Below are 287,050 nucleotides of genomic sequence, written 5' to 3'. Positions count from 1 at the left end.
TACGAGCTATTCGTCGTCCTCCCCTCCGGACCTCTCCTCAGACACAAAGCCAATCAGCCTACGAGATACAAGCCTGCACCTCTCCGTAGGTTAGAGGCTCCCAACCTTTCCATCTGAAAAACATCACGTCCCTGTCTTTTCCCACTTCCTTTGATTTAATGCAGACATTAAGTAATGCTGTTTGATTCAACAGTGACTTCACTTTATTTTATGCCGTTTCTCTATTTAGTCACAGTTAAGAAGAAGACAGACCCAAATGCAGGACAAGAGAACAAATAAAAGCAAGCCTTTATTGTGGCTTAAACAGAGATCCAAAAACATGAGAGGCCTGGATGGTAGAGCATATTCCAGCTGTCAGAGGGTGAAAGAAATCAAAACAGGAATCCAACATTCAGACACAAAATATAAAACGTCAAAAATCAGAACAACAAGCCTCAAACATAAGACTCTGAAAAAAAAACATCAAACCCCAAGACAGAATCTTTGGACCGGGGCACACTTTTCATTACTTTTAGCTTCTTCTTCTTCTTCTTTTTTTGCGGTAACCCTCCTGTTATGTTGCGAGTCACATTGACCCAGAACAGAAGAGATGTCACATGTCATCTGCATCACTACAGAAAATGAAAAAAATCAAAATTACAAAAGCAAATCGTAAAATAATCAATGCCAGTGTTTCTGACACTTTTGAGTAAACACGCCCCGGGTCAAATTGACCCAGGAACATCAATGGTGTTCCTGGAAACCAACATAACAGGAGTCTTTTCATTACTTTAAGGAAGACATCGACAAATTCAAGTGTTTACCCATTACCCCTCAGTCAGTTATTAATATTGTTATTATACTTTAAATTTATTTTTCTATCAAATCATTTTCAGCTCTTTTTTTTGTTTGTTGTTAACATTTACTGTGTTACAGCTGAACAGTGACTGATGTGTTAAAAACGGGGCCACTGCACACTCCTGTGGTTGCAACTTGTCAGTCCGAAGGTGGCCCCACCCTGCAGCATACCCTGTGTTATCATCCCCTTTTAACCTAATGAGGACCATAATTTGAGAAGTGAACACCGGAAAATACACTTGTCACAAATGTGATGGGTGTATTTGTAAGTTCATAGATAAGGCAACTGGCAGACTTTTCTAATTTGCTTCTATAAAACCAGACTTCTTAGATGAGATTAGATTAGATTAGCCTTTATTGTCTTCCTTGGGAGAAATTTATTTTGGACAAATGAGGGAAACACGTCAACGTGACATCGTTCCCTCTAGCCGAGTCGCAAGTCTTGCTTCCTGCAGTCGCCTCCTGCTGGCCATTAGAAGGACAGCAGGTTTCAGGCACTTCTAGATTAGCCACAATTTTTAGACTTGAAGCTACAGCCATCTTTTAGTCTTCGCTTTGAACTTATTATTCCATCTGTTTAAAATAAATAGTCAAAACATTCAAAATCTTAGCTACTTTAAACTGTTTCGGTTAAGCTAATTATTGAGCTATGTTTGTGTCAATGGCAGACGGGTTTTTTTCTTTTCCTGGACCAGATTTCAAACCGTCCGTGTGAAATCACTCGGTGATAACAAACAGAATCAGCCCAGATGTGCCAGTTCAGTATGAACACCCAGGGTCAAAAGTTTGAGAGGTTAAAAACATGTTTGCAAACAGAAAGTTCCAACATGCCTGCGAGCTGGGGCTTTTAGCTGGAAGCAACCCTTAGATTCACAACAATGTGGCGAATAGAGGAAGTGAAAGGCATTATGTGATTTCAAGGAATTATTGTTTAAATAACGACAGGCGACAGGAAGTGGGTGGGACCAAAAATAAACTTTTCTCAATTTCCAGCCGAGCAGCTGAAGAGACTTCCAGTAAGAGTGAAGAATGCTATTGATTGACATATGACCTGATCACCAAGAATTTGAGCCTGCTGTTGTCTGGTTAGCCTTGGCGACCTGTCCAGGTTGCGCCCTGCCCCTCACCTAAAGGCAGCTGGGATAGGACAGGTGGTTCAGGAGATGGATGGTGAACATTAGTCTGAAATAACACAACTGCACAATTTAGCTTCAAGCCTTTGTGAGCCTTACAATCTCAGAGTGGCTTATATGTAAGAACTGTGCATGCATTCATTTAGACTATGAATATTTATCCATTACCTTTGGCCAAAGCTCCTTGCCACGTTGCCATGCACACAGGGTATTTGAATGACTGAAGAGAGTAATTTACATTGACAACAGGTTTACTCCTCAACATATGTTTGTAACCTACAGCCTATATGTACAGTTTTTAAAATCTATTTCTAACCTGTTTCCCTGGGGGAAATCACTGCAGGTGCCTGACGTTGCTCGTGGCTCATGAACATGAAGGTCAAGGCAGACGGTTAGCCCAACGTTACAGCCTGGTGTGGTTGCTGCTTTCACTGAGGAATATTTTCCAGGTGTCCATGTTCAAACACATCATCGAACCCCAACGCCTGAAACCCGAGCGGCCTCGCTGAGGGCCTAACTGAAAGGGCAATGTCATCATAAACTCGAGATTACATTGAAAAGATGATGAGTGGATATTTTTGATGCGATCTATTCTCTTCAACAATACCAGTGAGTCCTATTGAAAAAAAGTGGGTCAATGGATCTATTTTTAGAACCAATTGCACCTCTTTTTGCAAACAAGCAAAGGCAAAATAACTAAATACAAAAAAAAAAAAAAATCCAGATGAGATGTCACCCAGCTACACTGAACAAATATTCAGGGGAAATCAAGGTGTTGAGCTTGCTGGTAAATGGGGTGAGCTATTTATCTGGTTTCAAACTTCACTTCCCTGTGGAGATGAGAAGCTGCGTGAGGGCATGAGATGACTGGGAAGGGGGCGGCTTTGCCTCCCGGATTGGCTTTGATAAACTGGGGGACTTGTGAGATTTGTAGGGCTCTCTGTTCTAAAGTGGGCTTCCGTTTCATCATCTCCAAGTCCCGGTGCCTTGCGTGGCTACCTTGTTGTAATTCCTCCTCATTTTCCCGGCTTCTCGCTCATATTGCCTTTTCATTCCCAAAGATATCACTTGAAACGGAAGCGTTTGCTGCCTTCTCCTCTGTTAGAAGTGACACTGTGGGCGATGATGTGATGGAGGCGTACCGGAGACAACATCCTCACATGCACCTCCCTGGTTTAATGCTGCGCAATTGCGCACAAAAGTTTGTCAACTAAACGGAGCATAAAGTTGCATATGTTGAAAGTTGCAGGGAACACGTTTACTCTGCAAGAAATCAAGGAAACTACAATAAGCGTTAGGAAGGCCTGTTCACTGTTAATGGCGGCGGCGTGCAGCGAATTACTGCGCATCTTGCAATCACACTCGATAAATCACACGAGACTGTGCACTGCCCGACAAACCGGGCAACAGAATGTCAGTGGAGCAGAAAGCAAATTTGCGGCAGAGCAGAAAATGCACTGTATTCCTGCGGGCATTGCATGACAAATCTCTGAACTTCCACTGAGCAGAGGTTGGGCATTGTTTGTAAAGAATTCCTAAATGGCTGTTTCACTTCGGGCACAACCTGCGACAACGAGAAACCTAAGCAAGGGCCGTTCGCGGCTCATTTCAGCCCCCAAAATCAGTGTTTTCCTATGACATCAAATTAAGATGAAATGTTGCTGATTTTTAAAGTACATGCCGCAACTTTGCTCAATTATGCGTCTGCGTTTCCCAGAGGATTTCATGTATATGTAGGTGACACATCTGCAACACATGTTAAACCGTTAGCTACAAAAAATAGAGATAAAAAGCAGATCAGTCTCTGCTCTTGAGAGCCCAGCAGCCTAATGGCTTCATCCTTCCAGTCATAGTGACAGAGGGGGTACGTTTCCAGGAAAACCCACTAACATTACTCACCTTCAGTTAAACTCCCCTGATGTAATAGCCAGTAAACCGCAGAATTAGTGCGCAGAAGTTTCACATTTCTTCCCCCGTTTTGTAGAAATGAAAGTGTTAGAGAATGTTCTCACACTGTTTACTGTGGTTATGTTACACAGGGGAAGGTGAAAATATGCAGCCTTGCTCAAAGGCAGCAGTTAGGACTAAATGTGTTACTTGCCACCTTTAATTCATCAAGTCCACTCTGGTTTTCATCCTCCTCCCATTAGGCCCAGATATCAAAGCCATCTTTTTTTCTGGCTACTTTTCGGTGCCAATCTGAGCTTAAGGCTAAAGTGCTGCTCACATGAGTCACAACATCTCAAATTCTGATGAATTACACGATATTTGATCGCTGCTTCCTGCTGCACGGCTGGCCCGAGTGAGAGCAGTCAGAGTGTCCAGAGTGACACAGTACGTCACGGAGAGGCGGTTTGGATTGGTAATGACACATGCCAGGAGGCCTTGTCTGTTTTACAGTCAGAGGTGATGTGAGAAAGATGAGACAGAATCAGGCTGGCAAGAGAGGGAAAAAAGAGAGCACGGGCATGCGAATGAGCTGGAACCACGATGAGGCTTTGCATCCATTCTCACGTGTCTGCTGTCACGCCGTTAATAAGCACAAATTGAGTTTGAATACATGTTAAACATGTTGTAATCACGCGTGTAGGACATGAATCTGCTCCCCGCGGTGCTGCTCTCCTCCTTCCGCGGCTGTCGGATTATCACTGGAACAACACTGCCACTCAGTGGCTGGATCATCTCCCTCTGGATAAAACACAAGGTTGGCCTAAGTACACTCGTGCGGCTCTGAGCCCTGCGTGGCATTTGCACCATAACTGAACTCATGAGTATCAACTGAGGGTTAACACCCTGGAGGAAAAATGGCTTCATCCCCAAATGTAGGGCATGGGAAGATATTTTTTTTACCTTCCTGCTTTTTTGAACTGCTTGTAACCCCCTCCTGCTGCTATGATTTAGTGCCAGTGTTACGTATTATTACCTAAGTGACATTTACACAATCTCGGACTGCCAGTGTGTGCAGAGCTTAATGTTATTTTCCAACAATTTACAACTCAGCTGTAGTTTGGATTCAGCCTCGGGGACTAACATTTTAAAGTTTCCGAACTGATGTGCATCTCATTGTCTCACTGATTTCAGCCTCTTGTCTGTTTGTTTTTTTACTCAGAGGTTTTGTATCGTGCTGCAAGAAAGGAAGAATTTTCGCGACCAAAAAAAAAGTCCTCTGTCCAACTTTTTCAGGCATTTTTCCCAAGTTAGAATCCTTTTTTCAAATCTCACATTAACTGTGGAGTGCCTCAAAGAAGATAATATTACACAGGTTATCAATCATTAATTATCTAGATTTTAAAAAAAGAGTAACTGATAATTTAAAAGAAACAAAAAGTCCATGTGAACAGGCTTTATAATATCTCTGTGTTTTCAAGATTCAAAGTAAACTTTTGATTTTTCAGAAATTCCTGAGTAATTCTGGGTTTGCATTGGATTCCTATTCAGCAGTACAACACTGCCTGAACCTTTGTGTGGGATTTAGATGATTTACTTTAGAAATATAAAGTATACAAGAAAAATGTACAACCTTTTTAAGAGATGATGTAATTAAGGAAGGGCTTTATTAAAAACAGCCAGCCAGCTTTCCCTGCTTTTCTATTGTTGCTGTTCTTGGAACAATGAAATGATGTGGACTGAAAAACTATTTTACTTTTATTGTTTTTCTGTCTGAGATCTCTGAGGAAACTCCACTCTGTGTCACTCTCGTTTGTCACCCGAGGCCTTGGGCGACGAGCTTGAAAACATAAAACACGCTTTGCTTCTTTGTGCTTAAAAATGAATAAAATGTCATAAATTCAAATGCATTCTTTTTCACCCCAGTTCAGAAGTAAAGAAGATTTACATGCTCGAATCAGTGCTGTATTTATTTACACACGTTATATGAAAGGGATCCGAGGCAAATAATGGAAACACGCTACAGAAGTTAAAGCAAGTCTTTGGTCAGAGGTGCTCCACCCGCTAAAAGTTTCACACAAAGGAACACCAAAACCTGCAATTACTCTCACCTCAATGCCTGTTTTCATACGCACCCACAGTCACTGTAAAAGAATGCACGCCCTCTGCAATACTCGAAGGTTTAACGTATCAGGACATAATAAAATAAAAATCATCCGATTCTTTGCAGCTTCTAAAATCATTTCCATCTATCCTCAGGCGTACTCTTCTTTACGGCTTTGTTTAAATTTCATTGAGGTTTGCATGAATTTGTTTATGCACAGCTCTGTTGAGGTCCCGCCACACATTTCAGTTGGGCTGCAAGCTGGAATCATCATGACAGCTGGTATGAGATGTTTGTGTTCTGTGCATTATGACCAAAACATCTCCGCTCTTGTTTTTCCTGTCCGAAGGTCATTGCTCCAGAAGTCTTGTGGTTTGTTTAGATGCAGCTTTGTAAATCTAAGCAGTGTTGCCATGTTCTTTTCAGGAGAGGCTTTCTCCTGGCAACCCTGCAAACAAGCCATACTTGTTTAGTCTGTTATGTGCGGACATGAACTTGCTACCTGAGGCCTGCAGAGGATGGTGACTGACTTGAATTCTTTCTAGTTTGTGAATAATCTTTGTCAGTGTGAAGTAGCAGACTGCAAATGGTTTAGAGAAATGGCCTTATAGACCTTCTGCAAGATCATTGCTGATGTCTTTTTGGTTCCTAGGGACCACCAAACTGTCAAAAAATCTGCTTTTATAGAGGTGCTCACACTTGCTGATGATCACTTAATCAAGTGCATCCGATCAGCAGCGCCTGGCTGCTACTTATCCTTTTGATTCCTACAGAAGCAGTTAAGGTGTACCTTGTTTTTCCACACACTGCTTCTGCATTTTAGCCTAGTTTAAAAACATGGTGTAATGTCATACTGTATGGTATTGTTCACCTCAGGTTTTCCAGGCTGATGTGTTTCTGACGCTATCACCTTGCTTATAGTGTCAAACTCTGAAGCTGACCTGTTTCTGAATAATACCACCAAATGGTGCCAAAACAAAGAAAAAATTAATGCTGTTCCATTGGTGGGAAGCTGTTTTGCACTATTTTGCTGTCACAAACATGTCTACGCTAACTTTTAAGACTCTCCTTACAGTAAATTGAAGTAATCATGGCTTATATCCAATAAATAACAAGATTAAGACATTGTCTTAGGTCCAGACTAGACCGAATCTGTTTCTTGGCTCTGATGTCAAACCCAGGAACAGTTCCCAAACTGTAACAACAGAAACATGTAGAGCTGTCGAACATGCTTCCATAGGCTTGTCTTGTGTGTTGATTACCAAATGATAACCACATTTATGGCGCACAGTGAGACTTTGAACTAACAGACCTGCTTTCAAGTCAATGCTTTGACAGGACAGTTCATTGTAAACATTATATAGAACTACTACAGCTTCTAATCTGTTCCCACATTGTTCATTCACCTAAGAATATCTAATAATAAATACATTAGCGCAAAAAAAAAAAATCCAAAAAACAATTAAGAAAGAATAGAAAACAAGAAGAGTAATGGCATGTCTTTTATAAATAAGACATTGTAGTCTTGTAAATATGTTTAATTATTGAGTAATTTGCTGTCACTGTGTTTTGGTGACCAGTAGCATAACAGCATGGCGGGTAACATCTGAACCCGTCCAAATTCTCAGATTATAAAACTGCTGTTTCACAATACCACAGGGTGTCCTCTGGTGTTAACAGGCCATCTGTTTTGCTAATACACGAGAGGAAAAGGTGAATTATAGTTTCTTTTGGTCCAAGTGGTGTAAACTTTGCAACTAGATGGAGAGCACGAGGCCCTGCTTAGATGTGTTTGAGGTAACATGGACATAACCCTTACAATGCACTACACATACGCACTCTAAAGAAGTATAACAGGAATGGCTACTCTGCAGTAGACTACGATTGCTGCTTAAGTTATCCACCTCTGCTGTAGCGTCAGACTAGGACAGACTGAACTCTCACAAACAAAGATAATATACAAATTTCACGAAATTGTTCTGTCAAATAAAATAAACTCATAACATACAGTTTTATTTTCTCAGTGAAAGTATTTCTACTCTGAGCTGAACACGGCAGTAGTGTTGCATGCTACTTCTTAACCCGAAATGTGAGCCTGTGACCCATGTGAAACTTTGTTTTAGATCTGGACTGAGAAGGTCGGGGCATTGAAGCTTTTATCTCTGAGAAATAACAGCCACCTGTCACTCTGATTTGTGTGTGTAATATCTCTTCTTGCTTGCCAGACAACAAACACACCTCCTGAAACGCTACATCGTTGACCTACAACTTCTTCTTGACCCATACAATTGGAGCCTCTAAGACGTAAACACCGTGGTCACAATGTGCTACACCTTCAACATACAACAATCCTCAACCGCGTTATTTACTGCAAAGCCAGGAAGTGTTCCCTACATAAGGCAGAAAGTAACCCGATGCCGCTTTGCATAGTATTCAAATCGTATGTTTGCACTGACTAAAAGGCACCTTTATTTTTGGTGTGTTTCCTATTATCTGTTTACCAGTGGTTGAAAAAGAAGTCAGGCCGTTTACCATGCCATGTGAAATTATAGTCCCTTAGTGGAGCTTTTGCTGGGCTAAAACATTTGAGGTTAGGAGTTTTCCACTTCATCAGGCTTCAGCTGAGTTAATGAACCCTCATGTCCCAGCCTCCGCGCTCTGGTCTGAACATTACTCACAGGCTAAGCAGGGGAAAAAAAGCTGCCACTGATTCTACGCCTCAGCAAGCCACCACACACACACACACACACACACACACACACACAGATCATGACTTTGGAACTTACGGGGTCGTGGAGGTCTATGCAACATCTGCTTATCCCGTGTGATATCTCAGGGGAGCGAAATCAGGTTTTGCTGCGACATGGATAAACAAACACAAACGTGCTGGGACATAATTGAATTACTTCCATGCACATAAAGCACTGAAGATGAAGGGTGGGTTCCCGTGGACATGTTTGTGTGTCTTGTTCACGCTGTAAGGTGATCTAATGTCATCTCACTGACAACTCTGTGGAAGCGTGTGCTGTCACATACGTAGCATTTTTGTTTCAAACACATGTAACGAGGCAATCATTGAGATATATAATTAATTCACTGTCTTTGTCGTGTCTGTTAATATTTTATATTGGATGCAAAGATGCAACTCAGAAGACAAAAAAACAACTAATTAAGACATTAAATTTAAATAAACCCATCCACTCATAAGTCCGCTCATTTAGTCACAGTATTATTTTTGCAGAGACTGGAAACAGGAAGAACGACCGCAGGCCTGATGCTGTCCTGAGAAACCTCACTTACTGACAGGTTACACTGTCCACTGCAGTTTGTACACTGTTAATACTGATAAAACAGCGTTTTTAGTTACATCATTTGCTTACACACTGCAAAAAAAAAGAAAAAGAAGAAGAAGCATTTCATTTTTACACATCCTATTTGAGAGCACTGTGGTTTGCACTTTGTTTGCTTTAATTTTGTATTGTATGCACTGTGTTTTTGCCCAAAGACTACTTGGTAAGGTTTAGAAAGAGGTTAAAACAAGTCCCAGCGCGTAAATACAATTTGCTGAAAAATAGTGCTGACCCAGAGCTTTTAAATGTAACAGCATCTCTATCTGACAAAGTGGGAGTTGGAAACTGTCTCACAGGACTTACACTTGTCTTTTGGCCAGTTTTAAGAGCCCAGTAGCTTTGACATAACAGCAGCATTTGATGCTCTGTGAATAAGAGCAGCTTGAGTCTTGGTCTCTGTAAATCTTTGCGGGAACTTGAACCTCTCATACGTGTTTTAAACATGTTGGTGACATATAAAGCTGATGCGGTGAACTGAATTTTTTCTGTTCTATGTTTGGTTAACAACTGTAGCACAAAGTGTTTTGAAATTCTTATCATACTGATTTGCATCAGTGACAGGCTGCTTCTCCACAGAGCTGCACTCGGGCTTGTGGGTACTGTAGTACTGTGGTATCTGCCATGGCAAAACAACACAGAACAAAACTTGTAGTATTTTTCCAACTAAACTGGTGACTACACCTTAAACCTGCGGGGTATTATTTCATTTCATTTCTATCTCTCTGTATAGGCCCCTCCCATCAGCTGCGCTTTCATGCAGTGTGTCATGATTTGACAAAAAATTAAACATATCTACTTGAAATGATGATAAAATGTCACCATCTCCCTTTGAGCTGAACACGGTGCATCCTCTGCAACAGTAAACACATAAAAGCATCTGAAAAATGCTACATACTCAAATCATTGGTGAACATAGCTACAAAGGAGCACACGTGCTATGCAACTCACCATGCCATTATAGTGCATTTTAATGCGGCAATGTTTTAACTAAAACATTCGCTAAAATATGGCATGTATTATTTAACTTATTATTAATTCATGGTCAGTTCCAGCACTGATAAACATGTGCGTCTTTGGAGAGCCCTGAAGAAGTGTACGTACAGGCTGAATCCGAAACTTAAAGAGACGTATGGTGCTGCCAAGTGGAATGCTTACAGCTTGGCACCAGTGAGCCAATGATGTGATGCATCGGGGGCACGGGGTTTCTAAGTTCACCGTTTTACGTAAAGCGTTTTAAAGAAGAATTGATATGTAGTGATATATTTCCTTAAGCCTGACACCAGCTCAGTGATTCAGTTATGCTCTGGTCTTTAGGTTATCTGTGAGATCAAGATTTACAATGAATACTGAATGTAGACTCTTACACCACACTTTTTTATTCTTTTCTTTTTTTTATTTTTTAGAAACTGATTATTAAACCATTGCTGAAAAGGGAGCTATGGATTGATTAGAGGTAATTACTTAACTGCAGGCCAGAAAAAGAAAAAAAAAGAGCTTTGGATTGAAAGCTACCGGCCATTCACTCGACACTAAAGAGCATGAAAATCTCAGCTGCAGTCTGTGGGAGTAGCTAAGCAGCCATGCAGAAAGGACGCCTTTAGAAATCTGTCTGCATTCCTTTGACGGCTGCAGATTATGACTGGATTGGTTTTAAACTCCTGACAAGGCGTTGGAAAAGCTCCCTGACAGAGTTATGATTGGGGCTGAGTGGCCTTAACAGTATGCTTTGTCAGAAAACATTAGCACACACGCAGACTGATGTTTAAATGGTGATGCTATTCAAGGATTTGTGGGAGGAAAAAGTCGTATTCGCTTTCAGTGATCTGGTTCATCCCACAATTGCTTGATTGTGTTATTGTCCAGCCAAATCACGAATGCCATTCACTGGTATTTTAGGAAAATGTCAAGACGGGAACATAAGCTCAGGAGAGGAAATTCAAAGCAATCTAACGCTTTTTTAAGCAGCAGAAAAACACAGTTTGACAAAAGAGCGGAGAGCCTAATCTAATCAGAAATCAACTTTTCCCACCAAGCTGCCTTTAAATACAACCAAAGCAACAATTCTGCAGTTTTCATCCTGCGATAGAAATATTGAGCAAACTAAAAGGATCGTGTTGAGCCTAACTGGTAGCTTCTTCACTTCTACGTTGTTCCTGATTGTAAACTTCAACAGGATTGTGATGATTACAATAACAAAACCTCCTTCCTCCACAGAACCAGCTCTTGGTTGCCTTTTTGTTCAGTACTCCTAGCTAAAACTAATGCAGTCTAATACACCAGTCCAATCATTGTGCATTGTATACTTGCATCCCCTTTATCAGACACACCTGTAAAGTCAAATATCACACCCCTGCATTATGGTTCATATTTACATACCACATACACTATGGTTCAGATATGTACAGTGCAGACTGAGGTGATTACACAAAGTACAGCAGTGTCAGCAAACCTTAAAGTTTTAACAGTAATTAAACATCCTTAAGCACATTAATGTGAAATGAATGTGTGTGTTTGTGTGCACTGTAGTTTCTGATAGCCAGGAGTGTCAGAAATGTCTATCAGAAATGAATACCAGCCCTAATCCCTCGAAACCTGGTTAGAGGTTCAGTGTGTTGTAATGACTTAAAGGCAGACCTCCTGTATAATAAATATGAAAACAGTACAGTCTAGTTTCAGCTGAGTTTCTACACTTGAAACAGGTCAAAGTAAAGACCAGTGTTTCACAGATCCCTGGTAAAAGACTGTTAAATAAAAGGGTCAGGAAACGGTTTGCATCTCTAATTAGAACTAAAACTTTCAGTGCACATTAGTATCATTTTTCAATATTATGTTACATTTCAGCCCATTCTCACGGCAAATAAATTAGTCACGAAAAGTTATTCATGTTCAGGAACACAAACTGTCCCATTTTTTCATAACAGTTGGCACAACTGGAAAGGCAGGTACAGTAAACGAGGCTGCAATGCCGATACATCACCCTAGCAACCAAGAAAATTGAGCTGCTGAGGTTTTAAAGTGAAAGCCAGCCTCTTCAGTTTCGAAACATGTATTTTTTACACCATTTAAAGCTGAAAACATTTCATTTTGTGTAGATGGACAAGAATCAGTATATATCAGACTGGTCCGAAACTCAAACCAGCTGTTTAAAAGCTGGGTCTATTTCACAAACCAACCAGCAAACAGTACCATGTAATTTATGGTGATGCACTGAGGAGGACAAAGTTTTCTTCAGAAAAATTACATCAATATAATTTTCATGTCAGTTATGCTGCCTCACTCCAGGGAGCACAACAAGCTAAGTGAATGGGGTGCCAAAATATTTGCTCTATGGACTCCTTAATTAAATCTGTCCATGCAATTTGTAAGTGAAGTCAGTCTGAGTTACAACAACAGGGGCGTGTCCAGGGGGGACACATGGGGTGACACCAGTCCCACTAATGCCACTGAGTTCGTTGACTACTGTTAATCTTTGGATGGATGAGTGCGTGGAACAACCAGTACAGCTGTATTTAGACTTATTTAATATTAATATTGCTTATTTAAAAATAGTTGGTTATTTAATCACAGTATATTTATATTTTAAAAGTTTTCAGATTTTAAAATATAAATAGACCGTTTTATAATGCTATATTATAAAAATAAAGCTACCTAGCTGTATATAAGCAATTTAAAGCATCTGCAGAGGATAAAATTATATATAATGAGTGAGCCATAACTTTGATCCAGTAATATCACACATATTATTGCGGATAATGAACTTCCATCTGATTTCCACTGGTCATTCTGTGCACTGCAGTTATAAATTATAAGATGAATTTGACTTTCCAGTGAGCTGCTGTCAGAAGCGCAGACCATGCGCCGTCTGTGTAAATCGGATGTGCGCAAACGTGAGCGCTGCTGTCCGCCGCCATTCAAAACAAACACTGGGCCCGGAACAAGGAAGTCGTGCACCTGTTGCTCCTACCTTACTGTACCTTTCCACACGTACTGCGCTTTCTATAATCTAAGGTAAGAAACCTGTATTACCAGCTTCTAAGAATAACTCGACTTAAGTATCGATTCGGAAAAACTGCGTGCAGGAACCCGTCGCTGGGAAGGCGCCGACAGAATCAGATCCAGACACATCAGTATTCTGACTTCTTTTAACAGAAGAGTTGTGAAGCCTCATCATGGCAGACGCGGAGGATGAAGTAGTTAAAGGAAGTGAAGAGCAGCAGCAGCAGGCGGAGGAGGAGGTTGATCTCAGCTCCTCTCCGACCCCTCCGGAGGACTCTCAGACAGCTGCTGGCCGCAAAGGGGACGCGCAGGAGCGGCCAGCGGAGAGCGTGGCCACCTCGACCCAGGGCCGTCACCTACTGGTGGAGCCCACCCTGGACCAGTTTAAACTAAGGAAGTTCTTCGTGTTAAGGGTAAAATATCATCAGCGTTTCCTCTTGACGCAAAGTGCTCCCAGTAATATGTCACACATTTCTGTAAGCGCACTGACGCCTGGGTTAGACTTTTATTTAGAATACTTTCATTTTTTTAATACACTATCTTCTTTATTTACTATATTTAAGAGACACAACATATAATTTGTCATTTCATAGGACTCCATATGAGAAAGTAGCTCATCTGGCTCGAAGGAGCAAACTTCTTCCTGGTTTTAGTCCCGCACTTAACTTGTGGTTGAAACATGCCTAAGCTGTTTCCTGTCTGTGGCTTAAACTCATCAGCCCAGAGTGGACCACACACCTGGGTAACGTCATTAAAAACTTTATTTTTAAATAATGATAAAGTATAAAGTGTGCAAAGGTTTCAACAGAAGCATATAAGTAATCTGTATAGCACCAAACATAATAAAGGCGAGTTTATGTTAGAAAAAAATGAGTATATAGGTTGGAATACCTTTTTTTACTTAAAAAAAAGTACCAACAACAAGCTGAACGTTATCAGGATCGCTAAGATTCTGTTCATTGGAGGCCTGTTGTTTTGGATTTTGATGGGAAATCAGTCATACCTGCTATGTTGCCAGGCCAGCTCAGCACCATCCTCAGATTACAGAATGACTGTCAAGAGCACCTCAATATGAACTCCTAATCTTTTCACTCGCTCCAGCTTGGCATTGAAATAATAAAACATAAAGTGCAAGACTGGCAGAGCATTCAAAACCAGAAATGCTCACAGATGACAGTGTGTTCTGCGCTGGAGTGTTCCCTTGTGTGTTCAAATACCTGACTTACTCACATTTCTACACGCTCGGCTCTCTTCGTTCGCAGACATTTTCACACGCCCGGGCTTCATGCTTATGTTTATTGTGATTTCGTTTGACACGCACACACGCTGACATTTTACTAGTCCCAGCTGCACATCTGCCTCAAAGATTACCCCTTAAGCTTTCTGTGCACACGTTGTGATTGTCACAATGGAAAATTAGAAAGTGACACCCGTGCATTTCTGTCTCCTCAGCCTGGCACTCTGAATCAGGCCATCAAAGACGTTGAAGCTCTGGTGAATGAGGAGGTAGATGGCAGCGTTCTCAGCGTTTGGCTGATGGCAGAGTGAGTTCATGAGATCATGTTCTGTTATACACCTCCATGTTTGAGTGCGCGGCGCCTTGTGCGCCAAGTGAAAACCTTTTACCTTTACCCTCAACCCCACACCATCACCCACATTTAGCATTTAGAAACACTATTAAACATTGAATAAAAGGCTAATAATTCATTATAATATAGTAGTACACTTGTACCAAAAGAATTTAAAAGTCTTTTTTTGAATGCATTTGTTTTGTTATAACCAGACTGGACAAAAGAGGTGGCACTAAATGAGTTGTGACTAAACATAAGTTTGTTTCCCTGGACTAAAAGGGAAATAAACCCACAGTAGAAACCAAGTCAAACAAAGTAAAAGAGGTCATACATTAAAGAGCAGAAAGGAAACATGACACCCAAAGTGCTGCAACATGTATAAAAGGATGAGTTCTGCTAGTCAGGGCTGTTTGCTTTAACCTAAGCCTAAGTCATTTGTAAAATCCATTTAAATGTTGTATCAGCTTTTACGTTTGAGTTGTTTTTATATATCGAGGTCGGTCGTTCATTTTCCCAAGGGGCCCGTGAGAAGCTGGGGCTGTTGTGGAGGGCCGCACAAATAATCTAAACTCGATTCTGCTCAATATTCATTTTATTTATTGATAAGCTTCTTGGTCTTTGCTCTCTACTTTGTGAAAATTAATTACCCATCCCTGATAATCGATGACTGAAAACCACTAGAATAAATGAGCAATTTCATATTGTGTTCATTCATATGAATTCATTCAAATCATATTCTGTTCTGTCCTGACCTAGCTAACTCAAACTTGAACACAGGTGTATTCCAGTTACCGTAAGTTTTTCATGTCTTTGAGAGAACGATGTGATCGATTTACTAGTGGATAGTCCATTTGCACTTATTTTGAAAGTTCAGTTGCTGCTAATTCGCTAGCCTTTCCTGTCTCACCACACGCAGGTTGATCAGCTAATAGGTGGCTGTGGCTCAGGAAGTAATGCGGGATTGAAGGATGGTGGTTTGATCCCCGGCTCCTCCAATCTGCATGCCAAAGTAGCCTCAGGCGAGATACTGAACCCCGAGTTGCTCCTAATGCGCTCATCAGAATGTGAATGTGTGGGGTTTTTACATCTAAAACACTTAGATGTAGGAAAAAGTGTTTGTATGAATGTGTGTGTGAATTGTGGAGTTTGTGTGCATCCGCAGGATAAAATGGAAAGACAGCTGATATTTTATTTTTGCTATATTTCCAAATGTTTCTGTTCTCATCAAAGCCAAGAAAAAAACCCCTCCTCGAATACCTCTTAATCTCAAGCAGAGATAGTGATTGAACACAGAGCAACACAAAGTGACTGCAAGACATTTACAAAGTGCACTCGATGTGATGTCAGGTTGCATCACTCCTGCACAAGCTTTCAGGAAACATTTAAAAGGCTGGCCATGTGAGAATGAATAATGCATCCCAGTTTATGCGGTTCTGGGTACATACACACACACACATGCACGTTAACGCCTGTCCTACATCAGGCCCGCTGTTATCATGGCCATAGAAGCCAGCGTAGGACTTCAAGCAACAGAAAGAGTGCATCATGTGGTAATTTTGCGACTCTGCTGCAGAATTTGCCCCAAGGGAGGCCGAAGACTTATGTCAGCAAAGCATGAGAAATTCCTCAAATTTGGCTTAGCTGAAGGTTGTCACTTGCTTTACAAAAAGTCGTCTCAATTGCTGTACATTTCTTATAATAGGGCCATCTTTTAAAAATACACTAGGTGGTGTTTTTTATGTAGGAAAAATGAGAGAAATAATGTTAGTTACACTATTTTCCATCAGTTAATTTTCAGAAAAGCCCCGGAAGATTCTTTAAGTTACTTAAAGACATACTTTACATACTTTGGGTAAATCTGGGCAATTAAATGCTTCTTTTGATTGTCCAGAGATAAAACCTGGTCTGTCCTGTTTTCTAGCTGGCTTTACTTTTAGCATACATAGATCTCATTGTCTCAGGATAGACTTGTGTCTTTTTACAATCTTCATGACAAGCCAAGCCATTTAGAAGCCACTGTGCCTTCATATTTAGCTTAGAGTTGCATGCAACCATATTTCTAAAGGGGCGGCAGCAATGTGGCAACCAGAGATAAAGACATGTCAATTGTGTGAATTGTGGTAATGATAGATAGATATTTATCTCAGTTTTAAGCAACGCAGTTGAGCTCATTGATCAGCCGCCGCTCACCAACTCCTTTGAGATTTTAAGCTATGCTAACAGTCTGCTAGCTGTAGCAAAAGCTAGCGGAAAGAAAACAAACAATTTTTCAAAATGTACCCTACCAAACAGTGTGCAGGGTCCTGCAGAGGTACTTCCTGTCGGTTTCTGTCCTGACCAACAGTTTGTTTTGTCAGGCTCGAGTGCTTAACAGCATGTCAGCCCACCCACAGTGTGCATCACATCTGTAGCATGCTTGCTGCCCCGTGCCCAGTCAAGGTTAACTCATTTCATCAGCACAGTCACAGCTCTTCACCCACACCTTTCTATAAAGCTTTGACTGTTCAGTGAACTGTCTTCTCTGGCTTACGGATGCCAGCAGCAATCAGGAGTGCTTCACTCTGAGGTGACCAAGTGCGCCCAGCTCAGTGGGCTGTAAGAAAGGGAGCTTCTCCAAGAGAATCCATGCCACCACGAATTAGCTGTTCGCACAGCGGTGAGGGATGGAGTGTGTGGATGAATGTGTGTTTAATGATGGTTTTTTTGTGATTTCAATTAGTACTGCAAACATTTTTGGAGACATTTTGAGGGCATAAAAGAAAGCCCATTTTTCCAGTAAAAATGTAGGGCTTCAGAAATGCTTACATCCATATTGTATGATCTTTGCCCAGGGCATTTTTATTTTACTTCGTGAACTGTAAGAGTACATAATTGAGCAGCTCTACAATATGTGTGCGTGTGTGTTAACTTTATATGACCTCCAGAATTCCAATCATTTTTGGCTATTTTTGCTTATTTTTTAAACTTGCTGATGAAAAATGTAAAACATTTCATTAAGTGTTTTGTTTTGAAAGGTTTTTAGTGAAGTAATAAATGAGTGAGGTTGATTTTCTTGTTGCTGTTTCCTAATACCGCAATGCTGCTAATCCATCTTTATAGCAGGTGAATAAACAAGTTAGTTTACTTGAAGAAGACTATGACGAGTCAGTGAAAGCAAAATAACTTAAGAATACCTTTTGTTGGAAGCGGTTTGAGTGCTGACATTGTAATATTTGAATACTGAAGCTGAAATATTTTTTTATTTAACATTTAAAAACCTGCTTTTTTCTGTTCTGTTTTTCTTTTTGTTCTTGCTCACACACTGTTTGGTTGTTTCAGAGTGGATCACTGGAACAATGAAAAGGAGCGCATTGTTCTCATCACAGAATTCTCTCTCCTGGTCTTCAAGTACGACTTCATGATGTTCAACTGTGACCAGATGCAGAGGATCCCGCTTAACTTTGTGGACCGCATCTCCCACGGCACCTTCAGCTTCCCAAAGCGCTCCCTGCTGGAGTAAGTCCGCTCATTTTGTCCAACAGTAAAACGTGCCTTCTAAGCTTTAAGCTTTAAGATTCGAGTTACTGAGTAGGGTTAGTGGACTGTAAAAATGACATTCAAAAACAATACGACTGTCAGTTGATTACTAATGCTTATCATCTACAGTCCTGTGCATTTCTTTGCATTTTTCTGGAAAATTTAAATTAGGTGCAGGAATTAATTGAAATGTGCAAACATACATGGAAATACTTTACATAAGGCAAAGACGGTGTTTGTACTATCCTGCCAAGCTTGAAAGTCAATATTTAGTCTGACTTTTATTCGTCAACACAGGCTGAACTTTGTTATTCAGCTTTTTTGTCATTTCTTTAGGTAGTCTTCTTTTAGGTAGGCTTCTTAAAGGACAATCAAAGCTCCTTTTTGGATGTTGGCTGCCTTTTGTTTTTTTCTCTATCATGGTGATTCCACACTGCTAAAACAATGTTGAGGTCTGGGCTCTGTGGAGGCCAGTCCATGACTGTTAGTGCTCCATTGTGTGTTTTTTCTATTCAGGTATGTCTTACTGCATTGGTAGTGTGTTTAAGATCATTTTCATGCTAAAAATTAAGCTGTTGCCAATCAGATGTTTTGCAGATGATGTTATCTGTCCATCCATTTGCTTCCGATTATCCTTTTCAGGGTCTTGGGGGGCGCTGGAGCCTATCCCAGCTGTCTTAGGGCGAGAGTCGGGGTACATACTGGACAGGTCACCAGTCTGTTGCATGGCTAACACATAGAGACAGACAACCATTTGCACTCACATTCACACCTATGGGCAATTTAGGGTTTCCAATTAGCCTATCCCCACTAAGTGCTTGTCTTTGGACTGTGGGAGGAAGCCGGTGTTTCTGGAGAGAACCCACGCAAACACGGGGAGAACATGCAAACTGCACACAGAAAGACCTCGGCCTGATAGTGGAATTGAACTCAGGACCTTCTTGCTATGAGGCAACAGTGCTATGGTGGATCAAAATCAAATCATACTTTTCAGCTGTTGTAATTTCATCAGTTTTGACAAGATTGATCTGAAACACAACCCAAACCACGACAGACCATGTTTTACAGATGGCTCTCTGTACATGCCTACTATGATTTGAACCGAAAATGTCAAATTTGGCTTTATCTCTCCATCAGACCTGTTGTTACTGGCTTTCAGTCCAGTTCTTGTGTCATTTGGCATTCCTCAGCCTTTCCTTCCTCTTTCCCTTCCTTAGGAATGACAGCTGTAAATTCTGCTGAGACCATTCCTGATTAGGCTTCTGTGAACCGTTGCTTCCTGTTTCTTAAGGACATGACTCTACGATACTGTGTGCTATAGATAGTTTCTTAGGCCTGAAACTTCTTCTTTTGTCCTCCACTTGCCCAGTTTTCTTTTTTTATCGATTCAGCTAAATTAGAAATTAAAACATAAAGTAGTGGTTCTGTTGTTTAGTGGTTTACACGTTTGCCTAACAAGTGAAAGACCTTGAATCTAATGTTAACAAGGCCATTTCATGTAAAACAAATTTGCCAAATCATACGGAGCTACCTGCTGTGGTGAGCCTTTGTGAATAACAGATCAGCCAAAGTAGCTTTTTGCTATTAACGAATGCCCAAGGATGCAATTTGAAATCGTTTTTTGCTAAGTTGTCTGATTTGTTTGGGTTAGTTCAGAGAAAAAAGATCAAATAAAACCTCTGAAAATTGTCAGATGCAAGGACTGGACTGAAAATGGGAGAATAAGCAGCTAATGTCCATAGAGTAACTGAAAAAACAGAAGAACTATTGCTCAAGACCATTTTAAAAATGACTCCTTGTCTTGGTCCTAGGAAGCAAAATAAAAAGAGAAGGGGGAGCTCGAGAAATGTCCTGTATGCCTACAAATGTTTGCAGGAATTTCACATTGGTATTTAAACTGAGCAAACAGGGGTGTTAATTAAAGAAAAAAGCTTTTACTGTACAAAATTGAATGGGATTATGACGGTCATTTTAGTCCCTAAACTAGTTTGCTGACTTCAGGGTTAAATGCAGAAGTTTAGAGTGTCGTGGCTCTGAATCATAACCACGAAAGCTTCCTGACACTACATTAAACTACTCTTTGTGGGGTTTAGTCGGTCATTAACAAACGAAAATGTCTACCTGGAGAATTATAAATATTAGCTCCAATTATCTTCACTCTGCTCTAATTTGTTTCACAAAGCTCAATTCCCCGTGAAGAATAAGTCCCTTTGCTTCATCATTAACCGTTACGCCTTAACGTTAAACATGCCCGGTCACATTTGTGGCCGGTCTGTAATCATCTCACAGCTGATTTTAATCTAGTATCATATAACACGGTGTCAAATTTAAAGAAACGTTAGAAGATGTAGGAGAAAGTGTGAAATGTGTGCGGCGGATCGGTGCAAGGAGCAAATGGGGACAGCATGGATGGCGAGAGTGTTTGCAGCAAGGTTTTTGAGGGTAAGGAGTGCAGAGCTGTCACTTGGAGCTGTCACTTAACTGATTAGTGGCAAAATTAATGCAGTCCTTTCATCTAAACCTTTTAAAGACGGCTCAGGGGATACCAAACCAACTAAAACTAATTTGATGAATAAAACGTAATGTGCTGTGAAGAGCTTAGAGAGCGCGGCCTTTATTGGAGGTTTTATCTCCGCGCATTACATTAAATTATACATAAAATGCTCGTGGAAGCCACCCGGGAGTCCGGCAGTAAAGAGACGGTTTCAAATGAGAAAGACTGGAGCCTCAAACATTTCCTCTTTCTGTCTTCATCTTCAGCACTCCTTCCCTTTCATTCCCCGTCTTCCTCTTCGTCTCTCCCCCAGGAAGTGTCTTCTTTTTTTTTTGTCTAGGTCGTTCCTATTTTGAGAGAAGCCGATCTACAGTAATGTTCATGTATATATGGAAATGAATCTTCCTGCTTCGCTCCTCTTTTGACGCTTCACGAAAACTTTGTTTCCACACGACACCTTAATACGAGGCCAGCTGGGGAGATGAGCTGCAGTGTTAATGATTCGTTTCTGAGTGATGGAGGAGCTCAGTGGCGAACAGAGAGAAGACAGAGCCAAAGTCATGACGTCATGTCCCCATAGCTCCTCTATGAGTTTCTGTTCACTCGAAACATGTGTCTCGCTAACACCCCAGGGCTTATGGGAAATGGTGTTCACTTAAGGTTGCATATTTATAAAAAATAAACAACAATCTTAGGCGACTACAGTCGTATTGCGAAAGTCTTTATTGCAGTGCTGTACTTTGAGCTACCAATGTAAAAGTCAGAGAATCTTCTGTGTGGAGCCGATGTCCAGAGGAACACATCCATGTGACCTGCAGTACATATTTGGCTTAAGCCATGTGTTTTTGAATTGTGTCGTGACTTCACATCTTTGGACACAAAACAAAGCTGTGAAACTATTTAACTGTGATCTGCTGCTGGCAAATTTAATGCAGGTGTTCTAGTTACTTCCTGTGTATTTAAAATAGGGCTGCCACGATTTGTCGACTAGTCACGATTACGTCGACTATCAAAATCGTCGACGACTGATTTAATAGTCGACGCGTCGTTTGAAGCTTTGTAAGATCCCAAAAGACGCAGGAATAAGTAGCAGGATTTAAGAGTGTAATAACGGACTGAAACAGAAGATGGCAGCACTGCATGTACAAGGATGCCAGCTGCCGTTAAACCCCGAAGAAGAAGAAGAAGCAGCTGTGTCCCAGAAATCATAGCGCGGCCCAGCTTAGTTTCCAACAATGGCGGCAGCTAGTTAGTTTTAATATTACTCTTATTATTCTTTCTGGGTCAGAAAATAAACGTTTAACGTATTTTCAGGCGAGAATGTAGCTGTGGAAACCTCAAATATCGGCTCAGTTTATCAGGACACCACATATTTTCAAAAGCGCTCCGACGCTAGTTACCCACTAGCTCGATAGCTAGCCGGGGGCAAGGTCACTAGCGCGGTGAGAACACCGGACTCCCGGCAAATTGTTTTCTAACCCACCGCCGTCTTTCGCTACTCAGGTTAAATATATATGAGTCACTTAGATAAATTAAAAATGTTGTTGTTTGGCTTTTTTTTTTTTTTTTGTATTTTATTTGTTCCTGAGTAAATCTGTTTGTCTGAGATTAAAGTTATAGTTTTTACACAGCTGAATAAACGTCAAGCAGACAGCTGATTATCAGAAGTGTGAGATGCTGGAGAATATACTCCGGTGTCCTGTTATATTTCAGATAGCAAGGAGTTTATTAAACTTTACCGAAACAATCTGCAAATTTCATTAAAATTGAATAAACTATCATCTTGTCTTTATTTTTAGTTAGCACCTTAAACACTTAAAGCTGTAAGCTAATGATAGTTATATAAGAGCAGATGCTGCTGGTGCAATAAGCTGTAGTTTTACGTCCAGTGGATGATGATCTGATTAGTCGACTAATCGCATAAATAATCGGTGACTAGTCGACTATCAAAATAATCGTTTGTGGCAGCCCTAATTTAAAAACACAAACAATAATGCGGGGAAGTAATGATGGTGCAGTTTGCAGCGTTGTCGCCTTGCGTCTTACATCAGGAAGGTTCCTAGTTGGAATGTCTCTGCTCTCCCTGTAACAGACTAACCCAGGGGCCCCCAATCTCAGTCCACAAGGGCCGGTGTCCCTGCAGGTTTTAGATCTCACCTTGAGTCAACACACCTGAATCACATGATTAGTTCATTACCAGGCCTCTGGAGAACTTTAAGACATGTTGAGAAGGTAATTTATCCATTTAAATCAGCTGTGATGGATCAAGGACACATCTAAAAACTGCAGGGACACCAGCCCTCGTGTACTGGGGATTGGGGACCCCTGGACTAACCCAAAGTCAGCTGGGATTGTTTCCAGCACCTTTCTAGAAACCTTTGAATATATAGGTGGTCCAGAAAGTACTATATGTGTGGGTGAATTAGGGTGACCAGATTAAAAAATGCTGTAGTCATCGTTCCATCCACTGGGATACAAAGTGCTCGCCGTATGTTCACTGCATTTACTTAACGCAGGAGCTGGGAAAATTACATTCAAATACCTGCACCTATTTGTTTGCATTGTCTGTTGGGATCTGCTCACTATAGTGTAAACGAGCTTTGGATGGTCAGTATGACTGGAAAAGCACCCTTTAAATGCCTGTTGGTTCACATTCCCTTATCAGGAATATGCAATGCTCCACCTCCGTCTGCAATGTTGATCCCACCCAGCGGGGCTGCATTAATCAAATACAAAGGCTTCTTCTTCCTTTATAAATCAAAAAGCTCACAGAGTGATGAAACAATTCTTTTACTGACCTAGAGCAGAGAAATTCTGCTACCTGTGTGATTTTGTGCTGTTGTTCTTCGAGGCAGCCGCAGCGTGATTTGAATGCTGACAGTTGTCATATGACCACTTGATGTCAGTGTGCACCCTTGGTGAAGGGAAGGTTCAAGTCAGGAGCACGCCACATCACATTTCTTCATGTCATGTCATCATGGATGATGATAGGATCACGTCCAAACCCCTTTCATGGTATGGGATACGGCTCTGGCAAAAAATCAGCACATTGTCTGACCGCAGTGAGGCAGTTTGTGGCATTAAATGTACTACTGTTGGCTACATTTCTATATCAAAGGCACGGTATCAGAGAGATGACATCAAAGGATGACTCTTTAATTTGATTATTTCCATTTTTAGTCTGATTGCCTAAAAGTAATAATACAATTAAAGTTCCTGAGTGAAAGCACTTCTCTTAACAATTGACCTCAAGTGTTCCCAACCTCCTCAGAAATAAGCACATTGTGTGTGTGTGTGTGTGTGTGTGCACCCCACCAGTCTCCCGAAACCTTGATGATGTCACTGGAAACCGTGGAGGGAGTGTCAGTATTTTTAGTCCTGATTATTGTGTTTTCTTCACACATTCTCCAGGTGCACCCGTGAAGAAAAAGCACAGTTTCTTCTGCATCTGTGGGGAAAGATGTGTTTTAAGTGCCTTCTTTCCAAACCGTCTAGACAATCTAATTACCCAGCACATCATCTATTTTTTTTATTCCCGTCTGAGAGAGCTGGGTGTGGAGGTTTAAAGAAGCCCCGCTAGAGGTTGCTTCAGTAACTGTTGTAAGAAAAAATATATATTTAAGAGGGCTAGAAGTAATCCCAGCTCTGCTCTCCTTTGCTTCTCATCTGGTCGGATACTTTTCTCTCTATAAGGCTTCAGAATGTGTGTAGCCAACTATTATTTAGCCCCCATCTTCATCTGCTCAAGTTAGTTTTAGTAAATAAAATGCTTCCTCATTAATACATGCGAGGTAATTAACTTGTTACAGATGAATGGTGTGTCAAACGTCTTTCTTCTGCTTTTAGGCTGTAGTGAAGTCATTCGACCACACCTATACAAACTAAAGCAGCATATACATTCAGACAGCAGGTGGCAGGCAGTACAAAGTAGGTACTTAATGTATCATCAGCAAAACACACAGTTGCAGACCTCATGAGATGAGCATTAAGTGAAAGCAGCTGCAGCTGTTGTAAACCAAAGCAGGCTAATTCCATATATTTGTATTATAACTCAGCTAGATTTTTCAATCTGTACATTTATCATAAAGAAAAATAAGAAAGTCTTTTGAACGTTACCTTTTGAACTCAAACTTGATGGGCAAATGTTCTATAGTTAGTCACATAAATACAAATTTGCAAAAATTGGAAGAGGAGGGAGGTTTTTCACATTTGTATCAGTAAAATTATGGAGAAAAGTGTTAAATAAATTTGTGCAAGTGCCACAGTCAACATCAAGTATGCAGTAAATGTTTGCTGAGCTTGCATGGTCCACCAGTGGATCCTTTATTTCCATTAAGGTGAAGTTACGGTGCTGCAGACATCTTTTTTTGGTCTATGGTGTTGATGCTATGAATAGGTAGAATTTGGATTCATTGAAAAGTGAACAGGAAAGAAAACAGAAGCAGAGTTCACCACAGACACAAGAGAAGCACTAAAATATCATGAGATGGACTATCAACTCATTACCAGGACCAGGACTTAGGAATGTGTTCAGTCTGTAGTCTTTTTAGATCAAGCTAAACAGTAAACCTGAAACACGTGCAAAAAAGGTTCAGTGGGCTTTGCCATAATTGCACTTTTAAAAACGCAAACTGTCCTCTGCATAAAATGCAAAATTAAAAAACAATCAGATTTGAATTTGCACAAGTGAAACAAAGCCCAGCAAAATCACATACGTAACTGTAAGAATATAATGTCTAGCTTTGTAGCTCTACCTGTACTGCAAGTCTTGTTCCAACTGTAAATACAACAGGAAACAAACAAGCTAAGAAGCCCAAAGCGTAAATGAGGAGCAGAGTGTGTACGCAGGTTGCACCCGTGGTGTACAGTATGAATTAATAAACGGCAGTAGACTCAGACTCATGGTTTGGGGCAGGCCGCTGTAAATTCAAACACCTGGGGAGCAGCTTTCAGCCTGTGGACTCTGCTTTTTCACGGTGGAAACATCATTGCCAACAGCCTGCAGCTATGATATCGCAGCGTATGCACGACTGTATGTACAGTATCACGGCTGTGTGTTTTAGGCTTCAGAGGTTGCATAAGCAGTCTGATCATGTGTGCAGCTCAATTCCCCATCTTCTCTTTGTTTTTCTACGTACCAATCCACCTTTGCTTTTCATCTGTTTTTAGTCCTTTCAGTGCAACCTTGTTTGATGGATACATTTATGGATGGCTGACAAACCCGCAGGCTGTGTTGAGCAATCAGACCAGATTTGTTTATGTGCTCTTAGACAATGTGGGACACTTGCCATGATAACTGGAGCTGGGATTGATATTTATCTTGCATGTTGACTTATGAGTCCGAAGCGCTTGAAAGCCCAGTGAGGAATTTATCGTCACCTGCCCTAAAGCTCAGAAAACACATGCGTCTCTTAGGCATGTGTGCATTTTGCATAAACACTGTGTATTAAGTGGAACTGCAATGGGAAGGTCAGGGAAGGGTGGATTTCCCCAGTTTGACCTTTTTCTCGCCTTTATTTTGGTGCAAACCTTGAATCGGCCCTGATTGCCTGTTTTTCCAGTTGTGTGATTCGGTGGCTGTAACGAAATGAGGTGCAGTGAAAGTCCAACCCCAGCTCTGCCAAATAAACACAGTGAAAACTTCCAAGGCCTCTGGCTGGAAAGCCCAGCCCTGCTCTGCCTGTTTGGGCTGGTCCCTCTCACAGTGATAACTTACCTGTGGAATTCTCCAAAGCTTTTTTATATCCTCATTGATACTCGGGCAATAGGTGCGCACTTTTACAAAGGGCAGTGTGTACAAACCTAACTCCACCATCCTCACCCTTGGAGCTGAAATATAATCAGTCTTTTAGGCTGGGCTTTGCTTTTGTGCCATTTTTTCTTTTTCTACCTGCACAACATTTGCTCAGGAGGAGGCACAAAGTGTTCAGCAGCCACATTGTCATTTTGAAAGCACTTGTGTAAACAGGGCTAGATGATTGCATTATGATGCAGCCCCTCCCTGGGACCGTGACATATCAACAGCTACACCACTATTGTTTAGCCTCAGGTGTTTAATTCTGGTTGGCAGGAAGTGCTCTGTTGCACAAGGCATGTGGTAAAATGAGCACATAGGCATGACAGGTCATTAAGGAAATGAGAACACTGTTGGGAAATCATCTCCATCCTGATTTATTTCTCCTCTTTGTTGCCTTTTATTATATGCAAACCAGCAGGTACGTTTGCCACCAAAAACTGCGACCACTCACGCCACCTTGAGCCGTGACAGCCGCTGACAGAATCGCAGGATCCGTCTCAGGCTGCGTTCTACAGTAGCACTTTGCAAGCGACAGTTTGCAGTTTTTATTTAGTAAATTGCGCAAGTTGCCTCTTGAAATCTGTCTTCACTTCAGGGTCTCTGCATGGTGTTGAACACTGAAAAAACCTGAGTGTTTGTGCTTCCACGCATCCGTGCTACTTAAGCAGCGATCAGTAATGTGTGGGTTCAGTGTTATTTCATACCTGATTGTCAGTGTTAAAAATGTGCAGAAGGTTAATGAGTTAAATCCACAGTGTGGTGCAAATCGTCACAGGAATCTGTGATAGCGGGGGTGGTGTGTGGGCATTTGTCTTATCTCCAGTGATCATATCTGCCTTCCAAGAAAAAGTGAAAAACGCATCAGCTGCATATAAACAACATTACAAAAAAGCGTATAACTATAGAGGGGTGACATGGGTGATTGGGACCAACAGATGGGTCAACGGGAATGCAAGCATTGTACTAGGAGGAAGAGAAAGATTAGTCTTAAGCTTTCACAGTCTTACACAGTCTTATCTATTTTCCAACTCTGACCTGTGGTCATGAGATCTGGATGAAGACCAATAGAATAAGGCCACAGGTACAGCGCCGTAATGAGGTGGGGCTCAACCTTGGAAATAGAACGAGGAGATCGACCATCTGGTGGAAAATCATAGTAAATTTACTGCTTCCTCTTGTTTAGTGGAGCTAGTTGTTTTTCGGGTATTTGACAAGGATTTCTGCTGCACACCTACCTTCGGAGGTTATCCAGGCGGGGAGGTTATATATCATCTGGCCTAGGAACGCCTCAGGATCCCCGAGGAGGAACTGTCAAATGTTACTGGGAAAAGGACGGCTGGAATGCTACCATGACGTGTCTTTGGTTCAGGGGAAGATGAATGAATGTATGGATGATTGGATGATTGGTAGTAACTTCTTTCATACATTTCCAACAGGCAAACTGAGCATAGCTTTAGTTCTGTATGGTCACAGAGTTAATCCAAGCCTGCAATCCCCACCAATCATCTGATGGATCCTCTCATGTCCTTTTGAAAAATGCAATACAGGATGCACTATGCAAGTTGTCTTAGCCTGCCTACAATTTTTGGTGGCCCTGCAAACAGGTTTGCAACCCACCCCAACCTCAGCTCCTCTGTTTCATTTCTTATTTGTGCCATCTTTGACTTACTTATTTACTCTGTGTTATGAGGGTCTTAATGCTGTTCACGGTGCTTTAGGCTTTCAGTGGGTGTTTGTGTGAAAGTGCAGTTAATCCCAGAACTGAAACCACCAAACATGAATGACTGCAAGTAAAGACTGTGATATCGTTTTGACTAAAGCAGTCTTCACAGAGCTTCTGGTCTTCATTCACTTTTGGTTGCCTTCACTGTGTAGCTGTTTATGTCTTGCTTTCATGATTTATTGTGTAATGCTTTATGTGTAGTGTTTCTAACTTGCATGTCCTGCAGAACAGGAACCTTCTGCAAACTAGTTTAAACTCAGTCAGTTGACTTAAATGTTCAATGTTACCTGAACTTCTCCTGACATAAAAATGGTGATGCCACCATTTTTGCTTTTGTTCTACTGACGAAATGTTCTGAAGAAAAAGCAAAACATATACAGCAGTTAATTCCCCGCTGCTTTTCTTCTTAATTATCTTTAGAAGGATAATGAAGCTGCTGCAACAGTATTCTTTTTGTTGTTCAACCGCAGATGCAATGGACGGAGTAGTCAAACCTGTTGCAGCAAGTTTGTCAAGCCGCTGTTTTGAGTAAATGTTTATTTGGTACCTGCTGTGTTAAACAGACACTACAAAAAAACAGGGATGGTTGTGTAGCTGGTTTTGTATGTATGGTTATGTAAATCCCTCAACTGTGTTCTAGTTCAGTAGGTCAAATAAGCTCAAAACAACTCTGTTGCAATTACTGCGCAAGTAGATCAGACTTTAAAAAATAAATGTTCATGCCTTCATTTTTTTATTATGTAGCCCCAGTGTTAACTCCAGTACCTCCTCTCTAAAGCTGCAGTCCTGCCCACCTACAACACCATCCGATTTTTACATTTTTAAACCTTTCTTTATCAGACTGCATACATTCTGCTCTGAATCAATTATCTGGGCTTTCACAGTGTGATGGTCTCGCCTCACTTTTCAGCAGATATTGGGGATCTTATGCCTCCTGTTTATCTGCTAAATGATCTTTCTTCCTCCTCACACTGCAAGAAAACACTTTAACTCGCTCGTTAAAGTGGAAGAACATCTGTAAGTAATGTTTCCTTTAAATAAACCATCACTTACCAGAGACTGAGACTCAGTGTATCAACCTGCATAATAATCCGAAACACATTGTTTTACTTATTACACCGCAGTAATCACATTATTGGCAAATTCAGCCGCCACAAATACTGTTGCTTTACATCTATTCTTCTGCTCTTTAAAGCTCTCTGCAAGTAGTCGTGCATTTTTCCAAGCAACGCGCCATCAGAGAGATTTTAGTGCTGCGGGGAACACTGTTACTCCTCCGTGTTCGCTGAGGTAACATCAGGGGTTAAAGTGGGATTTGGCAGGTTGGAGCCACCTGGGTGCAGCAGGGAAACAAAACATACACCCAAAATAACTCCAAATTATTTTGTACTGTGACATCCAGTAGAGTTTTTCTTGGAGCAGCGCCTTTAACAATAATCAGGTGTTTAATTTGTTCTCCTGTCTCACCTCTCGTCTTGGCAAAGCAGCAAATTAATTTCTTTACTAATTAAATACTTAGGAGAGAAGGAAATGTCCCTGGATATTTGTTTTTTACTCCTAGATGTGAAGAAAGGAGAACAAATGTAGGTGTCGGATCTGTACAAAGGAGAAGATCTCAAAGAGTAACATGCAGCATCCTTGTTAATTGCCTTAGCTCTGCTGTATCGATGTTCAGTTTCTAAAAGATATGTGTAAGCTTTTTGCTAGGGCTGAACGATTATGGAAAATAATCTAATTGCGATTTTTTGCCCCAATATTGCGATTGCGATGCGATATGCGATTATTTTTTAAGGTCTTTGTCTGCTGTATTATTAAACAAAGACAAGCAATACATCATATAGTATGGCCAATACTATATTACATTAATTTTAAACTGTTCTTTCCTGGAAGACAGACCTCTGTTATGATGACATGAGGTGATGCATGAATTGATGACTGACATTTTTATTTAACTTCTTCAATCACAACAGTATATTTGAACATACACAATGGTTTATTTTTAGCTTACAAACATCTGAGCATAAAGTGCTGACAAGGAACCCTGGTGTAAACATTAAAATGAAAGTCAGTACAATGTGCAGATTGCAGAAATATACATAAAAAAAAATCAGTGGCTTTACCACACTCAGTTTTTCGACATCTGTGAACTACTAGACAGTCATTCAATTAAAAAATAATATTAAATAAATAAAACTAATAAATAAAAAATACACACATCTTACTGATCTCTGCAGTCAGTAACATTACACATAAAGTGCAAACATAATAGCAATTGTACACACACAAACACGCCTTTAAAGTTTAAAGGCGTGAAATTGGACGGTCTAGCCTTCTGAATCAGAAGGCTAGTTCTGATTAGCGTCACCGCTGTCTCGGTGGAGTTTAATAAACTCGGCCGTCTGCTTCTTGCTATCTAAAATATAACCAGACACTGGTGTAAATTCTCGACTGTCTCATACTTCTGTTTAATAAGTTTTCTGTTTGACGTTTAGTCAGCTGTGTGAAAACCAAGGAGGAACCCACCCGGGGGATTAATAAAGTTTTATTTTATCTAATCTAATAACTTTAATCTCAGCCAAACCGATTTACTCACGAACAAACAAAACACTGAAAAAAGCCCAACAATAACATTTTTAGGTTGTCTAAGTGACTTATATATTACGTTTAACCCGAGCAGCGAAACTCCGCGGTGATCTGAAAATGATGTGCCGGGAGTTGTGCCGTTCTCGGCCGCATCAGTAACCCTCGAGCTCCCGGCTAGCTGTCGAGCTGGTGGGTAGCAGACGCCTCTGAAAACGTCGAAGCACTTTTGCAAATATGGGATATCTTGATAAACCGAGCAGATATTTGATGTTTACACAACTACTTTCTCGCCTGAAAATATGTTAAAAGTTTATTTTGTGACCCAGAAAGATTAGTATGAGTAATTTTAAAACTTAGTAGCGGCCGCCATTGCTGGAAACTGGAGTTTGGCTGGGCCGCGCTATGAATTCTGGGATATGGTAGTAATTTGGACAGCCTTCGGCGCGTCGCTGTGACGTAATCGGTCTACAAATGCGGCCTCAGGAGGATGCAGCCCATGAATTTGGACATGTCCAGAGTATAATCGCAGCCTTTGCGGTTAGAAAATTGCACTTGATCATGTCGCGATATTATCGCAAATGCGATATATCGTTCAGCCCTACTTTTTGCTATTGATGTTGTTTTTTTAAGCTTGCACTTAAATTTTCATTTCCATGGATAACTCAAAACGTTACCAGGTGTTTTTCACAGAGGTTTTGAAATGAATGAAGTCATGTGTAAATTTTCTTAGATATATTTATGATTTGATTTGACTTTCTGAAAGGTGCAGAGGGGCTGCGTGGGACTCTCTTTGACCTTGTTCCTTTTGAGTAGTAGCAGCAGTACTATTAGTGAGTCCTCTGTAGCAGAGTAAACAGAGAATTATAGCGATCTTTGCAAAATGTGGAGCAACACTACCATCATTTCAAAGACGGGATCTGTGAGTGTTTAGACGCCTGTTTGCTCTCAGTCTTCTGAGGTTTCATTAAACAGAAAATATATGACTAGAGGGCTTTTTCATTAAAACCTACAGTATTTACTTTAGAAGGACTAAAGAAAGAACAGCAGAATAAAGAGAATATGATGAGCACGCTGTGGATTACCTCTGAGCGTGGCAAACATGAGATTGCCCTCACATTAAGTATTTACCCCGAGGACAGATCAGTGCAGATTTGTATTATTCTAACGTTGTTAATACGAAACCAGCAGGTCTGCTTGTCCCCTTTAGGGACATAAGTGAAACAAAATGATACACGAATATGTAGGAATTAAATATCAGAAGGTTGCTGTGTGTTTTATTTGTGCATGTAAAATGTTTACTGTACAGTGTTTGGCAGGTTTTTTTGGGTACACCTCAGAGCTTTATTTGTTTTTTGAGGCAGATTATTCATCAGCTAAAAATCACTGCAGTAGATAAAATCTAATCAGAACAAAAAATGTTTGTTTTTTTTTCAGTTTAACAGGCTAATTTCTTAAGAAAATAACTTTTTAATGCTTGATAATAATCTAATTTACGGATTAATACAACCCACTTCCTCTATAACACTTGATATCCTGTTTGTTTGCTTTTAATTGAAGGAGTAAAAAACTGGCGATATAATAAAAACAGAACTTTAATCTATATTACTTTAAACCTTTTTACGTTGTTTCAGAGCTAACCAGTTAGCTTAGTTGTAGATTATGTTATAATATATCTTATTAACAGCAATTTTGATTTTGATCTCAGCGTGTCACAGATTTCTTTTTTATGGTCATCTTCTACACAAAGAACCTCTAATATGATGGAGAACTCCAACCCTCTGGACTTCCTGTTTCACTGATCTAACCTGTGACCACGAAGACAACAGCCTGCTGTACAGCAGTCCAAATTAGTTTAGCCTAAACTAAACTACTGTACACTTCCTAGTAGGGCTGTGCGATATGACCAAACTCTCATATCCCGATATAAGAATTCTATCGTCCGATAACGATATAAATCACAAAAATGTAACAAAATCTGTAAATTCTGTGAATCTCGGGCAGCTCGACTTGCGGGAAGTGTTTCCAGCTGCGCGTCATGTAGCTGGAGTCGAGTGTTTTAACCGATGCATGAAACTATACATTTTTAGACATAAGTTGTAACGGCCGCCGTTTTATTTGTGAGTATTTATTACACGGCGGGAAAAGCCTGTTCTAACGTTTGAGTCTAAGGTTTATTTTTTAGCACCTGGTGGCTCTTTTTTACTTCTCATCCGTAAACAATCTGCTCTTTCACGTGATTCAGTTTATTTTGAAAAGTCTGAACAGGATCTTGAGCTTTATTGTGAAAGGTTTATGTGGAACATAAACAAGCGGACACGCGATGCTGTTACCATCGTTGTTGCTAACCACAAGCATAAAAACAGGCACTTGTCCATCCACAGTGTGGTTATATAAAATAAAAGAGAAAGAGAGAACTTTAAGAAATTTATATAGCCACTACAGTGACCATCAAAACGATTAAAAAATATTGCCGTAAACAGTTTATTTTGCGACACCACGAAACAAACAATAGCGTAAAATGAAACAATAGACGTTTTTACATCGTCATCCGATACATATCGTTATATCGAACAGCCCTAATTCCTAGCATTTTCATTGGATAGATGATTACAATTCAATTTGTTTTTCAAATTATTTCAGAACATGTAATAAACAGATAAATTCAGCGGCACATGATGTTCACATCCATGAAAAATCCAGAATGTCAGCTTAGTTTTCACTTTATCAAATGTCACTTAAAATAATCTTTCATCCTACTCTTAGATCTTTCTCCATCTCTTTTTTTAAACTTTTTTCTCCCTGGAAAATTCAGCAGCTTGAACCATCGGCTTGCAGGCAGATGATGATCCAAACAGAAACAGTTTGTGTGTTTGCTGATTTTTTGCTAAACTGTTTGAAGCACCGCACTGGAGATTACCTGCCACTCTGCACAGAGCTATTCCATTTATGCTCCTTCCACTTTCATTTTTTATGTTTTAGTAAACTAAAATTTTGAAACATTTGGGTTAACATGCAAAAAAACCCCAAACATTTGTTTATTTTCCATAAATTTTTAAACTGTAACTGAGATTTAATACAAACTCCACTAGGTTTACTAGAAACTGCCAGTTGATCGCTAATAGAACAGAATTAATTGGCTGACTGACAGATCAAACCCCACCCCCCAGGTGTGTGAGGCTGCACTGAGCTGAGGATTTCCCCTCACAGCTGACAGGTTTACTGGATGATGATTTTGGATAAAATTTATGCTGTTTATTTGCATCTTATGCAAGAGAAATGTGTGATAAACATTTTTCAGATACAGTTCTGAGAGATATTTGCAGACAGTGAAGCTAAGATAACAAACATTGGAAATATTGGAAAGTCCAGTTGTTCTTGATGGCGTCAGTGCTCGGCTGTTTTTGTGTGTAGCCGGGATTCGTCACATATGCTGAATTTCCACAACTTTATTGACATCTGCGTGCATGAATGCGTTGCAGGGATGAGAAAGAAACACTGTATATGGTATAAGCGGGACTGTGGGATGAGGGTAGCAAGTGTCTCCACACCATGAAAAATAAACCTGCTTGACATTATTTTGTATTTAACTGACCATCAGATTTGACTGACGGTGCTGGAACACAATTCTGGATCATTCTCTCTCACTTTGTCCTCGGGCTGTGTGCCTATGAAAAAGAGTAATCGAGAAAGTGTGACTGAGGGTTCTGGTCCACCGATTGCTGAGTAAAAACACCACTACGGCTGACACGATTCAGTATTACCCAGCCCGAATGCAGTTAATGCTCATTTGGCTTGATTAGGAACTTTAACACTATTTACCTCAGTTAAAACCTGTAAGCAAAAAAATGAGTCAGTGTTTTTTAAGTGTCACCTGTAATTGTCACCTGTAAGCATCTATGGTATCTGTCTCTGTTTGTGCAGTGAGGCAGCGAAGCATGGCTCCCAGCGCAAAATAACACAAGGACTTGTTTGTTTGAACGCAGCCCTTTTATCACTCATCTGATGAAGGTTCAGTCGGTTGTCACTGGCAGAGGAGAACACTTTTTCATGTTTGCGTTTTGGTGCGTTTTCAGGAGAAACGGAGAAGGGGTGCGAGTCTTCTGGGACCGGCTGAGAGAGCCTTCCTTTACCTCCAGGTGGAACCCCTTCGCCACTGACTTCCCCTTCATCACATTCACGTACCACCCCGTGAGAAAGATCAGCGATGTCTTCACTGCTCTCACTGATGTAAGTTGATTAAGCATGCATGGATCTCTATAGATCACACACAAAACATTTTCCAGTTTATCTCGTGATGTAAGTAGATGTGGTTTATTTGGAGTTTATTTCCAGTAGCAGTGTCCTGGTTCTATGCAGTGCTTTGCATGCTTTTTGAAGTATCCCCCTGTGTAGGTTTCAGTCTGTACCCTATAGACGTGGGTCCAAGCACTGCACCTTCAATTCCACGTAATCTTCTTTAATCTTAATGTAAACATTTTCCAATAGGAGCTTTTCCTGTGAAGGCTGGCACAGGGTGAGGACTCAGATTTCTCAAAACAGTTCAAGTGTGCAGCTGCATGACTCCCTTCTGTGAGTGCAACATACCTATTTGTAATTTGGATGAATTGATCCATCAAGTGAACAAAAATGAAACCGTGTGCTGGGAGTCCCTGTCTGGCGAAATGAGTCAGCACTGCGAAATAACTAGCTGGAATTAGCCATCAGATAACACCTGATGTGTAATTCATCATTTTCAACACCTAATGAGCTACTGAAGATAAACACCCATCTGAATCTATGCAGCGGTTAAAGTTGAATTTGGCAGGTGGAAGAATCCTAACCCTCACCCCTAGTTAATAGAAAGCAGTGGAATTTGTCAAGTGAGGCAAAACTGATCTAATCTAAGAGTGAGCACAGACACCACAACCGGTTCTTCACCACTCCAACACATTGCACTACTGCAGATTACAGTACCATGCAAGGGTCTGAAGTCATCCCTCCTTTCTATGTATTTTACTTCCAATCAGCCATACTTACTCTTTTAATTTAAAAGTGGTCCAGAGCAATCGTTCTTCAGGCTTTCTAATGGTCCTTCTTTGGACACTGGCTGCTTTTTCACTCATTTTGGTTCCAATCCTTGTCCCTTGTCCCTTTTAAAAGCGACAAATCAAAGAACAGTTTTTAGAAAACGTTGTTAATCCACCTTGACACTGACCTATGAATCATTCAAACACAAAAAAGCCGACACATAACAAACAGCTTGGCAGTTTTAAATTGTAAAAACGGTCTCCTAACAGCAGTTTGTTGTGAATTACATTTGATGGTATGAAATCACCAGATAATACCAGCAGCACATCGTGTCCTGATGCGCTGTCTGATTAATAAAGATCTGTAAAAGGAATCGCTTTAAATTTACAGCTCATAAAATGTGAGTTCTTAACTTGTGCAACTAATCTCGCAGGTCTCTCCCGCGTCCTTTCACTCTTGCATCTTTCCCCATCTCTGAGTTGCATTATCATACATTAACATTTTATTTATCAAATACAGCCTCTGTACTTTCAGCTCACTGACAGGCTGTATATAAAAGTACACAGAAACATTTGTTGAGCTTCATGAAACGTTGCATTTGAAATTCCGTTCCACTTCAAAACAAGCTGCTTGGTTTTATTTTCACTTCTGCATAGATTAAGAGTTACAAAAAATAGTGTCGTGACACAAGGTTATTGACTTCTGCGTGGATGAACACATGACGGATGGAAAGGAGGGAAAGCATCGTTTAAAGGTGTTGGAACAGCAACTTAAACAACTGGATTTTAGGTTTCAGGTTAGGGAGACTCTTCGCGATGACACTGAAGACCATTAAGGGGAAATTTGTGCAGAACTTCAGTATAAGATGTTTATGGGCAGATACTACAGACGATGTAATGTGTGGCGGAAATTAGAGGATGGGTTTTTTCTCAGCATATGTCCCATATTGTGTTGAGTTGTCGTGTCAATACAGTCAATGGATGCGATTTAGAGTCTTTAATATTTTATATCGCTGACAAATCCAGCCTTTTCACAAACGTGAGTATATTTCGGATTAAACATCTCACTCTTTATTAAGATTCTGCCATACAATGTCATTCTAGCTAAATCAATTGATAGATTTTCTTTCAGTTAGCATCAAAACAGTCCTTTTATTAGCACCATCTGGCCTTTAACCTCCTAGGACCTGGCGTCCACATATGTGGACATCACATTTTTGGTTATTTAGCCCAAAATACTCAATTTTGCTCTACAAGGGCCTGATATCCACTTACGAGGACATTATGCTGCTACTGTTCTATCAAAATTTAAACGAATATCCTCATATGTGGCTCTTATTTGTCTTAGAAACAAAAATAAGGTAAAAAAAAAATCTGGTAATTCTTTGTTTTTACATTCATCGGGTCCCAATCAGCCCAAATATCAAAGAGAAATTAAAAATGCATGCCGTGGAAGAGTTCAGGTCTTAGGAGGTTAAACTAATTAAAACACATCTTCCAGGTTGGAACATTGTGTTCTCAGCATGTTTTCACTGTCTGGTATTTTAGATCACTTGATTTCATTTATTTATTCTTGTCTTATTTGTTTTAATGCTCTTAGACACTTGGGTTTAATCTCAAGAGATTGCTGTTTAAATCAACGTTTAAAAAAGAAGTTCAGAGAATACGATAGAGTGAGATGCAGAAAGGTTTAGATGTTAATAAGACATCAGTTCTTTTACTTCTTTCACCCCAGGGTGAAAAGCATCAAAGGGAAATTGCTGCACCCACATATTGCGCTATTACTCACGCATTTACTCAGGTAGGAGTCATCAGTGCAGTCACAGACACAGCCAGGAGTTAGACCCAGCCTTCACAACTGGTTTGCTTAACAGTAAACCTGTTGCAAACAAGCTCCACCTAATTAAAATAAGTCTAGTTTAATTTTTTTCTGAGATATTCAAGCACAGATTATCTTGTGCCTTCAAACTAAAGGAGTCTGAGCCTATAGTAGGACAACTAAGGGATGGTTCTCCTGAATCCAGACTGGATAGTAATAATGTTCTACATGATCATTCAGGACTTTGTATCTAAGGAGAAGGCTTTGTGATTAAACTTTGGATTTTAAAGGAAACCAATGAACAGAAACTAATATTATGTGGTCTGTCTTTCTTACCCCTGTTACTTGTCTCACTGCAGCATTTAAAATCAACCGAAGTCTTTTTAGAGAGCTTGTACAACAACCTGATAATGAATAACAATAGTTCAGCCTAGAAGTAACAAATACATGAGCTAGTTAGTCCCAGTGTCACTCTGAGATAGGATATGTAACAGGATCAGTATTGATACTGGTCAGATAAAAAGAAAGCAGGGATTATGTTCCTGAGGGTTTCTTTTTAGGGAGAAATAGAAGAAGCTTAGTTTAGAAAATTCATTAAGACATGTCCAGAGTTTAATCAATTGATTTGTCATCTGGCTTAATTTCTAAACATAACTGGATATTATCTGCATAGCTTTGACAATTTATGATACATTTTGTAATATTATCTTAGAGAAGCATGTATATTGTAAAAACGCATGAGTCTCAGCATTGAACCCTGTGGAACTCCATGACCAACCTTTATGTGTAAGGAAGACTCCTGATTTACAGGAACAAACTGAAATCTATTAGGCAAGTTTTCAGCATTTTATTATCTTTCAATCTAATAAATGACTTTTTTCTGTCCTTAAAAAGCTACATATAGTCCTTTGTAGTAAAAAAAAAAAAAAGCAGGATTTGGGTGTTTGGTGATATAAACGAAAAACCACAAAGCAAAAAAGTGTGCAGACAGCAAAGTGCTCTGAATTCTCTGTATTTCTGATTTTCCTGTTCTCTGGTCCACAGGTCGAAAAGTTTCGTGAACAGCTGAAGGATGCAGCACAGAAAGTCCACACCTTGAAGCCGATTCCCGGGAAAGCCAATGGCGTGCTGGTCCTTAACCAGCCCATTCAAATCGAGGCCTATGTGGGCTTCATGTCTTTCCTGGGGAACGAAAACAAACTGGGCTACTGTATGGCTCGAGGAAACTTGGGCTTCTAATCTCTTTAGCATTTAATAGAATCATACTGTTTGCTCTCATTTATAAGCCTTTAATTCATGTTAATTTGTTTACAGGCAGCTCATATTTTACAAAGATTGGCAAGAAAATTCTTTTTTTTTTTCGTTTCACATGTTTTTTAGTATGTTTAATGTGAGCTTCAAACAACTGCGTGATCACCCCCACTGCTTATTACCAGTGTATGGTGTCTGAGCGCTCAGAAATATCCACATTTCAACACCGCTCTTCACTGGATGATGGATCCCCCGCTGCTCTCAAGGAGCTTTGTATTTGCTCCTCAGTGATATGGTAATTCAACTCTTTTGCAATGAGACTCCTTTCTTCCACCCCCGGTGTCTCTGCTAAAAGCTCATTCCCATGCCATTCAGCCCCTTAGAGATTCACTGGAGCATTGGGCCGCATTTGTCAGCTTAGTTTTATCATTCACATGTATTTTTGCAGTGCATACAGTCCTGGAATTTCCCCTTGATTTGTGTGTTTACCGTACGCTCTGCCTTGATTGGCATTATGTGTTTGTCAGGATGGAACAGAAATAAAACAAAAGTGGTATGAAGCATGCAGCTCTCTTTATGCAAATTCCTGTACACTGCTTGTGTTTTTGTTTTTTTGTTTTTAAATCATGCAGTTGGCTTTACCTGTTTAAGGGGAGTTAAGTTCCAGTGGGTTTAGGAACAGCAACACTACAGCAAACAACTACTGAGAACTTACATGAACTCCTTCCACCTCATCCTCTGAGATTCAGGGAGTTGTTTGTTTGTTTTAAACACCTGTAGTATATTAATAAAGGTCTGCAACATTCTATTTTCAATGTTAATGACTCCATATTGTAAAGTATGACTTGCATTAGCATGTGAACTAAAGGTATATTATACTTCTCTGCAGTTGCTGTGTTTTCCACTAGTGGGCGATGTCATGTGTAGTACATTAGTTGCTAGCCTCACCTCTTAGCTATAGACGTTCTTCTTTTTCATGAATCTCATTGACTAAGTTGACTCTGGTCTGGCCCATCACTTAATTTTAGATAAGACACAACATGTAAATAAGGCCACTTTAGGGGCACTTGTGGGGGGGGTGACTACACGCCACCGCATGATTGGTCTGCATATAGTTATGGCAATGAGTTTCTATAAATGTTTTGCTGTTATTTTGATTTTTGCAAGTAAATTAAACCCCTTAATAAATAATAAAAATATTTTAATAAAATCTTGGTCATTTTCCTTTTGGGGGAAAAGTTGAAACCCTTTTTAGGGGTTGCGTTAACCTTGATATTTCTTAATTCTGGAAATTTTAACTCCTTTTTAGTTGAGACTTTCTTTCTAAGAAACTAATCCCATTAGTAAACTGTTACAGTTAATGCATGACTGTCTAACCCCTTTGAATTTCTCATGCATATGTGTGCACTTTAAGTCATTAAAGAAATAATAGTTCTTCCCAATAACGATGGCAGATACCATATAGAAAGGTAATCATCATAGCAATAGGAATAATTATACTTACATTAAATGGCTATAGGGGTATGTCTCACATTTTTGTTAGATAGGACTAGAGATGTAACGATCCGATATTACGTATCGGTATCGGTCTGATACTGACCTAAATTACTGGATCAGATATCGGAGAGAAATAAAAAATGTAATGATCCGAAGCATCACAAAATCACCTCACAAAACGCGCTACTTGGCGTAACCCAGCTCGGCGCATCGGAGCAGTATGTGTCAGGTGATAGAGTGGCTGTTGTCTGCAGGACCTGTCCACGGTCTGTTGGAGCATTTGGAGCCTCGCTACATGCTTCCTAACCGCGGCATTTTATCTCGGCGAAAACTCTCCCAGAGAAGTAAAGCAAGTGTCTAAGTTCATCCCTGGATGTTTGCATAGTATTTCCACGTTAAGCTTAACAACTGATATATTGAGCCACAGCTGGACTGGCCATCAGAGTTCCATATTGAGGTGAAAAGGAAGCAATTTGTCCCGGACTTCAACTAGAATTAAAAAATAGACACAAAGCTGGAGTTATTTTTGTCTTTGCTGCGCAGTTGCATCTACTTCTCTCATTCACTCCCCCTTCCTCTCCTGTTATTACTTCAAACATGAAACTGATCAACGATCAGCTGATCGGCTTTTCTGCTGCAAGTCCCGTCTTTCTTGTTTGTTTATCGCCCAGTTTACGCTAGAAAGAGAAGACCATCGGATAAACAACAGCAGCACGTTTAAGCGTGATAAGCTGTTGTTAGAATGTATTTAATATTACTTTCTAGTATCAGCTGAGGTTTGCTGGAGCCACAGCTGTAAAAGCTGCTGGTCATGATGTCCGTTTGGACATCTGGTGAGAGGGAAACATGAAGATGAAACCAGGAGATGTCCTTACTGAATCATCAGAGCTGAACAGGTGATGGAGAAACAGGTTTACCTTTTAGGTGACACGAATGAGTTGAATGGAACTTATGAACTGTTTCTGAGAGACAAATAACACCAGGATCCTTTTCTACATAGCTGACAGCTGCTAACTGTGCAGGGGCGGGTCTAGCAAAGTTTTGTGGGGGCCAGGGTGGGCATTAACAGGGAAAGGGGGGCACAAAGAAATACTTTTCTTTGTTATGTCATTTAAAAAATTTGAATAAATAATTATCTGAATCTTACAACAAAAGTGGTCACCTGATTAAATGTATAGAAATCCATTATTGTATATAGTAACTAATAAGTGTAATATACACCCTAGTAAACTATAGTACTTTTTCCTTTGGGAAGGTACCTTCTGTGCAGTCTGCAATTCTGTTGAAGAAAGATGTTGAATCTATTTAAATATTGTAGAAAAATAATTGATTTATGTGCATTTGTTTTACACTTGCATTAAATTAAAGTTGATTACATCGATTAAGGGTGGGGGGTGGTTCCCTAATATTTTTGCTGGGAGTTTGCAACCCTATTAGTTAGGTAGGTAAGTACTCTTTAAAATACCAGAATAGGGAGGATGGTGTAGGTTTAAATTTATTAGATTGATCAATGTTGCTGAACTATAAAATGTTTTGGGTGGAGTGCATTTTTCGCATACAGGTATAACAGAATAGCTTCAGTCTCTTGTTTTTTAAAACTTGAGTATGAACTTATACAAAATGCAGCAAGATATTTATAAAAACAGTTTTATTGATTACAAAATACGCTATATCGGATTCATATCGGTATCAGCAGATATCCAAATTTATAATATTGGAATCGGTATCGTACATTAAAAAGTGGTATCGTGCCATCTCTAGTTAGGACCAAATATAAGTGAATACAGACAACCTGACCAAGCGGTATTTAGTCTCTCTTAACGCATTCTCATCAGGAAACAAGGTTAAGTAGAAAGTGTCCGAGGAATACTCACCACCGTCACTCTGCAAGTGAAAGTCTAAGTTCAGCACCTTCAGTATCACGTATCATTACCTTAGGGTTCGAAGGGGTTAACACGTTTCCTCCCAGGACGAAAACGTGTCTCTTATCCTGGATCAAGCACTCCTCTGGCCTGAAGCGAAGCACCTCATCCATATTTCTGCTCCTTAAGTTGTAAAAGACGTTCAGAAAACAGGATTAACTGCCAAAGGAGCTCCTCGGCCCCTCGAGAGTTTTACGTTTGGCCAGTCAAAGTGGAAACATTAAGTGAAGAACATTCAAATGAGTGCCTTTGTTTTGTTTTGTTTTGTTACCATGGACTACATTGGCACTTGTAATCTTTTTATTCCTAAAATGCCATTACTCTGCCTTAGCTTCAGGTAAAGAAGCTCCTGTCACAAATCATTTGAAATAATGACTTCCCAGTTTCATGCTTGTGATCGTGTTGTTTGCTGCAGTAGTTTAGATATTATGTTTGAACGGAGCTTCAAATTCCCCTTTTCTCTTCTCTCAGCATTTGTTTTTGTAAAAGTTCAGGTCACCACTGCTCTTGGCTGATGTGTAGATGTGATGTGACTTGTTCTTAATGCCAGCATATAGATTAAACATGTGCCTGTGTGTGTGCAGAGGTGCGTGCGGGAGATAGGAGGGTGTGTTGCCGTGTATGATCCACTTTTGTCCTTAGATGATCCTTTTCTTTTCTTTTTCTTTTTTTTTTCATTAGGAATAATTATGTTCAGCCCTCAAGGTACACCAACTGAAATAAGACTCTTATTTGTGCTCACGATTTGTATGTATGCACTACTGTGACAGGACTGCAAAGGACCATAAATCAATAAAAAAAAGTCGAAGTGCATAAAAATGAAAAGACACAAAATCACCACAAAAAAAGGGAGATAGGCCGCATGGAAATGCAAGGTGGCAAAAAGAGGGAAGTTTGTCTGCTCCTGCATCTGTGGGTTTGAATCTGCAGGTCCTGAAAAATAAACACATAAACATTTGCGAAGTATTCAGCTGTAATTTTTTGGGGTCTTTTGCATGTGGTTTTTGGATGCGCTGCACATCCACAAACTAAAATGAAGGCAGCAGTCATGACTTTTTTTATTGACTTTCAGCCGCTGGGTCTTTTTTTTTTTTTTTTTTCCCAACGCTGTTGCTACAACAGCCCCAAGATCATCATCACATCATCAGACCCAAGATTTGCTCCAAAATGCAAATGAAATTTACTGTCATGGTCCTGAGTCTGAGGACTCAGTGTTTGTGTTTCCTTATGCTTTTGTTCATTCCGAGTGTGTATTCTGTTGTTATTTTGCCATTTGTTAGGTTTCTGTTCTTTGCCTGCCTGCTCCCACTTCTCTGTGTTCCCTCTGTCTGTCCATGGTGTTATTGTGTCTGCTCATGAGTCTGCCTGTCAAGTTCAGTGTCCTGTCTGGTTCTCTGTCTGTTAATTTCCTGTTTTATTCTGAAGGTTCATGTCTGATGTGAGTGTGTTCAGTTTACATTTCCCCTGTCCCGTCAGCTCTGATTTCTCCCAGCTGTGTTGCCCTCCTGTCTCTTATCCCCTGATTACTGGTGTGTGTATTTAAGCCCTGTGTGTTCTCCTGCCTGTTGCCGGTTTGTCTGTATTACTCCATGTAAGTCCGCGCTTTTCTGCATTCATCTGTGTCTCTCTGCGTTTTTGTATCCTCCGTCAGTCTGCGTCTCTCTGCCTTTCACCCCGTGTCCTGTGGATTTCTAGTTGCTCTTTAGTTTTCCCAGTTTAGGTTTCCGTTAGTTTGTCTCATTATTCGTTTTCTGTTCCTGCCACTGACACTTTGTAAATAAACTCCACTAATCTTTTCATACACTGCTTGCTCTTGGGTCCTTTTTCCAACTCCACACGGCTCGCCTCGGCAGCCGTGACAGTACGAACCGGCCACTATGGACCCAGCAGCAGTCAACCCGCCCGAGGAGCTCCGGGAGGACATTATGTACTCAGTGGACAAATTAATTAACCTATGGCTGGAGCATGAGGGGAGAGAATTCCGCCAAAGCATAGCTGTTCGGCTACAGCGCTTACTTTCTGGTCTCCCCTGGTTGCTCAGCTCACTTCACCCACTCACACAGAATTTTGTTCTGAACGAGCTTCATCTTCTCCCCCTTGCTACCACCCACCCTGCAACTCATGCTTCACTCCCCGACCCGACGGAGAGTGTCCTGCCCGGCCCGTCGATCCAGCCTTCAAATGGGGATCAGCACTCACGCCGTTGACGCCCCTCGCCACAGTCGGACCCCAGGATATCAGAGCGGCCGACTGAGGTGAGTAGGAAGGATAACAGTTCCAATTCGGACCTTAAGACTTTTTCTTCCGGGATTGTTCGGGGTGTGTCAGTGGGAGCTAATTCGCTAAGCCTACCTACAGTGGGGCAAAAAAGTATTTAGTCAGCCACCGATTGTGCAAGTTCCCCCACTTAAAATGATGACAGAGGTCAGTAATTTGCACCAGAGGTACACTTCAACTGTGAGAGACAGAATGTGAAAAAAAAATCCATGAATTCACATGGTAGGATTTGTAAAGAATTTATTCGTAAATCAGGGTGGAAAATAAGTATTTGGTCACCTCAAACAAGGAAAATCTCTGGCTCTCACAGACCTGTAACGTCTTCTGTAAGAAGCTTTTCTGTCCCCCACTCGTTACCTGTATGAATGGCACCTGTTTGAACTCATCATCTGTATAAAAGACACCTGTCCACAGCCTCAAACAGTCAGACTCCAAACTCCGCCATGGCCAAGACCAAAGAGCTTTCGAAGGACACCAGGAAAAGTATTGTAGACCTGCACCAGACTGGGAAGAGTGAATCTACAATAGGCAAGCAGCTTGGTGTGAAAAAATCAACTGTGGGAGCAATCATCAGAAAATGGAAGACATACAAGACCACTGATAATCTCCCTCGATCTGGGGCTCCACGCAAGATCTCATCCCGTGGGGTCAAAATGATCATGAGAACGGTGAGCAAAGATCCCAGAACCACACGGGGGGACCTGGTGAATGACCTGCAGAGAGCTGGGACCAAAGTAACAAAGGTCACCATCAGTAACACACTACAACGGCAGGGAATCAAATCCCGCAGTGCCAGACGTGTTCCGCTGCTGAAGCCAGTGCATGTCCAGGCCCGTCTGAAGTTTGCCAGAGAGCACATGGATGATACAGCAGAGGATTGGGAGAATGTCATGTGGTCAGATGAAACCAAAGTAGAACTTTTTGGTATAAACTCAACTCGTCGTGTTTGGAGGAAGACAAATACTGAGTTGCATCCCAAGAACACCATACCTACTGTGAAGCATGGGGGTGGAAACATCATGCTATGGGGCTGTTTTTCTGCCAAGGGGACAGGACGACTGATCCGTGTTAAGGACAGAATGAATGGGGCCATGTATCGTGAGATTTTGAGCCAAAACCTCCTTCCATCAGTGAGAACTTTGAAGATGAAACGAGGCTGGGTCTTCCAACATGACAATGATCCAAAACACACCGCCCGGGCAACAAAGGAGTGGCTCCGTAAGAAGCATTTGAAAGTCCTGGAGTGGCCTAGCCAGTCTCCAGACCTCAACCCCATAGAAAATCTGTGGCGGGAGTTGAAAGTCCGTGTTGCTCGGCGACAGCCCCAAAACATCACTGCTCTCGAGAAGATCTGCATGGAGGAATGGGCCAAAATACCAGCTACTGTGTGTGCAAACCTGGTAAAGACCTATAGTAAACGTTTGACCTCTGTTATTGCCAACAAAGGTTATGTTACAAAGTATTGGGTTGTATTTTTGTTATTGACCAAATACTTATTTGCCACCCTGATTTACGAATAAATTCTTTACAAATCCTACCATGTGGATTCATGGATTTTTTTTTTTTTTTTTTTTTTTTTTCACATTCTGTCTCTCACAGTTGAAGTGTACCTCTGGTGCAAATTACTGACCTCTGTCATCATTTTAGGTGGGGGAACTTGCACAATCGGTGGCTGACTAAATACTTTTTTGCCCCACTGTACCTTCGTGGTAACCGATCTCTCCCAGGTTGGCATTTTTAAGACTTCAGTGAAAGCAAAGGGCTGTTGTTCTTCTGAAACTGTTAAACCCGTGTCAGCCAACCCAGGGTCTGCTAAAACTGTGACATATAACCCAGAGACCATTAACACCAGCTCTGATAATACTAGGACTGTTTATTCATTTGAACCGCGGCCTCAAGCTCAGTTAGCCCCGCGGCCTCAAGCTCAGTTAGCCCCGCGGCCTCAAGCTCAGTTAGCCCCGCGGCCTCAAGCTCAGTTAGCCCCGCGGCCTCAAGCTCAGTTAGCCCCGCGGCCTCAAGCTCAGTTAGCCCCGCGGCCTCAAGCTCAGTCTCTAATTCCACCACCGTTGTCATCACAACCACTATGTCAGTCACCCTCAGTTCAGCCTCCTGTTCAGCAGCCACCAGCCCTGCATCCTGTGTCAGTTGTTCCACCTGTAAAACCATACAAGTCAATTCTACCCGAAAGACACTGCTCCTCGCCCATCCACTACAAGCAGAGAGACAAATCTAACAATACTGTCAACAGTCCTCAAAAGCTGGCCAGTTCTGAGACTGCGACACACTCCAGGGCCTCCCCAGAGGCCGGGGTTCAGCCCCCAGCTGATTCTGGATCCCTGGAGGTCAAGAAGCCAGCTGAGGACTGCACCCAGCTGTCACTGCCTGAGCAGAGTCAACGCTCTGGGCAGCTGAAGTCTGCTATGTGTTTGCCAGGGGCCACTGTGCCTGCTGGTTCTGTTCTGTTTCTGCCAGAGGTCCCTGCGCCTGCTGGTTCTGTTCTGTCTCTGCCAGAGGTCTCCGCACCTGCTGGTCCTGTCCTGTGCCTGCCAGAGGCCCGTGTGCCTGCTGGTCCTGTTGCGTTCCTGCCAGAGGCCCGTGTGCCTGCTGGTCCTGTTGCGTTCCTGCCAGAGGCCCGTGTGCCTGCTGGTCCTGTTGCGTTCCTGCCAGAGGCCCGTGTGCCTGCTGGTCCTGTTGCGTTCCTGCCAGAGGCCCGGGTGCCTGCTGGTTCTGTTGTGTTCCTGCCAGAGGTCTCCGCACCTGCTGGTTCTGTTCTGTGTGTGCCAGGGGCTCCAGTGCCCACTGGTTCTGAGACTGTTTTTGCTGGGGGGCCCGAGGAGCCCGTCCAGCCATCTGCCTCGTCAGCTGGGGGGCCCGAGGAGCCCGTCCAGCAACCAGCTGCAGTCTCATCACCAGCTGCAGTCTCATCACCAGCTGCAGTCTCATCACCAGCTGCAGTCTCATCACCCTCGCCTGCTGCGGCCTCAGAGTCTTCGGCCTCGCCTGGTCCGGTTTCAGCATCTGCTTTGGCTTCATCCTCGTCGCCTGGTCCAGCGTCTGCTTTGGCTTCATCCGGTCCAGCCTCTGCTTCATCTTCGTCGTCTGGTCCAGCCTCTGCTTCATCTTCGTCGTCTGGTCCAGCCTCTGCTTCATCTTCGTCGTCTGGTCCAGCCTCTGCTTCATCTTCGTCGTCTGGTCCAGCCTCTGCTTCATCTTCGTCGTCTGGTCCAGCCTCTGCTTCATCTTCGTCGTCTGGTCCAGCCTCCGCGTCTTCATCCTCGTCGTCTGGTCCGGCTTCGTCTGGTCCGGCTTCTGCTTCAGCGTCCTCATCCTCGTCGTCTGGTCCGGCTTCGTCTGGTCCGGCTTCTGCTTCAGCGTCCTCATCCTCGTCGTCTGGTCCGGCTTCGTCTGGTCCGGCTTCTGCTTCAGCGTCCTCATCGGCTTCGTCTGGTCCGGCTTCTGCTTCGCCTGGGGCTGCAGGGGCCACGCAGCCTTCAGGTCCCCTACTACCACCTCCACATCGTCGGTCATCTGCCAGGCCGCTTGTTGGGCATCTCCGCCACCGTGGACGCCCTCCTGAACGCCGCCACTACCTTCCACGTGGCCGGCCTCCGGACTTGTTTCCACGCCGCTGTTGCCGTCCTCACGGTCGGCCCCCAGAGCTGTTTCCACGCCGCTGTTGCCGTCTGCACGGTCGGCCCCCAGAACTGTTTCCACACCACTGCCTACTGCGTGGCCGGCCTCCGGACCTGCCCCACTGCCGCTGCCTTTCACACGGTCGGCCCCCGGAACTGAACTGTTTTGGCCTCCGGGTCGGCCCCCTGACCTTGTCCGTCTGGGCCTTTTCGGACTGTGTCCCTCCGTCCTGGACCCCCACCGCCCGCCCTGGTCGGGTCGTTTTCTGTTTTTTGGTTCGTGGGGTTTTTTTTTTTTTTTTTTTTTTTTTTTTTTTTTTTTTTTTTTGGTTTTGGTCCGTTTTTGTGTTTCTGTTGGGCTGTCTGGTGCCAGCCCTTGAGGGGGGGGTACTGTCATGGTCCTGAGTCTGAGGACTCAGTGTTTGTGTTTCCTTATGCTTTTGTTCATTCCGAGTGTGTATTCTGTTGTTATTTTGCCATTTGTTAGGTTTCTGTTCTTTGCCTGCCTGCTTCCACTTCTCTGTGTTCCCTCTGTCTGTCCATGGTGTTATTGTGTCTGCTCATGAGTCTGCCTGTCAAGTTCAGTGTCCTGTCTGGTTCTCTGTCTGTTAATTTCCTGTTTTATTCTGAAGGTTCATGTCTGATGTGAGTGTGTTCAGTTTACATTTCCCCTGTCCCGTCAGCTCTGATTTCTCCCAGCTGTGTTGCCCTCCTGTCTCTTATCCCCTGATTACTGGTGTGTGTATTTAAGCCCTGTGTGTTCTCCTGCCTGTTGCCGGTTCGTCTGTATTACTCCATGTAAGTCCGCGCTTTTCTGCATTCATCTGTGTCTCTCTGCGTTTTTGTATCCTCCGTCAGTCTGCGTCTCTCTGCCTTTCACCCCGTGTCCTGTGGATTTCTAGTTGCTTTAGTTTTCCCAGTTTAGGTTTCCGTTAGTTTGTCTCATTATTCGTTTTCTGTTCCTGCCACTGACACTTTGTAAATAAACTCCACTAATCTTTTCATACACTGCTTGCTCTTGGGTCCTTTTTCCAACTCCACACGGCTCACCTCGGCAGCCGTGACATTTACTTCAAAATTCAAATTGTTGCTACTGGATGTGCAAAGCTGCGTTGGACATAGTCAAGATTAATCTTTACAGTTCACGGAATTTCAATATTAGACCTTCCTGATTGAATGGGGGTCGGTTCTTAGCTTGAATCCATTCAGGTTTTACTGTAAATGTAGACCCTACTACGACATATGAAAAGAAAAGATATTTGACTTGTTATTATTGCTTTCACGTTTTACCAAAGGGGACATCCATGATGAATTATCAATAACACAAAGCAGCCTCCACTTTGTAACATGATTAACTCTAACTAAATATTTGCTCATTTTTTACACACAAAAGTTAGCCGGAACACATTTTGGTTCCTGCTCGCAAAATAAAGTAACATCTTTCATATAATCTACTACTGACATGAAATATCGATCAATGTGATTTTTGGGGTTGATAAAACCTGAGTAGCTGATATAAACTGAATTCTGCTTGAACGACAGTGTGATTTATTCACAACCTTTTACATTAAACAAGAGGTTTACGTTGGGAGTGTTAGCGATTAAACTGTTTTTCTTCTCACTTTTCTTTCCGCACACAGCGCAGTGCAGTGTAGTAAGAGTACATCATTACTTTGTCAGAGCGAAGCACATGGATTCACAAGATAAATGACTTTCAAAGCTAATGATTGCATTCCTTTCTGGAAAGGTAAGCCTGTGCCTGGGGCTAGAAAATATGACTTGTGCTCACTCCAATTATTTTCCACCAGTAAAACATCAAACTAATCAACTGGCAGTTTGCAGCCATGGTCTCCTGACAGTGTGTTTAGCTTTGGCACACAAAGAGTGATGAGGTCTATAAAAAAGTCCCTTGCTCTGTGGCATATGTTTGAGTCTTATTATGGAAAATAAAGATGCATGACGAGTATAGGAACAAAATGAAATCAGTGACTACTATATTAGCTTGTTATCGTGATCCTTGTTGAAGGGTTGGTTGGGTATAACTTGTTTTGTTGGAGGTCAAGGTCACTGTAATCCAGAGCGGAAGTCCCCATGTCTGGCTCGACAGGTCCAAGTGGTTATTTTGCTTGATTGTGATGCGAGACGATTTTTCCTTCTGCCCTGAAGTGGAATGTAGTCGTCAAAGTGAGAAGCTTAAAAACTGCCCATCAGCGCCTGTGACCCCGGATGGCCCCGGAGCTGCCTGGGATGCTTGAGGCCAGTAACATAAGACAAATTCTGCGAGACACTCTTGCAATCCTGGTGTGGCACGCAGTCTTCTCATCTCTCTGAAATACCATCAAAGCTCTCATACATATGCCAGCATGGATACCAGGCTTCTTTTCACAGGTCATGCAACCTCAAGTCACCATTTTCATTTCTCTGACATGCGCGCTGCTTGTTTGTTTGGTAAACATGTTACACCTGTCAGAGGAATGCCGGTTGCTAACGGGCCAAGTCCAACAGCATTTATTATCTTCTGTGGCGCTTTCCCCTTCTTCTCGCCTCTCTCGTTTGTCCATCTGTTGCCCTCGCAGCGGTGAATTCAGTAAGTGTGAAGGAGCGAACGTGTGAGGGGAGGCGCGTGCGTGTCTGTTCACGCATGTCCGGCGCTGTGTGCGGATGTGTCCGCGCGCACACACACAGGCTACCGGGCTGTTTGTCTGGACTGCCGTCTTGTAACGGAGCTAGAGACACTGTTTTTATTTATCCCTCCCCCAGCTGTCACTGTTGTGTCTGGAGTGTGTTCGCTGAACTCAGGGCCATGGGACACTTGGAGAACTGTCAAATCCACTAACACTCCCAACTATGCAGAATGTTGCAGCTCCGAACACACCCTGGATTCCTGTTATGGAAAACAAAAGCTGAGCTGGACATTCAAGAAATGTGCAACCTCCATTTGACTCTCCTACCTATAAATTTGTCTTTATTCTTTGCGCATTCAAAACTCTAAAGAAGTGAAAAACATCACTTAACTCACAGCCCTGTGCTGTGCTGTTGACCTCAGGGCTGCCGAATTTCTTAGAAGCTTTTAATCATGTCACAAGTGCCTGATTGAAGGATAACTGCTAAATCATAACGAATAAACTTCCACACGTCCTTTTTTTTACTGTGTGATTTCCTTCAGAGACAGACTGAGCAGCTTCATTTGAAACATTTAAAAGACAGTTTTCTTTTTGGATTAATACTGAATGTTAAAGTCAACCTACTTTTTTTTTTATAACAATTTCATTTCCAACTTTTTTTTTCTCTCTAAGATGTAATTGCCTCCCACTTGAGCTCCTCAGAATCAGCTAAAGCATTTGTGTAAAATAACGTGATCATATTTAGTGAAGCTATTTCCCTTCAGACTATCACCATTTTCACTGACTGGCCTTCAAAGTCAAAATAAATAAAACAAAAACTTTAGCTTTGGAAAAAGTTGTTTAATCAGTTACCTAACTATAGCATGTAAATACCAATGTGTCTTTCCATTTTGCAGCCATGAAAGTGTTAAAAAATGACAGTATTAGAAAATTGTTGTGACATAGAAGAGAAAGCAGCTAGAAGATGGGCCTTGTATCACCCGTAGGTAAAAATGAAACCTTTCACATGCTCCAACTTGTTCTGATCAGCCACCTATCCCACAGGGTGATATGAGCCGTGAAAGTTTTCCCAGAATGTACCTTTTTGAAGTTTTCTCCAGTGAATTCTCAGGAAACAGATCAAACATCCAGTGTACCAACACTTTTCCCCCCTTCATTTTAGACATTAAATAGGAATTGCTGCAATTTATTCACAATCTCTCTCTCGTTCCATATATATATATACATGCAGTCAGTACTGTGGCCTCCAAGTTGGGCGAGTGTTGCTCTAGCAGATCCCAGGAATAACATCCGAGATGCAGTCATAGGAACAGCAAAGATACTGTGCACTTTTTAAAAACTAGTTCTTATATGGATTGACTCAAATCTAAATGTTCTTTGGTAATTATGGGACATTTTCTTCAGAAAGAATTTTTTTAATGTCGCTGGTGCTGACAGATTAACTGGTTATACTCAATATACAGAAATGGAATGGGATTTGAGTGTCAAAGAAATTCTTGGCTGGACACAATAATTTTTAATAATGTTTTTAACATTCTTGTTTACTCACTATGGAAAACTGGATATTGGTTATTATATATATATATTTTTTTTTTCAGATTTACCTCTTAGATGACTTCTATAATGACTCTGACTGTCAGCTGTTCTTATATTTTTTCCATTGTCCAGTAATTGTAACACATGCTAGCACAATGCTCTTAATTTTTAAGCTTGTCTTTAAAGCTTCCAAGGGTTTTTGTCCTTACTGACATGCCTGCTGATTCTACAGTTTTGATAATGAGTCTTCCACATCACATGCTGTTCCTGCGTGAACCCAACCTTCTATGCGCATATTGCATAACTATAGCCAAGGAACTTTAAATACTAAAAGCCTCTACTCTCTGGATATCTGCTTTCATAGTGAGTGGTCATAAGATGTAGAACAAAATACAGATTTCACGTGGAAAGACATTTTTCTTCTGCAATCTTTGATCATGTTATGAATTCTTCTTCATTTATTTCTTTTTGTAGGTTCGGATTGTCGTGAAATAATTTTCTGATGCCACAACACAAGGGAGATACTTTATTGCATCCGGCAACGGCCACTGCTAATCTGTCATGTTTCTTACATGTGTGAGTTTCTGTTGCAGTTTTACAGCAGTACAAAAGTTGCAGGTGGCTTTTGGGTCTGATAAATGAAACCAACATGGAAATACTGTAGACTTGTGTGCATTGCACTTGCCAGCAGGGGGCGACACTCCAAATGTCTCGTATGTACTTGACCTCTGACCTCAGTAAACACTTTCCTGATGAGTTAGTGATCAGAGAAGAAATTTCTGGTTGTCTTAAATGTTTCCCTTATATTTTGCATGTTTTAACTCACCTCCAATTTCATTTTGTGAGGCATCTTGTGCGAAGGTGTATAAGGCCAATTTTCATTTGAATAATTCCTGGGGTTTTTGTTTTTGTTTGTTTTGGTTTTTTTTACGACAAAGTTAAAGTAGTATTTTGATTTTTATCTCAAAATCCTTTATCAAAAAATTAATTGATAAAAAAATCCTTTTATATTTCTTTTGTCAATGTGACATTGTATTGATGTCGTAAAGCATACGACATTAATACGCTTTATTATTATTCATGTAGGACCATCTTTTAAGCGCCCCCTGTTGCAACTCTGGTTGAACTGCAGCCCGTTTCTGTGCGGTTGGATAAACAGGAAGTGGAATGGCTCTCCCGGATCTTGGGAACGCCTGATGCTCTAACCGGAAGCTGCAGGATATCATGTTCGTTGAGCGCAGAGGAAACAGCAGGTGTGTCTGCAGGCTTTTGGAGGTGGTAGGTATTTGTTTAGGAAAGAATCATGCTGGTTCCAGTTTTCAACACACAAGTGTGAGGCTAGAGTCAGCTAAATTATTTTCTTTAATTTTTTAAAGGGTGGAAACAGAAATGTGTTAAAACACTTTCCAGTTTGCGGCTGAGTTAAAGTGGCTCCCGGCTTCTGCTTTCTTTGAAAGTATCAAATGTGAGAGTTTCATCCGTCTTCTTATACAGTTTTGCCTGAAAAACAACTCATATATAGCATTTATTTTTAAACGAAATAGTGATATTTTTGTCATGTCATCGTGTGGGGTTGTTTGAGAAGAGAAAAAAAGAAAAGAAACTGTGATATCTGATTTCTGATTTGACTTTAAAGCTGACTGGAGAAATGTGGGCTGAGGGTTGATGAAATGAGTCAACACAACACAGAAGCTGATGAGATATTTGTCAGACAGTCCTGTGTAAATTATGTCCAGATGATGGAAAGAATAATTTGAAACATAAATGCTGATTGTTAGCTTGTCATTATTACTTAATTCAGCCTCGCCACAGTGTACTGATATGATTTATGTTTCAAAATGTCAAGTGAAAGTGTGCTGACTGAGCTCTATTTCCAGTCTGTACTTGCAGCTTGTGCAATACATGAAAATCACCACACTGGCTGTTGTTCACTGGCTGAGGTGGGTTGATGAGGACTGCATTCCCTTCCATATTTCGCATGTCAGACAGGGTATGAGAGTGAGTCTGTGTTGCCGTGTCAGTCATCCCGCCTCTTGTTTTAGGATGCCCCCATTAGACGCAGGGCAGACGGTCAGCGGTGGTGGGACTAAGCACCGATGACAAGCTCCTGGAAAGGCTGCAGTTGAGGAGAATGAGCAGAGCCTGCACAGGGACCGGCCCGAGCCTCAGACATGTACACACACACACACACACACACACACACACACACACACACACACACACACACACACACACACACACACACACTGAACCCACATTCGTATTTAAGTCCTCATACACATGCATGTCATAGCTGTCTGCAATCTGACGCTCACTATAATATTTTATTGCTGCAATGGAAAACATTGTGTTTGATTTATGTTGTCTGAGTTATTATTTACATTAGTTTATCGTTAGCTTTAATTAATGTTGGATTCCATTCATTTTTGCTTTTAACGATCACCTGCTCGCCAACATGGGCAAACAGCCACCTGCTGCCTTGTGCATACTGTACATGCTGTACATAGAGACGATGGATGTCACGATCCCTAATGTATATTTGTTGATACGTGATAGTAAGTTTTATTTTCACGTTGCCTTTTGTGTGCTGTTAGCTATTTGGAAGTCCAATTATGTGCTGTGGGCATCAGTAAAGTTATCAGTGATCACATCTGAGGCCTCTCATGTGAGTTTATGTTTTACAGTTTTAAATGCCTCCACATTTTTTGATGTATGTTCAAAGTGCTTCAGTGCCACCAACCCTTAGTTTACTTTCTAGTGGACCTGTGAAAGCGTCCAACAATAGCAGATACACGTCAAGCAGATAACCATACTGTACAGCTAACTGAAGAGTGGGAACCATTATTTATAAGATTAATTCAAATATTAACCTATCAGGCACCATATTATGACCACCTGCCTAATATTGTGTTGGTCCCTCTTTTACTGCCTAAACAGCCATTGAGGCATGGACTCTACTCCTCCCCTCAAGGTGTGCTGTGGTATCTGCACCAAGATGTTAGCAACAGAGCCTTTAAGTCCTGTAAGCCGCGAGGTGGGGCATCTATGGATTGGATTTGTTTGCACATCCCACAGATGCTCGTTTGGATTGAGATTTGGGGAATTTGGGGGCCAAGTCAACACCTCAAACTCGCTGATGTGCTCGTCAAACCAGTTGTTGGTCTGCAACAATCTCAAAGCCACCTTCTTCCATTGCTCTTTGGTCTAGTTTTCATGCTCATGTGTCCATTGTTGCTTCTTTCAGTGGTTGACCGAGGTCAGCATGGTCTGGCCTGCTTCTCTACGGCCCCATACGCAACAAACTGCAATGCGCTGTGTATTCTGACAACTTTCTGTCAGAATACACAGCGTGAACTGTTTTTGGTAATTTAAGCTACAGTAGCACATCTGATGGATCGGACCACAAAGGTCAGCCTTCGCTCCCACATTCATCAGTGAGCCTCGGCCGCCTTTTACCTGTCGCTGATCCGCCACTGTTTCTTCTTTGGACCGCTCTTGATAGATACTGACACCTGTAGACCGAGAACATCCCACAAGAGCTGCAGTTGTGGAGATGCTGTGAACCAGTTGTCTAGCCATCACAATTTGGCACTTATCAAATCCTCATGCTTGCCCATTTTTCCTGCTTCGAACACATCAACTTTGAGGACAAAATGTTCACTTCCTACCTAATATTATCCTACCCACTAACAGGTGGCATAAAGAAGAGATAATCAGTGTTATTCACTTCACCTGTCAGTGGTTGTTATGTTATTCATGATTAGTGTAAATAGAGTTGATCTCTGTGGATGAAATAGTGTGAGAGACTAATTAGGATAATTTGCTAGCCTGATGTTGGACACAATTGTCAACTTGCGGATCTTCAAATCCATGTTTAGTCTGAACATGGAAATCACTGATTTCTCTTTGGGCATCAGTTTGTTTTCCCCCCGGTCAGTCAGGTGCTTGTGTCAAAGTCCATCCAGATGTTTGGCTTTACTGACCTTTAAATGCTCCATTTCGCGGACATGTACTAAGATCCTTTTTAAATGGAGAGCTACACTGAGTTTTCCTTTAGGTGTGGGAGAATTAATGCGTGTTCAGGGTTGCAGAAAAGCAACAGTCACTGTTGGTTTACACTGTGGTTTACACTGTGGTTTACACTGAGCTTAACACTTAACACTTAACACTTAACACTTAACACTTAACACTAGTGGATATATCTATCTATCTATCTATCTATCTATTAGGGGTGCAACGATACACAAAATTCACGGTTCGGTTCGGTTCGATACTTTGGTGTCACGGTTCGATATTTTTTCGATACAAAAAAAATGTTCATGCATTTTTAATTTGTCATTTATTAAAATTATAAATATATATTTTAACTCAAAAGTACAGTTTTTAAATTTAACCCTAACCCTTGTGCGTGTTTTTTATTTTGACAGCGAATGCGCACCTGCGGACCACTTATGTGCAGCCCTGGTTATTTAGCTCGTCATATTGCAGCCACAGAAATTATTTTGTCCATGAAACCATAAAGCTGCACTTTCTTTTTGCCTTATAGTCTGATTTGTCATAACTTTTCCGTTTTGTGGTAAGCTTTTCTTTGGCTGTCACTTCTTCACCCTGACCTGTCTTATTTGGCTCAGCAGAACTGAAATGCTTTTACACACGCACTCACATAAGCTCAGCGATTCTCTGCGCGATCAACCTCTCACATGTTTAAGCTTGCTGCGGGAGATTTCACTTGTCATGTTTGCAGAGTAAGCTAACGATTAATAAGACTATGTCAGAGGAATTGGTGCGCAAATTATCATCACTCACAGATCAGTGCCGTCGCTCTCTATACACAGTTCGCACGATTGCAAAGTGAAAGCAAAAGAACAAGCGCAAATTCAAACGCGACTTCAATATGTCACATATTGACAGTGGCTCACCGATGCCAATGACATAATTACCCAGCTACATTTCTGAAAGAATGCAAAAGCATTGACATATATTTTTCCTACAATAGCCCGACGGGCAGGGAAGAGATAGATTTTGGTAGCCCGACTGAAAAAATCGCTAGCTCCGGGACGTCGGGCTAGCGATATTGCAAGCCCTGTATCTGATTGAGGAATCACTCATCTTTGGAAAAGAGAGTTTATTACAGAGAAATGACTCTTTCCAAAATAAAAGCTATACTATCCGCTTCTTCTGGGCTATATTCTCAGCAGCATAAGGAGAATCATGTGCTAACAGCTGTCTAAATGACTCGGCTAAAGTTAGTAGCATGCTTGCTTTTTTTTGTCTGCTTCCACTTGTCTTTGCACTAGGATGATGTCGGCGTAAATGTGCAGTCATATTCGTTGTGTTCCCGCTAGTGCTTTCAGGTTAATCTCGTTGAAATGACCTTAACGCCACAACACGGCAAATCTCCGTTAACGAGCTACCGCCGATCGCTCCGTGCATGGGGCTAGACGGCCAACACGTTAACGAGCTAACTGCGCTAACACACTAGTTCACACCAATGTAATTGAGCATTGCATGGCACATCCAACATACTGTTTTACTTTAGTCCATGACTCGCTTACCTTCAGGGTCATACGTCACATGAAAACCAAAATAATTCCAAACGCCAGATCTGAATGAGGTTCAATTTGCCTGTTGCAGGGAGAGCTTACTTCTGTCTCGCTAGCTTGCCCTGTGCTCTTCCTTCTGACTATGCTGTCTGTGTGGAGCGCTCAGTGGATCTGCGCTCGACAGTGCAGCCTAGGCAGAGTAGTCGAACACAGATTCACTGAGCGCTCAACACAGACAGCATCGTCAGAAGGAAAATTGATAAAATAAATTACAAATGTTGTATTGTTCGATACATATGCGTACCGAACCGAAAGCACTGTATCGAACGGTTCAATATCGATACGAATATCGTTGCACCCCTACTATCTATCTATCTATCTATCTGTCTATCTGTCTGTCTGTCTGTCTGTCTGTGTGTGTGTGTGTGTGTGTGTGTGTGTATATATATATATATATATATATATATATACATATATATATATATGTATATATATATATATATATATATATATATATATATATACATATGTATATACACACACACACACACACACACACACACACACGATTAATCGTTAGAAAATCGCGATCTCGATTCATACTGTAACGTTCACAAGAACCAGACGGTTGGGGTCTCAGTTTGTCCGTTTATTTGGCACATAAGCCAGCGGGTTGTTAACTCAGGGGGAAGCGCTCTCGAACTCCACCTCTCTTCAGCCTGGCACACACACAGAACAACCAGGTCCCACCCACCCCTTCCTGTACACCACAACCAAACATGAATCTTAAAGGAACAACAACAGTGTGCAGAGATCACCAACATGTCACTGTACAATAACACTTAACCATCGTTACGCTGCCCCCCCAGCAATAAGTTCCTCGTCCCCGAGGGAACGACACAGTCTCTGAGGCGGGGTGGTAGCCTACGTTCCCTCCTTGACCTCCTGAGCCCCTGAGGTGGACGCGGAGCTTCGGGGCTTTGGGGTGGAGAGTCCGAGGGAGGGGAACGCAGCCCCGGTCGGGGGTCCCTCTGAGCAGGGTCATGGACGCTCTGTACACGTCCCTCTGGAAAGGAGGGGAGGGACTGCCCTCTGTAGGGGGCCATCCGGTCTCTGTGCAGCGCTACTATCCTCCCCCTAGGAGGCAACTGCACCCTGTAAACAACCTCCCCTACTCGCTCTAGGACGCTGCAAGGCCCCACCCAGCTGCTATCCAGTTTAGGACACCGTCCCTTCTTCCTCTTTGGGCTGTAGACCCACACCAGCTCCCCAGCATGGAAGTGCCTCCCCTTAGTGGTGATGTCGTAATTCCTCTTTTGGCGCAGGCCTGCCTTCGCCAGCTGCTCTCGGGCGTAGGAATGTGCAGAATCCAGCCGGTCCTGCAGCTTCCTTGCGTAGTCCCGGCCCGGTGGTGCCTCTGGCGCGTCCGGGGGCTTCCCAAAAGCCAACTCTGCAGGAGTTCTCAGCTCTCTCCCTAAGCCCATGAGCAGGGCAGGCGTACATTGGGTGGAGTCCTGTACTGCCGACCTGTAGGCCATGAGGGTAAGGGGAAGATGGTAATCCCAGTCCCGTTGGTGTTCTGAGGTAAGGATGGCTAGCTGCTGGGCCAGCGTCCTGTTAAACCTTTCCACCAGCCCATCGCTTTGGGGGTGAAGTGGGGTGGTGCGGGTTTTCTTAGTCCCAAGGCGTTCACACATGGCAGCAAATACCTTGGACTCAAAGTTACGCCCCTGGTCACTGTGGAGGGTCTCTGCTGTTCCAAAGCGGCTGAACATCCCCTCCACTAATACATCAGCGACCGTCTCAGCCTCCTGATCTGGGATGGCGTATGCTTCCGGCCACTTGGTAAAATAGTCCATGGCCACAAGAACATAGCGGTTTCCTCTGTCTGTGCGAGGAAATGGGCCCATGACGTCAACAGCTACTCGCTCCATTGGGGCTCCTGCTGGTTGCTGCTGAAGCTGAGCCCGGGACTGGTCCTGTGGCCCTTTGTGTGAGGAACATGCATCACAGCTGCGGCAAAAGTCCTCCACGTCCCTCCGCTGTTGACCCCAGTAATAGCCCTGGTGGAGGCGGCGGAGAGTCTTGGAGACCCCAAAGTGGCCGGAGCCAGTGCTCCCATGGCAGGCTTCCAGCACAGCTGACCTCAGCGACCTTGGCACCACAACCTGCCACCTCTCCTCCCCCGTGGCAGGATCCTTCCAGGCACGCTCCAACACCCCCTCCTTCAGCCTGAGAGCTGCAAACTTGGCCCATAGCCCCCTGGTACAGATGGAAAACCCAGTGACCTCATCCCAAAGGGGTTGCTCCCCCTTCTCCAGCCACTGCAGGACCGGCAGCAGGTCCGTGTCTTGTTCCTGCCGTGCCCTCCACTCTGCTGCATCCACCATCAGAAGAGCCCTGCAGGCGAGCTGTGCTGCTCCGTCTATTGTCGTGAGTTCCCGCTCTATTTCCTCTCGCTTCTCACAGTAACGGCAGCCAGCTGCAGCACATGGGCGACGAGAGAGGGCGTCTGCGTTAGAATGGTGCGTCCCTGCTCTGTGCTCCACAGTGAAATTGAAGGCTTGGAGCTCCTCCAGCCAGCGAGCCACCTGTCCCTCTGGCTCCCTGAAAGACATCAGCCACTGAAGGGCAGCATGATCAGTTCTGATAACAAATGCTGTGCCGCACAGGTAGTACTTAAAGTGTCTCACCCCCGCCACCACAGCCAACAGCTCTCGTCGTGTGACACAGTAGCGCCGCTCACTCCTGTTCAGGACCCGGCTGAAGTACGCCACCACCTTCTCCCCTTCCGGCCCAACCTGCGACAACACCGCTCCCAGCCCCACATTACTTGCGTCAGTGTCCAGGACAAAAGGCAGGGCGGGGTCAGGGGGGGCAAGGACTGGAGACTCTGTCAGCGATCTGCGGAGGGTGTCGAACGCCTGCTGACAGTCCCGGGTCCAGATGAAGTCACGGTCCTTCTGCAGCAGGTGGAAGAGTGGTGCGGCTATGGAGGAAAAGCCCTTCACAAACCTCCTGTAATAAGACGCCAGTCCTAGGAAGCTTTTGAGCTGTTTCTGGTCTGCTGGTGTGGGCCACTCGGTAATGGTGTGAATTTTTTCCTCCAACGTGCTGATGCCCTCACGACCCAGCTTGTGGCCCAGAAACTCCACCTCCCTCCTCATGAAGTGGCACTTGTCGGGGTGCAGCTTCAGGCCTGCAGCTGCCACCCTCTCCAACACTTGTCTCAGGGCATCCAGGGCAGCATCAAAGGAGCTCCCGTGCACTAGAAGGTCATCCAGGTAAACCAGACACCGTTGCCGTGGGACACCAGCCAGCACACTGTCCATAAGCCTCTCGAAGGTCGCAGGAGCATTGCAAAGACCAAAGCTCAGGACTTTGAACTGCCATAGTCCCCTGTTAGTGCAGAAGGCTGTCTTCGGTCTGGATTCCGGGGACAGTGGCACCTGCCAGTAGCCACTCCGCAGGTCCAGGGTGGAGAACCAGGAGGACCCGGCTACTAAGTCGAGAGACTCATCAATCCTGGGAAGGGGGTAAGAGTCCTTCTTCGTCACTTTGTTGAGTGGTCTGTAGTCCACACAGAAACGCATCCTAGGACTTTTTTTCTTAGGCACCATCACCACCGCGGAGGCCCACGGGCTATCAGATGGCTCTATGATGCCCGCCTTCATCATTTCACACAACTCTCTGTCCGCAGCCTCCTGATGAGCCAGGGGCAGGCGGCGTGGGCGCACTTTAATAGGCTGGGCATCCCCGGTCTCAATGACGTGCTCTACCAAGTGTGTCAAGCCAACATCACTTTCTTTCAGGGCAAAAATGTCACTAAACTCTTTTAGTACCTGCCATAGACTCTCTTGCTGCTGTGGAGTCAGCCCCTCACAGTTCTTTGACCAGATACTCCTCACTGCTAAGAGCCTCTCCTCCTCCTCCTCCGCTCGCTGTTCTGCTGGCGGGTCTGCAGCGGTCTCTGCGGTGGAGGTGGACGCCGCGGCAGATGCTGTGCAGACCGGGGGAGGAATAAGCGGCACCTTCTTCCCATCAGGGGTTACGAGGAAGCCTTTGCCTAAGTCCAGTACACCGCCAATGGCTCGTAAAAAATCCAGCCCAAGGATGCAGGCGTCCTGCACGTCAGCCACCCAGGCAGCATAAGACACACCGAGGTCCCCCACCTTGAACTGGAACACTCCCCTCCCTCTCATTGGGGCCAGATCACCGGTCACAGTCTTAAGTTGCACATTAGTCGGTTGCACAGCAGCTCCGGTTGGGACAATATCGGGTCGAACCAGCGTTGCATTGGACCCCGTGTCCAGCAGGGCCGTACAGGACACCCCCGCGATCGTCACTGGAACATGGCAAAAGCCGCCAACCTGGGTCCAGCCCACAGCGAAGGCCGCACCGGGTGGAGGTGGCGGTGGTGTGGGGATGTCGTTCTCCCAGGCCCGTGTACTCCCGCCTACACGGGCCCGTGGGCGTTTCCCTGAACCGCTGCAAGCTTGGGGCACTGCCTGATGAGGTGTCCGGGTTGTCCACATCCCCAGCAGCTCTGTGGTCGGCGGTGTGGGCCAGCCCGAGGGGAAGGCGACTGCAGCGAAGCCGCCTGCACCAAACTGCACAAGCCCGCTGGCGTCTCCATCTGTTCCACAGGTGCTGACACAGCCCTCACCACGTGTGCGTCATCAGCGCCCCCAGAGGATCCTGCAAGCATCTCCCTCTCCAACGCTAGCTCCAGGGCTGCACTGAGTGTGGCTGGCCGAGCAAGCTGAGTTTGCATACGGAGCTCTTTAGGGCTCAGGGCCTGCAGGAACTGGTCCCGAGCTAACTCCGCTTGCACTGATGGTGGCATGCTGTCATACGCCCTCCGGCAAAGGCACTCGATTTCATGGGCCAAAATGCGGAGGGGCTCGCCTGGCAATCTGCGTCTGTTGTGGAACTCCGACCTCAGCAGCACTGGTTGGTTATACTGCCTGAAGCGCCTCTGAAGTGCTCCGACCAGAGCATTATAATCTCCCCTCTGCTCCTCGGTCAGCAGCAGCAGGCATGCAGCTGCATCCTCACACAGACACAAAGCCAGTTGGAGAGCTTTATGTTCCTCAGCCCAGCCAGCTGCGACAGCTAACAGCTCGAACTGTGCGATAAACACTTCCCATGGCGTCTTGCCGCTGAACTTAGGCGTTTTTATATTCGCTGCAGCTTGCTGGGCGCCGCCATGTTTGTTTACATCACGTGACGGCGCGCCAAGCGAGGTCGACTCCTTCCCGCCGGAATCACGGCCGCTGTGCGAACAGTTCCCGAGCCTAGTCAAATCTGGAGAAAATCCAGCCTCGGCAGACAGCCGCAGCGCCGTTTCCCTCACTCCATGGGCGGGCGAGCGCGGACGAACCTCCCTCTCCTCCGTCTCCTTCTTAATCTTGCCCGGCAACATCCTCGTCTCGTAACGGCAAGCGTCGCCAGCAACAGGGTGTCGGGCGTTCTGGGGTTCTTTTTTCTTATCCCACTTCTGACACCAATGTAACGTTCACAAGAACCAGACGGTTGGGGTCTCAGTTTGTCCGTTTATTTGGCACATAAGCCAGCGGGTTGTTAACTCAGGGGGAAGCGCTCTCGAACTCCACCTCTCTTCAGCCTGGCACACACACAGAACAACCAGGTCCCACCCACCCCTTCCTGTACACCACAACCAAACATGAATCTTAAAGGAACAACAACAGTGTGCAGAGATCACCAACATGTCACTGTACAATAACACTTAACCATCGTTACAATACTTATGTGCGATCTCATTTCCAAATGACAACGATTTAAAAAAAAAAAAAAAAAAAAAGACGACGACGATTGTACCACATTTTGATCTGGGACAATCTGCATGAAAACAAGCGCTCACTCTTCCTGCTCAACAAATGACAAGGGCGGAGCCTTATACCACGTGATACAGAAGTTGTGCCGTGTGATGCTAAAATTAGCAGGGAAAAAACAACGGCGAGCACGTCAGGGATGACGAGAAAGTGACAGGAGAAAATCCGTCCCGGTCAACCACCCAAACATCAATAACGGGAACCTTATACAGCGCTTCCCTATACACGCCGAACTCCCGCAGGCACAAAGAAATTACGGAGGCTATCACTTATCACCTGACCAAAGATATGGCTCCCATCAACACTGTGCAAAACGAGGGATTTAGGAAAATGATCAACACCCTAGACAAACGCTACACAGTGCCGTCCCGCAACTATTTTTCTATTGTTGCACTACCTGCTCTATACACGCAGCATCGAGCAACGGTGGAGACGGAATTTCAAGCAGTACAACATTTTGCGGCAACGACAAAATGTGAGATGTTTGTTGTTTTTATGTTTATTTATTGTTTTTATGTTCAGTCTCAACTGTTATGAAGTTGATGTGCAGTTAATAAGTGCAATAAATATTTATACTGGAAAAGAAAATCGTGAGAGAATCGTGATCTCAATTCTAAGCCAAAAAATCGTGATTCTCATTTTATGCAAAATCGTGCAGCCCTAATAGATAGATAGATAGATAGATAGATAGATAGATAGATAGATAGATATATGGAGAGAGAGAGAGAGATCATCTTTATTTGGCCAAGTTTGTACACACAAACAAGGAATTTCACTCCAACCTACTTTTCTCTCTGCATGCAAAGAAAATAAATGCTTTTTCAATAGACAAGTTAGTATATAATTAATAATGATAACTGCATACACCTTGTCTAAACTAACTAAAACACTAGAGGAAGTGTAACAAAAACTGCTTTTTGCTCTGCATCTATAAATGTTTGTGTATGTGTTTACATTTATTTCACATTCATTTATATTTTATTTTATGTTGTGGTTATTGTGATGATTAATGTTTTTCAGTATTTCCATTTCACTTCATACTCCTATGTCATATCAGTGTGAAGTTGTGTATTTTATTCCCAAAGATGAACTTTGTCAAAGTAAATGTTTGGACTGTATAATTTGGTGGTGCACTGTTATAATATAAGATGCATATAAAGTAATTAAATTGGCCATATCCTTCTCAACTACGACCCTGATGTAATGCTATAGTTGTACTTTATCTCCTCTTCCAGTTGTGGCGTGTTTTAAGGATTTTTAAAGCACTTTCAGGCGTTTTTCAGTTAGGCTTAAAGAAATAAAAAACCCCTCAGAAATACAAAACTGTTCAGCGCATCAGTGTGAAAACACACCTCACATGACCCATGTGTCAAAATAGTGTTATTATCCTCTAAGAATGTTAACCGCACTGGTCTGAGCCAGTGGCTGTTTCTGCCCCGTGGGCCTGTTTCCTCACCAAGTGGAGCAGTTTACGAGTGAGGTTAAGATGTCAGTCTCAGCCCTCCTTTATCTGTCCCCCAGCCTGACCTCCGGCACAGGAGGGAAGAATGCGAAGGCTTGACCCTAAGTGAGCACTCCGCCTCTCTCTCCCTCCTCCCCGACCCACCTCCACCCAAGCAGCAGGAGCAGCAGCCTGTGGGCTCCTCGTGTCAGCCACTGTGTCCCCAGCAACCTCCTCGCGGTTTGCAAATATGCCCTCGATATGGCTGGCATGTCGTACGCACATGTCCCAGCGGTGGGAGATAAATTTGAGAGCAAGGAGATGTCAGGCTGGCGACAGCTGTGGGCTACAATTTCACCAGATGTCTGCCGTTGCTAACCTTCAGCAGACATGAACTGGCCGCCCCCTGCACGCACTTTACATGCACAGTAAATATTTTCTCAACACGAAGCTCAAAGAAAGCGCAAACCAGAATTTGTTTGTCACAGCTCGCATAGCCAGAGCCTTCTGGGCCATGATTTATAAGACGCGCAGGCACGTACTGATGAAATGCAGCCGGTGTTTGATTTGAAGAGAATCACAGCTGGAGCTGTGACGGGAGTCTCGGTATGGATCTGTGCTCCTGGTGCTCACCGGATCACATTAGGGATGAAATTCCTGCTGGAGGGGAGTTTTGTTGTCCACTCTTCAAAAACCTGCTGGTGGCACTGTGATGCTGGATGGTGGATGAAAAGCTTCAATCTTTAGCTTAAGTAAAAGCTTGAATTCCTATTGCATATGTTAAACTCATACACAGTGAACACAGACAATTTAGTGTCATAACAGACCAACAGCCAGTTATAAATAACATCAGAATATAAACACATCACATCTCAGAGAAATGTGCAGTTAAGAATTTGATTTCCTGCTAAATCTGAAGTTCAATCTGTGTCTCCCTGTGGTCAAAATGACCCTCAGCACCACCCAGTCCTTGTCAATGAAGTCATTTTCATGTGTTCAAGCATCATAAACAGCTGAAGGAGCATGCAGCGCTAGCAGTAGATGTGGACAGATGTGGCTAACAGCTGCCTCCATAGTTCAGGTTGCACATCTTGATGCTTGCAGCAGAATCCTTACTGCTTATGCTATTTTGCTCTGTTTTACAAAGCCTAAAAACTGAGCAGTAGCTTTGGTTTGCTTAGTCTTAACCTACTAATTTCCTCACTAGCACTCGTGAATTCTGAAGGCCAACGCTGCCAAAGTGGCGATTAGGCATCAAAAATGTTTGTGTGCCTGTTTGCCTACATGCAAAAATGCTTTTTTTAAACACATTAACCATTTCAAGAATTCAGGAAGCACCTGCTGTTAAAACTGCGTCAGCTGTGTTTTCAACATCGTGTGAAAAAGAAACATCTGAATAAAATGCACACACAGGATCACAGCTGCTCAGGTCCACCTGTTAAGGTGAATGTGAATGAGTGCGATCTTGTCCCACTGTGCTGGTATAAATACTGACGCTTCATGATGGAAGTGGGAAATCACCTCCCTGGTGTGTGTGTGTGTGTGTCTGTGTGTTGACACCCGATGTACTGCTGGTGTCAACACACAGATCTATACAGCTGAAAATGTAACAGTATCCCATAGGGCTGTGCGATATGACCAAAATCTCATATCCCGATATAAGAATTCTATCGTCGGATAACGATATAAATCACAGAAATGTAACAAAATCTGTAAATTCTGTCAATCTCGGGCAGCTCGACTTGCGTGAAGTGTTTCCAGCTGCGCGTCATGTGGAGTCGAGTGTTTTAACCGATGCATGAAACTATACATTTTTAGACATAAGTTGTAAAGGCCGCCGTTTTCTTTGTGAGTATTTATTACACGGCGTGCTGCGGGGAAAAGCCTGTTCTAACGTTTGAGTCTAAGGTTTATTTTTTAGCACCTGGCGGCTCTTTTTTTTTAAAATTCTCATCCGTAAATAATCTGCTCTTTCACATGATTCAGTTTATTTTGAAAAGTCTGAACAGGATCTTGAGCTTTATTGTGAAAGGTTTATGTGGAACATAAACAAGCGGACACGCAATGCTGTTACCGTCGTTGTTGCTAACCACAAAGCATAAAAACAGGCACTTGTCCGTCTGTAGTGTGGTTATATAAAATAAAAGAGAAAGAGAGAACTTTAAAAATTAATATAGCCACTACAGTGACCATCAAAACGATGAAAAAATATTTCCGTAAACAGTTTATTTTGCGACACCACGAAACAAACGATAGCGTAAAATGAAACGATAGACGTTTTTATATCATCATCCGATATATATCGCTATATCGAACAGCCCTAGTATCCCAACTGAATGTAAAATAGAGCATTTAAATGAATAGTTTGTACTGAGGCTTGATATTAAGGATTGCCGTTGTCCATCCTCACTTCAGTTAATAATTGATTTTTCCAAGTATGAAACACTTGGACCGTGGCAAAGACTTGATTTCGTAGAGTTGTGATGATGAATTGAGACGTGCTGTGTTTAGACTTTGATTCATGATTCATTACTTCGAGTCAGGTTTGTTCTCAGGGTTACTTTTGAATAAGCCAGCCTGTGAAGTGGAACGGGCAGCAAAGTGTGAAAACTAGGACCTCGGTCTCTTCAAACATAATGCAAAAATCTTTGTACAACTTTTGAAAAATAATCCAGGGCGTCCTTAGTGGCATGTTCTAAGATTATAAATTGTAAACTTTGCTAAATTAAGGTCATATAAAGATTTCAACTTAAAATTTAGCAGATCTGTTTTACTTTGATGTTCAACATGACGTTTCCTACAACTCAGAACATGAAATGAAATTTGAACCATTCTGTAATATTCTTGAAACAGTTTGTAAGCTGAAACTGAAGCAAACTGTAAGCGAGAGTACGCAATAAAAATAAACAGTTAAAAAGTAGATGAAATATTAATGCAATAACATATAAAGTTTAAATTAAATAATGCAACATTAAGATGAAATACAGAAAAAAGTACATTAAAAAATAAAATCTCTTAAAATGAAATTAAGTGCAATTAAGTGAATAACTACAGATAAATAATGTCTGTAAAGCAAATGCTTTCAGGTCTTCCAGCAGGAGGACAAAAGGTAAAAGCTGCAGTTTTAACAACCAGCAGACCTCCTGCCAGCCAGTTTATGAAGTATATACTCTGTACTGATTGACTAAAATGATGTGGAGACTTAAAAATAGAAGGACAGAACACATTACACCTATCAGCAGAGCTCTGAATGAATTGTAGTACATTAAAATGTTTTTAATTAGCAGAGAGTTACAGCAGTCGAGTTTGGCAGATAAGAAAGCAAGCATCAGTTTCCTTGAGTCACTCGTAGAGAGCGGAGGCCGTGCTTCAGTTAAATTCTGAGTCAAAGCTCATTCTTGGGTGTCTTGCTTTACGGCTTCTAAGTAAATCATTTCTGTGATGAGTATCTCTCTATGCTTTAGAACCTGTTATTATAATTTCAGCTTTATTATTGGTTGAGATGTGAAAGTTTTTGTGACACTAATATCTAAAATGCATGTCAAGTTCTGTGAGACTTCTTAAACATCATAGCTGTCATCACTGCTTTATCTGTTGTGTGCTGGGATCTTCCTGCCACCCTCACAACAGAGTACAAGCATTAAATATAAATTCATGCAGATGGAAATTCTCTTTTAAGTGTAGCAGTCCTCACTGCATTGATACGCTCAAAAATCACGCTATTGTGTTTGAATAGTGAATAAATGGGATTCAGTTGCAACGTGTGCAGTTACCCACCTAAAAAGGTCTGCATTGCGGAGATTAATCACAGATATAAATTTGCACTTTTTGTAAAACAATTTCTTTTAGTACAACAGTATTTGTATAACTCGTCTGTGAGCTCCTTAGCGAACTTCTTATGGGGGCAGGATGGGGGGAGTTCTTCAGAAAGGTGCTCTGACTGATGAGTAATCTTGCTTGTCGAGTTTCAGAGAAGTGAAAAACGTTGGTCCTGACTGTTTTATGTCATTCTATAGAGACGCTTTTAGGATGACGAGATGTCTTCAAATTAAAATGTATTCATTTTCTTTGCACATGCTGTCTTTTTGTCACTGGTGTTGCTTCTTTGTCGCTCTTTGTGCAGTGTTAAAGGTTTTTATGACTGATTATTTCCCCGGTCTCTTCAGCACGTGTAGACAGTGAGGTAAAGTTATCGTGTCAAATATCACACATTTTATAAGATGTGACAAACAATAAGTAACATAAATGATGCGATGAACCATCTGAGGACATGATGATTAATAATGATGAAGAAAACACGATATTTGCCTAAAATATCAATAAGCTATGCAAAACAAACTTAATGAGCAGTTTTTGATAAGGCTTTTCTATACATGTGAGTCACTGGTGTTACCTACAGCCTCTAAGTAAGAGTAATGGCTCTGTTATCTACCTGTAAGGAAGATAACACTGGTTCTGATAAATGAAAAGAGTCGCTGGATTTACTATGAGCAAGTCTTTCTAGAACTTCAGGAAATGATATATAAAGGGAAGTTAAGTGTTTTGTTTTTTCAAAATAATAACCTTTCTGACCTAATAACAGCCTTACTTTTTTATTTTTGCCAAATTTATTTTACATCCTATATCATATATTACATTTATCACATATTTGGTAGTTATATGCATAAAATTACATTAACAGTGGTTAAAACAACACGTTTGTCATCAAAACGCTCAATACTGTGGGGACGAGCACGAGGATATGTTGTTTTATGTTCACATGGAAATAACTTAAGCCTAAAGTGTTTTTTGGGTGTAATATTTCTGTGAAAACAATCAATAGAATAACCTAGAGTACACTTTACAGAGAACAGCAGGGCAGTTGATCCTGAAATTGATGGAAAGATGGGCTGGTTCTGCAGTTCCAGAGAAAAAGCCAGGACTGGGGTGTGGGAATGGTTTTTTTTTTTTTTCTCAAATACACAATGAGAGACTGCGTTGGCAGCAAGGCTGAGAGGCGTTTGTGTACCTGGCTATCGTGGGTGCTGTTATCCACATTTCAACATCTGTAGTTTTGTGATGAATCTCAAAGTAACTTAGCTTGAGTCACTGTTCCAAATAATCCCTTTTTTTCATACTGAATGAATATTCTGTCTCACAGTTTTAGCCCCTGTTAAAGCTTCCTTCTCATAAAGCCTACTTTCCTTTGTCCTTTGAGCCTGTGAGCTGCACTCACTCAACTTTGTTGGCTCTAAGTAAGGAAGCTTGACAGCCTGAAGCATCAGGTCTTTAACTTTGCATACACTTAATGCATTATTCAAAACTAAATTATGTTAATTTTGTACAAATTAAATTTTTATAGGCTGACATGAATCATGATAGAGAGTAAAGATAAGCATAATAGCTCATTTTTTAATACATCAAAAGGGAGAGGCGAGATTGCATTAACAACTTGCTTCTGCAGCCCAAGGATGACAAAAAAATCTTAACAGCTTCAGTTTAACCACACAAAAGCGCTCATTATACACAAGGTACTACAGATGCCAGCGCTTTAATCTTCCACCAAGCTAAAGTCCAGAGTTTCAAACATGACATAGATTAAATGCATTTTAAGTGTGTTTTAGTATTTTTTTAACTTGCAGATGTCAAACTGCGTTCGCTCTTTGAAATGTTGTGGTTTAGTAATGATGCTAATACACAAAGAGTCACTTGTAGCGCGTTCATGAGTATTTCACCTTCTGGAAAAAAAACTCTACTCAGTTTACAAGAAACTCACTTGATCACAGTCCATACAGCGTAGGTTAAAGGCCAGCATCACTAACAGGCCGGGTCAAACAGATTTCAGTGAAGTCGTCATTGTCGGGTGTTTTGGGTTTTTTGTTTTGTTTTGTTTTCTCCAATTGTTACTTCCATCCATCTGATTTAAAATCAGACCAAACATCTGTTTTGGAGATGTTGGCAATATTTCAGATATTTGGGGGTGAAACACTTAAAAGTATTTGGAGCACTGTCAGAATGAGATGTCCTGTTATGGAATAGTTACCCATAAATTACAAATTGCAATAAAATAAAAGCCTTATAATCTGTTTCAAACAACTGTCCATAATTTGTGCCACACCTATGGAAGAATTCATGTAAGAAAAAAGGTTCTTGGTGAAGCAGAATGACAGATTCATGCTGGAAACATTATTCTGATAACAGTCTGCTTCATAAATGACCTTACTCAATGACTGGAAGGTTAATACACTGGAGTAAAAAGTGAACTATTTTCCTTTATTAATTGCAGTAGAGTCAACTTTTTAAAAACCGTACTCGAGCACAGTAAACGTAAAGTGATTTTTCAGCACTGCAGACAGGCTGATGGCAGTAATGTCAGCATGTGGACGGAGTTTACATTCCAGCAGCATTCAGTCTGCCATGAGGCAAAAGGTACCATCATTGGCATTTCCTGTTGTACGGAGGCGTCTAGAGCTCCGACTCTGGCACACGTGCGGCCGCCGACACTCCCCGGTCACTTCGACACCATTTGAACCAACACCAGAAATGATCTAAGCTACATTTCTGTACTTCCTGGCATTGCTGAAATCTGTGCAACCGCTTTTAAAAATTGTTTTGATAAGTGGGATAGTGCGGTGTTTTGAAAGGCCTTGCATGATGAAAGATAAGCTTCTTTTCTTTGCACGATGACTCGGTGTGAGTAATAGTAACAGAAGGTGCGATGACTCCTTCTGCGTGTGTGTGTCCATATGTGTTTGTGCTGTTGCCTTCACAGAGTCACCTTACAGTAAGTTTGGCACTTGAACTGTGTCCGAGTTCACTCAGCCGTTAATCTCTTTGCCATCCTCCTCTGCACTCTAAAAACAGGCCGTTCGGTTAAGTTTTGGTGGATTCATGTAGTTAAAAAAAAAAAAAAGTTTTTTAACCTTTATTTTGGTTAACTTTTCAGAGAAAGTTGTATGTACTCTATGTATGAGATGGAGCAAGATAGGATTTTACCTGATAACAGCAGTAAATTTATAATGAATTTCATACAGAAAATCAAATGTTTTCAGCAGAATTTAATGCAAGGCATGTTGGGAAATATAAGCAAAGACGATCCCAATCTACTCTACATTATTATTCATAGCTGTAATTAATCATTTTTTCTGAAGGTACGCAGTTTTGTGGACAATGCTGAAATAGGTTTCTTACACGTCATCACATATCAATAAAATTGTATAAATCTACTGCATATAAAGAAATTATAAATGGGCTAAAAAGGCATATGCTTCTAAAATCTGGACCTGTGGATTATTTTAGAACATTGGATTTGAGAATTCCCATTAAACTAAAGTGTATTGCAATCTGAGCTCAGATAAGCTGCTGATGTCGCGAGTCTGACCTCTCTGTACTCTGCAAAGTGTTTAGTGTCTTCAAATTACTTGATTTGAAGCCTTGAACTGATGATTTTTTTTTATCAATCAGCTTTGTTTTTATCTAATTTGTCAAATAAAGTCAGAAAATGCTCAAATACAAATAAACATGTGACAAAGAAAAGCTGCAAAACCGCACATTCGAAAAAGTTGAAGTGTTCAAATTTTGCATAATCATGTGATTATGAGCTCAAGTTCTAAAGGTAGTGATTTACTAATGCAGCACTGACAAATGTGTATTTAAGTTAATATTAAAAGAAATGGTTGCAGTGGAAGTGATTAAATAAATGCAGATCAGAGGTTTTCCTGCATTCAAGAAAAGGTGCCTCAGAACTTAGTGTTTTTACAGTGTATCAGCACAGAACACCTGAGGGTGTTAAACCGTGTGTGTGTGTTGCAACTGAGCACAGTCACTTGGCCATGACGGGATGGGGTGGGGCTGAAAAGGAGCAATCTGGCATTTGAAGATTACATGGAAAAGCTGACTGATGACATATTCATCACAGTTTCCAGTCTTCCATTTTTTCCTCCCTCCTAACAAAAACCAGGTGAATAATGTGTTCTTAAACACAAAAATGTGTATCGTGTAGCACCCAAAACAGCAGTGGACGCACACTTGTTTAAACTTACCTTCAGCTCGATGCGTTTGCTTTACAAGTGAAAGCTCAAGGATTTGTCATCACGTTGGGTTTTTTCTCTCTGGCTAGGTGAGAGTGACAGGGCTCTGGGATATGTTGGACGCCTGTCAGGATTGCACACATTTCACAGAGTTTATGTGCTTTATGTAGCAGTAACCGTCTGCGCTGTAGGAGCTGAGTGAGGAGAGAGCCCGATTGCAGAAGCTGAATGGGATCTGCAGGCCCCTGAGGCTCAACAAACCTGTCCTGCAACCTCCTCAGCCAGCCCTCTGTGGTCTTAAGAACAGATTTGTTTTTCAGACCTGTTATTTTCCTGCTTGGTTAATGCTGACTTCTTGTATTACAAACTGAAAACAAACAGAGAAGGCAGCTACAGTGGATTTCATGCAGACACGGCAACACAATTAGTGCTCCTTCTTAACCTCCTACACCCTGATTGGTCACAGTAATTGTGGCTTTGTGCCATTGTTGGCAAAGAGATATTTTCCTAGGAGTTTTACCATCTTCTTGTTTGGTATTACCAGATGAAAGCTTACTCTTTTGCTGTTGCAAATATGAGTAATTAAAGAAAAAAAAAAAATCAGATTCGCTTGTTTTGTTTAGCTGTGTTTAAGCAAAAATAATAGAAAACTGGAAATTATGTTTTGCTTCCACTCTTTTCAGTTTAATAGTGGTACTGTAGAAACAAAGTGGGCCATTCCTGTATTTTCAGTATATCATGTTACTCCACGCTCTTAAAAGATCAGGGCCTCCTGGTTACGTCTCATTAATCAGTGGAAAGTGCAAAGCGTCTAAAAACATTTTGTCTTGTTTTTTTTTTGTTGTTGTTGTTTTTTGGACTGTTTAAAACCCGCACACACTGGAATGGGACCAGTAAACAAAACTACCATCGTCTATGGGGAGCAGTCAATGTTATGCAACATCTTCATTCAAAACAGTGACTCAGAATTTACCGTGTCCGCTGGTACAGTGTGTTGTCACACTTGCAGTGAGTAAGGTCGTATGTTGAGCAATGACGAGTTGTAGTGGATTAAAAAATAAGTTTGATCACACAACTTTACAATAACAAGAATGACATTCAACTCTGTCTTTTAGTTTATACGTTATTAAACAAAAACTTCAAAGATCTTTTGTTTTATACATTGTCACGCTGTGTTTTTTTTTGTTTTTTTTTTAATATCAGGTTACGTTTCTGAGATGGTTTTAAAGACCCCCAGAGATCTTCATGGCTGGGTTCATCACTGATTGGTTAAATGTACGGTTACATTAATAACCTGCATTGTTTTGTCAGAATCGCTCCAGACACCACTTACCAGTAGCCAGAATTCTAGATCAGATATATATGGGGGAGCAAGGTAATGAAGCGCTACTTATATCTACTCATAAGTAGCAGTGGTAGTGAATTCCAATTTCTGGAACTCTAGACAGAGATGCAGCTTGCAGCAAACTAAATGCTAACTTAAGCACGCTCACAGTAGCGAAGCTAAAGTCAATTTTATTTATATAGCACGTTTAAAAGAACAGCTGTTGACCAAGGTGCTGTACGTTTAAGATTATCAAATGATATAAAAACATAGGAAGACATAATAAAAGTTAAGAAAAAGAATCATAAAATTAGAAGATTTGAGTAAGAAATAAGACAAATAAAAGTAGTACAAAGTCATTCTGATTTAAAAGCCAAGGAGTGTGCCAATTTAAAAGATCAGAAGCTAGCATGTTGGTGTTTAGTATTTACCTTGTCTGTCACTTATCACATACTGTGTAGTGGACTTTACAATGAGTTTTAAGCCACTTTGTAGTGTCCTCCAAACTTATATTGTGTATTAATATATTATAGTCTATACAGTGCAATAAGAGTGCCTGCCTCACAAAAAACAGTACAGCAGTGTGAAAATGATGGGTCACTTCCCAAATATTTTATAGCATCATACATTATGTTAATGAAAAAAGTAAAGAAAGACAGCAGTGCAGCACACCATGAACTGGAGTTATTTTCTATTTAAGAATGTGAGAAATTGGCTGTATTTATTTATCTAGCCAACACCGATCGTCCTGTTTACACTACGTGACTGCAGTGACATTGCACTAAGAAAATAAACTAAGAAGTTAATTCTGTGTGCTGCAAAATGTATTTGGTTGCATGGCTCTGATCTCAGACCTTGCCGACAACATGAAAGGAAGAACTGGGACGAAGGTGGGTTGCAAAGTGACAAATGACCAACAACTGTAGGCAATGATTACAAAATACAACCGGAAGTTACCTGACATATCCCAAACCATGACCCAGGAATAGGTTTTAAACCAGTGGTAACCTCTGGAGCTGAAAAATCTGCTGTTCCTCCAGTGACCACATGCTGGCCCTAGAAGTGATGCAATCTGCACATCTTCAGCTCATAACATGATAACAGCCAGGTACAAAAACCTCATGGTGCTTTATACTGTGAGGTAAACACCCCACAATAATCGAGAGAATACCCTGACAACCAAAAGATCCCCAATGAGCAGTCACTTGGTAATAGTGAGAAGAAAAAACTACCTTTCAACAGGAAAAATGTCCGGCAGGTCTTTGTGTTATGATTTTTTTTTTCTTTATAAGAAGTTTGATTTTGAGTTGAAAGGTTTTGTAAACAAAAGGTTAAATGACCTTAAAAATTTTTTGCACTGTGTGTAAAAGCCTGCTAAGTGACTCAGACTCCACTTATGTGATGTGAAGCTGAAGGTCAACGCTGACTCCGCTGATTAACAGACGCCACTTATGAACTTATCAGATGTTCAGATCCGTTCTCCTTGATCAGCATCTGTATCCTGAGCGCTCTGCAATACATCACCTGCTGCGAAGGCTCTTTGCTGCCCTGGCATGATTTGGCAGCAGTTCGATACATCGTGTACGGCTATAGCAAGAGTAAGACGAGAAGAAGAAGAGCTGGGCTCTGCATGTCTGTTTCGCACAAGCTCGTACGACCATGCCATGACACCTTAACACATGTACAATTACAAACCCTCTCACTGCCAGAGATTGACGTGACGTTATCTCGCTGGAACCTGGCATACCTGACACTGAAAACATTCCCTTCCCACTACCTCCTGCTGTCTGGGATCAACTTTCATATGTGGTCATAGCAGTGTAAGTTCTGTAAGCCTATCAATTAGCAAAGAGGATTACACGGTTCTTCACTCGGGCTGACCTCATGTCAGCAAAAGAAGAATGAAAAACTAATAAAAAATCAAGGTCATTGTTGAATGGCGAGCTCCGTGGTGTTTTACTGACTGTGACTCATGGAAGGAATTTAACAGTGAAGTCAACACTGACAGAAGCAGGGCTGTGCCGTACACTCTCTGCTGAATTATCTGAATACTTGAGCCACAAAAATGACAAAATGAGAAATCACCTATAAAAAAAAAAACCCCAAGATGTCCCAGTTTTTTTGGTGTACATAGTTTTTTACGACGTGATGAATGAGATGCACAGCATGTTAAACGTGTAATTGTTTGATGGTTTGGTATGTTACAGACAAACTATATCCATCCACTCATCAGAGTCTCGAAGAAATGCCTCTGAAATATCCACTTTCATTTAAGCGTCCCAGAACGTCGACAGCGTGTTTTATTTTTAAAGTGTATCCGGTGACAAAGGACACTTTAACCCCTCACTTAGATTACATGTGGACGGGTGGAAGCATCATTATGTTCTACCATACATGCTTTTTAATAGGTTGAGGGCCAGACCAATCACACTTGTCAACCTGTTGCCAGGATACCGGCGGTGTGGTTGCTAAACACCGGTCCACAACTTTTACATCATGGGCTATATTTCTGAAAGTTAGAGTATGAAAGTGTATTATATTACCTTACAGAAGTGCTGAAGCAGGTCCCGGCAGCACCTGCTCGTCCAGTGTAAAATATCATCATCCCGCTGCTCCTGAGGACGGACAATTTCCTCATTTAATTCCTGCTCTCAATTGAGGAGACGATCGCCATCTAATCCTCAAAAATGGTCTGCGCTGGAATGATTAGTGAGGCAGAGGAGCATGTTTAGAAGCAGGAAGCACCCTGTAATTCATCTCTGCGATAATGGTTCGGTTACATTTTATCTTTAGTTTGCTAATCATTAACCGCTTTTATTTTAATGTACTTCTTGAATGTCACGTTATAACAAGATTATTTGTGTAATTAGGCTGTAAGTCTCACTGTCAGCTTACTGCTACCAGTGTTTCTGCTCCTCTCTCCACTGTAAATGTAAAATTATTAGCACGGCTCTGTGCTAATAGCGCACCGTGTGTGATGGTAACTGACTTCAAACGGCAGCAAAGACAGGTTTAGTGTTGGATTAGCTGTGATTGATGGTTTGTGGTTCACTGGTTGTCTGCCTCTCAGATCTGGGACCGGTTGTTGGAGAGCTTTGATTGTGTTTACCAGAAGTGCTCTGCGCCAGTCGGTGAAGGGATTCAGTCCCCTGGGAAAAAAAACAAAGCGATCCAGTCGTACTCGTCTGAACTGGAGCTGGTTCTAATCCACAGTTTCATGTTTTTGTTTAGTCTTCAGTCCCTTGTGGCCTGCTGCTTATCCATGTCTCTAAACTGTACATAAAGTACTGTTTGAGGAATCGCTGTGTGAAATGTGTCAGTCCCATTGCAAGTACTATTTATTTATACCTCCTGCATTGAGCGTTAATAAATGAACAATTGCAATTTAAGCAGGGATTTAGCTGCAAACAGTAAACGTCCACCGTGACGTATTTATATGTAAACAAAACAACAAAATGGACTCATTAGTCACATGTTCCTTCACTTTAAGAAGACTTCTAGGCATGTTTATACTTTCTGGGAGAAAAATGGATTTTAATAAGATCCAGTAAACCTGATGTCAGACAGTTTTGACAGTTTTTTGTTGCTCTTTAACGCACAGCTTACTTTCATTTTCACTCACTGTTTGTTTTTAGGAAAGATTGAGTGTGGGTTAGGAAAAGGCCATATTTTGGAATAAAATACACAGCATGCTTGAAGTAAACCCCAACAACAGTGAGATTAAATCATGTGGCTGTGAGTAAATTTAGATCAACTGGGATATTAAATCAATGACCAAAGAAATCATATGTATTGTGTCCCTTAAATGAGGAAAATATATATATATATATATATATATATATATATATATATATATATAAAGAAGTTAAATGCATGCTGAAACATGCACAAACATTAGCTATGTTTCTTCAGAGAGACTCATGCTACCTTTCAAGTGCACTGTTTGCTAAAAGTTAATGATGGCTACTTCACACAAATGTTATTTGAACAATCTTACAGAAAATTACAAATGATCATAGTGGCTTTTTTTTCGTTCTATAGCAGATCTCAGCTAACGGGAAACTGCTTTTGACAACACCTCCAATCTCTTCAGCGACTTAGCACGGACGCCGTAGATCTGTTACATCGGTAATTACGATACCTCTGAAATTGCTATTCTCGGTATGCAGTTTCCCTGGTTTGTTTAACTTAGGAATCACATTTACTTGTTCTACCTTTACCTGCATGTTAGTGGTGTGTTTTGGTTTTTGTTTTGCCTCAACATACTAGTTAAACATTTAACTAGAGGGATGCTCTTTGCATCATCAAACAGATAAACGAAAACTTCTGGAATCTGCCTTGGTTTGAAAAATGAATGCCACTTTAACCGCAACAGCATTAAGAGTTCATTTCTCAGATATCCCTTCTTTACATTTCAACTCATCAGTCTGAGCATAACAAACATTTAACAAACAAATCTGGATTCCAGCTAAAAGCAGTCATACTGGATGTATTTTTCAACTCTGGCTCACTGTCTTTCAGTTGCCGCAGGCAAGGTTGATTTTCCCAACGTGGCAACAACCTGATCTCAGGTGTAAAAGTCACTGTGACAAAAGACGCATAAAGAAAAACTTGAATCATATCGTGGGAAAGCATCAATAATTGTCTGGGAGTCTGAATATTACTACAAATGAATCAGTGATTCAATAGAAATACAGGTTCTGTGGGTCACATGGGAAAGCTGGAGGCAGTTCACGGCTGTTTATCTTTTTTGTCGTTATGGAAGTACAGGACTGGTTGTCTGAGTGTCAAAATATTCCACCCTCCAGGAAGTGAATTTATGCTGGGAATGTTTTGATTCGTTTTCTTGTTTACTACGTTTTTCATCCCTTCCCTCAACGGTTCTTCACACTGCCCGAACACAAGACTTCCCTATAGAGGTGACAGGAACAATGCCAAGTTGCTGGGCAGTTTAGTGCATAGGCTGTAAATTAGCGCTTCTCAGACACTGCATCGGACACTGGTAGTTTTGACTCATCTGGATTTCCCCTGCATTAGTCACCAACTAGAATATACACACAGACGCACACAAGTATGCCCACATAACCCCCACACGGCGTGAGAGTGATTGGCCTCAGCCTGGTGTGTGTGACTGACACTGATAATGCAGCACTCCACAGTGCAGCGAGCGTCGCTGCTACCTCATCAGCTGCTCCACCAACTGCTCGTTGGCATCCTGTATGTAAACTCCTGACATTAATAAGGCTGTGTGAACCGGGTATATAATGCCTTCAGCACGATGAACACACCAGAATGAATTAAGCACACCGATCACTCAGGCTGGTTGCCATTTTTGGCTTGATCTGCAGATACAATTGCAGATTAAAGCGGGATTAACGCTCTCTAACCAGAGGCCTGTGAGAATAATAACCACTTTAGACATATGTGCTCTCCCACTGATGACAGTACCAGAGATGTCCCTGACGTAGCTGCTAACCCATAAACACACACATACATCTCAAATGAAGTAATAGTGGCTCGGTGACTGGTTTCCAGCGCCTGGGCCTTAGAGTAATTAATGATGTAAGGGTTTCGTGTGTCAGTGTAAATATCAGATTTAATGATATCTTGAGGTCAGTTTGTCCTTGTTGTGCTGGGAGGTGGTCAAAGCTGCAGTGTGTGTGTGTGTGTGTTAGGTTTAGAGAGGCTTGTTGCTTAAATAACCTAATAATCACCATGGGATTTTACAAGTGGGTTTTTACGATAGTCGTGTTTATGTGAGCTGTGATTGGTTGTCATTTTTCAGCTGGGAACCATGTTTCACAGAGCAACCCAACAACGGTCGCTGGTATTTCCAGCAGTGACCTTGGGGGAATAGTTGCTCATACTTTCGCACGGTCGTTGGGTGTGACTCATTTCAGACTTTCACGTCTCTAAAAATTTCATAAAAATTGGCAGCTTGTGGACTTTTTTAAACCAAATTAGGACTCAATGTCATTCTAAAACTATGAGCAGTTAAGCCTAGCTTTACTCATTTTAGAAATCGGATCAGCAGACAAGCAGCAGAACGGCGGATCCTCTCAATGATTCGGTCATATCACAACACGGTCTCACATTTGATCATTTGGTGTTCACATCCGTTGGTGGTTTTTTGTAGAAGATCGTGCACAATGTAGCGCCACAACTAAGCGCAGTGTTTGTTGCTGGCTCTGATGAGGCACTGGGGTTAAATTTCCATCTAAAATTATTTTTCAGCTTGTTTTCAGCTTCTTCTTTTTTTTTATTATTATTATTTTTGAAGAAGTGGCTGAAAGTCACAGCTCAGTCACATCTGATGTAACTTAGTGTGTGAGTGAGTTGCGCATATTGTTCTTTTATTTGCTTTCTGCTTGTGAACTTATGTTTTTCGGGTGTTTCTTGTTTACCCGCTTTTGTGGCAGGTTTAGATGTGAGCATCATTAGGAGCCTCCAAGGCTACACGTGAAAGTGTATTTATGTCGTGTCATTCATGTAGCGTTCATAAACTACACCCATAAATTGAAGTTTACGTTTTTTTACTCGTTCAAAATATGAAATGCAGTTAAGGAAAATATTAATAAGTATGTGTCAAAGCTTAGGTAAGTTAAACCCAACTTTAAAAATTACACTCCTGGTGATTTACCGTTGGGGAAGCCCAAAACCTCCTTTGCTGGTGCGAGTTCTTTGTTACACACAGGAAATACCCTAAATATCCCGAATGTTAACACTGTCGTTTTAGGTATTTACCCCAGTTTGCACCTCAAAGACAACAACAGAAGTCAGGATAGGTAAACCTAATATATAGAATTAAAACTGTCACTTGGAAATGGCAGTGCTGCTCATCCACTGTCTCTTAGCTGGTTGCTCCAGACCGAAGTACATCAACACAGTTTGGATGGATTAGCAAGAAATGGTGTCTGGAAAGTCACTGGTCCATGACAGAGTAAGGCCATTTTGACAGCTATGAAATGTTTTGAAATATTGTTAATATGAGTGAATTATTTAATTGTTTTCATAGCTGCTAAACTTGCGATCGCTCTGTTTTCATCGATGTGAAGCGAGTGTTGTAGTTGCTTCCGTGAGTGCGTTGATGTCTTCATGCTTTCCAGTTTTTTTGTGACCACGCTGATTCATCAGCTCAGACCCTACACTGCAATGCATGTGTATTTTAGGTTTACTCCAAGCTTGCAGCAGTATAAAAGGAGTGGCTAATGGCAATCATGCAACTATTTATACAGGTGCACCTGTTCAGCCTTTCTAGGGTTGATGGGGCTCTTTTCCATAAACTAGTCAGTACAAAACAATACATAGCCTACAGTAGAATAAAAAAAATACTTCTTGGCTGTTCATTGAATTTGTCACATTTAGAAAGAGATGGTCATTCAGGCTTCAAAAGACTGGAGTGGGAGATTCATGAGTGGATATTTATTGGCGGGATTGTAATGTGACCAATTCTGGGTTTGTTTTTACAATAAACCACAAAATGTGGTCCTGAATGCTTGGGTTCAAGGTAGTTACAGGTCTCTCAGAAGTCCAGTTACCTTCAACTCAAATGCCCTGGATGACTGAGAAAGCACACAGTCCGTCACCAAAATGTGACATGCATCACAAAAGCGTACGGGTTTACTTGATGAGTGGACTGTCCAGATGTTCTTTACACTGAGAAGCAAACAAAGAGGGTGCTTCATTCATTACGAACTCAGCCGAGTGTGAAAATGCTGATATGAAACCTTCCAATACAGTATGTTAAAAATAGCGGCCGTGTGTCCACAGTGTCTCGTCACCAGGTTGGCACACAGTATCCGCTGTATCAGTGCCGTGTCTCACAGGTGCACCGCGGGCAGAGAGAGGCTCTATATCTTTATTAAAAGTACAAGAGAGCAGCATAAAGGTTTGTGTTCCCTGGATACACCACATCTATTTATTATCATTCCTCCTGCGGTGACCCTTCCTTTTATTTTAGCATACTGATTCATCTGCTGTTCATCTCTGAAAACCACACAACACCTCTAGGTTTACATTGCCATACTGCTTGGCTAAGAGGGTGGTTGAATTGGAAGTATGTGCCAGGATGTGGCACGATTTCAGCGTTTGCCTAAATATGAGTTTATGTAGGCTACTGTAATGATGAAGTATTTTTATCTGGTGTCTGTTTAGGTTTAAAGGGGATTCTCATTTTTAGTTTTTTCACGAGAACAGTCAGTTCTTGACCTAAGAGTTTGTTTCACTTCCTTAAAATTGCTGAATCGGCACACAGTGAACAGTTGCTGCTATTTGGGGCGCGTTTGTGGAAATATTCAGCGCGCCCGAAACCCTCTCAGTATTCGCTGAGAAGCGTGACGCAACAGACGTGCTCTCGGGCCGCAAAATCCGCTCGGGAGTCTGGGTGGAAATATCAGAACAAGGCCAGAGACATAGATGGAGGAGTGGGGTGTAAGTGGGGAGCTTTTCAGGATGGTGGCTTCCTGGCGTGTGGGTGTTTGTGTGTTGGGGTCAAATGTAGTTGCTTGATATCTATATCCTAGCAACTGAGAGTGAGTGATATCTTGTACAGCTGGAGCAGGGGATTGGTCAGAAAGAAGGCACAAGCCCCGCCTATTTTGGGTAGCCTAAGAAAAAATACCTAAATTCAAAACATCTCTCAAACTTTCTGCACTCTGCACTGTACCCTCCGGCACTTTAATCCAGGCCTGGTTGTGTTTTTAACTGTATTTTTTTTTTATTGTACTTTAATTGATTCTCATAGCTCAAACACAGCTATTGATCCATTTATGACAAGCTGATCATTCTGAAGCTTTCAGCAAAGTGAACTCTGGCATGACAACATGAATTCACCTTACACAGCTGTGCAGTATTACCCTGAGTTTCCCTTTCGGCGGTAAGTACCTAAAGGTTGTTGAAATTGATGACCTATACTCACACGTACTTATAGGGTAGACTGTATTGAGGTCATGTTTTTTTGCCTAATTAGTTAAACAATATGTGTTGCGTGGATTCGAAGTGTAGCTATACTCCTTCATAATGAGCCTTACATTAAGTTTAAAAGAATGATGTAGGACTTGCTGGCTGGGAATCTCCCTGCTCCTGTTTGACCCGCGCTGCAGTTCACGCTGTCTGGAGGTCCAAAACGGCCTGAGAACAGTTGTGTCTGCCTGGATCCTCAGCTGCTGCTGCTTGGTCCTGATATATTTATAAGGGCAGCATACTTATGGCAGCAATGCATGTGTAAAGGGCAATCAGGGCTGAAGGCAGGCAGATTACATGACATCTGGAGGTCCTCTTCTGGAGATTTTTGAACCTCAATGGGAGTGCATGTGCTAGTACTGTAGCTCTATAGGCTTTGATAATTGCACATGTTTTGCACCAAAACTACCTACATGAGTGTTTCTTCTCTCATTCTAAAATATTTAAATTCTTTAAATTCTTTGCAGATTGGATGTGTTCTGTGTGCTTTTTGCCCCTTTAAATTTACCATCACAGCACTCTTGTAGTTGAGTTTAACAGTTACATTTGTAATTTTTTTTTTTAGTTTTTCTGTTTTGCTTGATGACATTTTTGACCGTTCTGGCTGTGGCACAAATTTGAAAACAATGTAACTGTTTTTGAAAAGGGATGAAAAGTATCTTCCTTGGCCTGTAAATCCCTCCACCTGTCTTGTATCCTTTGCCTTCTACGCCTTACCTTCCCTCTTGCACCAGATGATCAAAATAAAAGGAGGAGAAACTCTGGGGCTTTCTATTGTTTTTCACTCGTGTCCCTTTTCCAGCCTCGGCTGACGGATGAGGGGGAGAAGGTCTTAGGCCTTTGAAAAGTGATTAATAATGACACTGGAGAAGGACCCCGATCGGCTGGGCTGTTTGTTTTGATTGCATTTTCATCGGTCGGTGTGCACAACCTGCCAAGAGACAATAGCCATCCCTGTTTAGTGCTGACCTCTGCCCCAGTCTCGTCTGGAGGCGCTGCACTGTGTTTAAGTGGATGCTGAACAGCCTTTGCCTCGGGCTAACCGAAAACCTCTCAGAGTAACCAGACACCCAAACGCAGACAAAATGCAGCCAGAAAAGGGACAAAGCCCATCTTGAAACTTCGTTAATAAAATAAAACTGCTTTGAAATGATGATGAAAAAAGATAGAATATTGCATTTATGTGGTATGCATTTGAACGTGGACATGTGTGCCTTATTACAACAATGAAAATTATTTTCTTAAGCACAAAGTAGTGCAGGACATCAGCAGGGTTAGGCTGCAGATCTTCTATTTTATTCTTCCATTAAACTGTTTTAGTGTATTTATAGGCTTGGATGGCTGTACACGCAGAACCTGATAAACAGCTTTAGTTCTGGATGCTGACTGGTGATCAGACAATACCAAGAAGCAAAGCTCAAAAGTCTTTTGGACAAGTTAATGGGATGTCAGTTAAACTAGTTCTTCTGTATTTTAAAAGAAAATTAAAGAATGAAATGGAGTTAATGTGAGGCACAGGTCATGTGGATGACCACACCTAAATCCTTTCTCCTTGAACACAGATGACAACTCACCTGCTCTACCTGCCATTTACCTGTTTTTTTTGTTTTTTTTAAAGTCATCCTTTGTGATTTTTTTTTTCCCCTCTTTGGCACGTTTCCTTCAAACTCCTCGTGTGCTCTTGTGCAGGCAGCTAAGCCACCAGGTTTTGATTTGTGTACTGCTGTAAATGCTTTCCTACAAAAGCGTGTTGGCGCTGTTCAAAGTAAAAAAAATAATAAAAATAAATCAATCACTATTTTGACATCTACTCTGAAGAGATACTGCTGTGATTTGGATGTATTCATAACAAAGCAACATGTTGATAAGGATGAAGAGATGGCTTTTATGAATCAGTAAGCCCTAACATAATGGATCATTTCAAGAATATCACAATTTATTTTACTATTATTCTTTACAAATTATTTATTTATTTATTTTTTGCTCTTTAATCTTCAGTGCTTCTGAAGAAACCGTATAAAATCCTGAATTTAAATGTATGGGACGATGTTGCAATTGCAAAAATAGTAGAAAAAAATAAGCATTTAAAACCTTATTCTGGGGCAAATTCTGCATTTTTAAAGCAGTTTATATTATATTATGAATTACTGTGAAAAATATTAATAACTCGGATGTCGATGTCACATGTTTTCTGTTGGCTGTACAACAATATGCACAAATAAGTTGATTAATTTTTTTTTAATTCGTAGATTTAAAAAACAAATAAATCTTGGCATCTATCTGTCGTCAGTTTAATTCCTTCTGTGACTTAATGCTTAGTCTTTAGCAGGAATGAGTTCTTAAGCAAAGGTACTAACAGCATATTGTCAAATAATGCCTTAAAAATTTGTTATGGAAGTACTGAAGGTATTTAGTGTTATACTTTTACACGTTTTATCCTTAGACTGTTAGTCTGGATGAACTGAAAGGATTTTACACTGTAATTGCAAACATGGATTTATTGGTACCTTCATTATGGCCATAGATGAATCTTTAGAAAGTCTTTATGCTCTTTATCTAGCGATCTTTAAACATTTAGCCTGCACAAAATTGATGTGACACAACAGATAAACAATCGCTGCCATCAGTAAATGTCATCTTAGTGTCTGTAGGCTGACGGCAGTCAACGAGGTGCACTCTTAGATATTCTTACTCATGCATTCATGTAAAAGGAGGATATCTGTGTTGCAGTTGGTTTGGGTGGGGCTTATTGCGTACAAGTTTGTAGCAGTTTTCATTTTTACATTAACGAAACGTTAATGTAACATCACATTTGCTCTCAAACATTTTCAACAGCTGCCAATTTGAGAGTGTACAGCTGTAAACCACTGGTCAGTTTGAGTTCTGCAAAACTCATATTTTAGGTTTTTGTTATATATAAAAATCAAATGCATTCGATTTGCGGTGAACTTATTTTGTAAATGTGCTAGGTTGCACTCACATGTGAGTAGTTGACAATATTTAGCCAGTCAGAGAGAGATATACAGTATGCTTTATTCTTTTTAACATTCATATCTTTAAAAAATATATATTTATATTTTCATTACAATTTAAACACAAATCATAAACAAAAAGACTTTTAAAAACTGTAAAACATGTAAATATATTAAATTTGTCTGTTCAGTGGGGTCCAGTTGGTGTGTGTGGGGTCTGTGTTAGCAGTGTAACATAAATTTAGGATCTAGATGGCAACTATGCACACTGTGACTTTTTACATAAAGTAAGAGTACATACAATGAAATTAAAAATTAACAAATTAATAGCAAAAAAAGCAGAGAAGAAAAATCTGCTGGATTTGCTTGAGCATTTTCATATATGCTCTGGATCATAAACCCATGTGTATGCATATAAATAACAATATGTGTATATCTATTTAAAGAGCCCTGTGACTTTTCATAAAGATTTGAATAGTTGTATATTTATTGTTATTTGTAGATTGAGCTCTGTCTGCTTTCCTCATCATAATAATGATAAGTATTACCCCTCTGAATAAACTCTAAATACATTTTGAACTTTTCAGCTTGACTCAAAATAATTCTGCTTCCTTAAAAGAGCACAGAATGTCCAATTAGAGGCAATAAATTAGGTTATAGACTATTAATGCAGATGTCAACTATAGCTGTGTGAACACCTGAAAAACACTTTCTATATTGTTTTATTAACAGTTTGTAGTTTTCCTTCCCAAATGTGTTTTATAGCCACACAAAGTTGCCACATACTTGAGTACTTTTTTTCTCATCATCATCGCATTTAGCAACATTATTTTGGCTGACTTTCCTCACGTAGTGTATATGGTTCCTTACTTCGTAACACCATCACTTAAATATTGTACAGAGGGGCACAGCGTGCTGGAGGCGCTCTGCTGCTGAAAGGGCAAATCGTTACCGAAAACTATCCGACATAGGATGCGAAAAGTTTTAAAAGTCCCAAAATGTAGTTTTAGTTTTCAAATCTTATGTTAAGGTCAGATGCCACGAATGGCTTACAGGCTTCCCCAAAAACTTATATATTTAGGTTGGTTACAAGTTTAAAACAAAAATCACAAAAACGCAGCTGTGTGAGGAACCGTCCTTGTTAGTAGACTGGTTTAAAGGGGTGCGTGCTATTTTTGCAGCGGATCGACTGACCTTGAGACATTTATTAAATTCTTTTCTGGCTTTATTAAATTATTTACGTTACATTTCAGGTGAAAGAGGTCAGATGAACGATTTCACTGAAGCATTTTGGAGTTTCGGTTTGCTGCATATCGTGTCAGTTTAATTATTGTGCAGGTCTGATATACATGCAGCTTTTTATACAAGGCGAGCTGAAATACAGCTTCCTTGCAAGCCGCTGTAATTTATGATCAATCCAAGCTTTGTCGTGGTCCTAATGTTGCAGAAACATCTAACTTTACTCTATTAAATGTGTCTGGGCATGATTAATATGTAGGCCCTAATCTGTGACATCTTACCCATAATAATTCTTGAGCTTTGCAAAATAAATTCATCTCAGCTCTCAGCGCTCCCTCATATGAGCCTCCTGCATACGTGAAATTATTTGCTTCATTAGATATGCCTGTGTTTGTAAGACAGGTATTAATATCATTCATCACAGCGTTGGGGAATTCCAAAACCTAAAATAGTGCCAGCTTCAGATTATGGCCGCCCCATCGGCCTCCCTCCCGAGCTCGCCCAGCTGTACGCATACCACAAGTTTTAGCGGTGCTATCATATAGACGTTGGGGGGAATTCCGCCTGTCTCAGACTGCAGCGTGCGCCACTTCAGCAGGAACAATGGCGGGCAGAGCTCTGAAGCAGGTGTAATGTTTCAAGGCAGCAGGTCAAAGTGCCTCTGTCTGAATGGTACATAATCACCATTATGTGTAGTACAAATATTCAACATTATGTAGGCTGACTTCTTCACAATGGAAGTGCTCTTCATGAATGGCTGCCAGCAGGACTCCTCCTCCTCCTCCTTTATCTCCACTGGCTGGGTGGCCGCATCTTAGCACAGCACATCAGCTTTTATGTTCACTGACTTTGCAACTATAAAACGCTTCCCTTTAAAATAGTTTTTCAGAAATGGCAGCTGTAAGTGAGCAGGAATGGGTGTAATAAAATGATTACAGCTGATTGATGGTGTCTTTCTGCAGACTCAGGGACCCTTCAGCTCGTCTGTCCTGGAGAGAGGGCTCATTCCTCACCACCATGTCCCAGAATCAGGCAGCACAGACAACTGACTTGTTCAGCCAAGATGTGTTCAACCAGCTGTTTGATATGCTCGACCAGTAAGTGAATACTGCCAAAAACAACAAAACAAGGAAAAAAAAAGGCCATAGTGAAATATTCATCTATGCACATATTTTAGATATTTGTGCGTTAGTTTTCACTTTGGGGATTTTTTTCTTCTTTTATGTGGAAATTATAAACCATGTCAGCTTCTTTGCCTGACTTCCTTCTCACTTGCAGCAGTTATCCTCACACTTTAGTTTCTCTTTTTTTCTAGATTTGAATTTATCCATGTTTATGCCCCTGTGTAAAACTTGCCTATGGACACAACAACGTTATTTTCAGGCAGTGGGTAAAAGGTGGACTTAGCCACCGTGACGTCACTCACTTGTTTTTGGGTTAGGATAACCCCCCATTGTTTTGTTTTGTTTTTTAAATCAGAAGTGATTGTATTTGGACAGGATGTAAAGCTAACAGTAACAAACTGCACAAATAAACTGTAAGAATGTGGGAGAGATACATCGATACCCTCTAATAAGCACTAATTAAGAGGCTACTAAAATACTAGAATTTCACCAAGCAGGACATAATTTCTTGTCAGTAAAGGCAGCAAAAGCAGTCCAGTTCATTAACTCTTTCAAAGTGGCCACATCCGTGGATAATTTATAAGAAAAAATTCACCCCCTCAGATTCATTATGGACTCAGACTGCAAGTTTCTACTGTAATGTTGGACTTTTTAACATGGGCGTCCATAGGGACTAACTCACCGACGGAGCCTCGAGTGGACATTAGAGGAACTGCAGTGTATGTTGACTTCATTTACCAGCTGCACTTCCATGCAGGCAACTATACACAATTTTGCTGAAAACTCCGAATGGTACTCGGTAGTTTTTATGACAACCGCGTGCTTCGCATCGACGGATGATGTCCTGGGAAATCTAATCTCAGATCTGGTCCAGGTCATCAATGAGCTCCAGGACAGTCTGGTGCAGCCTGACAGCATTGGATGGATCATCACATAAAGTCCCAGAGGTGTTCTACTGGATTTAGGTCAGATGAGCCTGGTCGATGGTATCAATTCCTTCGTTCTCCAAAAGCTGCCTATATTGTACCGCATGAGGTTCAGCACTGTAGTGCACCAAGAGGACCCGAAGACACACTGCACACTGCGCCTCCTGCTACCAGCAGTGATACTGACCCTAGCCAAATGCAAAACTAGTGGAAAAAAACCATCAGAAAAGATGTGGAGGAAAAAAATGTCAGTGGGCTTCACCTGTAAAACCATTCCTATTTTGGAATGGTTGCCCCTGTAGTGTGCCTATTGTTCTGCTACTTAACTGACCAGATCAGTATTCTGTCAGTATAACTTCTATACTGATATTATATCAATTTCAAGTTTAACTGACTTGATTCTGTATTCTGATTAAAAATTGTTCATTTACGGGGTTTTTTTAGCAGTGTACTTTTTCTAAAAATGTTCATATCTGGAAACAAATTAGTTTCAATATTCATTTATTTGTCAATAATAACATCAACATTATTAAGGACTCTGTTATTAATTGTATAAATATACAGTTAACTTGTAAAAGAATTAATTTACAGTTGTATTTTAAAGTCTTGTTCTCTGGTGGCTCATTTGTCCCTGTGAGCTGGGTCAGTGTAGCTCTTATATATTTCAGTCAATAGCTAACATCCTGAATTCCTTTTGTATGTGTCAGTTTTATTCCTGTGTCATATTTCCTGAGCTATAGGTCGACTTAAGTAAAAAAAAAAAAGTCTCACTTTCCTCTCTCCCCCTTGTCTTCTGTTAGCTCTGTCTGTCTCTGCTCTGTTCACTGGGTGAGCAAACAGTGAGACTTTGCAGAGAGGCAGAGGGCACCGGTGCAAGAACAAAAGTCAGAGAGCTTCTGCTGCTAACCCTAACTTTCTCCCAGAGTAATAATTTTACATGTATCACAGCATGAAATCACAGGACAGATGAGAGAGAGGAGGGAGAGAGACACATAAGCCTGATCAATTTCACGCCCACACCACAATCTAGCCAAACTATCCCACACGCTAACGACATGGTGAACCTTGAAAGTTTACCCAGAATTCATTTTTTGAAGTCTGCGCCAGTGATTTATCAGAAAACGGATAAAACATCCGGCATGCCAGTAATCGATTCTGTTCCTCTGCATTACAGACAGTTTATTCACACCGATGCACGCAGCTACACACTGCTATAAACAAGAATTTAGATTTGGACTCTTGGAGTGGGTCCAAAATTGATTTGAAATCAGTTCTTAACAGAGCTTAAATGGGTTTAATATTTAATGTGAATATCTCCTGGACTGTAAGTTATGAAGGCTCAAGAATTCTAGAAAATGTAGCACAAGTTAAAAACAATCACTGTGTACTCCAAAAGCTAAAAATATTCATAGTATGATGGGTCAATAAATTCATTGAAATCCCTGTAAATAAAAATCAGCAGATTCTGAGGGGGGGTGTATAGAAACGTTTCTCAGATTTGGTTTATTTTACATGGAACGACCCATTAATCTGTATTGTTGCTGTTTCAGATCTGCCATTCATTCAGTCCAGCCCATCGAGCTGAACTTCAGCGACAGTCCGGCCGACGGGTCGGCAGGAAACACCATTCAGATCAGCATGGACTGCATAACCATGCGTGAGCCGGATGAACCGCTTTCTGTAAGTACATGTGAGGTTTCAGTGGGAAAATAAATGATTTACTTTAAATTCTGCTGCCTGAGAACAAATAATTTATAAAAGGAACAATACAAGTAACCTATGACGTGCTCAGGATTGTTTGAGCCCATTATTTAATAATGCACAGTGCAACCAGTAAACTAAATAACCAGTTTTACTGCCTGTTTTTTGGTTCAATACTCACAGAAACAATCAAATATTTATTTTTGAGGGCTATTATTTTTTAACCAGTAAATTCCAAGGCCTTCATCTCATGCCCCAAAGCGGAAAACCATGCTTCTCCTTAAATGACTCACCATTATCTCGGTAGCTAATTATTTTGTGCATTTTTCATCATTTATGAGCTGTATGCTATCACTTTCATTCTGAGTTGATTGGATTCACAGTGTAAATTACATATGTTGTAAAACACAGAACCTCCTTTCAAATTACCAATGGAATTTCCCTGGGAAGGTTAAGAGAAGGTGGTGCAGAGTGGTTCCACACACCGGTGAAGAAAGGTCTGTTTTTTCCTGAGATGTTGTCTGTAAGCTGGCGATTTTATCTGATTTAGCCTGAGCTGTGCTTGACCTGGGTGGCTCCTCTGAGGCAGGTAGTGAGTTGATGGTAGCGCGCGCCTGTCACTGTCACATGACGCATCCCTCTTTGGACACAGAAGGAGTTTAAGCTTGCAACATCTTAGTACAGATAGTCTGATTTTTCCAGTTTCACCACATATAACAAGATGCAGCTGCAGTGGAAGGAAAATTATAGAAGAATTTTATATCAGGAAACGTGTGAAACCCACCTTTGCAAGTACTGCTTCTCTGCAGCTGCTTGGCTGTACGCTTTTCAGGCATCAACACGATCAGCTAACTGCTAATCAAAGCTCTGTAAGAAGTCCAGCATCCATGAGAAGAAGATTTAAAAAGAAGATTGGTGAAGTCAGGCTAGTTCAGGTGTAATGATTTGCTACCTGCTGGTTTGCCACAGAGAAGATAAAAAGATAAAAACCTCAATGCAGGAGATGTCAGGGCCGGAAACACGTTCGACACATGATTGGCTGTTGGCTCTGATGATTATACCAGCATATGCATACAGGTGAATGCTGCCGTTTTTATTTACAGTGTTTATATGTGACAACTATAAAGTGTTTCTACTCCCATTTTTCCCATTTCTAGGTTTTTCATGTACACTCTTACTTAGTTTTACTATGAAAAATTAAGGAATGATCTCAATTTTTGTTGTATCTTCCATATTTCTCATGCTTCTTTGCAGCTACACAGCCGGTTCTGGTATTTTTCTTTACATTTGTGCAATGATGGCATCCTTAGCAGCGACGCTTTCATTGCACATCCAGCCTGCACTGATGGGGGATAGTGTGTGAAGGCTTTAACAAGGAAACTCATTCCTAAATCATCTCTCTTGCTCTAGATCAGTGGTTTTCAAACTTTTTCTGGTATGCCCCACTTTAGAAGCCCCAAAAAGTTCACATCCCACACCTCACCATATTTTTTGGTGAAAGAAACGATCGGGGCTGAGTTTTAGTTAAACAAAGTTCAGCTCAGTTGTGTCAGTTTCACCCATCTTTTCACCTCGGTCTTCTCTGCGTCTCACAGAGAAAACGCTGAGTTAAAACACAGGTTTGTAAATCCATGTTTGACCTGTAGCACGGGGCATGTCCTTGTCAGCTCTGCTGCTCAGCGATGATGTGCACGCTCCCCTCCCAGTGCAGGAATGCCGTTGTCCAGCCAGGGCGGGAAAAAAATAGCAAATAAAAATTTTGTTCGGGGAGCTGAGTAACGTTACACTGCGCATCCCCCAAGGGGGCCTGTGCTCTCTTGAACTGATGATTAACGGCTCTACCCCCACCACCCACTTTCCACTTTGTGCACCAGAGAGAGGCGTGGTGCAGCGATTGGCACAGCAGCAGATCTGGCAGCATCGCTGTGGGCTAAAAGCTCGCCCCGGTGGCTGCTTGCCAATCACCAAGCCCCAGCCGTTATTACAGAGTCATACCTCTGTTTTGATGAAAAGCTGCGGTGGGCGAACCCACCCTCAACTTGCCCCCCTTCCTCTTCCACCCATGTGGAGGTGTGCCTCTTTCATGAGTCATTAGAATGCAGCTCACTGTTTAGTGCCCCGGGGGACTTATTTGTATTGTGTGGGCTTTACGTTTAATGTGAAATTCCTTTTTATTCTACTTTTTTTTCTTTCTTTCTTTTTTTTTGCACTGTAGCTGCAGGGCAACAATTTAACGCAGCACCTGCCTCTGTTGTAGAGGTCCCAGGTCTCATCTATCAGTACGTGTCTTCTCCATGTAAAGGTTGTGGAGGTGGGGTGGCAACGAAGGGGGAAGGAGAGGGTAGAATAACATGAAGGAATGTAGCGGGGATCGTGGCAGGAGAAACGCTATATCCTACCCCAAACAGCTGATTTTACAGCCAGATAAAGCTGTGATCAGCTGTGCGTGGAAGATGCAGTTGTCGAGCAGAGGCACCGAGGTGCTTTTCAGTCGCAGGTTAGAGTTTAAACAACTTTACAGAGGAGTAGCTCAATCAACACGAGGCTCCTTCGAGATCTAATTACATGTTTGTGTTTGGATTTTTTTCCCCTCACCTACTGTGTGTCTCGGCGTGAGTGCCCCTGTGTTCAGTGTTTGTGCAGATGCAGATGAGGGGTTTTCTCTTTTGTTTCCCACATTTAACAGAGCTGAAATTAATGCTTTTTAATGCAGACTTTAGCACATGTGGTGCGCTTGTTACCACAGCGTTTGAGCCCTTTCCTCCAGCCTTTACCTCCCAACGTTATTTTTTTTTCTCTTTCTAAGCAGCGAGAGGCTTGGCGTCAAACTTTATTCGTCAGGACATCACACTTTATTTAATCCGAAGCAAACTGGTGCATGAAGTAGACAGCCATAAAGCGCTCCTTTATTTTGTTTTAATGCTCCACCAGTTTGCCTCCAGCACTTAAAGGTGAAGACCAAAGAACGGTTGCTTGCCACGGTCCACTTGAATGACTGTTGATTTGGTAAGAAGTCAGAGTTTAGATGTGGGGATGTGGGGCCCCTGTTACTTTCTTTGTTGGTCATGGTGAGCTGTGTTTTTACGCCGCAGTTTCATATGGTGCCGGGTTCAACAAAAAAACATGCAGGTTGTGACCAGGTGAAAACATCTTTCAGTAATAATGTTTTCTACTGTTTGATAATATTTTATCTGTCTCAGAATGAGACTTTAGAGCCGACTGTGCACTCGAGTGTGGCTGGTCCAGATGTGGTGAGGACACAGGCTTAACTGAAGTCTGTGCATATCTCATAAAGATGTGCTTTTTTTTTTTTTTTTTTTTTTATAAACAAGGGTGTGAAGAATATTTTTCCAGTCCAGGTGATTTTCTTAAGAGGAAAAGTTAGAGGCTCTTCAGGGATGCCAGCAGGAAAAACCTGTTATGGATATTATTTTAAGAAATATCATGTTTGAAACCAGGTTTTTCAGCAGTATTGTGAGAGCTGGGGCAGAAAAAACAGGGTTTTACTGCTCAGTGGTTTAAAATCTTTAACTAGTTTATATGTTTTTATTCAGTAAAAGAAACTTTGAAATTTCCTTCTGCACGGCGTCTGTGGTGATCAGATAAATGAAAAAGCAGCGATTCTGTTTGAAATAAGCGGCTGAGTCTCTGTGCTCATTGTTGGTGATACTGGAGGATATTGAAAAGCAGGCCGTGCGAGTGATCATGTTTTCAGAGCCGTGATCTACATTTCATTTTCTAGTGCCAGAGTTTTTCCTGAGTAGAAACATTTTTGGCATTCTCCAAAATGATTTTAACTGTTTCATATATGCAAACAAAATGAGCGTTTTTCTTTATCAGATTGTCAGAAATAGCACAACGGAGAGATTTCTGTTAAAGTAGGTAATAAAGATCAACTCCAGTAGACCCATTTTGAACCAGGACTCGACAGAGCGTATAAATATAGAAAAAGAACACTTTTGAAACAGATGCAAAGTGCTTTACAGAAACATTTAAATAGATTCACACGGAAAACTCAAAAAGAACAGGTTACACATTTAAACCCGACCAAAGAGTGCGAATACTCGGGGCTCATGCTTGACCCGCACATGGACCTTGAGGCGTTCAGTACTTGAACCTCCAGAAGCTTCAGCTCGGAAACTAAAACTAAAAGTGGGTTTCCGTGGTTGCAGGTGAAGTTGAAAAGTTAAAATACTTTCCATCTTCTCAGTGTGTGAAGTTTAGATTTTAACGGAGTCTGCAGCACTGAATTTGAGCCCTTTTACTTACCAGTATGTATGTGACACAGTGCTAAAACAGGTGTAAAAACATCCCGGCTGCTCTGTTAATGCAAAGATGAAGGTAAGATGCCCAGCACATTGTTTTACAGTGTCGTCACTTGTCTGATTATTTGTATTTAAATAAAAGAATTGAATTAGCGTGCAAAAGTGTGACTCTGCAGCCATTTGGTCAGTGAAGGTCGTAAAAATCATTGCTGAAAATGTTCCCAGTTTCTCTTTCACTTATAAAATGTGTCTGTGGATAAATTAGCTTCCCTAAAAGCAGCTTCAGTGATTCAGGATTTGGTGGCAGTTGATTGTGAGGATTTTGGGATTTGCCACCCAAGTGATGCTTTCTGCTGCTCGGTCGACCATCTGCGTCTGTCAGTGAGGACGGCAGCTTACTCTGTTTTAGGTCAGGTGTCTGTGCCTTTGCAGCCTCTGCAGCCCGACACCCGATACTAAACTAATCTAGCGGACTTTAGGACTAGCCTCTTTAAAAGGAAAAACTTTAGCAAAGCCTCTTTTGTCTGAGCCTCTGGATCTGCAGATCTTTAGTCGCCGCTTGCTCCAACTCAGTTTCTCACCGCTGTAGCAGCCGAGGTGACGCAGTTAACCTTCAAGTGACCGACTGGGGTCTTTGAAGAACCCAGCTGTTTATTTCATGACATTTTTAGTCATAATGTTACCCATCACGAATCTAATGTTTACGCTTATCAGTACGTTGCTGTAGAAATGGATCTGTTTTGGAGTTCAGCTCCTGCCTTCGTTGCATTAGCCACAAACTGAGGACTCTAACCTCTTTCGCAGGTCACTGTTGTTTTAACATAATTAGAAGTTTGTTTTGCCAAACAAATGATCACCCTCAGAAGCTGCAGGTTGGCCCGTGTTTGTGGCCGGGAGTCTTAGGAGGCCACTGGCTTGAGCTCTTTAAAGTGTTGATTTGCCTTTTGTGACAGGCTGACCTGCAGGCCTGAAACCCCGGGGCCTGAGCGGGGTGTGGTTGATGATTGGAGACACTGACTGCACGTCACAGTTGTGCTTTAGATTTCAGACAACTTTCAAATCATTCTGACCACAGGGCAAGATTTCCATCCCCCCGTCACCAAAGGAGTGATGTGTGCCCTGCTGACTGGCCTCCTCCTCCTCCTCCTCTACCTCTGTCATGGAGCAGATCAGCTGGCCATATCTAAATATCATTATATCTGCAGTATGTCCTCTTAAGTCAAAATAATTCTCATTTTATGTGATTATATAAAGACACACATGCTCTTTTAGATGTTCATCTGAGCCTATATTGTCAATTTTCTGTGAATTTTTATTTATTTATTTTTTTTTTACATCTGCGTTGTGCATGTTTTTAGTTCATATTAATCAAAACAATTCATTAAAAAATGTCTCAGCATCACCCAACAGTTGTAAGAAGCTTCTCTGCACAAACTGTATGATTCCCAATTAAATTGAATCCCACTCACTAGGCCACTCTTATTGGAGCTGCTGGAGTCACAGGAGAGCGAGCGGCTCAGTCCCACCGTCATTACACAGGCCGAGAAACAATGCATGTTTCCAAAACAGATCTACAGCAGTCATCTCTGATAGATACAAGTAATCTACGGGAGTCCCTTTGTTTTCCTGCAGGCCTCTCCATTCAGAGTGCTCTGGGGCTTCAGAGGGGAGCCATTCTTATGCTAACAAGCAACTGTGTATCTGTCCCGAGCCCAGACCGCAGCTCCCACTCAGCGGCCTGCACTGTAGGAATTAATCGTCTCTCTCATCTCTTTTTTTCTAATTTGGAAAATTATTTTAAACCACCCGAGGCGTTTCTTTTTTTTGTTAAAAACTCATTTAAAATGTTTTAGTTTTAATTCGTCTGAGAACAGCGCTGTTTTTTGAAAATTCAAGACAAAAACATACTTTTTTCTCCATTTTCTGTCGCTTTGCCTTCTGCGTTGTCACGTCGTTGCATATAAAAATTAATAAAACGTCTGAAATGCTTTATTTTGGTTGCAGTTCATTATAAACAAAGCTGCCAAGTCGACAAAGTCATTCGTTTTCTCTGCAGAGTTTTCTCTGCAGAGCAAGGCCTCTTCTTCTGGGTGTGGACAGGTAAAGCTCCTCAGGCCCACCCCCTTTTCTTCCAAGGTATATATGACCATCCCATAGATTCTTATAGGAGCTTCTGCTTGTCCACTTTGCATCTGTAGTCCACATCACTCCTTTTAGAGTGAGGAAAAGAGATTTGTGGAATCCTGGAGCCAGTGGAGCAAACAGCAGCAGCTCTGCTCAATCTCAGTGCCAACATGTTGTACCTGGAGACGGGGACCACAACTTCTTACAACGAGGTAAGAGCAGTGCGGGAAACAGGGCATCAGCCTTCGCTTCCATTCTTTGGTCCCCCAGCCTCCCTGGCGTGAAGGACACATCAGAGAAAAAGGCCTCGTAGTTTGAAGCGTAGATTTTATGCCACTATTTAACGTTCCGTAGATTGGATTTGTGTATTCGTCTAACTGAGACATAAACTGCAGATGTGACAGTCCAGAGAGCAGGGGAATGTAAACACAAATCTGGATATTTCCTTCTTGTGAAATGGCTGCTGTGTGTGTGTGTGTGTGTGTGTGTGTGTGTGTGTGTGTGTGTGTGTGTGTGTGTGGCGGGAAAGGATTTAATCTGTTTCTATGTCTCAGAGTTTGTTTCTTGGTAAAAGTTGGAAAATTTGGGGGGACAAAACTGAAAATGGTTTTGATTTAACGTGGCGCCACGTTTCTCTTTCCATTAAATCTTCTGTTCTGTTGAAACCAAAGACAACAAAAGTTTAAAGAGTAAAATGTGAGGAAAAAGTTTTTAATAGATACATATTCTTTAAAAAAAAATGAAAAAAAAATCTGTTCCTGTAGATTCATATTTTACCCTAAGAGGGAAACCATAATTGTTGCCTTATCTGTGTTTGCCGAGCTCGATGGCAAACATATCATCTTAGCTTTATTTTCTTCTTTTTCAAATATGATTGACAACCCGAACTCTAAGTTAAACAATTCAATCTCAGCTCTTTTCCTTGGATCGTGCTTTTGCTTTTCCATATATATGTCTGTTATTTCTTTTTCTTTCTTTCTTTTTTTTCCCACTAACTGAATTCCAAACCAAAGCTAACGCCGAGCGGTGATAGATTCTCAGATTGCAGGTTGCGGATAGCAGGTGCGTCAGTTCGCTGTCTTTTTAAGTTGTTGAGCAGGGGGTCTTTAAGTGGTGTCCAGGTCAGTGTGTGTGTCTGAGTGTGAGTGCGTGCGTGTGCGGGGTATCGGGTTCCCCCCGGTCCCCAGTCTCCTGGGAGCCGCTGCAGCCATTAGATGGTGGCCGGCCAGGCATTGCTGTTTTGTCCGGGGTCGTAATTGCTTTAATGGTATGTTGATGTAGATACAATCACCTGCTCTGCCCACCCCAGCAGGTATGAGGTGCCGATAGACCCCCACCCACCCAGCCCCACCTCACCTCCCCCCTCTCGGCCTTGTTGAGCCTTTAATGTCTCCCTCCCCAGATGGTCTCATACGCTGGTCCAACGATGAGCGGGTCAGCGGAGAGCCTGGAATGAGCTCTTTCCCCCTCAGGCTGGGTCTGATCTGGCTCCTGCTGTCTCTCAAGATTTGGCGTTATCAGTGTTTGCGCTCTGCGGCTACACAAAGCAGCAGCAACAGGAGGATTTTAGAAGCTCTAGATAGAAACTGTGGAGCTTTCAGTTGGTCAGTATAAGTGCTGAAAGAGTGTGGCGCTTCTGCTCCGCGTAGGGGACTGCTGTTACGTCTGTGGAATTTTCTGGGTTTATCAGAGACTGTGATCTGTGTTCTCACAAAGAAAACAATCTCTGCTGCCTCGCGATGCTGCTGATAATGACACTCGCGCTATTAAACTGATGAGAAACGAGTCAAAAGCACCGAACCGACTCTTTAGACAAGAGTTTTGGCGGGAGTGCAGAGAGCATTTTCACCATTAACATTTCATATTTATTCAGTGAATTCATTTGGTCGCATACCCAGCGAGGAATGCATTGATTTGAATGCATGCACGCGCCGAACCCAACGCCGCAGCAGCAACTTCTAAATGAGCCCTGCCACGTGTATTTAAAATATCCCTGCTATGTGTTGTGGGTAATTCAGGCAATCGCTGTGAAGGTCAACAGTGTCCTTTTGCCGCTGGTCTGAAGCGTTAGCCCAGCATTTTCTCTCAGACAAAGAAATGAGCTCTCAGGCCTCGAACAGAAAGCGCAGCTTTTTGTAAACTTTATTAAAGGCTGCTGCTGATTTACTGCGCTTCTGCTTTGCACAGCCGTGGCATCCCAGAGGCCTGAACACAGCGTCAGCTATAAACAGAAGGAATTTTTAAGAGCTGCTAAAGTGGTTATTAAATGCTGGCTGTATTATAGTGGAATAAGATCTGATTAAAGGAAATGAAGAGAAGGCCTGAAAGTCCCTCACGCTGCCCTTTCTAAAAGCTGATATCCTGCTTCCAGCCAATTAAACATTAAAACGCGATGAGTTCAGGTGAAACCTCGCTATCTGGTCAATTACAGCTTTATCCTCAAATCCTCATCTTTGATCCTGATTTTCACTTACACCACGAGAAGCATTATCTCAGGCCCTGTATTTAATGTTAAGTAGTCTACGTCAGCCTGTCTGCTTTATGCTTCTGCTTTTATCTATGTTTGGTCTGAGGCCACCATCAGCCTTTTCTTTAGAATAATCATTTGGCATTGATAATTGGTGCCTGTCAGATCCATAGCAGCTGCCAGCATCAGGTACTGGGGGAGGCTGTGTCATCTCTCAATGGCTGAGTGCCTCAGTGGAATTGCACCATAGTTCAAAAGAATCACTCTGATATCACCATCGCTCGCGCTTCATTTACGGGAAAACGGTGTACAAACAGGAAATAAATCCACCGAGCTCGTTCCCATGGGAAACGGGGATTATTTTCATTTTTAAAATATGCGTAGGTGGGGAAAAAAAGAACTTTGTTTTTCTTACCATCCATTTTTCCCCCTGATTAGATCCACAGAGCCACTCTTAGACCTGTAATACGTGCGTATAATCAGTCATTTGTGTGAGAGCGTGTGTGTCCCCACTAAAAGCTGCAGGGGCTCCCCCAGGAAGGACTTTCTTTCTTTCTGTGCGTGCGTGTGTGCTCCATTCACAAAACACTTGTCTCTTAACACCTGCATGCCCGGCATAATTGTTTCACGCAGCCTCCTTATAAGCTCCGGTGTCATTGTTTCTGAGGGGCTTAAGCCCCCCTTCCTCTGCCAAACAGCCGCTCCCCTGTGGCGCTGCTGCACAGGTATGCCGAGGTTGACTCCAGTGACCTCTCTCAGGTGTGTCTATGGATCTGTGTGTAATAAAGCGGCATCGTTGATTCATAAGTCACTCCCTTGACTAATAGTTATCTAACCTACCAACCTAGTGTTTTGTTGATCATCTGGAGCAACACCAACACCTGGCAGGGCAGTGGGTGTGAGTCGGACAGCTGTGGCCAGCCGTGCTCGAAATAAACGAGAGGCCCTGGAAAGATTGATGGCCGTCTAAAGAGCACGAGCGATGGCACCTCTTCCAGGAATGTGCTGTTTATAAATGGAAAGGAATGAGGTGAATGGCAAGCAGAGCAAGCAAGAAGGGGCTGGCTACCACCCAGGAGTACTCTCCATCCTCTCTAAAGGGGACATATTTTAATTCCACTCGTCCTGTCTGAATATATGTGGGAAAAGAAATGGCTTTGTAGGGAGAACGTGTTTATTTCATGTGTTGTCTTAATCTTCTACCTTAATCACTGATGTTTGGATGAGGCTAACTGTTTTTATTTCTTTATTACAAAATTTGCACAAAACATTTCGTCTGAAGCATCTGTGACTGAACACCTTTGTCGCTCTTCCCCCTCCCCCTCCTCTCCATCTTCAGTCACAGTACACAAACCTGGGGCTCCTGAATGGCATGGATCAGAACATTCAGAACGGCGGCTCGACCTCCACCAGCCCCTACAACAACGACCACGCGCAGAACAACGTGACCGCCCCGTCGCCCTACGCCCAGCCCAGCTCCACCTTCGATGCCCTTTCCCCCTCACCGGCCATCCCATCCAACACAGATTACGCAGGCCCACACACCTTTGACGTGTCCTTCCAGCAGTCCAGCACAGCAAAGTCTGCCACCTGGACGGTAAGACCCGTGTTCGCTCAGTGTTTGTGGAGTCCTGCATAAAGTTAGCGGGGTTCCACTTCCTTTTCTGCAAGAGGTCTCGCATTAATGTCGTGCAGACCCCACTGATAGGCCTCTGCAGGTGGGACAGATTTGAGTGAATATGATTTATTTCTTAATAATAATTGTGCTGAACTCACAAATTTGACCAGAGTGAGAAAAGACTCGGACTAAGAACATTTACCGAATATTTAATTGAAGTTAATTTTGTAATATTGATCAGATAAATGTGTTTATGGTTTAGTTTGCATTAACTAGAATAACTTTGCGCTTCACTTCTGATCAACAGGTGAGTACTGGAGGTTAAGAGAGTACACTAAGTAACACATGAACTTTTTGATTTAAATAAGATATACAGGAAGCTGGAATTTTACTTAAGTATAAAGACGGAAAATAGGGAGAAGAAGAAGAAAGACTCTGTTACACCATCTCCCATCGTTCCTGTCCTGCTGGACAGAGGCTGCATTCATGTTTTCTTTATCTTATGTTCCATAAATTATGTTTTTAATTACACATCATAACAATCAGCACTCAAGATAAAGATATGACTTTTATAGCTACAAAAGAATGAAAGCTTTTGTCATTTTTTTATTGTGTAATAAATTTAAATGTGCTGCCTGTCAGCCTAACCCATCATTGTAGGAGGTGATGATTTATCGGGGTGGAGGTTAAAGAGACACTTTCACCTATGAACTTCTTATCTGACTTCTGGCTGGGAAGAATGTCACCTGAGATATTTTTACATCAGGACTGAACCTCAGGGTTTTTAAGTTAACTTCTCACTGACAGGGGGAAGAGTGCATACACTGTCAAAATCATGGATGCACTCATTCATGTGATAGGAAATGTGTTAGCTTGAGTAAGTAAGGCTTGAGTTGTCTCACTTGACAGAAAATGTGCTATTTTCTCATATTTCGACCATTTTAGATACAAAAATGTCTGGGAATTGTTAATTTTAGCTAACCAAACTGCTAACAGTGCAGGTCATTTAGTGTTAAAACTTCTTGACAAAGCACCAAAAACAACTTTCTACAGGAAACCAGAGCCCTGCATGTGTGGCAGGTTAAAGTGAAAATGAAGAAGCTTAAACCTTTATTAATCTCACAGTGACCTCACTCAAGTGAAATGTCCCTTTTCCTTAGAAGTCGGGTAAAGTTTACTGATGCTTTGTTGATGACAGAGGTAAACAGGTTGAATCGTTGCTCCTTTCCCGTGCAGCTAGATGTCACCATCCTCGACTCATTAAACAGACTCAACCGGCTCCTCTCGCTCTGTCATTACGCATCACAGGGCTGAGGGACAGCTGTTGCATCAGTGCCCCGCCTGCTCGGTTGTTAATGTGTGCGATCTGCGGCGATGCGGGAACAGAGGCGCAAGGTCGGTGCACTAATGCACTCTAGCGGACGAAATTGGCGGCGGCTTTTTGTCCCTGCGTCATAATTTGGGACAGCTGTCACATCATCTAGTGACGGCGTGGGCGTCAAAGGAAACCCCGTCTGTTCACATACAGAATCTGGGTGACGTAACTTTGTGACATGTCAGTTATTACATAACGGAGCAGAAAACGCTTAATACAGAAACATATTTATTAAAAATTTCCAATTAACAGTCAAAAATGCGGGCCGTTTGAGGAAAACCTGCTGAGCGCATTGATGCGCCGAATTTAACGTGCTGTAGCTTCCAGGCAAACTCAGGGAGTGCTGGGCGATCTCGCCTTACTCCTTGGCCACGCCGAGTGTGGGATCGTCACATTTGCCCAGTTCCCACAGTGCCTCAGTCATCCCTCTCATTTTCAGTCCAAAAACAAAAGTGTTTGTCTGATGTGCAACCGTGAGGTGGCTCACACTGTGGTTTGTGAGCGGCACGCCCCAGTCGCAGTCGTCCCGTCGTAGACACATGCAGGGAACCAACGATGTGTCCCACAGTCATAACATGATGCAAGACTGGTTTGATTGGTCTGGCTTAACATGGAAAAGTCAGGGATTGCTACTTACAATCATTGCACTGATTAAAGACTTAACTTTATTTAGTAGTTCAGAGTTTAAAAAAACATTAAAAATATTTTTAAAAACTCTTTTTTTTTGTATAAATTCTATTTTTTAAAGTGCAGTCGCCCAAAGTCTCCACAAGGATAAGAAACAGGCACGAGCGCTAAAATATGAGAGCAGTAAACACAAACAAGTGCTGTTGTGCAACATCGTCTCGTACAGTTAACCAATCGAAATAAAGTTTGTTCTCCTAGCGAAGGATGGGTAGCATTACAAAATCAGAGCCATTAAAAAGTAATTAGCATCACCTTTTGTGCAAAGCACCTCCTTACGATGACTTTTACATTAGCAAGAATAACAACTTTGCACACCTGTGGATAACCAGTCTGTGCACAGAGGCTGTGGAGCCAGTTGGACATTTACATCAGCAGCACCACATAATCGACAACAAGCTTGTTCACTTCCCTCGGTGACAGCTAAACTCTAAGCTGTTCCTGTTTCAGAGCTTCAACTGGCCACCAGTGTTGGTGGAGATTGCAAATGTGCTGCTGATATAAAGCTATTGCACTGGGAACAAGTAACTGAGCCCATTTGAGAAGTTAAAATACACGTCTGACTTAAATGTCAATTTATTTCCCTGTGGTAACAGAGGCGGGGAGGTTTCCTTGGTTCCTTTATTTACTGCAGACATGACACGTACTTCCTGTTGTTACGATCTATGTCCATGAAAACAAACACACAGACTGCTTTTTAATGACTGTTTTTAATTGGAGTTTGATTTTGACCATACATAAATAAGAGCCAGGAAGTGGATGCACTGCACTGCTTAGAGTTTAGAGCCTGTTTAGAGCGCTCATCTGGAGTTGGCCTTGAAAACAATAATGCACAAATAAATGATGACCAGCACGTGACTGATTGCTTGTAATGTTTTCTGTGAGGTCGGGCTGGTTCCACATGCTCCGTTGTTGTTTTTGTACCTCGCAGCCAGGTTAAATGTCACTCAACTCTGAAATGCAGTTGATCCTGTCAGAGAGGATTCGTTACAGCGTTTCCCCGCCGAACATCGTTTTGTTGATTTCCAGATTGGCTCATAGAGAGAGTCATTTTCGCTGGCTGCAGCTTCCAGTCTGATTCTAAAGAAGAGTGATTACAGCGTCGGTTCCCATCTCAAAGGAGGCTCCCTCTCCTGATCTCAGGAGATCTTTCGTAAAGCTCCCATAATCTCAGCCCAATAAGCTCAACTGCTGGACTGATGGACTGATGGCAGAGAGCCACCGTAGATGTCACTGCAGCTTTGCTCTGTGCATAGATCCACTAATGCCCCCTTTTTGAAGGCCTGTGGGATCTTCCACGGGGACTTAGTGGACTGTGTACTGTACTGTTTGATGACTGTTCTGATGGAGACACACCTAATCCCTAACCCACACCTTAACCTCTTCCTGTCTAGGATGAGGCACACAGCAAAAGGTGCAACACGTCAGTGTTTCCCAGAAACTGCTCCCACACGGTTTTCCTGCCGGCACTCCTGCAGCCTGCACGGCGTTCCCTCCCCCAGCGCTCGGTTAGAGAAAAACAATCGCCGGGTCAAATGAATACACAAGTTTAGAGATGTTTCATCTTCTTTGCGCCGCTAAAGGAGGCAGCCATTGTTGTCAGGGTAAAGACTAGTTGTGTTTGCGGTGTGTATTAACTGCCACCATATTTAGTCAAAGGAGAGGAATGTCATGGTTCGGGCTATCACTGGGACGCTGTTGAGCCCAGGGGGATTACAGTAATGGATTGAGGGCCTGTAGATAATACTTGTGTAAATACCGTGTGCCTCTTTCCTGAACCCTGTGCTCTTGGAGTGGGCTCTGTCTTTTTTTGAGAGAGTTAAGCTTGATGGTTGCATCTCACATTGCGCCGGAGGAGGAGGAGGAATGCTCAAAGAGAAGAGTGTTCTAGCGAAAGGCGGCAAGACGCAACTTGCCCATGGAACATCTGCGGGCCCGTCCCACGCCTCACGAGATGGGGCTGAGACTTGTTTGTGTCAAGAAGCTTGTCACGACTCGCCCGTCGCAGAGAGACAAACCCTGAAAGCTACAGATGGGAAAAGGTGGAGGGGAAAATTTTTAAAAAGGCAGAGTTGAAAAGGTTTTTATGATATGGGCTATGGGATTTCTCCATAATCTTCTCGGAAAAGCCCTTTCTTTTACAGTTTAAGTTACAAGATTCCTTTTTTTTCCGCTTTCTGACAGAGTACCTGCAGCAGTGATTTACAGCAACAGAAAGCAGGCTCATGCTGTGGCGGTATAAATATAAAAGGCAGATATTAGTCTGTCATCAGGGGGAAAAGGAGGAATTTAAATCAGACCTCACCAAACTGAGTTTGTTGGAGTGCTCTCAACACAGAAATCATTGTTGTGTTATAATTGAAGGTTGGAACGACAAAAAAGTGCTGGCAGCTCAAACGCTTCCTTCAAGGAGAAGCAGATCAAACAGTTTTTGAAAATAATTTTAAGCATGTTTAGCAAACTTTGGCTGCTCTCCATCTGAAAAGAAAAGGAGAAAATCCTCGATTGCTTTTTTTTCCCCTAAACCTCTTCCCACCTGCTGTGCTTTCAGTTTTAAAGTTGAAGTTACAGTTGTTCTGCTGAAGACATTTGATTGGCAAATCCCAAGAGGGACAGATACATGTTTGACTCTTTCAACACCGGCTACGTGATGCTGCTTGCCCGGGGGCAGGTGTCATCCCTAAGATTGGGTGGTCGAGATTGGTGCTGATAGCTTCGGCCGAGCAGATTGTCCGCTAAAATGTTCAACTTTTCCCCCTGTTTTAGATTTAAGAAGCAGGTGCTTTGCTTCAGTTTCAGAGAAAAGTAGCACGAGGGAGGAAAAGAACTCTTTGGATTATTGTTGAATTAAACAGGTTTGGGAGACGCTGTAGGCATGACATGACATGTCAGGTATGAAGAAGACAAGACCAGAGGCGCCAAACGTTGCTTGTTTAAGGCCTGATGTTTGTCAGGACTTGACTTCTGCATGCGCCCGCAGCGCCTGTCAGGTAGAAAGGAACGCTACAACTGTGGGCCTGCCCCAACCTGCGCAACACAGGAAGTGTGTGTCTCTGTGTTCCTGTGCTGTGTGTTTGTGTGCATTAGCTGCATGTGTGCAATTACTTTCTATGTCCGAGTATCAGGACAAATTGCATGTTGCGCGTAGTCAGATTATCCCAGAGACGCATTTTCGTTGTAGCTTGAAAGCTGCAGTGCTGTGTCCGCACGGTTTCCAGCCGAGCTTTCCAGATGTGCACGTAGAATTTAAAAGTCCAGCCACTTTAGGTCATTTATTACTTTTGCCCCGTGCCAGCTGAACAATGCATCACGTGTGTTTCCTGCAAACACTCGCAGAAGTTTTCTTTCAAATGATTGTGATTAAGCGGCTCTGCATTGTGCGCCTTGTGTTCCTCGGCCGTGTAATTCACATTGTGACCAATGAAAGGCTCATAATTACATGTTAACACCTGAGCGCCGCACCCTGTGTGAGCCACTGAATCCCCATCAGTCAACTGGCTGTCCTCCACCCTGAACAGTGTTGGCTTTCACCGCATGCTGCTTTCAGCAATCAGCAGCTCCTGCTCTCACTGCTGAGCAAACACAGCAGCAGCACAGAGCTGTGCACTCAAAGTTTGTAGCTTCAGGGCTGGGGTGGGCCACTCGTGTGTGTGTGTGTGTGTGCATGTGTGTGTGTTTGAAACTGTAGGATATCATCTAAACAAACTTTGTGTTTCTGGCCTAACATTCGCGATTAGATCTTTAGGCTCAGATTTGTGCAGACCCTTTACACACCACCTCTCTCTTTCTCTTTTGCTCTTCTTCCACACCCTCGCCCCCCTTCCTCCATCTCTCTGCTTGGCTTCTCCACCTCATTTAGCTGACTGACAGAGGCGTACGGGGAGTATCAGGTTAGGAGCGAGGGGGCAACTACAGCCATTCATCTTGGAGGCATTTTTTTTTTTTAAAAGCTGCTAGAAAGCCGCTTTGATTTTAAGGAAGAGTCAGTTCAGTTGCCGTGTTGAGCTTAAACTGCCCTCATCAGTCAATCTATCGTGTCCTTGTGCACGAATCAAAACGCAGTTTTATTGTTAAAATTTTCTGCTTTGCATTCGTATTTCCCAGCAGTGAGCATCAGCGCTGCAGCGTTGGCGTTGGGTCACTATAAGAGGGTCACTTGAGGAAAGCAGCACATGTGAAAAGTTGCGTTTAATAGCAGACTGCATCAGTGGGCGAAACGCAGGCATAAGGCAGAGACGGGGAGGTGCACTTTTAGGTTTGTCCTGATGAAAGGAGAGGTTGTGCCTGAGGAGAAGAGCAGAAAATGTCCGTGCCAAGCTTGTGTAATATTTAAAGTGAGCACAGACGGTTCCTGGGATGTGCTTCTTTTCATTGGAAGCAAACTTAATAGAGGTGCAATTTTATGTTGCATTGTTCCCGAACACAGCCCCGAGCAGTTTTCACAATGTTCACTTTTCATCACTCAGAAATGAAACTGACAGGAAAATTTCCCCTCCGCCCCTCCACCCTCAGCTCTGTGCACATAGAGGATTTAAAGCTCTGCTTGCACAGCAGTGATTTGAATGGCTTGTGTACACAGTTGGGTTGTGCCTATTAGTAAGAACTCGGTCTTTCTGATGCCTTTACTGGTTATCGCTTCTAACAGTGCCAAGGATCAAGGTGCATCCATTATTCAAGACTCCTGGCTTGCACACTTGAGCCTGAGCCAGTTTGTGTGATCAACCATCACATTTTGGCTCGTCGCTGATGAATCTTTTGCGACTGCCGCGATTAGCCCTCCGCTCCTTCACTCGGAGTCATTGTCATCCACCTGCACTCAGCCTAATGCAGCTCCAGCCTGCCAGGCGCTTCAGAAGCTGCTCTGTGTGATGAGTGGCCATCAGATGCTTTAACAGAGATGAAAGCCAAGCCCTGTTTAATTGCCCCTGGAGGGGTCCATTTTATGGTGCTCCTCGGAAGTCCCAGAGGCTGTCTGTGAGACATCTTTGAGGTTGGCCAATAGTCACTTGTAGGGCCGAGTGCTGTGTGTGTTTATTTAAGTGGGTCATAATCACAGTCTTCAGTTTAACCCTTTTTGCTTCAGGGGAGCCAGAAGTGCACAGCTGAGGCAGCAGGTGTTACCAAAGTCCTTCAAACACCGCTGTGCACTTATTTTTAAGCTAAATTAGTTTAATTAAATTTTACTGGTCACCAGGAATCTGAGAGTTTCCACCAAAATAAGGTTTCCAAAAGCCTTTCCCCCCTGACTTTATCCATTTACTATCACGTCTCGGGTGTTTCTGTGATCAATCTGTGCTTTTAAAATTTAAGTCAATCCCCCATCAAAACTTTTCTGTAATCTTTTGTGTTTTCTCTCGTTTTGTTTTGCAGTATTCGACCGAACTGAAGAAGTTATACTGCCAGATCGCCAAGACATGTCCCATTCAGATCAAAGTCCTCACCACTCCTCCCCAGGGTGCCGTGATCAGAGCCATGCCTGTTTACAAAAAAGCTGAACACGTGACCGAGGTGGTGAAACGCTGCCCGAACCACGAGCTCAGCCGCGAATTCAACGACGGTCAGTCGAAATCCCACCACCTCGTGTTTCACTTCGGCCGTCTTTGTTTGTTGTTGGCGTTTGACCATACGACTCGCGTTGCTTCCAGGTCAGATAGCGCCGCCGAGCCACCTGATCCGCGTGGAGGGAAACAGCCACGCCCAGTACGTGGAGGACACCATCACTGGGAGACAGAGCGTCCTGGTTCCTTATGAGCCTCCCCAGGTGAGCTGTCCATCAACCTACAGGGTATCCAAGCGACAAACGACTCGGATGGCGACAGACAGCGAGTTCGCTGTCATGTTCAGCTGCTCGACACTTCGCCAACCTCTCCGTCAAAGCTTTCAGTGCCGCCATGAAAGCTTCAAAGACGCACATTTTTCAAATACTGGTTAAACATTTGGATTCTGCATAATTAAACCAATTTAAATGACCCAAACCTGAAATATGTCCAAATACGACCTCTGTTTTTGCGCCTGCCGCCGTCACTCACCTGCAGTCTCATTCTCCTCCTCAGGTGGGGACCGAATTCACCACCATTCTGTACAATTTCATGTGCAACTCGAGCTGCGTGGGCGGAATGAACAGACGCCCGATTCTCATCATCGTCACCCTGGAAACCAGAGAGTAAGCCGTGCCGCCGCCACCTCCGTCGCCCCCCCTCGTTGGCCGTGCTTTGTTTCTGACAGAGGATGTCTTTGTCTCCCAGCGGTCAGGTTTTAGGGCGCCGTTGCTTCGAAGCCAGGATCTGCGCCTGCCCGGGCCGCGACCGCAAGGCCGACGAGGACAGCATCCGGAAGCAGCACGTAACGGACGCCACAAAGAGCAGTGAGGGTACGAAACGCCGTAAGTAGGGCCGGGGCTGGTGACGGGCTGACGTGCTTTTGGTCTTCCTCGACATGCAGCTGGCGTCGAGGACTCTCACTAACCCGCCTTTCCCCTCGCTTCTTCCCCCTCCTGCTCTGTCTTAGGTCGACTTGTTCTCTTTAGCACGGCGGCCGCTGTATTCACGCTCTCCTCTTCTCTTTTTCAGCCTTCCGACAGGTTTCCCACGGCATACAGATGTCCGCCATCAAGAAGAGAAGATCCACAGATGAGGAAGTTTTTTGTTTGCCTGTAAGTGTGGCTCCGCTGTCTCACACGGCTTGGGGTGCGTCTGAGCTGCTCACTGACCTCTCGTCTTATCTGTTCCCCTCAGATTAAAGGACGCGAAATCTATGAGATTTTGGTAAAAATCAAAGAGTCGCTGGAACTCATGCAGTTCCTGCCGCAGCACACAATAGAGTCATACAGACAGCAGCAGCAGAACCTCCTGCAGAAACAGTGAGTACCAGAACAGATTCTTGGTGGAGTGAAACACAGATGTGCAGAACGGGCAAGCTTCACCGTTGAATTCAACTGTTTCTTTGCATGCAGCTGCACTCTCTGCCTCAGTAAACGTCTTCTTTGCTTGTGCGGAGGTTTGTTTGTCTTTCGAACGCAGGGCACTGATGACTAACTGACTGAACATGGCTCACTTGTTGCTTGAATTGTGGATTGCACTGATAAATGAGATTTCTTGATTGTATTTACTGCCGCCGCTGAAGCGTTGCAGCTAGAAGAGCTGATAATAAACGCTCTGGAGTAGGTGTTAGCCAGCGTTTCCCAGAATTTACTCCGAATCAGCTCAGCCTCGCGTCCAAGCAAAAGCTGTTTTTTGTTGGGGTTTTTTTTGTCATTTTCTTTCCTCCTTCTTGCTCTCTCTCATGGGACACGAGCCAACACTGATGAATCGTGACAAATGTACCTGGCTGCGCTTTGTTAGGGAGACGCTTCCAGAAGGTTCCCGGTAACGCCTTTGGGTGCTTTGCCAAGTTTTTACACAACAGCAGCAAACAGAATCCGTGCCTCGGCCTCATCTATCGGCTTCGGCGTAATTAAAAGTGTCTCAAACGCACACGTCCTCGTCCCGCCTCCCTTCTTTCACTGTAAGCTATGGAAACGAGGAGATGGGAGTAAGTGATAGTTTGACAGCGCTGTGATGATAATTACTGCTTATGTTCTAGTTTCCCATTAAGAGAAGGCAGACAGCCTCGCAGTGACGTAGTGCTTGCACTCGCTGTTTTTCTTTGACTTTATTTCTGTTTTTGCTGCCCGTCCGCCCTTCAGTACTAACAAGAGCTTAAAAAGCAGACGTTTAATTTCAGACAGAGAGTGCAGAATTTTTGAAGAGTTTTTCAAATTCGACACTATCAGATTTTGATGCCAACCCCCAGAATCTTGGGATTTGGTGTTTATCCTTCTCCCGTTTGTCCATTTTTGCATGCTTTTCCCAGTTTTCTTTGTAAAACCTTTGACCTGTTGGAGTTTATTACTGTATTCAGCATTGGAAATAAAAGGTTCTGTCAACAGCAGTGTTTCAGACCTTTCCTTCTTTCCCTTTAAATGTCAAATAACACCATTCTGTAAAAAGGCTGTGATCTGTGTGTGCATACTGCCATCTTCTGGACACACATGTTACTGCAGTACAGTAGGAGTTTCCTGAATCTCAAACTTGAACATTTGTAGAGTTTTCTGAACATCTGGACCTCTCTGGGGTCCCTCGCTCCTTCCTCCTCCTCCTCCTCCTCTGTCAGTGAGCCCTTATTTCTGCTCTTCTCTCTCTCTCTTTCTCTTCTTTCTGGTTCCTTCCTGCAGCCTGATAAAAACCCGTCTCGGTAGCCAGCTCCTGGAACCTGCATTAGAGCAGAGACGGCGGTGCAGCTCCTCCTGAAATCCACATTCCTCCTCTTCTTCCTCCTCCCTCGACTTAAACGGACCTCCTCTCCGCCTCCTTTTCATCAACTCTGATTTCTGTGACCTGCTTCCTCCTGTGCGTCCCGGGACTCTACACCGAGGATGTGAACTTTCTGTTTCTCTCTCTGCTGCTGCTGTAAATGCTGGATGATCACGTCTTGTTTTTATTCAGCCGCGACAGACGGTGTGAGGGTTTCGGTAGGCTGCGGGCCTGCGTGATCCCCCTCCTAATCTGAACTGAACTGTAAATGAACATGTGAATTGCATGCATTATTTTTATCCACAAAGACTGTACTTTGTGGACAGGAATCATTTTAGATTTCTTATTTCTTACTAAGTGTGTTGCGTCTTTGCATTGTTGCGAGAGCTGGACTCAAATCTCTAGATTTTAATTTTGAGTTGGTTTTTTTTTTGCTGATGCTGGTCATGTTTTCTAAAGTCACTGCGGGACAGTTTGTGTGCTTGTTTTTTCATTTTCCTCAATAAAAGATCTCCTTAAACGGAGGAAGATGTGAACCGTTCTGTTTAAAACAGATGATTTTACTCGGCTGCTGCACTTTGTCTGTCAGATTCTAATAAATGGGGTTTTTCGGCTTGAATTTTTCTCCGTTTATAAGTTTGCGTTTGCTGATTTTTGTCGAAACATAGAAAGTTAATGCTGCAGTTAATATTAAGAGTTTCACTTTCAGGTTTGATAAATGCAGTGATTGTGACGCCCACTGCTGATTTTCCCTGTTGTTCTGTTGGAAAATGTGCCTGTTAAGAGATGAAATTGGGGCTAAAGCCTTTTTATTGTTGGAGACTCGAGTAGTCCTGTGCTGTGTGCTCTCACTGGAGTCTCACTAGTCATTAGCAAGACTCTAATGACCTACTACATTTATTCAGGTGTGTTGCAACAGGGACACGTGCAAAAGTTTCAGGACACTGGCCTTCGAGGACTGGAGTTTGACACCTGTGTTATAGACTGTGTAAAGCAGGGGAAGGTGGGGAACTCAAGGCCTCGAGGGCCAGTGTCCTGCAGGTTTTAGATGCGTCTTTGATCCAACGCAGCTGATTTAAATGCCTAAATTACCACCTCAACATGTCCTGAAGTTTTCCAGAGGCCTGGTAATGAACTAATCATTTGATTCAGGTGTGTTGACCCAGAGTGAGATCTAAAACCTGCAGGACACCGGCCCTCGAGGCCTGGAGTTCCCCAGCCCTGGTGTAAAAGATGGATGTAGCTCCTGGATCAGAACGGTGAAGCCAGCGTAGCAGTTTCATAAACCTGTCCAGCAGGAGGCGACTCCTCTGCAGGAGATTAAGTCTGCTGGGAAAAATCCCTCAGCTTTTTGATGGCGTGATGATCTCAGGCACTACTTTCAGCTCACACTGAAAATTATGATCGTTATTAGAGTCAGAGGATTATTCAGCACTTATTATTAGAGTGCTAATAGCCAGCTAGTGAATCAGTGTGCAGTTTCCATCTGGTTTTTACTCTGATCAGCCCCCTTCGCCTGTTACATCTGGTTTGAGAGCTTTAGAACAGATTCTACGTCCATCTTTTATATCCCGTGTGGTCGAAGGAGAAATTCTGGGAGAAAGTAGTGAAACGATAAAAAACTAAGTTGCAGTAGAGATGCGTAAAATATTTGTAATATTTCCATCTCCTTGGCTTCCTGGGGCGAGGGTCTGGTGACAGTAGCAGGGAAGACACTGATTGTTTTTTTTCTGTATCACTAGAATAAAAATGTTTCCATGTTGTTTTCTGCTGAATGCTGTCAGTAACCGTCACCTCCTCCTCTCTCCCACCCCAGAACCTCCATGTCATCTCAGCCCTCCTTCGGCTCCACCTCGCCCACTCCCGGAAAGGTCAACAAGCTGCCCTCCGTCAGCCAGCTCATCAACCCCCAGCAGCGTAACACGCTCACTCCGTCAAGCATGTCTGGAGGCCTCACTGACAGTAAGTGCGCCACCTTCTTTCTCCTCCCATCTCTCTCGGGTCGTAGACGCCCCGCGCTCCCCTAAATCCCGTGTTTCCGGGTTTTTTGTAAAGATGGCGGGTCGAGGCAGGCGGGAGGGGACCTGAACGCTTCACTTCCCCTCCCCCAGTGCAGCTTCCTCACCTGTTATGATGCATTATTAGTCAAGTACAGAGTGACCTCTGCACGCCCCCGCACCCCAAAGGCTCACAGTAGCTCCTCTTGTCTCTGCAGTGACTCCCATGATGGGCACTCACATCCCCATGAATGCCGACATGAGTTCACTGAGCCCCACACACGCCCTGCAGCCACAGCTGCCCCTGGTGCCCTCCTCCCACTGTACCCCCCCTCCTCCATACCCCATGGACAGCAGCATCTCCAGGTACCTCACCAAACCACAGCGCCACACATCCACTCATCACCTTTAGTCCTTTCTGAAGACTCTGTGCTCGTCTTCAAAGCGTGCGGAGGCTCAACAACACACAGCGAGCTGATCACGTGACCAAACGCATCTAAGACCGCTTTGTTTTCACACTTTTTCATTTTTTAGTTCATTTTTTTTTCTGACAGTGGTTTCACCAAGCACAGCCCCCTCACTTTTCAGCCAGTCACACTCCCTCGCCATCGCTACAAAACTGTAGATTTATGGCTGCACTGATCAGACAACACGATCACTGATTGGACACAATTCTGTGCATTTTGCTGTAATTTCGGACTATTTGTACGCTCGAGTAAATTAAACCCCAAACACAACAAAAAAAATTCTTTGGAAGGAGGCGGGAGGAACGAAGCAGCTCGCAGAGGCGGGTTTAAACCTCGAGCTGCGTGTGACGTCCGTTCCCACTTTCTGGTTTTAATGCCAGCGTGGTGAGAGGGGGGCACCGGGAAAGTCCACTGTCAGAAACAAACACGACACCTGAGAACGATCAGTGACGCTTCACCTCTCGTTAAATGGAATTTATTTGAAATGACAGTGTCATTATAGTTACCTACAAATACTTAACGGTAGATTTATTAGAATAAGGGAACAGTCGAGTCATAATTACGGCAACAGAATAGAAAACAATAGAAACTAAACATAACCGTGCAGATTGTAAAGGTGACCTCACTGGACTATTTAAAGAATTACACTGAGCATCAACAGAGCGACCTTTAAGCTTTATTCCAAACATACCGAGTAATTCCGTACGTATTTCTGGTGAGAACCTCTAAAAATGTCAAACTCTAACACGCTCCTCCTCCTCTTCCTCCTGCAGCTTCCTTATTCGGTTGGGCTGCGCCGGCTGCTTGGACTACTTCACAGCACAGGGCCTAACCAACATCTACCAGATTGAGAACTATAACATGGAGGTGAGCCCTTCCCTATCCAACACGAGTCATTTGATGGGTTAGAGAGAAGATTGGCTCCCCCTGCGAATACTAACGCTCCCCTGTGTAATGACCATTAGGACCTGTCCAGGCTGAAGATCCCTGCCGAGTTCCAGCACATCATCTGGAAGGGCATCATGGAGCACCGACAGGCTATGGATTTTTCCCCTCCTCCCCACATAGTGCGCACCACCGGCAGCGCCTCCACCGTCAGCGTGGGCTCCTCCGAGGCGCGGGGCGAGCGCGTCATCGACGCCGTGCGCTTCACCCTGCGCCAGACCATCTCCTTCCCGCCCCGCGACGAGTGGTCCGACTTCTCCTTCGACCTGGATTCGCGCCGCAACAAACAGCAGCGCATCAAGGAGGAGGGAGAGTAAGACGCAGCCACCGCCGCCGCTGCGTCCCCACTTGTCATTTCACGCCTGCTGATGAACATTTCATTTGAAAACCTGCTGTTTAGTGCAAAGCCTGCTGAGAACAAACACACAGACGCACTTACTTTCATTTTGTCCCGCCAAGTTATTTTAAAGGTGTTGAGCAAAAGGTGCATTTTTTTGTTTTTGTTTCTTTTACATTTTATTGTTATGTTGTAATTTCTTGAGAGCACTTAAGAAATGCTGAGGACTTCCCAGATTGCTTTGAGGTTTCAAGTGTTCACGATTCATTCCTGAGTCAAAGCGTGAATGGAACTGCGTAAGAGGGCTTTTATTAGGGCTGTGTTTCTGCTATGGGCCGTAGCAAAAGTGTATTTTAGTTTGTAACCCTTTTTTAGTCGAGTACACTGGTTTTCGCTCGTGGCAGGAGTCATTTCAAACATTTCTTCTCAGAAGTATTACGTCAGCTGATGGGCGATTTGTTTTTCTGCTGTAGCTTCCGTATTTTGCTTTTTAAAAAAATGTTTTTTCATGTGTTGTGAGACCAACGCATCGCCTTGAAAGGTCTGTTTGTGAAGTGTTTGAGTGCGTGCGTGTTTAAATGATGGTATTTCATTTGATGTAGCCACATATAGGCCTAACACTCCACCCAGTGTTTCACAGTTATGACTGATGTCGTTTTATTCTCGTTTATTGCAGAGCAAAAGTATTTTTTTGATCTTTTGGTAGAGGAAACTGGAGTTAAATGTATATAAATTTGTATAGTTCTGTTTTTTTAACTTGCTCTAAGGGAACTGCATGATTTCCTTCATGAACCAAACTGTTTGGTAGCTTTATCACTAAGAACAATGTATTAATCAGTTCACAGGAGTACATGCAGTGTGTCTGTGTGGACACAGGATTTAGCCCAGCTTTCTCTCCAGTAGTCTGCATTTGTTAGAAGCAGAAACCGACTGCAGTTTCATATTTTTGTACAATGTATTGTAAATATGTCTCATTATATCGAGGGTATTTTGATATAAATCTGAAATAAATATCCATACTTGCTGTATTGCATGTTAACACTCCTGTGTGTCAGTTTATTTCTGCGTTGAACAAACTCAAAGATATCTCGAACTTATGTGGCTGACGTCATTTCAAGAAGTCACACGAAGCTGTTTAAGCGTCGGAGCACTGCTGCATGTTCTTTTTATTCTTTGAGCAGAAAGGACAAACACAAAAGCAGGACTGAAACCAGCGAGGAGGTTGAGCCTCTGAAGTCGACAACTAAAAGGTTTCTGTGTAAAGAAAAAAGAAGCTTTAAAGTTGTTTGCAAAAAGCAACAAAGTGCTTCTAAGAATCTGCACAAAGAAGTGAAAGAGACTCTTACCTGTCTTACCAGAAAAATACAACCTAAGATGAACTAAGGACATTTTGCACCATGTCATTAATGAGAAATAACCAAGTCAAAACACAGAAGCAAAACAAAAAGCCTTGGAACTGCGAGATGGCGAGCTTTCTGTTTACCACGAATCTACACGTTACTGAGACGCTCTTAAAAAAAATTAAATAGACTCTTTGTTATCTGCATGTGGAGGTCTGAGGGATCTTCCAGGAATGGTGAGGACATTTTCCAGAGATCTGATTGTGTACATTTTTTTTTTTTTTTTAAATTGGAAAGAACTACAGTTACCTAACAAAGGGTAACTAACTCCTGCTACAGAGTCCAATTCTCAGAAGAACCACCTTCTGTGTTGGTCTACAAAGAAAAAGAAAACAGCTGTCAACAGCTGGGAACGAAATTACTGGGAACACGATGCCTTCACTGCACACCCAAAAACAGGAAAAGCTGCAATTGCCTTTCTTTGTAGCTGAAATGTTTGGTTTTGAAAAAAACCTGCAGTAACTTTATAAGCTACCTGACAAAAAGAAGGAGGCCAGCTCTTTGGCAAGAGACAAAGAAAAACAGAAAAGGCTCCCAGGATGACAGGACTCACAAACAAGTTTCAACAAGAGCTTTACCTTCCACACAAGTAATCAAACAATATCGGGCAAACCAATAAATTACAAGCTGCTTCCAAACAGCTCCTCAATGTTTTACTGAGATGAGGAGACTTGGTCCTGAAGGAGGTCCAAGCTGTGCCTTTTTAGTGGTGCTACTGTGACACTGAGAAGTATGTGAAAAATCAAATTCAACAAAAAAAATCATCTACTGTACCTTTTACACATAAAAACACCATCTGCAAATCTACAGAAGACATTTATGTCTTTTTGATGACCTGCAGGACGCCGGTGCAGTGACAGAACCACAAACTATACAGAACACAAGGACAAAGGCTTGAGCTGTCATCATCATCTTGGTATTAGCTAAAAAAACAAAACAAACAACAACAAAAACAGACCAGAGGAAAACGTTTGAGCCAAAGCTTTAATTCTGCCTGCATTCCTCCTGAGCGACGACACTTACTGTTTGTTTAGCTATTTACAGACAATGCACACAGTGAAAACCTCGAGTCTGAGATCATTACACTATTTACAAGTTCAGAAAAATAGGATCTGAATGTTGTTTTTTACATTTTATATAGACTGAAGCAACGTGATCAGTCTATGTGGGGAGTCCCCGTCCTCCGGCCCACAGCTATTCTACCTCGGCGACGTGAGCCACCTCCACCTCCATCGTCTGAATCACCTCAGGGTTTTCCTCGAGCTTCCCCCCCGTCAGCGCCTGCTGGGCCAAGACGTAGTTCACGACCTGCATGATGCCCTGATCCGAGAGCGTCGCCACCGAGCCGTCGCTCACCGCCTGCACAGCCTGGACGGCCTCCATGGCCTCCACCGTCTCCTCCGTGATCAGCACCGTCTCGATCTCCTCCGAGGACGGCTGCTGCGCAGGCCGTAGCTCGGGGGGCAGGTCGGACGCCAGGATGCTGACTGCGTGCTCCACCTGTGTGCCCTGGTTGTGAAACTGGAGGGTGTCCTTCTCCAGCATGATCTTCCCAGGCAGGCTGTCCACGTGGTACTTGGCCATGTGCTTGCGTAGAGTGCGTGCGTCGATGTGGGCCTCCTGGCACATGGGGCACACGTATGGACGCTCTCCTGTGTGAGTGCGGACATGGCGCTTGAGAGAGCGTGCATCAGCCCAGGCGACACCGCAAGTCAGACATTCGAAAGGCTTCACTCCTTCAAGAGAAAAAAAAAAGATGAAGGGGTGTTAACGATCGCATTTATAGCACAGAAAACTAATTCGCCGCCCTCACAGGACAGCAGAGTCAACAAGAGTGACGGGAGGTCTCATTTTAGGTTACGTTGTTATACGTTCGTACTTTAGCGACAAAAAGCATCTTCTACATGAGAAAAGCTGCATGACGGACTTACCCTGGTGGTTGTTGATGTGGCGTCGGTACTCCCGGAGCTGCGTGAACTTCCTGCCACAGTGCTCGCACTCTCTCTCCAAATTCTGCTTCACTCGGCCCTTCTTCCCGTGCGTGGCTTTCTTCACGTGCCTCCTGAACAGAGCCTTCTCGAAGAACTCCTTTCCACAGACGTTACATCTGACGACACAAACAAAGGGCGTCACTGTAAAGCGCACGATGCAAAAACCGAACGGAGATCAAAGCCAGCCAATCGTGTTGTTGCAACAACCATAGCATTTGTAACTGTCCCCACCTCCCAATTTACATCACTCATTAACCGTGAAGGAGTTTAAGTGAAATAACGGTACCGCTTACTTTCCTTTACATGTTTCCATGGCAGCGAGTTTGGTTTTATTTCAGCTGGTATGAAATCATTGATAATCGGCACCAAGAAAAGCAGAACATGAAGTTCTGAAGGATGGTAAAAATGTTTTATAATCAGCAGAAAGCTTCATTTTGTTTTTCAGTGTCACAGCAGGAGTGAAAGCAAAAAATGTGGCTGTTTGGAGAAGTTTTGGGGAGGGGCCACCATTACGTATCAAGTTCGTCTCAGAGGTCTGAAGTTGCATGGTGATAGGTGTCTCAGGGCGCTCCTGTTGTGTTGTAGGAGTAAATTCCCTGAAGCTATTCTACTTCTGATTTCTGGGATGTGACTGGTGCACATCACCCCTATCACACTTACTTATAAGGCTCGGCGACGCTGTGGGACTTGACGTGCGAGTACCAGTCCTTCTTCCAGCTGTAACATTTCCCGCACACCTGGCACTGGAAAGGCTTCAGGCCCATGTGCTTGTTCATGTGCTGCTGCAGATCTTTGGCTTCGTAGAACCTCTTATCACAACTGTGGAAGAGAGGAAGCAGACTGAGACCGCAGCTCGGGCTCTGAAGCAAAGAGGACGGTGTTGATGAAGAGTTACTCACTGTTCACAGGCGAACGGCCGGACGTCGGGTTTGGGTTGGTGCTTCTTCAGGTGTTTGCTGAGAGCGGAGGCTCGGTGGAAGGTGGCTCCACACGTGGTGCAGAGGTACTTCGATTCACCTGATAAGGAAATGGGGATGTTGTCATAAAGGCCACTGCAAACGACTGAGCCAAGATTTTTTTATATAACACTATAGACACTTTGTCAGAGCGGTAATCAGCTGCCTCTCCTGACAGCTCCGCAGCCTCAGAGCATAGCGGCACATGAACCCAAGAGCTCTACTGCAAAGATAAAACTCAAGTTCAATTCAATTGAACAACAGGGGCCTCAAGACACTTTCTATTGTAAGTTAAAGACCCAAAATAATACAAATAAAACAGAAAACCACCAACAATCAAAGTTAAGCGTTTTCTCCATCGTGAAAGAGGCTCTTTTTCTCCTGGCTAAATCACCGTGGTAACTGATGCTGAACACATAACCTGGTCGACTACCACCATCATGACAGTCATCATCTCTGTTTAAGGTTTTGTTGAGCCAACCAATGTAAAGAAAGCCTGTTTTGAACTCAAGTTTGACCCTCCAGTCTCCACCTGCTGAGCGTTTGTTCAGTTCACAGAGGGTCTCAAAGCCAGTGTTGGGCAAGTTACTTTGAAAAAGTAATTAATTATAGTTACTAGTAGAGCTGGGCGATATGAGATTTTTTCATATCACGATATGTTTTTTTCATTTCAGGCGATAACGATATCTATCACGATATAAGCCAAATAACTATATTTGTAAGATTTAAATGTGCCGTTGCTCACAAGTAAAATGTGAAATAATCAGCAGCTTGTTTTTATTTAAATATTTATTTCCCATAATAAGTTCAACAGGGTAGATGTACTTAAGGAACATGAGACTTTTTCAGATAAATAAAGGCAAATATTGCAAACTACACAAAAGGCAGCCGCTAAAGCGTTTAAGTTTCAAAATAGAACAAACGAAACAGACTAAATTGTCAATTCCACTTAGAAACAAAATATTAATTCTAAAAATAAATCTTAGTTTGTTTTACAGAAGAACAGACAAAACTGACTAACTTTTGTCAATATCAAATAAACTGAGAACTAAAAGGAAATTCTCAATCTCTCCTTGTTGTATAGCTTAGCTTTTCAAACAGTTTTAACAGTTACTTTAGTCTGACAAAAGCCGAATGATGAATTAGCGCTTCCAGTCAGAGACTGAGGCTACGTCCACACGTACACGGGTATTTTTGAAAACGGAGATTTTCCGTTTTCGTTTTAAAAAATAATCCCGTCCACACATAAAGGCAGAAATGAAGGAAAACGCTGCTATGAACATGCCAAAGCAGCAGGTGGCGCTAGATTCCTAACCGTGCAGAAATGTTGGCCAATCAGAAGTCTAGAAGCCTCGGTGGGAAAAAGTAAACAAAGCTGGGGCATAGAAGCAGAACCGAGTCGTATGTGTGGACGGACAGTAACTGTGTGTATATGTAAGCATTTAAACACTGCAGAGAGTAGAATTAACAGTATTGTAGAAATTCATTTCACCGAAACAATAACATGGCGCACAGTGTGACGCATGCACCAGTTTATTGTATTTCCAGACTTGCTTTCGGCACAATTTACAGTGCACGCTACTCTGTTTTTTGTCAGACTTGAAATAGCCGAAATACCTTCACACTACGGAACTTCTATGGCTCTTCCGTTCGACAATCTCTCCGGCGTTGGAACCATCATCTGTTTTCTCTTCGGTCACGCTCGGTTGATTTTTCTAGTCGGCACACTCATTTCCTCCATTACGCGCTGGCTGTTTCCCAAACAAACACACGTGCGGCTTGGCACTTGTGCTGTACGTAACAAGTCACGCGACGTGACGCTGCGGCTGTGATTGGTTCGGCTCTGCGCTACTTAGTTTGGATTGGCTAAACTTTTATTTATTTATTTTTATTTTATTTTAAGAGGACAAGAGCGGCGAGGTCTATCGCGATAGCTTAATTTCTCTATCGAGTAAAAGTTATATCGCGATACATATCGTTATTGTTCTATCGCCCAGCTCTAGTTACTACTTCAAAAAAGTAACTGAGTTGCAATATTCTAAAAGTAATTAATTACTTGAAAAGTAACTATTGCGTTACTTTAAAAAATGGTTTAACCCTCTGGGGTCCAGAGTATAATGGGCCATTTTTACCTACTTTTGATTTTCCCTCCACATTTTACCTTTAAAAACTATTTACTTTGTCTTTTCTGGTATCATCAACACAACCTCACGTGTCTGAATTTACAGTCATGTTTTCATTTTGACATATTGTATTAACACAACTGATCTAAAATCAGACAAAAAAACATAAAATCCGAGTAGAAAAAGTTGTATTTTTTACTGTAATAACCACAAACATGTTTATTGAATCATATTTCATAACTTTAAATGCAAATGTAAATTGTCGATTTTAAAATCCTATGCACAAGTTTTGCAAACAACAAAGTTAGTTGCATCCATTTACCTTTTACCTTGATTTTTTAAAAAAACATTTCAAACGATTTACAGAACAATCAGCTGTTCTGCCTCCAATACGATGCCGCACAAATTATTTGTGCAACTCCAAATATTTCTGTCCACTATAAAGGAGAACATCACAGCCTGATACCTGCAGGTCTGACAGCAGCAGGTGTCAGACCCTCTCCTGTTTTCTACCTTGAGACAGCAGTCGCCTCATTGTTCTGACACACAACACAAAACTATCCACAACACTACACACCAACTACACAAGACAACACATTAACTACACACTCCAAACACGCTAAACGTCACAAATCTCTCACATCTCAAAACTCGCTCTCTCGCCGTCACTCCTAAAACTTCCAGTTTTTTTGTTTGTTTTTTTTTGCTCATAAGCAGCGAGTGCTTGCTGCGCTGTCCTTAGACAGCAAACGTAACGAAACTATTGAGGAAAAAACACCGCGTATATATTGTTTATCATGACTCTGGTTTTACGTGGCCTATCAGCACAATTTATAAACTGGTATATATCACCTTGTTGCTTTGTCTTGAAGTTGTCGTGTGATTGGCTTACCACGACTACTTTATTCTTCCTCAGTCAAACAGCAGCCCTCATGTGATTGTTTTGCCCCCTGAGCTCCAGGTGTTGTGCTAGACAGTGATCGTGATTACCGTCCGCGGGAGCGCGCAGCTGCTTAAAGCTGTAGCGTCCAGATTACTTATGTAGTCAGCTACTTCCGTGCGATTGATATAAGATGCGTAAGCTGAACACAGCTTCAACCGTCTGTTTGTTGAAAAATAGTAACAGACCGCATTTTCATGTTAGTAACTGTAACGGCGTTGTAACGATAGGAACAGTAATTAGTTAGATTACTCGTTAATGAAAAAAGTAACGCCGTTATTCCCATCACTGCTCAAAGCAGAACAAGAAGTACAGTCAGGTAGATCCTGACCAGAAAGAAGAATTTTCAGAAATCCTGGATTAAAGAGAAGAAAGCTGACGTCCTGTGACTGACCTGTGTGGAGGCTGGTGTGCTCCTCCATGCTCCGCTTGCTCACAAACGACTTCTTGCAGAATTCGCACTGGAACTGTTTGGTGACGTCGTGCAGCGCTCGGTGCATCTTCAGGCTGTGTTTGTGGGCGAACGTCTTCCCGCAGACCTTGCAGGAATGAGGCCGCACACCAGTGTGATTCAGCATGTGGATCCGCAGGGAGTAGAGCTTCGGTAAGGTCTTCCCGCAAATGTCACACACAAATTCTCTCTTGGTGAGCGAGGACGATGACGACGTTTTCTCGTCCACCTCGCTGTCCGCTCTCCCCTCGGAGCCCTGCTCCACTGAGGGTTTGGCGACGGGGGCTCGCTGGCTGCTCTGCTGCTTGTGTCGGGCCAGGTGGGCGCGGAGAGAGGCGGCGTACTGGAACTCCTTACTGCACAGCTGCAAGGAAACAGAAACATCACGGTGAGAGCGGGCAGCATTAACAATTCAACACCACGCAGTGACACGCGCCAACACTTACGCTGCACTTGTACCCTCGAGCTTTCTCGTGCTTTAACGTGTGCATGATGAGAGAGTAACGTCTCTGGAAGGACATGCCGCACTCGGAGCACGTGTGCTCGCCGTCTACGGTGCTCTCTGCCTGGATTTTCTCCGGACTGGCTGTGGTCTCTGGCTCCGAAACCTTCAGAGCCCCGGCCTCCTCAGTAGCGACTTCCTCAGTCGTAACACTCTCCGCAGCACTGACCGCCGGATCTGTTGCAGACTCAGGCAGTGCTTCCACCTGACTTTCCACAGGCTGCTTGGGCGGCCTGCCTCTCTTCCCGGGCCTCGACCCAACCTAGAACACAAGTACCAACACCACAAATATTTGAACATGTGCCATATCTTGTTATTTTTAATAAAAACAAAGGTTTAATGTCACAAGTAGGGATGGGTACCAGTATCTGACATAAACGGTAGTAACCAGACCGAAAAGCAGCGCACATTTCAGTGCTTTATTTCCTGAGCTGTGATACACTTTAGATTTTAGCCAATCATTTTACGTTTCCGAGGATAGTAGGCGGGTCCAGGTACGTACGTTCTTTTAGAGCAGAGCTACAGATTAAAAATGCCCAAGGCGAGCGGTCAAAAGTCTGGCTGTACTTCACAGCAAAATATGCAAACTCAGCAGCCTGCAACAAGTGCTTTAAGCTGATACTGTGATACTGTCAAAGGAGGTAATACCTCAAATCCGATGAAACACCTGGCGACGCATAGCATTTTTTTTAAAAGCCCAGAAATGCGCTGTATTTGATAGCTTGCTGCGAGACATCACACCGAGCACATCTACTGCGGGTGGGTTGCCTGTTATCAGACCCGGAGTTAGCAACATCCCCCAAAAACACGAAGAATAGAGTCCTGGCCCCTAGCCCTGCCAGTGTAGCAGAAATGATGAGGATGATGATGGCAGCAGCCGTTCTTCTCTGCGTGAGTAGCTTAATGTTGTTCCAGTGTAATTTACGTTGAGTAGGCTAACCACGTTATTACATTAATGCATGTAAGGTGAACTAGCAAACATCATCATAGCTACATGCGGCTGTCTTCTTGTTTGATGGCAGATACTCCCTTCACCCTGGCCAAAAAGGCTAAAATGACCAAAGAAAAAGTGGAAAACGGTTAAACATGAGAGGTTTTGGACAAAGTTTGTGTTTTTTCCATTGTTTAAGCACTGCTTCCAGCCAAGAGTGATACCATATATGCCCCATAGCTGCAGAAAAGGCTAACATTGTTATCTTTTTACAAAAAAAAAAAAAAAACAGCTAAACATGAGAGGTTTTTGGACCAATTTTGTGTTCTCCATTCTTTAAGCACCGGTTTGAGCACCGGCACCGTTTCAAAAGTACCGGTTTGGCACCGGTATCGGATAAAACCTAAACGATACCCATCCCTAGTCACAAGCACTTCTTGTTTGGCTCTCACGGAGCTTAAAGAAAACCAGTTTGCATTTTCAGTGGGGGGGGGGGTTCAGTATCTTTCTCTACAAGAAATCAGTTTTAGAGCAAAGCTGTTTTTTACTTTCCAAGTAGATTTTATTTTGAGCTTTTTAATTATTTTTTCACTATTAAACTCCGTTTCAGTTCATTATTAGAATGGATTTGCAGAGTTTCAGTTTATATTGTTCAAGTTCATTTAGTTTTATTTCGGGGTTGGTTTTAGTCTTCTTAATTATTGTAACATGGAGGGTATTTTTTGTATCATAGGGACACTTTACAAAAAGACGTGAGGTTGAGAGTTTTGTTGAAGAGGTGAGTTTTGGGAAGAGTAGATCTTATAACACAAAACGCTTGAAGGCAGCCAACTCGGAGTCATGTGAACATCCTAAGTCTGGACAAACAAAGCCTCGTGAGGCAGGAAGTGTTGAGAAAAGCAATCAAAATGATAAAGACAAAAACTACGAATATTTCTTGCTTTTAAATTGATTTCAGTTAACTGAAATCTTCTTTCACTGAGTAAATATGTTCTTCAGCCCCAGGCCTGAGCTCAGGCTTTAGACACACCCCTGTGAACTTTTTCATGTCTTTGTTAAATCTACATTGTTTAATGCTGTAAACATGGATTCTGAGGAAGCATTGAAGCAGTGCCGAATTTTTTATGGGATGACTGTTTTGTACCTTCGGGGTGGCAACACGCGGTGAGGCTGAACCTTTCTTTGCAGCCTCCTCCTCCTCTTCCAGCCCCATATGCAGACGAGCGTAACCGCCCTCTGCGATGGAGCGCTGCCGGAGTCGCCTCCTGTTGGGGTCATCTGACGTGAACTCCTGCTTGTCTGAGGGACTTTCATCTGCAGAAGGTTCCTCGTCCTCCAGCGGCAGGAACTCGTCTATCTCCACCTCCTTCCTCACCTTTGCTGGACGTCCTCGTTTGCGTTTCTGTGGCAGTGGTGCTGGTTCGACCCTCTGCTCCTCTGTAGTGGCCTCCTGAGTTGGCGTCACTGCTGCAGGAGCCAGCTGGGTGACCTCCAAGGGGCTCTCTTTGTTCAGTTCCACGTTTATGACAAATGTTTCTGCCTCTGCGACTTGTGGCTCTTCCATCGCCAAACATGCAGACACCACGGCGAGGGATTCGCTGGCCCCGGCCTGCCCACTGTGGGTGACCACAGTCATCGTCTCCCCCTCCAAACCTTCAGCATCCCCTGAAATAAGAGTGACGGTCTCGCCCGGTTCCACCTGCCCGGTGTGTGCAATCAGGGCCACAGTCTCGCTCTGTCCAGCCTCCCCTTCGTGTACTTCCTCTCCTTCTACTGTCTGCGTAATGACCGCCACCGGTTGCTGGATGCAGCCGTCTTCAGAGGGTGTAACAAAAGTCAATGTCTCGCCTGACACGGTGACGCCGCTGTGCGTGACTAATGCCTGTCCGTCACTCTCTATGGTCACCATGTAGGTTTCAGAGTCATTCTTCGGCTCTTCCTGAGTGGCCGGCTTGCTCGACAACACCGTGTGAACGTCTCCCCTCTGATACACCGTCAGCTTCTGTTCTTCCACCTGCTTATGTACCGACTCACAGATCTGCAGCACCTCGGTCATCAGCAGGTGTCGGGCGAGGTTTGCGATGTCCGCCATGATGCAGAAGTTAAACGTAAGCGTGGATGTGTATGCAAAGTCCAGCAGCGGGAGGAAGCTGGCTTTGGTGAACCCTGCAGGAAGAAGGAGGAATGTTAAAGCTGGGCAAAGGAGGAAAACATCCAGCAAGGAATAAAAAAAAACCCCAAAGTGCTCACCAGAGAGGTCGACGACCGCTTCGTGCGTGGACGCAGCGCCTTTCTCAAAGAAGAGCTCGTTGAAGTACTCGCTGCACGCTGCCAGCACAGCTTTGTGCGCACGGTACTCCTCGCCTTCGATCAGCAGCGTGATGTCACAGAACTGATTGTTGAGACGCTGCTCGTTGAGTTTGTCCAACATGGTCTGGCTGTGTTTGGACAGGAACTGATTGACCACGCCTTTACTGTCAACCTGAAAAATAAAACACATTTTAGGGAAAAGCATCAGTTTTATTCAGAAAAAAAAAAAACAACCTCTCCCACATGCAAACTTCAACTTTTATTCTCTCCTCCCTCCCACACCAAGCATGATCAATTTACTACCGAGTGGTCAGCTCTTATTTCGAAAGTCCAGCCAATGCTAACCAGATGAGCCAGGCCCTTCCTGCCTCCTGTTTTTTGCTGGTTGGCAGTCTCAGATGTTGGACGGCTGCTTCCAAAGGCAGGAATCTATCCAAGCTAGCAGGATCCTTTCAGTCATGGATTCAGGTGTGCTACAGATGATGATAACACCTCCCAGACTTGTCTTCACAGTGAAAGATTACAATTTATTAATCTATCACTGGTATCAGATCTGTTTTCACTGTCTGCAGAATCCTGAAGCGCGATGGCGGTCCTGGTTCTGTTCTTAAGATCATCTCTCAGCTAGAGGGTCACTCTAGCCAGAGCCTGCAACAGGTGGTTCTGCTGCAGAACCAGAACTACAAACTGCAGTTCAAGATGGAGGAGATTGAGCTGAACCGCAGCCATTTGTCATTTTGGGACACACACACCCATTCCTGCCTGTCGTCACCCCTCCCTACAAGCTCATTTAACTTAGCTTGAGCCAAGATGGCTGGAAATGAGCGTCTGCTCAACAAGATCTAAGCAGAGGAGGTAAGAGTCGCATTAATGAGGGTGAACCTGTGAAAGCGACTCATGTCTTCAAACGCACCACAAACACGCCCTAATCCAGAGCCAAATTCTAGGGACCACCCCTGATGTCTTTGGAAAGTCAAAGAAAAGCATCAGTAACACCGTGACTTTTGTTTCATCAATGATGAGTCATGTCAAATAATCAACATGCAGCACAAACAACCATAAATGTGTGGGAAACACTGAACGAGACCTCTGATACTCACAAACACCAGCTCATGCTTCGGCGTCCCCTTCGCCATCTTGGACCTCTGTTGCTGAGAAGAATCTGTGAAAAATACATTTTCCTCTCCCTCTTCTTCTTCCTCCTCCTCCTCTTCTTCGTTGGAGTTGGCAGCAGTCTTGCGTCTGCCCGGTCGGGAGAACGATCGTTGCCCCGAGCCGTCATCTGTGCCCCGCTTGCTCTGACAGTGAGCACACTCCCTGATGTGGTCTTTCACGTGCTTCAGGATCCCTAAGGGGGATGCATGACAGCAGCTCTCTGATCAATACCAGAAACTGATTTGTTCTACACACGTGCGAAAATTAAAGCATGTCCTGTCACGCCTGTAGCAGTAAAAGGAATCATTTCCTGACTGGTGGTGGATTAAAATTAGGCAGGTTTAAGACAAGGGAGGCTTATTTTGAACACTGAATCATAAAAAGCTACTCCAAGAATAAAAAGATGGATCTGAAATGAGGACTAACCAATCCAGGGCACACAGCTGCAAACAGCTGTGTGCCCTGAGCCATCTCGATCTGTCCAATAACCTCAGGGCATCGTTAGAAAGCGCTTAAATTTGCCTTTCTGCAGTTTCATCGGTGTGTGCAGTAAACAGACCTCCTCACTGCATCTGTGCTTGTTTGTGCAAACGCTGGATCGCCTGTCCAGGATATCTGATCTCAATGTACACATTACGATTATTATCGGACAGTTTCAGAGCAGTACATTTTTGAGGTTCTCTTTGGTTCTACGCAGACATGTATCTGATATGTGTCCGAAGCAAGCACAAGAAGCGATTCGTTTTCTCCTTTATATTAATTTAATATTCCCTTCTAATAACATCCATCCGCTCGAAACCAATCTCCTCATTGGCCGCTAGATGGCGACAGGGAGCAGTAGTGAGCATGCGTTTCTGCAGGCAGGCTCATCGTATTTATTTCCACCGGCTCATTCACACTCCTCACACTAACTATGAGCCGCACCCCTCGCTCTCTCACCTCTCCACCAGTACTTCTGGGAGATGACTTCCCAGGTGAGCTGCTGGTTCAGGTGCTCTCCGCCCATCATAATGTGCGCCTCGTTGATAAGTTCCTTCCTGCGCTCGTCCTGCAGCACCACCTCCAGCTCCGTGAAGTCATTCTGGCCCTTCAACCTGCGCTGATAAAATAGGGTCCCATTCCGCACCACGTAGCAGGCGGCCGCCTTGCGGATCTTCCTCTTGGTGTTCCCGGGCGTCCCCGGCGCGTACGGCTCCCGCTCGTCGGTAAGGTAGCGTATGATGGCCAAGTAGCTTTCCTCACACGACATGTCCGAGCCGAGCCGCGCTTCTCAGGCTGAACTGTGGATTTTTCTGGAAGAGGAGGGCCCTCCTCAGCTTACCGAAATCGGACGGAAATTTTTCGACGTCGCTCGGATCGTTGCTAATGCGAAATAGAGCCGCTACAACCGCATTTCAAATTATTTGCGAAGGTGGAACTGCAGTTCGCAACTGACTGGGGAGAAATGCCCGAACAGACAAAATGGCTGCTGCACAACCGGATTTGGCGTAACAGGGGCGGAAGTACGCAAATGTTTTCCCTGCCACAAGAGGGCACAATGTGCAAAGCTTTAACGTCATGGAAAAGAACCCGAGCAATTTAAAAGTGTATTTATTTTTTATTTATAGATTAAATATTTGCACTTAAATAAATCTTTATTATTCTTTAGTGGGCGTAACAAAACCCACAGTCTCGCCTGACACTGAGTAAGGACATGTATTGATCTTAAATTGTATTTATTTAAAAAAATAAATTAAATCCCACAAATAAATATTTAACCTAAATAATTATATGTATTTATCTTGAATTTATTTTGTATTTGTCTAACTAAATAACTTTAAGATGAATGTTTATAATTATAAGTAATATTTGTGTATATATATGTATGTGTGTGTGTATCTGAGGAATTGTGTGGTTCTTGAAGGACCAGCAGACCATAGGGGGGCGCTGTTGCACACTTTCGCTATTGCAAAAAGAAATTAATCATTCCAGGGCTTCACCACAGCGTCATATTTTCACAGAGTTACACTGGGCCGACGGGGAGGGGGGAGACAAAGTAACACTTGCAATCTCATCCTTGTTTCAGATCCAGAGCCTGATGTTTGGTCATTACATTTTTTACTGCTTCCTCTGCTGCTTTTCATAAAGAAAATGGAATCAATCTTGGATTTCTAGACTGTTTAAGTATCATAAAGCTTCAAATGAAGTGCTGCTGTTTCTTCTTTTGCCATTCCTATCTCGCTTAATTTCCCATGCAGAGTTGATCTGACGTATCCGGTTCCCTCTCCTGTGAGTCAGAGATTTAATATTGTTTATTCCCAGTTGCTGCTGGCAGACACCCCAACACGTGTTGCAGAGTGTTTGTGTGAGCGCTGGGGGAAAAAATAAGATCGTTTGCATCCTGTCAGTGTGTTTCTGTGTCACATGACGTTTGTCTGGTCTCTCCAGTAATAACTAGAGGATTAATAGCAGGTGAATCTAAAGTATGACACCTTCACAGGGAAACATGAGCTGCCTGTGTTTCCTTCATCACGTCACAGTTTGATGCCCACTTTGCACATCTTGTCACTTCCTCTTTGGCTTATTGGCGCCACCATTAATCTCCTTCTCCTTTGTACTATTGTTTAGCTTAATGCAGGTTTCCTGGTCTGAAGACAAAGGCACCTATTACTCAGAACAGGAAGGCTGGTGTAAAAAAACAATACAACACCAGCTAAGAGAGGTTCTTTGTTCAGTCAAATGTTTCAGGATCATACAAACAGGAAGCTTTCTTTTTATATATGTGTTTATATATACCCCCCAAAATCTACGAGGCAGCATTATGCTAAAGAAACTCATTGGGAGTGACATCTCCACTGATGATGCATGTCAGACAACTGGGAGGGTGTAGGCTCATTTAAATACTGACATTGCTTTAAAGGCTATTTTATTTTGTCTAAATTTTTATGTTTTCATTGTAATGTTTCTATAATGTCACCTTATCCATAAACAATATAGCATAAAGCCTCCACAGAGTTCCCAATTCTATAAAGCGAAGTCGCTTTAGAAGTGTCGTAAACCTGTTTATTCAATATCCAGCAGGGGCCGACTCCTGATTGGATAACGTGGCTCTTAGTGCAGTGGGTTACACTTTGCCTAATCAGCAAAATATTCCTGGGACATAAATCCTTCGTGGTTATTTCATGAAAGACTTATAAACTCTGTCAAATCAACCTGCTGTGGCGCTCCCTTGTGAGTAAGGGAGCAGCTGAAAGTAGGTCTAAAACGAGCATACTGCTGTTTTGATGCGTTTAAGGTCTCAGTCAGTAGTTTAACATCTTAATGCGTCAGATTAAGTTCATTTTAGAAATTTTTATGAACAACGTGTGGATAGCCACACCTTTAAAGCTCAAAGTGATATACTTTATGTGGTGCGATCATTCTGAATAAACAAAAAAAACCAGATTTTGTTGAATAACTGAGCGTTGATTCCAGGTGGATGGATTTTTGCTTTGGGATCACTTTTTTAGATCGCTACTTTAACCATAAAGCTGAAAACCAGGTCTTTTCTTACCACTTTACCCTGACAGCAGATAACAGCTTTAACTTCAGAGTCATTTATTTTGTACAAAAAGCTTCCATGGAATCTGTATGTCCTAATGGACCCTCTTCCTCTGTTTATTAGCCACTATCATCGATTTCCCCAGCTTCATAGTGAATCACAGAATGGAAGTTTATCAATAAAAGCCTCCCATACGAGCAATTTATGTGCTTTCTCACCGGAGTTGTACATTTGGACTAAAAAGCCTGCTCATTTATGGTCAGACATGCATTCAGAATTCAAAGATGTACTCATCCTCAGTGCACATGTTGTAACAAAGAAGTGCACATTGCATCATGTGATGCATAGATGTGCATGAGCCAAAAAATCTCAAGTTCAGAGCTTGAAATAAGAGAGAGAGTCAGCATAGCCTCGGGCATTTCCGAGGAGAAAAACAGCACCGATCGTTGCCCCTGTTACGCGCTGGAATGGCCATTTTGTGTTCGGTTGTGCGTTTGCTGTTAAACCACCAGTGGTTTTTTCCACTCACAGAAGAAATATCGACTGTAAACATTTCTTTACAGCATTCATTAAACTCTGCAGATTTCTCCAATGTCAGAAATTTGAGATGATATTTTTTGTTATTAACTAAAAAGCGTTCATTTGTGTGGACTCTGAAGTACTTGTGCATAATTAGAGTTTATTCAAAGCTGTATCTCTAAAATGTATAGTTATAATATGGTGTAAAAGGCACAAACAATTAGAGAAAACCTAAAGTACAAGAAAAAAAAGGGATTTTTTTGGAGGGAAAACACAAAAATATCCCCAGACAGCTGAATAAGCTTCACCACAAACATCAGTTTAATCTGTACCATAACTAGTTTATACTGAAAGTGCATCCTCATCCCCAATATTGTCTCGTCAGACAACTCTTTGTCTCGCAGTACTGCGCTCACCAGCTGCAGTAATACCTGCCACAAAGAGACAGAGGCCCCATTTTATAGACCTAAAAAATTCCACATTAGCAGCGGAGGCGTGGCCCCGGCGTAAGCTCCAGATTTATCAGGTCTTGTTTGTTTGTCTTGAGTTTTCCATGACCCCATTCTTTTGGTCATTACCCAGCGTTTGCAACCATAGGTGAGCGTTGGAATGCAGAGAGACTGGCAGAGTGGAAGCTTCACCTCCTGGCTCAGAGGTTCACTCCATCATGACAGTGATATTAGTCTTACCTAACTCCACACCACAAAACTGACTCAAATGTCAAACTTTTAACTAAAATAAGTCCTCACTTTATGCCCGTGGACTGGTAAATAAAACTGCTGCTGCTAAGTGAATGTCAAGAAAGACTTTTAGTTTTGTATATTTGCTTTCCTGCTGCACTAATAGATCTGAACTGCAGCTTTAAGCAGACGAGAAGATCTTGTGTGTGACTCAGTCTCCTGGGTGCGATAAAGGTGTTTGCCTGTCTAAGGACAAACTCAGCTGGAGACCCGAGAGAATGGAGACTGCCTTATCTGTCACTGTCTTGCTCATGCTGTGCCCAAGGCCAGGCACTGTGATAGAAAGCTTGCTACAGTCTCTGGCACTGGAGTACTTTTCCATTACACAGGACCAGAAAGGATCACAGTGCCAGCAGTAATTCTTCCAGACCGAGACAGGGAAGATATAGGAGCACCTGAAGATGAACATGTGGCTCACAGTTTTATTCAGAAAAGGGACAGAAAGCTCTAGAAAGCTATTCAGAGCTGCTGACGGAGGACGTCGCCACAGTTTGTCACCGTCACTGAGCTTCGCTGCACAGAGGTCACAAGCGGATGACGATGCTCACGGTCACGGCTCTGCTTATGTCATCGCTTTCACTCATTCTTCAGCGCTTTGTTGTCTGGCTGGCAAACAGACGGACATTTCACGGGTGTTTGCAGCAAACAGGCTGCAAAACAGCCGGCAACCTTCTGATGTTTGAATGGTTCATTCGGTCAGAATGTAATGTGTGAATTTCGAGGGAATACACTGAATATTTTCACTCCAAATTCATTATGAGTGCAATACCAGCGTGATATAATACAGTTAGCTGTTCCAGTAGATGAACCAGCAAAAGAATAACTGGTGAAGCCAGGAGACATAATGTAAAGACCAGCATGGACTTGAACTGCTTACTGGTGATCAATTTTCTGCCACATCTGCGTCACATTATTAGCTATATAGAAAAACACTGACCATAGATTTCTGGGCTAAAAGGTGAGCATCCGTTCAAACAGCCAGCAGGGGGCAACTCAGCTACAGCCACCTGTTGACTGTCCTCCCCATACAGTTATTATGGAAGGATATATTTGCTGTGGGCACTAAAACTGTTTTTGCAGCAGGCTGTAAACATGTTTATTCCTGCTGTAAAGTTTAACATACGAGTCTGTAGGAACTGACATGCCTCAGCTTCAAATGGCCATTTGAGGAACTGCAGTTTCTCACATTTCAGCAATGTCTTAACTATTTTTGTTTTTTTTCCTAACACAAAAGGCCTAAAGAGAGCAGAGATGAATAATAACTATAAAGTGTTGTATAAACACATAGAGAGTGAGGAGGGACAACCCAGTGCATCATGGGAAACCCCCAGGATCTTACACCTATTGCAGCATATCAAAGGAAGGACTCGGGGTCACCTGATCCAGCCCTAACTATGAGCTGTATTAAAAAATGACAAGTTCTTCAGTGATCAGATTTAAAAGACTAACTCAAGAGTTCATAGTGGTGTTAAGAAATGGGTCATGGCAAGGTGAGTACATCCATCTTTTATCATCCACCTTTTCTCCCACTGATGCTTGTTAAAGTGTATATTTGTATTAAATTATTAAAAGAGTCAAAGGATTTTAAAGATTTGATTCTGTCAGCTTGTGACATATGTTTACATATTTAATGGAAAAATACTAGAAAAGGTGCCATCTTCACCTGTGCTCTGTGAGCGCTGCTCTGTACCTTGTGCTGTATTTTCTATATCCTGAGAAACTCCTGGTGAGTGTGTAAACTCCGGCCCGCGGTCGGGTTCCGAACACCCGAGGCACAAGCACGTGCTCCATGGTGTGAGAAAAGCCTGTTTTGTGCAACCCAGTATGGTCAGAGTCCTCCTTTTCTCTCTTTCTGGGCCTCCAGGCAACAGACAGATTAATGCACTCGCATCTTTTACACCCACCGCTTTGACCTTTCACCTGCAGGGACGCGCAGTGAAAACACAGAATACGCTCCGACACCTCTTAAAAACAAAGACATCGCCATCCGTTTGGTTCTCGGCTTCCAGGGAGCGCAGTCACAAGCTCATTGCAGCTAATGAGTGAGACAAAACCACCCCTGGAAACATTGCGGTGTAACATTTCCCACCAAGAGTCCGAATTACTGTCAACATCAGATCCCCGGTTACTCATCGCGGAGCCGTTCGGCTGTTGACATCGCAGCCCGTAAAGCAGCTCATTAACTCTCTGTTTCACTAGCGAGAGAATCCAAGGGCAATAATGACGCTTTTGTCTGGAGGGGGGCTGCAAGCAGAGAAAGTGAGAAAACCAAAGGGAAGGCTGGGAGCCAGTAGGTCACTGAGCTCACCTTACACCTCGTGTTCCCACAATGCTTTGGCTGCATCGCACACTTTTTTTTGCTGTGCAGAGCCGGAGGGGAAAAAAGTGAGTAAGCTGTTATTCTTAACTTTAAATCCCAACCAGCTTTTATTATCCGACACTGGAATATTGTGATCATGAGCCGACTGAGTAAACACCAGCACAGAGCTCCCTCCTGAGTCCTCAATGCAAAGAATATTTCCCAAGAGCCAACGCGTTGGGAAGGGGAGGCTCACTCTTCATTTTCTTCCCACTAAGCCAATAGATGGTTGAAGGCGTTGGTTGAGGAATATGAGATGGCAGAGGACACACCTGGACACATCTGCCCAGGAAGCTGCAGGTTTACACATGCTTTTGTTTGTCCGTACAGCTTCTGTATTTGCTGATCTCACGACACCAAACTGAGATCTGCACAGTCTGTGCATTCTGCCACTTGTGTGCCACGTTATAGAAAGGTAACAAATATTAAAGTAAAACTAAGACTGACCTAAGCGTCCTTTTACAGGAATAGCAGATTTATGAGCAATTAAAACACATTTTGTCTTTTTCATACGGGCGGGGAGGCTTTCTGCTTCAGCCTCAGTTGGATAATTGAGTGCCCAAAACTGGAGCACCTCTAATGTCCACGTGAGTCTTCAGCAGTGAGTCGGCCCCTTCAGACTCCCATATTAAAAACAAAACAAAACAAGAATAAACATGTTTATTATGACAGTCCCTGAACTGAATTTCTGGACTATGTTTGTCATTTAATGCAATTATCTGACCAGTAATATGGAGTCTGTACAAACAGTCCATCCAAGCAGTCTGAGCTCCAGTTTGGTGAATGAAGTTCTAGGATTTTATTTGAATGTTACTCAGTATTAATTAGCAGGGATCTGTGTCTGAGTGGTGCACTCTTACAGTGTTTGGATGCAGTTTGTGTTAGCTGATAATTAAGCAGTCTGTCCTCCCGTTTATATACGGTCACTTCTGGCTCCAAAGAAATCTGGGATGCAATGGTCCTAAAGCTAAAGTCTGGCCAGTATTAGCCAAATGCATAACCAACATTAATGCTACTATCCACGTACTGCTAACCAAGGCTATGTACTTCTATTGTGATGTCTGACACACATAATGAACCTGCTATCTTGAGTACCCATTTACACTGACAGACACTGATTTCTTCTCAGTGTCTTAAATAACTAACCTGGTAATAACACATTTGTCTGAACGCACTTAACTTAACCCCGGTTTGATGATTCATAACCAATGTTCGACTCTCCTAAAGGAATACAGACTGTGCCGCTTCTTTTGTATTTAAACTTTTGTCAGCTTTTTGTTTACTCTGCACTTTGCAAACGTTCTTGCATAATTCACACTTTTCTTCTGTTTTGCCTTTTTCTTCTTTGTGCTGGAAATAACTCTGCAGAGCTGACAGGCTGCTGACAGGTCTGTCTTTACAGCACATCGCTCAAACTGTGACACCAATCCGACACAACATTAAAAATACGTGCCGAGAGTACCGTGCGCTGCAGCTAAAACAGACAGCTCTCAGCCTTTGGAAACGTGGACACTGCATGGATCCCTGTGGGTGTCCTGTGGTGTCTGGCCTGGGATGATGGCAGTGGATCCTTTGGGTCCTGTGGGCTGCTGGGTGGGGCCTTGGTGGATCAAACTTGTTCCGGGACGAATTGCAGATGCTCAGTTGGAATGGAACCTGGGGAATTTGGAGGTCAGATAGACACGTTGAGCTCTTTGTTGTATTCATTCATCTGTTCTGCTGAGGGAAACTGATGCTGTCGGCATGTGCCTTTGCAGTGAGGGCATCCTTGGTCTACAGCATAAGCTGTATGTATTATTCTCTGTCTGAAAAGCAAAACCAATGTATAAGTGCTTTTTGTAATGACCAGCAGGGTGTGTGCAGCAGGGGTGTGCTCTCTGGCTCTGCTGCAATGGTGGTGCGGTAAGGAGGATGGAGGGGACAGGTGAGAGGGATTACAACCAATGAACTCAGCCCCTTTTTAGGGCCTGGAGTCAGGGGAGCAGTGTGTGGTGTGGGAAGGAACTGGAAAGCTGGTTTCCCAGTGGAATATATACTGGGCCAAATCAGCAGGAAATGCTGTATTTAAAAATAAAGGTGCTCAGATTGACACTTGAACTCTGTGTGGGTCCTGATCATTTCACAGTGTGACTCCAAATTTACTTTCAATTCTATAGTCTATGGGAAAGCCTGATGGAAAACAAAGAGCTCTTCTATTGGACTCACACAGTTATTAGTATTTATTGCCGCTCTATTTTCTTTGTGAAGGTTCCATCACATTTTCTGAAATATGCAGTTTTGTGCACAGTGTGCAGGAGCAAAAAGAGGATTACATATCAACCTCCAAGTGACTGAGTGGGGGCGTTTATGAGACCAGCTGTATATTTCGATTCTATTTCTATTTTCCGTTTTGATCTTTTTCATCTCTTTTTAATCCCTATCTGTTTCTCCAACTTTTCAGGAATTAGCCCGTCGGTTTAGCAAGTATATATACATCACATCTCTTTTAAGCATTACAGAGTTCTGTTTTGCTGTAATATGTTGGCAGTTATTCAATAATTAGTCGACTTTTCTCTTGGACGGTAGATATTTTGCTCACATTTATTTAGAAAAAGAAAAAAATGCTTATCTGCTCCATATAAAATGGTACGATGAATCACAGATTCAAAATCAACTAGCTGGCTTTGAGAAAAGCTCTCAGCTCAACGGGACTTCGCTAAGCAGTTGGCGACAGCATGTTCATCTTCAATATACAGTTTGTGGTCTGCAGTGATATTGTGCCGGGTGACACAAATCAAAGTAACATCAACTGGTGTTTCCCAGCAAAACACAGCACTCTAGCAGCATTATCCACTTCACCATCATGTTGTGTCTGAGTCGTTGATGTGATGATTTTGTTTGGTTATTCTCTTGCTTTTCATGCGATATCCAACCCGGTGATTTTGGCCTGTATCGGTTTAAATTAAAAAAACAGGAAGTAAACATTTTTGTTGTTTATCCAGTTCCTTCCATAATCCTGCATATTTAAAGTCGCTGACTCTGACTGTGGTTCCTCTAAATTTCCACGGTCTCATTTCAGTGCGAACGAAAACAAATTAAACCTTTTAAAAAGGACCAAAATCCAGCATTTAACCAAACCAGAAAATACAGAAACCATGTGTCCTTACTCAGCCACAGTGGTATCTAGTTCTGCAGTGTTTGTGGTTAAAAAAGTTTTTCCTTCAGTGATTTCCTGAGAAAGAAATAGTCCCTATTAAAATTCCTAAAAGTCAGCTCTTTGGATTATCCAGACTAATGAGAATGTTTCTGCAAAAGATTCTTCCTGTTTAATTATTCTTTTAAATGCCATTTTTAATCCTCTGAGCACTGCATATAGAATTTACTCCACCACACGTTTTGGATTGAAGCTGAATTCACATGGATCAATATTTTTGATTGAACTGACCCTTTAAAGGGCTTCCAACTGGCCCCTGCCCTGTACATACACACTAAACACCTTTACGATTTATGTGTTCTCAGAACACTGGTGCAGTTCTGTAATAAAGACTCGTTCAATATGAGTTGTGTTCAGACGGCGCTGTGGAACCTCTTATCGTCAGACGTGAATCCAGGCAGCTGTTTTTGCCCTCGAGTGAGAGCGGTGGGAGCGAGCAGAGGCTCCCTAAAGTAAACAGGCAAGCTGTGCAAGCCCTGGAGCTGGGTCAGGGTCGCGCTGCATGATACTCGCACACTTGGTCTATCCCTGAACAGCCAAACAAAGCCGCTCACTTCTTTGCTGCCTGAGAACATTTGATTTGAGTTAGTTTTAGAGGAACTGTGGGGTTTTTTCCCAGTGTGAGAAAAAATCCTGAGATGTCATAAACTCCTATTTTATTCACAGCAGAAAATAGAAAACATGTTCAACTTTGGGCTGTGACCTTTTACTGTTTTATTTAAAATATTAGCTCATTTTGAGTTTGATGGCAGTGACACGTCTCAAAAAAATCCGGGAGGGGGGAAATGAAAGGCTGGAAAAGTAAGCAGTACTAAAAAGAAACAGCTGGAGGAACATTTTGTACCTAATTAGGTTAATTAACAACAGTTCAGCAACATGACTGAGTATAAAAAGAGCATCTTATTGAGTCAGAGCGTGAAAACAAGGAGTTACAAATTGTGCAGCAGTTTCAGAATAATGTTCCTCAGCGTGAACTTGTGAAGACTTTGAGTATCTTATTGTCTTATTTAAAATGCACAACATAATATTGTCCAGATTCGGACAATTTAGAGAAATCTGTGCGCACAAAGGACAAGGCCAAACATCAGTATTTGATGCCTTGGATTTTCAGGCCTTCAGGCAGTGCTGCTTTAAAAACAGATGACAGATTCTGTGCATGGGCTCACGAACACTTCCAGAAATCAGTGTCTGTGAAACCAGCTCACCGTTGAGAAATGCAGGCTAAAGCTCTATCATGCAAAGAAGGAGGCCTATGTGAGCATGATCCAGAAAAACAGCAAAGTAAACACAGAAAGCAGAAACTCACTTTTTTCACTAGGAACCTGTTTTGGAATATTAATTCAGTCTCAGAACCCTGGACTGTAATGATATGAGAGGGAATTAAGTTGAAATGAGGTATATTTTCTCAGATTTTAGTTCATTGTCAGCTTTGATGGGTACCATAAACCTACGTACACCAATCAGTATTTAAGGTTTGACTCTCATCATCCACTGGAGCACAAACTGGGTGTCAATCAGGATCCTACAACACCAGGGAAGCAGACGAACATCCCATCAAGAAGGCCCTGAGTAAATGTGGTTATCCCAGCTGGACATTTGTCAAAGCTGAGAAGGCACCTAAATAAAGCTGATCCAGGAGAGAAGGACAACTGCTGCCTAAGCGAAAACCAATAGTATACAGGGAGTGCAGAATTATTAGGCAAGTTGTATTTTTGAGGGATAATTTTATTATTGAACAACAACCATGTTCTCAGTGAACCCAAAAAACTCATTAATATCAAAGCTGAATGTTTTTGGAAGTAGTTTGTAGTTTGTTTTTAGTTTTAGCTATTTTAGGGGGATATCTGTGTGTGCAGGTGACTATTACTGTGCATAATTATTAGGCAACTTAACAAAAAACAAATATATACCCATTTCAATTATTTATTTTTACCAGTGACACCAATATAACATCTCCACATTCACAAATATATATTTCTGACATTCAAAAACAAAACAAAAACAAATCAGCGACCAATATAGCCACCTTTCTTTGCAAGGACACTCAAAAGCCTGCCATCCATGGATTCTGTCAGTGTTTTGATCTGTTCACCATCAACATTGCGTGCAGCAGCAACCACAGCCTCCCAGACACTGTTCAGAGAGGTGTACTGTTTTCCCTCCTTGTAAATCTCACATTTGATGATGGACCACAGGTTCTCAATGGGGTCCAGATCAGGTGAACAAGGTGGCCATGTCATTAGTTTTTGTTCTTTTATACCCTTTCTTGCCAGCCACGCTGTGGAGTACTTGGACGCGTGTGATGGAGCATTGTCCTGCATGAAAATCATGTTTTTCTTGAAGGATGCAGACTTCTTCCTGTACCACTGCTTGAAGAAGGTGTCTTCCAGAAACTGGCAGTAGGACTGGGAGTTGAGCTTGACTCCATCCTCAACCCGAAAAGGCCCCACAAGCTCATCTTTGATGATACCAGCCCAAACCAGTACTCCACCTCCACCTTGCTGGCGTCTGAGTCGGACTGGAGCTCTCTGCCCTTTACCAATCCAGCCACGGGCCCGTCCATCTGGCCCATCAAGACTCACTCTCATTTCATCAGTCCATAAAACCTTAGAAAAACCAGTCTTGAGATATTTCTTGGCCCAGTCTTGACGTTTCAGCTTGTGTGTCTTGTTCAGTGGTGGTCGTCTTTCAGCCTTTCTTACCTTGGCCATGTCTCTGAGTATTGCACACCTTGTGCTTTTGGGCACTCCAGTGATGTTGCAGCTCTGAAATATGGCCAAACTGGTGGCAAGTGGCATCTTGGCAGCTGCACGCTTGACTTTTCTCAGTTCATGGGCAGTTATTTTGCGCCTTGGTTTTTCCACACGCTTCTTGCAACCCTGTTGACTATTTTGAATGAAACACTTGATTGTTCGATGATCACGCTTCAGAAGCTTTGCAATTTTGAGACTGCTGCATCCCTCTGCAAGATATCTCACTATTTTTGACTTTTCTGAGCCTGTCAAGTCCTTCTTTTGACCCATTTTGCCAAAGGAAAGGACGTTGCCTAATAATTATGCACACCTGATATAGGGTGTTGATGTCATTAGACCACACCCCTTCTCATTACAGAGATGCACATCACCTAATATGCTTAATTGGTAGTAGGCTTTCGAGCCTATACAGCTTGGAGTAAGACAACATGCATGAAGAGGATGATGTGGACAAAATAGTCATTTGCCTAATAATTCTGCACTCCCTGTATGTCAGGAGTATCGGAACAGTTCAGACCCTTTTTTCTAAACTCCGCGTCTCCGTGGCTTTTAAACCCCAAAACACGCTGCGCCAAAAATGGGTCAACCCCAAGGATCAGGTCCCCCGATACAAACAGAGTAACGTAGTGTTTGCTGTTAAGTGCCATCAGGATTGCCATGATCGGAGAAACCAAACAACCTCTGGCGAAGCGGATGGCACAACACAGAAGAGCTACATTGTCAGGCCAGGACTCTGCAGTCTATTTACACCTTCAGGCCAGTGGACACTCTTTCAGTGATGAGGATGTACACATCCTGGACAAGGAGGAATGCTGGTTTGAGCGCGGAGTCAAGGAGGCCATTTACGTGAAAAGGGACAGACCACCTCTGAATGGAGGAGGGGGCCTAAGGGTGCATCTTCCACCACATTAAAATGCTGTGATTGCAGCCGTTCCCCAACTCTCTGTGAATGGGACTCATGGTCACTGATCAGTGGTTGTTGATCAGTGGTCATAGCAATTTCCATATTAATGATCAAGGAACTATTTGTGCAAATGTAGTGTTTATAAGGTTGGGGAAACCTGCAGTCAGCTGAGACCGAAGAAGTGACTTGGATGGGTGACGAAACGTTTCTCCCAATGAAAACGCTACGTCCAGATGATCAGAATCAACCTTTTTGGTTTATTTACCTGCATGATTGAGCATGCATCAAGACATTGTCAGATGTCCTGCAACATGCTGGGCATCAGTCTAGGTGGTTTGCTCTGGAACATTTTAATTGGTCTTCATATGTATTAACACCAAACAACAGTCGAGACAATTAAGCCAGCTCTGAATAAGTGTTTACCCAGCTTTACACTCCGAGCACTGTTTGTGAAGACTGAGAACAATTTTCAAAAGGATTTCCAGCATGAATGCAGTAGCCACTCAGTCTGTTATTCAACTCTTTCAGCTTCACAGCTAATGAACTCCGGCACCAGTTGGCTTTAAATTCTGAGCAGAGAGAAAGAGGCACTCAGATTTGAGTACAATCATCCCATGCGCTCTTTTATTCACAGAAGTGTTTGGTGTTTGATGAAACAGGCATTATGGTTAAGTGCTCTTGTGATCGATCATTTTGAATACATGTGAGCGGCTCTCTTCATTCCAACAGTTACCGTTGACATTCAGCATAAAGGAAACTGTCCATTTTCTAACGCTAAGATTAGAAATAGGTTTACTTTATGCTTTATTGAATATTTGATTCAGACTGAGCGACCCCACACAGCCGGCCTCGAAAACTAATTTCAACTTTAAGGTGAACAACTGAAACAACATCAGTCTGAGAGACTGATCAGGAAACCTTCAAGTATTATACCAACTTTATTTGAACGCTATCAGTTTGCTTACAGGGAGATCAGGTGCACACAGCACTGAAGCACCTGGATCTTAAGAACACGTATGTCTGCATGCTTTCTATTGACTACAATCCTGCTTTTAATACAAGCCTCATCCCCAACATGGAGTCTGCTTATAAGAAGAGGGAAAGGAGAACAACTGTCCTGGGGCTCCAACACAACTTTGGCTGCTCAACAACACATCTTTTACTTCAGGAAACTGAGGGGAGAAAACCAATGTGCAATAAGAGTTCTGTTGTGCTTGTTCAGCTGCACAAAGGCAGAACAGGAAGCCGTCCAGAGGGTCATTACAACTGCTGAACAAAGCTGCCAGATATCAGCTCCACCTCTGCAGTTTGCAGTGATCAGTCTGTATCCTCACTAACCCTAACCCCGTTCCAGCTGCACCTGTCTGGCAAATGGTTCAAGACGTCCATTAAAACAAGAGTTCTGATTAGCTCCTGAACTCTCCCTGCTAGGCGCTATCGTCATTGTTTAAACTTTTCCGTTTATTTATTATTTATTCTTATTTTTCCTTCATATGGAGGTGCTGCACTGTCTCATTGTTCATCCATTTTCTTCCACTTATCTGGGGCCAGGTTGCAAAAGCGGCAAATGACATGACACACAACAAGTGCACAATATAATTTCAGTTTAGTTTTAGTTTTTTTGTCTTTTATTTCATTTTTTCCACACTTTAGTTTTAAGTTTAATGTTTAGGTGACTACACTAACTCTACCTACTGTTTTGTCATGCAAAGCTGTACAGCAGCTGTTTCCATTTATCTTTTATATAATGTTCTTCCATGTAATACATTACCATATTACATACCATAAATCCAGATTTACGCCCGCAAGTGTGGTCATAAAAGGGAGCAGAGATACAGTGTGATCGTTTTAAAATTGAGGGATTTGTCCAAAACAGAATCAGGTTTTCATCAGAATTAAAATTCTTTCTTGCTTTTCTGCCTCAAATGCATACTTAGTTCTTAATTATACAGTGTCTAACTATAGAGTATCCAAAAAGTGATTGCAGCAAGGAGACTTTAATAGCTTTGTGGCTCCTCCTATAAACTTTAATTATAGTCAGTGTGAGTATTGTTTTGAAAGAATCGTTTTTCATCTGCCCGTAATGAAAACGTGTTGGTGGGTGGAGAGGAGGAAGCTGGACAATATATCTCCCCATCTTTTTCAGTTCAGGAAGGAAACTTGCACCACAGAGACTTCAGGTCTCTGAGGGCGGGAGGCCGCTGCAGGCGTGTGGCTGTCTGCCGCCCGCTGCCTCAGGGGACAGCTGTGATCGGCTGCGGCGTTTGGCTCGTGCTCCGCGATAGCAGCTGCCATAAACAAACAGCTGCTGGCTCGAGCCCCAGCTCTTTTCAAGACACTCCAGTGACCCCAGTGACCTTCACCCGACTCATTCCATGAAGTTTGGACAGATTTTGAGAGTCAAGCTGGTAAAGAAATCCAAAACAAACTAGATGAGAACGAGGACAAAGTGGCTGCTAGATGCTTTATTAGGCCGTCGGGACCTGATGTGCTATTCGGAAGATTTAGAGGAAAGATTTAATTTAAAAAAACAAAATAGGTTTTGGCTTTTTTAACTCCACTATATGGGATTAAATTCTAGTTAAGGTGTGTGTCTTATGCTTACTTTATCTGCTTATCTGGAATATACAGTTGCCATGTATACTGTGAGTCTTGGTTGCAGTTTCTAACACAGCTTAAATGTGTTTTTCAGCCCTGAAACTTTATCCTGCGCTCATCAACATACATTTCTGGGATTTCAACTGAATGATGTGTTAAAAGCATATTTACAAAAAAAATTCTCATTATTTTCTGTCTTTTCTGTGTTCAAATACAAGAATAAATCTTTGCGCTTCAGGTCAAGCATTCTTTGTCATGTTTTATGACTTTAAGGCGCCTTAAAACCACGACGCCATCGGGAATCAACGTCACTGAAAAATAAACAAACATGATATTTGTTCACTAATCAGCTTTACAGGCGCTACCGGGGGATTTACCTTCCACAGTCTCTTACCTCTCTGCACACTTTCATTCTCGTGGTCCTTCCATCTGTTTGTTCAGTTGTGTGACTTGAACGCAGCTTTCTTTATAAAACCCTGTGAGCTGTTGAACAGATAATCAAAACAATCTGCCTCTGAGTTTTTGCTTATGGCGATATGAAGCAGTCTGGAGTCTACCTTAAGCCAATTTAAGCCCAGAGAAGCTGCTGATGTCATCACAGCTGGGTAGCTGCATTATTCTTTCTCTGAGATACTAACGTGGTTATTTTAATGTTTCAATAAAAGCTCTTGTTGCCACCGTCACAGCCTTTTATTTCCCTTTTATTATATTTTTAGGTGAAATAAAATTCAAACTGAACACAACAGAGTTTCACATTAAATAAATGAGGTTTTTAATCCAGGTTTTCACACAGCACGGTTACATGGATTTAAGTACAGGTTATAATTGCCAAACTGGACAAGACACTTTAATAAAGGATGGACAGAGGAAGCAGGTGGGACCTCGTTCATTGCATGCAAATCTTGTTTCGCCAGTGACTCAGAGAGAGCCTCTCATTGCTCCCAACATGACTGATCCGATGTTACTACCAGCAGAGTATCTCAGTCAGCTCTGTGAATGCCATTATGTGCATGAAAGTCACGTGTTCGGGAAATCTTGGAGGGGAGCCTGATGAGCTGTGTTTTCCACAGCCATTAACAGAGTATCAAATTCACTTTGTTTTGTTTTGTTTGTGACGTGCTGCCAATGGACTTCCACTTCATCCAGTAACCAAACAAACAAACAAACAAAAAAAGGTTGAAGCTGTCCAGAGAGCCCAGAGAAGCCCAAATCCCCCCAGAACCACCATGGAGATGTTCATTTTAACTGTTTATATGATATATTTATATTCTTCATGCCAGACTAATAGAAACAGTGGTTAAAAATGCATAAAATAAAATATACATATGTATACTATACATATGGATGAAAACATGAACCAAGTCACTTATGATTAACATCAGTATTATGCTGTTTTAAAGGGGACCTATTTCCAACTTCATATTTTATTCTTATACGGGGCCCTGGTGCAGCTCGTTCTCATGTTTTTTCTGGTTTAAACTCGTTTAAATAAAGTTAACAGGAATAGCCCCAATGGCCGTGGTGTCAAACATTTAAAATGCCTGAAACATCTTTTGGATTTTCAATTACCTGCAACATTAGCTGCGGAAAAACAGGGTTTGGATTAAAGGAAGAGGTTTTTTTTTTCTAAAGATCAGTTTTCTCGGTTGCCAGGCTGATTCCTCCCATATGAAGAGTCTTGAAACTTACAGCACTTCCTGTAGAAACACATTAGCTTCAGGTCTAATCAAACAAAAAAAGGGAGAATCTCTGTCCATGAACATGAGCAGAAACGTTATACAAAAGCTGCCTCCCTTTAAACCAACTGTTTCTGATTGGATGCTCCTCTCATACAGAGGGTTTGAACAGCTTTCGGCTGTCAGTAACTGTGAGGGGTAATTTTACCAAAAAGCAACCGCCTATCTCTCTTTCACTGATCGATTGGCTGTTTGAAGCGATGGATACAGGTATGTTTGAATCTTCCCTGAGCATTTGGCTCACAGGGGTTGTGACTTTGGCCGTGTTTAATATGAGCACCTGACAGTGGAACAGGAGATATAAGACAGTAAAATAAAAGGCATAATAGGTCACCTTTAAATGTATATGTGAATATGTATTAAAAATGTTTATGCACCGATAAAAAAACTCCTCACATGTCTATAAATTGTCAAATTCACAGTCAAAGTCTGTCATTCTGCACAGGATGTACTTCCACTGCCGATCTCTGAAAGAAAGAAAGAAAGAACATCTTGTGAGTGTGACCACAACACGTGAATCAAGTTTTATCGTTTCCTCCATGTATCGTCCACTGTGCCAATAAATTCTGATCCCGTAGGTCTGATTTTGAGATATAAACATACAGCTGCAGTTAGACATGGAAAAATGTTCTTGACAAACCTTAGCACTCCACTGAAGGTGGTCTGGGCACCTCGGATAAAGTATCCATAACTTGGGACAACTAGCTCTCCCTCTTCTTTGTAGTATTCAGGAATGTCAGTGGTCTTCCTGCAGGAAGCCGCAAATCACAATTTTATTAACCATTTGCTGATTGAGTCAGTCTGTTTTGTAGCAATCCGGTTGTTCAGTGATGACGCGACGAATCCTACTTCCGGGTCTAAAGTAGTCTGCGTTTAATATGGCTTTTGTGTGGTTAACATGTTTAATGTTATGTATTTTCTTCTATTTGATCTCAAAAAGCTCCTAAAACAGTCAGTGATCACTGTTGACCTCCGTCGGCTTTTATTACCGCTAATCATTTATTTAAGCTCAGTTTTTAAAACCTTGGGATGTAACTACAGCCCAGCCCATGCAGCAGTATATGAATGACTAACCTCGTATTGTGGATGGATCAGTTGTTCTCCTGACTGAAGTTTGGTCCTTTTACAGCATCCTGCCATGCGATTACATTTGTTCCTGACCACCGAGAACACTCACGGTAACTTTTATCGAGTGGGAAAAAAGTTAGCTTGTTTATTTTATGTTTGTTTATAGCTGTGTCGCTAGCGGTCCCGTAGCACATCATTATATACCAGCTAGCCCAACTTCAGTAACCCTACAAACGTCACTGCTGTTTAGTTTTCTGTCTTCATTTATGCTGGAAGTGATAGCAGAGCTGTACGTTTTAATTTGTTTCCAAAACCCCGCAGTCAGGACATGCTATATTGTATTTAGATAGAAGCTAGCAAGCTAACTCCCTGCTAACTTCTAACTCCGTTAAATGTCATAAATTCCGTTTTCATGGATGCCTGGATGCTAAACTCAATTGCTACACCTGGTAGAGCAGAACGCTGATCATTTTATTAAAGATGAAAGACTTTAGACAGTTTTTCAACTCTCAGTAATGCCATAGTGATCGTTTGATATATGGACCTGCAGCAGAGTTTAGACCCAGACACGGCTAGTGACGTCAGACTGAACAACCGGATACAAATAAAAACATTAATACCACGCTCACAGTTTACCTAACAGCATCGTTAAAGCCAACTAAGTAACATCTTATATACTGTACAAAAGATGTAAGTCAGACTAATGTGGCTTAAACCTGAATTCTGTCTAATGTCCAGCAGGTGGCAGGAGAAAAGATGTGCGACTGTCTAGAAGTCTATGTGAAAATTAGCCTAGATCTCAATGGTTAATGGTGTCATTTGATATTTTAAAGTCTATTTATAACAGTGTGATTATTTTTTAAATGTGGTCTGACTGGGAAAAAAATGAGGTAATACTGAAGGATATGATGTAAGGCATGGCTAGCAACTGGGTCTGAAAGTGAGTTAAAGAGCCTTAAGCCTGCATTCTTACTGATGGCCTGCAGAGGGCGACTCCTCTGGCTTAAAAAAAGATATCCAGTTGTATAGAAGTCCGTGAGAAAATAACATTCAGCTCCCTTATTCAATGAGCTCAGTAAGCACTTTCCTGACAAGTTTATGGGTTCAGTCACTAAAACACGAGTTTTATTTTGTCGTTATTTTATGATCAAATTCTGTGGTCACATTATGGTCGTTATTAGAGTCAGGAATCCTTTTATAACCAGACTTGTGAAGTCTGGTTTCAAAAAGTTGATGACGTCTAAAATTTTCTGCTTGACGCTTCAAAACCTCAAGTTGTTCACAATTTCTCTGTTTGAATTTTGCATCCCCACTCAAAAAAATCGAAATCCAATCTGAAAACCTACATGCAGGAGTAGGGACAGCGGCGTTTGTAGAAGCAACAGTAAAACTGCCATTCCCGGTCAAGAGTGGACTCAAAGTACTTGCTCTGAACACCTGCTACCAGGCCGTTACGGGTGCATGTTGAAGTCCTGCAAAGAAGTATAAAAGTCATTAAGTGAGTAACACTTACTTAATATATATTCAACAGTTAAAAAGCTGAGAAACAGTTTTAGATGAGACTCATTTAGACAGTTTGGTGGAAAGACCAGCTATTTTATGTTTGGGCTAAAGACATGCAGCATGCATAGACGTTTGTCATGGCAACATGGACCTGGCCTGCAGCCTTTCAGTCGGGGGCTAAGTTTCCCTGCAGTTTACTGTCCTCCCTGGTGTAATTCAAACAGACAGCTATGTTAAAGAGGGGCAGGCGAGGCTGCGGTAAAGAGCCTTCACAGTGTTTGCAGACCAATCAGTGGGATGGGTGCAGTCAAGCTCAACTTGAAATAAATCTAAAGAGCACAAATGTGTTCTGCTGTCCAAACCAGAAAGAGTCATCTGAAACAGATAAGCGGTCTGTTTGGAGGGGGAATTGTAGACTGACGTCTCTGTGTAAACAGCGGGTTGAATCATAGACCCAAACCGGTTTTCTAAAGGTTGACCCAAGTCCTTTAATTAGATCAACCTTTCAGTGGAACTGATAGTTAGTCAGAAATGTTTATGTCAAGTTGGAAAGGACTCATTTTATTTTCTTCTTCGCTTTAGTGGATTCTTACTGTCAGAGCCTATTGTGCATTGCAGTGATCCTTTTAATCCTTTTTTCATGAATGGCATATTGCAAAAGTTCAGAAACACGTGAAACATGTGGCCTACAAAATGCACGGATATCCCTAAAGAACACAATTGGACGAAGCTCTTTAAAATTCACTGTTCCCAGAAATTTCAGCGGAAAACACTTATGGCTGCTCTGCAGTGAGATGGTGATTCATACAGACCCAGGAGGACCTGGATCTGTTCCTCTGAATGAAACAACAGAACAAAAAGCAATGTTTTATGAAAATAACAGAAGGACAAATATGTGGAAAGTCTGAGAACAGCTGAAAGTTATTACATACTAACTCTGAGTATGACAACCTTATAGGTCCAAAGAACTTCAGCTTAAAAAGTAATTTAATTACTGTTTTCAAATTATGTTTGGCTGGTTGCATCTGCTTATAATGTAAGAAATGCCTGAGTAAATAAAGTGGAGCAAGTGCAGGGGCTAGTGTTTATGTGGTGGTTTCTGTCATAACTGAATACTTTTTTTCCTGTCCTCACAGGTTCAGCACTCTTACTATTCTGAGAACCTCCTCTATCATATAAATGACTAACCATGTGCTGCGGATTGTCTCAGAGGTTTTCTTAGCTGAAGTTTGGTCCTCTGCTTATTGGGAACCCTCATTATAAACTTTTATTAAGAACAGTTTGACCCTTGTCCTCCATCTTCCCTGTGCTAATGTGTTTATATTAACCATAGCTCTGTAGCTAGCCACCAGGTGGCCACATATGTGGAAACTTTAGAAACTGCTTTTTAATCTCCTTGTTTATATTCAAAGCTCTTTCAGCGCGGTGTTTCAGTTTGATTTAGAAATCCTTCAATCAAAACTTGGTGTATCATCTGTAGATAGACAAGCTAACTTCTTGCTAACTTCTAACTCGGCTGGATGTGGACGTTAAACTGCACTGGGTCTCCAGGGAGAACAGAAACATTGATCTTTTTACTGTGGAATTTGGACCATTTTTAAACTCTCAGTGGTGCGTTGATTGATTGATTTCACACCTCACAGGGATTATATTCGCACTTTAATCTCCACCTTTAGTTCATGACAAAACCTATGAGTTTGAGCCTGTGACGTCTATTCCTGAGATTTTGCTGCTGTGTTTAAGTGATCCACCCAGTAACAGTGGCATTTATGGGCTAGTTGGAGCAACAACCAACAAAGCTGTGCCTCTTGGATTTGCCTGAAGTTAACAGCCGAGTGATGCTTATTGGCTCCGGGATGCATTACTTGTATAATTATTACATAAAAGAACAAATCCAAGCGTGTCCACAGCTGCTCCACTGAGGAAAAACAAGATTTTCCTGCTTCCCTGATGTTTCCATTGGGGATTGTCCCTTGAGTGCATTTACAACCTAATGCTCTCAATCACTGTGCATCACTTATTTTGGTATTGCTGCAAGTAGCTGGCTAAAGCCCCTAAAAGCCATTTAGCATAATGTCATTTTCAGAAAGATTGTAAACTCCAACAGTTAAGCAGACTGGGTTTTGTGCATCTTCACATTAAATGATTTACTGCTATGAGCCGACTTACAGCTGACTGCTTAAACATGAATGACATTTTCTGATCTAACTATAAACCTGGGACGCATATGACTGTCTTCCAGCATGCCTCAGCACACAGCTGTCAAAGTTTTAAAAAGCAAATAGAAGTTGGCACCAAGCAAGTAAAAGACAGATTAAGACTTAGCGGACCCACCACTCCATCCCAGCACGGTTGATGTCGTCCCACCAGCAGTCACTGGGCTCCCCCAGACCCGCAGGTGTGGGCTGGCACTCAAACGACCACAGGCGGTCGGAGCCATCATTCTCACTGAAGTAGCTCCTGATGGCCACGATGACTTCACCGTGGGGACACTGGAAGTTGAATCCCTGACGGTAGCCATTGACCCAGCCCATGTCATAATGGTCTTGAGACTGAGCTGCCACTGAGGCCAGCAACGCCAACAGCACCAGAGCTGGATTCATGATGAGGAGATCAGTCCATCTGCTGCACTTCTTCACATCTGCCTCAGCTTATACTCCTCCAAGCCTTTTGTTGTCCAGATGTTTTGTATCCAGGAGTGATGTGTAATTTGCTGCTGGCAGGATAAATCCACAAGTAGACCTCGCGTCATTTTAAGGTGGACTCTGAGACAGAGCTTTCACAAAGTCCTAGTGCAGAAGAAGGTTTACCTTAAAAGACAGCGCTGTAATCCTCTGGAGAATGCATTCACATGTTAACCGTCTAAATATGGAGGATGAAATCATCTTAAATATTTGATGTCTTATTTTTTCCAAATGTTTAATTCTTTTTGTTTAAAAGTTTGGCAACAGCTAAGCAAAAACTGAGCAGTACAGCAGGTCTGTATAAATATTGTGCTCAAAATCATGAAAAACTATACAAATTGTTGATATGATGTATTTTTCTTAACCGCAAGAAATTGAATAAAAAGACCATTTGCCATTCAGCTTTTTCAAAAAAAGCATCTGGTGTTAAAAATAAAAGCAAAACAAACAAACAAATACAAGACAGCAAACTTCTAAATGGACAGTGGATGGCAGCACAGTAGCTATTTCCATCTTTTATATACAGCCTTTAGCCCGAGAATGTTTTTTTTTCAACCACCACATGAAGTTTTCCATATATACTAAATTTACTATGTGGAAATTGCTTAGGGTGACCATAAACATGGGCGCTGAAGTTAAGTGCGAGTCACTCCCACATACTCAATGCTGTGCTGTGAATTTTCACTACCATGCCAAGAAAATAGTCCCAAAGGAAAACACTGATTACCCCTGCTCGTGCAATGTGTGACTTAAAAAAAAAACACAAGAGCCAAGCTGCTTAGGGAAACTACTGAGCCGTTTTAAAGACATTAAACACTACATTTGTGACCTGTTTTGCATGGTTATAGGGAATTAGAGGAACAGCTTCAAGTTAGCATTTAATATCATAAAGAAAACCGTCAGCAGAGCAATATCCATTACAAACAGTAACACACATGACACACCTTTAGAACTTGTGAAAACCAGGCACAAATGCACATGGCACAAAGTACAGTGGATGATTGCAAAGTTTCCTCGCTGTTTGGCGAAAAACCATTATTACACATCTCCTCAGTTTCTTCTGTTCCTGTGAAACAGCACTCCTGTAAAAGCATGACTGCTGTCAGAAGATGTGCTTGGATTATTTATGGAGTGAGGTGTGAGAATCATTTCTGCAGGTGTTGCTTTTGGTCACGCTTGCTTGTTTTATGTCCCAGTTTTAAAAAAAAAAATCTAACAAGAAGACGTCACAAGGGGTCTGGAGCACATCTTTCACCTCATTAAGGTGCCAACACACTGTTTGGGTTTTTTGTATATGTAAATTTAATATGGACAAAAACACGTTTGGAGACTGGATTTATTTTATTTTCATTTATTAAATTAATTTAAAGATATATTGTTCATATGATTAATTATGAGTAGTGACCTGAGTACTGGATTATCAAATGTGAGGGATTCTTGGAAGAAATTATTGAAATATAGCTAAATATAGGGTCCTATTTTTAGCATATACTAATCCATCCAGACAATAATAATAATAATAATAATAATAATAATAAATTCCATCTTTTTCCTCTTCAGCTACATTTAAATAATACCAGTTTGTCCCAACTTCTTTTTACACATAGGTTGTACTTTTTACCCTGCTATATTATTCTTATGACTTTAAATGTTTTATTTCTAACCACAATGTTTTTAAATATATTAATTGCTTGGAAAATATGAATATTTATTGTAGTCATAAGACATCACTTGAAAATAAGTCAATGGTAAGTCATACAAATTTTTACACATATTTAATTATGTCATAAATTTGAAGAAACACACACATACAAACAGTGTGGTGACAGTTATGATCAAACTTAGGTTTCACATTTAAATTTTAGAAAATAAATATGTATATATATATTTTTACTACAGATAAAAGTTGCCAACTGTGTATCTAAATGTAATAGACAAAATGTCTGTGTGTTTATTTCTTCTACAACTTCTACACAATCAGGAGTTGCGATATAGCAGGTATATCTTGGAACTTGAAGGTTCTTCCTGTATTAGATTTTATGATGTCATCATGTTGCCAAGCAAGTTTTTATACACCAATTACAGTTGACGAAAGCATCATTTTAATTTCAACAGGATAAAATTACTCCTTTTTGACATTCACTCAAAAGTCTACCTGTTTGTTTGTTTTTAACTCTTCTTAATCTGATTAAATATATCAGATTACAATAATACAATAACAGTACATTAGTACAACTCCAAATCATAACAAAGATCACCTGAAGACGCTTTATATTGCAAGGTGAAACTCTACTACAATGATACTGAAAAAACTCCAACAATCAGAAGACCCCTTATGACCAAACACTTGGCAACAGTAGGGACGAAAAACTCCCTTTTAACAGGAAGAAACCTCAGGAATAACCAGGCTCAGTTAGAGTCAGCCATCAGTCTCTAACTGGTGAAAGAATTATTTTATAGAAAGTAGCAACATTTTTTACTTTAAAGGCAATTTTTCAGATACAATCCCAAACATTTGAAGCTTCCTGCTTCTTAAACATGGAATGGTTATTTGGATAAAAAAAACACCGTCAAACTGTACCTTTGGGTTCTCGGCTATAACTATCAATTATTTGATTGAGAAAATAATCAGCAATTTATGATTAATTAAACATTTTTATAAGAAGTTATTACCACAATAAAATGCCGCTTACAGTCACAGCAGACCAATGTTAGGGGTTCAATATACAACTTTTATTAGTGCAGTGAGGACAGAAATCCATTTGATCACGGTTCGCCTGAGAAACTGATCCCATGTGAGACGCCATCGTCAAAGCATCTAAAAATAAATAACAGCACATGCTCATCAGGAATGTGTCACTGCAGGAGTTCCACAAAAGTCAAAATGGAGCAGATCTGGGGGGGTATTTATAGACACTATTGTCTATTTAAAAATCTCTATTTAGAGCAGTTCTGTTGCTACTCTGAGAATGTAGGGCTTCATTCATGATACTTTGATCTGAATGTGACATACACGCTGTACAAGCCGAAGATCACACAGAGGTGGCGGCCGGGCCTCTGACTGAAAGTGGCTTCTCACGGTGTCGGTGTGCCGAGGTCTGAGCTCCGAAATCTCCTGCGTGCAAACGATTTGGCAAATGAAAGATCATTTAACGTAACTGGTTTCTAACATCAGGATGAGTAACATGAACATGCTGAAAAGATCTTTGATGCAGTATGTGAATAAAAAAATTTTTTGAATCAGATGTGCACAAATAAACACAAATAGGCATCTGTTTTTCATCTTCAAAGCCCATCATCATTCAGACAAGAGTCAGCAGCACTCCATTTGTTTACCGTGTTTGGCTAAAGAACACAGAAAAGTCTGTGTTTGTATAAATGCTTCATAATTTACCCACAGAGATATTAAATGTACAATTCACACCATACGTCAGAGTTTACACCTCTGTGGGTCTGTTTGAAGACACTTTGGCAAAACACTAAAGTCAGCATGAGCACATAACTGATATTTGCCTCTAAGACCTCAGCCACACAGGCCTGGAGACCAGGCAGCAACCTTTAGGGAAAACATGGCATTCCCTGAATGCTTGGCAAGTGGTTGCTGGAGGTTACTGGCTGTTGCTGGGTGAAATTAGTTGCAAAGAGGGTGCTGTACCAAAAGCCTCCTCATGATTGCTTTGGTTGCTAGCAGACTGGTAGACTGCAAGTCATTATTTCCCAGATAACTGCACTGTAGAAAAAAAAAGCTTGAAAAGGCACCAAAACCATAAACATCCAGAGATCCAGCTCAGAGACTGTAATAAGCTGAGGTTTAGCCGGCCTAGGTTGGCATCCAGATGTCAGTAAAAGCGAGCAGTGTCACGAGTCTGCAGAGCTTGTATATTGATGTGAAGTGTTAAGATTTAAAATTCAGACACACAGATGCAGATAGAGTAAACAGAAAACACACCTTTACTGCTGGATACGAGTCTAACAAAGTGATATAAAGTCAGACCCAGCAGGAGTCACACCAACAAAGCCACTGAGAGGGAAACGAGAAACTCTGACCAACACTAAGCAGGAGACAGCGCTATATATACACACAGGAGGGCAATCGGGGGGGGGGGGGGTGAGACAGCTGGGAAACACAAGACACAGCTCAACTAATCACGGAGGACAAGACAAGAGACACCAAACACAGAGCCTGAGACTAACAAGATACGCACACACAGGGGAGGAAGGATAAACAAAACTATAACCTGCAGGTTTTAGTACTTCCACAATGACTTCATGTATCAGATTGTTGCTTGAGTTGAAGCAAAACAAATCTTTTTGACCTGATGGTGGAAGAGGAAAAAAACTGTGGATTTTTTGGAAGACACTAAAGCATTAAGGTTATTCTTTGTATAAACACACTGGCTGAGAAAAACCAGTTTTCCCTGCCCAGTGTTTCATTCAAACTCTGTATGGAGAACAATGTCCTGTCTATTAATTACTCTGGGAAAAAGGCTCGTTTCTAAAGTCTGTCAGCTCAATAAAACTCAGTGAAGCTGGTATTTGGACACGAGCAGCTGCCAAGTAGATGCTGTTCCTCTCAGAAATGTCTTGAAACAGTTTGTACAGGAGTACAGTTTGTACACATTCCAAATGTGTACACTGTGTGGCCAAGTAAAAGAAATACAAATATTCAGCAATTCTTCTTATCTTTTGTGAGAAATGTTTCCATGTAACACATTGGAAGTTTCCGTTGCCTACTGGTGGTGGTCAGAGGGTCCGGTGGCGCCAGTGTCCGGCAGCCTCGCCTCTGTCAGTGCGCCCCAGGGTGGCTGTGGCTACAATGTAGCTGCCATCACCAGTGTGTGAATGTGTGTGTGGATCACTGGATGTGTAAAGTGCTTTGGGGTCCTTAGGGACTAGTAAAGCGCTATACAAATACAGGCCATTTACCATTTACACTTCCTTCTACATAAAAAAACAACAACACATAGATTTATAGCTAACAAATTTTGTTTCCAAGAAGTGAAATTTACATTTACAAACTCCTAAAAATGGATAGTGCGGCCAATTCCGAGCATATGTCCCACTCTTTTTTTCCACAACTAAACACAAAACCGAATTTTTCAGCTCCTTTGACAAAATGCATGACTCAAAATGTATGTGGCAAAATGTCCCAAACTCATCAAATCCACACAATGTCTGCAGCTCTCTCACACACACACAGTCAAAATTTTGTTAAAGGATATGCAAGTCAAGTTTTCCAAACTGCATGTGGCTGTCTCTCTGCAAAAAATACAAAATAAGAAGTAAAAACAGAAAAGGACCAGAGGAGAGATTGAGCCTAAATGCAGAATGTTCTGTGTCACACAGGCTCCTTTCACCATGGTAACTCATGCTGAACATGGATATGGTCAGAGTTTCAGGTTAAACTCGCCTGGAAGTTGATTTTTTCAGCATGCTTTCAGTGTTATTAGGTGGTGCAGAAAGTGTATAAATGTTGTCATCGCTTTTACGCTCAAGGAAATGCAGAACATACGCCGAAAATACCTCTTCCATCAACCAATTTAATTTCACCTTACTGCTAACAAACTAAAGAGATTTCTACATCTCCTTTTTCAGGCTGTGGTACAGTAAGCTTTAATGTTCAACGTTTCTGAGCTTTCATCTGAGCCATTATCTTTGAAAAAAAAAAAGCTGCAGCGCTGAGACCACACTCAGCCATAATATAATGAGCTGGAATTAAAATGTCACTTTTACTGCTCTGTGCGTGAAATCACCGGGTTAACGATTTTGTGCAGCATTAATGTCTTGTCTTATTTTGAACTGTGTTGTATTTCACTGTTTATAGCTTTTGTTCTGACCCAGGTCATAATTTTGTGTATTGTTTTTGCTCCTCCACACTTAATGGTGGCATTGTTCGTTTTCTCTGCATGGATTTCAAAGTCATGTGTAATCCCTCCAGCACACCCTGACTTTCTAGCTGACAGGCACTAGACACTTTATGCTTAATACCCAGCACTGATATGAAATTTGATCTGTGGTCAGTTTGAATGCATTTTGGCAAATCAAATGTGGAGAAAAACTTAACCAGTGCTTTCACCACAGGTTTTGCCCTCAATGAACGCAGCAGGGTGGCCTCGGGAAAACGTGTGGCGACATACAAAGTGATGAGTACATATTGAAGACCATCTTTGGTCCTACTCAGTCAAATACGGATTGGATGTGAAGAAGCTGGAGGGATTAACTTTTTGAGTTTACCACCCGTTAGACATATAAGACATGATCGACAGTATCTGGCAACATCAGATTGAAATCCTGGGCAGAGAAAATGGAGGAGCACTCTGTCATGAGTTTTCCTGATTCCTAAGTGTCCAGACAGATGGTGGTGATGGACCAGGCTTAAAACTTGTAGACCTGAGTGACCACTTCACACTCCATTCCAGACACTGGAGACCACTTACACAGCAAAAGACTGGTAAAATTGGTAAGACACAGGTTGGGTTACATGTGATTGTTTCTGGGCAGCAGACAAAGTAGCATCAGATACTTTAATGAGCTGCTTTCTGTCTATAGCCAGACTATAGCCAGACTGTGTCATCTGGTATCACATCAGATGACACAGTTTCATTTTTAACTTCAGGGGAAGGGCTAACAGGAGCATCAGACTCCACCACATCACCGAGCATAAGAGCCTGGGCACTAGTAACGATGCATGCCAGAAAAACTGAAGAGACACCAAGCCAAGAGGGGGCATGAAGGCAAGTATCAGCAGTTGGTTTTTCAGTGACTTCGGGCGTGGCAGGAAACACCTCTCCCCCAGCCAAATCACATCAAGATCAACATCAGCAACTGGCAGCTCGTCTGGCACTCCCACTCCCACTGTGCCAGACACCAAGGGGGAAAGTAGTATAACTGTATGAAGCAACACAAGCAAAATACTCCTTTTTATTCCCCACACTGGTCAGAAAAGGCACTATGCAGCGTGCCACAGAATCCTTTGCATCAGTATCTCTTAAAATAGTGATCGCAACTTGGTCCACCTCACTGGCAGTCAGTGAAAAAAAACCTGCAGAGTTAAAAGGCTTGGACACTTTATCTATCTCTTCCGAGTGGGGTTTTAAGTTTGTTTGAGCCAGCTGATGCAAAGAAAGCCTGGCTGTGTTGAACTTTGTGCGCAGTTACACTCCTCTGACAGCAGCATGTACCTTTGAGCAGAGATAAAACTGTTTTGATACATTTTTTGTGGTTTTACCAGAAGAATTAAAGGTTTTGCGAAACGTTTCTTTCGTGTGTGTCTTTGCCATTAAAAAAAAAAACCCTAATTGAAGACTGCTGTTTGTTTCCTGTTTCTTAACTGTGAGTCAGGGTTGCTTTCTTTTAATGACTGCAATAACTGTAAACTTACCCTTTAATGAGGCTTTTTTCTTCTTCAAGAAAGACCCCAAATCTAAAACAGTTACTTTGAAGGAGAAATATTATGCTCATTTCCTGCCCCATATATTATTTTAAAAGTAGCTTTCTGTGGTTCACATTTCGGGATGTCTGTCTTAATTTGTTTAAATGTTTGAATACATGCGAGATATTTCATATTTGACTATAAAAATGAATAATTATTTTTTTGGGACAATAAGCAGCACTTCCCACAGCTCTCCATCTACTGAGAAGCACAGAAGATTTTCTGGATTTTCACCAGAAAAGGTGTTAGGCTTGGCCCTGCTGGGCGTTAACAGGGTGCTATCCACTCGTTCTACCCCCTACTGTGTGTTTCAAAGCCTGAACAGCTGTGTGATGTATGTCTACCAGCAGCTCTGCTTCAGACTTCAGATGCCCCATCGATCTACTATACGTTCTCTAATTATCTTCTATAATTAAGGACCAAAAGTGGACCAGGGTGAGCAGATAAAGTAGAATGGCATCATTGTCATTGTGAGCAGAGCAAACAGCAAAACTTAGCAATGTGGCTCCAACATGGTGTTTAAAATAAACCACTGAAGACCAAAATGCAGATGAATAAATACCATTATTCATCTGCATTTTATAAATATTTAAAATGGACAGAAATGCAGCATAGTTTGCTGTCAGTACAGACATTTATCAAAAAAAGTGTTTAGGTCTTTGGAAAGAAAGAGTCTCTGAATCTACAGGTGGGTGTTTTGGCTGATATGAAGCTTCTTCCAGAGGGTAACAGATGGTGAGCAGTCCCTGATAATGTTTTTTTGTTCTTTTGCGGTAGTGAGAGTTGGTTATGTCCTCCAGGGATGGCAGCTGGCAACCAATGATTTGTTCTGTTGTTCTCACCACTCCTTCCAAAGCTTTTTTGTTTGCGACAGAGCAGCCTGAACAGCACATTGGTAAGCAGTATGTTAAAAGAAACTCAACTGCAGTATATTAAAAACACATGAGTAGTCTCCTCTCCATGTTGCTCTTCCTGAGTGGAGTCTCTGATGTTCCCTCTTCACCTCTTCACGAGTAGTGTTGGCTGACCAATTGGCTGAAATTTCCCATTAGCACAGAGTGGGGCTGGAGGTGGTCTGAGTTACACTTTTTCCTGTTGTTCAGTATTACCTCTTTGGTTTTAGTGTTGTTCAACAAAAGACTGCTGATAGTCACTGAATTATCTCTGTATGCTAACTCATCTTGAGCCTGAGGAACAGTGACCACGATGGTGATGGATGAGTGGACAGGACTACAATCATATATATATAGAGTGGGTTTAAAAAAAAAAAAGGACTCAGCACACAGCCCTGTGTAGCTCCAGAGTGATGGATAAGCAAGTGCGGGGCCCAAGTTTGATGCTCTGAGAATTATTTCTTATGAAGGCAGTGATCCAGACACAGATGGTAGGAAGAAAGCCCAGGTTTGTTGACTCAGATGTCTAGGGTGACCAATTTTTAAGAACAAAGGTGATGTGTAGATACAAAGTTGATGATCCATACCATCAAGCTGTGCAAAAGATTTGTTGGGGTTAGGATAAGGAGACAGGTGACGATCATTGAGCAGTAGGATTGTTTCATCCTGAGAAAGAGCGTGCTTTCTTAGTGAGCACTGGTGGAGTATCAAGGGCTAATACAAAGTTTTGGACTCAGAAGTGGGCACGATAGGCAACAGATCACTCACAGTAAAGACTTTATTTAATACAAAGGACTTGGGCAACAGGTAACCACAAGGAGTGAGCATCACGCGGGATAGATTCATTGGTAACAAGGAGTGAAGATTCTGGAAGGGAGGCATCCAGGTGAGTGTCCAGTGGAGCAGGTGAGTGTGCTGTGCAGTCTGTCCTTAAACTGCAGGCTCTTAACTGCAGGTAATGACATGCAGGTGTGTCTGCAAAGAGCAGGAAACCAGCTCACCAGAAGGGAGGTACCTGGATGCAGAGGCAGGAATGGAAAAACAACCTGACACTCAGCCTGGATGATGACACGGAGAAGTACAGAGAAGGTCGGAAAGAGCTTCACTGTGTGGATCAGTGAAAGCAGATGATTGGCTGCTGAGATAGGAACTGTGGTACTGCACGAGGAAGTCATGAGTGGCAGAGAAGAATATGAAGGTGGTACAGGACATGTATGAGGACAGTGACGGGTGTTAATGTTTATTTGGAAGGGCAATGAATATTAATTAACATGAGCACTTAGATTAATCATATAAATATACAGATTTAGCTGCACAGGCTAATTTTCATGTGCTGTCCCTGGCAGGTTGATGGCATATAAGATTATTAAACAAAACCAAAAATACAGCAATCTGTGAGCATAATTAAAGACAGAAACATTTATAAAATAAAACACATACCCCATACAGGTCTGGGTGGTAGGTCTGAGCCCCTTCTTGTTTGCAGTGTGATGGACAGGTTGTCAGATCAGGTAAGGCAGAAGTCTCCAAGGACTCCATGATGTTTGCAGATGCCATCCAAAGAAAGAGATAGACAAGATGGTAGCGAGACCTGCTGTGATATATTGTTTGGAGATGATGGCACTGACAACAAGACAAGAGGTTGAGCTGGATGTGGCAGAGCTGAAGATTTTCGGATCTTCATTGTTACTAGAATGTACAGGATTGGAAATGAGTGTGTCAGAGGGACAGCTCAGGTCGGGCGGATTTGAAGGCAAAGCTAGAGAGGCCAGGCTGAGATGGTTTGGACATGTGCAGAGGAGGGATAGTGGATATATTGGACATATATTAGACAAAGGATGCAGAAGATGGAACAGCCAGGCAGGAGGAAAAGTGAAAGAACATAGAGAAGGTTGATGGATGTAGGAAATGTGATGAAGGATGTTAGGGATAGGGTGAGAGTTTAGTTTAGAAACTACTGCTTTGAGGCAGGTTTCATCTGATTGGTTTGAACAGTGAGTGGGAGGGGCTTCAATACTCTCAGCCAGAGATGCGTGACCATATTGGGGATTTGTGCTCTCTTTCACATCATACAGAGCTAACTGTATTGATGAAAACTTTTAAACTGAGTGGGAACCAGTTTAAAATGAACATCCAGTACTGGAACAAAAAATAAGGAAGAGAACATCATTTCCTTAAACAAGTTAGTAATTTATCCTTTATCCAAATAGTTATTTTCCCATACAGAGTAAGGAATATTAGCTATCACTTTCAGAACATATAATGCTGTTACTCATAAGGCTGATAATATTGATGATTGCTTCTCTCACCCCAACCGGTCACAGTAGATGGCCCCGCCCCTCACTGAGCCTTGTTCCGCCGGAGGTTTCTTCCTGTTAAAAGGGAGTTTTTCCTTCCCACTGTCACCAAAATGCTTGCTCATAGGATTGTTTTGTTTTTCTCTGTATGTATTATTGTAGAGTCTACCTTAAAATATGAAACGCCTTGAGGCGACTGATGTTGTTTGGTGCTGCATAAATAAAACTGAATTGAGTTAAATTGATGACAAGGCTAACACTCATCTTGTTGTTGTGTTACACAGTTGTGAAATGGAAAAGGCTGCGATAGAGTTTGAGGGTGTGGTTAAAAAATAAGCATTTAACAGTTTAGGAGTCAAAATGGTTACCATGGTTATATCGGTTTCCAGTAACTGGTGCAATGGGCGTGATTTCATCAGAGTGAGTATGGCTCAGATATTTCCTGTGACTTCTCGTCACTTCTGCTTCACTGATTGATTCCGGTGTAATGCTTGCTGCCTTTACAGTTAACTTTAATAAAATCAGGATCCTCATCCTCAGTGGATTTCAGAATGGACTCTGTGGAATACATCGCAGTAAAGACCTCAACGCAGCCTCTCAGCAGCTTTCTTAATGGAAGCAGTCGCTATAGGGAGGGTCACACAAGATACTATCAGGTGCCTGAGTTTAAGGTGCAGACCATGAACCACAACATCCTGTCCAAAATCCTGAGTGGGGATAATTCTTTTATGTTGCTCTCTCTCTCTCTTTCATGTTATTTTCTGTAATTATGTTAGTTGGTTAATGAATAAAACAATGATGCTTTCAGGGGCTCCAATATTTTCATTAAATATTAGGATACTGTCTTAATAAACATCGGTCATCGAGGTGCTACATCCTGAGCACCTTGTATAATTTCAATAAATAAGGTGTATATTTTTAAAAAGTACAAGAACAAGGGTTCATCTGATCACCAGCTTTCAAAGCGTGGAAATCACAAATTGCACATGGTGTAAGTGACAGCTTGATAAGCCACTCAGAAAAAAAGCTGTCTTAATGAGAAAGAAACTAAAATGTCTATTGTCAGATTAACTCAGGGGTTCCACTAAGGCCCCCTGAGATAAATAAGGGCTCATTAGTGTCCAATAATTCATAAATGGTGCCAAAAGCAAGCACGACAGGTCTCCTTTAACATAATCGACTTTGAAAATATATTGTCACCTGTGGCTATAATAACAAATAAATAGTGAGATACTTAGCTTCTTAAAAACGTAACTATCTCTGGCATGTCGTGTTGCGCAACTGCAACTGTGAGGATGTTAAAAGGTCTCTCGGCATGGTGCATTTTCCCCAAAAGCCTTTGCTGTTTAATAGTCCTTCACTGATGAAATTAAGAGGCCAGCCAAAAGGCCACCATAGTAACGTGGACAAAACAAATCACTCTGCTTCAGGCTGTAACCTCGTTAGAACAATGCGTCGTGGTTGTTTGGAGGCTGTGTCTGAGCCATGGTTGCTGAGGGAGGCAGGCAGGCAGAGATAAGCCTCACTGACAGTAGTGATAACATGAGAGTAGGAATAATTGCCCAGAAATTAATCACACCCCGAGTACTTCAGGCACTTGATACCCTGTTTTCATTTATTTGTATCCACTGAGGCCACAGCATCCGCCTCAGACTTCAAAGTAATCTGAAAGATGATGTGTGAGCATCAAAATGATTAACAGACAGGGAACCTTACTACAACAAAACTAATTTACATGATCTATTTTCTCTGATTACAGATATATTTAAAATGTCCCTATTATATGTTTAATATTTTAACACTGTCACCTACAAATTGAGTGAATAGGCTTTAATAGTTCTGCTTGGACAACCAGCACAGTTCAACAACTCTGATCTCCTCTGACAGATCCTGGAGAGTCAGAGCAAGAACAAACTTATTTCCTGTGGCTGTACTCCTCTACCGCAGAGGTCTCAGTAATAATTATGAAAGTCAAATGGAAATGTGAAGCCTCCTTACTTTAATGACACAGTTTTATATTTTCAGTACAAAGTGTGTTGCACCCACTTCATATAGCATAATGCTAATTGCTGACTAGTTCACATCACGTCTTCTTTGTCAACATGTGGATGATTGGGTGTGTCTGCATCGCTTACTCGAGGAACACCTGATGCCAGGATACACTATAGGAATCAGTGGAGGCAGTGTGATGCTTTGGGCAATGTTTTTTTCAATATGTCTGAAAAAATCTTTTCATTAAAATCATATTTTTGAATAAAAAAATAGCTTTTTTGAAAAAATAAAATATAGATATTATTTATAGCTCTCTAAGAAATATACATCCTGGACATTCATCTTTAATAGCATAGTTTTTCAGACTCGTAGGTGCCTGGTTTTCTAGAACTTGCAAAGCACTGCAGAATTTAATTTACCAGAATCCTGTAACTGCAAACTGTGGCTACTGTCTAGTAACAGTTCTATAGTACTACCTCCAAGCACAGCTTTAGTGTGGTCTGTTTGCTAAGGTTAGAGAGTGAGGTTTATCAATAGTTGATCAAGACGTCACAGCAGACTGTATAGAAATTTCAAGGCACATTCATAGCCTGTATAGAAAAAGGCCACAGTTGCCTTGATGTCAGCCATTAATACTTGACTTTACATTCTGAAGCTTTAGTCTTAGTATGTACAGAGTATGTAGTTATCAGCTAATAACAGGACTTCACTAACTTGTTGCTATGTAATACAATGAAGGTCATTCAGTCTATACACAAATCTGTCTCATCTGCAGTGGAAGTGGATTAAAAAACACACACACACACAAATGGACTTAGCTAATGTTTTTCCTATTTTCCTCTCTTGATAATATTCAAATGACTCAGAGGAAATCAGAGCGTAAACATTTTTTCACTAATCTGAGTATTTATTTTCCTCCTACTGCTCATCGGAGACTTTTCCAGCATATTTGAATTTCAAAACAAAACTGTTTGACCTTAAAGGACAACTATGTCCAAGGTCACTTGTCAAATCACAAACTAATTTGACAATTTTTAAACTCACTGCTGGAAAGGGAACCTGGTGAACCATCTTATGTCAACATCCAGACTGAATCTGTCAAATCCTGCTGATTTCTGTCCCGTTACATAATATCAATTTACTCACATCACTTTTTTCCCATTTTTTTTAAATGACACACTCAGACTGCGAATTTATATCTTTGCTCAATTTGAAGAAGTAGGTCAGTGAATGCTGATGGGTGGTGGGGTTGCATGTAAACACAACTATTACCCTCTACTGCTGAAGGTGACGCTTACATTTCACACTGGAAAATATGGATTTAGTTCCATTTTATTTTACACAGTGAGAATCAAGTTTAAATAAAGCTTCCACGATGCTTTTTTAGAAAATTATGGAGACAAATTAACAGGATCCTGGGTGAGAGGGACACTGATAAATGATGCCACACGTTGTAACCACATTCTAGTTTATCCTGATGTCATTTTCTCATTTTCATTATAGATTAACTGAAATTTTAGACAAAGATGAGTTTTTAGTTTGGATTGAATGAGCACGGTGGAGTCAGACAGTCTGCTGTTTTAGAGGAGGGGAAAGGTTTCAGTGTCATGTATTTGAAACAGTTTTACCTTTGGAGAGAACAGGCTACTTTTTCTTTATACTGAGCTAGTCTAAATTTATTGGTCTCTCTTGTCATCAGTATAAGATCTGTGAAAAGGATGTTTTAATTCAAGAGAATAAATCAGGAACCACAAGCCTACATTACATAGATAAGGTTTTCAAAGTAATGTTTATAGTATGATTGTGAATTTAAACAAAACAAGCAGATCTCTTTCTGAATGTACACAATATTCTCAGTCTCAAGTTTACTCCTTTCCTTTTGAAGGCAAAATCCAATTATATTCCATTATAAGATGAAAGATGAAACCCCTCTTCAATCAACCATCAACAATGTCAGAGGTTAATTGTTGGTTTTAAAGTGATGGCAAAATGGATGTGAGAGGAAGTGTTTTGTGATGGTTTATAAAATGCACTTTGAATGGCCAGTAACTCTAAGCTACACAGATGTCAATTCAAGTTATATTCTGTCACTTCCTGCTTCTCAGAAAATAATCTCACTTACATTTACTACTTCAGCCTTGTTCTCTGCTGGAATATTTACATTATCTTTTTATAAGGGTCCTGTAAAATATGAAAATTTTTTGTACCAAATCCACTAAAACAGCTTGGTTTATATAGACAGGGGCTCGGAAAGAATGTGAAGGTCTTGTAAAGCCATTTCTAAACAACTGCAGATTTCAAGATCAACAGTTCAAACAACAGTATGAAAATACAAGTAACTCAGATGTGCAACCACCTTGCTGAGGTCTGGGAGAGGACCCAAACTGTCACCCTCAGTTTTGTTAGGATATTCAGCAGCAACACAGGAACCACCCAGGCTCAAGCCTGACATGAACTGAAAACTGCTGGAGCACCAGTGAAGCAGTTTTACATCTCTATGCCCTGAAAGGGTACCGCCCAAGAATTAAGCTCCCTGCTCCAAAATTGACAGCTTCAACCTGACTGAAATGGGTGCCCAAGAAAGGTTTTGTGGTCAGATGAAATAAATATTAATCCACATATTTGGAGAAGTAGAAGTAAAGGCGAGACCTTCAAACCTAAGAACACTGTAACAACTATCGAGCGTGGTAGCATCATGCTCTCGGGAGGTTTTGCTCCCAGTGATATTGGTATATCCCACAAACTGGATGTAATAATGAAAAAGCAGGACTACCTCCAACTTCTTAAAATTCACCTCAAATTGACAGCTAGATGATTGAAACTTGGATACAATTGGGTGTTTAAACAGAACAAGGATCCCACACAGACATATAAACCGGTTTTGGAATGATTAAAGAGACTAACATTAAGCTTCCGTAATAGCTTTCCCAAAAGTCGGACCTCATCCCAAGTAAATATTTGTGGACACTTAGTAAAAGATTTAAGTGATATTTGTGTATATGTTTATATTTGACTCTGTGTGGATTAGAGAAGATCCAAGATCAATTCAAACATACCTAATTCTTGTTTTTAAAGTCATTCATAGTCAGTGGTAAGTTTATTGTCCCCAATGGGAAATTGATTTGCAACATGCCAGCACACACACACACACACACACACACACACACACACACACACACACACACACACACACACACGCACAGAGAGAGACCAGCCCAAATTTCATGAGTAGCATTAACAAAGTGCAATGTGCAGTAGTGATGGTATCAACGCTTATGGTTTAGTGATGTTAATCATGATAATAGCAGAAGGTATAAAATGGTAAATGGCCTGTATTTATATAGCGCTTTACTAGTCCCTAAGGACCCCAAAGCGCTTTACATATCCAGTCATCCACCCATTCACACACCCAAAGACACTCTGTGTCTCTTGGTGTTCACTGCAAGCAACCTGAGAGAAGCAGCTGAAAATCTCTAAAGAGAGGACGGTCTTAACATGACAGAGGTCGCCATCATCAGCACCTTATAAAAGTGAACAAGCTGGACGTGAGACCTCCCTGAAATCTGACCAGCCACTTTAACCAGGTTACCAAGTCTGGTCGTAATGGTCAAAGAGAAATTACCATACCAAGCAATGATACAAAACATTAAAAATTTTATAAAAAGGGGTCATAATTTCAGATGAAACTCTTAAAAACTCTCAATCTCCTTTAATAGTACAGTCGTTGTTGGACCTCAACAACAGCGTAAGCAATCCAAATACAACTGCTAACCTTGTGTTGTGGATGGATCATCTCAGATTTTCTCTTGAACACCTGAAGTTTTGTCCATTTGTTTCTACTCATCAAGACATTACATTTTATTTTAACACTTGGGAAAACAGCAACACTAAAAAAAAATTGAAAACAGAAAGAATTTGGGCTGTTTAAAACTGTCAGAAAGGGGTCAGATCATGAGTTTGAAGGAACTCAAGGAGCAACTGAACCCTGAAATGGCTAATGATGTTAGAGATGGAGACAATCAGCTAAACCCTGCTAATAAAGTCAATTTCTGTTTATACTACAAAGAAACAGGCCGAAGAATAGGGAAAGCCTTTCTATTCCTGCCAGAAAATCAGTCCCAGCTGATCAATGGGTATGATTAGTTCCCAAAATGTTTAACTGTCCTTTTAATAAATCAGAGGTGCAGTCACGCAAATTTCTGTGTGTTACCAGACGAACAAAAGGGTGTTTAAAAGTGACACAGAACAGCTTCAGTTACTCTATGGGTGACCAAATAAAGAAACAGAACTCAAGGGCTGATGGCCAACCAATACGTTATGCCAATTACATTATGTTTAAATGACAGCTTTAGCTTTTATGTTCAGCTAAAGGCTACAGTGGCATTAAATGCTCTATAATTCTGTAAGTCTTTGAGCTACCACACAGCATCACTTTAAGAATAGCCACCAAGGCTAAAATATAGTAAGCTGACCACGGATTGACTCTGGTAGAGCTCTCATGGGTTCGGTTTGTAGAGAGACATCTCTATCTGTGATCACTGTACGGAAAATAATGTGACGTTCAGTTTATTGATTTTGCTGTGTAACCCAGACAACCCTGCAGGGCATAATCTCAATCAACATACTCTACAGCAAGCATTCGCTACTAAGACTGTACGGCAAACAATTCAGCTCATCCAGTTACAGTTTACATTAACATATTTTAACCCCACCAGGACATCGGCTCACTATGACCCTTATCTTTTCAAAAGCCAGCCAAGCTGCTATTTAGAAAAGAAAAGTCAGTCTGATGAAAACCAGAAAACCATCACATACATTGTAGAAATCCACAACTATATGCCAGGTACACTCTTATTCCAACTAGGTTAATTTTTTAACATCCACCAGGTTGTGGATCCAGTATTCTACAAAATGTCTGCCCATTTTGAAAACCCAAACAGAAAAGCCTTATGAGAACATGGAAAATTTTAAAACAGCATCAACTAAGATCAGCTGAGAAAGAGTGGTGCAGTAAACTGGAAATTGGCTAATTCATTTCAGTAGAAAATATTGAGACTTCCAAGGAGAAAAATGAATATGCGTGGAAATTTTCAGATTTGAATCCCATCTTGTGTGCTGCTATCTGGATGTTTCTGCTTGCTACGGTATGTGAATTCATCCTCACTTTTAACCCTTACTGATACTGCACACAGTGTTGGGAAGGTTACTTTTAAAATGTATTCCACTACGGATTACAGAATACATGCCCCAAAATGTAACGTATTCCGTTACGTTACTCAATGAGAGTAACGTATTCTGAATACTTTGGATTACTTAATATATTATCATCCTTGTTTACAACTACATGAATGTACTATTGCTGTGTGATTTATTACTATTACTGAAGGTTACTCGCCATATCAATACCAACTAGATGTTTAAATCTTAATATAAAATGAGTAACAGTAGGTGGACATTAGGTAAAGCTGCACTTTTTGCAGCGATCTCGTATAGAAAACTATTCCGCGCGTATATAAAACAGGTCCGCAGCTCCGAACCATAGTAAAGGGACCTCTGGCTAATAAGTCGGGTCCCTGTCGGCTCGTAGCCGAAAACTAGCTTTACTTTGTTATCTGGGTCAACTTTGCTAGCGAGAGACAGAGAGAGGCGTTGAAAGGCTGCTCCAACGGAACTTATTGTTTCGGAGGAAAACATGAACACTGTACAGTCGAGTGTTCATAGCGTACTTACAACTGGGCTCGTCAGGCTCTCTTTTTGGCTGCAGTGGTTATTAATATATTTACATGCTTCAAGCTCCCGTTTCTGCTCGGTGACAGCTCGTACTTTTCTCTTTTTTCTCCCTCCCTCGCTCACAGACACATAACGTGTATGGCAGTCCATTCTCCCTGCAGCACGGACTACACTGCCCATGAGGCTACATTCTTTAGGGCTATGCCTGTAACACTCTGCCTATTGCCTTCATATTAAATCATTTAAGAAAATATTTCTTCACGTCATTATGAGACGCGAGATTGAGACACGGGCATTTGAGCCTCTTAATGCGTGTTTTGCTTGGGTTTCCAACGGAAGGAGGAATCTAGAAATTCTAGGAATCTAGAATTACTGATAATACAACAGGATCAAGCAGTAGATGAAGCCATTGTTCAGTGTTTTAGAGCCCACATCACCAACCCAGCAGCAAATGAAACATCCAATCACTGCTGGTGGAAAGATGTTCTGAAGATTGTGGGCTTCGTTCTAATTCTCCTTCTGGGGCTTGTTCTCATCGCAATTATTCCTCTTTAATGTTCAGAAATCCTACATCAGGAAACTATTTTAAAGAGAATAATTCAAAGATCCAGAACTGAAAATCAGCAACAAGTGATACCGCCCAGGTGTCATCTGCCACTCTGAGGCAGATGACACCTAAAAAAACTTTTTTTCCACTCACCCCCCAACCGGTCGCGGCAGATGGCTGCCCCTCACTGAGCCTGGTTCTGCCGGAGGTTTCTTCCTGTTAACGGGGAGTTTTTCCTTCCCACTGTCGCCAAGTGCTTGCTCATTAGGGGATCATATGATTGTTGGGGTTTTTTTTGTTTTTTTTTAAATTTATTTATTTAATTTGACAGCATGTAAAATAAATTCAAAATGAACTGAGATGAACTGTTCCTGCTTGATATTTTCAGCTAAAGCAAATTGAGCATTTGCTGTTATGGCTTCCTAATGTACCTCTGTGTCTTTTAATTTTTAAATTTCTGTAAGTTATATAATAGACTTCATTATGTCCTTGATGTTTGTGATTCACTTCCATTTTAATCATTTATCTTTTAAATTTTAAGTCACACTTTGTTCAAATGCACTGTGTTAATGTATTCTTTACTGCCATATGAGATGAAAAGAGAGATGTTTCTATGTTGGTATATTTTAACTGACAGACTGTTTTAGTTTACACTTGACAAGTACTGCTTACCCCTGACAGAAAGTCACTTTATTTCTACCTGACGTAATTTATATTTCTGCATATTTGGTTTTGTTGAAAGTGGAGCTGGACATTGATGACAGAAGCACCGGCAGAGTCCATTCACTCATCCAGAAGTGGTCCACTAATGGATGAGTGCCACTTGATAAATGTGTTTCTAAATGAACTGACTTGACTTTCTAATTTGAATTAGTCACAATAAACAACAACAAAAAAGCAGATAATGTATCTATTAATAAGAAACTAAGCCAGTGGAAAATAGTTTAGCTGTGAAGTGCGAGCTGTTTCAGCTGTGGACAGTCTGTGAAGTAGAAATATGAAGTACAGCACACGCTCACACAAGAAAGAGAATAGCTTTTGCACATTTCTACTGTTCATTCAAAATGCATTAAAACAGGTTTTGGCATCTACTGAGGATGAAATGGTGGATGATCGCAGGATCCTTTACCTGATAAAGAAATGCCCTTCCTTTCACAGCATCCAGCCAAGTGCATGACATTTATCATTGATCATCACCAGTCAGTGTCAAGAACAGGAATGCCAGATTAAAACTATGGCAAAGAAAAACAAGCAAAGCAGCTCAGTAACAGTCATTTATTGGATAAACGATGCAAAAAATTAGCTCGTACCAAAATGCTGGGAAATTAAATGGATTCAAAGAATTTATTAAGGTTCCTAATCGAAAACAGAAAAGTTCACCCCAAAAATCCCAGACAGTGGTAAAGTCCAATGACTGAATGTATTTTTAATATTAGTTAGCAATATTACATTCACATCACTTTTAAAATTTAGACTGTAAGACATTTCTGTGAATTTGGCATGAAAACAGTTCATTATTTGAAGTTCTTTTTTCTTTTGTTCTTATTACACCTCATTTTTTCAGGTTTTGATTTGAGATGTTTTGGTCCATATCCAAAGAGCTGATCCAACAGTGGTTTCTGCATAGACTCACTATTGTTGGTGAGCTCAAGACCAGCTCAAATGCTGCATACCACAGTCCATCCACAGTCGCTCTCAGAATGCTGCACCTCCTGGTAATCTTGGCAAACCCTCGATGCCTGTTAACAGTAGGCCGCTGTGTTATCACTGCACTATCAATGGCTTTCCAAAGCAGTGCATTACACTGTTCACTTTTAATATTATTGGTGAAGTTAAGGTGCTTTTTCGTTCTTCTTTTTTATATATTTGAACTTTAACTTCTGAATATTTCTCTTCTCATTTCCTAAACACAGTTTTCCGAAACATGTATTAACAAAGAAATTCTGTTTTGATAAGATCTGCTCCCACAAACTGACATGGAGTCGTCGTTGCTGTCACACCTTTTAATCGCCGTCTACCTCAGGTAATTTATATTTCTGTATGTGTTCTCTGAGCTAACAGTATTTTTTTACAAGAAGAATTGTGTTGCTGGTGTTTCTGCATCATATGGAGGCCTACATTTTTATACAGGTGATAAACCTTCTACTCGGTCCTGTCTGTCTTATTCAAGAAGTTAGATCATAAATTTGCTGCATGAGGAAATTTACAGAAGAACATGTCACTTCTTGTTTGCTTCAAACAATGCATGCACAATGTCAACACGGTGAATGTGTTTTGTGGGTGGGAGTGGTAGATGCAGCGCTTTTAAGCATTGCGTGCATGTTTTATTGTATGTCTCTGATATGCATTTTATATTTTATAGATCGTTTAATATTGCGTGCACCTGCCTAAGGGCAGCAACTGGGAAGCTAGCAGCAAAATCTAGTAAAAGGCATCTTTTTCTCACATGGAATCAGTGTTGTTATACAAGATCCTTGACAATTAAAAAAATAAAGTTGTCTAAAAGGTGTCATACAGGTCAACATTTTTTAGCTGTTGAAACAGTTTTAACTTATTTTAGCTGCAGTTCTGTCTGGCTGGTTTCACTTGGGCTGCATCTGCATATCAGCATGTTTTTAACCACAGCGTTCTTGTGAAGATCACATGGACCGTGTCACTTATCCCACAAAACTTTAAAGTCAAAATTTACAAAAAAACAAAACAAACAAAAAAACAGAAACTGAGAATAGCTTTCCATTGGCTTCACTCAGCAGAGTTAGTCATTTTGGTTTTCATTGGTTCGTTTCCTTTAGCATGTGCTAGTTTCCATCATATTCCACAGACAACGGCAAAATGTTCTGTCTTTATGGTGACAGATTTCCCTTACTGAGGATAATATAAGCAGGAAAATACAGTGATATGTTAACTGTACTTCACCCATGGTAGTAGGCTTTGATAAAACCCAGACTGTCCTGGAGTGCTGGCTTCTGTAAACCACCATGAATCAAGCAGTGCCATCTACTTCTGCTCAGCTCCTTGTGAAATTCCTTTGTCTTATGCAGTGTTCACTAATATATTTGGCAATGATGACTACCTCTCGGATGTCCAATCATGACTTCGCTCTCGGATGTCTCACCATAGCGGGATCTGTGATTAATGTGATTAACAATCATGTGACTCTGAACTTCAGCGCTTAAGTTGTAATCACCTCTATAAATGATGAATTCAGCCACCAAAAACAACAGATTAGGTGCTTTTTAGAGCTGCAGGTTAAAATTAAATGTCATGCTGCAATGTACGTCACTCCCTTCCCTTATCCTTTCATGTTGAACATCTCTTCCTCTTTTTTGTTCTGGTCACATGACAGTTTGTTGCTTCACCTTTTTCATACATAACTCAGACTTTAACATAAATGAATGATTTTCATTCTAAAGTTATTGTATTGTTATTCTAATTAAAAACAGCAATTTGCTACCATCTAGTAATAATAACAAGGTTGTTGTGTTTAAGTGAGTCTGTCCTTTTGTAAAATCCTTATGCAGCCTTTGTGACTAATGTTCGCTGCTGATGTATTGGCCCTGTTTCCTGGACCGAGGCTCTCCTTTTGTTTAACGTGTCGCAGTTCTTTGTCTTTTCTGTTTTCAACAAATGCGAGTCCCCAAAATCTATTCAGTCATCAATCTCAGCCTCTCCACCGAATATTTGAGAAAAGAATCAGTCTCGGTCTGACCAACATTTCAGTGTGGGCATGAAAAGCAGGGTCGGGATGTTTATAAAGAGTAATACAAACCACACTGCACATCATTCATTTCTAACCTTGTGCTGTGGACGGATCCTCTCACACACTCTCTTGGCTGAAGTTTGGTGAGTTTGGGTCTATTTTGCTTGATCCAGCCCAGCAGCCAGACCCTGAACTTAAACGGGTAACAAACAGATGAGCAGCCTCCGTTTCACCTGTTCATGTTTCTCTGTGATGATTGCTTTGAAAAGTGTCTTTGTGCTGGTTTTCATATTTGTTTTCCATTCATACCTATATGCTAAGAGTAAGATTATATGAGAAGAATAGGGGTTTGTGTTGGTGTGTGGTGCTGTAGCCTATAGATTTATGTCATTAACTGGTAAACATGAGGAATCACAATCATTAAATTTTTATCAGTTACTATCCTTACCTGTGTCGTTATCCACCTGTCGGTCAAAGAGGCACGCCTCTAACATTAAACATTAATAATGTTTAAAAGAAGGTTTGTTCGTTTTTAAATTAACTCTATACAGTTGCTATGGAGTCTATGGGCCCTGATTCACTGCTGAAGCCTCCAGTGGCCATCAGAGGAACTGCAGCTTTTTAACTTCCTCATTAGCTTCATGTTGGACCCCTTCAGGGGCGGATCTAGAGAAATGTTCTTAGAGTGGCATGAGGGTGGCATGGAAATCAAATAGGGTGGCAAAATCAAAGCCTTTTTGTTTGTTTTCCACCTGGAGACGTTTGACTACATTGCACTCTGCCTTTGTGAAATTCATTAGTACCCTCGCTTACACACATAAAAAAACAACAACGACACAAAACACTAACTATACAAGATAACACAACACGCTAACTATACACTCCACGCTAAACGTCGCAAATCTCTCCCATTTCAAAACTCTCTCTCTCTCACTCGCTTACTCTGTCTTGCTGCCATCACTCCCATAACTTGCCCCTCTTATATTCAGTGTTAACTGTAGCTAGGCTCAAGTTGTTAATGCTAGCTTATCTTAATAGACAACACTGTCATATGCAAAACTAGGGTGGCAAGATATCATTGTAGCGTGGCACATGCCACCCGACGCCACCCTTCTAGATCCGACCCTGGAGGTTTCCTGACACTACAGGTCATATTTTTCTTCCCGTCTTTTTCTCCCCCACCCCAGAGTCAGGTTGATGCTTGCCATGACTGCAACGTAGACTGACTGAAAGTCGTGTTCTCCGTGTGCTGATTAGCCTTCCTACCTCTAACTGCCGCTCTCTGTTTGGCTGTTTTGCATTGAGCAGGGGCAGGTTGTGATTTGCTACCCTCGGCCCTCCTCTCCGGGGCTGGACTTGTTCACAGAGTTTGCAGGCGGAGTCACTGGTTTCCCCTCTGAGATAAATAGTGCGCGGTACAAGTGGGAGCAACGCGCAATCGACTGTCCTTTTCTGTTTCCTGCGAGGGACAGTCGACAGTCTCAGCCTGAGAACTGAGACGCAGCAGAGCCGTTAAAGCAGAGAGAAAGCGACACGGGGGGGAGTTACCATGTCTGGAAATAAAGACAGCGACGGAGGATGGAAGAATTTTGTGTGGAATTCGGAAAAGAAGGAGTTTCTAGGGCGCACAGGAGGCAGCTGGTGTGAGTACTCTTTTTGTTCTTTATTTCCGGCAGGCGGGCTGCTGGTTGTTGATGATGGAGCAGAGTGGAAACCGACCGTGCTCACAGCGGATTATTTGTATTTTGACTCAATGTTTTGCCGGTGCAGACGTTCGCACCTGTTAGAGCTCCCAGCCGGAGGCGCGCCGAGTCGTGACTTTGCCTTTTTAACGGAGGCTGCGTGCGCAAGTTGGTGTTTAAAACGAGAATGAAGTGAAAAAAGGTGATACACGAAGGAGTGCTCGGTACGGATCGATTGGAGTCCAAAACAAGGACAGTAAATGAGGACAATAAGCCAATTTGGTCTCCGTGGACGTAAATGATTTCCTCCTTTTGGGGTGTTTCTGTGCATTTTTCAGGGCTCCCGCGGTCATAGGTGTTCATTACGAAGGCGTAGCCCTGATCAGCTCATTGATTAGCGGCAGTCTTTTCTGAAAAGGTCATCTTGAAGGACAGCCGAGACTTTTACCTGAACCAACAAGTTGGTAGCTGCCGCCGTTTATTTTGTTGTTCTGAGTGTCAGCCCTCCGCGGGGAGCAGGAGAAGGGCTGAGGACATTTTATTCCTGCCTTTAATAAACCCGAGCAGCTGATCCCTGGACCCGACACCCGGGCCCAGCTCTGCCTTCCCCACGTTTTAACTCGAACCCGGGATTATTGGATCCGGCTCTAATCGTTTCAGCGCCGTTTTCAATACTTTAAGACGCCTAACGCGGTCCGCAGCGGTTGATGGTTTGATGGGATCACTGCCCTGCATTACATAGCGCCAATTAGGCTCGTTAAACCGTTTTGCACGTCAGATATGGCGCGTATGTGCGCGTCTCCCCCTCCTCTCCGGACGCCGCACGGTAACACTGTGATCACGACTCACATGTCTCCCGGGCCGCCCCTCTCTGTAATTTTATCCTGGAAGAAATGAGGCGTCGCTGTGTGCGCGCGTTGAAGCGCATTCTTCGGGGCTTAATGAAAGCTTCAAACTAACACGTTTATTTCTGAGAAACGGTAATTCTCTGTGGCTCAAAGCACGGCTGTGTGTGGCGATTAAAATCAGGAGCTGCTCTCGGGTGGAACATTTCACCCACTCCATGTTCTAGGTGGTGGTGTGGGGTTACCAGGCTGGTAGTTCAGTGTCCCGTGGAGCACACGCAGTGAGCCATGTTGCTTTAGCAGCAACAGGTATGTCTGCTCAAAGCATCTCTGGCCACAGCGCTGATCACAGACTTGTTTGAGGCTCAGAAAAAGCCTCTGAGTGTGACCCAGTCTTTATCCCCCAACTTGACACAAGCCTCTGTGGTTGTCTTATTTTTGGTCATTTCATAACCACTGATTTATTTTAGTTTGGGTTAATTAAATGGCACATAAATATTCTTACGCTTCAAAGTCCTCTTTCATTTCAAGACTGTAAAGAAAAAAGCCCTGATTGGATTTTTTTTTTTTTTTTTTTTTTTTTTTTTTAACTACAAACACATTCGGATCATGAACACAGCACCGTCATCTGCTCAGTGATTTCATGGTGGACGACGGTCAGGTTTTTCCATAAAGGACTTTTTTCTGGTTTGAAATGGGCCTTTTGGGGTGGAGGGGTGTCAATTAACGTCACTTAACAGAAGTCTGTGCTTTTTCCTGTTACTTTTTCTGCCTTCCCCCCCCCCCCTTAATAAACAAAAGTATCTGAGCTTGACTAAATAAAATGACAGATGATACATTTTAAGCCTTTTTGTTTTGTCCCCCCCCCCCAAGAAAAAAAACCATCCTCGTAGCTACAGTGAAAGCCCAAAAACATGTTAGACTGGACCAGGGATTTTTTTTTTTTTTTAAACAATCAACTGGCACAAAAGCAGTCAAATACAGATAACAGATTGGTGCCTTTACTTGCAGCATCATGTGCTGGTAGATTTATAATTTAAAATCTGCAAAACTTTAAAACATACAGTGTGCAGTACAGAGTAAATCATTAGCACATTAAACTGTGTTTCAGTAAAACACTCGTGCTAATTGTGTGCCATGTGAGTCGCTTGCACTTTTCATAAAGACAGACAGGAAGTGGCGCGGTGACAGCGTCAGTCTTGGCGCTCGTTACGTCTCCTCCACGTGTTTGTCTCAACATGCCAGACGGAAAGTAGGCTGCGGGGCTGGTGAAGGCCTCTGCGAGCGTGGAGACACATGTGGTATGAATGCGGGGACAGTCCCTTCACGGCGTGCTGCAGCAGCCTGCTGGGGGAGGTGCTCTCAATTCAGAAGCTGCCTTTCACCACCCCCTACGTCTCCCTCCATGCTGTTTACTCTGAGCCCTGCAGCGTTTCAGGCCGCTCCGATCGCTCAGGTGAAATCACACAAACTGACAGCCAGACAACAGGCTGTACACATACTCAGCCACAACATTAAAACCACTAACGGCGCGAACAGCCGCCCTCACGACGGAAGCTTCTGAGGAATCTCCTGGCAATCCAATGGGTCTTTACTCTGACACAGACCATCAAAGCCCTCCTAGTGTTGCCACTTGGCAGCCATTTTGAAGCATGATCTAAAATGAGCTGAGTTTCAGAGGCGTAGAATCTCCAGTCAGCTCTGAAAACTGCCCCAAAAGTTTGTTGAATTTGCCCCAGAGAGGTTTTTAAAAGCTCTTTTCTCCTAATGAAGTTTTACTTCCACCACTATTTCTGAGTGCCATGTCTTTCTTTTAACATCTGTGGTGCCTTCAAACATCTCCCTCCCCCATGATAAGGTGACTGGGGCTTACACCGTGAAATTGGCCTGACCTCAAGACCCCCCCCCCCCCAAATGTTGGTCTGATAAAGCCAAAAAAGTCTGCTGCCAGTTACCATTGCAGCGCACACAGAGGGTACAAAGTTTCAGGCAGGTGATTCTAATGTTGTGGCTGATCCTGTTCTGATTTCAACAGGCCAAGACAGGTAAAGAACATCCGATTGGATGGTCCTTCCTGCTGCGTGCCACACCTGTTTGACATCTTTTCACTCGCACACGAGGAATAAGCCGTTATTTGTTTTGCAAATTCACCTCCCCTGCACAGCAGGCGGTTATTGCAGCATATTTTTCCGAGATGGCGCACTCCTAGGAGTTGACAGAACTGTCAGAAACCCGCGCCTATTGTCAGGCACTGCTTCATAGGACACTAGCAGCCACCGCTTGGGGCCCGACTAGACTCATCCCAGAGTCTAATCATGCTCTGTATTGAGGGGGGGATTTGAGGGGAAAAAACCAAACAAATTCTGCTTGCGTCTTTGCTATCACAGGCAGCTAGCCAAGTGGCCTTTAAAGGCCTTAAAGCGAACCTCCTTTCAGGTTCGCTGAGCTCTTTTCTACTTGATAGAAAATCAGAATCAGCATTTTTAACCTGCCACAGATCATAACTGGGTGTCCGGGGGCTTTTCGGAGGTGACTACGACCTTAAGCACAATTGAGCATAGAGTTACAAAGAGTCTTTGTTACCTTAGTTAACAGAGGTTCAAGCATCCCCCCCACCCCCACTGTTTTGGCCGTCTGAACAACAACAACCTTTTAAAGCTTGCTGAAATTAAACCACACTTACAATTTACAAATTTGTTTGATCTCAAAACTTATTTTCCTCTGGAACGCCAAAAATCTGATGGGGAAAATCAGGAAATATGATGCTGATGGTTTGATTGCATCATACAGGGAAGCATGTGCCGTTACAGTTTTGTTCACTCGTGTAATGAAGCGTTTGTCTAAATTCATCACGTTTCTATGCACAGGAGCATGAACAAGGGCTTTTTCTTTTCTTTTCTTTTCTTCTTTTAATCCTAATTGTTGAAGGTGACACAGCCGGGGGGGGGTCTGCAGGACTGAACAGTGACTCATCCTGTTGCTCTGGAAGCACAGCCAACCCACCTTCTGCGTGATCTGTTTAAACTTTAAATTAGGTGAAAAGAACCTGGGAAAGGGGTTTATGAAGGATATGTTGCTGTTGTGAAGAAATGCAGTACATTTTCCTGGGTTTTGGGTAGCTGATGCTAGTCATGCTCTAAAGCAGTCAGTCTTATCACCTTCAGGTGCTTGTGACTTCTGAAATCTGAGGCGACGTTATATTTCACATTTGAAGCAGTTTCTTTCTTGCTGCTTTCATCTCAGTAATTTGATTTCTCTTCCTTCCTCTACAGTTAAAATCCTCTTGTTTTATCTGATTTTCTACGGATGCTTGGCTGGAATTTTCGTTGGGACCATTCAGGCATTGCTGCTAACATTAAGCAAAGACAAACCCACCTATCAGGACAGAGTTGCTCCCCCAGGTAAGCACATCCTCTTCCTCCTCACCTTTCTGACTTTGCTGCTGCATCAGCTCAGCGATCAGACAAAAAGCCTGTTGGTGTTTCGTGGGCGTTACAGACGACTGTTTGGGAGGGGTGTGCCTCTGAGCAGCTCCTCTATCGGCAGTGTTTCTGACCTTAAATAGGTTCGGCCATTTTGTCCTTCACTCCCCTCAGCCGGTCGATGTTCCCCCCGCGGGCAACAGGGGAACTAAAATGTGTGCTATGATTATGCATCACAGCTGACACGACTGCATGTACTTGCGTGACTACAGTTTGTGGCTTGTTTCTTCAAAGGAAGAAAAAGTTTTGTTTTTCCACCACAGCTTTTAAAGGCTTGAAGGGGGGGGGGGGGGGGGGAAACCTAATGTGTAATCTCGTGAGAGTGTCATCAGACAACGCTGCAGCAGTTTAAAAATTTCCTGTGCGCTCTGAGACTGATTTGAGTGCCAAGCCTCATCTCGCGGTTTGCACAGCACATGCTCTGCCCCTTAGCAGTATTTTTAGCAGCCATTCTAGATAACTGGCTGCATGTGGCTGCCGTTTTGTTCACGACTGTTGACAATCAGAGATTAGAGCGAGCAGAACAACAGCGTGAGCGTAGAGAGCTCTAAGCTGAAGCAAGTTTCCAGAAGTGGCATGATCAAGGAAGCGGCGAGAAAGGTTCTTTTTTTTTCTCTCCCTTCGGAGCGTGATCCCGCCTCCCACTCAGAGGCTAAAAGTTTCCATTGTGAGAGAAACACACATGAGAGTGGATGGGTGGGGGTTGGTGAACTTTCACAAGCCTCCTCTGACACTCAAACTGCTGCTTCTCCTCTCGCCGTCTCAACCGGCAGCTCGAGTCCCGCTCATATCTGCGGCAGCAAATAAAACAGGTCCTGCGGCGAGGCCGAGAAGGGTTTCGCGGCTGTCATGCTGCCTCTAGCTACTCTCACTGTCACACTCTCCCCTCGCCACGCCTCGCGCACCAACTCTGTGGAAAATTACTGCTGTGAGGAGCTCTCAGAGGAAATCCCCAAGACCCTCACATTGTCCTTAGATAATGGAGAATGCTCACAATGGCTCACGTGCCATGTCATGTTGCTTCTCTAAGATATTTACACTTTTTTTTTTTTTCACACAAATTGAGTTTTTTTTTTTTTTTTTTTTTTTTTAAAATAAGATGTTTTTATTTTTTTGTCCCATGACTTTTGTTTTCCTACCAAACCAGTGTGGTGTTTTTGCAGGTCTGTCACACACCCCACGCTCAGACAAATCTGAAATTTCTTTTAAGAAGAGTGATCCGAGTTCATACAGAAAGTATGTCCAAAGCATGAACGAATTCCTTGAGCTGTACAATGAGACAAAGCAGACTGGGGACTCCTACGAGGAATGTGGAAGCAAGTATCATACAATGCAATCAGCTTTCACCATTTGTCACTCATGAGTGGATGTTTGAAGATCTAAACTTAAATTTTGTTTTCTTACTTGTGGCATTTTCAGCGCTTCCTAGCACGTACAAAGATCGAAGTATGGAAGAAAAGAAGAAAGTCTGCAAGTTTTCTAGGTCTTTGCTGAAAGACTGCTCAGGCACAGACCCTGATTATGGCTTCATGGAGGGGAACCCATGTGTTATCATAAAGCTCAACAGAATTGTCAACTTCCGACCAAAGGTATAGTTACCGCTTAAATTCAAAGGCTAATAAGTAGCGCAAAATGGCACCAGTCCTTTTTTTTTTTTTTTTTTAAATTCTTTTAATGAGCTTAGGCTCACCTCAGACATTAATTTAACCTGCAGGCATGAAGTAAACTGTAGTCCTGGACTGTGCTGCTCTGTTTTTATATACCTGAATATCAGTATAACAACAGCACAGGTGGCGGTGATATGCTGTGTAGCTAAGTTAGAGCTAGCTGGCTAACATCCCCCATTTTGGCTGTAAACTTGTGAAGCTTTGCTTTGTGGCCTTAAGATGCAAGTAATCTGTACTCAATCATTTGGCTACCTTAGTGGACCGTTTCTGAGTGAACAATCGTAGCACTATAGCGCTAGTAGAATTGCCTTTTCAAGGGAAAAAGATGTTGTAAATTACAATAGAGAAACTTCTCATTCCCATCTACTCGTAGTCTCACTGCCTCTCAAATGACTAAAACAAGTGAGATGTGCTTGCAGTGAGCTCTTGCTCACAGAGTAGAGTTGGCGATCATTTGTCTCAAAGGTCAGATGTGTGGTGTCAGGGGAGCTAAGGGGTCAGAGCAAACAGAAATCCCAAATCCACAAACAGAAAAGCAAATACCCCCCCAAAAAATTACAGGGAGTGCATTTCCAACTTAGGAAACCTTACAGACATGTGAACCATCCATGAAGCTTTTTCCATTATGTTTGAAAATGGAAAACTTTTGAGAAGCTGGAGCTTGAAGTTGCATTGTGGTTAATGTAGGCACCAATAAGTGAAAGTTTAATTTAAACCAGTTATTGCTTGTTTGTTCTTTCTTTAGGCTCCTTCAAACAACTCATTACTAGAAGAACTGCCGGTGAAAGTTAGCTCTAACGAGATCCCCATTTACTGCAAGCTTAAGGTACGTTTGCGAGAGCGTGTGGCTGTGGCCTTCCAGTTCACAGATACAGGGAGAATGAATATTTGTCTTCAAAAGGACCGGCTGTAAGTCTCACTCAAGTATTGTGTTTGCAGAGAGCTGAGGATGAAGGCCAGATCGGAGAGATAAAGTACTATGGGATAGGCCAAGGCTTTCCTCTGCAGTACTACCCATATTACGGCAAACAGCTGCACCCCGACTACCTGCAGCCCTTGATGGCCGTTCAGTTCGTCAATGTGACGGAGGGAAAGGAGATCCGCATCGAGTGCAAAGCATTCGGAGACAACATAGATTACAGCGAGAAGGACCGCTACCAGGGACGCTTTGACATAAAGCTCACCGTGTCGTGACCTGAGCTACTGCGAGCACTCAATTTGAAAACGAATCCAACTTAGAGAAACCCATTCAGATAAAAACCACCACTAGTCTTTGAACATTCATAATATACAGGACCTACACTTAATCCGTGTGCTTTACACTAGCTTTTCTGTGTGTTCGTCGAGGGTTAGAATGTAAAATACAAAAGTAGCAATAGCAAATATTTATTCTACTGTACATGAAAAGATTCCTTGAGCCATGGGAAACGTTCATCCATTTACTGTAAAACGGCAATTCCACTACTGACGTGTAGCGAGTTGTTTTCTGTCCCGAAGTACTTCACCCTTACGTGGTTTCTATATATTTTTGGAGTGTCCAGTGCTGTAGTCTAGTCCCAGCTGTAACCTCTTTGTCTTATGTCCGCTTTAGTGGTCCAAGGTGTGTGCGCGCGTGTGTGCTCGTGTCTATGTGCAGGCGTTTACAGGAGTGTGTGTTCATGTGCTCTGACTAACTGAATTACTGGCATGGTACTCTGAATGTTTAAGGCCCACGTCTGAGTAAATAAGTGCTCTGTGTTTGCGCTTCGTCGTCCCGGTTATTGGAGGAGGGGCACATTTGTTTTGTTCACCTTAGCTGTTAGATATGGTTTGATTACATTTATGTTTGATACTTTAATGCAATTTTTTTTTTTTTTTTTTTTTTTTTCCTTTCTGATTCTTAGTGTAGCGCTTTGTGGGTCCAGCCTAGAAGACAGTCACCTCCACAGAAACAGTGGCGACTCAGTTCTCTAAAATTGGTTTGCTGGAGACATCACGTGACGTGATGCTACTTGGTATTGAATGTTTTAGCCATTTTCATGGTGGACAAATTTTATATTTATGCAGTTGTACAAATTTTATTTTATTTTATTTTTTTTTTATTTCCAAAAGTGTAACGTATGAATCTAATACCAAAGTCGCTGGTCAAAAAGTTCAAGAACATCAGAGGCAATGCAGTATCCCGTGTAATACGTTTTAGTTGGTGTTAAAAAATACTTAATTCAGTGTTGAAGATCAAAACACTTGTCAGGAGTCTGCTCTTGTTACTTTATTTAATCTGCATAAGGCTGGAACAATAAACAGAAAAATGAGAAAACTGGAAGTGTTTGACTGTGTAGTTCAACGTGGTTTTCATCCATCCAAAATCTTGAAGAAATACTGCACCTGGAAAAGGAATTTAAGGGACATTTATAGTAACAGCTGATGAATTAACACTGTCTGACACCTCAAATGTCTCTGCACAAGCCCTTTCTTTGCTACTGTTCCAGTCAGGGGAAAATGGCAGCTCAGTCAGTCATAGGCTAATGTTCAACAAGGAGGCGTTTGTCCAGACTACAGATCAGGAGTTTTCCTGAACAATGACGCACGATGGGTCAGGCCCACTCCCTGCAAAACAATGGTTTTGTTTCAAATTCCTCTGCCATTCTTGCTTTTCTAAAACCAGTGTGATCTGAGGCTGCCCCGGCCCACAGGGCGCAATCATGAGACTGGACATGGCCTTAGAGTCCAGGAAGGTTTTGTTCTCGCTAAATGTGAGGTACTTATTTATGCAGGGGCTCAGGGTTTCTTCATAGTGTCTATCTGGAAAAGAATGAGAGGAGCTGTACAGCTAACACATTATGGGTGTCGTTTCAGTGTATGGAGTGCACAACATGCGCATGCGCCACCCACCTCCAAAACACTGTCTTCGGGGAGGTCTGTGCAGTGGACGGCGTTTTTCACTTTGTCTTTGCCGTACAGGGCGCGCAGCGTGGTTGGACGAAGGTGCCGTGCAATTTCCTGTCGGATGGAAACATCTGGATTATCACGTGTTCATTAGCGTTGTACTTCAACATTAAATTAAGTGAATTCGGTGCTGTGACGCCATCTCTATCCTGGTGTCAAAGTCTGTGGACAGTTGTGAAAGTCAACATCCTGTACCGGCAGAGTGATTACTCAGCGGCTGAACATGTGATCCTGTGGAGGAAGTGACAAAACAGACACTCAGCAAATTTTCCACTGACTTAGGGGTGGGGGCCTCGGTTCTCAAGCACATTTTCACCACAGCTTTTCAAAAATGACTTCACTTTTTGCTCATCTTTTGCAGAGACCAACTGGCAAAGCAAACTAACCTTCATTAAATAAATAAACCCTCCCTGAATATGTAACACTAAATCCTGAGTACTGTACAATGAATGGCTGTTTAAACCTTTTCCTATTATTATTATTTATTTTTTTTCTAAATTTCATTTCCATGATGGATAACTTGTTGACTTGTAGTTTTACAATCTTATCAATCTTATCAGTTTTACAATTCTTATCTTATCTTATCACATTTGGAGCCTTAACCTCCCTGTCTGCTCAGTTAAGACTTGACTTTCTAGCTGCGGGCAACTGTTTAAGAAATGGTTTAGATTTTCAATAATATACAAAAAGGGCAAAACAAAAAGTAAACCAGACACTCGATTAGTAGAAGGTCCAGACAGCAGACCGCTAGCAGTGATTTAACTGTGACCGAGCGTTTGCTGTTACGAACTGGCTTGATTCATCAGTTTCTTCTACTGACTTAATTATATGAAGACTAAATATTCTTATACCTCATATCTATTACATGTTTAACTTACCATCTACATTTTAAAAATTGATATGAAACCATCCTTGAAGTTTAAATTTTGAATCTTTAATTTGAAGCTTTTTGTTTGCATTGGGGTTTTTTGTATTTATATAGAAAGCATTTTGTGACACTGTTTTACAAATTTGACTTTCAGACTAAAACCACTCCCCTTTCCTTTATTTATAGTTAAGTATAACAAATTTTTTTCATTTTAATTTCTTACGGGCTACAAATCAAGTCTTTTTATTCAACACTTTTGTCTGACCGCTATAGAACAGTAGCCACCTTCTTCCATGCAGCACATTTATCTTCAGTCTATTTCTGACACTCCTAAGGTCAGAGCTGGCCTGTCTCATCCTCTTGAGTTTCCAGGAAATGAAACCCTCCCAACAATGTCTGCCATCAGGAGAGGGGTGTCTGATGAATAGTTCATTTACCAAAATGCCTGTTTAATCTAAAGCAAATCTTACGCAACGTGAAGTAATATTTGATATGCTGGGAAAAGCAAAAAATATGATGGTGTTAACACAGCAAGGGTTGTGTGGTCTTTGTGTTCGGCAGCAGGGAAACATTTCTGACTTGTTTATCCTTCGGTGGATTATGAGCCTGCAGACAAAAGACAGGAACCAGTTTGAAGGTCACAAATCACCCAAGGCTTCCTCTCAAAGAGATGCACTGTCTTTCGAAAAAACCAGTTGGAAACCCATCTGCTGTTCGAACAATCGCACTACACAACACGTAAAAGACTACAAAGGAAAATAAAGACTACAGGCTCAAGGACTCGTAGCTAAAGATCAGCTGGGAACTTTGTGTCAACTGAGTTTTTTTTTTTTTTTAAACTCCCTTTTAAGGTTAGACATTTGATTAGGACGTCAGTAATGGCGGCTTTCCACCAGGCTGCCATAAAAATGACACAGCTTAAAAACTAACCACCAACTAACACCCATTGCATCAAAAATGGAACTGTTGCTAACAAAAAGTTGTTTTATAGGTATTTTTAGGCTTGGCCAGCAAAAGACTACCAGAAGCATGATGAATTTCTTTCACCTCGGCCTTCTTGAAACAAAGTCAATTGATTAAGAATTGATTAAGCTCAGAAAACACCCATGGATGTCCAGCATTCAACTCCAATTTTACAATCTACCAGTTTCTGATCAAGCACATGTTAGCATGCTAACAAGTAAGCAGACTTCCCTCGTCCTGGAGTGAGGGTTGTGGATCCCTGGAATAAGGCCTGTGGTTATGGTGAATCATAAAATACAACAGTAAAAACACCTTCAACATTCAGCATCATCATGCTAAATAGAAGCGGTTAACGGTGCATTAAAGTCGCGCACTTGCGGTACAGCTTATTTACAGCCTAACATTAACTTCTAAGTTCTTGCAACTGCGTTTATGGTTCAAATGAATTATACAACTGGAAATTTTTGTGGAGATTCTCATCTCTGGAAGACAGCAGGAACATCAACAGGTCTCCTAATATGGCTGTTTGCTGAGTGTGCGTGCTGCTGGTGGGAAACACAGTATAACATCCTGTGCAGATCTGCAGTTTATGTGTCCCGTGCCACATGAGACTAAAGCCAGCGATGGCAAAGGGGAAGTCAGGGGAAGATTTACTTAGCAATAAAAGAATTCTTTGCAAAACACTGCTCTCTGTAATTGCATTATCTACCCATGAGTGGCCTGCTGTCAGTGTTTAATTTGATTTTAATGAGTCCCATAGTGTACCAGACTGATGCTCACATAACAACTGCTAACTCTGGTGGCCAGCAAAGACTCGGGCACAGGGACCTAGTGGTCACATGAACACACAGATATGCCTGATCCTTAACACCCTGCTGACTGTCCCACCCTGCTGAGAAGAGCAAGACATTGAACTGATACTTGAGTACACCCACTGTACTGCACACTTTGAGCCTAAAGTCACGAATACTACAAAAAGTGAAGTGCTTAGATTGAGAGTTTTCTATCACCATTATTGAAGTTTTAGAAAATATATATTTTTTAATTAGACAAAACATTAAACACAGCCTCTAAAAAATGTAAGAAAAAAGAAATTTCAATAAGGCAGAAATTACACAGACAGAAAAAAAATAAAAGGGAAATAAAACAGTTCAGTGAGAGAATGTCTACGTACAAACGAAAACAGTGTAAAAATCTGAAGTTACAATAAAAAGGCTCTACAAAAAAAATAAAACTGAATAAAACAGTGCAGGTTTGAAATTAAACCACAGAGATGAGGGAACAGATGACTGGCTGCTGTGTTATTTCTTTAAAAAAGGAAAAACTAAGCAGTGTATCCTGTCTTCGACCTCTATCCTTGCAGCTCTTTAGCTGGAAACGATTTCTTGTTTATCTTTTTCCTCTTTTATTTTCATTCCATGGAACAGATAAAAGAGAAGCAGATCCTGAAGCTGCTGCCAAAATGAAATATGGGCACGGACGTCTCAGTAGGCCAACTTTAAAAGGAACAACGAACGTGTCTGGTTACAGTTTCCATCGTTAGGGTTTTGGGTGCTCTAAACTGGACTAAATTTAGCACGGAGACCTCTACAGAGAAGCCGATACTTTTTTCCACTAAACCATTACGCCTCAAAAATCAATAGGAAAAGCATATTTTTCACCATTACAATGCAGGGCTGGTTTGATAGCCTTGTGTAACGGGAAGTTTGGGCCTGTCGGATCATCTCTTACAGTAATATCTTTAGTTGGAACACAGTGGCCATCCATGCTGCTTGTGTATAATCTAAGAAAGTAAAGCTGTATAGACGACCGTTGTGTCTGTCCACTCTGATAAGAGGACACATCACAAGACACGGTGCAATCTTATGACTGAGTGAGTGCAGCGCAGGGAAGCTGAAGGGTGGAGGTGTGAATATACCAGCGCTCTTTATGCCTAGTTAATGCACTTGGCTGTATATTCGAATCGTTTCTGCTCCCTCCTGTATGGAAACACTGGGATTAAATTGATCTAGCATCCACTCTGGCATGATGAAGTGGGTTCGAGGTCATTGAATCTGTGCTGTGTATAGATTAGTCAAACAGAATTAAATCAATAGTCTATTCTTACCACAAACAACTGACCCTTAACTATGAATAGACTTGTGGGGGTGACAGTGTTTGTGCAGTCTAATCTGTCAGCCTGATAGTGACGTCGGGAGTGTCTTTACGCACACATGCACGCACACACTGCGTTTGATAAGAAAACATTCCCTACTGTGCCCGCTGTTTGAAGAATAACGACGTCTACGGGGGCAAAAACCATGATTTTTGTCAATATTTAATCTTCATTATTTAACTAAACCGAACTGTAAATATTTGCCAGAAAATTCTAATTTTTTAAAAAACTGGAGTGTTGAAACTTTGGACAGATTCAAGAAAAAAGAAATCAAGCATCAATGCATTTTTGAGTTTTAATTTGTATGAGGTGACATAAAGGTCTTAGAAACTACAATATGGTTACTAAAACGTAAAAAAACTCTGACTTTCTGCTTCCAACATTATGAGTGAAATGCAAACCATTTCCAATCTACTGTTGTACTTTTGACTGAGCTGCTCATATATTTTTGTGCGCATTGATGATGTGGTCAAACTCTGTACCGACTGGACTGGCTGGATTTAGCTACATGTGCCTGTCCACAGAAAACGAGCAGAGCGGGCAGCGGTTCCTGGGATAGATTGTGGGGTTGTGCTTGCAGAGCTGGTTCTAATGTTAGCCTGTAATGTTGGGCACTCAACCATTTATCCAGTTTTAAACTATAAGGAGGCATGGACAGTGTTTTTGTATAATTAAGGAAGTAATAAAGTACTCGGTAATCAGATTAAGCATGACCTATGCACGTGAGCATCAGTTGCATAACAGAATGAGAGCGCGTCCCATATCTGATGATGGTTGTGTGTGAAGTGTAATAAGAGTTTCGGGTTATTGTCCTCATAAAGTACCCCACCCAGTGCCACTGAAATCATCTGCACGTGAAACTTAAATCTCACATCTCTAATATTATCCAGCCTTTTCCCGTTTCTGTCAGCCAGTAATTTGTAACCGTTAATACACGCTTTCATTTTCATCCCGTCTAGATCACTTTAACTCACTTGTCAGTGCATGTTTCAGTTCTTTGTTCAGTTGATGCATAACAAAAGCCAGTGGGTGATCAGCCCCGTTCCTGCTTTCTTTCACTGTCTTCCAGTGAAATTTGGAATTTATTTTAAAATTGAATTAAATCCATTCAAGGCCATCCGCTCATACAGCAGACCTGCTGACGCCTTAAACCTGTGCTCAAACCTACAGTAGAAAATTTTACATCTTTTAAATGGGTCTTCTTGACCAGAAGGCCATCTTGGCTTAAGCTGATCTGGAAACAAAAAGGGTGCACTTGATTTATATCACAACACAAAAATGGCAAAAGTCAAATCCTTTGACGTGTTTTCTTGTTCTTCTGAAGCTGCAGAAGCCAAAATTGTAACTGAAATTAAAATCCAGCTAATCATCCAGCCCTGACTTTCTTCTCAGAGACCTCTGCCCTTATGTGACTAATCTGATGGATCACAGAGGTGAACTCTTCTGAAGAGCAGGAGTGCTGATGTTTAGGTGATTTGTCAGATTATAACGAGGTGAGAGTGAGGCCATGTGGTGATTAAACTGTTTGACCTCCCAGTTAGTCAGAAAACTCTGAAGCAATCAAAGCGGTTAGAGTCCTGTATGGGGCAAGAGGGCTAAAAAGAAATGACAGCAGCTCAGTGAACAGTCTCCTCAGACTAATCGGAACCACAGCTGCAAAAGTTATGCATTATATTTATTAGCTTTATAGTTACTTTTCAACTAAGTTAGATCTTAGATTGCATTTACTCATTTCAGTTTGGAAATGTTTCGTTTTTAATGTGGATTTTTATTGTATTTTCGTTAGTTTGTACATTTTGTGTTTGTTTTGTTTTCATTCCTACTTTTAGTTTTTTGTTAACTACAATAACTATTAATCTTTGTTAGGGTCAATGAAATAATTTCCCCATTAATCTAAACACATTTCTTCTTCTGTTGGGTTATTCCATATAAATCAGACAAATCTGAAAAGGTTTGTAGTAGCCAACTGATTCTTCAATAAGTTGAATATCTTAACCGGATCAATGGAAAGTTTTCTTTCACCCTATGAACATTTTAATGAGTAATGGGCTGAAATTGTACAATCCTCATCATTTCATAAATACACCTGGTGACAGACTGAATTTTGGTAACAGAACTTAAACGTGTTTTTTCAGCCTGAAAATTTCATGTGGTCATCCTCCTGTACTTTTCAAGTTATGAGGGTTCAAAAATGCTGGGGGAAAAAAATCAAAAAGTACCAAATCTGGACAGACACCTGTACGCTAGACCTGTATTCTACACTCAACAAAAATATAAACGCAACACCTTTGTTACTGCTCCCATTTCCCATGGGATGGACGTAGAGACCTAAAATTCATTCCAGATACACAATATAACCATCCCTCCCAAACAGTGGTCACAAATCAGTCCAAATGTGTGGTAGTGGGCACATCTGCTATATTGAGATAATCCATCCCACCTCACAGGTGTGCCACATCAGGATGCTGATCTGACATCATGAGTAGTGCACAGGTGTACCTCAGACTGCCCACAACAAAAGGCCACCCTGGAATGTGCAGTTTTTTGCGCTATTGGGGGTCTGGGGACCCAGAACCGGTCAGTATCTGGTGTGACCACCATTTGCCTCATGCAGTGCAACACATCGTCGCATGGAGTCTATCAGATTGTCAATTGTGGCCTGTGGAATGTTGGTCCACTCCACTTCAATGGCTGTGCGAGGTTGTTGGATATTCGTGGGAACTGGTACACGCTGTCGTATACGCCGGTCAAGCACATCCCGAACATGCTCAATGGGTGACATGTCCGGTGAGTATGCTGGCCATGCAAGAACTGGGACATTCTCAGCTGCCATCTGCCCTGAACAATGTGAACCATGATTCATCCGTGAAGCGCACACCTCTCCAACGTGCCAGACGCCATCGAATGTGAGCATTTGCCCACACAAGTCTGTTACGGCGACGAGCTGGAGTCAGGTCAAGACCCCGATGAGGACGACGGGCATGCAGTTGAGCGTCCCTGAGACGGTTTCTGACAGTTTGTGCAGAAATTGTTTGGTTGTGCAAACCAATTGTTCCAGCAGCTGTCTGGGTGGCTGGTCTCAGACGATCTTGGAGGTGAACCTGCTGGATGTGGAGGTCCTGGGCTGGTGTGGTTACACGAGGTCTGCGGTTGTGAGGCCGGTTGGATGTGCTGCCATATTCTCTGAAACGCCTGTGGAGACGGGTTATGGTTGAGAAATGAACATTCAATGCACGGGCGACAGATCTGGTTGACATTCCTGCTGTCAGCATGCCAATTGCACGCTCCCTCATTGCTTGTGGCATCTGTGGCATTTTGCTGTGAGACAAAACTGCACATTCCAGGGTGGCCTTTTGTTGTGGGCAGTCTGAGGTACACCTGTGCACTACTCATGATGTCAGATCAGCATCCTGATGTGGCACACCTGTGAGGTGGGATGGATTATCTCAATATAGCAGATGTGCCCACTACCACACATTTGGACTGATTTGTGACCACTGTTTGGGAGGGATGGTTATATTGTGTATCTGGAATGAATTTTAGGTCTCTACGTCCATCCCATGGGGAATGGGAGCAGTAACAAAGGTGTTGCGTTTATATTTTTGTTGAGTGTATTTAGAATAATGTGTTATAAACTGAGCAGTGGAAAACACATCTTTATTTCGACATCAATGAGCAGCGGCGTAGAGTCATGTGCCCTGGAACGCATTAGCTAATTAACTTTAGCCTTAAATCTTCAGCAGAGCTGATTACAAGTGAAAAACAAGTTGAGTGTTTGATATTTTAAGAAGAATCACAGCTGAGTTGTCAGCAGCTGCTGCACCTGTAGCGGGTGCAGGTGTGGAGTCTGTCACTGTTATGGCAACCGAGCAGAGCGTCAGATCATCAGATTTCACATCACACACCAGCATAGTCACGCAGCTCGGGCTTCATTAACACACACACACACACACACACACACACACACACACACACACACACACACACACACACACACACACACACACACACACACACACACACTCAAATATTTTTTTATCTGTCTAGTCTGACAACAAACAAAAGCTTTAAAAAAACCTGAGCTATGTATTATTTTTCCTGTAAGCAGCATTGAACCAAATAGTGAGCTCAGTCTAAATTAGAAATATCAGGGTTCTCCTTCACTGCTGTCCGGCTGCCAGCTTTAATTACTTCTCAGCAGATGTTTCCCAAAGAAGGTGAATAAGAAGAAGGTGCAGAAGATTTAGCCAAGCAAACGGGTATGTAAGGCTGCACAAAGAAAGGGGGAGGAGCGCGAATATAATTGTCTAAACTGGATCTACTCAGGACAATAAAAAGTAAAGCCACAGCAGAGAAATGTTATCTCTTAAGACGAGATACTTACCGTTTAATGCTGAACAACTTAAGACCTTTCATAAAAGGAGGATTTATCGCTGGGCTGCTGGATTACTTAAAGCTAGGTGCATGTGTGTGTTACATGTTGTATAATCACTTCATTTTTTTGTGAAGAGGACATTTGGAAAACTCCCTTTTAAAGACAGGCTGATGGATGGATAATCGTTTGCAGAGAATATTGATGAACATTTTGACATTTCACTTGTTGAACAGGCTGCTCCTGCAGAATTTAAACAGGAAACACTCACCGGATCAGCAGGGCCACAGAACTCCCTGAAGGTCTTTGGTGCGTCTGTGCCATGAATCTCCAGGGCCATGCAGGGTCCAGAGCACAGCTCGGTCACCATGTTCTGCGGGAACCAAGCGGAATTAAAACCCACCTAGTGCTATTGTTTTGGAGTGACACTGTGTACTTATATTATTATATTATATTTATAAACATAAGACTTCCTGCTAAGTTTAGAAAATATGTTTCTATAATTTGATTCCAGATATTGGTCGCACTCATCCTCCTTGTGCTTGCTGCTGTGGGTGAATATTATCAGGTGTCCAAAAACACTCCCGTGAGTGCACGTTTGAGAATCGTTTCATTTTTGCTGCCACACATGCATCACAAGGCTGACACTAAAGACGTATCTCTGACTTAACAGCAGTATCTGACGCTATTGGCGCCATTATTACATAATGTCTCCTATCAGCTCCTATCAGTTCATTTTACACAAACTAATGATGTAAACAACTAAGATTACTAATCATCTGTATGCATTACTAATATACATTCAGTAAAAATAAATATTTACTCAAGTTCAACATTCAGTTTGTTTATTAATGATGATTATCATAAAATGTGTGTTTTTTGGGTTTTTTTGTTAACTTAGATCAGTTTACATACTCATTATAGCAACAATCAAAAACTGAGCTTCAAATATGGGCTGCTGGCTGGGAATCTGACACACCTTGTTACTCTCTGAGGACCTTATGACTTCCTTATCGCACAGAATTTGTGTTGGTGTCATCAAAAGTAGCAAGGGGCAGGGCAGTGATTCTAGGGCTTCCTGTGAGGGCACAACAAGGCAGTGTTTATACTCACAGGATACTCTGTGACGATGCCGTTGTAGACTTCATAGAACTCTTCGGCGTTCACCCGGTCCATGTTGAACTGCGAGGAAAAATGATTAGACATGAAAAACAAGTAGGAAATTACAAATGGAGATAACACTCCAGGAAATGACAGATGAAAAATAAAAGGATACAGACAAGAAAAATTTAGCTTTAATCAAATGGACAGACTTCACTCAGTTAGGATGCTCTGTGCTTATCTTCTGTTACTTTCTGACTCTGTGTATGATGCCGTACCCAAGTACTCCTGGGAAAACACCTGTATAATTTTGCTCAGTGCAGACGCTTGGTAAGAATGTCTCCTCTCTGCTTGTGTTTAACATCGCATCTATTTGATTGCAAATACAGATCAAGGATTTTAGCAGAAAATCTTGTTTCCTGGAATTCTTTTTCCACTTATCAGGGACCTGTTATTTTCATTTCCAGGTCCATATTTTTACGACTTAGGCTCTTCTAGAATAGCTCTGCATGATTCACAGTTCAGATTGTCTGAAACAAGCAGTTTTAGCTTCCTTTAAGAATGCTTTCTATCCCCATCTTTATTGACAAAGTATGTGTGCACAGGCCTTATTACTTTAAACTCTGGTATATTTCATATGAACATCTACCATTACCACTAATTTGCATGAGGACCAGTGGAAGAAGATTTACCATCTGAAGAGCTGAGATCTCAAATCCACCAGCGGATATGGAGTTCAGGATCTTCCCAGCCAGACCTGTGGATATATCAGAACAGTTCATATCTGCAATCTTCTATAATCTTTCTGTCAAGTTTACCCAGGCTGATAAGTGAAGTCTATAGTGGGGCAATAAAACCTGGAGTGAGATCCAAAACAAACAGCCTCTGCAGCAGCAGCATGATTACCTGATTAATATTCTGAAGTTAAGAGTTATTATTAGTAAACATGCAGTGAAGCCATCATAAAGCGAGTGTTTATTTTGCAGTGACCTCAGTTTTTCCTTTGCATTGAGATTGTGTTATGAGCATCCCGTTAGTGGAAAAATGATTTTCTTCCTGACAGCCTACTATTTAGAAAAAGGTGCACGTCTCATTGCAGCCATCTATTACTGTAAAATCTGGCAGAGCTGCAGTGACAGTGAAGGTCAGACTGATGCAGACACATAACTGAATGAGGGCGCCAGTCCCATAATCTCAGTCTGACTTCCTGATAAAATGTCGTCTGTGTGCTCGTCAGACCGGACTTTCCATTAACTCTAAACGCCACCGTGTGGATTTATGACTTGCACTTTTGGCATCGATGAGTCTCCTTCAGTCCAGTTGTGAGGGAAGGAAGCAGCTCCCGCGTCCTCTGTGCCCTCCCCAGGCAGCAGCCGGTTCAGGATCGGCACACGCTCTCAGCAGCTGGTGCTGTTGCTAGGAGATCATATTCTGGGTGCCTGGCAACAGTAGCTTCTCTGTTCCAGTCATGTCTGAGTCACCACTTCCTTCATCACTGATGTGATTGGCTGAGTCCTTCCTTCAAATGTAGCTGTCACGTCAATTAGCCTTTTAAGTGATCCCCGAGGGATCGGGGCTGTTTGGGCACTGATGATCTCAGTTTGGTCTCAGCTGCAGCAGCAGAACATGGACGGATGTACAATTTTCTAAATTCAGTTTAATAAAATTCTTAATTATTCTAAGCATTAATAAAAAATAAAAAAAAAAGGGGGGGGAGGGGACATATAACTTTAAAAGTTGCATTTTTGAAATTTAACACAAATAATTTACAGGACAATATGCACTTACAGGCCAAATTCAATTATCCTTACGGATGATGCTATAGGATAAATGTCTTTGTGATTTTCTATTAAAATGTATTTTGGAGTTTTAAATTTTTTTGAATTTGATTTTTTTAATCTCAAGAAATAAAAGGAAGCTGAACTAACAACACTAAACTTCGGTGTTCAAAATTACTTACTATTATTCTTTATTTTATAACCAATTTCTGATCCTGAACTAGTTTCATATCTCATTGTTAATTGGAAATCTGAAAAATAAAAAAGTAAACTGTCAGATGATCAAAACGAATTAATGAAATTGCAAAGGAAAGGTACTGAAGACACTTAAAAACCAAAACTATATAAGCTGAAGTTGACTAAAGTTACATTTAACAGGAAGACACAAACAAAACATATAAACAAAAACATTTTAATAATTCTCTCTCTCTCATTTCTGTTCAGGCCTCTGGTAGAGCACCTGAGCGCATAATTATTGCTATTATCCACATATTTTCAAATTTACTGACTAACCGGAAAGAAGAAGAAAAAAGCAGCAAGAAGCATTATTATTTTTTGATTAAGATGCCAAATTTAGGGCTGTCAACGTTAATGCATTAACCCGTCATCACGATTAAAATTTTTTAACACAATTAACCCATCTGGAGTGCAGAATGGACAAACTTTGGACAAACTGCCTGAAATGCGTTGACAGAGACATTTCAGGGATTAGATGGGCTAGTTGCATTAAAAATTTTAATCATGTTAATTGTGATGACGTGTTAATGTTGACAGCCCTAGCCAAATTACAGTTATTTATGCCAATCCTGAACAGAAAACTAACTTTTCAGGGTTCACTGTCATACTTGATTAATATCTGACTTCTCAAACACTTCCAGTGTCCCAGCTAATATTTGGGTATAAGTAATGAGGTAACCAGAGAAGTTTCGAACACATTCCTAAAATTTGTATGTTTTCCTTTTTTATGACAGATGATCTAATAAAGTTGGAAAGCACTGTACAGATCGTATATCAATATATCAATAAATATACTGATACACATATTTAGATACAGTGTACGTGTCCAGCAGTTTCCCCCCCATTCTTTTAAATGCATTTCACTGCTTTATGACTATCTTACTCAGCTCTACATAACTGTTCAATATCTGTTGCTACAAAAAATGATTTGACTTCAACAAATGCAGACCTGATTTTGAGGCGACTGCCCCTTTAAATATCAGAAAACAAATGAGCGAAAAAAAAAGTTATTGTGCCTACAGCACAGCTTTCCCAGCATTATGTCAGCAAATACCTGCTAAGCCACCAAACCACAATGAGCACAGAGAAATTTGTGGCTGGACTTTGTGAGATTGTGCAAGATCCTCCTTAAATAAAGATAAACAGTCTGTACTGTAACAACGTAAAACAAAAAGTTCTTGAAAGCTAAACAGAGTGAAAACAGCCTAAATAACAGAGCAGAGGTACCAGGGTTAACCCTAACCCTTCTTTTTTTTTTTACCCAAACAATAAATAAATAAGAGTATAACACAGGGGAGAGCTTTTTAAAATAATTAAAGTGGACTTAATTACAACAGCATCAATGTGTACAGTCAGCACTAAATGAGCAGCTCCATCATAAGCCACAAGTCTTCATTCACACATACTTCACATCTGAGGTCATTTACTGCAGCAGCAGATTGTGAGATTAACAGTTGCTCAACGAAACCCTAAAGAAACCAAAGAAAGCCTGAGTGCAAGTTATGCAAGTTTTTTTTTTCCCATTTCACGCGTTCTCTCTCACGCATGTTTCACAACATTTGAACAAGTCACAGCAGGGAGACCACAGGTGTAACGTTAACAATGGCACCATTCCCTTTAGGTGTGGCAGGAAGTCATACAAGAGAGCAGCATGCAATTCAGCAGGGTGTTGGCGCACACACACACACAAACACACACACACACGTGTGTGCGTTTTAAAAATGTCCCCCAAGGAGAATGGTCTGCACTGTGGAATAAAACATCTCTTAACCAGAAACACTACGTTCCTCTCACCAACCCTCTAGGCCACAACATCAGAGTTTTACTGACCTGTGGAAAAAAACAGGAATCCAATTTTCTTAACTTGAGAAAAATGTACTTGTTGCACCCAGGTTCAGTCTGTCTCAGTCTTCTTGTTCCTCAACTCATCCTTGCTGTTTTAAACCATCTTGCTGGGTTTAACATCTTATCTGCACTTGAAATCAATTTTACAGTCTCCATGCATCTCTTTCTGTTTTTCCATTAATGTAAAAAGTACCGACAGCAGGAAAGATGTGTTTGCAAGACTTTACAGGTGGAAGCCTAACTGTGAAGTTTAGAAATGCCGTCACTGGAAAGGCCATGAGCTGGTCAAACAGCCCCATGCCACAGGTGGTTAACCTGTGCCTTAACAGAATGCAGTTTCAGTCTGGTCCACAACAGTAAGTGTAAGTAAGATAAGGTATACTTACTTTACTACTACTTGGGGAAAATATAACTAAGACTTTGTTCTGGGACTTCTAGAGAAAGCAGCAACACAGAACAGATCATCAATGACAGCTGGGGCGGAGGTGGGTTGCAAAGCAGTTTGCAGTTGCAGTACTTACTGAGTACAAATTAAAGCACCTTAAATAACACGCCACACGCAACGTTAGCCAGTTAGATTTATAGAAAGGTATCAGCTGATGTGGACTGGCACTGAGATCAGCTGATCTGCTCAGATTGTGGGAGAGCTGTGCGGTGCCTGAACTAACACTATCCTTGGTTAATGGTATTATTTTTGCTGTTCCAGAAAATTTTTTTAAAATATAACCTGTAATGGAAATGGATTTTTAACCCAGCTCAAACATTTTATGTTTTGTTTAATCAGATTTGGGTGGAATTTTTCTTTTAGGAAGGTGCTCAGTTTAGCCTGAAATAACTGTCAACACGGCTGTCTAGTGGCAGGATTTGTTTCTAGAAAGACTTTGTTATAACTAAGGCTGAAAGGAATGCCATTATTGGTTACTTGCATTTACAGCAATAACAGGGAGCCTGGTCCAATCTGATACTAAACAAATGACCACTGAGGACAAACACTTGAGGCTAAATGAGGAATAAATTGAATTAATTCATGAGGGACCCCAGTGAGCTTGTTTACTCTAATGCACAGCGCTCCAGGACAACGAGCCCAGGTCTCTCCTCAATCAACAACTCTGTGTATGCATACTTCAGCTCTTATCCAGAGAATTTCAGATTTCACAGGTCAGAGCTCCAGAGGCATGCACTGTGAAAAGGGATCAGGGCAGGGATTTGGAAAAATCCAAATCCAAATGTGGTAACCACGCAGTGCCTCCTTGTGACACAAGCACAATAACAGTCATGCATGGAATGAGTGTCAACCAACAGTACTCTTGTGCAAGTATTTATGGTAAAACTGATTATTTAGATCAGTGGTTTCCAAACTGTGTTCATCGAGGTTGAAAACTCAGGACTGCTGTGGGACTTTGTGACAACTATATATTATTTCAACTTCTCAAAAAATAACAACTTCATTGTTAGTATTTATAAAAATCCTTCAAAAGAGAATCAACAGTCTGTCTGCGCAGCTGTAAGGCAGAGGGAATTATGACACATGAAAGGTCCTGACTATTAGTGAGAAGGTTAATGTCACAGGAGTCAGTTCCTTGTGTTGAGGGAACCAAAAGGGAACACCAGTGCAGGTGACCCTACAATTAAATACAATAAGAAATAAAACCACTGCAAAAGCTACATGTGTCAACATCACGTCAAACTAGCTAAAAGGGCACTCCCTCAGAGAGAAACCTTTTAAAAGATTTCCCAGAACCAAAAGCTTCAGACCTCTTTGTCTTTTTTGTAAGAGCGATTGGAGGTAAGGTATGAGGAGGAGCCAGAGCACAAACTAAACAAACCCTCAAAAAAACAACAAAAAAACAAACAAAACAAAGCTGTAAGTTGGGTAGGAGGCGCATGAAAGGGGCACACACGCTTTCCTAAATACTTCACACTTTATATAAACAGAACATGGTGACAATAAATGACAGAGAAAATGTCAAGTCTGTCTTCACTGACTTTCTCATCCAATGGATGGACTCCAACTCCACCATGTTTAACTGGAGTTTGCGACAGAAGTTTTTGTTCTGTTCTGCAGCCTGAGTGAACCCAGCAAACTGGCACCTGAACCAGATACAGGGATTAAGCTAGCAACGTTCCAGTTAGTGGATGACTTGTTCTACCTCAACCTACTGGTAGGGAAACAGGAAGAGCTGAACAAGGATTGCCCAACAGTAAATTCTCAAATAAATAAATAAATAAATAAATAAATGTCACACATTATACCTGAGCCCTATGTGAGGGAAACCCTGAATAAAAGATTAAAGCAAAATGTGTTATTTTATTAATAGCAGATGTTAGCCAGGTTTTTCTTTATAATAGTCTGACTATTATTGATTGACTATAGTCTGACTATTATATTAATTTAAGTAAATTAACTAAGTTAACTCTAAGATCTGGAGGCAATCAGGCTGCCTGAATATTAGTACTTACGCTGATATTTCAGGTTTCAGTGGTGTTAAATGTTCTAAACATTGGTTGTTTTTCTATTTTAGGCTTCAGCTCATGTACACTGGTCTAATTATTTTTGGCATTTTTGCTGTGTAACTAGTCAATGCTGATTGTTCTGCTGTTTGTCTTAGCCAGGACATGCTTGCAAAAGACATTTTTAATCTCAAGAGTCCTTTTATCCTGAAAATAAAAAAATAAAATAAAGATCTATGCTCTTCATACAGTAACAAAACAGAAAAAGAGTCAACTTATGGGTTTGTTTGCAATTTGTATTGTTACCTTCTTTCAGTCTTGCAGGCCTGTATTTTATTTTATAAAATAAACACATTGTAAGTCATATGCTGAAAGGCAGCATGAACATGGGTTCAGTCCCCCCCGGACTGTTTCCAGTGTGCTATCTCAACTTGGGCTTTCTCTATTGCCCCGTCAAATAAAGGCTGAAAAAATGCCCCCAGCAAAAAAAAAGACTTAAACTTTTTTTAAGTTTAAGTCTATTCTGAAGAAGTCTGCCACATCTAACCAAATTCATGGATTTTAACATGTTTCAGCACTTTTTGTGAGCGGATGAATTTGTGGCTAACTGCTTGTATCCAATTCAGTCTGCTGAAATTTTGCTGTGGTGTGTGATTTGGTTCACCTTCAGGTGCAGCTACTGTTAGTAATTGTGTTCTCCTTACCTTCAGATATGGCGTGGGGTTTGATGATGCAGCATGTGCAGTCCGTAAAGGCGGCTGTGTTAGAGGGACCGTGCCCAATCGTGGAAGGGAAGAAAAATTCCGTTTCCTAACAAGAATAAAAACACTTTGATCACGTCTGGGCTACCAGGGCACATGTGAGGATGAATAAAGTCTGGAGGTCACAGAGTAACATCCTCACTCTCGCTGCTGCAGCAGGTGAGTCGGAGCCATGCCCGACATTTTTGATGCCATCTGTTCCAAATTGGGCACGGACGCTCTGTGGCGCCTCCCTCCGCGCCACAGCAGGGTCTGAAGTTCCCAAGAGCCCCCTCCAGATAGACATGGCCTCATCACCCATCAGCTCCATGGCAACCACCGGGCCCGAGGACATAAACTGCACTAGGTTACTGCGAAATGGAGCAACGTGTTTGTTTACATTTACTGTTAGGATTACTTTGAATAATATTTTTTTGCTATCAGATATCTTTTCTACTGAAATTTGAGGCATCATTCACCGGGGCACTCACTTAAAGAACGGCTTGCCTTGATGTTCAGTGTAAAAGTCAGCTGCCTGGCTCCTGCAACACAAGAAACCCATAAAACAATGAGTAAATGAGCAGAAAAATGACGCTGTTTACTGACAGAGACATTCATAGAGGTCATCAGTCTTCTTATCTCCCAGCTTTTTATCTGCGGTAATAAACTCATTCTACAATCATACTATTTAAATAAAGTGACATTTCAACATCAACATTAATTTCATGTCCTTGGATTTTGGGAAGTAAATGATGGGCACTCTCCCCTGCCCCCCAACCATGATTCCACCAAGGCTAGACATAGAAATTCCACAATTTCAAATGTGTAGGTGATAAGAGTTATGATTAATAAACTGGTACCAATTACAGAAAAATATTCTGAGCGTTTACTACTCAGAAGAGGTTTTTTTTACAGTACATTTTGCTTAAAATATGCAAATAATTGACCCAGTTATAAGTTCTGCTACTTCTGGGAAGCAAAATGAAATGTAAAACTTCTGAATTTTATTACAGGCAATGCCAAAGGCGGCAGTAAATTCAAACCTTGAGCCTACAGTGGATTAAGTGGAGGATGTTCATGTTAAACATGGTCAAAGTTTCTAATAATGAGGTTAGGGTGTGCACAGTAATCCCTTTGAGCCAAAAGGGCTCACAGGGCTGCAGACTGCTGTAAATGCTCACACAGTTTTTCCACTCTTGGATCTGTGTTTTTGTGTTTTTGAGACATGTCATAAAAAGGGGATATCCTTGGATTTGATGATCTGACTCCACAAATTTAAAGCAGAAGGATGTTTAGATGCAGAAACAGCAGGTTACAGACAAATGCATAGACAAAATGCTGTACATAAACCCCAGGTATTTAACTTATACAAATACAAAATAATCAATAAAAAAAAGGTTAATTTTATGCAGAAGAGTGAACAGATGAGTCAAAGACCACTCATTTTATGTGAGCATTCTCAGAGACTTGAACATAAAGAGAAAGTTGATACCACCGTTGTGATATGACTGTTATCCCGGACTGGGCTTTTAGGTCTTGTTGAGCCATCACAGAAATCCCAGATATGTTCAATGTCTTTGTTGTATAACCCCTCAACTCAAAGTTCACTCAACTTAACAAGCATTATACTTCAAACTGTACTTTCAAATTAAACACAGAAAGATCAGATCAGGGTGAGACTGGGCTAATGTTGTGAGGTCATCCACCTGATAAAATTGCTAGTGTTTAATAAAAATCAGACCTTGTTTGCCTCTTGGCTCGCCATATGTTCCTAATGTGTGTGAGAACGGAGAGCCATCCGTCTGTTTATACAAGGACACTGGCACCAAACTGCCCGTGTTTCCCTCTCCAACAGCTTGTTTGATACTTTCCCACAGTGAGATTATTAGTATTATTATTTTTGGATGTTTGGCAGAGAGGCTGTGACTTTACCACGTGAGCTTTGTCATCTTGGCTTTGGTCACTATCAGGTTGGAGGAGTAGATCAGCTCAAGGATATCTCCGATCTTGGTGACTACGTCTGGCTTTATCAAAGCAAGCGTTCTGGAGACACAGGGAGAGGAGAGGGAAAATAAGAGATGCGATTGGACAGCAGATATCACAGCCAACAGAAGGCTGCACATTAGCACACTCAGGACACAAACAAAATAATGTAGGTACAGTGAATACAAAAAGTCTACACAGTTATAGTACCAGGTTTGTGTGATATTCAAGATAAATAATTTGAATTTTTCCACCTTTGATGTGACCTTTAGCCTGTCAAATAAAAAATAAATAAACCTTTTAAGGGGGAAAAAAGTGAAAACTTACAATAAACTGGTAGAATAAACATCCACACCCTCAAACTAACAGATATTTAAAAATCCTGACTAAATTACAGCATTCAGCCTTTTAAGTTCGTGTCATTGCAGCACATTTAGACCTCCACTATTGGCCCACTTTTCCTCACAAAGGAGCTCCAAATCTGTCAAATTGTGAGGGCGCCTTCTCTGCACAGCCCTCTTCAGATCCTCCCACAAACCTCTAGCTGGATTCAGATCTGGGCTCTGGGTCATTCCAAACGTTTAATCCGACCTTCAGAGGGGTTGTTGTGCTGATAGCTGAAACTCTTCAGCTTTCTAGCGGACATCTGAGGGTTGTGTGCTAACTGACTTGACTAGCTAACTGACTGGTATTTAAAATTGGTCACCTAGACCGAGGCTCCAGTTCCACCTATAGAACCCCTAAAGCATTATGCCGCCCCCACCGTACTTCACCATGGGGATGGTATTGTGTGGTCATGGGCAGCGTAGTTTGTGGAATTATGGCCATAAAGTTCAACCTTGTTCTCATCAGACCAAAACACAGCTTCAGACATATGAAAAACACAGTTAATGTTGTCACCTGTGGTGCACAGGAAGTTTCTGTCAGAAATTCTTGCAGCTTGTTTAATGTTCCTGCAGGTCTCTTGGTGTCCTCCCCGACCAGTTTTCTTCTTCCTCCTCTTCAGCATTGATCATCTTTCAACTATCCAGTTGCTGGTGATGTCACTATTGAGCCATATTTTCTCCACTTATCGATGTCCATCTTCACAGTGTCCCGTATCTTTGTAGTGCTCCTGTTACTTCTCTACTGATCTTTATTGATTTACAGTCACTTCAGAGCATTCACCCTCCCTTACTGTATACTATACTTCATTGTAGATTTCGTTTTAAATAGATAATCTTTATCCGCCCAATATCAACAAAGTCATTCATAACCCAGCACTGGAAACTCTCACTTATAAAAGCATTCAAGCCTTTAATTCAGTACTTTGTTATACAGCTCCATAGATAAGTCTTTACAGTGTTTGCACACCTGGATTTAGTCTTTCCATATACATTTTATTCTGTGTCTACACAGCTTGTCAACATTTATAAAAATCACAGATTTCAACACTCAAGAGCAAACAGCTTTGTTGTAATCTCTTCGTGGGTGTTTTTAATGTCTGTCAGCAGGTTACAGTTAAAGGATTTATTTGTAAGGCCATAACTTTCCAAATAGATCAATCGTGTCTACATGGGTAGACACCCCCTCAAATGTAAGTTAGATGAATGATCATACCTTTCTTTTTTACTGCCGAGTTTGTTTGCTGTGTACTGATCCCCATAATCGATCAGATGTAGCTGTCGTGAGAACACGTTCACTCGATTCCCAATAAATAAGTCCTCCTGATGCATGTCATTGTATTTGGTCCTTCTCAGAAATATCCGCTGGTTCTTTACATCAAACTGTAAAACAGGTATATTTTTCAGAAATGCTAAAGACAAAATCTGAAATTTTCATCAATATGGAGTTAATTAAAACAAATAAGCTATTTACATTTTCCACTACAAGGTATTCATATTCTGGATTAAAAAAAGAACATTCATAAACACACCTTCAGGCAGAAAAAAGAGAGACAAAAAGTAAGCACTGGAGCAAAAGCGTACCATTTCTACTGAGCCATCTCTGGGGTAGTAAAACAGTTGGTAACGCCGCAGGAGGGCGGAGGTGGGGTCATACCACTCAGTAAGAAAGGCAAACCGGTCCTCCTGAAAATAAATAAATAAATAAGTATAACTTAAATATTAAGCTTCTTTCTGCAAAGGAGAATTTCTGGCAACCCCCAAAAAGCCAAAAGAAAATATTTTTTCACCCACATGATTTAATTTCCTCCATTTCTCATTATAAAATGATCAAGAATAACACAAAATTGACCATTTATTTCAAAAACTGAAACTAACTAACTTATGAGGACAAATCATGTGTGTTTTTTCAACCCCAAAGGCCCAGTTTGAGCCAGGAAAACCCTGAATCTGTGCCAACAAATAAAACATACTGAGCTTTTAAAAGGTCGCCTGAAACCACAGGCCAATGTTCAGGTGAATGCGCAAGCCTCACAGATGTAAACTAGGAGGCATGAATCCACACAGTTCAGGTTTATTTTTACATTTTGGTCCATTTCCACAAATGTATTTATTAACAGAAAACGAATGCAGTACATAAGGTGGTCAATATTTAGAAAATCTGGCTTTTTACAAACCAAAGGCGTCTGTTATTAATAAGCACAGAAATGTTATGACTCAATATGATCAAGTATGCTCACCTGACTAGTAGCAGACTTTATTCAGTTCACCTTGTCAACCAAAAACAATTCAGTAAACACGGATAACGATTGGTTAGCACTGTTGCCACTAAGCAACACAAGCCTGGATTTGGTTTGCAGGTCACTTCCTGCAGATCAGACCTTTCGCCAAACGAAAACATTTCGAGCATCACAAAACCAAAAATACCACAAAGAAGATCATTTTTTGGTTGTTCTACAGCGAATAAAATATGGGCTCATGAGATTTGCAAATATTGCATTCTGCATTCTGTCTTCCATCTTCAGGACAAGTTTGCATTTCCACACTCCTTATCTTCCTCATGACATTTCCTATTAAGATTAAGCAGTTAGGAAGACACAGGAAGTGATTTCACAGACTATTTCGCTGCAGTGATTGTCCTAATCACCGCCAGGCCAGTGTTATCATGTTTAAAGGATGATTTGCTGAAGGTGTCTCCAGGTCTTCTGCTCATCATTAATCCAATTGGTTTTGCAAAGAAAATGTTCCCTATCTCTTGCCCCACTGCTTCATGAAGCCTGGGGATGATCCGGGTCTTATCCCGAACAAGCAAAACATCAGTGCTACTATTACTTTCTTAGTTTGTATATTCAAAGCAGTGCTCCTTCAATGTGGGATGGCACCACTGGAAAGGCACAGAGGCAGTAAAAAGTAGGATAAATGAATACAATTTCTTCAAGGACAAATAAATCAGTAACAGTGTTTTGGTGCTGTTAGTCTGATTAATTAAGAAAAATTCAAAGTGGGTTATTTTTTCATAATAAATGACTGCCCTCCTCCTCCTTTCTTCGATTAGCTCTTAAAATATCAGTAATATCATTACTTTGTAATGTTTTATGTTTTCAATTATTTTTAAGATGCTCAGAATTTTCTTCCTCTCATATTCTGTATCATTGCATTTTGTTTTCTTTAAAGTATCTGCACCCACCTCCTACAGGTGCTACACAAATATAATTTGATTGATTGATTAACCAGTCTGCAGTTTAGCATTAATCAGTCGTCTAACGCACCGTGTGAGAGATAAGGATGTCTCTCACAACTAAAAGCTCAGACCACCTCCTCCACTCAGCCTAGTCAATCGAATAAACAGAAAACATGGGCACCAGCTGAATGGATAGAAACTCTTTGAGCAGAAACATGTTTGATGCCAGGTATACCAACATTAAAAGCACCTGCTCAGCTACACCTTTAGCTAATTTAATCATAGCTGATGTTCACCGTTAGACATTAACCACACAGCTACCTGTAGTATCTGTAGTTAAACTGTGTATAAGCCATAAATGATATTTTTAAAGGAGCTAACGGCTAACCCGTTAGCCTGAAGCACTGATGTTTAGAACTGCTCGGCTAGCTTGTGTTTATTATGCTAACAGTAGCAAACAGCAACCTGTTTCAGGCTCTAACGGAAGTTTTTACCTTCACCGAAGCCCTCACGCCCCCCGGTTTGATGACATGAGGGAATCTTTACTCACCATCTTTTAAAACATCCCTGTAAACTCTGTGTGACAGCACACTGTTGTTAGCTAGCAAACATTAGCCGTACTTCGTTTCTATAGTAACTGCAGAGGTGCATTCACGTGTTCATGGGAAGTCTGACCTTTCAGCACAGTTTTTGTTATTTGTTTTTATGCAGACCTTAAAATGTAATATATTAGTCATAAATGATTGGATGGATATCTTAAATTAAACTGTATACGTGATAATTATAAAGCAGTACAAAAGAAAAGCTGCGCTGTCTTGCTCCAGTGGTTGTTTATAAAGTAAAGGAGCGAGCAAGAATCGGATTCTGGTGAAATACAGTGTGCATTTATTGTGTAGGAGGACATCTAGTGGCGGTCTGCTGATGCTGCGAAGAAGTTCAGTTTTGAGCGGCCATAAACGCACCTTCACTGTTACCCGGAAGGACAACATTATGAAACGTGAAGGATCTGATGTTGCATTTCACTCTCTTCTGTGTGAATAATTAAGCTGCCCGGTGGTGTTATTTCAGAGGAGTCAGCGTTAGTAACTTGACTGAATGATCTTCTTATGAAAAGCAGTGCAAAGAATTCTCCAGTAAATCTTTTAATAAAGTGTTGCTCCATGGGCTCCTCTGCTCTTCTCACGCAAATGGTTAATGATGAAGGGCCATTGATCCTAGATGGTGGACTGGCAACTGATCTGGAAGCGCATGGAGCCAAACTGCAGGTAAATCATAAAAATAACCTGCAACAGGTCACCATTTTCTATTGATTAGACTAATTTAATTTCTCTCTGGAGATGTTTTGTGTCTATTTTTAATCCATGTCTGTATTTTGAAGTTGATGGCAGTAACATATCTATAAAAAAAAGGGTGGGACAAGGCCATGTGTCTGGGAACTGAGGAGAGCAGCTGCTGGACTTATCAGGAGAGGAATGTCATCCCATTTTGGTCTGATACAGGATTCTAGCTGCTCAGCAGTCCTGAATCTCCTTTGTTGTGTTTTTGGTTTCATGATGCTCCAGACGCTTTGCTTGATGAAAGGTCTGGACAACAGGCCTGCAGTTCAGCACTCAGACTCAGATTTGATGAAGCATGCTGTTTACCATCATCCTGCTGAAATACGCAAGGCCTTTCCTGAAAAAGACGTCACCTGAATGGGAGCATATGTGGCCCTGAGATGTCCAACCCACTGAAACCCAAGAGATTCAAAAGCGCACAAAACAAAACAGAAGTGTTTTTTCTTCTTACATTAAGTTTCTTTGTCTACAGCACATCTGTTTGTGAAGTTAGAAAAACTCTGTCCACTCCACCCGAGAAACTTCCAGTCGTCACCACACCTGCATTTCCTACACGTGCTGGTGAAACTTGTGCAACTTGGGACTTGTTAGTTGCTCACAATGCTTCACCTGGGATGTAGACTGCAGATATTCCCTACTTAGAATCACAGCTTGCTGAACTTTACAGAGTCAGTCAAACCTGAGCATCAAAGGCTCATCTGCGATCTGAGTGTACTCTGTATCTTTGCAGCAGAAAATACCTGCATAGTTTTGTATTTATTTTCAGAGAGATGGTTAAATGACCTGAATATATCCTCTGGCCTTGTTCTCACGGCCTGTCTGTGACTGTGAGCTACTTGTTTTTCACAGCTTTTATTTTTTTTTCATTGTATTATCTTTACTGAATTTCCCAAATCTGCCCTCTTGAGAAATATAAAGTACGTAAACAGGTGAATAATATTTTTATCTGGTCTTTACAGATCAAATATAAGATTTTTTTTATTAATGTGAATCTGGACTGAAATTCGTGTGTGTGTGTGTTACATATGCAGGGAGACCCTCTGTGGAGCGCCAGGCTTTTGCACACTGCTCCTCAGGCCATAAGAGATGCTCATTACAGGTGTGTCCATGCAAAAAATGTTGGTAAATACAAATCAATCAGCACTTAATGTATACACTTTGTGTGAACAGGTTCCTCCTCAGTGGTGCTGATGTCATCACGACAGCCACATACCAGGCAAGTATCCCAGGATTCATCAGCCACCTGGAGGTGAGCGCTGAACGCGCCAGAGAGCTGCTGATGTCCGGAGTTCATCTGGCCAAAGAGACGGTGAAGAGGTTTGAGTCAGGTAGGAGAGCTTACGCTGAGCTGAGCCGACTCTTGCTGTAAACTGTGATATAATCTCACTGTTTATTTCTCTGTAAAGGGAAGAGACGCCCCCTGGTGGCAGGCTCTGTGGGGCCGTACGGGGCCTTTCTCCACGATGGCTCGGAGTACACTGGCGCTTACGCAGAGCAGATGAGTGTTGAAGTAGGTACCCCTCAGCCACCTACTGGACTTTATGCCTGCTTTGAGAAGATTACCCAGAATAGTTGTTTATATCTCCGGTTCTGGTTCTGTTTATATTTTCGGTTCATTTCATGAAAAATCATTAAGTACCTCCTTTTTTGGGACAATAACTTCAGTATATTTAATGACACTATGACACTTTTTACCTTAATACTATGGCTACTTTCAGAATTACAAACAAAATTGAAGCATTTTGAGTACAACAGAGATCTATATGACATTTTAATTGTAAAACACATTTAAGCTGTGTACACTTGTGTCTTTAATCTATTTGAAGGAGCTTAAAGTTTGGCACAGGCCTCAGGTTGACTGCTTAGCAGCTGCGGGAGTTGATCTGATCGCCTTTGAGACAATCCCGAGCATCAAAGAGGCGGAGGCTGTGGTGGAGCTGCTGAGGGAGTTTCCAAACTCAAAAGCCTGGCTGTCGTTCTCCTGTAAGGTAATCGCTGCCCGTGAACAGCGATGACGAAAGATCCATATTAGTTCGTTGTTAGTCACACAATGACTCGCCTCGCCATCAGGACGAGAAGCGTATATCGGACGGCAGCCTGTTCGCTGACGCCATGCGGGTCGCCGAGAGATCCACGCAGCTGCTCGCTGTGGGAGTCAACTGCTGTCCTCCAGACGTGGTGGAGTCGCTGCTGGACTCTGCTGGACCGCTGCACGTCTCAAACATGAGCTGGGTGGTGTACCCTAACAGCGGAGAGGAGTGGGACACTGAGCGGGGGTGGGTCTGAAGCTAAATTAACACACTAAGTCTAAACGCCTCACATCAACGTTTACATTCTGTAAATACAACATAAAGCTACCATAAAAACTTGATTCCTTAAAGAGAAAAAGGAAAATCTGCTAAATATCTGTGTGGATTCAGTAAAGGATCTTTTTTCATTCAAAGGTGGCAAACATCAGGAAAACCATCAGGATGGACGCCTGATCTGAGCCACATGTGGGTGAAGCAGGGCGCTGCTCTGATAGGTGAGCTCAGCTGCTTTCTCTTATACTCAGTCTTTTTCTGTTTTGCAGCATTTTCTCTGAGCAGCTCTTCTCTGTCTTACAGGGGGATGCTGTCGTATCGGCCCTGCTCACATAGCAGAGCTAAGACAGCAGTTAAAGGGGCGTTGAACCTCCAGCCTCTGCAGAGAGGCCTCAAAACTTGGCTGCCTACAAGAACAGGACAAGCTGAAGGAGGCAGAAACCTGTCACTGCTGACTTTCTGCAAATTATAATGACATCTGTGATTGATTACATGATGCTGGTGACTAAGACTTTCATGGTAAAAAGGGTTCTACATGCTTTATTTGACATGAAATGAGACTGTGAATAAGCCGTGTGAATAAAAGCAACACCGGAAGAGTCACAATAAATGTTAAACAAAAAAGAAATACGAATGCTGCAGGAATTCTTAAAAATCCCATTTTATTGTAAAATAAGTCAATAAATAAACCACTACATCAAACCCACTTAGGTACACAATGACTGTGTGTGTGGGTCAGAGACAAACGGACCCACAAAAGGTGCAAAGAAACATGTAAAGGAACTGCTCGTGTCTGAAATAAACCATGAGTGTCACTCGGAGTGTCCAAAGTTTCTACAGCTCCTGTGTTTAAACACCAGGATTGTCTACCGTCCCCCCGGAGATTTCACGAAACACAACACAACGCCAGCAGCTTTCACGATACTTTAACTGGACGAGCCGCTGAACGCCAGGTGAGAAACGATCCCACCTCCTGTACCTGTACGATGAGCTGCGTCTGAAAGAATGTACAGTGGATGTGTCGGTGCAGCTCAGATTAAACCTGCAGAAACGTGTCTGTGATGAGCGGCAACGCCGTGAGGTTTGCTTTGAGTGGGTCCGACTTCTCAAAGCTCCTTTTATTTATTATTTATAGATTTATTCATTTATGATTGCGGCCAAATCTCTTGCGGGAATGATTACAGCAAACCAAAGCATCCTCCCTGTTTCTATTAGAAGAAAACGTTCTGCTGGGATATTCTGCAGAAGTGTTGCACGTTTTCTGATTGGTCAAATATTTGAGCTTTTCGCAACAGGTGGCTACAAATGAGTTTATTAATTTCAGTTCTTCTGCTGCGTCTCGACACAACAACACAGAGCTATTGAAAAAATTCGGCTGCTGCCAATCCACATTTCCACAGACCGAAGAACCAAACTTGCCGTAGTGTTACAAAGAGAAAGTTGAGACGATTTACATGGGAAACATGTATTTGAGAATTATTTCTGAATTTTTACTCACTCAACACTCAACCTTTTTCCAGAGGAAATAACTGTAACTGGTTCAATGTCGCCCCGGTTAGAAGGACGCAGACGACTGATGGCCTCAAAGTTTACTTCGTTAGTTTGTCGGTTTACTGCTTCAGACTGAAAACACAAGGCTGGAAAACCATTTCAAGTTACTGCTGACCTGAAAGCTGCACGCAATGCTACATGGGCCAGAAATTTCATGTGGATCAGTCATGGAACTGCCTCTGTAATGATTGCGAAGCAGCTGTCTCCATATTGCTTGTCTTCACTGCTAAAGGACAAAGTGAGCAAAGAAAAAGGATATGGCCACAGGAGACAAACAAGAAGTGAAAACACCCTAAAGAGAGTATCTGCTTCAAAGCACTAAAATGAGCTGAACATGTGGTAGTCTTAAATATTCAAAAAAGACTCTTGTGATTTCTGTAAAGCTTCTACTGTCAATAAATTCAATAAAAACTGCTTCCTGGTCACTTCCCTCTATAGGTTTTTAACTGGGAGGAGACCCCCTAGCAGACCCATATCTCATTTTGACTGGGAACACCTTGGGATGCCGCAGGGGGAATGGGAAAGGTCACTGGGAAAAAGGATATCTGGCATAACCTGCTGAGCCTAGAAGTGACCCGACTTTGGATAAGCAGAAGAAATGGATGCATCGAGCAGTTTTAGGAGATGATTTAAAAAAAAATGAAACTACGTATCTGAGCTGTTTTTGGACATTTAAAGAGTCCTAACGCTTCACTAACAGTGCATTTTGGTGTTTTCATGCCGTTTATTAACAGTAAACTGCAGAAAACCCCAGACCTATTCTTTAACTTCATAACTTCACTACTGTTTAGATACTCAGTCCTCATCCTGCTCATCCCTAAGAACCTTTCAGTCTGTGATGTCTTCTTCGAGGTCGCTGTCGGGCGAGCTGCGCTGTCTGTACTCCGTGCTGTTGGACAGGCGTTTCCAGCTGGTGTCTTTCTGGCTTCCCATGCTGTGCGAGCGTCCCAGCTGGGCCATCCGCTTGGCTGACGTCCTCTCTTCGCTGTCGTCGCTCGCGTGGGCCCTTTCCGTGGCAGATTGGTGAAAGTCGTGCCGCAGGTTTTCCAAATTCAGCGCCCAGGGGCCAAGCTTCTGCCAGTTGACCCTCTGGAAGGCCATGATGCAGTGCAGGTTTCCACCTACCTGCGAATGAAGAAGCCTTTTAGTTATTCACCATCTCAGACACACAAACATTTAAACAGCTGGTCTGAGAATTGGAACCTTTTTGGTTTTGCGGCGCTGAATCCCCCTCTCTGTGTGGCGAATGTCCAGGTATTCTGGATTTTGGGTGTTGAGGTCAGTCACGATATCCAGCCACCTGCAGAGAGAACTTCCTGTTAAACTGCTTAACAGCAGCAGACGTGGAAATGGAGTAAAAACTGAACAGAAACATACTTTTTACAATGAATAGCCGGATGTTTTCTGCTGGGTTCCCCGATTAAGATCCAGTATTCCATTTCGTTAGTGGGAAGAGCGCCCCTTCACAGAAAACAGGACAACATCTGTTACTAAAAACTAGTCAACTAATTTGTTAATATTTTCATATGGTGACATTAAGAATGTAAAGTCTCTTGTTTAAGTCCATAAGATTTTACATCTCAGGACATAATAAAAAAATCAGCTGCTCCTCAGAGGGTCATAAAATTAGGTAAATTAAGTTTTTTAAAGTGTGCTTTCATGGATTTAACCTTTAACATGCTTATTGTGGCCTGTAGAGTTATGGAGTTTCTCTGAGCACTGCAGGGTTTGAGCATGGAGTGAATATGCTGGGATGTCCACTCCTGGGAAGACTTAGCACACACCTGAATGTGCCGAAGCCTCTGCTTTTAAAGAGGTGTTCACACTTCCTGAGCACCTCTAAGAATAAACAGTTTCCTGTTACTTACCCTCTAATTCAAGTCAAGACTTTGTCCTCAGGACTGCAAAGAGTCCCATTAAAACGTCTTTTTCACGCAGCCAAAAGATTAAATAAAATCTCTAACAAACGTAAACTTACAGCAAACAATGCAACAAAGAAATATGACAAAACAAAACAACTCTACACAAAAAGAAATAAGCTAAATTAAAAAGTTTAAAAAAGTTAAAAAAAAAAATGAACGAGCATCATCAAGTAAATATCTACATAAAATAAAATGAGCCTTTAATGTGGATCAATGCAGTAAACCGAAACCTCATTCATTATATTTTGTGCAGGGGCTAGCAGAAAAATCTCAAAACACAGCTTTTAGCGAGCACTGATCTAAATGAGCAGTTCTAACTGCTGTGACGTGGCGTTACCTGTACGCCTTTGCTGCTTTGAGCGGCGTGGCTTCGAACCCCACGGGGCAAAAGTAGTGGTTCTGACAGTGGTAAATGTAGGCCATGGATTCGTCCTTCAGGCCTTGTGTCAGTTTCATCAGAGCTCCTTCAGCTGAAAAGAAGAACGAGTTTAATCACTCAAGCTGCACATCTGTAAGAATAACAGCGCTGAGTGGGTCAGCTGACTCGCCTGTTTCTCCTGCTGTCTTGTGCTTTCCGTGTGGTTTGTACAGAATATAGGAGCAACCTCGCACTCGGAAGTTGTCGTTGATTTGTCTGAACCACCTGTGAGGAAAACGCACTGACTGCAGACCTGCGCACTCTTTAGATTTTTTTTTTTTTAAAGTAAAAGACGGAAGGTTTGTGTACCGCATCAGTGTAGCGTTGCCGGTGAAGGGACCAAACTTGATTTCTTCAAACGGCGGCTGAAACCCCAGAATATGCAGAGCTTCCTCCTGAGAGATGGGTGGCAGACTGGCAATGCAAACAAACATTTACACCTTTTATTCATCGCCCACACTTCATAAGCTGATTTTTTTTTTTATGAGATAAGATGCAGGCTGCTCACTTTCCTGCGCCAAGCGTGCTGTACAGGAAGTTCCAGCAGGAAACCAGCGAGGAGATCCCACAAGACGTCTTATACTGTGGCCGACTGATGCAGTACCTGCAGAAAAATGGATTATAACACAAAAGACAGACTTCTGTTAAGGTAACGGGTCCTCTCCGAAAGAAGACAAGAGCTTCTGGAGAATCACCGGGGTTGCAATGAAAATACTTTTTTATGTGGGGTTTAATTTCTTCAAGTATTCATATTGGTTTATCAAAATTGCCAGAAATAACAGGAAATGCTGGATTACAGTAGGAAGGTAACAAATATTCACTGCCTTAAATCAATGTGCAACCATTCAGCAGAATGGCAGAGTCTTACTCCAGAAAAAACCCGGAGGACAGAGGCAAACATTTGGCACTGCCCTCACAGCTTTCAGTCATCCGCCTGTGCAATTACAATTTCAGATAAATGAACACTTCTAGATGCAGCTGTCACAGCCACAGCGACAACAAAACGAGACAGCCGTTGTGCTGTGAAAGAAAAACTCATTCAAATAAACACAAATGCGCTGACCGTGTCCTCGCTCTTTGGTTTCAAAACTTTACTGCCCTTCTTTAGTAAATCCTGACCCCAGGGGACAAAAAAGGGCATTGAGCTGGCTCTAAAGCTCTGCAGTGAAAATGGAGAGTGCAGAGAGTCAAATCAATCTCTCCCCTTTTATCTCAGACAATCAAATGTTTCCATCCATCCTCTACATGACTGCCATCTTGTGGCCACAGTCAGCAGTTGTCGCTAAAGCTGCGCTTATTTCATGCACAATGGAGACCATAGCTCCCTCTGTTATATAGTCGTGTCCGTCTCCCAGTAACACTGACCGGAGGAGCTTTTTTCTGATGGTTTGCATATGCACATTTTGGACAAACCTCTCGTCTGGTCTGATGGGAAACAAGAATGCAAGGGAAGCAACCCCGGCTCTGCTTTCAATGCTCTGATATCAATTATGATTGACCCTTTGTGTGGAAACACAGCTTAGTGGTGGAGTAGCAAGTAAAAGAGCTTCAGTGATTTACCGTCGGCGAATCACCTCAGCCGACATGTGTGATGTAGAGAAGATGAAGTTTGAAAAGGATGTTAATAACTCCTTTAGTACATTAGCAAGGGAAGCTATAACCATAATGGACATAATGGACAGTGGCGCTGACCATGTCTGGTCTAATAAAACAGGCAAGCTGAGCAGGTGCAGGCTCAGCAGCACTTTCAGAATAGCATCTATAAAAATCTCTAAACGTAATAGGTTTAACCAGCTGTTTTGCCAACACTCCACCAACATTTTCCATCCATATTTTAATCCCCCGATAGATATTGACCATTAACCACGTCACACAACACTCAACGCTTTTAATTCAGATTATTTTTTTGTGATTAATATTTTCATATACTTTTGTAGACCTGTATTTATCAGCTCATTAACTTTTTTAGAGATCATCGCAAACATGTGATGTTGGACATTAAACATTAAACAGAATAACTATTTACAATGCGCTCAACCTTAAACATACACAGCAGTTATATGTTTAAGGTAATATAAATAATACACGATTTAACACAGAGAGAGAACATTATTCTGTAGAGTGATTATTTTTACTTTTGATATTTTAGGCACAACTTTCCAATAAAACAGTTTCATGTATACTGAGGTGTTTTCATAGTGTTTTATTGGTTCTTTTCCTAAACAGATAGTAGATACAAAAATGTGAAGATGTCCATGTAGAGTGAAAATAAACAGCATGAATGGTATGTTTTAATCTGATCCAGTTTATCTTGTTAAATAGTGAGTAAATAGTAAAGAGAGATGTTTTTTGTTTGTGTGTACAGGGAGATGGAGGGGATGGTCTCTGCTTTCCTTTCTGTAAAAGTCACTGCACGAACATGGAGGAAATGAAAATGGAGGCTAAATATAACATTACCATCTTCTGAGGTCGAGCACTTTCCTCTGTTTGATCTCCTCCAGTGAGGCGTGAGGAGGGACATCTTGCAGGTTCCTGCTGGGTCTGTCGGATGACTTCATCTTCTTAGCGCCGCATTTCTTACCATTGCCTGAAAAAGTGTTTCAAAAAACATCAAAGTGTGACATCATGTAAACCAAACTGATTAAATTCACTTCCAGACCTTTCTTACTTGCTCTTATTTTCCTTGTATATGCAGTGTTGAAGTCTGCTGTGTCAATCTCCCAGGCCAAAATAGGCTTGGACACGTCCTCCATGTCACAGTCCTCGCCTGCCCCCCCACGGGAACCTCCAGTGTGTGCGGCACTGAGCTCTGTGGAGGGTTTGGGCTTTACACGTGGGGATCCGTCATCCTGCTTCTTTGAGAGCGCGTCCCTGCCTGTGTTTGGGGGGCAGTACACGGAGGCAGCCTGGTTTAAGAGGGCATAATCAGAGCAGACTGTGTAGAACTTCTCACGGGAGTGTGTGACCGGGCAGGTCCACGGCAGGTGGAGCTCAGCACTAGAAGCCCGCCTCACCCTCGCGGCATCCCGGGCCAGGGACCGAATCAGGCTGTGCTCCTCCTCCCTGTCTGCGGTCCGCTGCAGCCCTGATGGCTCCGCAGACCCAGACAGGTTTGTTCCCTGACCCTCTGAGGTGTTAGGCATCGAGCGGCCGCTAAGCTGACTGGCAACAGAACCGGACGAGACGGAACGCGATGATGGAGAAGTGACCTCTGCAGGGAAAAAAGGAGGTTATTCAAAATATATGAGAAGAAGATGAAAGTGCAGAGATAGAGACCTCACACTGCACTCAGATAGGAGAAATCAGTCAGCTAATAGTTTTATCTGACACAGAAACATCTGTATTACATCAGGATAGCTCAGCTCTGCTGCCACAAACACAGACACAGGGGAATCTTACATATGTTACATATCACAACAGATTTTTATTCACCAAGCTCTTTCTGTGTATTTGTTCTCCCTCTCCTTCTTCTTTGTAATTTTTACCACACTGAGCTTGTCTTCCATTACTGTATTTTATTTTACCAAACTATTCTACTTTATTTTTGCCTTTTTGTTGCACGTGATGTTTAATATTTTAATATTTTTGCTTCTGTGAAAGGAATTTGCATCCAATCACCTGCCTTCAAATGTATTTGGATCATACATTGGAGAGAATGCAGAACCAAAAAGCTCCTGAAACACATGAACCAACTTTCTTAGTCTAACAGTTACCATAACTAGCAAAATCCATCATTATCAAAAATTTCCAGTGGACTTTTCAACAAGATTGCTTAATAATTAAATAATTAAGTCCTACAGAGTGAGGGGATGCCTGAGGAATGGAGAAGAAGTGCACTGGTACTGATTTTCAAGAACAAGGGTGATGTGCAGAGCTCCACACCATGAAGCTGTGGGAAAGAGTTGTTGAAGCTAGGTTAAGTAGCAGCAGTATGCCTTCATGCTGAGAAAGAGCTCTACAGATGTAATGTGTGCTTAGGGAGTGTTGATGGGGGAGTACAGAAAAGGTCAGAAGGAGATTGACGGTCTCTGCATGGATCAGAGAAAGGATATTATAAGGCGCCAAAAGAGGAACTGCATAAGGAAGTCAGGAGTGGCAGAAAAGTATGTTAAGGTCGTGCAGGACATGTATGAGGACAGCGAGACAGTGGGGAGATGTGTGTTAGGAGTGACAGATGGGTTCAAGTTGGGGGTGAGATTAAATTTTTTTCAGTGGTGATGGAGAGGCTGATGGATGAGGTCAGGCAGGAGTTTGCAGATGACACTGATCCGTAGTGATCAAGTGGAGTCTGCAGAGGTGGAAGTCTAACGAAAGACTTCTTTAAGTTGCTTGAAGACGTTTCATCTCTCATCCGAGAAGCTTCTTCAGTTCTAGGGTCAAATGGTGGAGAGTCCCAGATTTAAACCCTGTGGGAGTATCCCCCCAAGAGGGACAAAAGGACCCCCTAATGATCCTCTACCCAATCACATGAGCCAAGGTGTGAAAACGGGTGTAGGTCATAATCAGCCAAGGTTTCGGGTGAGCTCATTGTGAAACCTAGCCCCACCCTATCATGTGATTTCCTGAGGTCATATGGCCCAGGATGTGAGTGGGCGTTAAGGCGTCTGGGAAGGGAACTCAAAACTGGATTATAGATGGCAGACAGTTGGTGTCGTAAGCCACCGCCTTTGTTCAAAGATGGTCGCTCACAGTGGACATAAATGGCTTCTTTTACTCCTCTTTCAAACCATCCATCTTCTCTGTCCAAAATGTGAACACTGGCATTTTCGAAAGAGTGACCTTTGTTCTTTAGATGCAGATGGACTGCTGAGTCTTGTCACGTGGAGGTGGCTCTTATATGTTGTGCCATGCGTTGGTGAAGTGGCAGCAGAGGTGGAAGTATATACTGGAGAGAGGATGAATGGAGATCCGTAAAAGCAAGCCTGAATACATGTTTGTGGATGAAAGAGAGACGGATGGAGCACAGGTAACGAAGATAGATCGGTTTAAATAACTGGGGTAACTAACTCTCTCGACCGCGGACGAGAGAGGTGAAGACAGGAGAGCAGCAAGAGTGAGAGGGAAGGTTTACAAGATGGTAATGAGACCTGCTTTCATGTATGGTTTGGAGACAGGAGGTAGAGCTGAAGATGCTCAGATCTTCATTGGAAGGGATGGTGGACAAACATGAAGCAGATATCAAAAAAGAAATTTTATAGACAAAGTAGAGTGTTAATAGGCAGAGGGTCTTATACAATTGTAAAGCAAGCTAGCTCCTTCATTTATATACAGTCTTTAAATCGTCCCCCTGGCAAACCCAGTGTTGGTCCACGTTAACGAAAACACCTGAAACTATGAACATAACAAATTCCAAAGACATAATCCTGAATGTCACTTGTCAGGCTCACGGAGAGACAAACAAGCACTGTTCCTCTTAGCCTTTAGCCTACAATGAGTCACCTATCATAGAAACAGACAGCATGGCTCTTGATATCCACCTAAACATTAACTAACGGTTCACCTGTAAAGCTGCTGCGATCACCCACAAACATCCAATTTGGTTAGCGGACGTAAACACGCCCAGCCGTCATTTTCAGCATCACAGATAGACTCATAAAATCTTCAGTAATGACCACCCTTGGCGGGGAGGCGGAAAAAGATAAAGCTGAGAGCAAACTACCAAATCGCCGCACACATTAGCACGAAAAATGTGGAAAATAGCCGAAAATAAGCAACAAACGTCGTCCTTCTGACCCGCAGCCTCTTCCTGAGCAGGTCCATCGGACTATACCATTCTGAGGAGCAACCGGGAGGAAGGGAAATATCAACGTTGTTAAATTCTTATAAGATTGTTAAAAAAACAAAAACAGAAAGTTTAAATGAGCAAAAACACTTTTCATCGCACACATGTGTATGTTATTGCACTGCATTAAATTTACTACATATTTGGACGTGTCCAGTTGGCGCCTCCTCTTCCCGTCTCAGTAAAATTATTTCTCAGTTTAAACCAATCACAGTAGAGCGCTTGAATGGACGAGTCTCGTCAGCGTCACGTGATATATTCAGATAGTTCCTGAAAGTGCATACCGGGCAATTTAAATTTGTAGACTCAGAGACACGTCCGTCGATACATTTATTATTTGTGGTAATTATTAATCTCTAAATGCATTAACTTAAAAAAAATGTTATCTTATATGTAGTTTCATTAATATATATGTATGCGGTGAGTAAACGGTCACCGTTACCCACGGCGTTAACAGTTATTACTATGGCTTTAACGCCATTGTAACAAGTTAACATTGTTTTTCCATCCACCCATCCATTCTCCTCCGCTTATCCCTTTTCAGGGTGGGGGACTGGAGCCTATCCCAGTTGTCATAGGGCGAGAGGCAGGGTACACCCTGGACAGGTCGCCAGTTTGTCACAGGGCTAATTTAGAGTTATGTCTTTGGGCTGTGGGAGGAAGCCGGAGTACCCGGAGAGAACCCACGCAAACACGGAGAGAACATGCAAACTCCACACAGAAAGGCATATACTTAAAACATTTTCCAAAAACCCAGGAGTTGAGAATCTCAATACCTCCATTGGTTTTGCCGAGAGCAAGTTAAATGCAGACATGCAGTAGGCTTGAATGGGAAACTGCCTGCTGATATTTAGCAAAGAATCATCAGTTACTAATGTAACATAAACTTTTATAAACCTATAGACATGTAATGACATGTAGAGCTGCATATTCTGTAAATTAGTTTCTGTGTATATGGAAATAAATATAATGAAGTTAGTCTGTAGGCACATTTTGAGGCAGATCAGTTTGTACTAAAAAGGGAAAGTTGAGACTGAAGGCAGACGCTGTCCCAAGCATCTTTATACATCGCCCTGTGGTCCAGAGGACGACCCCTGTACCACAATGCACACAAACACAGAGTGCATAGCTGCTGATCATAGCTATACTGTTAAAAGTGTATGTCACTTTTAACAGTATAGCTACAAAAAATGTTAATAATGACAGCATGAATAATAACATAACGGTTAATATTTTTCTGCATTATTTCAAGGCATTATTTTAAACGTTTAAAGGTTACCAGTGCCACGCCCTGTACTCATACCAGTAAGAAAGACTGAGGAAAGAAAAATGGAAGAGATTGAGACAAGACAGTGTGACAGAGGGGAGACGGCTATAAGAGAGAGACCGGAAATGTGTCCCTCTGCGGCTCACGAATTGCTCGAGCGCCTGCGGAGGCTCTTTGAAGCTCAAGCACGCAGACCTAAGGTGAGTCTGTTCATTGGAGATCCGACTTAAACCTTTAAAAGCGAAAATATAATTACATTACTTGCAGTTTAAACCGCACGATCACTCTATAAATACAGATTGGCCGTTTTTGTAGTGGACATACTGTGATTTCTTTCTTCTAACAGGTGACCTGACTCTAAAAACTATAAGCAAACCTGAACTTTGATCTTTGCGCGTCCTCTGGCGGTCGTGGCTTGCTATTGGATCACTTCCGGTTCCTGTTACTACTTACAGTGGTGTTTTTCAGCAGGTTAATCTGTGCATTACATGCTTACATGCTTTTGTTTAACGGCTCATTTCACAATGTAACCTTCACGTTCTTTATCAGAAACACACTCTTTGCTGAATCATCTGCAAATTATACGCATAATATTCACTCATTGTTTGTTTAGGAAGCTAACCTAATTGCTAAGCTTAGCCGAATCACTAGCAGAATGACTTCTCCTGTCCCTGGTGGTGTGCTATATGATAACAAGTAAAATACAGGGCCAATCTTACCGATACGGATACTTCAAAGTTATAAAAGCAGTTTATACAGAGCAGTGTGCTTGAACATGTTACAATGGTCACTAAATCACAGCGATAGTAACTTTCCATAATAATTAGTTAACACAACAAAACAACCCTTTCAGCTTGTCATGTATTTTGAAACGTTTTTTGGTTTTTAAAAGAATTTATTTCATTTAATTTTTTTTAGAAACCGAGTTTTAAAGAACCTTGGGTCAACTTCTGTTTTAAATATTTGTTCATGGTTAAGATATGTTTTTCAGTTCCAATACTAGAATTTATTTAACACATTTCAGATGATAATATTATTTGAATAACCAATAATACTTCTTTTTATTTACATAACGCCAAATCAGATCAACAGTTGCATCAAGATGCTTTTTATTGTAAGGCAAAGAGCTAACAATCAAGATGACCCCCTATGAGCAAACCTCACAAACTTACTTACTTAAATACTTTATTGAGTAATTGAGTTCATTATTATTAGGTTGTTTTAAAAACATTCTGAAAAGCCTTTAGTTTTCAGGGCTCTCTTTTGTGGAAACAGCTCCCAGTTTAGTCAGATTTGTGTGGGATATTTTGCTCTTCGTAACAAGTAACAAATATGATTGATGTGATATTGGTGTCAAAACTTTTTTTTTCCTGTAAAAAGATTTTAAATGCGCCTTTCGGTACCTTTCTGAACTAAAATGACACCACTGACTCTAGTATTATCTGTAGGATTTTCATTGCTAATAGAGCATTTCCCTGGCATTTCTTGTTTTAACAAACACAGAAAAGAAAAAGGGCTGAGGGGTAAATCAAACCTGATAACAGGATAACACTCCTCAGAGGTCATGGTGAGGAATATTACACTGCTGTTTAGTCTTTGATTGAAGACTTGAAGATTAAAATGTCAAAAAAACAACAAAACAAAACCGTCTCTTGCCAGAAAGAGTAACCTCAGAGTCCAAAGGGTCACCGAGGAGAAGTTAATCTGTATGAGTGTCTCCACCTACCTGTACTGCCACAGCCAGGTGTGAGGCAACAAGAACCGAGGCAGGCTCCAAAGGTACAGAAGTCCACTAGAGGAGTTTCTCTCAGCAGATACAGGTAATGATGACAAAGGTCCTTCAGACAGCTCTGAATACTGAGCAGACTCTACTGTGTGAGCTGAGAATCAGGATCCTGGAGATATTTGATAGGCAGAGCAGTGAAAAACTCCTCTCTAATGAAAAACCAGGTGGTGCATATGTCCGCCTGTTAGGAGCTCATCATATTTTACTGTTTTACAGTTAATGTATTGTGTTGTTTGTAATCTTACAGGAGACCATGGAAAAGAAGCTAATGATCATCGACACCGATTGCGGCATAGACGATGCTCAGGCAATAATGATGGCGTTGGCGGCGCCTAACATCCACATCCTGGGCGTCACCTGCGTGTTTGGGAACACGACGGTCGACAACGTGTGTCAGAACGTTTTGAGGGTGCTCTCAGTCTGTGAGCGTAACGGGGTGCGTTTACTGAAGCTGTCTGAACAATCACAATCTGAGGAAATGCAGATTTGTGTATTTTAATATAGATGTAATGTTCTTAAATGATTCATTTTCTATGAATTTTTTACTGAATGTTTCACCTGCTGTGCAGCACTTCGGTTCACATGTGTTTAAATGTGCTGTAGAAACAGTCTAAGTTGTTACTTTTCAAAGTATTGGTGTAGCACACAGACTCATTAGTCACAACAATTAGGGTATTGTCGAAATTAGAAGAGCACAGACCTCCAGCTATTCAAATATCAATTATTAAATAAAAACTGCATCACACACACACAGATGTTATGTTTAGAAACAATGATCTGTTTCTAAACTGCCCTCTCTGAGGTCCCTTTAAGGATTTTTTTTTTATACCTTTGTAAATCATCCATTGGTTGTTTAAACAGATGGGATTTGTCTGCCTTTGAGAGTCAGTAACAGACTTCCTGTCATGCATGTTCATAAAATGTTAGTTTAACCAGATTAGGAGAAAGGTTCCTGGACTAGTGAATTTCTGCTCACATAAACACAAATGGCAGCATTAAAGTAACATCCTTGGCGGAGTTTAATATATTGTAATCTTTGGTATTTTGTGACAAGTCTTGCTGAGCCTGGCCAGCAGGGTTTACACCGCAGTGTTGTGTCGGCAGAACTCAGGTGTTAATCTGTAAGGAAAGCTGCACTAATCTGAACTTCCTCCTGTAGATTCCAGTGTTTCAAGGTTCTGCTGGCCCTCTGGTTGGAGCGGGAAACTCACCCACTGACCACTTTGGAAGTGATGGACTCGGAGATGTGATAAAGGAGAAAGATCCTTGTTGGGAGGAGAAAATCCAAAAGGAGCATGCAGTTACCGCAATGATAAGACTGGTGTCCGAAAACCAGAACCAGGTTCAAAAACTCCTTCGTTTAGTCACAATTTGATCCTAAATTGTGATGCGTTTCCCAAAGAGCATGATTCTTTGCTCAGTTAGGCACAGATCTCAACAATTCCCCTTGAGAAAACACTAATGGAAGAAAACATGTCCTCCACAGGTCTCCTTGGTGGCTCTCGGCCCGCTCACTAATCTGGCGCTGGCGGTCAGACTTGACCCCCATTTTCCCCAAAAGCTCAGGGAGGTGTACATCATGGGCGGCAACATGGAAGGTAAAACGGCCTCGTGGTGACTGGTGTTTGAGCGTGAGGCGTTCAGGAGTGAATAATGGTGCTTCTGCCTTTATAGGAAAAGGAAACGTGACTCTGTGTGCAGAGTTTAACTTCGCCATGGATCCAGAGTCGGCCTATATTGTTCTTGAGGAGTTCCTCTGTCCTACCTACCTGGCATCGTGGGAGTATGCGTGCAGAAACGCACTGACGTGGGTAAGATCTCCACGCTTAGAGAAGTGCATGGCCCTGCCATGTGGGTCACTTTAAACTGAAATTCCTGATTTGTGCAGGAGTTCCTTGAGGAGCTCGTCAATCAGGACGCTCCAGCTGCACGCTTCATGAGGATGATAACGTCTAAATGCTGGGCTTATTCCAGAGAGGCCATGATGACTAAGAGAGACGTGTACTTTGGGCCGGGCTTTGTCTCCTATGATTCCTACGCGATGGCGGCCTGCATCGACCGCAGCGTGGTGACGGAGAGCATCGAGTGTCCCGTCCGCGTGGAGCTCCAGGGCTCCATTGCTCGAGGCATGTTGGCGCTGGATCGCACAAATCAGCTGAAGAAGAGCCACAGCGTGTTTGTGTTGACTAAATGTGACACAGCCAAGTTCAGCGAGCTTCTGAAGGAGTCCCTCAGACAGCCCTGCAAGAAGTAAAGTCTGGACTTCCTTCATTTAACTGCTGCATCACTAAGTGCCCTTTGACTGACATCATTTTATAGCCACAAATGATGTCAGGGAAGATGGTTACTAAATTTTCCCACCTGACCAATCACAATAAGCTGGATTTTTTGGAATGTTTTATTTAATAAAGCAATGCAACCTTTTACCGTTATAGGCGATCGTGATTGTTTAAAATTAAAATCCCTCAAGAGTACATCAGAGCTAAGGACATTTAAACTGCAACCAAATCAATTTTAGACCCACTCCAAGTGTCACAATCTAAAAAATAAAAGCTATATCAGAAAATGATTTGGACTCAGGAGGATTCACGGCGAAAAGATGAGTGAAATTTTACAAAGAATGCACTTGGTAAAGTTTTTCTACGATTAATAATCAGAAAACGGATCGAACATTGAGGGTAACAAAGCTTGAAACTTTGTCACATGAAAGTTGTTTGTACTCATCTCACAAACACACCAAATCATACTGAGTAAATTTTTATTCTGTTTCCAATAATAAACTTTTAGCATCAGTAACATGCAACGTAACAGCACTAACGTAAAATCTCTTACATTAAAAATTACAATCTGAGACATAAGATGAGGATGCTCCACTAAACACGTGCTACGTTAACTTTAAAAATACCCTTTGGAGGGTTTCATTGGCTGTATGTTACTGTGTGCCAGTAATATATATAATATTCTTAACTAAAAATGTTTCCTATCATAACTTTGTCAATCGACTTTTTACTTTGTTTTTTAGGATAATGGGATATCGTGTCATAAACACATATTTATGTATGAGGAACAGAACCAGCATTGTTACCGTGGATATTTGATCGGTTTTCTTCAAACAGTAGTTTTGGGTAAACTTTTAGGGCTCAGGCTTTCAGGTGAAGCGCACAACAACCTAAACCTCTCTGCTGTTCCATGTCCAGTCGTGGATGCTCTTTGTAATGAGGTCAGTGTACGTACCCGAAGCTTCAGACGGCTCTTCAATCATTCTGAGGTTTTTCTACGTCTTGGGTCATAAAGGCTGGCTTTAGACACAGAATGCACTGAGGGGCTGCAATGAGGCCCAGTGTCATATAAAGAAGGATCATTTTGAATCATGCAAAGCTGTTGTAAAAGCCTAAAGCTTGAAATGTTTCAATGGAATAAAAAACCTGAAACATGAGCGTTTCTGCTGAAATCCTTTATTTAATTTTGCTGACAAATCGAGGTGATGTACAATACAAACCTCAAACTTAAATATTTTTTTGATCACCTGACCAATTTATTCCCACAGAAGGCTTTGAAGAAGAAGAAAAAAAGTAGTGGGGACATGAATTTTCTTGAAGCTTTTTTGGGGGCTGTTTCATGAAGAACAACTCTGGATTTATTCAAGATCCCTGCAGCCAAATAAAAGCCTGGTGCAATGACAGACCTCAAAGCCACCAGTAGGAATCCAAGTGATGGTGAAAGCGGGACTTATGGCTTCAAATAGACATCTATTCCAACATTAATACTGAACTTAAGAGATTTTGCTCCAAGTGTCACTTTTAAAGGACAAACGCAGCCTTCGCCGTGCTATCAGCCTCTTAACTTTAGGGAAACCTGTTAAAAGAAATTCAAATAAAAGTAAGCATCCCTCCCCACCCCCACCCCTCGGGAATAAAAAGCTGCAGAGACCTATACGCAGCGCCGGGCTGGCGATCGCTCCAGGCTGCTTCTTGTCGGGAATCTGATTACATGAGAATTTGCTTTATGAGTACAGAGAACTTAAGTGCTACGGCGTGGCCTTAGTTGGTGTTGTTGGAGGAGCTGGGCCACGGCTCAGAGCTGCGCCTGCTAACGGTGGGGCCCCACATGCTCCAGGGGTTGTAGGTCCGACTCATCTCGGTGGAAGCCACCACGGCTGGCGGTGGCGACGGAGCGGAGCTGCTGACGAGATCCGTCAGAGGTGTCGAGGTGGTGGTTGGAGGGAAAGGGTTTAAGGCTGGCTCTGCACTCGTTGACCAAATGGAGCTGCCGAAGGGTGTGGTTGTAGACCACGGGTTGCGGCCGTTTCCCAGGAGTGACTAAGGGGAAAAAAATTTAATAAAATCATGAACAGGAAGTCGGAGTATCTGCGAACTGCATCATATCACAGAAAAGATCTCACTGTGGCTGAGGTGGGCGTAGAGCTGGGGGTGCTGGTCCAGGAGTGCAGGGGATCAGTGGGGCTCGGTATGTCCCAGATGGAGGAGGGGACGGTGGTAGTGAACTCTGGCCAGCTCTGCTGAGGCTCAGATGGCTTTTGGAGACTCATTCCACTGAACACTAAAAACAACAGACACCACACACATTTTAGCTGGAAGGCTGTGAACAATCTGAACACGAGGCTCTGCGTCCGTCTGCTTACCTCCCGTCAGGTTGAAGTGGTTGTTGGAGCCAAAAGCGGAGAAAGCGTTGGCCGACTGGTAGTTTGGACTGCTGGTCGTGTCGATTGGACTCCACAGTCCAGAGCTTTAAGATAAAAAGGAACGCTCAGTTAATAGAGCTGGCCCTGGGACACCGATCCAGAGTACTGCACATTACTGTCAGGCCACGATCGCAAGAGAGTGGAAATTTGTGCAGCAGTGTGCTGATCTACAAACAAGGACACAGCCACTTCCTTTCAATCCAATCCAAACATTTGTGGAGAGAACTGACGAGTTTCAGGACAGAACCGAAGCCTTGGCACCTGTTCGCAGCTTTGAGCCATTCACCTGCGCCAATACCATCCTCATAATATCTGCTCTGTCATTCCAAATAAATGAACACTCCTTTGGCAGAGCAGAATATCACCTTGTGCTTATTTCAACACTAATTTCAGCTCAATTTGCAGTAAACTGCCTCTAAAATGAGATATTTGTGCTGGTGCACACTTTCCTTCCTGTTACCTGTCTGAGCTGTCGCTTTCAAAGGATCTCATGTGCTCCAGACTCTTGCCTTGGCTGTCAGTTTTACCTGCACCAGAGCCACCTGAGGGAGGCAGAAAACATCCCGTAAACAAAGCACAGTGGGAAAAATGTTCCCACTAACATAAAGGACTGATTCAGCGCTCCATATTCACCTGGGCTTTTGTCATAACCTTTAGTTACAGCGTCAGCAAAGGTGAGGTTCCCGTTTTTGCCCGGCTGCGGGAGGGCTGCAGGCAGTTTATTTCCTGGGGCTTTCTTCTGGTTTATCTCACTGTGAATATACAGCACGTGTTCAGTACTCTTGTTAGAATTGCAGCATGCTTTATTCTGACAAATCAAGATAAAACATGTCCTGTCTATGGCCTTGGCGCCTCTCACTGTTAACAAGAGTCCTAAACGACTGACTGTCCTGCATGTGAATCACCTGTTGCTGCTGACCACACTGCTGTAGGTTCCTCGAGACAGTAAGCTGGGGGAGGTGGGTGGAGGGGAGCAGGTCCCAGCTGTGGCCGATCGCTTCAGGAAAGGATCTGCATTTATCGTCTGCAGGGAGATCTGCTGAAGACTGTCAGCTGCTGCAAAAGGAGACGGGAGTAAAGCAGCTCGTTAGACTCGTCGAAGACCGGTCTGAACGCGAGCTGACGCCACCGATTGGGTCTGGACTTACGGATGCTGTTTTTGGAAAGAGGGACGTCCCACTCAGGTGAAGCGCACTCCTTCTCTCCTTCAGAGCTGCTGCTGTGTCCCAGCTCTGACGCTTTGGGGAAAAAGGAAGGCCGCCCGTCCTCCAGCTTTCCGTCTACTGTGAAAAACACGCCAAAACCACCAAGGTCATTCTGTGGAAAGTGCCTCTTAGTTGCCTGCTGGCCTTAGTGGATCTGACTCTAAGAATCGGCTGATTTTTATTCAGCATGTTACATGACGCCATGCAAAGTTTTACCTTTATAATATGACTGAACTTTGGCACTGCTTATTCGTGTTATTTTTACTTCCTCGTAATTTCGAAGACAGACACATGAAATCTATGTTTGTATAAAGGTATAAAGGAGACGTTTAATATCCTGTAAGTTGTTTTGAGCAGCCACCCAGCCCACATGAAAATATGACCCCGCAGTGAATTTTCAGAAACAGATGAGGGCACTAATGCTTTCTGATTCTGCTCCTCTACATCACAGACATTAAACTGCTGCTTTTTATTCAAAGTATGAGCCCATCATAGTGACGCTCAAAGAAAAAAAACCCCATAAAGAACAAAAACATGATTATATCTTGGCTTTAGACCATCAGATAGATAGATAATCAGGTGCTACACCCACTAAAAGTTAAAGGACTGAGCGTCTTTAAATGTGTTTTTCAGCTCTGGAAATTTCATGTGAATATCTGCTGTATTTATGAAGCCTCAAAAATGGCAGTAAAAACAACGAGAAACCCCTCATGTACTTCGAAGGCCTGTAATACTGAAAATATTCACAGTATGAAGGTCAAATTCTGGATGGCATAATTAAATAAAGTTATTGTATACAAAACTTACATCTAGGTTTCTGTAGAGGTCTCGTCTTTGTGATGCTGGTGAGAGGATGGAGAGATTTGGAGGGGAAGTTCTTCCGCTGCTTGGTCTCCAGCGGTGTTACGTAGGGCAGCTCGAGAGAACTGAGAACACGAACGATTTGTTCAGGAAGAGAACAAAGTGGAAGCAGTGGCTTGTAGTTTAACTTGTAGGTGACTGCGTGGAGTCACACTGAGCATTTCTATGTGCCACTGATGTTTTTGGTCAGATATCAGACGCAAATAGAACATTAAGAAAAGCCTTCTGTGGAAAATGTGAGGTCATAAATGAGTCCACTGTGTTATTTTAGTCACTTTAGGATGAAAAGTAAAAAAGAAAAAGAAAAAAAAAAAAAGACTCAAACCTGGATTTTTCTGCTTGGTTCTCCTTCTTTGTGATTACTTGTTTCTTCATTTTAGGTTTTATAAGAAAATTTGATGTTTCTTCTTTTGCCATTTCCGGGGTTATTGTCCTTCCTTTCTTTTTTACTGGTTCCTGGAAAAAGTGATGCATATTTTTAGCAAACAACAAACAGAGACCATGTGCTGGCACATACTTTAACATTTTTTTACCTCTTTAATGTTTGTCTCCACATCTGGATTGGAGGTCTCTGTAGTCGTGGAGGAGCTGTCGTCGTTGTCGGCGAGATCTTTGAGCTCGTCTCCCTGAGTCTTTACTGTTGACTTTTTCTCCTTCTCTTCCTTCTTTCTCTGGGCTTTTGCTTTAGCGCGCAGCTTCCCTTTGGATTCCAACCCTGCAAACGATATCAGCACACACTGTAAAACGCTGTGAACGACCACAGAGAATTTCTCCTCTCATTAAAAGTTGTGTCTGTACCTTTGCTTGGTATGGACTGAGAACTCTGCTCCTGAAGAGTTTCGGGACTGAGCGGCTCTGGACGGTCGAGGTCGTTGTCCATGGCTCCAATGAGGTTGGCGAACTCGTCGTCGGGGCAGATGCCTCTGTGAGGCAGCAACGGGCCGCCTAAGCTTGGACTCTGGAGGTCAGGCTGTTTGGTGCTGCGACCTTTGCGGTTGGTTACCTGGCAGGGAGCTGGAGGGCCTTCGTTGCCAGAGACTGAACTTCCTTTGGTGAGCTGGGAGGAAGGAGGTTGCATAGGTGGGCGGGTGAAGCTGATCCTGGACCTGTTACCCTGGCCGTCGGAGTCTGGCGAGGGACGGCTGCTGTTCTGTCGGCCTCCCCGAGCTGACCCATTGGTGGATGCGTATAAACCTCTGGAGTTTTGTGGTGGGTCGCTATAGATGAGTGTTCACAAAGAAGTCTGTCAGTAACTCTGTATATGCACATTTATAGTTTTAACATTTAAACTGTCTCTGGGCGTTGATAAAGAGCGTCAAACACGGCGGTTCAAATCTGTGAAGCCCCTGCTCGCTGCAGGGAGAAGCACCTCATCCTCTGAGTGACACACTGAGCACTAAGTGAGCATTAACAGGAACGACGGTGACAGAAGCTTAACTTTCAGGGGAAAAAAGCTTTTCAAAATCTTATTTTGTGGCAAAATCATCAAACCTTCTTGGAGGTTTGACTGCTGAGTCTATAGATTATTTAAAATAATTTCATAATTTCTTGAAATAAATGCTCAAATAGGCTCCCAGAACGCTTTAAAGATGGCTGCCGAGTGAGAAGATTTGCATGTAGAACTATTTGGTCTTGATTTGAATTCTCAGCTGTACTGAGAACAAGCACAAGATAAAAAAAGTTTATCCGCAACCATAAAGTTTTGCTTTGTGCTCCATCTCAGTGCGCCTCCGATTAAAATTCAAATCGACTGAATGGCCGGCGATAACGGCCAATAAGCTGTTTCAGTGCCAGATATGGTAAAAACTGCAGGAAGCGGTTAGCCACAGGCAAACGGCCATCAGCAACCTTCTTGGCGCGTCAGAGGCAATTAATCCAGTTAAAAAACAGCAAAAATCTTCAAATGTTTGGACATTTTAATGACTGAAGCCTGAAGTTTAAGGAGTGCCTGATTATAAGGGCCAGATCTGGACTGCAGGTCTAAATTTTGAATGAATGAAAAATGACATTACAGAGAAATGATGCTCATTGGAGTAACTACTCAGTGCACGTAGAGCTGTGGGATTAACATGAATTTATTAACCTGTGAATTCTATAAATTTCAATGATACCTATATGAGGAGAGCTCACATGGACGCATGAATGTGTAGAGCTAAGGATGTTAACAAATGGGAAATGCTGGGGTGCCCATCATGGTCGTGGTTCAAAAATGTATTTTAACTTCAGCTGCCAACTCTACAAGAAAGCAGCTCTTAGTCTATAACACACACACACACACACACACACACACACACACACAAAAAAAGCTTCACGCTCCCGGGGAAGAACAGCTGGAGGTGATGGACAGTCGGTTTCCAGGTTTGGTGAGATCTGAACTATGTGCGAACAGCATCCTAATAAATGACTTCAACATGCTGAAAAGGACTGAAAAGCTGGCTACGGACGCTTGGACGGGCTTAACGTGTCCAGGTGAGAGTCACGCAGGTAAGTGTGCACATGTTCTTTTTGTGGTTAGGAGGCTAGGAGCCAAAAAAAAATTTAGTTTGGTGTGAAAACGACACTAATAATAATAATAATAATATTACGTTCACCCTCACATTCAGATGTTTAGAGGTTGGACACTGATCCTGTTTTATCTTTAAAAATTGTTCTAAGTTCTGCACACAAACATTTGAAAGGATAATTTTTATTGTGCGTTTGCTGCACCACTTTTACGTCCTCTTTCATCTCAAAAATCAGTTCTCTTTACCAATATGTGCTCGCACCTTTGAACACACCCGCTTGTGCCACGTGATCGGGCTTTGCCCAGGTTGTCACTGAGCATTTACACTTACTTTGAATCAGTGTGAATTTGCACAATGTCCCTGAGATTGAAGGGTCTCCCAGTCTCCAAGGTGGAGTTGGATTCCACGGACACGCGCCTCTTGAAGGGCTCCCATATGCTCTGAGCCTCCAGGTAGGCCGTGGTGATCACTATCAGAAACATGGAACTGTAACACAAACAAACAGCACACATGAACCGTTTGTCAGATTGAGATCAAGCTTTCTGCTAACTTAGTTTAATCTGTATTCCAAAGCCGTTGCTATACAAGCATAACTGAGGCTTATAAACAATCCCATGCAAACATGTGACCTATCTGCAGAACTAGATTAAGTATCCTACCATTAAACCTGAGTGCAGGGTTACAGCGTGAGCGTGACAAGGCTGCTGCTATAACAACACTTTTTGTTTCAGGGTTTTAAACAAACATTGGGCTCATTAATAAAAGTGCAGCTCTGTCTCCAGGTAAGAGCACCTGTTAGCCTTGAACACCACCCTGTTCCCTTTGGGTGTGTGAAGGTGGAGCTGCATGAATAGCTGAGAGCAGAAATGCGTGCACACAGATCCTCTCTGCTGTTTCCTCATCCTCATCTGTCTTTAGTGAGCATACAGTCTTTGCTGTTACTTTTCTGGCAAGCAAATAAAGTTTTATTTAAATCTAATCCTGCTTTAAAATAAAAAGAGCAATCCCAGTGATAAAGAAAGAAGAGCATTGGTTATGAGCAGGAGAATTAATATTAATATTAAAAGTTACATTAAGGGTAACATAATCTTGATGGCCTAACTGCAGAAATTCAGGTTAAAACCCTGAAGTCAACTCTACAGCTACTCAGTTTTTTGTAATGAATTGATTGTCACATAGAACCGTGTTCTGCATGTTTTGCTTGCGTTGTGCGGCGACACCCACCTCATAACGATAGACACAATGATGTAGAGCTGGAGCTCCCAGGTGGGCCTGGGCAGGGTCTCTGCACATGTGGCTAACATGTGATAGGGCAACGAGGCATTGAGGACAAACACAAATTCTGAGCCGCCGCACGACACCAGCTTCAGCTCCCGGATCACTCGAGAGGAAGTGAAATCGGGTGTAAACCTGACAATAAAGGAGAGAGAGAACACTGAGCAGCCTGTCCTGCGATCCACGTGAAACCTGCTCATGGGAGGAAACACCTGGGAGGTATCTTTATGATTTATGAGCTAATGAGTTATTTATATACACAAAGATATGTACAGTATAAAGATGAAGGGTGTGTCTGGTTTCAATGTTTCTTTGCCTATAATAAGCATCTGAGAGGCTTTTTTCTGAACGTACACGCCTCAGAGGATCCAGCCAAATTTCTCTGTGTCCAAATCTTTAAAAGCATCCATTGTGTTTCACCTGACAGTCCTGATCAAAACAAATTATATTTACAGCCCAATATCACAGGTAAACTCTCACCGAGGCAGAAACAAACCAAGGACAGCAAGAAGGTTGCGTACATATAAAAACTACCAAAAATAAAGGCTTGTTATTCAAACTCATCAAATAGGTGGGCAAATCAGACAAATACACCAGTTAGACACGAGATGCATTCAGGTGTGTCAGCACCTGGGTGTTTCTGTGTCTGCACAATAACAACAGCGCCCTGGAAAAGTACAGGAATTCAAACGAAACAAAGCCATGAAAACACATTTATGGAATTCACTCAGCTTATTCTTTTCATATCACTCACTCACACACACACACACACACACACACACACACACACACACACACACACACACTCTTTTTGTGTCCAAGTGCATTGTTCCTATTTGGAATATTCGAGTCATGACTTGCAGGAGTTTATTCTGGAACCCTTTTCACTTTGAATACATTTTCACTTCATTCAAATATATTCTTTTATATTCTGATATCCGTCCGTTTGTACGTTTTCACGGGTGGTGCAACCATAAACAAAACTTATCATAAAGCAAAAAAGGAACAACAGTAAAAATGCTTCGTCATTCAGAGGACCCCCTGAGGTTGAATATGGAAAGATTAATTGCACAATAAAATGCACACCAACGACCCTATAGAAGAGATTTCAAAGTGCTTCTGAAGCAAACTTTTAATGAAGCCTTAATCTTTGAAATTTACAAAAAACAAAAAACCCAACAGGGTTGACCAATCTAGCTTCAACTGTAAACATTATCAAAAACAAAAAGGTTGAAAGCTGATCTATAAAGCAGCTTTAAAGAGAGGGCGACCACAAAGAGCTAGAAATGAGCAGAATAGATTAGCTTTAGCATAAAGTAAGCCTCAAATACGAGTGAAAAAGCTTTATAAACTGTCGTGCCCTAATAAGTTTGATAAGTCATTGTCATAGTGTCCTATATTCCCACTCTTCAGTCTCACTGCTATGTGGGTTTGAGCACTCTTTTCATACACCTGTCAGGGCAGAGTAAAGAAAGGCTACATTTCTGCCTCAGGGCTTCTGCAGCTGTAAATCCTTCTCCAATCACAGCATGGCTCTCCTGGCCACACCGCTGGGCCAGATTCTGACACCTCTTTGTTACATTTTATTTTACAAATTTAGGGAAGCAACATTTCAGTATCACTGACTGTGTTTTTGTAGCATTACTGGAAAAAGTTGAATTAATGCAGGTGTTTCCATTATTGATTCCCCTGCCTGACAAAAGCACTTTTAACTACTCCCCCGTGAAGCTAACTTTCTTCAGACTGGCTAACACCAACAAAGAGAACATTTAAACAGCACTTAAATGAGCTTCTGCGCCTCAGATGGCCATATTAGGGATGGCTCGTGTGGCGAAGGGGGGAATGCACGCACACACGCACAGGAAAACCACTGATGATGGAGGTGTGTGTGTAGCAGTGAGTCCTTACAGTATGACGAGGTCTTTCGAAGCATTTGGCTTGAGTGCAAATTCTTGACAGTTGAGAACTTTGAATCCGAATCCTTCGCAGGCTTGTCCATTGATTTCTGCCGATTTGATGGTGATCGGGAGCAAACCCGTGTTCTCCACTCTGAACGTCCTTTTCAGAGTGAAGTTTGGCTCTTTCACTTTTGTTTCTGAAACAAAAAACAGGGACAATCAAGATTCAACTTAATGTTTCAAAAGAGGAAAAATTAGATAGAACATACTGAAACACACACACACACAGTAAATGTACTGGAATAAATCCTGTTAACAGCAGGGCTCACTGCGTGTTTGGATATTTTCATTTAGGAAGTTTAATTAATACATAATGTTGTCTTTTTCTCTGTGATATTTTACATGTCTAATCTGTTTTATTTCATTGCATTTATTGAGCTTTACTTTGCACATCTATGAGTTCTCGTGGATGGGGCTGCCTTTGAAATTGAACACTGGCAGATTTACTGATCTTTAGAAAAATAGACCAGCAGGCCAATTACTAACATAATGAGTACATATTCCTGCCAACAGACAGTTGAACTTAAGATGAACCTCTACAACATGACTGGCTCACATTGATTGGGTGACACCGCTCTCTTGCATCGTTTATAAACTCACTCTCTGTGCAGTCTTTCAACAGAGCTTCAGTCATTTTAAACCTCAGCGAGCTGCCTTGTCCTGGAAGCTTCCCTCCGACCTTCAGGCTCTCTGTCGTGCCTCGTCCGTGAAGTATGATCGTGTCGATCACCGTCAGGTTGTTTCTAAACAGATGCCCCAGTAAAGTGATTCATTTCAATGGAGGAGTGCATTTTTGTTTTAGTTTCTAACATTAAAATGTGGTATTACCTGACTATGAGGAGGGAGGAGACGCTGTGGTTTCCAATGGGAGTAAATCTTATGTTGAAAGACTTGACTTCTCCAGGCAGCAGGAGGAGGTTGTACACAAAGGGCCTGGTTGAGCCTTCTACAAAGCCTGTACTGCTCCTCATTAGCGATGTCTGTCACACAAACGGAGAGACTGTTAGAGACAAACAGCTTCCACATGCTGTCAGATCCACGGACAAGAGGACAGTGATTAGCAACACAATAAGCAGCCGATTCTCCGATTTCCTGAAAAGCCACCAAATCAACAATGGACTTACTTGATTTCTGTGAACCTGGAACTCAAAGGTGTTTGTGTTTATATTGATGTTGGATAAGTTTCCTAAAGGAAACCTGAAAAAGAAAAGTAGTAAAGAAGACTGTCAGCGTAAGCTGAGGGAAAAAAGAATAAGCGGGAGTTTAGTTGTGACTTCTTACCTGTCGGCCAGTTTTCCAGAAAACACAGAGGGGTTTGGTAAAAGCGCCAAGGGGAGTACTTGGACATAAACAGGGACATCTGCTGGGTTCTGCAAAATCACCTCCTCGTCCTGCGGACAAACGATGTCATGCCTGAGTTTGAAACATGTTTAAAACACGCAAAACCTGTGTGCCGTGTCCTAAACACCGACTTCTGTCGGTGCTGTGCTTTTTTGGAAATCGAATTTCCCAGAGGAACCCACCCGAGGGATTAATAAAGTTCTATCTAATCTATCTAATGGGCGAGTACTCACAGAGGAGCTGTTGGTGTTGGTCAGGGGGAACGTGATTCTCTGTGAAGAGTTGACCAGCGAAGGCCACGTCAGGTGTGCGGTTATTTTAGCCTGAACGTTTTTCTGGAGATCTGTGTTAACTTCAAAGACAGCTTCGATCCTTTGGTGAGAAAAGAAGTTACATTTTTACTTTATTTTATCCTGGAAAGAACTTTTATTTCATAGTGCGCTTTGAATGCACAACGTGCTTACTTGTGCACAGAGCGCTCCTTGAGCTCTTTCCATCGTCTGAGGAGCTTCTGGTGAAGATCGACATCGGCGTCCCAGATATCCTCCTGTAACGCCAGCCCATGAGGTTTAGCCTCAGCTGTGGAAGGAAAAAAATAAATAATAAATTAACCACTGAATTCTCAACCATGGGCTCAGACTAGATTTATATTTTAGGGATGGGACTCGACCATAAACCCACATCTCTCGAGGATTAGGGATGCCACGTACTGATGATACTGTGAGATTTAAAAATGACACATCGGTATTATCTGTCTGCTATGCATGTATAATAATATCAGAAATAACACTTCAGTTGTTCTTTTTATATATTTCTGAGCCGACTTCACTGCTGTTGTTTACAGACACCTCACTTCTCCTTTCCTTGCTCTCGGTCTCAGTGTGTGCACCTCCTCACATACAGAGTGGAGAGATCCAATAATATTAATGAAGCTGCGATGAAAGAGTCCAAATAAACTAAATAACGAGAGATTGAAGCTGCTGCGGCGGAAAAATCATCGTCTGACCAAAACTTGCAGTCGTTAAAAAAAAAAAAAAAAGAAAAAAAAAAAAGACTGCAAACAAAGAATAGCTTCGTCATGCTGTGTTAGCACTCCTGCAGCTAACTTTTATTAAACACAGAACAATGAAATCAACTGAATTGACAGTATCAGACTCAATATTCAATCAAGAGTAAATCCAAATTTACTCTGAATCCTCCAGTTCTCACTTAGCGACATTAGGGAAGGAAAAAAAAAAGTCACTTCAAAATGAGCAGATGTTGCTCCAGATGGAATTCACCCAAAAGGGCTGCAACAAGTTTGTAAAACTGTATTAAACAACAGTTCTATGGCTACTGGTACTGCTCCATCTCTCTTTAAGCAGATAGTTGTTCAAGCCCTGCTGAATACCTGGACCCCATCTTACCCAAAAAACTACCAGCCTGTCTTCCAGACTTCCATTTCTTTTAAAAGTCTGGGAAAAAGTCTTTCTTCATTAACAGAATCCACTGATAAAAGTTTGCAATGATCTGCTCGGGCTCTGGGGACTGTGCCATCCTCATCCTCCTTGGCTTCACTGCTGCATTTAACAGCACTGACCACAACGCGTGCACATCAGTGCTGGCATCTGCACTACGCTGGTTCATCTTATACCTGAATAATAGATCCTTCTCTATGTTTACTGTAAACTATTCTTCTTCACCAGCAGCACTGTGCTGGTGTAGGGTTCTATCTTAGGTCCCATCCTGTTCTCTCTATACATACTTCCTCTGGATCAAATCATCAGTAAACATCAAAATTTGAGACACTAAAAGGATCCCACCTCCTCACAGAGGCATAAGTCCGGTCTAAAGGGTTTGTTGTTAAAAACACCGACGTGCACACAAACACAGAGTTTAATAACAACTAAAACTTACATTTAAGCACAAATGGCAGGCCCACATAACAGTGATCACCACACTGCAAGCCGGCGTCAAAATAAATGTTTGCCACCTGTAAAACAAGTAATAAAAATACGTTTGTGTCTCAAAAGAAAGCGTGACCCACTTTTTGTGTTGTTGAGGACTGGGAGGATTTTTGTACCTTAGACTTCCGTCTGGGCTCCAGCTCGTCTTTGCTGTTGCGGAGACGTTTGTAATAAAATCGGATGTCTTCTGTCAGGGAGCGGATCTGCTGCAGTCTCACTTTCTGTGTGAAGGAGCTCTGTATGCTAAAGCTTTGGTGAACTACCTTCCCCTAAAGAAGAAGACATGTAACTCAATCCAACACCTCAGGCATTAAACAGGAAGCTGGCTTCTTCTTCTTTTCTTTTTTTTTTTTTTTTAACTTAAACACTCATCTTCTGCATGCTGCCAGCACATGATGGCTGTGAAATCAATTTTGTGTTACTTACTGGAAATGAAGGTGGCAAAATGATGTGTTTGGGAGAGCTGTTTAATGTGCCCACTGCGACGACAGCTTTCACCGGGATGGTTAATATCTGAGGCCAAAAACAACACCAGGTTATGCTTTTATGTTGAAGAAACTGCCTGAAAACTACACACCAGCCAGCCTACCTCATAATCTGTGGTGAGGTGTACAGCCCCGTCGTACGTGCCCTCCAGAGCTTTGGCCACTAGTGTCACTCTGAATGCTGCGTAATATCCAGATGCTAATATAACCTGTGAAAACAAAAAGGTTTTCTGTCTCTCAACACTTTGTGAACAAGCTACAGTTTCTCTAAAGTCCGTCCCGTCTTGTTTTGTTTTCTTTGCACACATCATCAAATTGCTTGGAATAACAATGTTTTATCTCCGATCTTGACACTGTGGTTGAAGAGCTTCCACATCCGAGACAGCAAAACACACAGGCAGTAAATTTCTTTCACAGGTTTCATAGCCTTCCCTTTAAAAAGGAAATGAATACTGAAATGGTTCTCTAAAAGCCAAAAACAATCAAGAACATAGTTTCAATTTGGATTTAAGATGATTAAAATGTTTAAAACCAAACAACCAAATGACAGAAAAGATTATCTGAGTAAGAAGACCTCTTAGATTCAAAATGAGATGCTGCTTAGAAGGAAAAAGCTTGAAATCAAAGAACAAACAAAACTTAATTATTTGATTTTTTGTGACATGCATACTACTTGAACAATATGATGCATGTCACAGTTTATTATTTTATTTTCATACTTTCCAAACTCTTTTCCCCCTTGAGAGGTTTTTTTTAATCATTTTGTTTCATTTTCTGATTTGTTTAGCTGTACGACACTGCGGTTCACGGAGCTTTTAGATAAATTGACTTGAGGGAATCTCTGAGTGCTTCAAACGGTAGCTAGAATGGCTTTCAGGGCCTACTTTACAAGCTCAGCTGGTCTGACAGCCTTAGTAATATGAGAAGATGCTTCTTCATTAATCAGCAGTGGTTCTGCCAACTTCTGCTCAGCGTCTCTCATTTCTACTTTTAAACAACTTCCTGTTTTGTTGTGATCTCTGAAGTACTCACAGTAGTGTGAATTACTAAAAACAACATTAACTCAGCCAGGCAGCAGCCTGATCTGTGTTACAAACCTCATTCCAGATAAAATCGGTACAAAGAGAGAAACCTCTCAACTTAAAGTGCAACTGCAGCAGTTTAATGCCTGTGACACAGGAACAGAAACAAGCGGCAGTGCGCTGTGCGTTTGATCTGTTTCCTGATAACTCTCTGGAGAAAACCTGAAATAGTGCATTTTGGGTAAACTTTCAAGTTTCACATCACCCTGTGGACGAGGTGGGACCTCAAATTACTTGCTAAAAATACAAAAATCTTTTGTACTTGAGGTTTTATAATGCAAAGAGGTAAAATTCTGCATTTTGCATTCATTAAATATACTAAGGTTAATGTATGAATGTGAGTCAGCCGTTTGTGAGGATGGGGGGGCACTGACTGGAGGACACCAGGCCCAGCTAAGCTGCATCTTCTTTAAGCCTTCATAGTGCATTTATGGTCAGCATTGAAAAACAGAACCGGGAGCTTCCGATTAATGAAATACTTTTGCTTATGTTAATTATTAGAGCCAAAAAAGTCCAAATTGTAAACTGCGCAAAACAGTTATTTGTTATTTTTTAACCTTTTCATGTGAGATTCATGCTTTTTCTCAAAAAAAAACATGAACATAGATATTTATAAGCTGTCACAATTTTTAAGTTTAAATTTTCACAATTAAATACAGAAGTGGTGACCTTGTTCATGTGTCTGACGAGAAACTCCCGTCCTCACAAACTACAGCCACAAAAGTTGAAGTGAAACTCATGTCGTAGGATTTCACTGGACTGATTGCATCAGACTGAAGCTTGCTCTGCTCACTCTAGCTTCCTGTGGGGATTAGCGTGATGGCGTTCGGGCTGTGGAGGTCTCACCGTTTTATGATGGGAGGCTGAGGTGTTCTGCAGCTCTTCCAGGTGACCCTGGGCCACCGTTGTGTTCCCTTTTTCGGTCTTCAGCAGCTCCATGGAGAGACTGTCTCCTGTGACCAACCAGGACTTAATCTCCAGCTGGAGGACAGAAAAGAACAAAGTGGCGCTTTTTCACTTTTGCCAAGCAGCATTAAACTTTACATGGTTTACACTGTGGAAACAACCTAACAGCCTAACCCTAACCAGCATCCGTTCATCTACAGTGGAGTTTTTAACCAACAAACCGCAACCAGGTTTATCTGAAGATAAGGACACGACAGCTAACTCAGTTTTACTCAGCACTTTGCAATCTTATGAAATTGAGCACGTCCATGGGGGAAAAGCTTTAGAAGCCTAACGACACATAAAGGCCTGAAACTTTCATCCCGAGATGCCGAGCTATGACAATTTACAATCGATCACTCCAATATCAACTTGTACGGCTTCTCACCTCTATGGGGTTACTGTTGACCACTACAAATATGATGCTGCTGGTGTCTGTTGCACTGCGGACACCAAAGTCCAGCAGGTTCTCCTTCAGACTGGGAGGCAGAACCAGAGGCTGTAAAAACAGGCAGTAAAAACAGCATGTTACACACTCTAAAGTAGATTTAAGTACCAGATTCAACAGCGATGTATTATGAAGCTATAATGCAGTCTGGTATTAGTGAACCAAACCACTGAGAGGCAAGAGCATCTATAACTAGTACAGGAGCTTTCAGTGGATATTATTTTATTGTTTAAGAGTAAACAATTGTATTTACAATGATAGACCGAGTTCGCCCGTCTGCACCCACTTCATGTTCACTGCGTACCTCCAAGAAGCCGGTGTAAGCCCGAACAGGCAGGTGAAACTTTGATGCGTTTGTGATGAGCAGGATGTTGCTGTCTATGTGGATTGATGGTCGAACCGGTCGGAAGAGGAGGGAGAAGATGTAACGCGACTCGTGTGGGGGGATGAGGATGGGCGTGCTGAAGTTCTGCACCTAAAACAGAAAGAAAAACATAAATAAATGAAAGCGATGTCAGCGCGATGCTGGAAGATCAGACTTCACAGTCGGGTTGACCTTGGATGGGTCGTTCCAGAGAAATCAGTGAGTATCTCCAACCCGAGACCCGACAAGCAGGTGATTGTTTTACTACAATAAACAATGATAAATTCCATGAGAGCATATGCACAATGCACTTAGAGGCTGTAACGTGGAAAATATTCATATTACGAGGGTAACATTTTACATGTCTATTCTAATTATTTTACCCAAAAAGATTCAGTTGAACTTTTCTCAGCTTTGACTGTTTTACGTTTCTTTGTTTAATGCATTTCTGCTCACATTAAACATTGTTTTGGCCTCTTCGGGGAGGGACACGTTGTGTATCCGGATTGCGAAGCTGAAGGCATTCGTGAGGAAGATGGGTCTGTCCACCGGGTCCACGGGGCTGTCCCTGATGTGGAACAATGTGGCTGTGTGGTCAAAGCCCAGGTAGCTGCCACAAGAGGAAGCACACACACAGCAGTGAAGCTTCAAATTAACTCTTACAGCAACATTTTCATTTGTCTCCTTGTTCATCCTCAGAAAAACTTACCCGTCTAAAACCTCTGCTTGGTATGGGATTTCAAGCTTGGAATAACTCTTCTCTTTTGCTTTAACTGTTATTTTTCCAGATAACTGATATGGTCTTCTGGCTTTTGAGGCTACAGGGGGAAAAAAAAAAGATTCAGAGAGCAGATAAGACACTGCAAAACACATCAAAGGGCCTGCAGGAGGAAGCTGCGCAATAGAAAGGAAGGAAATGGAAGGAACTTCTAAAAACTAAGTCAAAGGAGAACAACTGAAGCTTTTGATTATTTATACAGATGTGTATCTTGAAGGTGACGTTATGTTACTTAACATAACTTTATAAAGAAAGCTGCCAAAGAAGCATCATGTTCATGAGTTTCCTCAGGAGGAAAAAACAGCTGATTCAGCTGAACTCTTATGAATGACCACGTCACAGGTCAGTGTTAGAGACGGTGACAAGTTCAGCTTCCTGTGACCTGTCAAGTAAGAGAACTGAAGTAAAACTCAACTTACCATCAAAACTAATACTTGCGACTTTGGTATATCTGTTCTCTCCAGCTTTGAGTGTAACTGCTTTGAAGTCTATTGTGACGGCTTCATTTGACGGTGTTGTACGTACACTCTGAAAAGCAGCATGAATACAGTCATGGATTCTTACAGCCTTGAGATACTTGTTGTGTTCATGCTTTATTTTGCTTTGGATACGCACCGTAATGGGAACATCTTTTGTCCCTGAATTTAAAAGGTGTAGATTCAGCAGCTTTGGACGATCTGCAACACGAGGAAGTAGGAGGCAGAGATCAGAGGGAGGAGTCGGGAGGTTGGTTTGAAAAAGAAAATACTGATAGATGTCGTTTCTTTAAGGAAAGCAAACCTTGTGATCTGAGTGTGCCAAAGTCGAGCATCTCTGTGGAGGAGTATATACCAGGGGCTGCAAACAATGAGTGAAACACGAGTGTTAGAAGGGAATAATGATTAAAAAGAACTGTCGCACAAAGGTTTAGCAGCACACCTGATGTGACCTCCACCTCTACGGGGAGGATGATGAACTGGTCCTCATTGGGAGCATTGGTTTTGATTCTGATGAAAGCCGTGTGGTTGTCCACATCTCTGGACGAGAAGCTGGCTCTCATCACCCCTTTTGTCTCAAATGGGGGAATCTCCTGGAGGAGGGGAGGGTTGGTCAGCGTCAGTGGGACCGCCTACTGTCCTTTAAAAACCTCACTTTGCTCTTATTCCCATTTTACTCTAATCTGTATGATTCATGGGTCAAAATAATCCTTTAGCTACTCTCGCTTTAAGACAACTTTTGCCTGATTGGCTTTAACAGCGTGTGGGTGGGGTTTCCCACATCACTAACAGCATACAATGACCTCATTGTTGGAAACACCGGCCATGTTTAATGTGAACAAGCACAACAGGTCCATAGCTTTAAAATCAAAAGGAGGACTCACCCATAATTTTATAGTGCCTCCTTGTTGGCCTGTGGGAAGCTCCAGATGCAAATCCCCACCACTGGAGTACATCTCAACCACCTGAAGCAAAGACAAGAAGCAGACCAAATCAATCATCAAAGAAAATGTGCAAATAAAATAAACAAAGGGTACAATGTGTCCGTATTACCTGCAGTGGTTCACTGTACGGGTTGTGGATGTTTATAAGAGGTGAGAAGCTGCTGTTTACTGGGACTCGGGCCCCAATGAAGGGTCGCAGTCTGTAGGGGTTTGGTATACCAACCCCGAAAACCTTCAGTTTCAAAGACAGATACGCAACATTAATCACATGTTTCACACAAAAAAAATGAGAGAGAGAAAAAAAAGGTGTGCCACTTCATTTGTACCTGGTATGTAAACACTCCATGATGTGATGTATTAATAAATAAAGTATTTTCTACATTCCCAACTACTCGAGCAAGAAATACCACATCAAATGATGTGTTCCCTCCTGGTGGTATTATCTGTTGGAAAAAAAAGAGACATTATAAAAGACATTAATAAAGAGACGCCAAAGAATACAAATCTGTAAAAGAATTAACCCCCCCCCCTTGTTACATTTGGCTAATTGATGATGATTCTGTACGCTCAGTTTTTATGCTCTAGCACAGGGGTGTCGAATTCCAGGCCTCGAGGGCCGATGTCCCTGCAGGTTTTAGATCTCACCCTGGGTCAGCATGCCTGACTCAAATGATTAGTTCATTACCAGGCCTCTGGAGAACTTCAAGACATGTTGAGGAGGTCATTTAGCCATTTAAATCAGCTGTGTTGGATCAAGGAGACATCTAAAACCTGCAGGACATCAGCCCTCGAGGCCTGCAGTTCGACACCTGTGCCCTAAGCCTGCAGAGGTATGTAGGTGTAGGTGAATAAAGCCTGATAACTGGTTAGTGGACCATCCTTAAAGAAAAATCCCCCCCCCAACCACACACAGGTCAGGACAGAAGAGAAAATACTTCATATGAATATGGCCATGGATCTGTGTCTACTATTTTCTAAATTATCAGATGCAGGCATTTATTTCACTTATAAAAAAGAATATTTTTAAAGACTGAAAGTCGACTGAACACCAGCTTATTACAGATCTGTCACATCTACCAGAGTTCGTGGATTTGAACATATTTCAGCACTTTGTGTGTCATGTTTGTATTCATCTGTTCATCATGTGGCCCTTCACTTCAGTAGCTAAGCCACTCTGACCCTGAAGGATAACGTCACCAACTCCAGCTCTAAAAAGAGAACCCAAACAGATCCCATAAGGTTATTCACATGCACTGACCAACAAACTTCTAACCTCACAGATATCAACGCCCACTTCCACACCACCTGATCGTAAAAAGGTCCAGTGCTATGAAAACATCACAGCTCCATGGTAACTTTAGCATTTTGGTGGGGACGGTTTTTCAGTGGGCGATTGCTCAGGGGGATTTCTGAGGTGGATTCCATCCTGCTGCATTTATAACAACATGAGTAATCCACAGCATGAGCTGCCTTTAAAAAAAGAGGAATAAATTATCTATGTTTGTATACTAAAACCATTCTCAAATATACTCGTATAGACTTCAGCCAAAGCAGAATCTCCTGCTGTTGGAGGTTAAATGTTAATAAAGGGGTGTTAGATGATACGTAATAGGTTAAATAATAAAAGCCCGATCAGAGATTAATCCAAAACGTGCACTTTAAAATGTGCATTATTCGTTTATTATGTGATCAAGTTTTTAACTCTGAACCTTCATCAAACAGGAATTAAGCAGACTTAACAATTTAAAGCTTTTTGTGCAGAACAATCTCTGAACATTGTGCAAAAGGGAAGAAGCTGACTGTGTAGTGGCCTATGGCCATGGAGGGATACCAGATGAAGAGGTATTCAGATTAGGACATTACCCAGATCGTCTTTTCAGTCTACAAACCTTTTTCTGGTTTTGGTGTGTGTAAAAAAATTAGCTAATATACCACTAACCTAATGTTAGTAGGATGTGAAGAGGAAAAACAAAATTTGAGTCCAAAATCCAAAGGTATCCATTCACGTGCAACGAAAAACAGTAACAAATGATTGGTGTTGATCGCCTGACTAACAATTCAACTCTTCCTCAAAACAAATAAATAATAATATGATGTTCTGTTCATTTTTTTTTTTTTTAAACTGTAACTTCCTCTGTGCCGCGTTCAAAGAGACAATACTAAGAAAACAAAAGTGAGGGTGATGAAATATAGGATTTTGAAAAAATGTACTCTACAATATATTCAAGTGATAAAGGCACAGGTAGAAAGTATTACCGCATACCTTAAAGCAGAGACTCATGAGGTTGGGACCTTCTGGCATTCTCTTGTTAGTACAACCATAACTAAGATTCAAAGCACATGCTGAACTACAGCATGTGATCAGAGGAGGGATCCCCAAACATATCTGCTACAGCAGCACATACAGGCTAACCGCATACAAGCTCGTGTGAAGTTTGTAATGGTGCAGTTGTCCTCCTAAGCTGTCAGATTTCACGTTTAATAGCACAGTTCCCAGCAAGCTCTAACAGAAGAGTTTGCCTTTATCTCAAAAACGTAAAGACTCGTGATCTCAGTTCACATGTCGTTTCTTGAGGGAAACATAAAGCATAAAGTTTACGCTGCACTATTCTGGTTTGTACATTTGTCGCCCTCTCATCAGACCTGCTCGTCTCCGACCTGCTGATGTGCGCTGCGTTATTAAAAGAAAGTGAGCTGCGTCTTCGGTTTTTGCATAATCTTTCACTCCCATCGGCACATTTCTGCGGTTGCAAGCTCACACCAACTTGCCCCGTTAATAAATATGTTCAAAATGCGACACTTTTCCTGCAGAAAAAAACTAAACAAAAAACCCAAACTTGTTCCTGATTAATGGACACCACAAGAAAGCTACAAATATGAATGAGCTAGAACCTCTCACTTCTGATTTTTTTTAAATGAGTGGCATCAATGAGTTCAAATCCATTTTAGACACAACTTTAACCGATCAGAGCAATGACATGTGTGACGTAGAGCTGAACGGGAAACGGCAAAGAAGGCAGTGATTGTTGAAGAACTGCCACGTTGCATAAACAGTTATGACTGGCCTGCATGAATAAGGGTGAGTGGAAAAGTCTGGCTGAATGGGAGGGGATGGAATGCACTGAAATGTGAGCTCTCATATTTGTGTGGTTACCTAATTCTGCCTAATTCTCTGATGGTTAATAAAAAAATAAAAAAAATCTCCCTGGAGGAGTGAACCTGTCTGGCCTAGAATCAGTAAGCCTATTCAAACAAGCCTTAACGTCGCCTTAAAATCTGCCCTGGCTTCAGTCCCACAGAGCGACTCGGTGTTTCTCAGTTGTACTTCCATTTAAATGCAGCTATTAAAAGGACTTTGATCTTCCTGCTGACTGCTCAAACATACTTTTGTACTCTATGGAAATATTTCCTCAGGTTATGATGCAAGATAACAAAAAAAAAATAAAAAAAAGCAAGCACATTTATCTCAGCAAGGCCTCACTCCATGACAGATAGGATTCTTAAGAATGTGTACATTCACCAATTCAAAGAATTGCAAACAAAAAGACCTGACTCAGATCCCCCTGCTGCACACCTGTATAGGCTGTTGTCACCACAAACACCTTGTTCTAGAAGATGATTCACTGGCAACACCTTAACAGCGTCTCAGCCTCTAAGACACAAACTGCCTATTGTGAAGCCACAGAACAGGTTTCTCATATAAAAGGGAGGACTCTAATGCAGCACAGAAAAGCATTCAAAAAGCACGTACACATGATGCACACACCTTCTTATTCATGGGCTATTCTTTCTTTTTCTTTTTACCATTTTCTAAACACCTAAATACAGCAAAACTACCAAATGCCAAAAGCAGATTAAAAAAAAAAAAAAAGTGTAAACAAGTCAAAAGTGTCCCGTTTGCCTCAATGACATCTCTGAAAGGTTAAAGTTCCAGCAGCACGTGCCCAACACATCTAGACTTGTAGTCATCATAAAACATTACACACACATTTTAAACAGGACAGGTATGGAGCAGGAAAAACATAAAACAACCAAAAATATGTAAATACACATAGAAATGTTTTATTTTATTTGTAGCATTATTTTTATTTATTAAAATTAAATGTAATTGTTTTTTTTACTCAATTAAAACAAATTATTTACATTTCGGTTGAATTTTTTTTTCTTTTTTTTCCCCCTTTGTTTTCCCCCCAACTCTATACCAATCTTATTTTAAATGTCTGGAAAATGTTTGATGACGAGTCAGACGAAGTCACCAGCCAACCCACTCAAATAACAACTTATGCTATCTGCACTTTGAAGCCGGTAAAGGCATGGAAGACACAGTCACAAAGCTAGGCAGTCACATGTAGATCCAAATGGACCCTCACCCTCACTAATGACAAATAACGTCACTTATACCCAAGCAGACCTGAGCATAGTCGAAGATGTGTGAAGTATAATAAGACATGTTGGGCAGACGGTCCCAGACCTTTAGATTCAGATACTGGGATGAAACTAGCTCATAGGCCGCCTGGTAAAGGAACACCGAAAATTCCCACTGCTGGAGAGATTAAATAAATTCATTAGACTTCCCTCCCTGAGAAATAACCAAATCACAGCCCCTCATATTAAAGGCCACATCCACATTTCTTCAAGCAGCATCAACTGTTGGGACGAGACTCTATGACCAGATCCTGCATACAAACAATCTGTGAGGAAAAAGCTTTCTGCTGCTGGAAGTTTTCAGATTTCTGATCATGTTGGAGCAGGCATTGGTGTGCATACAGGAAAACACAGTCCATGCAGAGTTGTTTGTGTCTACTATCATAAAGGGGAAATCACAAAAACATGTATAAAAGCCTGCCTTCAGCTTAAGCCCTGCAGTGAAGAAAAAGTCATAAGGTACAAAGAACCTAATAGAGGAGTTTAAAACAACAAAAACACAACTTTGCCACTGCAGACACTGTTTGTGCTTTTCTTTAATTTCTTGATCTTTGGCATTTTCTTTTTTTGTGTGACTCTTGTTATTTGCAGCAACCCCAGGGCTTCCCTTCTTGTGGGTAGCCTCTGCATTGATCAAAATCCCATAATCGTTCTCTCTGTGCAGATGAAAACTCCCAAAAACAACTTTTTGTTTTCCCAGCAGGCTCTGTGAGGGCACAGTGATCATTTTTCCACACTTTACTAAACTATGTCTGAGCGCATGATCAAATCCAAGACTAACTTTACGAATAGCTCATAAATATCATCATCATGATCTTCAGCCTCATCTTGCTCTTCTCCCATATTTTCCCTGCAGGATGATTTCCCTCCCCCTTTTTTCCTAGTTGCAATAGAACAACATTTACAGGCTAATTGAAAGCAGATATTCATGTTTCATGAAGTGGTGATCATTCAAAGTTTTATTTAAAAAGTTCCTGAAAATGTTTAACAAGAAAAGAGACTTTAATTTGGTTAACATTTGTTTTCATTTTAGGTTTGAAGGATATTTTGGTACCCTGAAAACATGACATGTTCTTGTCTTTTGTATGAAATACATTTTACTGATGATTGAATTTCAACTGGATTTTTCCACTCAGTGTGGGAACAAAGTCACTGCATCTGGTTTGGTATAAGTCAGAACGGCATGAACGCAACTCTAAAGGACTGAGCTCATAACACATAACAGATATTTTGCTTTGCTTACATAATTTGATGTGTCAATAAATAAGTTTGATGGCTTTAATTTTGATTCTACAATTTAAAAAAAGAGAGACAAAAATAAACACATTAAAAACTCCTCACTGCTTCCGTATGTTGCAGAGCATCACATTACCAGTGACAACCAATCAGTAAAGACACTTCATGAGAGTCACAGGTCTATCCTCGCTCCTGTGTGTTTACTGTGCACTACCATTCATCCATGCAGTCTGACTCGTGTGTATGAAGACACACAAAATGATAATACTGATAAACACAAAGTCAGTACACTGAATTCATTTTCAAGATTAAAAGCGATCAACTTGCTTACACACAGCAATAACACACACACGCGCACAAAATAAATGTGGTTTCAAAGGTTTTAAAGTGACAGCTACTTACCCTATTCTGGAAAAAGGATGCGTGAAAATGTGCTGTTGTTGCTGATATTGATATCAAACTAATTTCTTCAGAGCTAGGGTTATGTAAATAAACTTTTTCCATTTTTGGCATTCCAACGGGCCTGGAAGGAAGAAGAGAAGGCTTGGTTAGAGTATATAACAATATATGTAAAATGGAGCCATAACTCACATCTCCAGCTTTCCATTTTTATATTCTTGGACTGTATTACAATAGCTTTGCATGATTCATAGCTCAAATTAATAGTTTTTGCATTATCCTGGGCTTCGTGCCTCTGTGTAAACATATTAGCATATTAGGGATATCCCCTCTCACTGAGATAATACAGATCAAAGAGATCCAAGACAGGAAAATTTGGACTACATATGCTGACCCCAATGTTTGCAACCCTGGCCATGTTTAATATGAGCATCCACCATGACGCATTCAAAGAAGAAACCGAGCAGCACCTATAAACATGCCATGAAAATTAAAGGTTTATGAGCTTGGGGAACCGACTGGTTTAGACTGTCTTACGTTAACAGATACTTCAGAGATTTTTGGACATTAACCTACAGGTGTAACTTTCCTGTGGGGACAGGATTTGACATTCAAAAGAGTGACTATCTCTGCATTGTTAACCCAACACCCCAAGCTCATCATAAACTCTTTGATTTCCAGCCTCAGAGTGAACCTGCGGTTTCTGTTATATCAGTATGCTATGAAAATCAACTCGCAGATACACGGAACTCGGCGTGTTTATGAATCTCGTTACTGAGTGAAATAAAATTGAGGGAAGTTAGTTTTCAAATTCTGCTAAAAATATTTTGTCTGCTGGTTAAATCTGAAATAATCCCCTGAATGCTCTTTGACACAAAAAATGTATTAAATACATTTTAAAAAGTCATCATTCTAAAGTCGAGCCACCATCATCACAAGCTCGGTGACACAATTTTTATGCCCTTAAAACAATCACAGCTGATAAGCAAATTGTTTACTAAGAAAGTGGGACAGGCGAAGATGGGCCGCGACAGCCGGGTGTCTGAGTGCGAGTGACCCCCGCTCCTCCGAGCGCTCCTGAACCTGCACCCTGGTCGTGTAAAATTTAGCCACGCTGGGTGGGTGTGCCTGACTGGAATGTGACATATTAAGTCCAGCGTAGGTGAAGCTTGGGTCTGTAAGAGCTAAAGCATATGTGGTTTGTAAAATGAATTCCACAGATTGCTCAAATATTTTCTTAGAATTTATTGTAGACATGCAGGTGCACTCTGAGTGGAGGTGCACTGCAGAATGACTAATACCTAAGAGCTGTATGAGTACAGCTAATACTGGTTAATATTATGATCAGTTATTTAACATGTTTACTCTCAGACCCACAGAAACAAACAGTAAATTTATTAAACTTTTTAAAAAAGAGGAGAAGAAGAAACTGGTCTTTTTATCTTTCGAACGATTGAATGGGGTCAGCTCTATATTTCCATGTACGGTTATAGCTTCTTTTTTTTGGGGGGGGGGGTTGTTTACCATGAATTTGTCAACTTCTCCTACAACCTTTGATATGTATGTTTAATTATACTTGAGCTTTTTTGATTGTATGTTTCTTTATAGACTACACTGGGATGTTTTGCAGTGAATCGTGACATTTCCTGTGGCAGATGTCTTGATTTCAGGAGTTGGAAAAAGTACGTTTCTGTATAAAATATGACTGAACAATGAAACAGTTTGGTTATCTGAGTGAGAATTAAGTTAATTTCCTTGAACTATGATCATATTTCAACTCCGTAAACTCCATAAATATGTAAACGTGGCGTTAATCAAAACTTCCACAGCCTGGTGGGGACTAACGTTTTAGTGAAGGATGTGGTAAAAAGCAAAAAAAAGACTTTGGCACGATACTGGTTTTATCTTTTAAAAATTGCCGTAAGGCAAATTGAAGTCTGATCCAATATTCACTCAAGTGCAAGTTCAAACAGGATCACACAAACAATGTGAGAATCAAAGCGTAAATCACACCACTCCAAAGAGAAAGAGACTCACTGTTCATGAAAATCCAACATTGGAGGTTCAAATCGTATAGGTCGACAGTTCCCACGGTGTGTGGACGTGCTGCGAGAGACAGGAAGGTGTGACAGCAGCAGAAAAATCAAAATAGGAAAAACAGCCTCCATGTTGGTGTGCATTTCAAACAACTGAGAGGTCAAAAACATGAGCGCACGGTCAGTCTTCAGACTTTTTTTGTGAGTGCATTAACCAGCAGTGTGACCACTCCCATTGGCAGAGCATGATTTCCATATGTAAAGTCTCCATGAAAATCTAAAGATTCACAGGAAAGGCAAAAAAAAAAAAAAAACCAACAAAAAAAAAAAACCCCAACAACAACAAAAAAAACCCACCTCTCTCTTTGTGTCACCCTTGGTGTGTATCACTCCCCTTATAATAACAACTAGTTTTGAGAATCGGGTAAAACTGGCCCCATCGCGCAGCTCGCCAAACCTGTTTGACAGCAGGTGTATCTTAACAAGAGAGAAGCCCGTCCCTAAATACAGGCAACTCGTCTTTTTGGCCTTTATGCAAATCGCATGAAAAGAAAAACTCATCAGCAATGCAGACGTGGCACTCAGCGGAGCCTCGGGTAAAATATGTAATGTCACCGCCTTTACAAACACCACAACAAACAAGTGAAAATGTTTCATTGTGATTTTTCAAGAATCTCTCACAGGTAACTGCTCTAACACTACCTGGCAACTTACAGGAGATCAGTTTCACCTTTTTACTACCCAGACAAAGGAATCAGCAGTGAGGAGACACGATGAGCTTCCCGCAGCACACAGCAACGTGGCGGCCCTGCCATCGCTTCTGCCATCGATGAAACAACTACTGACAAATTTCGTGACATTAAGGAATCAAATGGGTCCTGGCTGTGAATCCTGTCACTGGGCTCAGCGCTAATGTGCTGAATGCCAGCATGTAACTGGAGCAGCCTGAGGAGGTCACAGTTAGGACTGGGGCTGCTGGCCACAGATCTCCATATGTGCAGTGACAAGTTAACATCAGCATGGCCAAAGACGTCACCGCCAGTTTTTTAAAGATTCTGTTGGTTTCATGGTACATCACATTATCATTAAAATCATTTGTGCAGGGGAGTCACGTGGGACCGCCGAAGAAGATGGCCGCACACTAGAGGCGCTCCTAAAGCCTGTTGATTAATGTTCTGAATCTGGAAACATACACTCCAGCTGTAGTCGTAAATTGGACACCCTTTGTGGACTTTGAAGCTTTTCAAGGATTACCGTCTTTGGAAAATGGCAGGTAACAACAAAGCAAACTTTTTTAAGGGAGCTACCACGAGGAAGAAGCAAGCTAGCATTAGCCTCGCTCCGGAACCACCCGAAAGTGCATCTGCATCTGAGGCCGCCTCTCCAGTAGTTGAGGACGGTATAGGGAGCGAGAGCAAAAAAGACATTTTTGAAGAAATTAAGAAGATGAACGCTACTCTTCAGGTCGTAGCAAAAGATGTCACCACTATTAAAGAGGCCACTAAAGAATTGAAAGATTCGGTGGAAGATATAAAAGTGAGGTTAGGGGAGGCGGAACAACGTATATCAGACATGGAAGATGCCAGCGTGCTTACCGAGGCAAAAGTGGACAAATTCCAGAAGAGGATGGACGCGTTGTGGTCGCGAGTGGAGGACCTTGAAAACCGTAGCAGGAGGAATAATGTACGGATCATTGGACTCAAAGAAGGGGTGGAGACACCCGGGAACGTGGACAAATATGTGATGGAGATACTGGCCAAAGCATTTGAGCTTTCTGGAAGTGAATTTGAAATTGAACGTGCCCACCGTTCCCCGGTGCCAATGCCGGAACCTAACGAGCCTCCCAGGGTGATACATGTCCGCTTTCTACGTTCATCTGCTAGGGAGAAAGTGCTTCGGGTGGCCAGAGAGAGGCGTGGAGTCGATTGGCAAGGCTCCAAGCTATCCTTTTTTGAAGATGTTACAAAGGAGCTGGCGGAGAAGAGGAAGGCATTCAACCCGGTGAAGAGGCGTCTTCGGGAGCTACAAGTGAAGCATAGGCTGATGTATCCTGCAACGCTCGTTTTCACGTGGAACGGACAAAAGAAAGCATTCAAAGACGGAAAAGAGGCCGAGAAATTTCTGCAGGAGTCGACTTAGAGGAATGCGGGACATGATGTAACAGATCGGAGTAGTGTATGTGGATTTTGAAATAAGGTAACAAACAAACAATGGGCACAATGGGGCTGTGGCGGTGGTGCTGCTGTCGGATGATTAGCGTGTCTCACGGACCACGAGCAGTTTGGGGTCTCAAGCTAAAGTTAGTTAGGCTTGGGTAGGAGGGGAGGGAGGGGGCGCTTAGCAACGTTGTTCAGAGTTGCTATGCAAAGAAGGGTTTTGGTTTTGTTCAGGTTTGTTTGTTTTTTTTGTTTGTTTTTAATGACGGCTAGTTTGATAAGACCAGATGGGTTTTGTAATATTGAGTGCCTATGCATATATTTGTGTTGTGTTGTAAAGCGCACAAGGTGTGCCTTACCCCATTTCTGTTAGAAAGCGATGAACAGGTATACTAAAATAATATCGTGGAACATAAACGGATGTGGGGACCCAATCAAGAGGAGGAAGGTTCTAACATACTTAAAATCTAAAAATGCAGATATAGCGTTTATTCAGGAATCCCACATTGCGGGGGAAGAAGAGGCGAAAAAATTTAAACGAGACTGGGTGGGCTCCGTTTTTCATAGTTCATATTCGAGTAAACGAAATGGTGTATTGATCCTTGTTAATAAGAAATTAAGCTTCGTGTTGCTGAAGAAGTATAATGATGACGAAGGACGCATTATATGCTTGGAGGCCTTAATTAATGGGGTTCGAACAGTTTTGTGCAATATTTATGCACCTAATAAGGAAGAGCCAGTTTTTTTTCACAAAATTAATAAGATAATAGGGGATCATGTGGGGCAGGTGATATTGGCTGGGGATTTCAACCAGGTGATGGATGGGATAATTGATAAGAGTAATCCCAGGGGTACGTCTACACCCAGGGACAGAGAGGCTGTTCATTTACTGACAGAGGATCTTTGCTTAACGGACATTTGGAGGTTAGTTAATCCCAGTTCAAGGGAATACACGTTTTACTCCAACTGTCATAAAACATATTCGAGGATAGATTTCGCCTTAATATCAAAGTCTCTGGTCGAGTCAGTCGTAGACTGTGAGATTGGTGCCATTGCTATTAGTGATCATGCCACAGTAGAGTTGCAAATTGACTTGAACACGGATAGAACGAAGAGGGGCCGCTGGAGGCTTAACACGATGTTGTTGCAGAACAAGAGTTTCAGTGAGGAGTTAACAAAGGATCTCAAAATTTTTTTCGAAATCAATATGGGTTCCACAGACAAAGTAGCCACAGTTTGGGAAGCGTCTAAAGCATATATAAGAGGAAAGATGATTGCATACGCATCAAAAGTTAAGAAAAGTGATCTAGAACGGGTAGAAACCTTGGATAAAGAAATACGGGAGTTGGAGAAGGACTTACCGAGTCAATATTCAAATTATAAATATCAGACTATATGTAAATTAAAATGCCAGTTGAATGACATTTATAACAAAAAGGCAGAATATGCCTTATTTAGGCTCAAAACAAAATTTTATGAAGGTGGCGAAAAGAGTGGAAGACTATTGGCAAGACAACTGAAGCAGCAAGATAATTTGAATAATATATCTATGATTAAGAAGGACAGCCAAGTGATAACCTCATCGAAGGAAATAAACTCAGTTTTCCAATCATTTTATCAAGATTTGTATACGTCTGCTGGTGTGCTTGATGAAGGGGAGGTGGAGACATTTTTTTCAGGTCTACAATTACCTACTCTCTCTGGGGAACAGAAAACGAGACTGGATGAGCCTATAACGGAAGAAGAGGTCAGGGCTGCGATCTTATTAATGAAGAATGGGAAATCGCCAGGCTTGGATGGCTTCCCGATTGAGTATTATAAGAAATATATCGATATTTTAGCCCCAGTCCTGCATAAAGTTTACCTTGAGGCATTGGAGATAGGTTCCTTGCCGAGTACGTTTAATGAAGCACTGATCTCCCTTATTCCTAAAAAGGATAGGGATCTGTCGGACCCAGCAAATTACCGGCCTGTAAGCCTTTTGGGCGTTGATTGCAAAATTTTGACAAAGGTTTTGGCCTCCCGCCTGGATCAAATATTACCAGATATCATTAATGGTGACCAGGTTGGCTTTATTAAAAATAGGTCCTCAGGTGATAACATTAGAAGACTTCTTCATCTCATGCACAGAAGCGAATCTAATCTAACCCCGGTTGAGGCCTTCTCGCTAGATGCTGAGAAGGCCTTTGATCGGGTGGAATGGGGCTTCCTTATGACGACCCTCGCAAGGTTCGGGTTTGGGCCTGGGTTTTGTAATTGGGTCAAAACTGTATATGCAAGTCCAAGGGCAGCGGTTTTGACAAATGGATTGGTGTCAGGGTTTTTTCATCTTACTCGCGGGACCCGACAGGGGTGCCCTTTGTCCCTGTTGCTTTTTACAATATTTCTGGAACCGCTGGCCTTGGCTATTCGAGCAAACAGGGGTGTCAGAGGTGTTCATGCAGGGGGTATGGAACACAAGTTGTTTCTATATGCTGATGACATCTTAGCAGTATTGACGGATCCCATGCAGTCTCTACCAGCGCTACTCACGTGTGTTGAGTCATTTTCAGGGTTGTCAGGTTATAAGATAAACTGGGACAAGTCAGAGGGCATGCCATTGTCAGCATCATGTCATTCTGCGTTACTCCATTCAATTTTAAGTACTCACCTTCAGGTATGAAGTATTTAGGAATATTATTAAAACCCGACTTGGAGGATATTATGCTTTCAAATGTGGAACCTCTCCTCCTAAAGATAAAAACAAATCTGGATAAATGGGGTAAATTGAATCTTACACTATGGGGTAAAATTAATGTGATTAAAATGATGGTGGTCCCACAGTTCAATTATGTTTCCATGATGTTACCTGTACGGATTCCTTTGCACATATTTGGTCAAATTGAGAAGTTAATCAAAGATTTTTTGTGGAATAACAAGAAGCCGAGAGTGAATATAAAGAAAATGTGGGCCTCTAAAGACACTGGAGGAATGGCCCTCCCAAATGTGAAGTTGTATAATTTAGCTTTTGAATTGTCAAGACTGGCCAAATACTGGACAGGATCGGGCTCTGAGCTGAGCTGGATGAAGATCGAACAGGAACTAGCGAGCCCCTTCACACCTTTGGATGTTCTCTCGCAGGGCGCGGCAACTAATGGACAAGACTCTCATGATAACCCAGTGCTCAGGTATTCCAAAGCTGTCTGGGTGGAGGTGCACAAGTTGTGTGGAGCATCTCATCTAAGACAACCTTATGCCTCGCTATGGAACAATATTGCTGTAAGGATTGGGCGGAAAACTGTGTTCTGGAAGGAATGGCTTGTCAAAGGCATACGCAGGATAAGTGATCTTTACTCAGGGGGAGTGTTTATGTCATTTGCTGAAATAACCCGAAAATACAGTTTGACAAGAGAAAATAATTTTTGGAAATATTTACAAATAAGGGATTGTGTTACCAAAGGAAAATTTGCTCAAAGCTCGAATATGGTTGTGGAGTTTTTAGAATTGTCCAGTACAGCACATAGGGCGGCGGTTTTCTACAAACTGTTTAACAATCCAAAAAAAGAGATATGTGAAAACTTGAGGGTTATATGGCAGAGGGATCTGGGTTGTGCAATTTCTAAAGAAGACTGGCGCAGAATTTTGTCATTCTCTGATAAATATATAAGAGAGGCCAGGGGTAAATTTACTCAGTATAAATTAATACACAGGTGGTACTTCACTCCATCCAAACTTTATAGAATGGGAATTAGTCCCAGTAATGTATGCTGGAAATGTAGTTCAGATCCAGGGACATTTATACATGCTATTTGGGAATGTGGGAAAGTTTATCCCTTTTGGCAAAAAGTATTGGACAAAATAGGAAGGTGGATTGGTTTGATGATACCCCTGTCACCAAGACTGTGCTTATTAGGGGATCGGTCAGTATTACCTGGGGTTTCAAAATATGACTTTGTGGTTATAAAGGTGGGGGTGATCGCAGCGGCTCGAGTTATTCTCAGTGTATGGAAGGAACCGTCTCCTCCAGAATATAATAGGTGGAAAGAAACTATGCTGAAAATGGTGTCGTATGAAAAGCTCTTGGCTAGGATTAATGATGATAGGGAGGGTTTTGACGAATCGTGGGGACGTGTTTTTGGCTGAGATGGTTGGAACTTATTTGGTCAGGGCAATTATCTTTAGTCATGTTGTACGCTTGCTGCACTGTTTGTTTGTGTAGGCACTCAGTAAGGGAATGACTTAAAGATTTGAGTTAACTGATTTGAGTTTTTTTGTTGTTTTTTTTTAATTTTTTAATTTTTTAAATTTTTTTTTTTTTAAATTATTATTATTATTATTATATTTTTTATATATATATTTTTTTTCTGTTGTTGTTTGTTGGTTGTTTTGTTTGTTTTTGTGTTGTGAAATGTTAAAAACAAATAAAGACTTCAATTATAAAAAAAAAAAAATCATTTGTGCATTTGTGGGTGTTTTTCTGTCAGGAGAGCGTGTATTTGATTATTTTTTTAAAGTAAGGTCATCATAATAAAACAAACTAAACACAACTAAAATACTAAATATTATCCTCTCTGGCTCTTAAATACGGACCTTAAGAAGCTGCCAGGGGCTTGGCTGTGATCAAGAAATCCATCATCTTTCCGTCACCAGGCTTCGCTTACTCTAACAGTGGCTAATCTTAATCTCGCTAAGTGGTCACAAAGGTGGTTATCAACTGCATAAGTCAACACCAGGTTTCCTAATGTGGCGATAAGCACGTTCGCATGAAAGACGTGGTGTTCTGACGGATCAGTGGGTACCTGTTGATCTCTTCTCTCAAACACAAGCTGCTCCAGAGCAGAACAGGGGTCCAGCACAAGTTACAGTGGTTATTTACACCAGTAAGAAGTGAACCACATTCACAACAGTGAAAGCACCTACTCCTGCTTACTACACCAGACCTCTGGCGTTCTGTAGTTCTGTTGTACCACTTTCTGTTTTCAGTTGGCGTTTCATTTCCTGTGACTTCTGTGCTCCCTGGTTACTGTTAGTTGGTGTTTTAGTATTAGTTGTTTATCTTTTGGTTACTTCCTGTTTTACTTTGTAAGCTCAGTCTCACCGGTGTCTCATTCCCGTTTTACTTCCTTTTTTTTCTTGCTGGATTCCCTCCCTTATGTTTCCTTGTGTTCTATTGCTGGGTTTCCCCTTTTTTTTTTTTTCTCTCTCTGACTAAGTCAGTTTTTTTGCCTTCAATGAATAAAGACTCCTTTTGTTGCTTACCTGCCTGCCTCTGCATTGCCACACCAAATATACAACACCACTGTAGCTGTTTGTTCACCAGTACAGAGGTTTATCTGGCAAATACATATCGCAAACAGACAGGTTTGAAACCACACACACACACAGAAAAAAAAAAGGGGAAGTTTAACATCTAAAAAGGACTGGAACACACACACTGACCTCAAACATAACTGTCTAGGGAGTGGTCATGCCATGCCCCTAAAGATAACCTTTGTATGGTTTACATGCTGTCTGAGCTGTATGCTGGACCCTGATAAAACATCCATCTGAAAGGTATGCGAGCCCTCTGTGACGCTTCAGAACCGCTATACAGGAACATGATGCAACCAACTGACTTTTTACACACTTCCTGTAATGAAAATAGTCCTTACTTGTTTGAGCACTTCTGCCTGTTGTTGTGCCAAAGCTGGGATAAAAAGAGCCTGAAGCAAATAATAACTTCCTCAAAAAAAAAAAAAAAACACTTCAGTCACATTCGACTGCATGAAAGAATCCTGCCTGCTTCTAACAGCTGCTGCAGGCTATAAAACCAATGTCACTGTGGACTCGACTCATCCTAGAACATGTGGCCAGAAAAGCGCTCAGGGTGACACAGACAGAGAGGTTTCTCTGATGATCAGTGGCACAGATATTTGCCCTTTTTCCCCACAATCTAATTTTTTTGTATAATTTTACCCCCTAAATGATCTTAACATGCTGTCACAGCAGCCGCATTGAAGCAGTAAAACTTGTTTTGCTTTAACACAATACACTTTGCGTTTGCTTGTTGTCCAGGCAAGTTAATGTAGAAGCACACGGTTTAAAAATACAAATACAACATTTTATTGAATTCATGCTAGTATAAAAAAAGGGAGGATTTCTCATACCTTTGTTGATGATATAAACTAAAATCGATGTCAGACTCTCCCTGCAAGCACAACACAAACATACAGTAAGAATTAATCACAATATCAAAAACCAGGGGATTAATTTGGTAGTTGAGCAGGGCTTTAGCCTCTTCTTGCTCTGTGAAGGTCCGTTACAATACCATTTTAATGGCCTTACCTGTAAAAGGCTGCCCTCGCCAAAATGTAGAACTTCTAGTATTGTGTCTGACTGAATGAATGCTGCAAAGAGAAAAATAGGAAGATCAGAGAGAAACACATTTTTACACTACATAAAAGAAAGCTAAAAGGGGTAAATGTTCAATAAACAAAATCATAGCATACTGATGTGTGTGAGCTGCTGATTGGGTTACCAAAACCAACTAACGCTTCATTTGCATGGCAAAGCACCTTTTTGAAATCCCTGAAAAGGTACAGACTGATTTATGGACTGGAGATGGCAGCAGCTGCTGATTGCTGTCGAATTTAACGAAATAAAAACCAACTTCAACCTTGTGTACTGAACTAGAGACAAGAGAAAGTTCAGCCTCCAGATCTGTGCTCCTTTTCTGCTCCATGTGCGGTGAAAGAAGGATCTAATCCAAAGCTACTTTCACCAGAAGAAATTCCGGCTAGGTGATGAGCCTGATCTCAAATATACCGTAGTAGAAAAGCAGCTCATTCATTAGCTAAGAGATCAGATCAAAACCGGATTTTTGAGTTGGTGTGAAAGTGATCTGGTTGCAGTTTTTAACTGATTTTAAATGTGCTTTTCAGCTCTGAAATTTGAAAACTTTCATTAAGTATATATAAAAAAAAATAAAAAAAAAAACGTAGAAAAAGGAAACAAAACAAATCAAAAAATACAAAACATCTGAATTAAGAGTGTAGAGAGGGAACAGCCTCACCCCAGTCTCCAGCTAAAATGTGCTTCAATACTGCATTTAACTGACCAACCCAATAAACCCAGCTATCTTATTTTACTTTCTTAGTTTGATTCTAAACTCCAATTTTCATTCAGATTTCATTAAACTAAAACATTCTTTCACACTTTTTTTGTGTTTAAGTTTAGTTTGAGTTAGGTGTACAGGTTTTGCCACCAATAGTCTCGGGAAGAGGGGTGTACCGGGGAACAGTGCCAAAGTATGTGGTACAACCAATGTGTTCCAGTTGTGTTAGTCAGCCACGGAGAGAGCGAAGCTCTAACATTCAAAGAGCTAAAGAGCTGAGCGTTAAAAATAATGCCATGTCCACTGCAGCCACCAGTTTTGTTTTTGTTTTCTTTAACGTTTTTTTCTGTGCTTCTCCCACTCTGGTGAACTTCACTGTTAGTCTCGTCTCTGATCTGGCACATTCATCAACCAATCAGCATATGAACGATGCGCAGCGCCACACACATTGAGCAATATGTAGTTGGGATTTTGGAGGACTACACCAGAGCATTTTTCTCCAAAGGCTCTCTGTAAAACATTAAAAAAAACAAAAAAAAAACGTGCGCAAACAGACACAACTGCGGGAGCAAAACCTGAGCATAACCCAGGTCTCAATCACTGCTGTGAACACAGAGCAACTCTGCACGTCTGTTTCAGGGTGTTATATAAATGCCAGGGTGGGGTTAAGTGAAGTGAATCCTCAGCAACCACCATTATCGACATGATTTTAAAAGGCCGGATGTCCCTTCCATCATCTGCAGAGCTTTAAATTTTGCCTTAAACTTAACAGATCTCACAAGTTGTGCTACTAGATCGACCTTTTTCTGTGTTCACAGCTCACTGTCGGCAAGCGTAATTGTTACGTTCAACTAACTGCTACGTTTAATAACACCCTGCAAGCTACAATGTAGGTTTTAAATTCAAATATCTGAGCAGAATCAGGGGATCTAAGCAGTTAAGAAACATTTCACAACTTCATTGAGCCGATGAGACACAGCCAACATCAGGCTGAGCAGAGGTGTGAAAAAGCTACACTTCCTGCTGTACATCACGAAAAAAAGCTAACAAATAATGAAAGTCTCAAGCTCTGAATACACGTCTGCACAAAATTAAACCGAATCACTCTGATGTCCTGCATCCTTTAAGTCCTAAATAAAAAATGTTAAGCTCAATCCCATCTCTACAGCAGAGTAAAACCAACCTCAGCTCAGTATGCCGTGCTCACTGTCTGTTAAAATTATATGTCTTTACAGTGGCTTGAAAAAGGGGTGGATGTCGCCATTTGACTGGCAGGAATAGCACCGGCAACACCTCTGTGGGTGTTTCATTATACAGTGTCACCAGTCTGTGGTCCACAAGGATGATGTGGCATTGGTAGAGATGCAAGACTCCATGGCATCAGATTTTTACATGAAACTCCACCGCTTTAGTTCTCGGCGTCCTAAGCTTACGAGTTTGTCAGGAGCTCTTGAAATCGTCTCAGAATGGACACCCGGAGAAACAAGCAGTGAAACTGGTACGAGAGTGAACAGTACTTTGCAGGCAGACATGCTGATGTTTCCACGTAGAGGACGCCAGTCTTTAACAAAAAAACAAAACAAAAACACAACAACACTTCTAAGCCATTTATGTAAATCTACATGCAAATTCTGTCTTATTTGCTGCACAGTGACATTGACGTGTCTGTCATAGCCACTGCCTCACCACCTCCAGATTACAGACAGATCAATGTCTGAATCGAGTAGATCGGTTAGATAAGAGAACATGAAAGCGAGCAGCTGTCGAGTATATTTTTTTTCCCCCTCTCTCAACTTTCTTACCTAAAACAGTCACGATAGAAAGATAACTTCTTAGCGTTTAACTTTAGCTACAAAGCTCTCGTTGTTTTTCTTGTGTTGTTATTCAATCGTGTCCGTTTCTCTCGCCCTAGGAGCTCAAACTCGCCGCTGTTTAGTTCAGCTCCAGCTAAGGTGAACAAAGGGTCAGGATTAGATCCATCCACACCAAAACAGCCTATTCAGCCTCATGGATGGTGTACAAAGTATGAAAAAAACTGCAGTAAAGACAGCAATTACTCAAACCTTTCAACAAAATGCATTTCTATCTTTGGTTTGGAGATGCCAGCTTTATTCCAGAGGAAAGAAAATCATTCCTCAAGGTCATATTGTAGCTCACCTGATTGAGCAGGTGACTCATTTTCCAGAAGCTATTGCAAGGGCTGGGGTTCAAGTCCCTGCATGGCGTTACCCACTACTCTCCCTGCTTTCCTGTCTCTACTGATGTGTCATGCAAAAAATTATCCTTAAAAATCATAATTCCTAGATCTACACCGGGCGTTTGAATCAGAAAGGTAAAATTTCACGGCCACTTCATCTGTGGAACAAACAAAAATGATCTAAAGGTAGTAAAACTCAAAGGTTTCTGTGGATGACCCTGGGGAAGGACCATTTAAACCTATCCAGAGCTTAACTGTCTAAAAGATGATGCTAAATAATCATGAATACTAAACAAAGGGTAAAATTATTACATCGTGAAGTTTGTTTTTGATGCAACGCTCTCACTTTTGCTCCTGTTATAAATCAAATCACACCCTTTTCCCCTCCCTAAAAATTAGGGCTGCCACAAACGATTATTTTGATAGTCGACTAGTCACCGATTATTTATGCGATTAGTCGACTAATCAGATCATCATCCACTGGACGTAAAACTACAGCTTATTGCACCAGCAGCATCTGCTCTTATATAACTATCATTAGCTTACAGCTTTAAGCTTTTAAGGTGCTAACTAAAAATAAAGACAAGATGATAGTTTATTCAATTTTAATGAAATTTGCAGATTGTTTCGGTAAAGTTTAATAAACTCCTTGCTATCTAAAATATAACAGGACAACGGAGTATATTCTCCAGCATCTCACACTTTTGATAATCAGCTGTCTGCTTGACGTTTATTCAGCTGTGTAAAAACTATAACTTTAATCTCAGCCAAACCGATTTACTCAGGAACAAATAAAATACAAAAAAAAAAAAAAAAAAAGCCAAACAACAACATTTTTAATTTATCTAAGTGACTCATATATATTTAACCTGAGTCGCGAAAGACGGCGGTGGGTTTGAAAACAATTTGCCGGGAGTCCGGTGTTCTCACGGCGCTAGTGACCTAGCCCCCGGCTAGCTATCGAGCTAGTGGGTAACAGACGTCTCCGAAAACGTCGGAGCGCTTTTGAAAATATGTGGTGTCCTGATAAACTGAGCCGATATTTGAGGTTTACACAGCTACATTCTCGCCTGAAAATATGTTAAACGTTTATTTTGTGACCCAGAAAGAATAATAAGAGTAATATTAAAACTAACTAGCTACCGCCAAAAACAATTAATAGCTTGAATTTTAATTTTATTTGGAGGAATAAGTGCCATTATATATCTAAAGATGATTTGGTTAAACCATACATTGAAGGCGGTGGAAACGCAATTGATTTTGACATAATGAATGGTGTTTTGAAACTTAAATGGTTAAAATCCTTCCTAAATAATCCACACTCCATTTGGTTTTTTATACCAAGTAAGGTCTTTAACACACTAGGGGGTATCGACTTTCTCCTAAAGTGTGACTTTGAAATTACTAAGCTACCTGCTAAACTCTCTGAATTCCATAAACAGGTCCTTCTTTATTGGAAAATGTTATTTAAACATAATTTCACTCCACATAATAGCCCAATTTGGAACAATAGATATATACTGATGAACAGAAAATCTATTTTTATTCAAGATTGGTTATCAAAAGGTGTTTGGGCAATTGCCCATTTTGTAGATGAGGAAGGACATGTTCTAGGACATCAAGATTTTTGCCAAAAGTTTAATATCCAATGTTCTAAAAGTAAATTTAATCGGGTTATAAAATCCACTCCATTGTCACTTAAAAACATAGTTGTAAATGATATAATATATTCTGACATCTCCCCCAAGTTAAGGCAATTATATATAGATGGTATTCGATTTTGTGATGTTAAATGCAACAATAAGTTTCTTAGATCTTCATTAAGGAGTCTTTATTCTCCAAATTTACTTAGACGTAATTACATATTAAAAGATTTCCAAAGGGAAGAAATTGAAAAAATAAGAACTGATTATATCACCTTCCCTATCCCTCCTAAAGGGAAAGAAGTCCAATTTAAAATCTTGAATAAAATTTACCCGACAAATAGACTCCTTAGTGATAGATTCAAAATAGAAATGGGTAATTGTGTATTTTGTGAAACAGAAGAGGAGGATTTGGACCATCTATTCTTTTTGTGCAATTTTATACAAATATTTTGGTTGGATTTTCATACCTGGCTTTATTCCAGTGGGATTCAAATTACCCCATTTACCTTAAATATGATAATGTTTGGAGTGTTTTTGAAAGAAAAGAAAGCTAATTATGGTGTTAATGTGTTATTAATCTTGTGTAAGTATTTTATACATAAATGTCGCTTTTTTAAGATTAAACCAACACTGGCTCACTGGAAAAACGACCTAAACCTGTTGGTTAAATCTTTGACTTTAGTTAAAAAGAAAAAGGCTGCTTTTTTTGTTTCCTTTGTAGAAGATTTTGATTCAGTGAGTTAATAATCTGTTAATTTATGTGACCCCATCTTTATTTTCACTATATATGAAAGTTGCTAATATGTAAGAAATGTTTATTCTCTGAATCTGTAATATATGGTGCATTTTGTTTGTATGTTTATATTACTAATAAAAGAAAAAAAAAAAAAAAAAAAAAAAACTAGCTACCGCCATTGTTGGAAACTAAGCTGGGCCGCGCTATGAATTCTGGGACACAGCTGCTTCTTCTTCTTCGGGGTTTAACGGCAGCTGGCATCCTTGTACATGCTGTGCTGCCATCTTCTGTTTCAGTCCGTTATTACACTCTTAAATCCTGCTATTATTCCTGCGTCTTTTGCGATCTTACAAAGCTTCAAACGACACGTCGACTATTAAATCAGTCGTCGACGATTTTGATAGTCGACGTAATCGTGACTAGTCGACAAATCGTGGCAGCCCTACTAAAAATGCAAACTCACTGTTGAGTTCAGCTGAATAAAAGAGAGCGTTCAGTCAACAAGGTCGATGCAGAGGAAGTAAAACTCAACATTTCCTCTGTGAGGATTAATGAAATGGTCGCCTTTGTCTCTGGATCACTCGTAGTCTTCAAATCCCGTACAGGCTCTAACTCCCAGCTGGACGACCCCGAACCCATCGCCACCCTCCGTTTTTCCTCTTCTTCTTCTTCTGTTGAATTATGTTTAAAGTTTGAGGAAATACTCGGTAAAAACTTGCATGATACTTATCAAATTAATGAATAATCATAATGAAAAAAAATTCGATTACAATATCTACCGAAATTGAGATTCTAATATTGTCACGATCGAGCAGGCTTACTCCAATTTTAAAAAATGTGATTGTGAGTCAGTTTGACCACAATAATGTTGTAGTGAACCTCTGATATGCGAACAGCCTAAATTTAATCAGCTGACTCAGTTTGCACTGTTGGTAAAAAGCATGACAAGATGAAGTCAGACTCTAAGAGTTGCTAAATAACTCGTGAATTCATTCAAGTGCATTACTGGAGTGTGAGGCATTATCACAGATCTATAGGAACATTTCAGGCAGCAAAAAAATAATTAAATGTTAGTTAGAAATTCATTTTAGTTGAACTACAACTTGTTGGTGAACAAATCCATTATTCCCCAGAGTTTGTAGTCACAAATCAAAATCACAACATCAACTAAAAAAAAATGGTGGATTATATTTGTTAATGTGATTGTAAATGTGATTCTGAATCATTTTAACCAAAATAATGTTGTTACAGGGCGAGCCCAAATCCAGTGCCGAGTGTGAAAACTGCAGTGAAGTCATTGAATAAGCAAAACAGCAACACAAATTATCTGTAAAATGTTTCACACGGGAAAACTTTTAGTATTTCTAGATTTCTCGACCTAGACGAGCTGATTGAACTACAAAGACGTTAAGTACTTGTATTATTTATTTATAAAGAGTGCAATATACTGTAATATACAGAGGATGACTCGTGAATTTGGACAGAGATACAAAGCTCAAATTGTCCCCGGGGAAAACGGGTGTAAAAGTACACCCGTTTTCTCAATACATCATCCATGAACTACAAAAATAATAATATAACAAGTATCTACCAGTTTTTAAAATAAGTGGTGTCTTTCGTTTGGGCTGTTTTTCATAAAGCCTGAATATTAACATTACGCAATGTTTTTTTTCTTGCTTGGTCCATGAACCACTGTGAGTCTGACACCTCTGCTCTGAGAGTTGCTCAACAAGTAACACAATCACCTGAGTGCACTTCTTGTGAGGTCCAGGTTCATGTGGACTAATTCACGGGCGCGTTTCAGGGCTAGCTCGGACCACCTTGGCCCTGGATGACAGCTGTGTGCCAGTCATAGTGACCTGACACGATCAGAAGATCGATAACAAGCGGCTGGAGCCCAATCAAACAAACAGTCGAGGCTTTTCCTCACTGAGCCCGGTATGAGGAAGTACTGCTGGGCAGCTTGTCCCCTACAACTCCCCTCTGTCTGTGCTTCAAGCTCACCCAGAGGCTCCTCTGAGCCAGCTCTAGGGCTAGCCGAGGCTGTAAACCCTGTCATATCTCACAGGTAAATTATTAGCCCAACTAAGCCATATAAGGAAAGAATGACAACATGCTACAGACGAAGCTAACGTCCAGAGTAAGGCCAAATACATTTGGCTAACTAACGGCAGTTCTTTGTCAGTTTAAACACAGCCTGCTCTCTGTTAGCGTTTAATAATAATTCAGCACTGCTGGGTCGCTGTTAGCACCGAGCTGGTGTAAAGTCGGCCCGCAAAGGTAGCGCTAACCACAGCACACACTTGGTGAGATGTCTGCGGAAGTTAGCTCCTGCTAAAGCTAAGTTCCAAACCTTGTTTATTCGCCCGCGTCGTGTGAATAAAAGCAATAAATAAGATCCTCAGGAGCCCCACGCAGGCAGCTCTCCGTCTCCTCCTCTGGCGACAGCTCTGGGCTCCGGCTTCAGTCGCCATGCTGCACGTCTTTCTGTTACGATAACAAACGAGCAAGTGTGCGGACATGCCCGTGTAAACCTCTGCTGCCTCTGTCAATCATAGCCGTGAAGAAAAAAAAAAACTCCCGAGAGCAGCGGCGGCGGCTAACTACCAACAGGACGTCGGCCTCTCTCTGCTCCCGCTTCCTCTTCCGCTCCATGCGACGCGTCACCGGCTGCCACGGACAGCAAGCGGTCATTAAACAACCTTATCACCGGGATCAAAGCCCAGCGGAGACCCTTCAGACAACACAAATTAAACGCTAGAACAGAATGACACCGTAAACTTATAAAACTAACTACACTTAAATTGAAAAACGAGGAATATTTGGTAACAGAATCTGTCATTTTTGGAATATATACTTTAAAGCTTCATTCATTCATTCATTCATTCATTCATTCATACTAGACAGGTTAGTCACTTTAACTGCCTCAATCAGAACATAACATGCAAACTCCACAAAGAAAGGACCAATGGTGACCTGAGCACCACCACAGCTCTCATTCTTCTCACTTTGGTCATATTTTACATCTTGTTTGTGCAGAATATATATTTCTAATATAAAACTGTCTCGAATTTTGGTCTTTATATATAGGGTGAGACAGAAGTGCTCAAAGCAAAGAGAATGCTCCTCCAGAACATGCTGTCAGCTGCAGAATCCCTCAGTGTCCACTTAGACCCAGACCCAGATAAGTGGAAAAGGATGGATGGACTATAGTTGAAAACGAGATTGCTGCATATAGTCCTTCAACTTTTTTTTAAAAATGTAAATAAAAATCCAATTATTCTTGTGTTTACAAAGGAAATGAAAATAGTAATAATAGTAAACGCTGTCAGTCCTGTGTGTGTTTAAGTCGACTTTCTGTCATTCTCCTGCATTTTTGTCCTCTTTGTTAAAAAACGTATGATTCTGAGGTTTTCCTTTGATCTTTCTTAACCACTTGAAATAAAGTTTATTGGAAAAAAAGAGACTTTTAATTGCCGTTTATGTGCTGTAATCATTTAAATTATAAAAAGAAAAACTGGGTGCTGAAGTTTTTCAGCTCTTGCTTGTAGACATGGACTGTGGACACGGATTGTCCTTAGCAGGAGTCCTTCAACATGCACAACATACGATCTCTCTGCAAGAGGAACAAGAATATAATGTGATGTATAAAGGTGAAAATAATTCCTTAGTTACTCTGGCTTCTGGGGTTTCTCTATTAAATGGTTCCAGTTTGCATCTATGACTTGGGTGCAGTAATAAAATGTGTTCCTAAGCTGTAATGTTTTCATTACAGAATTATTATTTTTATTTCAGTGCTACAAAAGACCAAAGTCACTTGTGTCAGACAAGTGTTTTAGACAAATGACATCTCCCCTAATTCTTTGCCATTTACATCAAGGAATTATTTCTAAGGCAAGTAATTTCTGAGCTTTACTATTTTTTGCTTAAAGCGAAACACCTCAACCGATGTCACAAACAACGCCAGTGTGTACACACTGAACTATGCTCGTACATGTGCTGTGATCTTCCTTTGGTCCAAATATTTTCACTAAAGCAGAAAAGCAGTAGTGAACACCCTCCAAATACCGGCTCCACCGAATTTACTTATATAGAAAAAACATTGCCTATAGATAAATGTAACTATGGAGTACAGAGGTTACTGATTGACAGAGAGTGCTGACAGGTACTCAGTGAATCTTTTAGAGGTAAAAATGGAGATAACACGAGGTCGTGGAGCCTGAAGACTGCTGCTGCTGACACAAACCTGCTCTGCTTGGTGCTCTTTAACCCTCTGATGTCCGTGGATCAGTGTTTACTTTCACTTCACGCCTTGTCTAAGGGTGTAAACAAATGTTTCCTTGAACTGTAAAGTGTGACTTTCATCACTGATGTTGTTCTAACGAAACATAAGAGAGTCTCTTGTACTGAAAAAAGCAGAGCAAGAGCTTTTACAGGACAGTGACTATCTGCAAAACTTATAGTAAGATAACACAAAGATTGGACTTGTTTCATAACAAGGACAAAGGTTGGTGATTTACTGCTGGCTGCAAAGCTTCTTGTTATCGTCAGTAATTTTACCCAGGGGATAAACTGTATTACTCATTTACACTATATGTACATCAAGTATTGATATGATGCAAGCACAAATCTGTGAAACACAGATTTTTTTTAAGTTAGTTAGTGTTTGTATAGGTTTATTTGATTTATTATCAAGCAGTCTTTGTATATTTTTAAACCCGGTAAAAAAATTCAATAAAGTAATCAACAGTGTGTCTACAATTTGTTAATTTTTTAATATAAATGTGAGGTTCTAGAAGCCTGTCTCAATGATGAATAAAGAAGTTATGATGCAATTAGATGTTTTACTTGCTTGTGAAACATAAAAGAGGAATTTCTCCATGTTTTCCAGGCATTTCTGTAATATCTGAACTAGAACTACAAGTCACTAAATGAGATCAGTTCCATTGTTAGTGAAACAGAGCAGCTGACATCTATATTGAGGTAATAGTGCTGTGTCACTGACAAATAACCATCTACATGTGTCACCATGTGATGTGTGCCGATCCAAATGTCAGATGCCTGAAACAGAATATTCCTAGGAACGATGCAATTTAGTATCTGATAATCAAATCCAAAAACAGCAAAGTCGAAGAGATAAAACACAATCCAAAACAATAAGAAGCCACAAAAAAATAAAAAAATAAAAATTCCAAAGTGGAACACGGGACTATATATACACAGTGGACTGATTACCCAAGAGAGGAAAAAAGTAAAACTAAAAAAGGACACAACAGAAGTCTGACCTTCAAAGTAAAACAACCAAAGGATAGAGAGCAACACTAACAGATAATAATAATAATAATCAGATACCTCCTCTCTCATTTCCTAGATTGCACACCGTGGACTTCTTGCCAACTCATCTTAAGCTTGATTTAGCCTTCTGCAGGAAATTCCTTTTATCCCTACACCGCAATCCTTTAATGTGATGTCAGTAAAGAGTCATTTGGCACATTTGTGATCTCTGATTTCAGATCTAACAGTGCTGATGACATTTTTTCTATTTAGGGTCACTTTGAATTAAATTCACAGCAGAGTGCAATGTGACAATATGTCACCTATTTTAAAATCACACTGAAACAGAGAAGCGCAGAAAGTTGGTTCATCTTACAGAACTGAAACAACATTTGAATAACAAAAGACTGCTGCTTAGTTGAGTCCTCCTTCTGCCTTGGCTTGTATATTCCAGCTTTCATACATTGTAGATAGAGAGAGGACAGAGAAATATCACCCTGAGAGAGATAACACAAATGAAAAACCAAAAACTGAAGGTCAGCATTATAGGGAAGATAATGAAATCGCAACAAAAACATCAACCGAGTTAAAAAACAAAAAAACAAAAGCAAACCTCCAACCAGTGAATGATGCAACAGTCTGCCACATTTACAATATATATAAATATTTGTTTATGAGTGCATGATGTTTCAAACTGTTATCCTTGATCTTCAGGGGCTTTAAAGCAACTTTGCCCATGTCATGTCTTTAGCACATCCAGAGGTAAAATTGTATGGAGTCATGGAATCACTCAGGTTTTAGATACATCATCCCGTTTAAAGCATGAACGTCTGTCCCAGGCAGCTCAGTCTCTGGGCAATGTTTACTTTTAAGGTAACTGTATTGCATTTTGTATATTAATTTCATTTTCTTCTGCCTTTTTAAACATACTTTCACAAGTTTGTAGTTCAGTAAATGTCAGATAAGGGTAGCAACACTCACATTAACTTTGACTATGCAAACATTATGTAGGAGTAGGTAATGGATAGTAGGTGCTGATTTATAAATAACTAGACATGAAAAGCTTGAGCTTATAATATAAGTTATACTACAGTATGTTTCTAACTAACTAGGCAGCTCATTCGATCTCTCTTCACAATACTTTCTTTAAAAATGTAACATGTTTCGGAATCAACGTGTTAAATGTGGTCAGTACAAACATGGCAGTAAGAAACAGTTTTAAGTAGTTCTATATAGCTTTAAATATCACTTTGACCTTAATACCAGTCTGCTGACCTTAAAAGACAGGTCAGAGGTCAAATGTGACATGATACTCTAAATGTTGACAATATTCATCACACAAGTAAGAATCGTCAAAGTTATAAGGCTTTTTGTCAGACCCTAAAGACCTGGGTGGATGTAAGCCAAATGTTAATGAATTTTTAACATGACCCTACTCTGCACTTCTACAAAGTCAGAATTCATTTAAAATGTTTCGAGCTATCGTGTTTAAAGACAGACTGGGGACACACATTCATGCATGCATGCAAAAGCTACCAAAACATAACCCCTTTGGCGGAGTAACAACTGTCACTTTGGAAGTCAGTGCCAAATAGTGATGATGATCTTGTTACTGTTTTCCAGGCATAAAGAACCATCTGTTTTTAGTAAAAAAAAAAACAAACAAACAACAACAACAAACTACAACAAACATACAAGACACACAGGTTCAGTTTTTGGAAATGCAAAACATCGTGGCTCAGCGTCCTTTTTTCCAGGCACAGAAGCTGGTATTAGTGATTTTTCGAGGATTATTTATCATAAAAGTATGAACTATTAGGTAATTTATTATTTAATCAGCTTCTGGGTGATTTAATTTCATAGAGTTAGAGCATTAATTTTGGCTGTGCTGATTCAGTTACGTTCTTGTTAGTGGCCATGATTTGACGGATGAAACTCTTCTGGAGGTATTCTTTGCAGCAGGGCTGACACATGGGGGAAAACACTGTCACAACTTCCTTCTATAACAATAATGGATTGGATTTATATAGCGCTTTTCAAGGCACCCAAAGCGCTTTACAATACCACTATTCATTCACTCTCACATTCATACACTGGTGGAGGCAAGCTACAGTTGTAGCCACAGCTGCCCTGGGGCAGACTGACAGAAGCGAGGCTGCCATATCGCGCCATTGGCCCCTCTGGCCAACACCAGTAGGCAAGTAGGGTAAAGTGTCTTGCCCAGGGACACAACGACCAGGACAGAGAGCCCAGGGATCGAACCGGCGACCTTCCGGTTACAGATGCGATTCCCAACCCCCTGAGCCACGGTCGCCCTCTATAGAGCTCCAATATTGAAATGCTGTGTTTCATAAGGCAACACCTTTACATATATGCAGGAATGTGTACCTTCAGGTTTCTGTGAAGCACATCCTAAAGAAAAATCTGTTCATTTTAGATCTGATTGGTCACATCTGCCTTGTTGGAGCGCCTTAGATATTTAGCGTGACACAAAAATGGCGTGACTTTGTTTGGGTCTGTGCTATTTTGATGCTTTGAATGTTTTAGCTCAGAGAAACCTGCAGGACCTGCTATCGGAAAATCGGAAGCAACACTGTAAATATTTGGAAGTTTTATTGGCAATCTTCTGACTGTAACAATACTTCACAACTCACAGCGTAAGTCATGCGTGCATGGCTGCAATTACTTATGCATGTATTAATGTTTTGGGCTATTTGCAGTCCAAGTGTTAGATTTCTGATGTATCAAAACATTCTTATGCAAAGTTTACGTGGCATTATGTGAAATACAGCTGGACTGGAAATGACTAGTGCAGTTACCATTAAGTAAACCTGCTAATTTTTTAGATCCTCTCCCAGTGCCTCACGTGCACAACTAGAATTTTTAGAAAGCAACAGAAAAGGGAAACTATCCAAATTATGTGAACTGCATACGTGCAGCAACTGCAGGCGTTTCTATAAATACACCTGGCAAGCTTAATGTGGAAGAGAGAGACACGCCTACCTGAAAATATGTATATATGCTACATTTATGCTTATATTCGCACTCTTTCATTCCCTTTTATTTGGTATTCCAACTCTGTAACATGCAAGTTCCAATTGTGTTGTGCTACTGGAAACTGAATTTCCCCACCTGGAACCCACCTGACCGATTAATAAAGTTTTATATAATCTAATCTAATGTAATCATCAAATGAGTGTGTTTAATCTCACAAGCCTCCAACAGAGGGCAGACGTGTAATACCCACAGCTCCATGAGCTGCTCACACTATGAGAGTAAACAGGGTCCTGAAATCATGTCATCACCCTTATTTTCCCTACAGAAAAACTGTAAACAAAAATTTAAGATGAGCAGGGAAGAGCAAAAGCTTTTAGGCTAAATCTGCATAAATCTGATTAAAATAAGATGTGAAAAAGACTAGCACTGCATTTTAAAGGCAAATGACATTCTGAGCCACTGCATTTCCACTGCATACATAAACCTAAACCACTATGTGTAAAATTACAAACACTAGATAAAGTTTTCATTCTAAAACCTTACTAGCCTAGCTTAGGCTAGGCTGGATATCTGACGCGTGTGGAGGAGATTTGAGCACAGTGAACTTATTGTCAAGAAACTAGCTTAAGATATCAGTTTTATAATACTTGAGTTTTGTGACACGGTCTGTTATCTTGCTGGAAGCAGCCATCGGAACATGGCACACTGTTGCAATTAAGGCACGTACACTCATGCAGCAAAAGCCACATCATGAAGTGCCTTCCCTTTCCCTCAAACACCCTCCAGTCTTCCTGTTCAGGATGCATTCATTCCTGTGACTTTCTAGTTCATGTTGACATGATTGCAAAACGTTCTTTAGAATTTTTAGACCGAAGTCTTCATTCTCTGTTTGTGAAATCAGTGTTGTCAAGGAGCTCAATGAATGAAATTCTCTCGTGATTTTGATGTGAATCACGTACACAAACACTTGTGTGGTCCACTGATTGTGAGTGCAAACTGAATAAACAGCAGCTGATTGGGGCACAGGTAAAATAACTGATTATGAGTGGATTATAAAACAGCATCTTTAACCTCCTTGAGCCTGGTTCTGCTAGAGGCTTCTTCCTGTTAAAAGAGAGTTTTTCCTTCCCACTGTCGCCAAGTGGTTTCTCTTCTGGGCTTCTCTGAGGGTCTTTCCTTTACAATATAAAGCCACTCGAGTTGACTGTTGGTGTGATTTGGTGATCAGAGAGCTTCAAAGAGGATCATGATGCCCTCTCCATACTATTTTTCTTTTGTATTACCTCTTAGAATTACTATTTACAACTGAAAGTCTCCTGAGAGGAAGGTCAGAGGGTCAGGAAGGTCTCTGTGCTGCCTCTGAATTCTGTTAATCTGCATTTCCACAGCAATGTGCAGCTGTACTTATTAATGCAGCCCTAAAGGCCCACACAAGTTTCCTTCAGGTTGTCATAGAAACTCTGTGTAGGCTAAGTGCTTGGAGGAGGATAAATCATCTCCTCTGTTTGGTATGAAATACAGATGAGTGAAAGTACTTATCTCCAGCAACTGATAAACAGGCTGCAGCTAATCAGAACAAGAGGGCCCACGGCAGCGCCACGGACACTTGAGCTGATATCGGCTGCCGTGACACATCTGAGGCCCTGCTTATTGTATGCAGATGGGCGACGAATCAAAGGAAGGCGGACTTCATTTAGTCTAAATCTTAGTAGAACCTTGTAATCCCACAAAATGTTGCTCTTTTTTTGTTTTTCCTTTCTGAAGTTTATGCTTGTGCCATAATAAGTAAATAAATATACCCAGTAGTTTGATAAGATTTGTATATATGTGTACATGCAGAGCATTGCAAAAAACTCTCTCTATTTTATGAGTCTTAATTTGTGCATTTGTGTTTAATTTAACACCCGAGTAGGTGGACATTGCAGATGCTAGCAGTATTACTTGTGCTGTTTTTTTGGCGGTGACATCTCTGCACCATTTTACCACCAAAACACCAAATCATCCATTCTCTTCCAGTAGGTTAAAAACAAACAAACAGGGGAATTAGAAGTAGCTGGAGAAGCACTGGTGGAAACAGTGGGACTCAGCAAACCATACAGCGGCAGTGGTGGATGTCTGGTTTTGGTGTGGGGATCTATTGCGTAGACTGAAGACAAAAATATCAATCTGATCCACAGTTTTTAACTTGCTGCCATCTTTTGGTCAAATTTGTTCAACATTTAACCTAATAGATAAAAACACTCTTATAATCTTCAGCTATATTGTAATTTGCTCAGTATATATGATGGTTTTATATGGCAATAAACCCAAACACATCAGCATGTTTAACATGAAAAGCACCATTTAGCTCAAGAATAGCCTCAGGGGGCTGCTGTCCTTCGGTTTCTTTATATTAGCCTAATCTTGTTATCCTGTTGCAGGCCCCGAGCTCAGGCTAACGGTCCTCAGCTTCATTCTTCAGTGATACTGTTCATTCAAACTCACGTATTTTCAATTAGTATGTGCTGAGATTTATTCATAGTCTATTTAATGTGGACAACAGATAAGAAAACCTTGAGAAAAAGGTCTGGGCTGTGCTGTGCTGTGCTGCCGAATGGCAGCTGGTAAATGGAAAGAATGGAGTGTAACTTAAGTACAAGGTACATGTGAATTAAAAACAAATGCATCCATGGAGCTGTTTCAGGAGAACAAATGAACCTTGATATGGAGTTAGATATTGGCTCAGGCTTTACTGTATCTTTTCATAAAGAAAAGCAGGAAGCTCCCATCTGTAGCAGCCTGAGGATGCTGCACACACCCTCTCAGGCCTGGAGTGTATGCAACTGTATTTGTTAAAATAACTAAAGTAATGGGACGATAATGCAAAACATAGTAAAATAACTAATGGCAGTGGAGGCCATAGAAATGGCTTCATGTAGTTTAAAATGGATAAGGACACAAAACGAGCCACAAGAAATGGAAACAAATGTGTGTTGTGTTTTTGTGACATGCTGCTAGTAACAAAGTGCCAGAAGATACCATTTAAAATGGGTTCGTTGCTGTAACAGGGCAGCCCTTAGCGGCTGGAAACACAGTGAGACAGACCAAGGCAAGTGTAGTGGAACAAAGTATTTATTTGCTATATGGCTCTCCTTAAAACAATTAACTTGTCGAGCTTCTTCACAGCACAAAAATCCCCTAATGACAACTGGCAGCCTTAAATATGTTCAGCTGTCACAGACTTAACCATTATTCCACTCTCAGGTAAATTCTTAAATCCCAACCTTCCACCACAGTATACAATATATCAATAAGAATAAATAAATACATAAATACATTTTCACATTTACATATTAATAAATACTTCACACTTTAATGTTACACCAAACCCAATATTATAAAAACCCAGAAACCCAAGCACAAAAAGATTCACCACACTCTCTTTACCAATGGTCTCTCCCGGAACCTTTAAATGGTGTCTGGACCCCCGGGGAAACATTTGCCCAAACACCTTGAAGAGGACACAGGCAAGAAAGGTGAGTAATCATTAACTTACAAACACTTATTTGCAACACTTTTCCCTAGATTTCACACACACATTTGCATTAGTTTTCCTTATTGGTAAACCTTAATCACAATCTCAATCACCATTCTTCTCTCCTGACAGACAACCACCACATTCCTTGACGAGGAGCAGCTGTGCAGGATCTGAAATAAGGCTACCAACTGATTTTAAAATTCCCAATAAATAGACAATAAATATTTAAACTTCTTGTGTGCAAATCCATGCTTAAAGTGCAATGCTACATAAAGTGCTTGATAAGGTGCTTTTAATAAAGTGAAAGGTGTGCTCTAAAGTGCTATACAGACAATACAATATAAATAAATGCAGTAAGGGAGTCCTCTTCCTTACATTTCCTCCTCCCTCTCTTAAGCACGAAGTGCTTCAGTCCTCTGTCATCCTAGATAAACAATCAGCAACCACATTTGACTTCCCCGGCCTATACTGGACCGTAAAGTCATAAGGCTGCAGAGACAGGTACCATCCTGCAATGCGGGCATTCGCATCCCTCATGCGGTTCAACCACTGGAGAGCACGATGATCAGTCTCCAGAGTGAAGTGACGTCCCAGAAGATAATACCTCAAGGCCTCAATAGCCCATTTCATGGCCAAGCACTCTTTCTCTACCGTCGAATACCTCGTCTCCCTGTCGAGTAGTTTCCGACTCAGAAACACCACAGGCCTTCTTTCACCATCCACCTCTTGCTGAAGGACAGCACCAAGGCCAACTCCCGAAGCATCAGTTTGCAAGATGAATGGCTTGTTGAAGTCTGGACTGTGTAGAACTGGATGTGTGCCAACTGCTTCCTTGAGGTCTCTGAATGCTTGCTCACAGTCTTCCGTCCAACGCACTTTGTTAGGGGCTGAGCCTTTTGTGAGGTTATTAAGTACAGTGGATCGCTCTGCAAAAGAAGGTATGAATTTCCGGTACCAGCCTACTAGACCCAGAAAACCTCTCACCTTCCTTTTTGTTGTCGGAACTGGGAAGGACTGAATTGCTTCAATCTTTCCAACCTGCGGCTTTATCTTCCCAGAGCCAACTACAAAGCCCAAGTACTCCACTTCTCTCTTGGCTATGGAGCACTTCTTGGGATTGATAGTCAGTCCAGCCATTCTGATGGAGTGTAGCACCTTCTGTAGGTGAATGACATGCTCTTCCCAGGACTGGCTGTACACCACCACGTCATCCAGATATGCTGCAGAGAATGCTGACACATCTCTCAGTACATGGTCCATTAATCGTTGGAATGTCGCTGGTGCACCTTGAAGACCAAATGGCATGACTTTAAATTGGTACATACCAAACGGAGTTTTGAAGGCTGTCAGCTCTCTTGCTTCTGGTGCCAAAGCCACTTGCCAGTATCCTTTACACAAATCAAGTGTTGTAATGTACGTTGCTGATCCAACTCTCTCCAGCAGGTCATCCACCCTGGGCATTGGGTAGGGATCAAACTTGGATACTGCATTCAAATATCTGAAATCAATACAGAATCTCAGGGTGTCATCTTTCTTTGGTACCAAAACAATCGGGCTGCACCACTCACTACTTGACACCTCAATGATTCCCAGGTCCAACATCAGTTTTATTTCTTTCTGCAGCACTGGCACCAACCGTTCTGGAATTCTGTAGCTCTTTTGTCGAACGGGTGCATCCTCCTTCACCCGTATCTTATACTGAACCAGTGATGTGAAGCCTGGTGTTTCTCGAAAGAGCTGTGGGTCCACGAGTGGTTTTATATCAGCCTGCTCAGTAGGAGACAAATGAGAAAGGTCAACTGAAGCACAAACTTGAATGTTAGTTGGAAAGAACTTCTCAGTCACCTCCTCATCCTTAACTGAACGCACCAGTAACTGATAGACCGGCTCTTGTCGGCTGTGGAATTCCTTCAACAAGTTCACGTGAAATGTCTGATATTTTTTAACTCTTTCTGGCATATTCAGCTCATAAGTGACTTTACTCACTTGTCTGACGATCTCGTATGGTCCATGCCATTTTGTCAGCAACTTGTTATCGCTAGTGGGAAGCAATAACAGTACTTTCTGACCTGGAAGGAAGACCCTATCCCTGGCCTTCTGATCATACCAAGTCTTTTGATGTTTTTGTGCATCAATGATGCCATTTTCTCCAACCTCTCTCTCATGGTGATGACGTAGGCTGCGATGTTTTCGCCCTCTGCTTTGGATTCCTCCCAGCAGTCCTTAAGCAGATCCAGAGGGCCTCTCACTTGGCGACCGTATAAAAGTTCAAAAGGCGAGAAGCCAGTGGAAACCTGCGGGACCTCCCGGTAGGCGAACAGAAGGTAGGGCAGCCATTGATCCCAGTCAGAACCTGTGTCAGAGACAAACTTGCGCAGCATACTTTTGAGAGTCTGGTTGTATCTCTCCACTAGCCCGTCCGTTTGGGGGTGATACGGGGTGGTCTTAAGTCCCTTTATCCCTAACAGCTTATAAACCTGCTGCAACAACTTTGATAGAAAGTTCGTTCCACAGTCCGTCAGAATTTCTCTTGGTATGCCTACCCTAGAGAAAAGCTGCAGAAGACAATTAGCAATGTGACGAGCTTTAATTGATCTGAGTGGGAAGGCCTCAGGAAACCGTGTTGCATAGTCACATATGACTAATATGTAGCGATGACCTGTGGAGCTCCTCTCTAAAGGGCCCACAATATCCATGCCTAGCCTCTCAAATGGTGTTTCAATAATTGGCAGTGGTTGCAACTGGGCTCGCGCTACTCCTTTGCCTGAGGTCAACTGACATTTTTCACAGGAACGGCAAAACTCAGAAACCTGGACATACATCCCTGGCCAAACAAAACGGCTGCTGATCCTATTCAGTGTTTTGTGAAAAGCCATATGACCTGCCCATGGAATTGAATGACCCAAATCCATAACTTTGTCTCTGAACTGTTGTGGGAGTGCCACAGCTTCACACTTCCCCTTTCTCTGGTACAAGATGCCTCCTTTAATCAAGTAAACAGTGTCTGCAAGACAGCTTACCTGACCTTGACTAGCCCCCTCTACCTCGGTTACCTTCTCAAACCAGGGTTTTAGAGTAGGGTCGCTTCTTTGGAGTGCACCTAAATCTGAGGGAACATCAAACTCAAGTTGGTTATTTGGCTTAGGGAACAATGCTGTACCTTTTTCCCCTGAGCCTTTGAACTTCTCTTCTTTTCTGAGCCCTAGACTTCCTAATTTTCCCTGGCTCCGTTTCGAGAGACTCCTCAAAAAAGGGTAGTTCTTGCATCATTTCCTTTGCACTTTGTGCTCTTGTGACTACATGACAGGGTTTAAATGGTTCAACTGTCATATCTAGAGGAAGTGAGCTTCCAGATTCATCACCTAAGCCTTGAATGTCTTTCTCAGCACTCACTTGAGGGTCATAATCCGACTGATGTATTAGATCAAAAAGAGTGGGGATATCATTACCAAGTATCACTGAATATGGCAAACTGGGAACAACAGCTACCACTAACAAGTAGGTTTGACCTCCTACTGTCAGGTAAACCTCAGCAGTGGGGTACCTGTGTTCGTCTCCATGCACACAACTTATTGTAGCCCCAACCCCACTTAGCTTTTCTCCTGAAATTATGCTAGAGTGTACAAGAGTTTGGAAGCACCCAGAGTCAAGCAAAGCTTCCTCTTTACGCCCATTAATTAAAACAGGGACAGTACAAGCTTTCTTTCCTACTGGCTCTGTGGCTGGTCTTGGAACTGCACATAAAAGAGATGGTTTTGACTTAAGTGCAGGGCAAAATTGTTGTGTATGGCCAAAGTTATGACAGTGATAACATTTAATATCCTGAACTAAAGACTTAAAGGATTTCTTCACATTTTGAGGTCTATGAGAAGGGAGCTGCCTAGAACTAGAAAGATTTCTAGCCTGAACTTGACCAGAACCCTGTTCACCCCCAATGGACTTACTTGGTTGGGCGTAGTGGGTCTCCCGGCTGAAGTAGGTGCTCTTGCTTCCTTTTCTGGCTGAAGTGAAAACCTCTGCGAGGCTAGCTGCTTCCTTTGCAGTCTTCGGGTCATGCTCACGTATCCAAATCTCCAGCTCTGGATTAACCATTCTCAAAAACTGCTCCAGAATTATCTGCTCAGATATTTCTTCTACAGTTGATTTTTCAGGTTTAATCCATCTTGAAAACAGGTCTTTCAATCTTACATAAAGTTCACGTGGCGTCTCACCTGGCTCAACTTTCAGAGATCTGAAGCGGCGTCTGTAGGTGTCAGCAGTGATCTCATATTTTGCCAGAATTGCCTCTTTCACCTTATCATAATTCTCAGAGTCTGTTAAATCCATAAGAATGTAGGCTGTGCGGGCTTTACCTGTCAACAGGGGAACCAGACGAATAGCCCACTCATCTCTGGGCCATCGACACACGTTTGCCATTCTTTCAAACGTAGTCAGAAAATGTTCAATGTCATCTTCTGGTGACAGAGGAAAAAGTTTTGGTTCAATTAAAGACCTGGACCCACTGGCCACTGGAATGTCTTCACCATTGAATCCAAGTTCTTGTTCTTCAGATGTTGTAGGGGGCGCTGGCGCCTCTGGTGGGTCAGGCTTATCAGTTACAGCGTTAACTTGTAGCTGGATTTGCTGAAATTGATGCTGCATGCCTTTCCACCTTTGCTCCTGACGTGACAAATCCTTCTCCCACTTTTGGTCTCTGGCTGCTTGAGACCGCATAAGAGATTTCACCAACCCTGTCAACTCCTCCAATTTGTTCTCAGGGCTTGTTGCTGCCATGGCCTCTAGCTCAGATGAAGCTCCAACTCCTTCATCAGGCTGCTCCTCTTGGCCTGGCTTTCTTCCACCTCTTGTCATCATCTTCTCACTGTGGCATGAGTGACACACTCCTGACACCACTTGTAACAGGGCAGCCCTTAGCGGCTGGAAACACAGTGAGACAGACCAAGGCAAGTGTAGTGGAACAAAGTATTTATTTGCTATATGGCTCTCCTTAAAACAATTAACTTGTCGAGCTTCTTCACAGCACAAAAATCCCCTAATGACAACTGGCAGCCTTAAATATGTTCAGCTGTCACAGACTTAACCATTATTCCACTCTCAGGTAAATTCTTAAATCCCAACCTTCCACCACAGTATACAATATATCAATAAGAATAAATAAATACATAAATACATTTTCACATTTACATATTAATAAATACTTCACACTTTAATGTTACACAAAACCCAATATTATAAAAACCCAGAAACCCAAGCACAAAAAGATTCACCACACTCTCTTTACCAATGGTCTCTCCCGGAACCTTTAAATGGTGTCTGGACCCCCGGGAAACATTTGCCCAAACACCTTGAAGAGGACACAGGCAAGAAAGGTGAGTAATCATTAACTTACAAACACTTATTTGCAACACTTTTCCCTAGATTTCACACACACATTTGCATTAGTTTTCCTTATTGGTAAACCTTAATCACAATCTCAATCACCATTCTTCTCTCCTGACAGACAACCACCACATTCCTTGACGAGGAGCAGCTGTGCAGGATCTGAAATAAGGCTACCAACTGATTTTAAAATTCCCAATAAATAGACAATAAATATTTAAACTTCTTGTGTGCAAATCCATGCTTAAAGTGCAATGCTACATAAAGTGCTTGATAAGGTGCTTTTAATAAAGTGAAAGGTGTGCTCTAAAGTGCTATACAGACAATACAATATAAATAAATGCAGTAAGGGAGTCCTCTTCCTTACAGTTGCTAAATTAGATGTTATGCGTAAAAACAACATTTGTTTATTCCTTGAGTTTGGTCCCTTTTCATGTTTGCTTAGGTCATTGTTTAAATGAGTTTGCAAATAAAAGACATTCCATTGAAAATGGTCAGAGGACCGACCAGTTTCTTTGCTGAGTTTCATGTTTTTATAATGAGAAGCACTTAAAATCAGGTGAAATGAATCAATCTGGGACATGAAGATGTTGATGGAAGCTGATGGTCCTGGTCAGGCTTTGGGTCAGCCTAACAAAAGCTGCTGTATACCAGCAGTTTGGCTGCACCACTCTCCACGGGTCATCTGATCCTCTTTATTTGGGACTGTTCCCCTCTTCTTGTTTAGCTCAGAGCGAGCGTGCTGCCAGCTGGTAATCAGGTCTGATTAGAGACTGTTCACCTCAGTTTATATTCAGCTCGTCGATGACTGGCTGAGGGCTGTAAATGAATTTGATGCCTGTCTGATTGACTTGGAAATGCACAGTCAAGCCAACATGCAAGAGACAATTGCACTCTGACAGGGTTTAGCATGCAGTAATTACCATGTGCCTCCTGGCAGAGAACTAAAGACGCTTTTCACAGATCCCGGTGCACCTGGACAGTAAACCTAATGAGGCGTGCGGACCGAGAGAGTCACTGCTCGACCGGTTCACCACAACACTGAACTGGAATCAAACAAAAAACTAAGTTTATGTTTGGTCATCTGTGAGACTTAGTGAAAGTAATGATCCCACTTGGCCAACCCCTCTTTGTACACCATAATCACCTGTTCTGTGTATCTGGATTGCCCTAAAGCCACTCTAAGGACAATCCCAAAGTCTATTACATAGCTAAATCCCTGTGTTTCTTCTGGCAGACGAAACACAGCAAAATCCACAAGTTTTTCATCTCTGCTGTCCAAATGAAAATATTATTTAACAGTTAAATTATATTTAAGTTAACTAACAGTTAAAAATAAAACAGCTTTAAAATCTAAAAGATCTCAAGTTCAATCAAGCTAAATGTGATGACTTTAAAAATAATTATAATAACATGAATTATAATTTAAAAATAATAATTTTAGAGGCTGAAAATGTGTTGGCAGTTCACAAATGCTTTTGATGAGACACAAATAGCACACAATACACCGATAGTTCTCTCAGCTGAAATACAATTTCGCTGCATATGTCACATATGCATATGTCACGTGTTGGTTAAAATACACAAACATATGTCAGTTTTTAAAAAAAAGTAATATTACATTTTTATCTCTAAATTATTCCCATAGAAGATAAAATGTTCCCCTGCCCCAAGGGAGCATTAGCTTAGCTGAAATAGGTGCTCAAGTCTAATCTGGGATTAGAACTGAAGCTCCATATATTGCCAAGGGATTTTTCTTTTAACCTTATGTGTGCAGGTGATGTATGAGTGGAGGCGGGGCTATGTGGCAGAGTGAGCATAATGATGCCTCTCTCTTTGTTCACCCACATTATTGTTCATCAGGTGACAGACTCCCTGTTCATTTCTGTATACATATGAAAGTCATATCTGCTCCTCTCATTGGGGATACCTCAAGGCTCTGACCTTGGACCACTTCTGTTTTTCTGTAGGCATTCACAGCTGTAATATTTGGCTAAACCTTCAGTAGCACCTCCTCCCTCAGCAATTGCTTCACTGATATTACTTTAAACTTCTTCCTTCCCCTAGGACCCTGTGATGTCACCATGGAGTCATCACATGAAGCCCATCGCCAATAACATCTACCTGTATGCTACCTGAGCACATTTTTGTCTGTGGTTCACACCACTGGTTGCATGTATACCACAAATAGTTTAAAAGATAATTGTAGCTACTGTGATGTCACCTATTGATGAGTGAAGTTTACCAAGGTTCGATCTGAATGTTTTCACCTTCGCCATGTTCGTTCTTTGAAATTTGAAATGTGATACTGAATGCAAATAACCTTACTTTCCGACTCTTACAATGACGGAGAAGTTACAAAACAGAAATAAGCTTTTTCCCCTGAGATGCATGCCTCCACATACAATGATTCCTGTTTTATCGCAAAAGTAACGTGATGGAATTTGTGAAGCACAAAAATGCCATAAGGAGGAGGTCTGTGTGGATGGGCTAAA

The 287,050-nt window shown here is 41.9% G+C and overlaps 10 protein-coding genes and 1 long non-coding RNA gene across 26 annotated transcripts; 5 read left to right on the top strand and 6 right to left on the bottom strand.

The window, feature by feature from the left end:
- The first annotated feature begins 13,184 nt into the window (after positions 1-13,184).
- tprg1 (tumor protein p63 regulated 1) lies at positions 13,185-39,875 on the top strand. Its single transcript, XM_086283395.1, has 6 exons — positions 13,185-13,319; positions 13,461-13,720; positions 14,760-14,851; positions 18,197-18,373; positions 35,065-35,218; positions 38,861-39,875. The coding sequence occupies exons 2-6, from the start codon at positions 13,481-13,483 to the stop codon at positions 39,053-39,055; spliced, it is 858 nt and encodes a 285-aa protein (XP_086139521.1). The 5' UTR covers positions 13,185-13,319; positions 13,461-13,480; the 3' UTR covers positions 39,056-39,875.
- Positions 39,876-54,440: 14,565 nt separating this feature from the next.
- Positions 54,441-117,259, top strand: tp63 (tumor protein p63). Of its 5 annotated transcripts, XM_086284006.1 has the most exons (15): positions 54,441-54,495; positions 54,598-54,728; positions 88,862-88,996; positions 91,500-91,629; positions 101,846-102,103; positions 109,554-109,740; positions 109,829-109,944; positions 110,237-110,346; positions 110,429-110,565; positions 110,753-110,835; positions 110,918-111,042; positions 114,291-114,436; positions 114,690-114,837; positions 115,712-115,805; positions 115,904-117,259. In XM_086284006.1, exons 3-15 carry the CDS (start codon positions 88,917-88,919, stop codon positions 116,198-116,200), a joined length of 1,911 nt encoding a protein of 636 aa, XP_086140132.1. In that variant the 5' UTR covers positions 54,441-54,495; positions 54,598-54,728; positions 88,862-88,916; the 3' UTR covers positions 116,201-117,259. The 5 variants fall into 5 exon arrangements, with proteins under 5 accessions (XP_086140132.1, XP_086140131.1, XP_086140128.1 ...); XM_086284005.1 differs by lacking the exons at positions 54,441-54,495; positions 54,598-54,728 and adding an exon at positions 83,535-83,602 and having other exon boundaries at positions 110,429-110,553; XM_086284002.1 differs by lacking the exons at positions 54,441-54,495; positions 54,598-54,728 and adding an exon at positions 83,535-83,602.
- A 1,327-nt stretch (positions 117,260-118,586) lies between these two features.
- On the bottom strand, positions 118,587-130,486 carry zbtb11 (zinc finger and BTB domain containing 11). Its single transcript, XM_086284001.1, has 10 exons — positions 129,919-130,486; positions 128,925-129,172; positions 127,765-127,996; positions 126,659-127,680; positions 124,528-124,845; positions 124,025-124,445; positions 120,511-120,628; positions 120,272-120,430; positions 119,552-119,727; positions 118,587-119,356 (listed from the first exon to the last, which is right to left on the bottom strand). The coding sequence occupies exons 1-10, from the start codon at positions 130,226-130,228 to the stop codon at positions 118,815-118,817; spliced, it is 3,546 nt and encodes a 1,181-aa protein (XP_086140127.1). The 5' UTR covers positions 130,229-130,486; the 3' UTR covers positions 118,587-118,814.
- Positions 130,487-146,271: 15,785 nt separating this feature from the next.
- On the bottom strand, positions 146,272-152,666 carry dpt (dermatopontin). The gene is made up of 4 exons (XM_086283524.1): positions 152,207-152,666; positions 149,716-149,841; positions 147,942-148,049; positions 146,272-147,768 (listed from the first exon to the last, which is right to left on the bottom strand). The coding sequence occupies exons 1-4, from the start codon at positions 152,473-152,475 to the stop codon at positions 147,702-147,704; spliced, it is 570 nt and encodes a 189-aa protein (XP_086139650.1). The 5' UTR covers positions 152,476-152,666; the 3' UTR covers positions 146,272-147,701.
- Positions 152,667-154,381: 1,715 nt separating this feature from the next.
- LOC147301418 (uncharacterized) lies at positions 154,382-178,447 on the bottom strand. Its single transcript, XR_015127199.1, has 4 exons — positions 173,081-178,447; positions 170,901-172,679; positions 155,570-155,671; positions 154,382-155,374 (listed from the first exon to the last, which is right to left on the bottom strand). It is a non-coding gene; the product is annotated as an uncharacterized LOC147301418 (long non-coding RNA).
- Positions 176,564-185,119, top strand: atp1b1a (ATPase Na+/K+ transporting subunit beta 1a). Its single transcript, XM_086283523.1, has 6 exons — positions 176,564-176,790; positions 180,947-181,075; positions 182,320-182,472; positions 182,576-182,745; positions 183,569-183,649; positions 183,763-185,119. The coding sequence occupies exons 1-6, from the start codon at positions 176,697-176,699 to the stop codon at positions 184,015-184,017; spliced, it is 882 nt and encodes a 293-aa protein (XP_086139649.1). The 5' UTR covers positions 176,564-176,696; the 3' UTR covers positions 184,018-185,119.
- On the bottom strand, positions 182,804-208,496 carry nme7 (NME/NM23 family member 7). 3 transcript variants are annotated; one of them, XM_086283511.1, is made up of 12 exons: positions 208,356-208,496; positions 206,209-206,310; positions 205,841-206,007; positions 204,191-204,301; positions 202,750-202,800; positions 202,422-202,629; positions 202,223-202,328; positions 195,900-195,964; positions 195,220-195,288; positions 194,378-194,479; positions 185,695-185,802; positions 182,804-185,604 (listed from the first exon to the last, which is right to left on the bottom strand). In XM_086283511.1, the coding sequence occupies exons 1-12, from the start codon at positions 208,356-208,358 to the stop codon at positions 185,581-185,583; spliced, it is 1,116 nt and encodes a 371-aa protein (XP_086139637.1). In that variant the 5' UTR covers positions 208,359-208,496; the 3' UTR covers positions 182,804-185,580. The 3 variants fall into 3 exon arrangements, with proteins under 3 accessions (XP_086139637.1, XP_086139636.1, XP_086139635.1); XM_086283510.1 differs by having other exon boundaries at positions 182,804-185,187; XM_086283509.1 differs by having other exon boundaries at positions 182,804-185,802.
- LOC147301415 (betaine-homocysteine S-methyltransferase) lies at positions 207,972-212,349 on the top strand. 4 transcript variants are annotated; one of them, XM_086283520.1, is made up of 9 exons: positions 207,972-208,034; positions 209,009-209,070; positions 210,174-210,241; positions 210,313-210,470; positions 210,549-210,652; positions 210,969-211,130; positions 211,213-211,418; positions 211,587-211,666; positions 211,749-212,348. In XM_086283520.1, exons 1-9 carry the CDS (start codon positions 208,028-208,030, stop codon positions 211,811-211,813), a joined length of 912 nt encoding a protein of 303 aa, XP_086139646.1. In that variant the 5' UTR covers positions 207,972-208,027; the 3' UTR covers positions 211,814-212,348. The 4 variants fall into 4 exon arrangements, with proteins under 4 accessions (XP_086139646.1, XP_086139645.1, XP_086139648.1 ...); XM_086283519.1 differs by having other exon boundaries at positions 207,994-208,034; positions 208,702-209,070; positions 211,749-212,345; XM_086283522.1 differs by lacking the exon at positions 210,174-210,241 and having other exon boundaries at positions 208,018-208,034; positions 211,749-212,349.
- Positions 212,091-221,395, bottom strand: LOC147301414 (basic immunoglobulin-like variable motif-containing protein). The gene is made up of 10 exons (XM_086283507.1): positions 220,837-221,395; positions 218,005-218,547; positions 217,794-217,923; positions 215,845-215,940; positions 215,646-215,750; positions 215,467-215,561; positions 215,256-215,388; positions 214,374-214,457; positions 214,200-214,296; positions 212,091-214,121 (listed from the first exon to the last, which is right to left on the bottom strand). The coding sequence occupies exons 1-10, from the start codon at positions 220,865-220,867 to the stop codon at positions 213,825-213,827; spliced, it is 1,611 nt and encodes a 536-aa protein (XP_086139633.1). The 5' UTR covers positions 220,868-221,395; the 3' UTR covers positions 212,091-213,824.
- On the top strand, positions 221,342-226,603 carry LOC147301413 (inosine-uridine preferring nucleoside hydrolase). Of its 6 annotated transcripts, none has more exons than XM_086283512.1 (7): positions 221,342-221,460; positions 222,393-222,585; positions 224,419-224,607; positions 225,331-225,513; positions 225,658-225,769; positions 225,846-225,982; positions 226,060-226,603. In XM_086283512.1, exons 2-7 carry the CDS (start codon positions 222,448-222,450, stop codon positions 226,423-226,425), a joined length of 1,125 nt encoding a protein of 374 aa, XP_086139638.1. In that variant the 5' UTR covers positions 221,342-221,460; positions 222,393-222,447; the 3' UTR covers positions 226,426-226,603. The 6 variants fall into 6 exon arrangements, with proteins under 6 accessions (XP_086139638.1, XP_086139639.1, XP_086139641.1 ...); XM_086283513.1 differs by having other exon boundaries at positions 222,371-222,585; XM_086283515.1 differs by lacking the exon at positions 221,342-221,460 and adding an exon at positions 224,045-224,205 and having other exon boundaries at positions 222,479-222,585.
- Positions 226,604-228,060: 1,457 nt separating this feature from the next.
- On the bottom strand, positions 228,061-270,068 carry tmem131 (transmembrane protein 131). Of its 2 annotated transcripts, XM_086283505.1 has the most exons (41): positions 269,742-270,068; positions 262,041-262,102; positions 261,863-261,903; positions 253,583-253,651; positions 251,549-251,669; positions 245,812-245,928; positions 245,595-245,717; positions 245,426-245,506; positions 244,984-245,134; positions 244,846-244,902; positions 244,681-244,742; positions 244,485-244,593; positions 243,997-244,105; positions 243,744-243,897; positions 243,228-243,398; positions 242,864-242,974; positions 242,377-242,511; positions 240,553-240,657; positions 240,390-240,476; positions 240,080-240,232; positions 239,914-239,989; positions 238,482-238,596; positions 238,251-238,389; positions 237,958-238,067; positions 237,801-237,873; positions 237,505-237,656; positions 237,277-237,419; positions 236,627-236,813; positions 234,668-234,853; positions 233,774-233,929; positions 231,738-232,156; positions 231,473-231,654; positions 231,265-231,395; positions 230,886-231,004; positions 230,022-230,156; positions 229,779-229,929; positions 229,507-229,625; positions 229,334-229,415; positions 228,814-228,917; positions 228,574-228,731; positions 228,061-228,490 (listed from the first exon to the last, which is right to left on the bottom strand). In XM_086283505.1, exons 1-41 carry the CDS (start codon positions 269,908-269,910, stop codon positions 228,212-228,214), a joined length of 5,403 nt encoding a protein of 1,800 aa, XP_086139631.1. In that variant the 5' UTR covers positions 269,911-270,068; the 3' UTR covers positions 228,061-228,211. The 2 variants fall into 2 exon arrangements, with proteins under 2 accessions (XP_086139631.1, XP_086139632.1); XM_086283506.1 differs by lacking the exon at positions 253,583-253,651.
- Between the last annotated feature and the right edge of the window lie 16,982 nt (positions 270,069-287,050).

Source organism: Aulonocara sp. 'chitande type north' Nkhata Bay, linkage group LG23 (assembly GCF_057382095.1).
Source record: "Aulonocara sp. 'chitande type north' Nkhata Bay isolate Kocher_YH1m ecotype deep benthic linkage group LG23, A_spYH_male_GT1.1, whole genome shotgun sequence".
Taxonomy (NCBI): domain Eukaryota; kingdom Metazoa; phylum Chordata; class Actinopteri; order Cichliformes; family Cichlidae; genus Aulonocara; species Aulonocara sp. 'chitande type north' Nkhata Bay.
This window is presented reverse-complemented; position numbering and strand designations above follow the sequence as displayed.

What these genes read in the sequence shown, in the direction of transcription:
- tprg1 (XM_086283395.1), top strand. Translation starts at nt 13,481, where the DNA reads ATGGCAGACGCGGAGGATGAAGTAGTTAAAGGAAGTGAAGAGCAGCAG. An exon ending in AGCGTTTGGCTGATGGCAGA is followed by an intron (nt 14,852 to 18,196) that starts GTGAGTTCATGA and finishes TGGTTGTTTCAG; the next exon opens with AGTGGATCACTGGAACAATG. An exon ending in CCAAAGCGCTCCCTGCTGGA is followed by an intron (nt 18,374 to 35,064) that starts GTAAGTCCGCTC and finishes GTGCGTTTTCAG; the next exon opens with GAGAAACGGAGAAGGGGTGC.
- tp63 (XM_086284002.1), top strand. Translation starts at nt 83,550, where the DNA reads ATGAATTCACCTTACACAGCTGTGCAGTATTACCCTGAGTTTCCCTTT. An exon ending in CAGTGAGGGTACGAAACGCC is followed by an intron (nt 110,566 to 110,752) that starts GTAAGTAGGGCC and finishes TCTCTTTTTCAG; the next exon opens with CCTTCCGACAGGTTTCCCAC. An exon ending in ATGGACAGCAGCATCTCCAG is followed by an intron (nt 114,838 to 115,711) that starts GTACCTCACCAA and finishes TTCCTCCTGCAG; the next exon opens with CTTCCTTATTCGGTTGGGCT.
- zbtb11 (XM_086284001.1), bottom strand. Translation starts at nt 130,228, where the DNA reads ATGTCGTGTGAGGAAAGCTACTTGGCCATCATACGCTACCTTACCGAC. An exon ending in CGAAGCATGAGCTGGTGTTT is followed by an intron (nt 127,997 to 128,924) that starts GTGAGTATCAGA and finishes TTTATTTTTCAG; the next exon opens with GTTGACAGTAAAGGCGTGGT. An exon ending in CGCGTGTTGCCACCCCGAAG is followed by an intron (nt 124,846 to 126,658) that starts GTACAAAACAGT and finishes CTTGTGTTCTAG; the next exon opens with GTTGGGTCGAGGCCCGGGAA.
- dpt (XM_086283524.1), bottom strand. Translation starts at nt 152,475, where the DNA reads ATGAATCCAGCTCTGGTGCTGTTGGCGTTGCTGGCCTCAGTGGCAGCT. An exon ending in CGCTGTCCCTACTCCTGCAT is followed by an intron (nt 148,050 to 149,715) that starts GTAGGTTTTCAG and finishes GGCTTCCTGCAG; the next exon opens with GAAGACCACTGACATTCCTG. An exon ending in ACCTTCAGTGGAGTGCTAAG is followed by an intron (nt 147,769 to 147,941) that starts GTTTGTCAAGAA and finishes TCTTTCTTTCAG; the next exon opens with AGATCGGCAGTGGAAGTACA.
- atp1b1a (XM_086283523.1), top strand. Translation starts at nt 176,697, where the DNA reads ATGTCTGGAAATAAAGACAGCGACGGAGGATGGAAGAATTTTGTGTGG. An exon ending in GGACAGAGTTGCTCCCCCAG is followed by an intron (nt 181,076 to 182,319) that starts GTAAGCACATCC and finishes GTGTTTTTGCAG; the next exon opens with GTCTGTCACACACCCCACGC. An exon ending in CCATTTACTGCAAGCTTAAG is followed by an intron (nt 183,650 to 183,762) that starts GTACGTTTGCGA and finishes TTGTGTTTGCAG; the next exon opens with AGAGCTGAGGATGAAGGCCA.
- nme7 (XM_086283509.1), bottom strand. An exon ending in CTCGGCAGTAAAAAAGAAAG is followed by an intron (nt 204,302 to 205,840) that starts GTATGATCATTC and finishes CTGTGTCTCCAG; the next exon opens with AACGCTTGCTTTGATAAAGC. An exon ending in CAAGGCAAGCCGTTCTTTAA is followed by an intron (nt 202,630 to 202,749) that starts GTGAGTGCCCCG and finishes TCCATTTCGCAG; the next exon opens with TAACCTAGTGCAGTTTATGT.
- LOC147301415 (XM_086283519.1), top strand. Translation starts at nt 208,912, where the DNA reads ATGAAAAGCAGTGCAAAGAATTCTCCAGTAAATCTTTTAATAAAGTGT. An exon ending in ATAAGAGATGCTCATTACAG is followed by an intron (nt 210,242 to 210,312) that starts GTGTGTCCATGC and finishes TTGTGTGAACAG; the next exon opens with GTTCCTCCTCAGTGGTGCTG. An exon ending in GGTGAAGAGGTTTGAGTCAG is followed by an intron (nt 210,471 to 210,548) that starts GTAGGAGAGCTT and finishes TTCTCTGTAAAG; the next exon opens with GGAAGAGACGCCCCCTGGTG.
- LOC147301414 (XM_086283507.1), bottom strand. Translation starts at nt 220,867, where the DNA reads ATGTTTGTGGGTGATCGCAGCAGCTTTACAG. An exon ending in AAAGCAGCAAAGGCGTACAG is followed by an intron (nt 214,458 to 215,255) that starts GTAACGCCACGT and finishes TTTTCTGTGAAG; the next exon opens with GGGCGCTCTTCCCACTAACG. An exon ending in AGCGCCGCAAAACCAAAAAG is followed by an intron (nt 214,122 to 214,199) that starts GTTCCAATTCTC and finishes CTTCATTCGCAG; the next exon opens with GTAGGTGGAAACCTGCACTG.
- LOC147301413 (XM_086283512.1), top strand. Translation starts at nt 222,448, where the DNA reads ATGGAAGAGATTGAGACAAGACAGTGTGACAGAGGGGAGACGGCTATA. An exon ending in CAGTCTGTGAGCGTAACGGG is followed by an intron (nt 224,608 to 225,330) that starts GTGCGTTTACTG and finishes TTCCTCCTGTAG; the next exon opens with ATTCCAGTGTTTCAAGGTTC. An exon ending in GCAGAAACGCACTGACGTGG is followed by an intron (nt 225,983 to 226,059) that starts GTAAGATCTCCA and finishes TGATTTGTGCAG; the next exon opens with GAGTTCCTTGAGGAGCTCGT.
- tmem131 (XM_086283505.1), bottom strand. Translation starts at nt 269,910, where the DNA reads ATGTCCGCACACTTGCTCGTTTGTTATCGTAACAGAAAGACGTGCAGC. An exon ending in GACGCGGGCGAATAAACAAG is followed by an intron (nt 262,103 to 269,741) that starts GTTTGGAACTTA and finishes TTCTCTTTGCAG; the next exon opens with CATTCATTCAGTCAGACACA. An exon ending in TCGAAAGACCTCGTCATACT is followed by an intron (nt 234,854 to 236,626) that starts GTAAGGACTCAC and finishes CTTTATTGTCAG; the next exon opens with GTTTACACCCGATTTCACTT.